This window comes from Lissotriton helveticus, chromosome 11 (genome assembly GCF_964261635.1).
Source record: "Lissotriton helveticus chromosome 11, aLisHel1.1, whole genome shotgun sequence".
NCBI classification, from domain to species: Eukaryota; Metazoa; Chordata; class Amphibia; order Caudata; family Salamandridae; genus Lissotriton; species Lissotriton helveticus.
The window spans coordinates 444,751,370-444,995,162 of NC_136072.1; the positions used below are offsets into that span (position 1 = coordinate 444,751,370).

Below are 243,793 nucleotides of genomic sequence, written 5' to 3' on the forward strand. Positions count from 1 at the left end.
TTGCATAGGACAGCCAAGGGCGAGGGAGGGATCCAGTCGAGCTCTATGTTGACCAGCAGGGCCCTTATGTCACTGCTAAGGTCCTGGGTACCAAGTCTCCATTTCTGGTAGACACTGGCGCAACACGTAGTGCGTTATCTAAACGACTGATTCCAAGGGCACCCTTGTCTGGCTCACTCATAACATCGACAGGTTTCGATGGAACGCCCTCCACCAACCCTTTGTCTGCCCCGATTCTCTTTGACGTAGAAAACAACACCACCGACACCACGTTCTTGCTTTCCTCCAATAGCCCTGACGCCATTATGGGACTTGACTTACTGAAACACTTCCGAGCGACGATTAGGTGTTCTCAAGATGGAGTTCGAGTGTTTCTTTACGACAACCCCGTTCTGCTTAGACATTGCCCCCCCGACACATGTTTTCCATCACCGACGTTGACGCGTCCCTGCTTGACACTCTACCTCCGTATCTGTGGGCAAAAGCGGATTCGGACGTAGGGCGTATGTTAATTGACCCAGTGCACATTACTGTCCGACCAGACGCAACACTCCCAAAACTCCCACAATATCGGATATCGCCAGAGGGCGAGAAGGCATTGGTAATGATTATCCAGTCACTGATAGACGCAGGAGTGGTAGAGGAAGTGGTTAGCAACGTTTGCAACAGCCCTATCTTGCCCATTATCAAGAAGCAGGGAGAGGGAGATGAGAAAGCATACCGTTTCATCATCGACCTCCGAGAGATCAACAAAGTGGTGGTACCCCAGTCCCTGTGGTCTCAGACATCACCACCATCCTGACCTTGATTCCATCCACTGCCACCACCTTTTCCGTCATCGACCTCAAGAACGCATTCTTCTCCATCCCCATCCACCCAGACAGCCGATATCTCTTCGGCTTTACCCTAAAATCCCGCTCATATAGGTTTTGCCGAGCCCCTCAAGGCTACACGGAGAGCCCTAGCATCTACAGCCAGGCCCTCAAAAGACAACTAGACCAAGTCCGGCTACCCGACGGGGTGGTGTTGGTACAATATGTCGATGACATCCTTTTGGCAGCCGACACCACCCCTCTAGCGGTTACCGCCACCATTCAACTCTTGCACTTCCTGGCGGAAAATGGCCACAAGGTCTCCAAGAAGAAGTTGCAATTCTGCCTACCCCAGGTCACTTACCTGGGCCACCTTCTGTCCAAAGATGGAAGGAAACTCACCCCTGATCGAATCCAAACCATTCTAGATACCCCTGTCCCTAAAACCCAGAAGCAGGTTCGCTCCCTATTAGGCCTCACCTCCTTCTGCCGACAATGGTTGCCAAACTTTAGCCTCGTTGTAAAACCACTGCTTTCTCTGCTAAACAAAGACGTCCCTTTCCCACTCCCTTGGACTCCTGAGTGTCAAACTTCCTTCACGGAACTACGAGATGCCCTTTGCTCAGCCCCTGTCCTGGGTACCCCTGATTACAGAAAGCCCTTCTCCCTTTACACTCACGAAAGGGAGGGGTGCGCTTTATCTGTCCTGACCCAGGCCATCGGCCCTAAGCAACGACCGTGCGCTTACTTCTCTGCCACTCTTGACCCTGTCGCCAGAGCCTTGCCTGCCTGCCTTCGAGCTGTAGCTGCTGCTGCAGTCTCTATCCGACAGAGTGAGGGGATTGTACTCTCGAATTCCCTCACGGTACTGGTACCCCATGCAGTCGACACCCTCCTGAACCAAACCAAGACGCAACATCTGACGAGTGCACGACTGACTGGATACGAACTAACCTTGCTTGCCCCCCATATCACCCTGAAAAGATGCACCACACTGAACCCAGCAACTCTGTTACCCTTGCCAGAGAACGATCCCAATGTGCGCCCCGTACATGACTGCGTGACTCTTACGGACGAACAGACCAGGAGTAGGGTCGATCTCAGAGACACAGCTTTCCCTGACCCCGACGGGGAGTTGTGGGTGGACGGTTCTTGCATCAAACTCTCCGATGGTACCACTTCCGCTGCCTATGCAGTCACCACGGCTCGAACTGTAGTAGAAACAGCCCGCATCACCCAGCGATCTGCCCAGGCAGCGGAACTGATTGCTTTGACACGAGCCTGCATCCTGGCAACAGGAACCACAGCGAACATTTACACTGACAGCCAGTATGCCTTCGGGGTGGTTCACCATTTTGGGCTCCTCTGGAGGGAGAGAGGATACTTGACCTCACACGGCACACCCATTTTGCACGGGGATTTAGTCTCCGCCTTAATCGAAGCTGTCCTCCTCCCCAACAGACTTGCCGTTATCAAATGCCAGGCACACAAGAAAGTGACAGACATTATTGGACAGGGAAATGCACTAGCCGACATTACCGCCCGAACGACAGCTGAAAATAGAACGACAACACATATGTATGTGACCAGGTCACAAGCAGAAAACTGGACTGACGCCAAGGACACAATTAGAGACATACAAACGACTAGCACACAACACGAATTGACTGAATGGACACGGGTGGGATTGAAAGACGATGAAGGCTGCTGGCGGACAAAAGACACGAACAAATGGCTACTACCTGATTCGTACTTGATTCCCATATTAACCATGGCACACTCCCCTGCCCACATAGGATCAGCCCCCATGATCGAAATTGTCTCCAGGGTTTGGCACAATGACAAGATCCCAGATTCCGCCAAACGCCTGGTTCAACAATGTTTAATATGCCTGCAACACAACCCCGGGAAAGGAACTGTAGTACCCCGGGGGGGATTTGGGGTCCCAAACCACCCATTTGAAGTCCTGCAGATGGACTACATCCAGCTAGACAGATGCCAAGGCCTGAAACATGTACTTGTCGTGGTGTGCGCATTTAGCAAATGGGTGGAAGCATATCCAACCCGTGACAACACCGCTATGGCCACTGCAAAGGTCCTGTTAAAGGAGTTTTTCCCCCGTTATGGCCTCTGTCGTGTTTTGTGGAGTGATAATGGCCCCCACTTTGTAGCCAACGTTATCCAGCTCATCCTAAATGGGCTGGGTATTAAACAAAAATTCCACGCAGTCTTCCACCCTCAATCTGCTGGGCTTGTCGAACGACACAATGCCGCACTCAAGCTTAAACTGGCCAAAATAGTGGCTACGACGGGCCTGAAATGGCCAGACGCCCTCCCACTGGCATTGCTATCGATGCGCTCCACCCCCACCCGACATCACTTAACCCCTTATGAAGTTGTCTTCGGTCGACCCATGAGCGTCTGGTCTGCCCCGAAACCAACTTCCATTCATGACGTTCCGGATGTCCTAATGTCTGATTATCTGTACAAATTGACTGAAACTTTGTCTGTCCTTCATCAGCAGGTGCAGCAGGCCATCCCCGATGCTTCCAGGGGTCCGGGCCACGCCATCCAGCCGGGGGACTTCGTGCTGATCCGAAATTTTCAGCGATCAAAGAGTTTGGAACCCCGGTGGACGGGCCCCTGGCAAGTGCTGATCACCACTCGGACCGCACTTCGAGTGGAGGGGAAGAAACATTGGCTGCACGCCCATCACTGCAAAAAGGTCTCTCCAACCCTGGCCACGACAGACACCGTCAACACCCAAGAAGAGCTCCTGAACCAGGACCGACCATCGTTGAACTGCTATCCTGACACAGAGACACTTGAACTTTCAAAACATCCTGACCCCACTGTGCCATCTCGAGAAGGGTACTTCCTGCGTCGAAAGGAGGGAGCTTCGGCTAAGTAGGCCACGGACTAGGTTAAAGGATCTCAGAACGGTGACCCAAACTACCAAGGGTTACCTGGAGAGAAACTAAACTAAGTCTGTGGTCCTGCCCACTACCGAGCACCTTGAAGACGAAGATGATGGAAGCGCCAGATAAGAAGATGATGGAAGCGCCAAATAAGAAGCCGACGGAGACGGCAGGAAATACCCACTACAGAAATCCGAGAACAGACAGACTCCATAGCTCAAAGACAATTGCACTCTTCATCGTAATCCTCCTCTGTTTTCTCCTCATGACTACGCTCTGGATTATGGAAGAACACGCACCTGCTCACGAAACATTCCTAACCACTGCTCAGCCTACCACCATGAAGGAACATTATCTAATTTCGCTCTCTCCTCAACTAAGAGAGAGGCGAAAGGAGTTTTGGAACAACTCTTTCGTGCAGCTACTTCACCAGCACAATCTTGCCACCAACGCCACCAACTGCTGGATCTGTGGGTTGCTACCCCATGCCACTGGACATTCAATACCATTCATCCCTTCACCCTTCTCCGTCCACGGCTCCTGCCTTGCCTGGCTGATCCTCCTGCAAGAGAGCTATACGGGAAATGCCACCTCCAGCAGAACTGCAGCACATTTTTCTCATGGGGCCGGGCGAAACAAGACAAAGACACACTTCTGCCCGCTGACCCCCAGCGACTCGATCCAAATGGACATCCCGGCCAAAGAACGAATCGAAATGCAGGTGTTCAACAATCCAACCAGACCCACCTTCTCCTATCTGCGGAAACGAACGGCTGCCACTCTGACTGTGGCCCTGACGGTCATCAACGTCACAGGCCACATGTGTGTAGAAGGACTTGGGACACAGCTGGTGGGTCGCAGCGCTTGTCGTTTTACCAGCACTCTAGATTCCACGGATCCACCTTCCTTTGTGTCATCTCCAAACATGTATTTCATCTGCGGCACGAAGGCCTACACCTGGCTCCCCAAAGGCTGGGGGGGCACTTGCTACATCTCCTTCGTCCTTCCTCCAACTTATGTGGCCCCAGCGAATCACCACAGACAAAAACGAGCCAAAGACGTTGAGCAAGCCGACTCAACAGGGGCACAGTTCCTCGATGCTATGAAAGGACTCGTCCCTCTCTGGGGCCCGATGGCAAACAGCCGTGCCATCCGACATTTGACTCAGGCAGTCGAGACAACCATGAACATCACAGCGGGCATCTTTGCCAACAACACTGCCGAGCTCCAAGCGGTCCGTTTGGTGGCTCTTCAGAACCGCCTCGTTCTAGATGTGGTTCTGGCGGACCGTGGAGGAGCATGCCGCATTATTGGGGCCAGCTGTTGTACATACATACCGGACAACTCACCCTCAGTGTACAAAGCCATCGAACATCTTCACAGACTCTCTTCGGAAGTTCACCAAGAGCAAGAAGAATGGTCGCTTGGTGGTTGGTTCTGGGACACCGTCAAAAGCTGGGGCTGGAGACTGCTCACCATTATCCTGATTCCCGTAGTTGTAATATGTGGCCTATGCTTAGGAATTCAATGTTTGCCACCTATGTGTTCTTTATGTGCGAGTTGCATTTTTCCCAAAACTGTGGACATTGGAAGCGAACATATGAGAGCATTGTATGATACCGAAGTTAGGAATTTGATGAAAATTGACATTGAGTAAGCAAGTTGGCTAGATATGTTGAAAAGGGAGGACTGTTGAAAGTTAGGCTGAAACCGTCAACATTATCGGCGCCCTCTTGCTCTCCTTAACCTTTTTTTGCGCGTAAAACAGCCGCCATTTTGGGCACCATGGCTTCCCTGTTCTCGCTGAGAGCCAGCGCGCCTCTCTCTCTCTCCTAGCTTCGCTGGCAACCCCCTGCTTGCACCTGCCTTGAGTCATAAACCCCTCTTCGGCGCTGCTCTGTCCCAGGCCCTCATCCTGTTCCCAACGCGACACCTCCCTGCCTCCCTTTCATGATCTCCGGCCCTTTTGATGCAAACCCCTTTTCCCCGTGTGCCCGTTTGTCTTCCCCGTTCCCAGGCCGACACCTAGCTCTGCCGATACCAATCCCTTGCCCCTCCCCATACAATAGAAAGCTTCCCTCCTCAAAGGACCCCCGAGATGATCAAAGCCCCCATCCCACGAGATCCGATCGAAACCCACACACTCCGTGAATCGACGGAATATCCAGCTGCGCGATGATCATCACCTGTTGTGAACGGGGCGGGGACTTCCACTGTAACCTTGCGTGGGAACGGGCTGGGAAAGGGGGGATTCTGAAGATGTCTTTCCGTACTTCAAAGTATCAACGAGAATGTGTTACATGCAATAAACAGATAAACGTGTGTATAAGAGGCCAGGCCTCAGGGATGCAGTTAGAGCACCTCAGAACGATACCTTCTGTCCGTTTTCGTTGTGTTCTCCTCCGGAGCGAATAAAAACCTTGTTTCCTGCCTTCCAGTCTCCAGCGCCTGCCTCTTCAATAGTTTAACTTCTTTGTGGGTTCAAGAGGCGACACCGCCGGGCAATAATTAAGGATCTTATATTCTGGTTGGTAGTGCCCCCCAGTTAGTTTCCACAACGCGTGCCTTGCACCTGCTGTAGGGGGCAGCTGATTTTTTGGCTGCTTGGCGGTGGCGGGTGGCTGCGGTACCACGGCTCCGTACCGCTGGAGGCCTGCGCTGACTAGCTGACCCAGGGAGCACGGAGGAGGATGCAGCTGTCCCTGTAGATGCTGTGGTGGTCTGCGACTGCGTTTCTTCCTCCTCCTGGGCCACCAGCCGCCGATATTCGGCGACAGTCACCTCCAGTTTCCTTTGCCGGGCCCGTCTAGCCAGCTCCTTCCGTGACAGTTTGGAAGGAGCATCTACATGAAGAAAGAAAAACATAGTCTGTAACCAATGCTCTTTAAGATTAACACAAAATAATTCAGCAGAAAGTTGTGTCACAGTAGAACTAGCAACTTGCAAGCACAGTACATAACATTTGTGGCCTGTATCTATCTAACCTCACACTTCTTCAGCCTTGCTCTAACATTAGTGGGAGTTTCAGGAATCAATTCTATGAGCACTATGGACTCACTACATTAGAGTCGACTACGACAGTACACCAGTCTTATTCTTCTTCTTCTCTCTTGTTTAGCGAAATTGGTACATAAACTTCTGGAAGCCGGCATAATGCCAGCGCAGTCAACTTGCACCCGAGAAAAACAGACGCACGCCATGATGAAACAGGCTTGCGTTACTGTACCAGTCCAGTACATGCAGGTGGTGAAGCTCTTACTTTTCTATTACGGGTGGCACTGAGAATACTCTGTTACAAGGGCTACTGCTTAATTAATTTAACTTTTACCCTACAGTGCCAATGACTACTAGAAAAGGAAAATGAAGAAGATAAATAATATGATTATCTATCCCTTCACAGGATATGTATTTGATTACATATGGGATGACTTTAGGTGATTTCTTTTTTATTGAGTGAACACTGATAGGCCACACATGAATGACAGAGTTGTACTAAAATTATTAACAGAGGTAGTGAGTGGCCCCCGTAATCGCCGGATATATGCTGTGCTAGCAATACAAAGTACTGCTACTATTCATGGTAGTATTCGGAAAAATGACAACTTCTTTTTCTTGCCTTTCCTACACTGGAGCGGACATGCGGTTGCGGTGTTACATGCTCTTCAAAGTAACACTTAGTTCATCCAGTGACCGTCTACTCTCTCTACATACACATATGCTATCTATGAGCCAGATAGTACCATGATCCAGGCATCCATCCATTCAAAGTAAATGTCAATCATTCTTCTTAATGTCTCAAGTGGACAAACCTTACTTTTTCTCACGGGAAAACAACATTTTCATTTTATTTTGGAAACCGCAAGCCATGCATCCGTGTTTGACTTGCATTTGAATTACAACCAAAGGATATATTGCTCACACATACAGTTTCTGTTTCACCCACCCAGGCAGTCCTCTTTCCTTTCTCCTTCCACCCATCCTTGCTTCAGCCTTCAACCGGCCATGCATCATATTCCCAGCCACCTCGGGCAGCATTAAAAAACACGTATCATTCTTTGCCAGTCATCATTACTTTTAACTTGCTCGTCCTTCCACACTTACTTACACCCTTCTTTCCCTTTTCGTTCATCCCATCCATTAAGTTCATCTCTGATCTGACTTGGATTCTCCAAGAAACATTTCACAGCTGAGTTGAAGTCAATTTAGAGGAGGCAACTGCCTGGTTAATAAAAACTTAGTTGTAAATTTGTAAGTCTTCTTAACAGTATAGTATACTTGTCCTGTACAACATATACACCTGTGCAGAGAGCACACTCTGCAGTCTGCTATCTCAATAATAAAGGAATATAATAGCTTACCACTGCCCGCCACTACCATGGCATCCCCCACAGCAGCTTCCGCTGGCTGTTGCACCGCCTCCGCCCCAGGAGTGTCCACCTCCGCGCTGGCCCCGGCACCGGTGGATGGTTGTGCCGATGTTCCGTCTAGAAAATACATTTCAGATTCTTAGATGCCATGTACACCACTCCCTAGTATTTTGTCTAGGAATGAAAAAATGTCACTACGACTACACAAACAAATGTAATAATTTGTGACTGTCTAGTCAACTCAAAACTAAAAATTGCACTTTTATTCAGGGAAGGGTGTTGCTTGTCTTGCTACAGTTTTTGGCACAACTGATGAATGCTTGCTTTTTAACATGAACCGTTTTTCTCATAACAGACAGAAGCTACCCTTCTAAGAACAAGAGCAACATCAGATCATCATCACTAGGACGGAGCCAGCAACGATTCAGCACCACAGAGAAGATTTGAAGTTCCAACCAGGTGAGGGCTCGCCCACAATTAATGTGTGAAATCACTAAGCACTTTTCCATTTTCAATCCACCGTTTATGTTGTATGATGAACTTGATTTTAATAAATGTTTTTACTTTTAATAAAGCTTTAAAACTTACACAGACTCTGTGGTTTTTATAGTCATGAGTGAGTGAGCGAAAGGGTTTGCAATTTGCAAGCATGAGTCCGTGTCTCTGACAGTTTTGGACTTTGACTCCGTAGTCTTATGTCCTGGGTTGGATAATCATCATTGGGGATCAATCATCAATGATTTAGGGAGCTAAATGACTCTGTCACACTAGCTAGTCAGTAAGGAGATGGGGGGGGGTTCAAATTCTGTTATGACTGAGGTATGTGGAAAGTCTAACTGCGTCTATTATAATTGATAAACAATGCACTATTTAGTGTCCATATTTCTGTTTGTGCAGAATTGTCCCTGCAACAATAGTAGTATGGATAGTCCTCCTATCCAATCAAAAAGTAAACTAGTATCTTATTCTTTCTTGGTGGTCATTGAAGGTTTCTTGTTGGGAATTGTCAAGGCATAAACATTTAGAAGACTTCATAAGACATTATGGACAACCCAGAGGACTGCACTCAGTGCATAGAGCTATTGATGAATAGAATGGGAGTTTCGTTTAACACCTTTTGCCAACTGTGCAAGCTTAGTTAGCTACACAGACCGACTAATAATAATAATCTAGTAGTACCACAGGGAGTCATAGTAGAGGCAGGATAAGAATTTAGAAACAGTCTACAAGGCGATGTAGGAAAAATCGAATGAGGAACGTTAGTAAAAAATAGGAACTCTAAAAGATAGGGAAGTATAATTATTAATATTAACATGAAAACTTACTGGGGCCAGCAGAGGAGTCCTCGCCTGACCGATCCTGGCCTTCCTGGTCCTCAGCCGCCGGCGCCGCTACCTCCTCCTCCTCTGTCCTCTTGCCCCTGAGGGGGGGCTGATGTACAACATGAAAGAAAGACCCAAACATGGATGATTGTTGTCAACCAAATCAAACATTTCAAAAGAACAATAACAAATTATTTCGGGGAAATAGCAAATAGACAACAATTGCAATACATTTATTGAGCTATCTGGTGTGGTCTACTAGGATATTAGTATTGCTGGATTCGCGGTCCGTCGACTTGTAAAGTTATGTAACTCACTAAACCAACTACAAAAAGGTTCGACTAGGACTGGCAGGAAGCACTCTGCAGCACGCGAAGTGACAGACAAAGTCCATTGTGATTGCAGACCAGTGAGAACACTAAAGTAAGTTTCCTACTACATAACCAGTCATTAAAATACTCAAACTATCAATCCACCACCACTCTTATTAGTGGCAGGTGTACAAAGGAAGGACTGGACTTGAGTCTCTAGGGGCAGATTTACAAGTCCCTTGCGGCTCTTTTGGTCTGTCGTTGCGTGACTTTTGTGACGCAGCGGCAGCGCAAAAGAGGTGCCATGGTGCCGGGTATATTAACAACGTGACGCATCTGGGAGATGCATCACGTTGTAAAGCCCTGCGCCATCAGGGGGCGTTCCGGCGCAAGGGAGGGCGTTCCTGCACAGGAACGCATCCTAAAAGTGGCTGAGTGAAATCTACAAGATTTCACTCAGTCACTTTTAGGCCAATGCTGCTTCACTCGAAACCCTGCAGCTGCTTGAAGCAGATGTACGGCTTGATGCAGCATTGGGGAGATAGGGCACCCAAGAGCATTGCTGGAGCTGCGTCATGGTTGCGACGCAACTCCAGCAATGCGCTGACTTTAGGGCACAGATGCGTGACGCTTCTGTGTCGTTTTTGCCCCATGGTACGCCGCATTATAAATGCGGCGCACCGTGGATGGTGGAGGCGTGGTGCACAATTACTGGCGCATCCCTGCTAATTTGCAGGGATGCGCCAGTAATTGTGAATCTGCCCCTTGGTGTCTAGCATTACGCAGTTCTGTAAAGTACACTCATACATAATTACTCAGGCCAATGAAATCAACACAAAAAATCGAAAACAGTAGCACCGCCACTGAGCAGGAGAGCAGTGCACCTGAAATGCAAAAACAGAACATTTTGAAACATAATTTACCTACTATGTAATCGGCAGCATTATTGCTCTTTGGAAAGAAAAGAATTTGCAATATAACACATAGGGCAGGAGAAAACAGAGTAGTGATTAAATAGCTACTACTACTCACCAAGCCCGGGGATCTCGACGCCTAGCCAGTCAAGCAGGTCGCGTTCACGGTCCAGGAGGTCAGACCACCGGTGCGTGGCCTAGTTGTAGGTGCGCCGGACCCGAGAGTGTAGATACATGGCCCGGCACACCTTCTCCCACCGCTTCTGACGCTCCCGGAGCCCGTACCCGCCAGCGATCCTGCCGCCTGCCGCGATGGTCTTGGGGAGGCGGCGCTGGACATAAGAAACCAGTGCGGCCACCTCCTCCGCGCTAAAGATCTCCCGGACTGTGACGTTCTCCCCCCGCAATCGCCCGCATGGGAGCCAGGTACGGGGTGCGGGACCCTTCCCCTTCCCCTTCTCCTTCCCGGCTCCCTTTGCCATGGTCCTGTACAGCAGGAAGAAAAAAAAAGGAAAGAATAGGGAAAAAGTAAAGTCAAATTTAAAAAAAAAAAAAAAGTAGCTTTAAAAGTAACGAAAAGTTGAAAAAAACACAAAGTATAGATCTACAAAAAAAGAGGGATAGATATAGAGTACAAAAGTTCAAAAAAAAGTCCAAAGAAACAAAGGATTGAACAGATGAAAGGAGGATTAGAAAGCATGCACAGAACCGTAGCAATGAATGAAAAACAAGATGGCCCCGCCCATTGAGGACCGCGTGGGTAAGTTCGCGCGATATTTCCTGTGCGAGCACGCGAAAACGCCCGCGAATACGTAATCGCGCGCCGCATACGACGCAAGCACGCAACTAGCGGCTGGAAACGGAAACACGTCACGCAAACAAGATGGCCGCGCCCATACATGACCGCATGGGCAACCTCGGGGTCGGTGTGTTGCAAGCGGTCCGCGAATAAGCAAAAAAACACGTGAAAACGCAAAAAAAGGACATCTGCAAATTCGCACGAATTTGCGGATTGCAAGTTCGATTTCGCACGAAGTCGCGCCCCGCGAATCTCGCGAAATGGCAGAAAAACAAATTTTCGAAAACTGAAAGCACTTAGCAGGTGCAAAAGTTCAAGCTAATTTGTAACCATTCCCTGTAGTGCTTCCTAAGGGCCCCTCCAGAGTTCAGTTGCCTACTTGCAACTATTCTCTGACCCTGCTCTGACCCTCAAAGCAGGTTCAGAGAATAGTTACAAGTATGGCACAATGCTCCTGTAAAAAAAAATAAACTGCAACAGGAAGCACTTACGGCTAAGGAAGCAGGTGCCAGACTTGAAGCTCAAATTCAGTGACACATTAACCAGCCCCAAATTAATTCATCTCAGTTGGACAGGTGTGCTTTCCCTCCATAATCTACAGTGGTAAAACAGAGGGTGCTGTGATGAACCAGAGGGTGGCAGTGCTGAACCAGAGGGTGGCAGTGATGAACCAGAGGGTGGCAGGGATGAACCAGAGGGTGACAGGGATGAACCAGAGGGTGGCACTGGTGAACCAGAGGGTGCTGTGATGAACCAGAGGGTGGCAGGGATGAACCAGAGGGTGGCACTGGTGAACCAGAGGGTGCTGTGATGAACCAGAGGGTGGCAGTGAAGAACCAGAGGGTGGCACTGGTGAACCAGAGGGTGCTGTGATGAACCAGAGGGTGGCAGTAATGAACCGGAAGGTGGCAGTGATGATCCAGAGGGGGGCAGTGTCGAACCAGAGGGTGGCAATCTTGAACCAGAGGGTGGCAGTGATCAACCAGAGGGTGGCAGTGATGAACCAGAGGGTGGCACTGGTGAACCAGAGGGTGCTGTGATGAACCGGAGGGTGGCAGTGGTGAACCAGAGGGTGGCAGTGGTGAACCAGAGGGTGGCATTGATGAACCAGAGGGTGGCAGTGGTGAACCAGAGGGTGCTGTGATGAACCAGAGGGTGGCAGTGATGAACCAGAGGGGTACAGTGATGATCCAGAGGGCGGCACTGGTGAACCAGAGGGTGCTGTGATGAACCGGAGAGTGGCAGTGCTGAACCAGAGGGTGGCAGTGATGAACCAGAGGGTGGCAGGGATGAACCAGAGGGTGGCACTGGTGAACCAGAGGGTGCTGTGTTGAACCAGAGGGTGGCAGTGAAGAACCAGAGGGTGGCACTGGTGAACCAGAGGGTGCTGTGATGAACCAGAGGGTGGAAGTAATGAACTGGAAGGTGGCAGTGATGATCCAGAGGGGGGCAGTGGTGAACCAGAGGGTGGCAGTCTTGAACCAGAGGGTGGCAGTGATCAACCAGAGGGTGGCAGTGATGAACCAGAGGGTGGCACAGGTGAACCAGAGGGTGCTGTGATGAACCATAGGGTGGCAGTGGTGAACCAGAGGGTGGCAGTGGTGAACCAGAGGGTGGCAGTGATGAACCAGAGGGTGGCAGTGGTGAACCAGAGGGTGCTGTGATGAACCAGAGGGTGGCAGTGATGAACCAGAGGGGGACAGTGATGATCCAGAGGGCGGCACTGGTGAACCAGAGGGTGCTGTGATGAACCAGAGGGCGGCAGTGATGAACCAGAGGGGGACAGTGATGATCCAGAGGGGGGCAGTGGCAAACCAGAGGGTGGCAGTGATGAACCAGAGGGTGACAGTGGTGAGTGCTGAACCAGAGGGTGGCAACAGGGGTGAACCAGAGGGTGCTGTGATGAACCAGAGGGTGGCAGTGGTGAACCAGACGGTGGAAGTGATTAACCAGAGGGTGGCAGTGAAGAACCAGAGGGTGGTACTGGTGAACCAGAGGGTGCTGTGATGAACCAGAGGGTGGCAGTAATGAACCGGAGGGGGGCAGTGGCGAATCAGAGGGTGGCAGTCTTGAACCAGAGGGTGGCAGTGATGAACCAGAGGGTGGCACTGGTGAACCAGAGGGTGCTGTGATGAACCAGAGGCTGGCAGTGGTGAACCAGAGGGTGGCAGTGGTGAGTGCTGAACCAGAGGGTGGCAGCAGGGGTGAACCAGAGGGTGCTGTGATGAACCAGAGGGTGGCAGTGGTGAGTGCTGAACCTGAGGGTGGCAGGGGTGAACCAGAGGGTGGCAGTGGTGAACCAGAGGGTTCTGTGATGAACCAGAGGGTGGCAGTGGTGAACCAGAGGGTGGCAGTGGTGAACCAGAGGGTGGCAGTGATGAACCAGAGGGTGGCAGTGGTGAGTGCTGAACCAGAGGGTGGCAGCAGGGGTGAACCAGAGGGCGCTGTGATGAACCAGAGGGTGGCAGTTGTGAGTGCTGAACCAGAGGATAGCAGCAGGGGTGAACCAGAGGGCTCTGTGATGAACCAGAGGGTGGCAGTGGTGAGTGCTGAACCAGAGGGTGACAGCAGGGGTGAACCAGAGGGCGCTGTGATGAACCAGAGGGTGGCAGTGGTGAGTGCTGAACCTGAGGGTGGCAGGGGTGAACCAGAGGGTGGCAGTAATGAACCAGAGGGTGGCAGTGATGAACCAGAGTGTGCTTTGCCCATACACGACCGCATGGGTAACTTCACCATGCAAGCGGCTCGCGAACACGCAAAAAGCCCCACGAACACTCAAAAAACCCCGCGAACACGCAAAAAACCCAAAAATTCGCAATTTCGCACAAATTCGCGAATTATGCGGATCGCGAATTCGCATTCGCACGATTTCACGGACCGCGATTTCGCAGATTTTGCCCAAGTTGCCAAGTGACATTAGATGTTAATTCTGGGACCATATCGTCTTTAAGGAAGGGGCAGTTGACTGTTGCCCAAAATAATGCATAGTTAGAGGTTTCTGCAGCCTGTGCCAGCTTTTCCCATGCCTCTTGCTGTAGCTCAATCTTCCTCCGTTTAACCGCTGCCTTGTACTCGTGTCTAAGTTGGGTTACCGCGTTCTTGTCTCTCGGCCTGGCTGCCAAGGCCTGCTTTAACTCCGCTAGCGACGCGGTACAAAGGTGATCGGTAAACATCCTTTACAACAAAACTTTTTCCACGCAGTACCTTTACAACGCAGGAATTACAACGCAAGTCGTTACAACGACTTGCGCTGGAGGGCGCTGTAGGATAGGGAATAGTTTAATTTACTATCCAAAACCTTCCCTACTATCCAGGGGGACTGGAGTTGGAATAGTAAATTAAACTATTCACTATCCCGCGCCCCTCAACGCAAGTCGTTGTAACGACTTGCGTTGTAAAACCTGCATTGTAAAGGCATGCGTGGAAAAAGCATGCGTTGTAACGGCATACATCTGGGTGATCAAACCACCCTTTGTTAAAAACTGATTTTCCCGTGACAGTTTTAGTAAACTTGCTATCAATAATATTGTTAATTGTTATAAAATCCCTTACAATATCAGCGGCATCATGATCACTCTCAAGGATAGCGGTGATTTCTCCAAGACAGCCTTTGACACTAGATTTTAGTGCCACATCAGCTTTTTCACCCTTCCATCTTATTCTTACACCATTGGGTCTGTGGGGTTCAATATTCACAACAGAACATACAGTTGGTAGAGACCTATCTTTCCAAATGGTAATTTCAATGGTGATACAATTATGGTCACATAGCATGTTATCAACAACCTTGGGAGCCTTACACCGTGAGATAATGTTAGATGACACACAAATATGATCAATCACTGTGTTAGCATTCCTTCCCGTAAATGTGGGAATTGTATCACCTCGTTCATCCTTGGCATAGTCCAGGATTTCCAAGTTATGTGAAGCCAGTATTTTATTCAAAGACTCCCCATAATGATTACACGGAAAGTGCAGGTCATCTTCATCAAGATGATTTTTGACCCCGCATATCCCCAGCGTTGAAAAAGTGCAAATGGGAATGTTAAAATCCCCTACCCAAATAAAATCAAAAACAGCATTTACCCCTGAAATTAAATCGTCTAAATCGGCCTCCAAGTCGATCACCAACTGGTGCCTCGTGCTATCGAAAACATTATTATAAAAATGTATTAAAAGAATATTACGTCCCTGATTCTGGTGTAGCCACAAGATCTGAGAATGGGCCCCAACCGTCGAATATCTTTTCACAGTAATAGGGAGGTTTACAGAGACCAGTATCAAAAGCCCTCCCTTTGCTCTACCGGATAGCGATGCCAACGCTGCTAGGTTAAATGAAACGTGGCCTGTATAGCTAACCCTTTCTTTACACCAGGTTTCCTGGAAACAGATAATGTCATGTGAATTGATAAACTCTGTCCAACCCAGGGTGTCTCCTTTGGCAGCTAGGCCTGCGATATTCCAGCTAGCAATCGAACAAGGCGGGTACTGATTAACTTTATTGGATATAGTAGTCATTTAACCAAATACAGTCCGCCTTGATTCCTCCCCCTCAGTTCTATGGGTGACAGCAGGCCCGACCTCATCCTCCTCATCATGGCTACAATCTCCTAAGATGTCGCCAATGTTATCATCATTATTACTATTTCCAGATACAGACTCAGTCAGCGGCTTTCCCGAATCCTCTTTCTCCCCCCCAACCCTCACAGGAATAGCCTCCTCTCCCATGTGAAGGTGATCCTGTTCGAGTCAATCGTTTAAATCTAGGCTGCTCAGGGGTTGAAACCGATTAAATGTTGCAACCCCATAGTGATTCGGTGTGTCAGTGGTATTACCTCTGTCCCTTTTAGGTTCACCATTTGGCTGATGCATTAGGTGGCTATAGAAGTAGCCCAGAGGCCGAAGTGTTATTCCCTGGTCTTTGTAGGGTAATGATGAAGCTCTTATCAGGGATGTAGTGGCGAAATGTGGGTTTTTAAAATGTATGATGACACAATCCCCGCTAGTGTTTTTACATGTTCTACCTATCCAGTTAACTCTTCTGGTGGTTAGAATCTGCTCGGAAAGTGCCACCGGGAACCCACACTCCCGGTTTAGCCATGAGATGGTTTTGTTTTTAAGTGATTCATGGGACTCTAACTGACTTAACGGCACGTTTTCATTTACAGGGGGGACGTTGGTTAAGACTGCCACATACGGCGCACAGTCAGGTGGTAAGTTAATAACCCTACTGCGCTGGACATTATGGCGTTCTACTTCCCCCCTTGTTTCAGGAACAGCCTTATTTATTCCTACATAGGTAGTTTGTCTAGGTGGTTCAGAACTCTGTTTTTGGGGTCTTCCATCATTACTTTTGGCAGTATGTTTAGTCATTTCGCATGATACTGTTTTACCACCCTGATTGTCCAGTTTGTCCAAACAGATTATTGACAATTTCTTATGTGCAGCGGTCTCCCCCCCTAATCGTTTGACCTCGCTACAAAGGTTATCCAGTATATCTGATAGAGGTTTAATGGATCCTTCTAGTTTAGCGACAAACAGGTTCACTAGACTCTCGAGCTGTGCATCATGTAATGTTACTAAGCTAGTGTTGCCTAGATGTTCATCTGTTCCTGGTACAATCCCAGTAGACTCCTTTACACCCTTACCGTGATTAGTTGTGCCCCGTTTACACTGTGCTTTCTTATTGCCCCTTCTGGTTCTGGGTGCGGGCGAACCTAGGGTTGACGTATTAGGTGAAATGGTTGGTACAATTGGCGGGTCCACTATACTAGTATCCGGGGACATATTTGAACCTGCATTTTCCCTATTTTCATCAACAACTGCTAACTGCGTTAAGGTTAATACAGATGGGCTATTAAGATCAAGCGAAAGTCGCCGTTCTGTTCTAGTAATTTGCTCATTGATGGCACTCACAGCTCTAACAAGGTAGTTATCGATTGTAGAGTTGACAAGTTCTACTGGGGTTTTACTTCCCTTACGCCGTACCATTTAAATACGGCAGTTAAAAATATCACCGGGGTACAATTAAAATAAGCTTTAGAAATTACTATACACGATAATCAGTTACATTTATTTAAATGATAATATGGTGCCACAAATTACTGATAGCTTCTGGCCTACACAGAGTTCAGATGGAGATTACCCCCAGGGCACTAGAATAGTTTGTTTTCTTTGCCGCTTAGTCCAGGTATAGATTCCACCAGCAGATAAATATTATAACCAAGGGGGTCGGCCCAGCCCAGCCTCGGACAGACTTGGACGGGCTCAGACGGGCCCGCCCTTGGCCCGGGCTTTGCCTGGCGCCCGCCCGCGCGCGTCCCACATTGCGTAAGCCCTGGCCGTTAATATGCTGACGGTGGGAGGAGGCTAACGAGCCTCAGGTACTCCCTTCAGGCGTTCCCAGGGGCTGATGGGACTCATAGTCCTACTGTCCCGCTCAAGTGTCAGGGGGGGCGCGGGATGAGGTAGCGTCCTCCTGCGCTTCAAGCCCCCGGCAGAATTCTCCACACAATGTCAGCAGGGCGGCCCCCACAGGTATTTCCAGCAGCAGAGGTCACGCTTCAGCCCCCACAGCGCAGCGGCACCCCAATACTCATTTTCCCCTTAATTTTATCTCTCTGTTTCTTTGCCCCCTTAGCTCTGCTGAATGCAATATCATTTTGTACATTTTGTTTTTCGCACTATGATTAGTTTATCTCATTATGTACACCTTCCATGTAAAGCGCTCTGATAGACTTGGGTCCAGCAGCGCTATACAAAACCTTTGAAATAAATACATAAATAAATAAGGTGAGTATGAAGACTGTTACTGGTTCTATCCCATTAAATGTGGGAGTAAAATTAAAGTTGTTCCAAGATCATTGGCGACAATTAACAAAAGACGTTTGGGTTTTAGACACTGTAAAGGGTTATCAAATAGAGTTTTCAACAAAACCTTACCAAATAAGAGAACCATATTGGTTTTCAGCAAAGATTTAGAAAGTATTGCAATGTAGGAGATAAAGGGGATGGTTATTTCATCCACCTGTACTGTAGCGCCTAATTAAACAGCCCTGCAGTTGCAAGTGGCAAATTGCCTGTGGGCAAGGTGGTAAGGGGCCGGTAAAAAATGAGAAATCTGCTGTCACTGCGGGCAACTACCAGCATCAAGAGTTGGTGTTTTCCCCCGTAGTAAAATGTCTGCAAATCATTTGGGAAAAGGAAGAAGAAATGATGAAAAGAGTCCGCAATAGTTCCAAAACTAAATTTGTACTTACAGAAGAAGGGAAAGGTTTGTTCATGAGATGAAAAGAGCAGGTTCACATGTCTCAGATTGCAATTTGGAGTGAATGTGTACAAAGATTAAAAGATATGGGTGACCAAATATGTTTAGGAAGGGATCCTGTTATTACAGGAGTTTCTTATGTGAGTGGGAAAAATGCTTATTTTCAACTTTCGACGGACTAGATTGGCAGAATGTGCTAATTAGCTGCTACAGTTCACCTGCTGAGTACAAGCTGGTCCTCCAATATATCACGATTGTTGCAGATAACTTTAAGTTTGAAGGACAATTGAACAAGCTTCATTGTGTAGCATCCTGAGAAACTAATGAACCTAGATTATATCTGTGCCCTTAGATCTGATTGGTGTTAAGGTCAACAAGGGGACCCCAAGCGAGTCAGCATAGGACCTCGGGGAGCATACTATTTCAAAACAACAGTGGTCCCATGCATAAAGAGATGTTTTTAAGGCAATAAATATAGACACAATCGATTCTATATTCAAAATGACATGTCCAGCCGGACAGAGGTCTCAATCTTAACTTAATGAAACAATGCACGGAAAAGGATTCCTTCAACAGATCACCGTAGTGGGGCACAAGCCTGTACCCAGACACATACAGATCAATACAGTGAGGAAAACAAAAGACAAAACAGGGCTTTTAAGGCAAAAGCTACAGTTTTCTGTAGTTTTACAAATGCACAGAAATTTCAAGCGGGCACCTTCACATATATATATAGCATATAATTCACGTTTTGCATAAGGTGCACAAAAGGTCGGCGGCGTTTCGGTCCCACTACTTAATCATGGAGACCATCATCAGGACATTTAGTTTAATGCCTATTAGTTGAAAGCCTCTATTGCCGAGGGGGGGAGAGAGAGCCCAGGTATGCTCGGAATCAGAGCAATGGCGGCGGGGGGAAAAGAGGGGGGTGGGCCTGATGAGGCGGTCTTGTTGGGGTGGAGGTTGAGCTGCCCAGAATCGGGAGCTAATCAACCCGCGTCGACTCGAGGGTCAGAGCGCGGTATGGAGGAAGTGCCGGTTGAGCCGGCTGGATCGGCTTCTAACCCGCATTGCAAGGAAGCCGATCGAGCCGATCGAGCCGACTGAACCGGCACTTCCTCCATACCGCGCTCTGACCCTCGAGTCGACGCGGGTTGATTAGCTCCCGATTCTGGGCAACTCTACCTCCACCCCAACAAGACCGCCTCATCAGGCCCCCCCCCCCTCTTTTCCCCCCGCCGCCATTGCTCTGATTCCGAGCATACCGGGGCTCTCTCTCCCCCCCACTATGGTGATCTGTTGAAGGAATCCTTTTCCGTGAATTGTTTCATTTAGTAAAGATTGAGACCTCTGTCCGGCTGGACATGTCATTTTGAATATAGAATCGATTGTGTCTATATTTATTGCCTTAAAAACATCTCTTTATGCATGGGACCACTGTTGTTTTGAAATAAACCTAAATCTGATTGGAGCATTTAATGGGAGTCATGTGTAGGTATAGCAAATCGTAGAATTTTGTGACTTAAGACAGTGCAGAACAGAACATTTCAGAACATGATTTTGTCCTTTTCAAGACAGCTTTGAGCTGTGATACTCAAAGTACAGCCCGGGGGCGCCTGCGGCCCTCCTGAGGTTCCCATGCGGCCTCGGGGTTAACAGCAGCACTGGGCTGCTGTTTACTTCAGTGAGTACTAACATTCAGCAAGATGTTAAATAAAAAATGGGGAAGCTTGTATTTACAAGCTAACTGAAATTAAGTAAATTATTCTAATTAAGTACCCCGCAACATTTAACCACCCACAAAGCCCCTCTCTCATCCTGCTACCATCAATGTGGCCCTCGGCTCACTACAGACCACACTTTGTGGTCCCTTGGAAAACGTTTGAGAGTATCTGTGGCTTAGAGCAAAGTAGGTTGCTCTCTTTATGGTAAGTAAACTGATGTACTTCATGTTTTCCTTTGAAATAACTTTATACTAATTCATCAATTTGTTTATATGGCTTTGGTTAGTTTTCAACTTCATATTTACTAAATGCATTCATATACTGACTGATACTAATTTGATGATTTTGAATGTGTAAATATGTCAGTGTTAACCTTTAATAAGTCTTTATGATTTGAAAACGTAACTGTATGGATTTGATGACTAGCCTCAGTCGTGGATTTTGAATCTTCCGATAAAGCTTTATTGGCCCCGAATTAGTACGAATAAAAGCGCTAACAGGCAGCACCATGTGACTGGACGGGTAAGTATACACCGAGTTCTTATTCATCCCCTTGTAAGTGAAAAACAGTGCTTTTAAATTGGCCAGCGCCAAGCCTTATTCTGCAGCTAACAGGAACCTTAATAGTGAATTCCTGCACTTTTATATTTCTATGCAAGCACTGACACAAAGCATCGATAGCATCCCTAGCATCCCAGCATAGACCCCCCCCCCCCACTCCGCAGGCAAGGACCACTGAGGTGAAAAACATAGTTACTGAGATCTAAAAAAAAATGATTTATTGAACGGCATTTGGATGGTTCCAAAATAACAACCTAAAGGCATATTAAAGTGTTACTACATATGGGATTTCCTTAAAAAGCGGTTCGCTGCAACTGCACGTATAATGAAAACGCCATTCCTCCTCCAAGGTTTGGTGGTATTAAGTAAAGTACAATACAAGAGGCGAGGTTCGTTATTTGGCGTAACTGGTATTTTGTTGGCGTTTAAAAATACCATGATTATTGTAGATGGTTTAAAATGTATTTTCCAAAATAGCAGCCCAAGTAAATCTCTAACATTTTTCCAAAGACTTATTGTAAGTTTCTATAAATTCGCAGTGCTGGAAACCGGTTCGACGAGATGTAAGCTGTAGAAGAAATAATTATTATTATAGCTGTAGAAGAAATAATTATTATTATTCAGAAATCTGTTAATTGGGAGGGCCCTGCTATTTTAGAGATTAGGGTCAATTTGTAGTCCAACTACAGCATCGAAGAAGCAGCATCAGTTTAGCTGGCCCCTCTATTATACACACTACGGTAACCATTTCCTGCCCGCACCAAGCGAAACCCGAGCTTCTGCCAGTGTCAGCTGATGCTGCGCCTCCGTGATCAGACAGCAACATGGCAGCGGAGATCCACTCCAGGCCGCTGAGCAGCAGACCGGTCCTCCTCAACAAGATCGAAGGCCACCTGGATGCCGTCACCGTGGCTCTCCTCATCCCCAAAGAGGACGGGGTCATCACGGCGAGCGAGGACAGGTACGTCACGTCAGGATCCAGCCATGGCCCTGCTGGAGATCTTAAAGGGGTGGTGGTCAGGCAGGCTAGATAGACAACCACTTGTTATTATTCGGGTAAGAGCCGCTGCACACACGAAATTGTTTGACCTTTTGGTTTTAAGGCAGTTTGTTTGTGATTGTAAATTTTTCATTAGAGGTTATTTTAGAATGAAACGCCTTAGTGTGTTTGTAGTATGGGGTTGAAGTAATGCACTCTGTTGTTTACAACACAGGTGCACTTCGGTCGTGGGTTAGACCACATGCACCTCCGTTTCTGAATGATTTTATAGTCGTAAGATGCGTTGATTTATTATACGGCGAATGTAATCGCACAGTAATGCCCAAATTCAGTGAGAATATTTGAAGGAACACATGCACACTTCACACTTTCACTGATAACGAGACTGTGCCAACTTTGTTTAAAATGTTATTTTTTCGATATTTTTGTGGCTGGCTTCAGGGTTTAACTATGAACAGTACCGAACTTTTTCAATTTCTTTGTGCCAGATTACATATTTTATTATCAAAAACTATGTATTAATTGGAAATTTAAGTGCAATTGTGTCTGTCCATTGCAGGGAGATTTTGATCAGCTTTAGACATAATTTCTATCCTGCTACATGTGATCTGGGTGTAAACTTAAAAACATAGATAGATTTCTAGCTGATTATGGGCAGCCCGTGAAACCCACTTTCACTTCCTCTTTGCACTGCTTTTAGGTCGTCACACATTTGTTCTGTGGCCTGCATTGAAAGGGGGTGCTCTATTGCAGTCCTTTTTGGGCGGTTTTATGTTCCTCAAATGTAAACAAAAAAGTAAAAGACTGTGGGGCATATTACCAACAAGTCGCGATAAATATCGCTAAATAGGCTTAGCGACGACTTTTTTATCGCTGAATATGTTAGCGGAGAAAACATGCTATTAGCAACGTTTTTCTCCATTGTGCTAAAATATCCAGCGATAGCGGCGAAATGCGTGAATATCGCTGAGAATACAGCGATATTCACGCATTAGCGACAAAATACTTTTAGCCATGTTATCCACATCTCATTGGATAACATGGCTAAGAACTGGTCTGAGCAGGCGTTAGTATTTGGCGATAGCGGGAATATTTCCATCGCTACGCCTGCCTTGCTAATAGGCGATAGCGACGTTGGCGACTGCTTTCAGTCGCTAACAGGTTGGGTACGCCCACTTTGCATGTCATTAGCGATAAATATCGCTGACATGCAAAGTGGGCCCCAAACCGCTCGATATCGCCTAAAAGCTGTCGCTGACATCAGTTAGCGACAGCTTGCTAATAGAGCGATAGAATTATCGCCGCTTAGCGGCCGAAACCGGCCGCTAAACCGGCAAAAACGGCCGATAAACCGGCGATAATTGCCTATCGCCACCCTTGTTAATATGCCTTGTGTTGTGCTTGAAATGTAACTTCCGGCGTTTGCTCATTGGAGGTATTTTTATTTGGCTAACGACATATAGTTCTCCCTTAAAGTCTCCCATAGTCTTTCTCTTAGTTGAATGTGCTTAATTTTAGACTTTTTCCAATGTAGTTTGCTGCTCTGAATTCCGTTATGCAATAAAAATCATAGGACCAAAATTGTAGGAGTGGATATTTTTCAGCTGCTAAACTTTTGGAATGTCTTCCAAAATCCATGCCAGTGAAGACTGTGATATCAGCTGTGTTACTAGGTTTATGTATTTAATTTGTAAGTCATTGGAACCATACTATTTCTTTGATTGTAAATCATAACTACTACACCCAGATTGCACTGATTTGAAAACAAAAAGCCTGGGACAGGTAACAAGTTGTTTCACCAACCTAACGGAGCTGCTTCACCCCCCACCCCACACTAGTGCCTTGAGTGAGTTGTGTGCTCTACAAAACCCGGATTGATTGATTAAACAACATACAGTCATCTTTTAACCTTTCTTCCGGGGTTTGCAACATTGGTCCAAGAAGGTTGTATCCAGTGGTCGAAGTTGGATCTGAGGGGCACGGCGTGCCCTTACTTTTTAAATTTTAGGAGAACAGTTCCCTTACTTGTCAAAAGTTAGCTGTCCTGGGACAGTTCATTCCAGGAGCTGAAAAGCTTCAGCTAAAGTGCCATTCAGGTAGCTTCGTGAGCTGTGAAATCGAGAGAGGGGAAGGCAAAAAAAATCTGCAAATGTAAAGGGCGCCTGGAAGCCGGTTTTGGCTTTAACTGACGGAATCCCTTGAAACTTCCCGGTGATACACATTTATTCATTTTGAGCGGTACTGTAAGGGAGCTTCCTGCTAAGATGTAAAGTGTGTTTTCTTAAAAGACAGTAACCGTAGATTCCGACATACGACGGACAGGAGTAAGGTAAGTAAATAAATAAATAAAACAATGTACCTTGCGTGTGCTGCGTCACCAACTCGGCGCTGCAGCAGGCGCAAGGTAAATTGTTTTATTTATTTAATTACTTGCCTTACTCCTGTCTGTCATATGTCAGACTCTACTACCCCCCACCCTGCCCGTCACCCGCCCCGCCCCACTGCCCCGCAGCACTCCCTCGGCGAGCCGCTTCTGTCCTTAGATAATACATCTGAATGGAAATAAGATAAGTCAGTGACAACACTGAGCGTTTGGAACGTTTCCTGCTTTCTCTGACCCTCTTTTCAGACCCTGCCAGACATGGGCAAGGAGAATTGGTATTCCAGCAGGCAATCCAACAGGAGTAGTAGGAGAATAGCCAAATGCATTTGACCACATGGCACAAATTTCCAACTTGTCCTAATGTTGTCATCTTTCAATTTTGGCGTCCTAGACTGCAAATCTGGCAGTGAGAACCTAAACCAATATGAATATCTGAATGAAAGAAATACAGGTTACGTCTGTAACCCTGAGCTACAATGGAAATTAACAATACGATATTATAATACCAGGTGAGATAGCTATATCTCCTCTTTATGGTGTAAAACTTCGTCATCTTCCGGAAGTCATTCCTTAAAAATCTCCAATGGTTGATCGCTCTCATTCCTAACGCATCCCACCATGATGTGATTCAGCATCCCAGTCAGGCTTCCTGGGGACGCTGTTATTGGTGTTAGGCCTGAACTGAATTATAGAATCGCTACTCGTGGAAGGGCTTTCCTAGATTCTGCTATATTCTGCATGAAAGGGCCCTCTTATTTCAAGTCCAAACGTGGGGATTTAAGTCGGTTCATCTATAGAACAGGTGCTACACTGATGCATGAATGTGGATGGGCCAGCACACAATAGTTGACTACACTGGGTCATCCAGTTCACATCTCCACCATAAGCTGAGTGTTAGACGTGGCATCTTTTGGCCTGTTTCCCCAGTCTTTTTGCTTGCTGACCTCCTTTATTTGTTTCTGTTTTTGCTGGTTTAGTGTTTCTGCACACTTTCTCACTGCTGTTCTGTTAAAGTGCAAGTGCTTCTGTTGTAAATTGTGTTATGGATTGGTGTTTTCATGATTGACATATTTGATTTACTAGTAAGTCCCTAGTACAGTGCACTCAGATTGACAGGACCTGAACATCAAATGCTACTAGTGGGCCTGCAGTAATTGTATGTGCCACCCACAGAAGTTGCCCTGTAAAGGTAACTCAGACCTGCCGCTGCGGAGTCTGTGCGCAGTTTATAACTGCAATGTCGACATGGGAGGTGCACCCACTTGCCAGGCCCCAATATTCTCTTTTCTTTCATATATCACCCTAAAGGTAGGCCCAAGGTACCCCTGTGGGCAAGGTGCTGTGTATTTTGAATGTAGGACATGTACTGGTGTGTGGGACATGTCCTAGTAGTGAATTACAGTGCATTTCGTTTTTCACTATGGAAAGGCTATCTGTTGCATAGGGTAGAATAGGAGTTTATTTATAACATCCTATAAATATAACTTCCCATTGGGATGGGGAAATGGAGTTTAGTATGTTAAACTCTGTTGTTTACAGCACCATGGTAGCACCGGACGGGGCTACCGACTTCAAGGAACTGTGTTTTTTAAGTAATCTTTTTAAGTATATATTTTTAAGTACGCTATGTTGGATTCTTATCGTTTTGGATATATAAAAATATTGGATATTTTTCTAAACTGGTGTGGTGTTCTTTTGTAGTGTTTTCTCTGTATTACTGTTGGTTATGTACAAATGCCTTACACACTGCCTCTGAGATAAGCCTGACTGCTCGTGACAAGCTACCAAGGGGGGTGAGCAGGGGTTATTTTAGGAGTGTAACTCCCTTTTCTAAACCAGAGGTGCGGTCCCCGTGTTATTTGAAAAAAGAAGGAAGGAATATTGATGTTCTTGTGATCCTGAAATCGTAAGGGATCAGGGTACTGACTCAGGAAGACCGTAACCTTCTGCTAAACAGTTGTGAAATAAGAGTTTGCATACACAGAATGATCTGGAGCTAGATACTTGACCCTTTACCTTTGACCACTACTGGCACAATGTGTCGTTTAAAAAAAATACAGATTTTATATCGTTTATTAGGACATTGGACCAGAATTTCTCGGCCACAAGTCTTTAATAGCCTTAGAGTATACTATGGACTCTTGAGAGCTGGTTTGCTTCAGAATTAAATCTGGAAAGATTATACTATTGATAGCCGGGAGATAGCAACAATCCTGAAGAAGGTGGTTCTTACAATTTGCTACCCACCGAAACGCGTCAATGCTTTTTTATATATAGACACTAGATCACTTGGATATCTGCCAGTTAATGAAAAATTCCATGAAAAGTATTTCAACCTCGACAGATAATCGTATAGTTTCTGGTGGTTTTATACAATGATATGAACTGTTTTTGTCTATTGTTCTCTCCTGTTTTTGTGCTTTTATGTTTTGAAAATGTATTCATTTTGATGTTTTCCTGCGATGTATGTATGTATGTATATAATTGAGTATTTACAAGATATGAAAAGATTTCCCGAATGTTTTTAACATGATTATGTTTTAATTAAACTGTTTTAACTATATGAAATAAATATCCGCTATATACACTTTGAGATTTGGTACATTAATGCTCTGATGATGCGGTATGAACAAATTGTATGGTTGTAATTGTGTGGTTTTGATTGGGCCAAAAGAGGACATTTGTTTTTTGACTTTAGTGTAACTCCCTTACCCTGACTAGGAATAAGGGTCCCTACTTGGACCCTACTTGCAAACCTTTGCCAACTAGAGACCTCCATTTCTAACACTGAACCTACAATGTTCAGTTTCAGGCGAACCACCAGTGCCTTATTTGTGCTGGCAATTGTTGGTGGTAGTGAAGATACTAATTTTTGGGGAGCAGGACTTAATTTTCATCATCACACTTTGTCCCAGAGTTGTGGATTATTTCTTTATTAGCATATGACTTCTCGTTGTGAATGAGGATGGGATTTTCTCCTTGGGACTCCTCCAGCAGCATAGCAGCTTCAGTCGTAAACTGTGTAGGTCATGGCCTTTCTAAGTAAAAAGATATTCTTTCACTGTATAGATTTAACTCCCGGTGTTTAGATCCTGCTAGTACGTGACACTGGAGCAGCCCAGAGTTTGGCATTAGTTGAAACATTTCTTAAATTAGTGTCTTTAGTGTGTGCATAACCCGTCTCCCATGCTGTCACTCCCTCTACCTCTGGCGAAAATCTGGACTATTTTATTATTGTTAAGTGGCACTTTTATAGTGCACAATCGTACATTAGTCTGCCATTGCAGTGGCTTTCAATTGTGCATGGTATGGCTTTCCAAACACTTCCGTCTTCATGGTACTTTTTTTAGTATGGGGGAAACTGTCCCAAATGGCCTGACCTTCTGGGCAGGGGCGACTCCTCCGCGTAGGCGGAGGAGCGTCGCCCCATTGCCTTAAGAGCAGTGCACAGCAGTGGAAAAATTAAATGATAACAAAATGTTATCATTTTATATTCCTAATCCTAGGTGCGGGCAGGGGCGGGGCTTGCCGGAGCAGGTGCCAAAGGAGGAGTGGAGAGCACACTCAAGTGCACATGAATGTTTGCATGGCCATCTTGGGCCGGCCAAACATTAATGTGCACTTTGCATGTTCCCTACCAGACTGCTCAAAACAGCCTGGTGTTGAACATGCACAGGCTCCATGTCCCCTTCTGAGTGCTGAACCACGGCGCTCAGACCAATCACAACGCTGCAATGCAGCATTGTGATTGGCCTAAGGGAACTTAGGGGAACCATTCACAGCACTGCATTGGAGCGTTGTCATTGGCTTAGGGAGCCTGGGAGCCCAGGTGCTTTTTATGACGAGGAGAACCGGCGGAGAGGCGGCAGCTGGCGACGTGATCAGCAGATAAGTTTTCTTTATTATTTTTTTTTGTACCCACCCCCTCACATTCTCCTGCCACCGTTCCCTACCAGCCGCCACTGCTTCTGGGCCTCTTTTGTTTTAATGTCTGGCCTTTGAGACTGCTTTGCTGCTACACTAGGCTATAGGTTGTTTCCCTGAATAATTCATTCACAATATACATACAGTCTTTTGGTCTGCATGCTTCACGTATTAATCTATTCAATTGTCATGTGCATTTTGCTTCCACCCACCACAGCTTAAAGCATGTCAGCCCACTTTACCCATTGGCTCCGTTCACTGTGAGACACTGCACAAAGCCGGTGAACATTTTTAATATATACGTAAGGCGGTCGGTCACATATAGGAGGCAATATCCATTATTTTTCGTTTTCTGCTTTTTGTGGCGGCACATACTTGCAATAAAAAAAAGTAAACAAGAAACTTACCGTCTCACCAGCTTACCTGGCCAGACCTATTGGCTTTGCTAATGCTTGTTTAATGATCTGTCCCGAAGAGGAGACCTCTAAATGTTGGCAGTGATCTGAAGGAGATGACCATCAATCTAGTTATCCTCTTTCTTTGGGAGCTGCGGGAGAACAATGCCTCTGAATACCTCGTCTCCTTTCACCCACCAGCCCCTAACAGAAAGGAGCTGGGAGCAGGTTCAAGTGACATCATTGGCTGTGCAACCAGCTATCGCCAAGCTGCTTACCTTGTAACATGAAGAGATCTCGGCTCAGTGGATCCCTGGGAGAGGTTGTCAAACTATTTCTTTAAAAACTGCCCTGGGAAGTCGCTTGGGGTGGGACTTTTCATAGTACAAAAATATGAGCTTCCACCTTCAGCAAACATGAAATTAAATGGAAGCTATGTTTTTGAGGCGGTATTGACGTCATGTTTTGTACAAATTCAGCTTGTAAGAAGCCTGAAGACTGCTGACTTCATGCATACTGCCTGCATTGTATTTCCTAGATATACATGCCTTTTAGCCTCCTTTGATATTTTTTTTCTTGCAGCAGTATGATAACTCTTTAGGTGTTTCTTGCATCTCTTTGTATTTCGTTTTGTAGTTTTAACTTTGAGTGGAAAACTGAATCCCTGTTGGTTGTGAATTTCTGCTATATTTAAAGGACTACAGTAATGTAACAGACTTTGGCTTGTTTTCGCCAGGGAACTACAAATCAGGCATTCATGCGAATTTGATGTGGCTTGTGACCAGTGGTCCCATGCTTCTAAATTGGCTTTTGTTGTGCCTAGATGCATGCCCTCAGTTCGGCCAAATAGGAGTATGTTTTATATCAGGCCTGACTATGGGCAAATGGAAAAAAAATGAGCAAACTTATGCAATAGATGCTTTTTTTAAAAACCTTTTCTCTCTCTGTTTCTTTTTCCCTGCAAGCTGATGTTGTATCATGTTCATATTTTTTTACCATGCCATTCAATTAGTTAAATTAGAAGTTCATTGACTGCTCTTAGCCCTCGATTGGATTACCCGGAAGCGTTCTTGCTTTCTGGCGGCCTTCAGACAGCCACAGATATTGTTTTTTTAGTATATTATTTGTGGCCAGGTTAACTAAATTAGTTCTTGGACTGTAGAAGATTTTGAGGAGAGTGTTCTGGTAGAGGGATGTGATATCAGCTTTGAAAGTGCATCCAGTACTGCATTAGAAGGTAGTGCAGTGAAATCAGCACAGGAATAATGTGTTGCCTTCAAGTAGAACCTTTGCTAGAGGACTTATAACTCTTAGAAGCTTATCTAACCTTTTCTCCCAGAATCAATCCCTTTCCTTTGTTTCAGGGTAAGTTTATTATTCATTGAATCAAATCCCATTTAAGACTGAAGTGTAAGCATTGAAACGTCTTTTTTTAGTAGTGAAACGTATTATTACTTTGTCTTCTGTAACAAAAGAGGGGGATGAATCAAATGGAACTTCTGAATTCCAAAACGGCGTAGAAACGAGTTCCTGCAGGCTTCGTAAAAAGAACAGAATTAAGTTTTGGCATTTCCACTATCTAGTTAATAGTACATAGTGAAGCAGTATACCGTGTTCCCTAGCACCTTTACTTATTTTATTGATTGAAAACACAATGATGCTTACATCAATTGTAAGGGAATATCTTGCGCAATTCTTGAAAAAGCATGATAATTTCCAGTGCGTATCTATATTAGCTCAAAACACAGATAAAAGTTAGTAATAGTCCAGCGAACATTAATCTGAAAAAGCCCTGCACTTTAGGTCTTGCCTGCAAGGGCTAGAGCATTACCTCCCGCTTGTGAGATTCTTGTGTTCTACAATGGGCTTGGAACCATTCCATTACTTACTATTTGTTTGCAGCGTTGACGCTCATCTTTGTAGCCTTCTAATTAGGCAGCCCTTACGATTCACCACTTGCTTTGGAGCATGGACCAAGCCCAGATTAAATAAATTTAATTAGTGTCCCTCCGCTGGTCAAGCCGTACTATCAGATACTATTTCTTTGTTAAATATAGCACTATGACGCTGTCAATGCTAGCATCATAGCGTTTTTTTGTTAAGCTAACCCCCACCCTGTTCTTCTCCCCCTCCAGTCTCTGATGCTACTTGGTCTTTACACCATCTCTCCCTCCCAGCAGTAAAAAAAACCAAACTCTATGAAGCGGCCAGCACTGGCTACTTCATGACACTTATTTTTTTTTTAACTGTTCCGTTATCCAACCATTGCACCACCCAGCGACCCAGTCTTCGTTACTGAACTCCACCCTATTGCCAAAGCCAATAATAGCTCACCAACAGGCGAGACCTGTTGGCAATTTCATGCTGATATATCAAACGGTACCAAAATGTTATTATTGAATGAAATGTATTTTTGTGGCCTTTCATTTGTCGAATTCAAAAACAACAGTTGATGGACAGAATGCAGAACAATGTCATACATTCACCCCAGTACAGAGATCTGGGCCTAAATCCATCGTTTTTTTGCACTCCACACCACCCCAGTTCAGACATGACAATATGCAAATCAGCCTTGACCCTGTGCCTCATTGGAACAGTCCAGCCCGAACTGCCAAGCCATGTCTTTCCTGGACCGGAATCAAGCATCCAAGGACCGGTTTCTGGATATCAGCCGTCTTCAGCCAGGATAGCTTGACACCAGTGGTGTTGAGAACATGGGACTCACGTCTGAGCATACCCATCCCACTCGGGGTGACAAATGCAAAAACAACAGTTGATGGACAGAATGCAGAACAATGTCATACATTCACCCCAGTACAGAGATCTGGGCCTAAATCCATCGTTTTTTTGCACTTCACACCACCCCAGTTCAGACATGGCCATAAGCAAATCAACCTTGACCCTGTGCCTCATGGGAACAGTCCAGCCCGAACTGCCAAGCCATGTCTTTCCTGGACCGTAATCAAGCATCCTAGGACCGGTTTCTGGCTATCAGCAGTCTTCAGCCAGGATAGTTTGACTCCAGTGGTGTGGAGAGCATGAGACTCACGTCTGAGCATACCCATCCCACTCGGGGTGACAAATGCAAAAACAACAGTTGATGGACAGAATGCAGAACAATGTCATACATTCACCCCAGTACAGAGATCTGGGCCTAAATCCATCGTTTTTTTGCATTCCACACCACCCCAATTCAGACATGGCCATATGCAAATCAGCCTTGACCCTGTGTCTCATGGGAACAGTCCAGCCCGAACTGCCAAGCCATGTCTTCCTTGAACCGGAATCAAGCATCCTAGGGCCGGTTTCTGGCTATCAGCCGTCTTCAGCCAGGATAGCTTGACTCCAGTGGTGTGGAGAGCACGGGACTCACGTCTGAGCATACCCGTCCCACTCGGGGTGACAAATGCAAAAACAACAGTTGATGGACTGAATGCAGAATAATTATAATTATGTGACAGTCTTCCTTTATATGACTGCCAGTATGAGGTGTCAGTCGAAGTGATCTGCCAAGATTGACTGAGTTATTGTCCTCCTTTTCTAATTATAAGATGTCAGTGCTCAGGGTATGTGACTATTTGGAGCCATCAGTGTGGACTATCTTGGAAGCCTTTGATGACCAACAATTTGTTGCTGTCGTCTGTGGTCTTGGCAAGCTTATGTGGTTACAATTGAGTAGTTATTTAAGTGGACTTGTATAGTCTGTGTCTGTGCAATTCAATTGCTAGCAAGGTTCTATAGGTCTTTTCGTACAATGTATGCTTGTACCATTGAGGATGATGGACCAGGTAATGAATTAGTGCATGATATCATATGGCTACATGAATTATATCAAATAGAAACTGGAAGAACTGTCATAAGGGCTCGAGTAATTGTCCTCCATCTTGTGGTTAGAGGTAGAACGCAGTATACACATAGTTTACAAATCTTTTAATTGCGGGGGAAGGAGGCTATGGGTATTATCGCATATATCATTATTCAGGCAGTGGGTATTCAGGTGCAAAATGGCTGTAGGTAGTTTTAAGTATTATTTGGAGAGGTGTAGTTACTATTTTCGATCTGTACTATGAGGTCATTGTGAAGTTATGTTGGGTGGAGCGCCCCAGTTTTGCCTGAGTGCCAATGTCTGTCCTTTGGCCCGCTACGCATGGCCAAAGGCATAGTCTGGTTGGCTGCCTATGGCATATTGGGCAAGGGGTGGAGTGCAGTATGTCCCTCCCTCACTGCACACGGTCAAAAGCCCTGCATAGTAGGGGTTGACTGTAAATACATGGTTAAGTGCAAGTAACTTTTGCATGTGGTATGTAATTTAAAAAAAATTCACAGAAAAAAGAATTAAAGTTATGATTTTTTTTCATTATGTAATAATGTATGATTAAAATCTCAGAAATTCACTAAAGAATCCCAATAAAACGTATGTGGGTGATGTAAAAGACACTTATTTGCACCACAGTTACAGTGAGGATCATGGATAACCAGGAGTGAGAGTGAGAGAAAAATGAGAAAAGGGAATCCGTTTCTAAGTAAAAAGAGAAAGAACAGTTTTGGAAAGGCATTGGAATTGGGAAACGGTCTGCCTCTTCTATTATGGGCTAATACTTGGTATACTTATCTCAAGGGAACTGTTTGTAGTCGGTGGAGGTGGACTTGGACAGGCCGTAGGTTGGAGATCCTGTGAACAGAAAAACTGCATCATCAGCCCAGGAAAGAGGTGTTAAAAGAAAAGAGAAACCAACGTACTGTTTTTATAGGTCTTACATATGCAGCGCGCATGCGCTGCATAGGAAAGAGACCTCTTGAGATCGATTCAGCTTTACAGGCAAAAACGTGCACGCGTTGCATTGCTGTCAATGCAACGCGTGCACGTTTGGCGATTTCCTTGCGGGAGCTAGCGGCGCCATATGTTGACAATTATCGCGCTCGCTCCCGCAAGGGAAACGCTGCCTGCTCTCGGCCGTGGGGGGGGGGGGGGGCAACTGAACTCCACACACCTTTATTAGTTTAAAGGGCCCCCTTGACTTAGGGCTTGTTCCACCAGACTTCTCCTCGAAAGCGTCAGTGATGCCGCGTGTATTCCACAACGATTGCATAGAGGATCGCAGGCATTTTAAATGAGCTGTGCAGAACTGTAATCATTCCAAAGCCTCCTTCTGCAGAGACAGCTCTGGGATCTTCAGAACAGCATCTTCAGACCAGAGCTGTACAGGCCAGAGATTCCGTCCTTGAGAGCGCCACCCGCATCCTTGTGGGGGGGGGGGATATCACTCTGAAGGTCATGGCTGCAAGCTGATGGCATTGCTCTGAAACATGTAGCCTTATTTGAAAAATGGTATACGCATGTGATATTTGCCTTCTATTGTAAACCAATACATCTGACGGTCTAGCTTTGAACTAAAGCACCCCAGATACCCTTTTTTATCTGAGACACAGAATTAAGTAAATCGACGGTTCAGCAGGTTTGCCTTGCTCCACCCACCTGGCCCATATGTGGTTAGATCTTAAAATACGAACAGCCTCTACTGAGTACATATTTTGTTTTAGACTATTGCACGCGTTTGGCGCTTTCAGTAGTTTTTTGGGCAGGGGGGAAGAGATGACCATTTATAATTGTGCAGCGTCCATTAAACAGTACTGATGGCTACCGATCTGCACACATATTGATGTGCACTCCATTTTGAAGAATTGGCATGTAGTGGACTTTAACGCCACCCAGAGTTTTACCCGTTCAGCACATGCTACGGAAAATCAAGAACCTGTATAAGTGCATGATGGGTTAGTCTCCATCTGAATCATCACACGGTCTGTAATATTCAACCTATTTTCAGCGTACTTCTGCGCACTGTGCACCCAACCTCTTAGTATTAATTTCTGTCAATGGAAGTCTTGACCTTAAACGTAGAACATCAGGTGTTGTATGACTAGAATCGCAGTATGGCACTCGCTTGTGCTGTGTTGGTTTCAACGCTCCCTCATCCAGGGGATCAGAATATGTCTGCAGAGCCTTCCAAGGTGAGCGCTTGTTGCCTTGGACACGGACAACATTTTTTTTACATTGCATCAGTCAGAGATCCTATATTATCTTAATATTATGACAAACAATAGAAATATGTAATAATGTGGATTACCACTTTGCTGTGACACGGACGAGATATGATGGAATGTTCTGAACAGGCACTTCCATGCTTATTTTGAGCAATAAGAAAACACAACAATGCTTTCTACGGCGGTAACGATATGCCCCAGAATCCTCGAGCCATGTTTTGCATCAGACTCTATTACGCTGCGGGACGTGAGTAATCAGCCGGCCACAGTTGTTTGGAGACCGGCAGGCAGCATCTCAGTATAGTGTGCAGGCTGGCACATCTCCTTGATAAAGTAAGCGGGCATGGGGGAGGCACCTTATTTTGCAACTTGCTGTTAAGAGCTGGCCTCTGGCGTTGATATAGTATAAAGAAGCACCTGCCTTGGCCTTCCGATTTCGACAACAATTAAAGTGATAAATGAGATCACTAATCTCTCCAAATACATACTATCAGTATCAACTATACAAAAATGTGCCCGCCTGGGTCCTTTGATTTCGGTTCCTTAGTTTGTTCGTTGATGGGTAGATAGCAACCAGCATAGTTGTGCGCGTAAGCATTGCGCTTGACAAACTAAGCAGGCAGGGTGGAGGCTTTTAGTGTGAGTATCGCTGCCCTTGAAATGGTACAAAGAGGCACCTGCCTTGGCCTTCTGAACTTAATAATGAGCAGAGGGATAAACGAGGAGACTATTGCTCTCTATTAATATATGTAATACTATGAACATTGACTACATAAAATATACCCGCTTGGGCCTTCCTATTATCAGTTACTAGGAACAAAGTGGAAATTTGACTACATCTCATTTTTTCATTGCAAGAACCTGATACTACAGATTGAAATTGCTGATTGACCGCTCATATCATGAGGATGGGTCAGGATGCACGTGTGATTCGGTTGCAAATAAAAACAAGCATTGTCATAGCCAATAGGTCTCGCCTTTGGCTAAACACTTATAAGGTCCCAAAGGCGAGACCTATAGGCTATACTAATCCTTGTTCTTTGAATAGTGACAATAAGTGCAAAAGAACATTTTGAGTTAAATCGACAATGTGGACTTATTTTGGGGTAGTCAAGCAGGAGTGCTTTAGCCTGCGCCTCACATTGCAGTTATGGTTACAAAACCTGAAAAACACTGAAAGTCATTAGTTCTAGTAAGGACACCAGTGGCAAACATCTTTAGCCACCACAGTGGTGTCCCAGTAGCCCATGTCTCACTGTACTCCAAATATATCTACCATGGTACAGTGATATCTGTTTCTAGGCAACAGGGATGTTTCCTTTTCCGGAATCCGGTGTGTGGATTCTGAGAAGCTGAGCAAGTAGACAGTTGCCAGAGAATCAGGAACTGACCATGGGTCGTTGTATGCAGCTGAATAAACTTCCTATAGGGTACAATTCCAGCAAATAAATAATTTTGTATCAGCAGATGTGTAATTCACAATGTTAATGTTAGACTAATATATCATGCCACTCTTGGGATCAATTATGTTCTTTATGAAGTCATCTGGTACCTCAAAGGGGAGGTCATGACCACTGCCCATTTGGTAGCTGTGTTTTTAGCCTGATTAATTTTATTAGAAAGCTTTTACGTCTAACTGATCATTTTGTCATGCACTCTTAACATTTTTTTTTAATTTATAAAACACAACCTAAAGTGGCGATGCCTTTACCTCCATGTCTGGTTTGAGGGGCACTGTTGTTCAGCATATAAGTTTCATCTCAGTGAGGTATGGTTTAAAGTTACACTGCTGGCCTGGTGAATACTCCTTCAGCTGGCTTTTCAGCTTAATGCTAAAATCTTTTTAACTCTGCATTCCTTTGGTATCCATACACAATGTAGGGCACCACTTTTGGGCTCCTTGTTCTTCCACCATAACGCCATGTATGGCATATACTGGAGCTTGAGGTAAGTAGGTGAATGAGTGAAAGAGACGCAAACTGCTGCCTCATGAGTCACATGTGAAAGCCCTGTGTGGCGGGACAGTTCACTGCCACTGAGACAGGTGTATTTTAGGGTAAGGTTTCTTGCCTATAGTCCTGCAAGCTAGGAACATGTATAAGCAACATACTTGATTGGGCCTCTAAAAGGACAGCAAGGCTGGTAACCCAGTCAAAAACACATTGAACTCTATCTTCAAAAAGCTAGTCGTTATATGGAGAAGAGTCAGTCATCTTTCATGATAATGCCTCTACGTGGCTGGTACAAATAAGGCACAACTATTCTTACTGCATACCTCTGTGTCGTAGGGGAGTTTCAGTAGCACTTATCTGATTTGACTGGTTCTTCCCTAGCGCAACAGGTTTTCTGTCCAAATACATCAAGTAGGCTTTTACATATTTATACTATAGTTAGGGCTCCTGTTTTTATGGTGTTTTTTTTTTACATTTCCATCCTTATTCATTTTTATGTTTTGATAATTTTGTCTGTCTTTATCTACTTTTATTTGTTGTTCAGTCTCAAAATAACGCTGCAGTGAAGGTATTTCCACATGTATGCATCTGATAAATGTATACTAGCATTTGATTTTCAGATTTCAGCCATTGACAGCAGAATGCAATCAGCGAAAAACCATTTGTACTGTAGAACAGCTTAAATAGCTCTATCTATGCAGTTATTTATACAGCATTATGAAATATGTATTTCTTGTTTTTAAACCCCCCTGTCAATCTATACAGCTAATGACCTTTTTACTATATTTTTCTATATTTAATAAGAAATCCAGATATGAACATTGTTCAATTCCTGTCGGAATATAACTATACAAATCAGTAAAAATCGGAAAGCCTAATTATATTAAACGATGAAAGCGTACACATTTTGAATTTGAGGCACAGTTGGCTTTTGAGATTTGGTGAAAGTTCTGAGAACATGATTAGAACGGAGGCCTCGAGCTTCCAGTTTCAGTAACTTCCACTACAACTCTTCAGGGTCATTTAAGTATATGTGTTTGGGTGCGTGTGGTGTGTCTAACAATAATTCGTGTGGTGGTGATGACCGTGTGAATGTTGGTGTCCTTCGTGGCGTTTGCGTGTGTGTGATGGTTTGTTATGTGAAATGCTGTGTCTGCGAGTAAGGTATGTTGACGCTTGAGAGCTTGTGTGCGATTTGTTACCGATGGGTACGTTTGAAGGTGCGTGTTCTACATTATGATGGACGCTGCTGGCATGGAGTGGGACTCGTCTGGCCTCTGGTTGTGGCAGAGTCTTATATATAACCATTTATACAGTATACAATTTAAATGCCACGTTTTTCGTTATGTTCCTTCTACCCAATGGAAGCTTTTCGGTGAAATCTAAAGTAATGAAAGATTGAGATGAAACGTGTGTGGATAAAAAACTAGTGCTTTGCAGACCCAGAAGTACTGCTTAGATTTACACATAGTTCTCTGAGCTGTTATGCCAGTGTTGCATCTTGTGACCCTCAGTTTACACAAGTACCCACTTTAACAATCTCATTAGCCCACCGATGTTTCTCACAAAGAATACAAGTCTCTGGACACCAGTCGTAATTCAACTAAATGCCTTGGTAATGGAGCATGCACTGATTGCTGTGAACGGGCGCACGCCATCGGATTTTGCGGGTGCTTGCACCTACAACAGGGTCACTTGCCCCAGCAGAATAGACTACATCTTGGTCGACAGGAGACTGTGGAGATATGTGTCAGACATGATAGTCATTCCATCTATTTATAGTGACCATAACCCCCTATCTCTTAGCTTGCGGAATTTCATCACTGAGGGGAAGCCCCTGCCCACTAATATATCAACGCTGGCGACCAGAGAAATTGCACCTTCAAACTGCAAAAGATTCATTAAATGGCAAAAATTTGCCATTAATGAACAAAAGACCAGCGCCCTGGGGGAGATCGCAAGAGCTCAAACGGAGAAGCTCTCCTCAATTTGTATTAACGATCTAGGTCTTGCCCAGGCTGATGTGGTCTATGTGGAGACAATTGACAGGATGGCTGCTCTCTTTCTTGACTCTCGCGGGTCAAATCAATTGAAGAGTAGGAAATCTACAGCCAAGTGGTACAATCAAGAATGTAGAGGGGCCAAATCTAAATTGATAAGGGCCATCAAAACCCGTGATGCAGCCGAGGTTCGCTTAGCTCGAGCCGCGTACATGCGAACACTATTGGGGGCAAAGAGGGCTTGGGATGACTCCCATTGGGAAGAGTTGAAGCAGGCTAGCCAGTCCAAAAATGGCGAGCGGTTTTGGGCTTTAGTTAGAAGAGCAAACGATGGTGATACAGAACCATTACCCAATCATATTACGGATAGGGACTGGTTTGAACATTTCAGGAGGCTGTATGAAGGGCCAGGGGTACCCGATAGCAGCGAGCCCTCTGTATACTGTACACCACCTCTGTCCGCCACCGCGATCCCCATTGATCTCGTAGGACAAATAGAGGTTGAGTCAGCTATTAATAAAATTGTTCAAGGCAAGGCACCAGGCCAGGATGGCATCCCTGGCGATCTGTTCCGTGCCAGCCCCAAGCAGTGGGCCAAGTTCTTCTCCCTTTTAATCAACGCTCTTCTCCTTGGGTCCCCAGTCCCAAGCTCATGGAAGGGGGCTGAGGTGATCCCCATTCATAAGAAGGGGCCAAGGGGTGACCCTGCCAACTATCGTCCAATCAGCTTGATCGATGCTGGTCAGAAGGTGGTTGGCAGGGTTCTTTTGGAAAGGATCCTCTCCTGGGCGGAGGAGAATAACATCATCTCCCAATTCCAGGCAGGCTACAGGGCTTGCACAGGCACCGTCGACCAGGCATTTAGGCTGGTACTACTCCACTGGAAGACAGTATCCATTGGTAAAGGCGGCCTGTACCTGGCCTTTATTGACCTGAAGACCGCGTTCGATCTGGTCCCCCGAGAGCGCCTGTGGGCGGTTTTGCAGGAGATGGGGTTTCCATTGCCCATTCTGAACCTGTTGACCCGCATGCACTACGGAACGTATGCATGCATCCGGTGGGGCACGCAGGAGCAGAAAACGGCTAAAATCCTGGTAAACAGAGGTGTCCGCCAAGGATGCGTCCTGGCGCCGACCCTCTTTTCTCTGTTTGTAAACGGGGTTGTCTCCTTTCGATCTGACATCGACGATGATGCCCCCAGCTTGGCTGGTGTTAAAGTCCCCGCTATGCTTTTTGCTGACGACACGCTATTGGTTTCTAAAATGCCCATGGGGCTCCAAAAGCTTTTGGATTGGTTTTGTGCCTTTTGCAACTTAAGGGGCTTGGTTATTAACACCTTAAAAACAAAGCTCCTCTACTTTAACCCCAGTAGGAAAGCAAACTGTACGCTCACACTAAACGAGGAGCCACTAGAGCGTGTTAAATTGTTTGACTACTTAGGGATTAGGATATCCGATCAACTCAAATGGAACCCACATATTGAAAAAATGGCCCTAAACCATAAACGTGTCGTGGGGGTTATCGGTAGGGAGCATAGATCCTCATTATCCAGACGCATAGCTCCTGCACTGGAGATCTATTCCGCTAAAGCTATAGGCAGCGCACTGTACGGAGCGGAGCTCTGGGGCTTCAATAATGTCGATTCCCTTGTGGTGGCTGAAAATAATTTTTTTAGGGAGCTTCTTTACCTACCTAGGGGCACGCCTAACAAACCTCTCCAACATGACCTTGGCCGCAGATCTATTAAAGACCTTACAATCCTGCGTCCGCTTCTCTATTGGGCTCGTCTGTGGCGCACACCTGAGCTAGCTAGCTACGCAGACGGCCTTAGAGAAGTTATTAATATGCCGGGGTCTCATAAAATTGTCTGGCTATCAAAGGTTAAGGAGCTGTTAACAGCTATTGGTTTTAGTGCTGCATGGGAGACCGGTGCATCAGTTTCTAAACTGGAGGTCAAGCAAGCATATTGGTTGTGGGTCGATGCCCAAGATGCTAGAGCTGAAAATCTGGGTAGACTCACAGACGAGTTTCGTCTGCACAAGACAGTACACTCTGTTGAACCTTATATGGACTTTATCAGAAAACCCAAAGATAGGGCCTTATACATCCAGTTTAGACTGGGAACCCTACCGGTTCGAGAACGCAATTCTAAGTGGAAACCCCCTCACCAAACACTTGCCACTTGTCCGTTCTGTAACGCTGCACTAGAAACTATTCCACACCTTTTTTTCGTTTGCAGCGCCTATAACAAACCCCGATCGAAATGGCTAAAACCTGTTTGTCGGCAGCTCGAGACTAGGAGCCATGTCTCTGCCTTAAGAATCCTACGGACAGATCCTAACACTACATTGGCCTGTGGGGTAGCAAAATTCCTCAGCTGGGCATGGGTGATTAGACTTAAAGGCCTATGACAAATTTTCACTAGGTGATTTTTTACTTTTAAAATCTTGCTCAAAGCTGTAAATGGTTTAATGTCTTTTTATTCTCGTCTTTTAATTATTTATGAAGCGTTTTTTTAATCAAAAAATGTATTGCATTTTAATTGTTATGTGCTTTTAAGATATTTTTTATATCGAAATAAAGCTTTGATTGATTGATTGACATAATTCACTGAGCTGTTATGCCAGTGTTGCAACTTGTGACCTGCAGTTTACACAAGTACCCCTTTTAACAATCTCATTAGCCCACCGATGTTTCTCACAAAGAATACAAGTCTCTGACCCACACCTTATATGATGTGGTCTGCAGCAGGCGCATTACACAAACCAACACATCTTTACCAGCACATTTTGTGTTGTTAATTTCTTAGGCGGTAGACTTAATGCCCGTGCATCAGCAAACCATAGGCTGTCTCTATTGGTCCTGCTCCCCAATACTCCGCCTTTCACCATCACTCTGCTATTTTGCCTAATTTGTGGTTTCCTAGAGTATAAATTTTCCAGCTCTGATGTTTGGGAAGTGTGCATCCGAAAGAGCGTGCAAACTTTGGTATAGAAAAGTGTGAGGTGCTCTGAAATGTTGAGGTGCCTTTGGACACGGAAACTGCAGCACAGTTTGAAATCTATCCGAAGCATGCTGACACACAGAAGCCACACTCTGGGGAGGCAGAAGCTTCACAGTTAATGCAGCTTGGGCCTGGAATGCACATCCCCTCTCTCTGAGAAGCATGACCAATCGTTTTGCTTTCAGAAAGACATTAAAAACTTGGCGTTTTACAAACAGATCCAAAAAAAACCCCGGAAAAAAACAAAACAACGCACCCATCTCTCTATTTGGCTTGATTTCTTTTCAGAGCTTCTCCTAGCGCCAGGACACCTTTTTGGTAACAGATGCGCTTTATAAATAGCTTTAACATTAACATTAACTCTGAAACTCAGCCTTGTCGGTTTAGCAGCGGTTAATATCACCTCTGCAAAGCTTAAATGTGGTTTTAAAATAAGATTTTATCTGAAGGTCTTCTGACCGCTCCCGACGCGTGTGGGGTGGGGATAATTTGTTCTCAAAGGCTTTATATACAAAATAGATCGCAGACCAGCAGCAGGCCTTTATTTGCAGATCGGTGTTGTGTAAATCTGGGAATGGTTTCACGCAAGCTGGTTAAAAATTACTAGATGCAAGGATATGACTCGCAGTCCAAAAATAGATTTTACTTGTCTTTGTTGCAGTCATCTGATCAGCGGTGCTGACCTGTGATGTGGGCTCAGGTTCAGGGAGTGCCAACTCTGGTTTTGTGCCAGAATACCAGTAGCATGAGCTGTTGCATTGGTTCGTGGAACATACGACGGCCATTTTTCTTTACTTTCTGTAATTTTGAAATGTTGTACAGTTGGGTATTATAAATCCTAGAACTGGAGGCGAATTAAAAACATAACTTCTTATTGTCGAATTATGTAATGTGACCTAGTATGCATGTGTAAACGCACGTTCACTGAATAACAGACGTTTATTGTGATTCACCTTGGTTGCATTTATTTTATTGACCCTTGAACAGTGCTTTAAATGGAAAAAAATAAGTGCAGGTACTCGCCAAATTGAGTTGTGGACTAGAGAGTGGGGCTAAGGGTCGGAGCTATGGGCAGCACAAAGGGGTCCAGCCAAAGGCACCATTAAAGCATTCATGCACGCCAACGGAGCATTCAGTACATGTATTTTAGAAACGCTTACATTCGTTGTTGCCCTCATTACGAAACCTTGATCCCACTTGCTATGCTACAGCATCCATATCGCCACCTTCCTTCTCAGTCTGGTTGCAAACAAGTGCTGCTGTACTCCGCTATACCAGCAGGAAGCCTTTTCTTCGATTTCCCGAGAGTCACAAGATCTGCCTGTTACCGGGCCCTGCTCTCACACCTACAGTGCTATGGACTACACATAGCTTGAGGGGCATCACAGTGTGTCGGGCCCCTCCCAAACTACCTGCCAACTCTGAATGAATGCCTAAGGGCCGCGGCTCAATTAGCACATTGAATGGAGAGATTAGCAGTGCTTCAGGAAAACGGACCCACTCGTTGTCAGCTGTGTTGCGATTTTTTGTAAATGCCAATCTCACTGAGCTTGGCTTACATCCCCATGAGTACCGGTACTCTCTTTGGACAAAGAGAAGTTCCTGTACTCGAGCGCCTACAATTTAGAAGTGCCGTACTCCGTACCGGTGAATACCGGCCCATTTAAAGCACTACCCTTGAATGATGAAAATTAAGTGGACGAGTCAGGATTTGAATCGGTGACCATGAGGTAATTCCCGGAGTAGATGCAGTAGTCCATCGCGAGACCAAACCCGGCACGATTGTGTTCGATTGGGTGTTGTGGTCTGTGACGACAGCTGTAAATTGAGGGTCTTCCAAGCTGTCTGTAGCTTGGATCTGTTAATTTCTTGTGTTCTGGCTGCCCCTAATTCTTTGCATGATTCTCTAATATTTGAAATAGGCGGGCTTTTCTCTAGAGTCCTGAAAGGCGAACATTTTGATCGCTGCTTTGCAAACTGGCATCCGTAATACCCCGCAGATGGTGGCAGTTTGCCATCGGTTTACGCGCATGTGTTGAACCACGTGCTGCTTGCACTAGTGGTGTCACAAGCCAAGTATGGAGATAAACCACTTTGCGCTCAAGGCCTCACCAGCAGACAACAACCTGGGTAACGTGATGATACATTAAGTCCATTGGTTTACGCGAAAACATAAGACACCGGCCATGTTTGAGTAGGCCGAATCATTTTATTTTGACACAAATTCAATGTGCTGGTTTCTTTGCTCCCGGGAATGTTGTATTTGTTGCTTGTATGTCGTTTGCACTCCTAGGAAGGCTAAGGCGCTTGGCTGCTGCCAGGAGCCTCGATCAGATATCGCCTGGTTTGGCCTTTGGTACCCCTTGCACTGCCCTTGTTGCCTTTGGCCTCAGGGGTCATAAAGACTGTAGCAAGATTATATCATACTCAGGGCTCATAAAGCTGTGTTTCCTATTTGGGTTTCGCCTAGACTCTGCAAGACTTTGGTTTACATACAGTGAGCCTACAGCCCGCCCATAGTTTACAATTTGTTAGCTTCAGCGTCGCTCTCATTTCTATTGCTCATGTTTAATGCGGGCGTCATGTCCTCCTCGTGTGTTTGCCCCCCTTAAGCATGGACCAAGTACTTGTGCTCCTGGTGCAAAGTAGAGTGCAGTGGCATAGAGTGGTGCAGAGTAGACTGGCATACAGTGCAGTAGCATAAAATGCAGTGGCGTAGTGTGGTGCAAAGTAGAGTATAGTAGCGTAGTGTGCAGTGGTATAGAGCAGAGCGGTGCATAGTAGAGTGGTATAAAGTGCAGTGGCATAGAGCGATGCATAGTAGAGTGGCATAGAGTAGAGTGGCTTAGAAAGCAGTGGCATAGAGAATAGTAGTGCAGGTTTGAGCATACAGTGCAGTGGAGCAGAATAGAGTGGCGCAGAGTAGAGTGGCCTAGAGTGGAGTAGAGTGGTGCAGAGTAGAGTGCAGTGATGCAGACTAGAGTTGTGCATAGTAGAGTAAAGTGGAAGGGTGCAGTGGCGTAGAGTACAGCGTAGGGGGCAGGAGGGAAAAGCAGCAACATAGAAAGGGGCAGATGGGGGGGCCTAACCTTCCCTTTGCTTGCATGTAAGGCACCCCTCAAGTAGACCCAAGGTACCCTCATGGGCAGGGTGTACAAGTTCATCAACCCAACATGCTAAGTGTGCATGCTTGCAGCTCCTTTTTATGCGGTTGCTACACGTCACTTGTCCCAAGTAGGCCCAAGGTACCCCCATGGGCAAGGTGTACAAGTTCATCAACACAACATGCCAAGTGTGCATGCTTGCAGCTCATTTTGATGCTGGTGCTACACCACACTTGTCCCAAGTACCCCATTCACACGCCAACACTGTTCCTCTTGCACCACAGGTGGAGTGTATGGTTACCTACAAGAAGTAGTTCCTAGGGTATGCACGGTGCTCCTTAGAAGCTACACATACTCCTGTGGTGGCCATCTATCTTGAAATGGGGTCATCATGTCTCATGAAAGCTGAGAGATTTCGTTTACCCTACACTTAGCTGTGCATGGCCTACACCCAAACAGCAAGCATGTATTCTGATTTACGTGTGCTGTGCTTTGCACTCACACTGCCCTCTACACACACATATAAATTAGCTCATGCACTCTGTCCTATATGTGCCCGAAGGCACTCTTGCGATTCTGTTTGTGGATTGGAAAAAAAACCTGAAACTGCATGGCTAGGATGCAGTGAGACATTTTGTTTCTCCCGCTGCTGTCCAGATAGCTAAGAGCTGCAGGAATATCCGATCATGGAAGTGGTAAAATGTAGTGGGATTTGCACTACAGTTCTTCACTGTTTTGAATTTATACATTAGCACATCCCCTTAATTTCGTAGAGTATATGAACGGTCTCTGGATTAACATTTTGGAAACCCCTTCCATCAGAGACTATGGGTATACACTTGCTTCATCAAGATTATGTAGCTAAATTCCTTCCTTACATATGCGTGCAGTGCATTCATGAGCCTAGTTCTTGACATAGTGTTGGCACATTTGGCACCCTGGTGCCCAATTCTGCTGCTCTCCTTGTGCTAAAATAATGATTACATTCTTTATATATCACCCGCATCATTTGCACAATTGTGCCCATCCCTGGCGTATTTCATACAATTGAATTGCTTAATAGTGGCACTTTTTGCCATTTCATAGCATTATCACTACTTCTGTCTCAGAAAAATTAGTGATTCCTGCTCCATCAGACTGTGCACTCGTTCCGCCATTCATCCACTCATCTATCAATTCATACATACATCCTTGCAATGCCTCCTGCATCCAACCATTGACTCTTTCACACATACATGCACAAACTTCACAAACCCACTTTCATGTATAAATATCCAGACCTATTGGCTTAATCAGAGTTTATTTTGATTATAATTATTGTTTTGTATCTTTCAAGTATCCTGTTGGAGCATAGATCTCTACAAATAATGTAGTAGAGGAAGTGTTTTTTTACCCTAAACTTGTGCTCTTGAATTTACCCTAAACATTCTCTGGGTGCACGTTTTTTCCCTTAAATCCAGTTTGCATGTACTGGATCAAACATTTTGAGTGCACTGTTGTTGAGTAAGTTTTAGTATCTGTCAAAACATTGCATGGAGCACACCTTGGTACAGAGGAAATGGAGGGCACTTTGGATTACTACCATGTATGTCCATTTGTAATACTACTGGCATTGATGGTTTTCATTTCCTTCATCAATGTAAATAGTGGCTGAATGTGAAAATGTTTATTTCTATGCTTCAATCTTGAGATTTTCGTAGTGCACCTACCCATATGTATGATGTACCTACAATCTTATGAACATACATTCGAGTACTCTTAAATGTGCTTTACATTTTTTTTTACATAACGGTAAATCAGTACTGATTACAGTACTGCATTACATGCTTCTTTGAAAGAGCTCTGGAATGATTGCAGCTGTTTGTGTCATGTGGCTGTCTGATGTTTGAGGCTGTGTGCTTCTGCTTTACAGTGCTACTCTCTGGCATTAAGTAGCTTCATGCAGCTCCTCAGGGAGTTGCACAAAGGTTACCTCATTTCAAAGATGTCTGATTTCCTTCCTCTTTTACAGAGACTCACTTTTGCGAGCAGATATAGAAAGTATGTAGTACTGCTAGGAGTTCCCTGGTGTGTTTGGTTGAGTGTAGATGTCTTGGGCCTAGATGTAGGTAAATGTGATTTACCGATTCATAAATACCGAATTTTACCGATTCGGTATTTATGAATCGGTAAATCATATGTAGGTAGAAATTCGGTAAAAAATACCGAATCGGTATGATTCGGTATTTTTACCGATTCGGTAATTACCGAATCGGTATTTGCCATTGATTCCTATGGGCCTTGAAGCCCATAGGAATCAATGGCAAATACCGATTCGGTAATTACCGAATCGGTAAAAATACCGAATTGTCAAGGGGGACAGGGTGTCACTTTGACACCATGTTGCACCCCTGTTTCTGGCTTGTGTGCCATGTGACACACAGACATGCCCTTAGGGCATGTCTGTGTGCCACATGGCACAAGTGTACATGCACAGATGTGCAAGTACACTGTAATTCGTTATTTACCATGTAATTGTATTCCATGGTAAATACCGAATCGGTAATGGCCAGTGGCACTGTTTTCAGTGCCACCTACATATTGATTTACCGATTCTGTAAATTTACAGAATCGGTATTTTACCGAATCGGTAAATATACCGATTCTGTAAATTTTAAGGCCCCTATATCTCCATTTGTAAATATCGGTCGGTAACGGCCGAAATCGGCCGTTACCGACCGGTATTTGCCGACCTACATCTGACCCTAAGTTCTTTGAGGTTTCTTTCTAATATTCGTGATTTTGGATCATAAACATATGAGCTAAAAGAGCCTGATCCAAAACCCTTTTTCCAACGATAATTGTAATTTCTGCAATATGTAGCAGCAGTATATTTACGTCTGGATCCCGATTCACAGAATCATGATCTGCAGGTCTGAGTTGTGTTTTAGAAACGCTGTTAAATTGACATTCTTATTGGATACAGAACTTTGTAAATACACTGCTGTAAGAGGCAGAATCCAGAAACACTTTGCAAAAGCACATGAATACAAAAGCGTTGAGGTACCTGACAACCTCCTTAGTATGATCTTTACCTCATGCTTCAGGCCTCTTCCACAGTTGTGTTTCTCAAACTCACTCTTTGCCTTCACCCTGCGGTGTCTTCTTGCTGAATGATCTCAGAACACTTTTAATTACACAGTGCTGGTCATGAGGCCATATTGCAAGATGGTTTTACTTCACAGGAGCAACTCCGGCCTCAAAAATCAGTTTGTAAGTACTCCGAGTGAACCATGGGGATTCCACTTAAACAAATTGCCTATTTGAGCCCTCTGCTCTTCAACTTGCATGTACAACCTTTGGCGGCAATTGCCAAGAGCAGAGGACTGACTGTGGTCTTCTACACTGACGACACTCAGCTGGTGGTAGCCCTCTTGAGCAACTCTAAGCATGACGCCTCTAAGTTTCAAGGTGATCTTGCGGCAGTTGCCAGGTGGATGACAGCTAACTGCCTCCAGCTGAACACCAGCAAGTAGGAGGTGTTGCTGGTGGGTAGGGACCATGGGTAATGGAATGAGCATTGGTGGACCAAGAATTTAGGCACCCCCCTTCTCCTAAAAAGGTTGAAAAGAACTTGGGGGTTTGGATAGACACCTCTCTCAGTTTTCAGACCCAAATGAAGAAGGTGGCGGGCACCTGTTTTGGTTTGTTGCACAGGCTTAAACCCATTTTGAGTTTCTTTGACGCCCCGACTAGACAGACCATCATTCAGACATTGATTAAATCTAGGCTTGATTACGTAAACTCTCTGTATCTGGGGGCTAACAAGGTAGAAGCACACAGGCTACAGAGCGAACAGAACGCTGCAGGAAACGCTCTCTGTATAGACCTTAAAATCTTGAAGCTTGCCTCCCCTAACATTCTGACTGATCCGCTCTCCTTCTATGTCCCCTCCCGTCAGCCAACATTTGCTGGTGGTCCCTCGGGTTAGGAGGAACTCATTGCCCCTCCATATTCGAGGCCTCCATATTCGAGGCCTCCATATTCGAGGCCTTAGCAACTTTCTCGAATTCAGGAAAGCTATTAAAACTTTTCTCTTTCCCACTGTTTAGGTTGCTTTGGTTCCTCTCTGCGTTGTGATTGCCTATTTGTTGTTAGCGCCGGGACGTCTCTTGGCTGGGGCAGCTGTCGCGCTCTACAAATCTTTTAAATAGAAATAAATAGAAATTTGCACCAAAATCATCTTTAGCTGATCCCTCACCAAAGATATCTGGTTTGTCTAAACCCATAGGCCTGGGTGGTGCTGTAGTCGGTTTTGCAAAAGAGTCAAGGGAATTACTCACCTCATTTTGAGGACTGGACTGTTAAAGAAATAGACACCAGTTGCACAACCAGGGCTTTTTTTACGGTAACAGTGCTAACTGCCTCTCGAACGGGGCTATTCATTGGCTGTTCACTATTCACTTGTGTAAAGATATTCAAAGTGTAGGTTAACATTTGTCCACCCCCAGAAACAGGAAGTGGAGCCAAATGTATGATTGTAAGTTAAAGCAGTAAATCCAGCACCACACATGGCCAACAACTGATACTTCAACACACTCCCACAGAGAATAATGAAGGCTTAGATTAAAAAAAAAAAGTTCAGGAAATAAAGTTTAAGTAAATTAACCATGCTAAAACTAGGAATACTCATTATTACCCTACCGCAATTACTCTAAGCCCTCCACACGTACCACCCACTCCCGCGGATTGTGTTCACTGGACTGGAGGGCGATATTCGGTCCCTACTATGGCAAGGAGGTCACCCCAAAATAGCATTAAAAACACTACAGCACAACCCTTACAACGGTGGTATTGCACTGCCGGATATAGAGGCTTATTATTGCTCTGCACACCTAATTCCCATAAATGAATGGCTACACCGGGCAAGAGATCACCCTACCTACATGCTGGAAAGGGAATTAATGACGCCTCACACACATCTACATTACCTCTGTGGTGGCAAGAGAACCTCCAATTATTGCCAGCGACACTGGTTACCATGGAAGCATGGGCTAGAGCAACAAGAGTAATGAGGTGGACACACAGGATCACAAAGGCTACACAACACTGGGACGGTGGGTAGTTTAAGGAACTACATATGTTAAAGAGATTTGAAGCCTGGGTTCTCTTGGGCATTTCTACGATAGGCGACATCCTGGAGAGGGCCAAACTCAAAACCTGGCCCACAATCAGTCAGGAATATGGGCTACATAAATCCCAATGTATTAAATATGCACAGCTGCACCTTGCATTGCATACAGAAGGTATACTGTGCACGGAATTACCTGAATATGCACCACTGGAGGGGAGACTGCTAAAGGAGGAGCTCCTAGGAAGAGCGGTTTCTGTCACATATAAAACTATAAACAATAATATGCCAGATAACTTGGGTAGATTGCGGGAGCGATGGGATCGGGACATAGGAACCCTGGAGGATTTTGAGTGGGTGGTGGCCCTAATGCACCCCAGGGAGGTAGCCATCAAAGTCAGTTTGCTCTTTGTCCAATGTAAAATTCTGCATAGAATATACTATCCTAGGGAGAAATTACACAAGATGGGTAGTTCCGAGACACCATGCTGTCTTAAGTGCAGGGATGTTAAGGGTGACTCTACCACACCATATTGGCTTGCCCTACCATACAAGCCTACTGGGAAGCTTACCATTGAGGAACTGGGGAGGATGTTAGAGGTATCGCTATCGGTCAGCCCTAGTTTTGTCCTACTGGGGATCCCGCGTGAGGTTGAAATTAATAGGTCTCAACTACTATTTACCTCATTAAGAAAGGTAGTGGACAAGAGCGACGTTGCCAGACGGTGGGGGGCAAAGAAAGGAGAGTCCCACGACACAGGAATGGAACAGGGGATGGATCGCCACAAGGCTGCCGAATGTACTACATACATGAGCAAGGGCTGTCCCAAAATCTCTATATATAAAAACGAATGTATGTCTGTCTGTCTGTCTGTTTGTCCTTTATGCATTACTACACCATTCATCCGATCGCCATGAAACTTTGGGAAATTGTTGAGTACACTCCCACGAAGGTTTCTGGCATAATTTTTTTTTAAATATCGGCCCCCCAGGGCCTTCATAATCTTTCGAATACTGATGTACGCACCAGGCGGAAAAGCAACAAATGGTGCATCCACAAGCACTCGAATAAATAAATAGAATTTAAACACCATTCATCCGATCGCCATGAAACTTTGGGAAGTTGTTGAGTACACTCCCGCGAAGGTTTCTGGCATAATTGTTTTTAAAATATCGGCCCCCCAGGGCCCTCATAATCTTTCGAATACTGATGTACGCCCCAGACGGAAAAACAAAAAATCGTGTATCCACAAGCACTCGAATAAATAAATAGAATTAAAACTACACTTTGAAATGTTTTCCATATTAAAATGAATACGTTTCAATTAAAATGACACAATGTAAATTGAATGTTATCATAACGAGTTTCCTTGAATTTCCTTTCTTCGGAGATCGCAGCAACGTGCGACGGGTAAGCTAGTATTCTATAAAATATGGAGTCCATCGAGGCGTTAATATTGGCTGGAACTCCGGGACAGCACACATGAATCCGCGCCATCGCCAGCTGATGATTCTGACACTGCTGCACCTTCAATCATCTGAAATGGACTTTGTTGCCTTTGCTTTTGGCCTGGGATATAGAAACCGGTCCCATGAAAAGTTACCAATATTTATTGATTCCACCAAGATATTCTGGTGTTGATGAGAAGCTGTCCTCAACGACTGTATTTTACGCGACTGAAGTTCTTGTTTTGATAACATATGTTTTTGTTATTTACCTTACACCAATAAAAATAAAAGGATTTATAATAAAAAAAACTAGTAATACCCACAATGTAAACAATTGTGCAGTTACTATTGACATTCAGGGCAGGGTGATGTATGGCACATAATTGACAGACATTGCCGGAAAATATGTAACAAGTTTTTCTTGCTTTTATGCCCGTTTCTCTGCTGTGACAGGTGACACGTGAGTGCGTGACAAACAAAACAATCTTCCATCTTGTGTGTTGGGAACGTGTTACTGCGTTTGCAGATTACACTAATTAGTGAATGAATAGTTTTAGTTGTACTTTTGAAAACCGATGTTCGCAGAGAGCTGGTTTAAAAAATATTGATTGGAAGTCGTTGTAGTTTACTCCTGACATAGTTGTCACTTTATAGGGATTTTAGAAAATATACCTTTGTTGTATGTCAAGGTAAATACCCACACAAATATGAATATCAATAACTATATCAAAAAGATTCGCACAAAATGTAACATTGGTTGGCACAGTCTGAGGAATTTCCAGGAGGGACACTTAATCACTGAAACAGTGTTTGTGAATTGGCCCACTGGGTTCATTACAGAAAAGAAGAAGGATATGTTTATTTTAGGTACACCTGGTTAGAACAGATCCTGAGAGTAGTTCAAGGTGCTAGTGGGTATACTGAATGGCTTGACAAATTTATATATCTTTTTTAAAGAGTTTTATATCGCGCCAATTAGACCCGAAGGTATTTGAGCGCTTTACACGAGCACCAGTTGCGTTACACAAGGACACATTAATTTTTGTTAGGCACAGGGAGATTAAGTGATTTGCCCAGATTCACAGGATGTTGCGAGTCCTTTCAGAGACTCGAACCCGGTCCCCCAGATTTGAGGTCGACCGCCCTAGGCGTTGGGCCACATCCTCTCCCTATATGCTCCTAATATGGGCGGTGTCCTTTTTCTTCACAATTTGCGACCACTGCTTTCAATATATGATTCTATTCCTCCTCTAGGCTGGTGATTTTGACTGTGTTGGGTATGGGACGCTGGACACCATCTGAATCGAATACACATCCAAAGCATTTTTAATAAACTCAGGAGGGCAATGTGTGACCTCGGCATGCTGTTTGATGAGTATAGCATGCTGCTGCTAGGGAAAACTCCTTTTTCAGCTCTTTCTTCAGGGTGGACTATTTTTTGAGTACATGTACGACATTTCAGAGGAGAAACTCGATATCCTAGTAGGTTGCTCTTGGAAAGTTCTTTGCTGCTATTTGAGTAAATTAGTGGTAGACTGTGAACTAGAATATCCACGTGGAACTAGTACCCTCGTACTCAGTTACAAGGGTGAGTCTGGCCTTATTCGGGAGAAAAGCTGCTATAGTATTTTATAATAAATTAAGGAACAGGTTCCAGAAAAGGGGTGGAGTGGGCAGCGATGGAGGTAGTCATCAGAGGATATGAGTTAGCAAAACCACAAGGTGAGAGCAGATTCATAGCACACATGGAGAGAGAACAGGTTGCAGCAAGGCAATGGAGTGAAGGTTGAGTTCAAATGTAATGGAAGTGTTGATGAAGTGGATTTTAACATGCAGTACGCTGTATAACATTTATCCCTTTTTCGAGGAGTGTGTACCTTCTTTGTGAGAAGAGATCGTGTGGGATAGGGAAGCTCATCAGGGTTTGTAATCTGATGGCTGTATTGGACCATGCCATTTGGTGATTCCAATTCTGTGGTGGTGTAACACTGGTCCAATGTTCTGCCAAAGTGCTATTGGAATAAAATATGCCTGTCTTGTAACAGGATGGAGTCATAGATAAGAATAAAGTAGATAAACATTGTTGTGTTAAAACTGTAGTCTCAGCAGTGCTTTGCAGTAAAATATAGTGTATAGCAACTAACCTTTCTCTTCTCTTTCTCGCAGGACAGTTAGAATATGGCTGAAAAGAGACAGTGGTCAGTATTGGCCAAGTATCTACCACACAATGGCATGTAAGTTCTTAACATTGTGTTGAACAAGTATTGTTATGTTTCTAATTTCAGTATAAATTGAGATTTTGTAACAAACAAATAAGAATGAAGCAATACTATTGTAGTTAACTGCACAACTCAATACACGAAGGTGGATGGCGGGTACGGTGCAGATTTGGAAACTTTCACGAATGCGATGGTAAGAACTCCTGTTCGTATCCTGAAGTAGAGTGGCAGGCTATTGTCTGATTATCAAGTGCCTCAAAGAAAGTAATCATAGTTTAATCAGTCATCACAATGGGTGAGCAGTTATGCTACAAAACGATAATGAGAAGTAAGTTACGTCATGTACAGTATTTAAACATGCAGATGGGTTAAAGGAAAATGTGTATTTGGTTGGAGTCCCAAAATACATTCTTCTGGTTCCCCGTTTGTTGGTCGCATTGTCTTGTAATACCATGCTACCATTGTGTCCTACTAACCTTGCTTGCAAGGGGAGAAGGATGAACAACTGGTTGTCTTCATTTTTAGATTGCAGAGCTTAATTGAGTTGTTTTGAAGGATATGTTTCAATATCTGTTTTCTCTAGGTATGCAGCAATGGAAACCTACAATAGTTGGTGAAATGTAGGTATCCATGGGTCCGCGTTATCTAGACCGAGGGAGTGTCATGGACCAAACAGCACAGACAGTTGTTTCAATTCAGGCTTACATAATTATTCAGAATTGGATTACTTTCAACGTATATTCTAGGTATACATCCTTCTCCAATGCTAGCCAAAGTGATTCTTTTTCTTTCTTTGTTGTTTTCTATGAGGCCACTGTAATTTGTTTTATTTTCATTGTTTCAAGTTTTGCATATTGTCCCAATGCATTTCGGGAAACCCTTTTTCTGGGGACACAATTCACACAATACTCATCACATAGAAACAAAATATCACGAGTATGTACAGATAACATGTGAAAACTAACATTCAAGATGGCCTGGTGGAGTGGGCAGGTATCTGCCTGCACAAAGATACTGGCAAATGTTCAAGGAACTCAAAAAGTATGCCTTGAAGTTTGACTGAGACAAAGTCAAACGTTGAGCAGCGTGATTCTTCCTTCCCGCCTATCTCACCCTCCCAAAACAACATGCCTATTCTTTTGACAGTGGGATTTCCAAAAATAATCTGTGATTTTGATTTAGGGAGGGCCATTGGCCATTAATCTTGATCCAAACATGATCGGATTTGAAGGCTTATTTATAAGCTATGGATGGTGAAAGCACTGTCTCCTAATACTTGTCATAAGACACAATATCAATGATTTTATGTTTTTGGTTTTTATTGAGTTCTTTCAAAAGTTATGAACTGTCTTGTAGGCTGGTAGAAAGTGATCCTAGTGTTTTTAATTTTTTTTTCTTCTGAGCCATTTGTTTTGGTCTTTAAGTTGGCCCAGTTGACATTTTGGAGCACATAAATGTTCATGGTTTGGCTATTGCTCAATAAGTGAGAAAGATTGAAGTGCACTTTTGATTTTATTGGTCATTCTTCGCTGCCACAAACCTTTCTGCCTTGAAAATACAGGAAGAGGAAATAAGGCTATGTTGCAAGTTTAGTGGCAAATTACATTTTGTGGCAGAATGGTCGTTCTGTGTTAACCAATCTAGTATATCTCACCTCAAACAAAAGTGAACCATTTCCTAAGTCCATGATAGTAATATTTGTTTATAGGCAACATAGGCTCTCCTTATTCACAGCACTTTTTATTTAAAGATGTTTAAGGGCCAAGCAGCTGGAAATCACCCACAGAGCTCAAAGTTTAAGATCTAGTTTAACAGGCTATATAGCCTATAAAACATTACCATTGCACTCAATTTAAAACAAATCTTGGGGGTAACAATACATCAATAAAAAAAACACAGATTTTGGTGTATTTGAAGGGATATACCTTCTGTACCTAAACATAAAGTACGAGCTACAGCTGTTTCCGGTTGTATGACGATTCATCGGCCGCAACGTCCTCGCGGGCGTTCGCATCGCGGCCAATACATCGTAAATTCAATTACACCGGCGATTTTGGCATCGCACGTCGTTGCGACGCAAATGCGGCCACAGCCTAGGATCGCGTGTCACATCGCCGACATTACATCGCGCGACATGACAACGCGATGTTTCACACAGCAATGGGTTGCTGGGGGCTGGGGGTTAAATACTGTGTATATTGTGTTGAATTATTATTTTGTGATGTTTCATGAAAGAAATACCAATTATGGATGAATGCAGTTTAATTTGAAAAATGAGTGTTATCCTCGCTCTTACTTTGATACTGGTCATCTGTGCATAAGTTACACCTCGAATAACGTTTGACACGACCCATGCAGACAGACACGAACTGTCTGAATCGGAAAGACGTGTCAGTACTTAGCTTTCATGTTTGACGTCTGGTGCAAGAGCGGACGACACCCGGAGCTTTAAAGCCCCATGCCCAGCGACAGATGGAGATCACAGTTAGGAGTTCAGCACACTGCTGTTTTCCACCGTTTCGCTCCAAGAAGCAACTTCACTCCATTGCCTCTTTGTCAGTCCTTTGTTTACTAATTGAAAAGTGCGTGCCATATGCGTGTGTTCTCGCAAACAGCACAGCTCTAGGTGCCTGTTTTTGTGAGTTCGCACAATCTCAAGGGTATCCATTTATCTCTGAATTCGTCACTGAGCTGCAGACAGCACAGCTCGGAAGCAGTAAGAGGTAACACTACTCACAGTTTTCAAATTGTGTGGAGGTGTTTTGCTCTGGGATCTCAATAATAAAAATAAATAAATGTGCAACATCACTCATAAACTGTGTATACACAGATACTTGCATCAATAACCCATAATAAAATTATACATTTAGCAAGTGATCCCCAGAATCCTTTCAAGGAAGTGCATATTTCAGAGAGGTGCATGCATTTGTCTCATTTCCTCAAATTCGGGTGAAGTTTATTGTAACAGTGGTGGCTGGCGCGGCCAGAGCGGCAGTCCTGTGTCGGCCGTGGCGGCCGGCTCAGCTGAGCTGCCTGCGGCTACCAAGGTGCGCTGCAGACCCTGCTGTACCGGGGGGCGGCTGCACAGGGGGCCGCGGCGGGTGGCCATGCTTAAGTGAGGACTGTGGCTGTGCACAGCATGCGCGCCGCACGCCTGCCTGCACACTCACCCGCCGCTTAACTTCCTGCTTCCTCCGGACGTGACGGCCCATCCCAGGCAGGCCGGCACATCCGGATTTATCATCCTGGCGCCCTGTTGCGCCAATGGCCTGCCCGTTGATTGACAGCCCTCAGGCTGTATCGACTGCGGGCAGGCCGGGCGCCGGCCGGCCCCTGCAGACAGACTGACTGTATCTGCATATTAAGTAGTTTCCAGGGCAACGCCGGGAAAACGGGAGTCGACGTCGGACTCTGCACTAGCAGCAGAGATACATTGTAGCGCGGGGGCGCCGCTCAGAGAGCTCAGCTCAGTCAGAGCTGCTGCAGTGAGTCTGTGGTTAAGGCGGCACACATTAGTCGGCAATAAGCTGCGCAGGCAGCATAACTGGCGCGCCGCTGGCACAGCTGGCAAAATGCGTGACAAATGCATTCAGTGCGGTGATGCCGATCACCGCACTGATATGCGTGAGTGTCACACCAGTTGCGTGACACTTGACAGGACTGAAGTCCCAGATGGGCCCCTAATGTTTTACCTGGGAGGCCGCCATGTTCCCTTTCAGAGGCCCTGCAGAATCATTGATGTCGCTGTAGCTTTCTGACATGACACAAACTACTTAAAGCACATTTGTTTCCTTAATCATGCCCAGGCCCGTTCTGTTTCTTTCTGCTGGTAGCATTTGGCTATACCAACAGGAAGTCCGTGCTAAGTAAAATACTTCCAATATGCAAAATCCCAGTGGCTTAAAACATGTTAAACTGTGCATGTTCAATAATCGTATTCTTATGTTGCTAATCATACAATGTTTACAAAGAGTATCACGGGAAGCTTTTCAAAATACATGTACCTATTGTGGAACATATATAAAATAACTATTTTAAAAGGGTGCATGGTGAGAAGCAAGATATGTGGGCACTTAAAAGGGATTTGGAATATCTCGAATATCGAAACGAGAATGCGATTGTTCAACATACGTCCAGTAGGTTCGATTCATACAAGATTTTCTAGACAACTACTGACTGGTGTACAGCCTTTATCCCATGGTCTTTACTCCACAGGACTTTATGACACATGCATTTATCACGCAGGTTAGTACCATGCAGGCAGTTGGTACGTCACCATGCGGTACTTCACGAAGCATGTTTTTAATGGCATAATTATTATGCCTCTTACAAAAAAAAGGGATTTAAGAGTTCTGGCAGGGATAAGGTTTGTAGGGGCTTTAAAGGGATGGTGTCAGGCGCTGCAGAGTCAATGACACTATCCACACATCCACCCATCCATGCATCCATTCATCCACCCATCCATTCACTCATCCGCCATCCATTCATCCACCCACCCATGCATCCACCCATACAGCCATCCATCCACCATTAATATTGCCATTTTGCCATTACCAGGTATGTTCTTTGAAGAAGCTATCCATTCATCCATCCGCCATCCATTCATCCACCCATCCATTCATCCCCCCACCCAGCCATGCATCCATCCACCATACGGTGCCATCATCCATCCATCCATTCATCCCCCCACCCACCCACACCATCATCCATCCATCCATTCATCCCCCCCACCCAGCCATGCATCCATCCACCATACGGCACGCCATCATCCATCCATGTCAATCATCCATTCATTCATCCATCCATTCATCCCCCCCACCCAGTCATGCATCCATCCACCTTACAGCACGCCATCATCCATCCATGCCATCATCCATCCATTCATCCATGGCATCTTAAGAGCACCTGGCACCTCTTTCTTAATTGTTTTTAGTTATAAAGGCCATGAGAATGACACCTGTTTTTTTGTGCATCCATGTTTTTTCAAGTAGTGACATTTTCCGTGACCTCCGTGCTTTTTTTACTCCGGAACATGGTGTTTATTTGAATAACTTTTGTGCATCCGTGTCCCTGCAAGTAGTGACATTTTCCGTGACCTCTGTGTTATTTTTACTTTTACATCGCAGGATCGTTTTAATGGCATGCGATGTTAATGTCATTGCGCCCTGCTCGCTCCATCCATCCATCCATCCATCCATCCATCTGGCGTAATTTTTTTTGGTGTAAGCTTGCAGTATGCCATCCATCCACCCACCCACCCATCCATCCATCCAGCCATCCATCCATCCATCCATCCAGCCATGCATCCATCCACCCATCCATCCATCCATCCACCCACCCATCTGGCATAATTTTTTTGGTGTATGCTTGCAGTATGCCATCCATCCACCCATCCCCCAGCACCCACCCATCCATCCATCTGTGGTAAATAAATAAATAATACCCTATTTTTGACTAGACTTATAGCATAACAGATAGCTCAATAAATAAGAGTCAAGATTCGAGGTAGTAGGAGTTTCTGCAGGTTTATTACAGCATAAGGACAGGACCAGGACAACCTGCATAGGAACAGAATGACAGGGCCCAGCAGGACAACTGGGGCCCAACAGGGGAAAAGAGGCCCAGCAGCTGCTGGGGCTAGGTCTGGGATGAGCGCGCTAACATTCAATAACAAAACACAGGCATATATACATAGCGCGAACACATAGCATTACATTGCAGTAGGCGTAGCAGTGGGTGGAGCAGAAGGCGTAACGCGTAGCAGTCGCGAAAGATAACAGTAAAAATGGGTGTAACTGGGAGTATACATAGACATGTGGTGCAAACGTAACAGAATATGTCATGAATGGGCGGAAACATAGGAGGGGGCTACCTAAGGAGCCGGGACCTCTAACCTAATGGTGCGCGAAAACTGGCAATGACGTGTTACTAGGAGAAGCTGGGGGCTACGAACTCTGTGCTAGGAGCAGAGACTAGAGTCTGGAGGGTCGGAGCGACATGTACCTAAACCCTATCTGGTATCTGATGTTTAGGGAACATGTTGATATAAACTAGAAGTCATGAGGGGAGAAGCTAACTTGATTCTAAGACTGGACCATGCATTATTCTACATGTAGTGCGTGGTGAAAAATACTAAATGACCATTAAATACAGTATTTCTCTAACATGGAGACGAGAAGGCTAGACAATGACGGGAACTATTGATGCAGTTCAGTAGCTTAGGAATGCAGAAGGAGGACTGAACTGATAGCTGGAACTATAACATACTTTTGGCAGACTCAGAGGCAGAGCCAAGCTGCACCGGGCACTGCGAGGCAGGAAGTAAGTGAAGGGTCGAGGATACAGGTGGGGGCTGTATCGCTCCTCAGCGAGGCTTTCAGGAGACAGAAGCTGAATCTGATGTCCGGGCCCTGTGGAGGCCTGGAAACGGGGACTTTATAATGGAATAACGTGCACACTGAGAAACGTGGCAACATTACTTTACATAGGAACATATTCGTAGTATTCACGAGGACTGGAAAATGACATACTAAAGGTGGACACAACTGGAATTGCGTCTTTAATCGGACATGGGGAATAACATATGCATATTGGTCATGCACACATAACATATGATGGATGAGGCATAGGGACACAGAACATGGCAAAATTTACTTTTCCACATTCCCTCCTTGTCACTACGTTTCCATCAGGAAACATCAATTTTCATGATACCATCTATCATTTCATACAGTACCATTTGCTCGTCTCGAATTGTCTTGGAACGGGATTTAGAACGGGGCTTGGGACTAGGAATACAAGAGGTAGCACACATGCTGCAAATCGCAGGGCCACATTGTATACAGAGGCAGCAGCTAAATATGATCGCTACTGCAATACCTAGAAAGGACAGGACTTTCCATCCCCATGCGGAAATTATATTCCAGAACCAACCTGACCATGTCCAGGTGCCTGGATCTTGGTGTAACAGATGGGCAATTTTATGGAGTCTGGTTATAGCTGAATAAACAGACGGCGCGTTATTTGGAATGAAAATGCAGCAACTAGATCCGATGACTCTACAGGCCCCGCCCCTATCGGCCAGTATGACGTCAAGGACGAGACGATTTTGCAAAACGACAAATCTCATAGCAGATTGTTCTTCGGTTAGGTTACCTAGAGCAGAGGCAGTCTCATTTACTACAGCTTCAAGGGTTCTTGTTAACCTACGGATCAGTTTACTATTCTGGACAGGTCCTACAAAGAAGAAGAAACCTTTATTGAAATCTGTATACTGTTCTAGAGTAGTTTCAGTATAATCGACAATTGGGGACTCCCTTCTATGTCTAATGTGTACTAGATGTGTGTTTCTGTGATAATCAGATGGGGCTAGAAAAACAGGTGGCAGCAGGAAGGCAATGTAACAGGTTCCCTCCCAATTGAGGGGCAGACGGACATATGCAGTTTGACCACAAATAAAATACGAATGACGTGAAGCTTTGAAAATAGATTTCCCACTGTCACTATACTTGATAACAGTAGTACATTCACTATGACCTATGTGTACAGAACCATAACTACGGACACATAATTCGCCTTTGACTGGTAGTACTGAAATAGCAGGTAAGTCTGGAGTAGTATCAGACTGAACATTCAGGACCATGAAATTCGACGAATAATTACCTAAATTATATACTTCGTTTTCTAGATCTAAACCTGTTCTGTGGGGGAAACCTTGCTTGTCTGGAAAACATGTACTGTTAAGAAAAGACATATCTGTTGAGGATGACGTTAACGTGGACCATGCTCCACATGAACCATTGTGTGAGAATGGATAAGGAAAGAGTGGCAGAACTCCCTTTGATGTCTGGAAAGGGGGGAGTCGACCACACACCCAACAATTAGTGGCATTGCTGGTCTGGTGTGAATAATGTAACATACGGATAAATGTGTTGTTGCGCATAGCGAGGCGGTAAGAATATTCGTGAGGAGGCAGATCACTAAACGTGTGCTCTACTGTAGCATTAGCAGACATATTTACATGAGGAACTGGAAAACACAGGAAAAGTGCGTAACTAGTGCAGGAAATCATTATGCTGAGAAATAATATGAAACTCAGAAAAACGATACATTGAAGTGAACTTCGACTGACTCTCTCACTATGGGGGTCTGTTTTATACATGTCAGAAACAATCTAACCGTTTCACCTAGGGGAGGACTTATACAATCAAACTGACTGACTTATTTTACTAGACCTGAGCTTTAACTTATACTCCTGTTGCGGAGTTTTCTCTAACAAGGGAGGGGTTGTAATAATGTCTTGTGCGGGACAGTCCTTTAAAACAATGTTCTGGCAATCTTTCGAATCCTGGAAATCCTTGGAAATGTTTTTAGAGGCTGGTTTCAATCCATTGAAAAGTTTTACATGAGAAAGGTGGACCCACCCCTTCCTGCCTTCCAACTTGACGGCAGTTCGGGTGGTCAAGAGGACCTGGCGTGGCTCCTTCCAACGTGGTTCCAGCGGACTTGATCTGTCAAAATTTCTGATCATCACCAAGGAGCCTGGAACGATCTCGTGCGGTGCCACCTCGGTATTGTCTGGAAATGCGGCGGCAACCTGTGAACGACATGAGTTGAGGGCAGACATCAAGGAAGCTAGGTAATCTGTCAGCATATTACATGAAACATCGGTAATACTTCGGGGTCTAGGAGTACCCCACATGTTAGGGGGGCGGCCGAATACGACCTCATACGGGGACAGACCTGATCTGGAATGTGCGACCATGCGCATATAAAATAAAGCGACTGGCAGAGCTATTAACCAGTCCACACCTTTGTCCTTACAGACTTTTGCAATGCGGATTTTCAGAGTCTGATTATGTCTCTCTACGAGACCGGCTGCTTCAGGATGGCGTACACAATGGAACTTCCACTGGTACCCTAACAAAAGGGAAACGTGCTTCATTAACTCTGAGGAGAATGGCTGACCGTTATCAGAATATACGACTCTAGGGAGTCCGTATCTAGGGAAAAATTCACGAACCAACTGCTTGGCAGTGGTCGCGGCTGTGTAATCTGGGACTGGATATGCTTCTGTCCACCTGGACAAAGCGCATACTACTACAAGGACATACTTGAAACCTCGACATCGCTCCATTTGAATATAATCCATCTGGAGGACCTCAAAAGGGTGGTCAGGGGGCTGGAAACCACCTTGTTCCACCGGGACACTTTTACCTGGATTAAACTGACAACATATCATACAGGTACGGACTTTCTGCTTGGCTGCAGCTCGTAAATGCTTGTTGAACCAAATGTTCTGGATACTATCTAACATAGCTTTTTCTCCTAAATGTGCTGGACTATGTGCGGTATTGATAATGACTTGAACCATAGAATCAGGGAGAAACCATGTGGCTCTACCCTTCGTTAACCATCCTTGATCTGTCTGGACCCCTCCTTGTTCAGACCATTTCTTGATTTCATCGGGAGTAGCATGTAACTGGATATCTATGACATCTTGTGTAGGGTCCTTAACTGTCATGCATGTAATCGGATCTGAAGTATGTGTCATGTTAACTGGAATGTCTGGAATCTGTGCTGTAAGCTTGGCTGTGCGGTCTGCTAGATCATTACCTTGGGAAATAATGTCGGTGACTTTCGTATGTGCTTTGCATTTCATGATAGCAATAGATGTCGGTAAATGTATGGCATCTAACAGGGCTTGAATAAGGAGACCATGCTGAATCTTGGTTCCATGAGAAGTCATGAAACCTCTCTCCTGCCAGAGTACTCCGAAGTCGTGTACAACTCCGAATGCGTAACGTGAATCTGTGTAAACATTAACCTTCAGGTTCTTGGCATGTATACAGGCTTGTGTCAGAGCGACTAGCTCTGCTGCTTGAGCGGACAAGGTATCAATACGGTGTGTTTCAATAACTTCAGTGTCAGTAGTCACTGCATACGCGGCGACTAGTTCTCCTGTACTAGTTCTCATACATGAACCATCCACATAAAGTGTCAGGTCAGGATCTGGTAACGGAATGTCTGTCAGGTCTTGTCTTGGCTTTGTCGTAATGTTAACTACTTCCACACAATCATGTGGGTCTGGATTTGAATTAACTGATGGTAACAGTGTAGCAGGATTCAGAACGTTGCAGCGTCTAATTTCTATGTGTGGCTGGAACAGTGTTAATTCATAACCTGTTAAACGTGCAATTGTCAAGTGCTGAGTTTGTGTTCGGTTTAAAAGAACTTCTACTGAATGTGGGACTTGTACTGTCAGGGAATGTCCTAAAACTATAGAATCACTTTGTCTGATAGCTAGAGCTGTGGCTGCAACTGACTTGAGGCACGCAGGCAACGCCTGGGCGACTGGATCTAGTGTGCTCGAAAAATAAGCACAGGGCTTGTATTGTCCTGCTTGATCTTGTGTGAGAACAGATAATGCTGTACCTTCCCGTTCAGTAACGAAAAGTGTAAAAGGCTTACTGTAGTTCGGTGTAGCTAGAACTGGAGCTTGACATAGGGCTTTCTTTAACTCGTTGAAACTAAGTGTATGTTCAGATGTCCAAGGGAGGACAGTCGATACGGCTGCCTCCTGTGTCGTTAACTGTATCAGTGGCTTGGCTAGAAATGCATACTGGGGAATCCATTGTCTACAATAAGAAGTAAGGCCGATAAAAGCACGTACCTCCTTCTGGGTTCTGGGCTGGGGAAGACTCGCTATTAACTGGATACGGTCTGGTGTCAACTGCCTACCCCTCTTGGACAGCAAGTGTCCTAAGTATACCACTTGCTGGACACAGAATTGAAGCTTCGAAGGTGACACCTTGTGCCCCATCTCGGCGAGAAAATACAGAACTGTAAGGGATGCTCGTTCGCAGTCACGTTCAGAACGGGCAGTGATCAGTAGATCATCGACATACTGGAGCAGGGCAGTGTCAGTTGGCATGTGAATGTTGTCTAGCTGTCTCTTGAGTGCTTGACTGTAAATACTAGGACTTTCTGTGAAACCTTGAGGAGCGCGTGTGAACATATAGCTCCTTCCATTTAAACAGAATCCGAAAAGAAACTGGCTGTCTGGATGAATTGGAACACTAAAAAATGCATTCTTGAGATCTATGACAGTGAAAAACATGGCTTCGGAATCAATGGCTGTTAACAGGGAAGAGATGTCTGGAACAACTGGGTACTGAGGAATAATACATTTGTTAAGCTCTCGTAAATCAATCACTAATCGATATACTGGGGGTGCATTTGGATCAGTACGTTTCATGACTGGAATGATCGGAGAATTACATACATTGGAGTCAGTTTCTACAACTACTCCTTGAGCCATGAGCTCGTCAATAATTTTGGATAAGGCTGCTACAGCCTCGGGTGGCAATCTGTACTGTCTGATTCGGGGTAACACTACACCTGGCTTGAGAGTCACACGATGGGGTGTGATTTGCATATAACCTACATCAGTTGGACCTTGCGCCCATAAATGCTGTGGAACATTAGACAATCTCGAATCAAAATCTCGTAATACATAGTGACCCTTAAAGTCACGTAGGAACAGACGTATTCCCTCTGGGGAACAGCAAATAACTGCACCTAACTCTTTCAGTGTCTTAATGCCTAACAGATTTTCTGGACATGACTTAGTAAGTAACAGATCAGTAGTACGGGACAATGGACCTACTTCTAGAGTGACTGGCTGTGATATCTCGTTAACTATTGGTTTTCCTGAAAATCCAAGGGAAACATTTCTTGAGCCTGAGAGCGGAGCCCCTGGAACTTCGGCATGACTAATTGTGGTCCTACTTGCCCCTGTATCGATCAAAAACTTTCTGTCTTTCCCTAATACTTGACTGTGAACATAGGGACCTTCTTGATCTACAGGTATCTCGATGAGAGGCAAGCCTACCTCCCTCTCTAGGCTGTTTCATGAATATGACTGGTACTCTGGATACTCGGACTGTGCATACTGATACATCTGCGATGTAACGTGCTGTGTTGCAGCGATAGGCTGCGGTGCGGGAACTGTCTGTTGTGCATTCTGTGACTGAGGAATCTGTGAAACTTGTTCTTGTCTAGGCGGACGTGGTCTTTCTTTAGTCTTACCAGTAGCTATGTTGTGTTTCAGAACTGCACACTCGTTTATAAAATGACCTGGCTGTTTACAATAATTGCAGTTCCCTCTAACGGGAGCTGCAGGATGACTGGCTTGATTGGCTTGATTTGGACCCCTCTTCTGACTGTCTTGAGGAACAGATTGTGCAACTAGCACTTTCATTTTCGTGTCTTTCATACGTTTTCTCTCGTGTTCTTGCTCTTCTCTGATTCTATTCTGGTGGTACTGGAGCATCTGGAGCATCTGGGACGGAGTATTTGCTTGCCAGGTGCTTTCGACTTTTAAAACTCGGTTTTTAATTTGTGGACTTGAATTCTCGACTAATTTGGTGACGAAAAGATGAGGGTATGACTCACTACTTGTCTTGAGACCACTATTAATACTAAAACATTTTTCAAACCTAGAATAAAAATCACTAATATCTTCATCTTGTTTCTGTTTACAGGCTGAGATTGCATCCCAGTCTTCTTTTCTCGTTGTCAATAATCTGGGTAAAACTTGAATCAGTAATTCTGGTAATTCTTTACATTTATCTCCAAGACCGGTACCTGGTACTCGTGCCTTGTCTTCAGCTTCTAGAGCTGCCCAATCTATCTTTTTCTCTCCCACCTCCCATTCTTTTTCCTTTAACTTTTCATACACCCCTGCGGGTAACAGGACTTTTAACATTTTAATGATATCTGGGTAAGTGTATTCTCCCATACGGAGCATGTCTTTTAATTCTCTATGGAACCCTGCTGGATCTTTGTCATGACAGGGAATTAATTTCTTCATTTCAAGAAGTTCCATCTTTGATATTGGAGTGTATACAAACACTCGTTGCATTACGCCACCCGCCCCTTGGACTGGGTGGACTTCTCGTAACGGATTCTGTCTGTCTATGTAAAACGATTTACTTTCTGGGGGTGAGACATGAACAAAATGCGGGTTCAGAAACGTTCTATATTTGTGGCGCTGTTCTAGAATGACACTAATTAAATCAGTACCTAGACCTCTCCATCTATACTGGAGTAACTCGTTCAGGATATCGTGTAACGGACCTGGATCAGAATGTTGACCCTCATACAGAGTGATGAGGTGCTGGATCATATACATTCCCACCAGTCGTTGCTCGGCTGGGGGCAGTTTTAGAAACATTTGTGCCACTATTTCGTCTGGAAAAGTGGTAGAATCAGTAATCCATCGGACTGCTGATCGGGCTAGTTCTTGTTCATGCATAGTACTTAATTCACTGTAACCGATTCGTGATTTCAGAATGTGATCGGTAGCTTGAAATACTTGTTCTAGAGAACCTAGTTCTGGTGCTAGATGAAAAATAGACTTGGGTTCTAGACGTAAATGGCGATCTGGAAATCTGGATTTTCCTACATACGCTATTCTGGCGGGATTCTCGTTCTCTTCCTCTTCAGGATCAGAGATACTTTCTTTCTCGCTTACTTGTGCTGCTTTACGCTGTTCGTGTAACCTTATTATTTCTTTACGAATTTTCTTGTACATACTCTCCATGGCACTGACGGTCTTGTGCTTACCCTCGGCTATATTATCACTCCACCTTGTCAGGATTCTCATTTCGGCGGGATCTTTAGACGGGTAATCTTGTTCTCTTATTAGGCAATTGATCAAGAACTTTAATATCATGAGCTGAATCTCGGCTTTCCTTTGAGACATAATCTCGCCAATACTTTCTGGATCATCCCCTGTACGGATGAAACGATATATTCTGTCTAGATCTTCTTTCATATTTGGCAAGGTGACTAGATACTCGGTCACTCTCCTTACACGTAAGGAATATAAAACCATAGTATATTCGCCTGGAACTGGATCATAGACACATTCGTTAAGGGCTTGCCTGATTTCTGTAACAGACTTATTACTTTTAGGAGTACGCTGTGATGCTTGAGCATGTAATTCGAGTGCCGATAAACGCTTGTGTGGCGGCGGGGTTTGAGGAGTAGCTCCTCCTGCGGCCCCTAAACTGGAGTCGTCTACTGAGGCTCTACGTCCTGGCAGAGTGGGAAATGGAACTGTAGGCTGGACCGGGGGTACCGTAACAGGTACTCCGGTGTCTGGAGGAGCGGGAAGTGCCTGATTTACAGGGACTAGCGGAGCGCGAACAGGATTTGCATATTCTGGGACTGTGTCGTCCAGATAGGACGAAATAAAAATATCAGCTGCGGTCGGTTTGTGACGTAGCTTGGTCGGAATTAATGGTGGCGGGAAATTACTGGGTGCCTCTGGGGTCGCTTTTGGCAAACCTTCGGCAAGGAGAGGATACATACCCTTAATAAGGGCATGCCTCTGTCTGTCTGACTGTTCGGCTTTGACTTGTTCACCTATCTCGATTAATTCTCTTTCTTGGGCTCGTTCCTGGGATTCTCTACTTAACTCTGATTTTCTGACTTCCTTTTCCGTTCTTCTATGAGCTTCCTTACGCCATAACTCGATGGCATCTTTCTGTGACTGTCTGGCTTTCTTTTTCCATAATGCTTCTTCTACTCGCATGATACATTCGGCATCCCATGTACCCGATACGGGCCATCTATACTTTTCTTCTAACTGTTTGGTGTACTCTACCCATAAATCTAGATACATTATGGCGCTTATGCCATGTTTCTGATACATAAAGTGACCTGGACTGTCCCTAGGCGGGACAGGAACCGCTTCTTCTAACAGACCCTTTCTAGTTTTTATCTGACGTAACTTGGAAAAGAGCGGCATGACTGAACTGTAATCTGGACACAATACAATACACAATAAAAACACGAAATCACATCGCACTCATACCACAACAGTAAATTACATGAAGAACATTATAAATAACAGTTCGAACAGAATATTACCTGGAATACTGAGAACAGAAATAGAACAGATTTTTCTCGAGAACGGAACAGACTAGAATTACTGGATGCACTGCTGTAACAGTACGGAACATACCGGTCCCATAAAGGGACGCATCAAGACCCGTATCCACCTAGGTGAACACTTCGTTTGTGAGTCTGGGCACCACCAACCCACGGACCAGGAGTCAATTTAAATTGGTCCTGTCTAGATACTACCCCAGCAATGGTACTCACCGGGCAGCACGGAACGGAAGGCCTCGGACTGGACTGGACGACGGACGACGAACTTCGGACTTCGGACTTCAGTTACAGGTGGGCCTCCGGATACCTCGGACCTTGGACTCTCGGCTTGGGCTCTGGTCGGGACTCGCCGCGTTCCTCCACTGTCTCGTTCGGATGCTGGACCGCCTCCTCCGTCTCCTCCGTGGGCCTGAGGGATACTTGAGCAGAAATATCTGCCACTGCGCAGAAGAGTTCCGTCACGACTGCAGAGGGTCAGGGGGTCGGCGTGGCTTCACCGACGCGTGGGGAAAGGGCAAGTCCCTATTCGGGCGCCATTATGTGGTAAATAAATAAATAATACCCTATTTTTGACTAGACTTATAGCATAACAGATAGCTCAATAAATAAGAGTCAAGATTCGAGGTAGTAGGAGTTTCTGCAGGTTTATTACAGCATAAGGACAGGACCAGGACAACCTGCATAGGAACAGAATGACAGGGCCCAGCAGGACAACTGGGGCCCAACAGGGGAAAAGAGGCCCAGCAGCTGCTGGGGCTAGGTCTGGGATGAGCGCGCTAACATTCAATAACAAAACACAGGCATATATACATAGCGCGAACACATAGCATTACATTGCAGTAGGCGTAGCAGTGGGTGGAGCAGAAGGCGTAACGCGTAGCAGTCGCGAAAGATAACAGTAAAAATGGGTGTAACTGGGAGTATACATAGACATGTGGTGCAAACGTAACAGAATATGTCATGAATGGGCGGAAACATAGGAGGGGGCTACCTAAGGAGCCGGGACCTCTAACCTAATGGTGCGCGAAAACTGGCAATGACGTGTTACTAGGAGAAGCTGGGGGCTACGAACTCTGTGCTAGGAGCAGAGACTAGAGTCTGGAGGGTCGGAGCGACATGTACCTAAACCCTATCTGGTATCTGATGTTTAGGGAACATGTTGATATAAACTAGAAGTCATGAGGGGAGAAGCTAACTTGATTCTAAGACTGGACCATGCATTATTCTACATGTAGTGCGTGGTGAAAAATACTAAATGACCATTAAATACAGTATTTCTCTAACATGGAGACGAGAAGGCTAGACAATGACGGGAACTATTGATGCAGTTCAGTAGCTTAGGAATGCAGAAGGAGGACTGAACTGATAGCTGGAACTATAACATACTTTTGGCAGACTCAGAGGCAGAGCCAAGCTGCACCGGGCACTGCGAGGCAGGAAGTAAGTGAAGGGTCGAGGATACAGGTGGGGGCTGTATCGCTCCTCAGCGAGGCTTTCAGGAGACAGAAGCTGAATCTGATGTCCGGGCCCTGTGGAGGCCTGGAAACGGGGACTTTATAATGGAATAACGTGCACACTGAGAAACGTGGCAACATTACTTTACATAGGAACATATTCGTAGTATTCACGAGGACTGGAAAATGACATACTAAAGGTGGACACAACTGGAATTGCGTCTTTAATCGGACATGGGGAATAACATATGCATATTGGTCATGCACACATAACATATGATGGATGAGGCGTAGGGACACAGAACATGGCAAAATTTACTTTTCCACACATCCATCCACCCATCCATCCATCCACCCATCCCACCCACCCATCCACCCACCCACCCATCCATCCATCCATCCATCCAGCCATCCATCCATCCATCCATCCAGCCATCCATCCAGCCATGCATCCATCCATCCATCCATCCATCCACCCATCCCCCAGCACCCACCCACCCACCCACCCATCCATCCATCCAGCCATGCATCCATCCACCCATCCATCCATCCACCCATCTGGCGTAATTCTTTTTACCCACCCACCCATCCATCCAGCCAGCCACCCACCCACCCACCCATCCATCCAGCCATGCATCCATCCACCCATCCACCCATCCATCCATCCATCCATCCATCCATCCATCCATCCATCCACCCATCAGATGTTTATTAAATATGGTGTATTATTTGGACGTTAGTATATTGACCCAATCCGCCGCTCTAAAGAATGACCTTAAATGTGCGTGCTAAATACACTTTCCATCAAAGGTTTTTAAAAAAAGAAGTATATTATCTTGGTATGAGTGTATGATAGCCGACATTACTTAAATATGAATTTATATGCTAAAAACACATTCTTCGTATGCGGGCGCAAACCGTGTCTGGCAGCACCAAAGTCTGTCTATGTTTCCGTTAGCCCACCTGTTGTTGCAGTGTCATTGTGCGCATATTGCAAATACTTAAATAAACATTACTAAAATATTACGTAAATAAGCATTAAAGAAACATTCTTTATATGTTCTTCATATGCGCTGCTTCCCGTTTTAATGTGAACCAAATTCGATGTCATCGTTAAAGAAACATTCTTCATATGCGCTTCATATGCGCTGCTGTCAGCACCAAAGTCTGTCTGTTGTTGCAGTGTCCTGTTGCAGTGTCATAACTAAAATAAAATACGTAAATAAACATTACAAAAATCATTGCCGGCGCGAACCGTGTCTGTCAGCAGCAAAGTCTATCTATGTTTCCGTTAGTCCACCTGTTGTTGCAGTGTCATTGTGCGCATATTGCAAATACCTAAATAAAGATTACTAAAATAGTACGTAAATAAACATTAAATAAACATTGTTCATATGCGCTGCTTCCCGTTTTAATGAATATTACGTAAATAAACATTAAATAAACATTCTTCATATGCTGCCACCAAAGTCTGTCTATGTTTCCGTTAGTCCACCTGTTGTTGCTTAAATAAACATTACTAACATCATTTGAACCAAATTCGACGCTGACTTAAAGAAACATTCTTCATATGCGCTTCATATGCGCTGCTTCCCGTTTTAATGTGCTTCCCATTTGAACCAAATTCGATGTCATCGTTAACGATGTATTAGCTAATGCGATGTACTTGCATGCGCCCTGATGGCATGCGACGTGATGACGGGCACGATGTAATGGCCACGTTGCAAAGTCAGCGCGATGCGATGTATCCGATGTAAGGGGTGCTTCCCGCTGTTTCCTGCCTTTTGTATTTTAAAAAAAGGTCCATTGTGCCTTCCCAAGTCAGGTCTGGTCAGAAATCTTTGTGGCCAGCAATAGCCATAAAAGCATTAATTACATTACGATTATTTAACAGACAAAACCTAACACAAACGTATTCAGGTTGATAAAATTAAAATACAACTTTGGATATATTGGCGCGATTGGAAGTACCATAGGGCTGTTTCATAAAAACACAGCATTTATCCATTTTAGGCATAAAATTACAATGGAAATAAGTCATATAATTAAAACAGTCTCCATAATTAGTAACAATAATACAAACATAAATGGCTTGAGGATTTAAAAAACTCTAAACATAACGTGGAAATAAAAATGCAATTGAAAAGCTGGTTTAACAAAGTTGTTTGTTTAAAAACTGGGTGCAATCTAAAAATCATCTAGGGGGAGGTCATTAGGATGGAGGGCAGACCACCACTGACAGGCCGTCAGCGACGGTCCGCCCTACATCCTGGGCATCGGTCCAACCACCAGATTACAATACCGGCTGTTGAAGTGCAGAGTTCGGGGTTTGGACCAGCACCTCTGACAGGATCCAAGAACTCCTCCGGGCGGCAGTTGAGGTGGTGCCTTCGCAGGCACCGCTGTGGGGATTAGGATGTTCCTTTCCGACTGCCTTTTCATGGTGGTCCCACCGCCATGAAAATGCAGACGGAAAGGGACTTTGGTGGCCCCAAGCAGGCACCCTGGGGGCACATGCAGTGCCCCCCACACATCCATGCACCGTGTGCCAGGCACCACATGCTGCCTGGCACATGGTGCATGGATATGCATAGAGTGCTTTTTTCTGCTGTGGCTTGTGCTGCACTCCTTTTACTGGGCTGCAGCACAAGCCGCAGGAGAAAAAGGCACTTTACGACCACCTGCACGGAGGTCTTATCTTAATAGGGCAGGTGGGACCATCGACTCATTGGGGGATGGTTACCTGCCCGGATACCATGAAGGTCGGCGGTGTGACCGACCTCCATCGTAATGAGGGCCCATACAGCAAAACACATTTTTACAGAAGCTATTTGCTGTAGTACCAATAGCACCTGCCTAGCCCTTGCTATCTTCAAATCATGCAGTATAAGCAGAAGATATTGTTTCCTAGGCGAAATATAGAATTTGCAAATAATTGTAAAGTACAAGGTGCTGTGGGTGGTACTTTCAGCACACGGACATACAGGCAAATTCTCAAACCAGGTGCCACATTTGGGAAGCGCAACCAGAAAGTGCACAGTATTTAATCTGAAGCGCAGTGGATTAGATCTATACTGTGGGTTATTAATCCTCAAGAGATAAGGTGCTTGTCCGCTCTCCAACTCTAAGTCAGCATGATGCTACACTAGCAGTTTGCTTGCTCCCTGACTTAATCTATGATCTTCAAGTCAGGAAGCAAGTAAACTTCACTGCTTCTTTGCTTGTAAATGCAGCTTTTTCTGTGTTACAAAAAAGTTCTAGCAGCTCTAAAAACTGGAAAGTGTTTTTGATATACATTAACCAGGAGATACAGAAAACCCTATCCATATGTAAACAATCTATTTTTAATCGGTTTGGTGAGACTCCTGTCAGGCTTTTGCCACTCAGAAACCCACAGCAAAAGAGGGTGTAATTTTGTATAATCCTCAATGTAGGATAAGCCTTACTTACTATGACAGATAAAAGTTGGGCACCCCTGGGGGACCCCCAACTAGCCTCTTAGAAATTAGTTTCCAGCTATCTGCAGTTCATTTTCTGCTTCAAAGCCCCACAGACCAGCTCCATACAAAGCAATAGACATGCACTTGCTCTTGTATAAAATGAGCAATTCATTAATAGATTAAGGACCCAGTTTCTGTGTAAACCTAAAAATGGCCCATGTGGATCTGATAAATTGTTGAGCTCCAAGCGAGTGATGAATTAAAGGAAATGCCTAAATATGGGACGGTCTTAATCCGGCCCACTGTAAGCTCCTCTATTACATGGACATGTTTCTTTGAGCCACAAATCATGGTGAAGGACTTAGTTAGATCTGTATTAAGATCAGTGTTCTTCATAAACGAGGTAAATCGATTAAGAAGACCCTGCAGACCATTTGCAGTTCTGACCAACAGAACAGCATTGTCCGCATAAACTAAAACAGACAGTGGATGCCACTAACGGTACGTCCTTCCCATAGTTTTCTATGTGGGCTGCCAGCCCATTGATATACATTTTAAATAAGAAAGGGGCCAAAATACAACCTTGACAGACCCCTCGATCTGATTTATTCAGCTCTGTGCATTTCTCATTCAGACCAAAGCGTGCTGACGCATCTCAATGCCAATCCATCAAAAAGCATAACAATGGCACCTCCACCCTCATCTCAGCCACAATCAGCTAAAGTTTTGAGTGATTGACTATGTCAGAAGTGCAAGTCAGATCCATAAACAGCAAATGCATGGCAGTACCCTTAGTTTAAGTATATTTTGCAGTAATAAGCTACAGATTAAGCAATTGTTCAACTGTGTCCAAGTCATATTGAAAACCAATCTGTATATCTGATGAAATAGACTTTTGTTCGGCCCATGTTTCCAGTCTTGCCAAAAGAGCTTTCCCTAGGACCTTCATTGTGGAGTCTAGGAAGGACATTGGCTAGTAACAACAAGGAGCAGTCCTATCACACTTTTTAAAGATTGGCACAATCATGGCCTTCAACCATCTTGCTGGCAGAGGATGGTGAGAAGAGGCCCTAAAAACGTTAGCTAGGATTGGGCCCCTTAAATCCGTATTATTTTTAAACATATCCATAGGGATTCCATCTGGGCCTGGGGCTTTGCCACTTGAACTATCCTTAATTCCTGCAACTATCTCATCAGTCTCGAATAGAGGACACAGTGGCTCTCTGCCCAGTACGCCAGGCTCGCTTTCCAACTCCAGACCCTTGTTATTAGACTGGGTAGATGAATACAGCTAATTAAAATAGTCAAACCAACTTACAGATGTAATCAAGTTTTCTACCTTTGACGTGTTTTGCTCATTAAAAAAGATGAGTTGATAATTCCCCAGAAAGTGCTCATGTCCCTTAATTTTTCAGCTGCTATAAGGACTTCCCAGGCATTATTTCTAATGATACTGTTTCTTCGCCGAAGCACTGTTTTGTAATCCCTCCTGCTTTCCCTGACCTCCTCAGGAATTCTTGGTTTCCTTTTCAAAGCAATCATTAATTTCCTGTGTGCCATAGAGCAAGATTTCTCAAACCATCTATGTGGCTTAACAACACTTGGCTTGATCGTCACAATAATCAGGCTTTTTAAAGACTCACAACAACCAGAATAAGACTTGATGATTTTGGAGGATTCTGCCCTATGATCAAGAGCTATTTCACAGGCTGTCATGTTCATATTTAGCAATCCTTGCAATAATCGGTTGGGGTCTAAGTTATTCCATTTTGTCACGACAACTTTATTTTCTTTTAAGGTCCGAGCACCTTGATTTGTCACAACTAAAGGAGAGTGTGAATTCAGATTAATTTTGATGGACAACCGGTTATGGTCACTGAATCAGCTGGGTAAAATATTAAGATTTGATTTGCATGAGGAAATTACATCAGAGATTAATATAAAATTAATGGTGCTACATGTTCCTCCACCCGTATATAAGTGTAATAAATTATTCCCTTAGGGCAAATTACAGAGGCAAATACAAGGTTATACTTCATCAGTACATAGTTGAGAGCCTTACCAAAGCGATGGTGAGCAAAATGCTTAAGGCCCATTTCATGTGTTTGTGTCAACCCGCAGACATCTGCTGGCAGTAGAGTACACACTAGGCAATTAAAATCTCCCACTCCTTTACTATGACTCAGACTCTTGCTATTCACAAAAATGTGGCAAATTCATCCTCTAATTTACTAATTATAACTGGATTACTTTTCGGATCGGAGTTGTTATAGTACCAATTAATTAATTAAATGTTTTTTTAAATCTGGGAGTTAAATACTCAATAACTGATAATAAGACGTAGGGCCAATACGTCTTGTCTTAGTAATAGTGCTGGCAACGGATAATAAACGTGAAAGGCCCCCCTTGGCTCTCCATAATGTGACCGGTCAGCTGAACTGCAAAATGACCGAAAACCATCAACAAAAAAAGGATCAACTGCCCAAGTTTCCTGACGGCAGACAATATCCGCATGAGAAATTAAATGGAACCAGTACATTTTAAATACCTGCAATATTCAAGGATACTTGGTGAATGCTGTTGCCATTAGAGATCTTTGGGTGCTTTAAACTACTCTCAAATTTAGATGTTTAGTCTGTCATTTCTACACTAGGAGTAAAGTGCTTTTGTCCCGGCCACCTACCACCAAGAACATGACAGCCTATCAGCATCAGGGAGTCAGTCAATCTTTTCCAAAGTTTCAAGTGGGGAGAAACTTGTGTCCATATGAAACATAGGTTGTGAGTGTCACCTAATACCAACCCCCGCAGTTATACGGTCTTCAGGTCTGCAGAAAATACCTAATGGTAGTGCCCAGATGCTGCCTATTTGACAAAGTGCTTCTTTCAAAATTTGTAGGATATTTCTAATAATGCCACGGTTCTTAAAATTACTACCACATAGTCCCCGTGCAGTTTTTAGGTCTCCGTTCCACCTATGCTACTCTCCTGACCCTAATTACTTCATTAACTGAATCAAAAGTTGTCCCCAAGAGCCTCCTCATCCATTGTACAACTTTGTTCTTTAAATCTCCTCATTCTTCTCTCTGTGATTGTCGTAGAGGTGGCACGTTCATTAAGATAATACCATAAGGAGTGGAGACTAGGTGTAATTGCAGACAATCCCATAGTCACATGTCAAAGGAGGATTTTGACAAAGTTTTGGCGACAGAATTAGCACCAATGGCTTGCCTTTCAAGACAGGACTTGGGGGTAGCTTTCGCAACAACCCTTTCTACTTGATTCAGCCCTTCACCTGTCGCACTAATGATCTCTGTGGCCAAGGTGTTAGAGAGTTATTTCTGAACCATGGTTACTGTAGATAGGTGACTGAGAGGCTGAGCAACACCAATCAGTAGGGCCCCAGATATCTCCGCCTGGTTTCGAAAATTATTAGACAGCAATGGCTCCACCTTGGTTATCTAGCACCATACTTTTCATTTTCTGTTCTAACTTAGATAGTCCCTTATCTAGGTGTTCATATAAAGCCTGTTGCAGTGTATTCAAATAAGTCAACCGCCATTTTAGGAGTGAGAGGCAAATGTTTTTTTGCTGATTTATTTTTATTTTATATGTATTGCATAGGGGGATGAGATAACATCTGGGACATTGATAAAAGAGTTAAGTATGCACAGATTAAGAGCTGTATAGTTAGTTGTGTCAGTAGCAACAGATGCACCCTTCTTGCCAGGCAGCAACTCAGCCAGATTAGCAGGAAGCACATTGTCAACATCCCTATAAGGAAAGCCCGATTGACACTGTGCCTCCAATCTCCCTTCAACTAAACTAATCTCTGAAATGATGCCCCCCATCGCGCTGGTGAGATAGTGCTGGAGGCTACTGTTTTACCATCTACTCTCTCCTGCCCACAGAGTTAGACGTTTTCCTCTTGCTCATTTTGAGAATAGCACCTAAACAAAGAATTAACAAAAGCATACGATAAATGCAGAGTACAAAATACCAAGCAAATACAAGCAAGAGGTGTGTCCCAGCTCAGTCAAATCAAATAAACGTTATTTTGCCTAAAATGCCATAAAAGTGAATAGTAAAATAAAAATAAATCCGGAAATCACAATAAAATGTAATCTAATCTTAAGATCAACAAAGTAGTTTAAAACTCTTAAAAGACCACGCAAATCGTTAAAAAACTGCCAGCTCTTAGCAATTTGTACTATACCAGACAGAATACCTAAATATCTAAAAATAGTCAAGATGAATACTGCCTCCTAATACTCAATGCATTTCTAATAAACTCAATAACCATAGTACATTTTTCAGTAGAGTCCAACTGGTGCAAGTATTGGAAACCCTACCTGTGTGACAAAAATTCATAGGGCATAAAATTGGAAAAAGAAAGTGAATAAGAGGTAGATTCAAACAATGAACAAAAATATGTTATGTGAATAGTAGACTGAACAGAACAATTGTCAGAAGGACAAGGGGGAAAGTTGTCAGTCCGTGTGCCTTGTTGCAGAACTGCAAAGAAGAAATCTAGTGTGGTAAAATCAAAATTGACTGTTTTCTACAAACAATAAAAAGACTCTAGCTTGAATGCAGGATCTAGTAAAAAATATCTCTAGTGAAGACATCCTTGGAGCGTCGGTTGTAGGAGAGCCCTGAGCTTTCGTAGCTGAGACTATCAGGTCCGGACTAATATATATTTCAGGGAGGTCCAAGGATAAGCATGTATTCTTGATATAGCATAGCCAGGGAATTTCATTTCCTTTTCCAGTGCCATACTATCTAAAATAATGCTTTCCGTGAGACCAAGGTCACCCAATTGTCATGTCTTCACACATAGCAAAAAAGGGGCAAGTCCAAGAAGATCTTCAAAATAGGGCAAACCAACCTCTGAGTGGCAAAAAAAAGGTGGCTGTGCCTGCGGGAACTGACAGTAATCTGTTGAGGAAGCTATTTTGTTTTTTCTATTGATTATCAATACTACAATTCCCCCACACTCCTGCTCCATAGGACACCACAAAAATACATTTTAATTTAAACAGCATCATTTCCTTGATGGGTTTGAGCCCCAGAGTACAGGCAAAAAGAACAATCCCTTTAATAGCTCTAGAAAACAGTAGGCCGCTCTGTCAGAAGAGGTGCCCGCTTAAGTTTAGAATCGTAGGGTATCCCTACGTAGTTAACATTTTCAACCTTTTGGACTAGCGATCCTTTGATATAAAAAATTCTTGATTTTGTCATTTTGGGCCCACAGGTTAAAATAAAAAACTTGGGCTCATAAACTTCAAATCAAGGGCACTCATTTCTATGAATCCATCCAGCAATTATTGGAGACGATTAACAGTCCTAGCTAAGAATACCACGTCATCAGCATAGAGAAGCGTTGGGATATAATGGTTCCCCACCCGCGGTATGTCTATCTTCTCCTTCAGAAGACAACCCTCAAGGCCATTTCTATAAATTTAAAACAGAAAAAGGGCTAAAATACAGCCTTGACGTACACCCTTTTGACATTTTATATATGGTCACCCAGGGCATGCTGGAATCCCCTACCTGATCCAGGAATGACAGTCCTCCATACAACCAAAAACCTGACTACAAATTTCACTGATGGACTCCTGCAAATGCTCCATGCTACTTCATTTGACCCTACGTCTGTTGGTGGTAATTCTTAGTCTCCTGTCAAATGGTTCCCCTTGATTGTCCAATTGGGCATCTGTAATTGCCATCAATTTAAGGACTGGAGGAGAGATACTAATAGTACATCCTGGGGCCGCATGCGGCCTTACTGATCTTCAATAGCGGCCCTCTGGTGAACAGCAGCACTGGGCTGCTGTTCACTTGATAGTAATGATAAAGAAAAAAAAGGTGTCCCAGATAGCTTATCTTTAGGAGCACCTTTAATTTTAAAGACATTTTGCACTAAACCTGTAAAAACATGATACAGTTTTTTTAAGTATGCAGAGTTGATTTTATTAATATGCATGAGCGTTTTACCTTAGTAGATCAGATTGTATCACTGCATTGAGAGGCTTTTATTAGCAGTGATAGTTTTTAAACATGATCTTGGAAACATTCATGCCGACCCCATTCTGAAAACTATGCCGTTAGTGAACCAAGAGGCAAGTCACTTGTCAGTTGCACCATTTGTGTAGCCTTGGTTGTTCTATAATTGGAACAACATTACAGTTTATTAAATAAAATACAAGAGAAGGTTTTTTACAGCACACATCCTGAACTCGTATATTTTAAGGGGCTCTCATATTTTGTTTTAATATGTTTAGTGACATTTTCAAAGTAATAACAACAAATTAAGGCAGCAGTCCAGATATACAAAGCAAAAAGATACGTAGCTTACTCCCATACATATTGTTCAGCAGTTGAAGGACCTTCCCCACACAATGCAAATATACAATGTCAGATAAACAAGACATGTAGCAACCAATACCCTAGGCACCGAAAAGTTTTCGTTTGGAAAGTGTAACAGACCCTATGCTCATCCCCCTGCCGCACTGGTGTACATACTGGTAAGAGGGACAACGGTCCAGGCCATGATATGTGTAGGAATATATTATATCTAATCGTCAGAGTGCTCATCACCAGTCGGAGGCGTCAATCTTGGGGCGGTGTCTGCACAGTCCGGCGATGTGCGCATGGGTCCCCGGGCCATAAATAGGGACCAACATTTTTTGGGCCTGTTGCGTGGGGCAGTAGTTCGCTGTAGGTTTCTGTTTGGGTGCAACAGAACAACATTTCTGTAGTCCACTGTGATAGTGTAGTTATTGGGCCGCGCTTCCAGCAGAGGGCAATACATCTCTTGGCTAAGAGAAAAGCCATGTCCACCAGACGCCTGTGCTCCACAGTTTGGAATAGCCTAGTATAGCCAGCAGCGGGTCTGAAGTTAACGCTAGATCAGTGATGCGGTTAACCTCAGCGTAGACCTTACCACAGAAGGCAGAAATCCCCGGGCAGTCCCCTTGCCACGTGGAGAAAGTCAGCAACCAGTGACCCACATCTCTCACATTGGGGGTTCTCTCGAAGACCGTATCGATGTAAGCGTTCTGGCGTATAGTACACCCTATTCAAAAATTTGAAGTGGACCAATCTGTGTTGTCCATTGAGTGATATGCGTTTAATATTCGAGCAACAGTACAGCCATTTGTCCTCCGGCAATTCTACCCATAGGTCCCGTTGCCACTCCAGCCGTGGTTTGAAATATTCGCTGTCTCTCGCAGAGAGGGCTATGCGGTACAGTTGTGACACCAATTTAGCAGGTGACTTAGCTTTAATAATAGCAGTCAGTGCCGTGACATCCGGGGGTTCAGCCATATCCTCTCCCAGCAGGTCCCGAAGTGCGGGTCTCACCCCGGGAAACTGGAACTGCGATAACATTGAATACGTCTCCTCAGCCCCAATGACATCCCCCCAGGAGCGAGCAGCACCATTGGCCAAGAGATCCCCCTTTATGTTTAGTTTCAAAGTTCTCAGCGCTACAGTGACCCCTCTGTCCCTGCATGGCGTAAGCCAGTAGCACCAATCGAGAGGAGCCAGTGGGACATAGAGTAAGTTACCGGCCTGCGCTTCCAGCATGTGATGCCATGCGTGTGTGACCGAATTTAGAGAATCCAATATGCCAGTGCGTTTATCCAGAGGCAAAAATAGTAGGGCCGGTAAGGGCCTGGGGTCAGCAACAATAGTTTCGATCCGTATATGCGGAATGTCAGAGGGCCCGTGTATCCAGTGGTATGCGTGGGAGCATTGTGCTGCCCTATAGGATTGATCAAAATCAGGGGCGCCCAGGCCTCCCATCATGTACGGCACCGTCCGTATCTTCCAGGCCTCCAGAGGCTGTTTACCCGCCCATGGCATAGCTGAACCATCAACGAGTGCAAGCGTTGAAAAAAAGATTTTGACAGAACCATGGGAATGTTTGTAAAGAGGAAAAGGAAACAGGGCAGCACAATAATTTTCATGAGGGACACCCTCCCCATCAGTGACAACGGGAGGCCAATTCATCTATCAATATCATCCTCCAGTTTGGAGATGGCAACTCCATAATTTTCCCTCGGGACCACCTCTGAATTCATATGCAGTCGTATGCCTAGGTAACGCACCGCGTCGGTGGTCCATTGGAGAGGATATTCCGGGTCCACACGCACTGTGGCTGGAGTGAGGGGAAACATGGTGGACTTACTCCAGTTAACCTTAATACCTGAAAGGGAGCTAAACAGGACCATCTCGCGCAGGACCGGGGGGAGGTTGGTCTCGGTCTCCCTGACATAAAGGAGGGCGTCATCCGCATACATAGATACAATTAATCGGTAGTTCGGAAAACCTATGCCCCTCTGCCCGTGGTATTCCCTCAAGGCACAAGCCAGTGGCTCCGCTGTCAGGGCATAAAGTATGGGGGATAAAGGGCACCCTTGTCTCGTGCCCCTACAAATGGGTATGGGGTCAGTGATCAGAGATCCTATCCAGATACGGGCCGTGGGGCCGGAATATAATGTCGCGAGTAGTTGAAGAAACATCCCCCCGACTCCCATTCGGCTAAGGACCTGTTGGATGAAAGGCCATTCTACAGAGTCGAAGGCCTTTTCCATGTCCAGGAAGACCGCTATAGCGGGAACCTCCGGGCGGGTATGTTGAATGGCGGTAAACACCGTCCGCAGGTTATAGGTTAAATTCCGACTAGGCACAAAGCCAGCTTGTTCCGGGACAACCAATGAGGTGACCAATGGGCTGAGACGGTTGGCAAGCAATTTTGCGAAGATTTTCGCATCGACATTCATGAGAGAAAGGCCGATATGAGGCGCATTCTTCCGGTGGTTTCCCTGGCTTAAGTATAGCTACCAAAATCGCCTCACGCATATTTGGGGGCATCACTCCAGAGGTACACAAGTCCTCAAACAACATGAGTAGGTGCGGGATCAGAAGGTCTTGAAATGCCTTATAAAAGGATACAGTGAGGCCATCACTACCTGACGCACTCCCGGCTTTCATCGAAGTAAGGGCCCAAATTATTTCCTCACGTTCTGTTGGGCGCATCAGAAATTCCTAGTGCAGGTTAGACAGCCACAGCAATTCAATGTGGATCAAATAATCAAGAATGCGTTCCTCCAGGGCGGGCCCTCTAGAGGCATAAAGTGTTGTATAGTATTCCCGGAACTTGTCCGCAACTTGGGCTTCAGTGAGCGGTGGGTCCTCCGGCAGTAATCTCATATCCGGTATAGCAGTTCTATCTCTGCGGTGTTTAATGATCTGCGCTTGAACCGAGCCCAGGCGCTCTCCCTCGCCATAGGACCTGCCAGTTGCATACTTCCTGAGATGTTTTATTTCCGCATCAGCTTCTTCGTGATATTCACGGAGCGTCTGCGTGAGTTCGCAAGTAAGGTCTTCGTTCTGGTCAGTCACACGTAGGGTCTCCAGTTCCTTCAATTTACGTTCCAGGGTCGCCAGTCTGCCTCGGATCGACTTAAGAACGCCCTCGGGTTTAGAGATAGTGATCCCCCTAATATATGCCTTAAAGGCTTCCCAAACGGTTTGGAACGAGTCCACCGACCCCACGTTGGTTTAAAAAAACGTCTCAATAGCCACAGTTAATTCCTCTTTAAAAGCGGCATCAAGCAAAGAGCAGGGCGGGAAGCGCCACATAAATGGAGGAATCCGCTTCTTGGGGGAGGAAAGTGTCAGTTGTAGCGGTGAGTGATCAGAGTAAGTGCGGGGTAAAATCGTGCAAGCGCGGACCTGTTGAAGTAGGTGTCGGGAGGCCAACCAATAGTCTATTCTCCTGTGGATATAGTGTGGTGCAGAGTAGTGCGTGTAACCTGCCTTATGTGGATACCTATGTCGCCATACATCACAGAGTCCAGCTGCAACATCGAAGTCTCCACCACTCTGGCTGAGGCAGAAGGGCGTCTGTCCGGGCCATCCGATCTGTCTCTATCAGGGTGTCTAGTAAAATTGAAATCGCCTCCCCACAGCATATGGTTCTGAGGGTGTGACTGAACCCTTGCCGTTAAGTTTGTGTAGCAATCTGGATGATCATAGTTGGGGCCATAAACGTTCAATATGGAGAGTTATAGTCCCTTCCCACAACATTTGGAGAAAACAAATCTTCCCTCCCTATCCGTCTCAAGGGGCGTCAGTGTTATGGATGTCTTTGGATTCACTCACGTCAGTACCCCCCTAGCATGTGAGGTAAAGCCTGCAGAGTGGATATTACCCAGTAAACCTTTAGAGCGCAAGATAGGGCTGTCCGGTTAGTCTCCTGGAGGAGGGCAATGTCTACGTTATGTCTGTAAAGGTAGTGTAAGATTTTCCGGGCTTTTCGGTGGTCATTAAGACCGCGCACGTTCCATGTCAGAAGGACCAGAGAATCAAGGGTGCCTTCAGGTGTGGTCACCGGTGTGTCAGTCGTAGGGAAATGTGGTTAGAGAGCGACAGAGTGTAAATATCAGGACCGTGCCGTGCCTAAACTGTGCCACATAACTAAAGATAACCAAGGGTACATCTACAAACATTCCCAGCAGGTGTCCCCCTCTTGCTCGTGTAAGAAACGATACGTACAGTATGCATATGCAGTTAATAACCATAGTAAAAATGAAGGACCACTAGTCATACCCACCCCAGTCCCACCCACACCTGCCCAATCCCCAACTTGGCTGTGGTACTCTCTACAAAGAGGAACACCCCCTCCCCCACAACCCTTTCCCCAACAACAAAACACATCCCACTTTTGTTATTCACGCTGGAGTGGATGTAGCTTGTAAAGACAAAAGCTTTTGTGGCTTGTAATGGTCTTGCTCCACACTTCACTTGCTTGGAATATTGTCAGCTGCACAGGAGTGCAGTAATACGCCCCAGCCGGGTCATCCGCAGCACCCTGACGCAAGATTTCTGAATATACAGCCCCCCCTGCACCCACATAACAGTACTTAAGGAATAAGTCCGGGTCTGGGCGCCACCATTTATGAGGCCAATCTCCCTCCCCCTCCATCCCGTCAGTTCAATGATACGTTACTAAGCAAGGAACCAAAAAGGGGGTGACAGACCCCAAATACACAATCGGACAGATCACAGTAACGAGGTTCAGGTAGGTCACCCCCGGACTCCCAACAGAGACTATATATACTCAGCCGTTAGAGTTCTCGTATCCTGTTCAATCCTGTTCGTCCAGTGTGCCTCCCGCCGCCTCGTCTAAGAGTTCCCTCCCCGGGGAGGGCCGCCGCTCTTTCATCTAGTCTTTCAGTGCCTTTTGTAGCGGCTGTTTCTCACGGGCAAGCCTGAGGGCAGTTACCCGGTCCCTGTAGTTTAGCAATTTTGCTATTATCGGCCGGGGGGTGTGGGGGTTGGGGGGGGTGCGCCTGGCTTCGGCCTTGGGCCCAGAGCAATGAGCCCTTTCCACGACAAACATTTCTGAGAAGGCGGTGTCACCCAGCAGTGTTTTCAAAAACTTCTCGATAAAGAGCTCCATATTGCCCGTGGGAGTAGATTCCGGCAGGCCGGTGATGCGGAGATTACAGCGCCTAGAGCGGGCTTCCAGGTCCTCCGTCTTATCCTGTAGGATCTGGAGCACCCTTCCCAACTGTTTGTGCTCGGTATCTAGGACTGTTTGGGCCTCCTCAGCCTCTGTCAGCCTGCGCTCCGACATATCGAGTCGTTCCGAATGCTTATCCAGTCTCTCGGCCATGCGATCCATTCTGTAAGTGAGCACATCCATCTTAGTACCCAAGGAGTTGATTCCGCCCTGTAGGTTCTTCTCGATGGCCAGTAATAGTCCTCGAATATCCTGGCGTTGATCCTCCCCAGCATGTTCTTGGACACCGGCACCCTCCTCAGTGGTGGGCTCACCAGTCTAGGGCCGCTTCGGGTCAAACGACAGTTTCATTTGTGTTCTTTCCACTTGCCCCATTTAGTTACCGCCTGCAGGCCGCCTCCAGACGTGTGTCAGCTCAGTCTATGGGGCAGTAGCAGGGTAAGAGGCCACAATGCGGTCACAACAGTCACAGGTTAGAACGTTGTGCCAATCAATCCCGGCTAGTAGTGGCTTTCACCGCCACGTGTTAGAGCCTTCTCACCACTCTCCACTTTCAGCGTTGTTAAAATGGCGGTCCCACGTCATCCCCTCGCCGCGTGTTACATGCTGCAGGCCTTCAGTCCTCTCCCTTTCCTCTGTGGGCGCACAGCCTCTCGCCTCACAGGTCCCGCAGGCCAATCGTACAGGGGGGGCATCGATTGGGGCGCGCACCCCACAGGAAAATCAATGCACCCTCGGACAATCACATAGGGGACACCGAACCCAGTGGTGCCAGTCTTGCCCTTTCTGGACAGTCCCCCCTAGTGATCGGCACAGCACACAGCTCCCCGCGCGATGGCGGAGGGGGTCCAGGGACTCACTTCAGGCGGGGGTGGGGAGCCCCACGGTCAGGAGTGTCGTCACAGCTCAAGGAGCTCACGGCCAGCTATGTCTGCCAGGCAGCCGCCCCACCTGATATGCAGTAGCTTTCAATGCCCCTCGGGTCGCCTCACTTCCTTCACCAAGGCGCACTCGGCAATACTGCCTCCAATTCAGGTCCCACGACCTTGTGATCCAGCACCTCTCAACCAAGTTCGCCAAACCCACAGTCCAGCACACTGTGGCTCCCAATCGTGGTCCACCCGGCCCAGTCACCACCAGTCTCCAGGGGCAGAGGGAGGACGCCCGTACAGATAAAGCGGGAGCGCCGAGCAGCACCGGCCCGGACCCGCCGCAGTTCAAATCATGCAGGAGGGGCCTCAGTGCAGAGCGGACTCCCCCGCCGTCGAGTCACTCCCGCAGCGGGTCCGCCAAGTTCCGCCGTAGGCCTCCCGCTAGTCTGGGGAAGCCCACTCGGGCTAGTCGACCTTCAGGCGGCTCTCCGTGTAGCTCTGCAAGGGCTCCCCCGTGGCAATCCGGGATAATCGCCCCCCCCATTCCCCCCCTGCCGCCAACCGATCGTGCGGCCGAAGCAGTTAAAACAAACCGCTCCGAAGGGGAGGGGGCCAGGCACCTTCTCCGCGGCCGCCCTCGCGTGAATCCCCGCAGCCCTCCAACATAGTCTCCTCGGCCGAGGAGAGGGAAGGGAGTCCCTGAATTGCAGAAGTCCTCACGCTGCGGCCGCTCCGGGACCAACAGTCGTCCAGTACGGCAGCCAGAGAGCAGGTAGGAGGCTCGCTTTTTCTGCGGCCGGTACAGCCGTGCCCTAGGAGCCCCACAGCCACCTCAGTGTGGTGTGTAGGAATCGCAGCTGCAGGATAAATGTTGGATATTTGTGTGAAGTGTTGGAGCTCTCTGCTCAAGCGGCCATCTTGGTCGCAAGCTAGCTCCGCCCCATGAGTATCTTTTTACCTCTCACTTTTTACATTAGAAGTTAATGGTTTGTGTTTAAATTTTGGTGCATGAAAGTAGAGTGTTGGTGGCAGACAGAAGGCAAGTGAAGGCTCGGTTTGTTGCCCACACCATGGATCTGCTTCACGCCCCCCCCTACATCCACCGGCCTTCACTCTGACTCTTGCATTGCTGGCATTGATGCGGTCCGTGGACATGCCACAGACCGTACTTTGCGACCCCCGGGGAAATGTTTGTGAGTGCCCATGGACTAGTGCATTGTAGTTGCTGTCTTGGATGGGAATTATTATCATATCAACCAAGCGCGGCCCACAAAGTAATGTCTCTCAAAATAGAAACATTCAGACTGGTATAGTTAGTGTGGTTGAATGTATGTGGCCAGCCTTATGGGAACTGGTTCTACCATTGCAGGTATGCAATCCCTGGTTCAGGGTGAGTGTGTTATTCTGCACTGCAATAGCTGTCCATGTCTTAATAGGAGGGAGCACTAGTTCTGGAATGTTAAATGCAGTGTCCTGAGATACCCAAGAGAACTTGGGTATCTGCGCTCAAAGGATCAAATTGACAGTTAAAGTCCCCTCCAAACATTTTCCTTGCATGTGGTGGTAAGATAGACAGGTGTGCATTTAGTTGATCTAATACAATGGATTCCTTTTTGTGCCCAGTAGATATACATTACAGGTTACGCCCTGGGGGACAGATATACTAACTAATAGTAGATCAGGGGAATCCACCACAACCTCCTTTGGCACACCCATAAGAGTGGATCTCACCCAAGTTGTTAGTCCTCCTGATTCCCCACCCTTTTCAGCTGGTACAGCTTCCTTAGAGAAGTTTACAAAACCTGAGCGGTGAAGAGGTTGCAAAGACCAAGTCTCTTGAAAGTGAGCAAGATTATGTTTGCATGCAATTTTCCCACAGGAGCTGGACTTCACAGCGTTGGCTCTAGAGGGTGGCCACTAACTTCCATCAAAGGGTCAATCTACACCTGCTAGCTAATCAAACCGATTATACGTTGAAATGGAGTAGATATCATCTAGCCTGGTCTGATTGGAAAAAATGGGGGCTAGTAAAGGTAGAGTGCACTGCTTCTCTGGGTGCTGCTGAATGGGAGAGTTCTTGCAGATGGTGGGTGGTAAAAAAAAAGAAAAAACACCTACAGGTAGGGGCTCAATATGTGTCCCTATTATGGGATTACTTGCATGACTGAATAACACCCGTTCGGCCTGCGCTGGTAATCTAAAGTTAATAATGACGCAGTTTCCACCACGATCGATCCTCCCAGGCCCAATCCAGGACTCTCTTCTAGTGAATAGTATATTATTAACCTGAGATAGGGGAAAAACTCTACACTGCACAAGCCCGCCTATAGTCTTGTTATAGAGCTCCTTGAATGATTCGCCCTGCCCTCAGCCGTGGAATTTTAGTTATAACTGCTACACGTGGGCAGGATGCGGGGAGAAATGTACCACTTGTAAGCTGCAGTTCAACATTGGCCAATTCAAACCAGGTTTACCAGATGAACCCTCAGTGCTATGCCTCTCCTTACTACAGGCAGCCCTCTCTGGGGCTGGGGTGAGTTGGTTGACTCGGGGCCTGCTCCAGCCACCTCTGTTTGTGCCACGGTGGGTCACTAGATATCTAATCGTCGCCAGATGGAGACCATTGGGCACACATAATGGGGCACTCCTTGTTTATAGCTCACTGCACTATTCTACAATCCTTTAGGACAAGGCAATTATCTATCTCAGGCAAATCCTGCGTCTGATTGGTCAAGGTCAGAGCTTTTTTCATGGCTATCAAGCGGGCGCACAATGGGGAAAGTTGTTCCAGTAGTAAATGTTTGATTTTACACAAGCAGGTCCTCCATAAATTCCTCAACCCATATGGGTTTGGACGTGGGATCCACACCACCGGTCCTTGTGGTTATTATGCTGGATATCTGTTTACTGGTGTGCAGAATACTAGATTGAGTGTAGCTGGTTGCCTCTAGACTTGAATGGCATGTGAGCTGCCTAGGTCTCGTAGCACTTCCTGGGGATTTAAGAGTCGTATTTGTGATTCACCTTGAAACATATGTGAAATCATTATCGAACATTCCCATGAAAGGGCTGAGCACAGTAGGATGTAGACTTTAGCATAAAATGGGGAGATGTAGGTAGCTCTAGGCCAAGCTCTTCGACAGTTCTAGATTGCAAAGACAATCGCCGTTCGGTAAGCTTGATTTCTGTACTGATTACCCCCATGGCCCTTTTCAGCATCTTGTCAATAGCTGTAGTTTTTGGCGATGGCAGATGAGTAGTGAGGGTATTAGTACCTTTCCGCTTACCCATCTTGGCTTAAGGGGGTTCAACTAACACAACTGGAGCCCAAGAACTATTTTAAAACAATTAAAACCAATATGCGTAGGAATCCTATAAATCTGTGTAAAAGGAAAAGAAAAGGAAAATTAAAAACGTAAAATAGGGTCCTAGACCATTTCGCCTGCACTCAATTAATGGCGCATATTAATCTCACTAAGTTCCAAGTGAAGGAAGGTAGAAAAACAAAGTGCATCCAGTCTTTTTCAGGGGTTATCAAAGTGAGCAGGAAACCCGTAGTTGCACACCCCACCTGGCTCTCTTTTAAGTATTTGTGAGCTAGAAAACAGAGTCAGCATCGAGGCCGGAATCAAAATAAAAAGTGGGATAGCGACCAAGACTGATGAGCAGGTGAGCAGGACCCCAGTAGGCTACCTCCAGGAGCCCCCGAGCACACTGGGACATGCAGTCCCTTCAGTCTCTGTTGTTAACCAACCCCTTGGTAGCTAAGCCAATGCCAGTCACAGTCAGGCTCTGACGGACATAGATGAGCTCGCTCTTGGCCCAGTCTTTGCCCGGACACACACCCAGGCCTGTCCTGCACCAAGAGAAACCCCTAATCAATTTTTGCAGCCTGCTGGGGCTTGCCCTGCTTCCAAAGTGCTGGTGCAGTATTGACTATATAGTCCTTAGTCCTGGCCCCTAGCATCTTAGGGTAGCCTCCCGAGCCACAGGGAGCTCAAATCAATGTATGTGGTATAGACAAAGCTTACCCGCCTCTAATGTGATGCAGTGTAGACTATTAGGTCCCTAGTCTGGTACCCTGAGTTCTTAAAATAGCGTATGTAGTAATATGCAATTGGCATACCAAAAATAGAAACGCCTCTCAGGGATCAGGGCTGACAGGTTATGGTCAGGAGCCAGCTGAGACTTTACAAAGGCAATGGCAGCTGCAAATGATCAAGGCCCTTTCATCCAGGGTTAATATCCATTCTGAACCTCATTATGAACCAGACTCCTGTGACTGAAGGGGGTGTGCAAGACTGCAGGCTGATGCAGACCACTTCTCAGCTGATAGAGCAAGCCAGCATATCTGAAGTAGGCTATTGTTGCAAGAAGCTTGAGACTAAGGAGGAGACTGGTACCTATTCTTATTTTTTTTCACATAGTTATAGTTTGAGTCAGACTGATCCTGGCCAGGGGTAGCAGGTTATTAAGAAGAGTTTCATTGTTCGGGTCTCTGTGCAGGGAACGAGGCAGCAAGAAGTTTGTACCACACACGACGGCATGGGTGCACTGAATGGTGCCTGGTTGAAGACGGAGTTTGTCATGACAGACTGGAATGGATGATTGCTGTGTGGATAATGGAGATAGATGCCTGGCTGTGTGAGGGACAGGATGTGTTAAATAAGAACCTGATATGAGTCAAGTGGGAGTGATAAATTGAGTAAATTAACCTGCATCGTCAGTGGACTGAATGATTATATTAAAAGAATGAGAGCGGGCTCCTACTTTAAGAGAGAGGGGGTCCAAATTGCATGTCTTAAGGAAAACCACTCAATCAAGCAGTAAAGCAACAAACCTCCAAGAGCGGGAGAGGTCTCTTCACCTTTATGATAATACTTCCCACTCTAGAGGGATGGCAATCAGTCTGGTTTCCAGGACTCCTTTCATGGTACATTAGCACTGACCCTGAGGGCTGTTCACAATATTAGTCAGTGTTTTGAATGCTCCGAATATAGACAATGTGTCCTTTTTCTTCACATTCTGCAAACAATGTTCTAAATATATGGGTATGCTCTTGCTCTGAGCAGGGGATTTTTGCTATGTTGTTGTTGGGATGGTAGACATGAACCAAACTGGTCAGACACACAAACATTTAGGAGGGTTAGGTATGACCTTGGGATGCTATTTCTAATGGAAATTGCACCTCTGAACTTTGCAACAAGGGTGACTATAGTCTGGCGTAGGAGAAAAACTGATTAAAAACTTTACAGTAATTTAGGGAACAGTTTCAGCAAGGCGATGGGGTGGGCAGTGATGAAGTTAGTCATCAGAGGCTACGAGTGGACTAACACAACCAGCATGCACAAGGCATGGGTAAACGACATCACAAGGTGGGAACATATCAGCACATACATAGGGAAAAGTTCATTGAAAATTGAATTATTGAGCGAGAAGTGGAGGCATGTATCCTTGATGGAGACTTTAGTGAAATTCCAGAGCTGGTCGCACATGTAGTTAAGGCAGGAAAATGGTTTGCCTAGCTTCTAAAAAACACACTTAGCGCCTTTTAAAGATGATCAGGATCATATGGGTTACAGACAGGAGAGACTAAATTATGTTGAACTAAAGTACCTACAAATATTGTGTGCACAGCCCCCCCCTCTCTCTCTCTCTTTCTCTCTATCTTTCTCTCTTTCTCTTTCTCTTTCTCTCTCTCTCTCTCTCTCTCTCTCTCTTTCTCTCTCTCTTATAATTCTAATATAAACTGACCTCAGTAATGCAGTTTTTCTCGAAGTAACTATACAGCAGATGGGGTGAGGGAGGTCCTCTGGGATTATATGAATTCACAGTAATAATATTAAATACAGGATGTCTCCAGAGGGAGATTGAGTCCAGCAGAGCTTCACTCTGCATTCAGTTGTGCATTGGTGGGTCGGCCCCTCTAGGTACTGCTAGACGTTTAATCAACTGGTGTATTCCCTCGGTCGATGAAGGAAGCACTTATCATAATGGGTCAGATGCCTAATAAGCACACCCAAGATTACAAGACATGTAGATCATTAACCATGCTGAATAGAGAAAGCAGAGAAGGGTTTGGCGGAAAAACTGGTGACTGAGATATTGTGCATAGTATACAGGGAAGAGTATGTCTTTATGTCACGTAAGAAAACTGCTGTAACTTGAGACATTTGGCACATGATATCAAGAAAATATTGGATTGTGACAGTGAACTTCAGTGCCTCTTTAGCTACAAAAAAGGCATTTGAGGCAGGTTCCTGGTTGTATTTCTTTCAAGTATTGAAGCGAATGAACTTTGACTGAACTTCCCCGGGTGGATTAAGCTTTTGAACACGATCCCATGGTGAGCGCAAAGTCTAGTGACACAGTTTCAAAGAAATGGGCACTGGAAATGGCATCCATCAATACTTACCACTGTGTCACTCCTTTTCACCATGGTAGCTGAGTCATTGCAGTGCCAGCTGCCAGCATTCTGTGGGGAAGGGGTATAGGCAGTATTGACACTACTGAGCAACCGTCCTCAGTATATGCGGTCTATATATTGGTGCACCAGAGAGACCCAGCAGTGCATGAGTTTATGAAACCTATAGATTGTTTTGTTTGCATATTGAGCCAAAGGATAAACCAGGATAAATCTGTTGTGTTCCCTTCCCTTGGGCTTACGCCATCCAGCACTGAATCCCAGCGTACCTGACATGCGACGCACATGGGCAACTGACACCTTTATTGAGGCATACAAGTAGTTCACCCTGCAAAACAGTAGTACACGCACAATGTGGACAATCTTGCCATCAGAAAATAACTGTTCTAGTTTACACTGCCCCTCGTGGTTTCATGGCGAGTTGTAGTGGCTAAATTGATTGTCTTGCTCTGCTACCTTCATTTGTTTCAATGCTGCATCAACCTCTATTTTATGTCTGTGTTTAAGGACTTAGATACTATATTGAACACTTAGACATTACTCTGTAATAGGTGTAAGGTCAAGCTGGACTTGCTTAAACTAATAGTTAAAGATTGAGACATGAAAGTGCTGAATATGGAGGGCTACTATTTCGTGGCACAACTACAGTTTGTCATGGGTTGGTTCACAGAGTAGTAGAATACAACTGAGAACTCTTTGTATATGCTAGACTGTCTCCTAACTTGCTGACGCACATTTAATCCCGGACAGTGGGCTCGGCAGCCACCCCAAATGTAGATCAATTGGTTATGATGTAAGGGAAGCAAGTGGCTTTGATGAATATGGTTAGAGTACATTATGCTCTGTGGCAATGCTATGGCAACTCCCAATGTTTGATGAAAGCAAGGGTTATGGACATGTCATGCTGGTATATGAAAGATATGCAACTGTGGGCGACGGCGACCATCTTAACAGGGATATATTGGAGGGTCGAAACAATTTTTGCAGGAGAGCAGACCTCTGAAGACCGCATGAAACTCCTGGCCCTCATTCCCTCTGATGCTACCAGTATATAACATGCCATCTGCTGTGCTAGGCTTTCCTGCCTAAAGTCGGAGAATGCTGTTGCTATTACAGGTTACCAAAAACTATCAGTATTCAAGAGAAATTTATATTGTTACCAAATGCAAGCGGTAGCTACCAGAGCAGCTGATGTTGTCACAGAAGTAATAGGACGCTGCCAGATGTCACAGTGGCCACCAGATGCTGGGTGCATCATGTATCTTCGATGGCTGACGTAGATGCCCTTAAGTCGTCCGGGATGGACCCCATCTGAGATGGGTGGCACTGGATTTTGGAGATGCAGACTTAGCTTCTTGGATTGTCAACCTTATGCCCAGAGATGTCTAACAGAAGCCACTGGTGGCCATAATATGGCTTGTTTGGAAAGTGCATGTAGGGTAGCCTCCTAATACCTTTCATTGCCAGGGGATACCATGAATGCTTGAACAAAACTGTAGATGACAACTATATGAAAGGGTAACCACCTTATGCCAGGCATTCCTACTTTGCGCCAGTGGTGCTTTTATGTTGAGAATACCCATCATTATACCTCTGTTGCTCAGAACATGCTTGTTCTGGGATGGCTACTGTTATGCAATTGATGCTCCCAGTTATGCCAGGTTTGTCATTATTATTGTTGGGATGTCCAGCATTGTGCATGAGATGGCCACAGTTATGCCAGATAATGTCAGATTTGGCCACCTTTCTCTCTGGGATGGTCACAGTTGCGCCAAGAAGTGCAATATATAGCAGGAAGCTGAAGGGTTGCCTGCACACTCATATTCTCTGAGCCACATATGTAACACTTCCTCACACTTTCAGTACATTCCCCAAGCTCCTTTCCTCCCATACCTTGCTGGCTGTTGTATCTGCTTCTTTTAGCTGGAACTTGCTTGCCTGCTTCTCTATTTCCAAAGGAATGAGTTGCGATGCTGGACAGTTGTCAATACCTAGTTGCTGAGCCTGCATACTAAGCACTGGTTCTGGGTGTAGTCTCAAAGCGTCCACGCAGGGAGGGTTCAGGGCCTGCAGTGAGTCTAGCGGTGATATGGGCTATGGAAAGAGCATAGGTAAAGTAGGAAGCAGAGAAAGGTGCCACCATCTCAGTCAAGTCCTCTATATTCTTACTTCCTACAGTCATGAATGGATAAAGTCTGACAGAAGCAGAAAATCCAATAGAAGGTGGAACACCAGCATCATAATCTCAGTGTCTCCTTTCATGTGATGGTTTCTCCTGTCTGTCAGGCTTAAGCCCTCCAATAGGGTGAGAAGATGGTAAACAGGAGAGCTGTGGCAAAGGAGCTGGAATGGTGCTCCTTTCTTTTAGGTTGTGTATTAACAAATGGTTTGTCAGATTTAATTTTCCACATATACTTACGTTTATGGTAGTCCAAGAACAAATGATCTTTCCATCTGCCCAATAAGGTCAGTAATGTGTGTATGTACACATACACAACCAAAACAACTTTGGTTTCATATGAAAGTTTATTGTTTCAAAGATAGTTCATTTCACCATAGAAACAATTTGACATGAGAAAGGTGCTCCGTGCGCAGTGTGTAAAAGTGCTTGTGCTATAAGGCGTATTTTGAAATACAAATAAGAAGTTTGACAATTTTGTGTTGTATAGCTCTCCAGGCTGTTATTAAATACTTGAAGCTGGTCACAAACACATTTGTTTAATACCAGCCCGTGTATATGATACAGGCAGCGTTGTTCGTTGACGTTTTGAGCCCAAAGGAATCGGTGTAAGCATTTCATCAAACCGGAATCTTCCTCAGGACGGTGAGTAAAGGCACCCTATGATTGGGGAACAGGAATTCAAATTACTTATATGTGTACCAATAGTTATTGTATGAGATAAAAAGGTAAGATGAACATTCACCTAATTTCATTGGTGAAACTGTTAATGGGTCCCAAGGGATGACCTTAACTCTGTCAATCTAATGTATAAAAATAAAATATTGTATTCCTACTGAATGAATAAGTATACAGGGGAAAGAACTTGCCAAATCACATCTTTATGGGATACTCCGAAAAAACTGCTCCAATGGGAAGCCTTTCAAGCGGAATAATACTGAGATGCATCATTCCTTTTAGGTTTACGACAGCAATGCACAATGCTTCTTGTTTTTTCATGTCATGGTCCACAATCGGTGCACAAAGTTGGAGTCTATATTTTTCGATTGTAATGGAATGGTCTCATGATCTTATTGTGTAAGGGTTATGTTACAAACCAAATAAAAATGTATCGGACTGGAAGCATTTTAATGCAAGTCTCTTGTTTGTACGCTTCTTTCCGCAGCACCATGTTCTGCAATGACCTACCATCATGAGAGTAGACGATTATTTGTGGGCCAGGATAATGGTGCGGTAATGGTGAGTGGCTTTACATTTCCAGGAGAAGCGCTATTTTGTTGAAGTTTAGATTTGTGTGACGTGATCCACTGAACATAATGAATGTCCTTGATCACTAAAAATGGATGTAAGATTACCACGAGCCTGGGAAATACCAAGCAAACCAGATAACAGTCTTTAAAAATAACGTATAAAAACCTATGTTTTTCTCAAACCCTAGTCCATGGCAAATTGTCCATCATTATCCCAACCACAGTACAAGTAGTGTTCATAGACTGTTTACTTTAGAAGATGGGAGGCATGATTCAAATACCATCTTGAGCATTGTTGTTATGACACACCTCCTTGCACATATACAACTCTATCAAGAAGCGCTGGCAGTAGAGGTGGAGATTCCTCCCAGAAACACAATGGCCAGCACAGAATTATTCTGCTTAGCTAGGACTGTTTGGTATGCCCTTGCACGTCTGAAGTTGATGTCATATATAGAATTGCTGATGGCTGTGATGGCCAAGAAAAATTCAGGTTGAAGTAAACATACGCAGGTTACACAATCTGTTTAAATCATATAGCCTCGTTTAATGAATACCGTTTTTTAATGGTGACTTTTATGTCAAATCTAATCTGTACCTTTAGTTATTAACACTTTAGTGACATTTACCACGTCAATAGTGGCAAAACTCTTGACAGTCCATGTCACGGCATGAACTTTTTTCAGTTTCTCCACATATTTGGAAATGCCTAAAGAGGAGCTAGAGTCGTAGTTTTGCAGACAATATGTTCAATCAAAATGTGGCGAATATCTACTGTGCCACATTGTAAGGACCATAGGCTATAATGCACTTGTAAAACAGTGGACAGGTCATACATTTTGTACAAGAGTAGCTTGTCCGCAAAACTCTAAATAAGGCCCTTAATCTTTTTGTACATGATATCTCTTAGTCAGCATATTTTTATATTTTATAAACGTGTTTTCTTGTGGAGGGTTAAAAAAGTGATGCGCCCTGCCTATCAGAAATTTCAGCCTTTAATCAGGGATTGATGAACTCTGATCCCGGCTTGGTCAACTATCAATGATTGCTATTGATTTTAAAAAGATATGAATCTGTCTTTTTGCCAACCCTAGCAATTCCCACATTTGGTACAAGAAATAGCAGAACATGGTGATTGTGGATTGCACTGAAAAAATGCATGGGTGATGATTTGTCCCCTTGAGTGTTCATTGGTTCTCATTACAGCCAGGCATTTTCTGACACCGCTCATCTCAAAGCCATTTAATGGAATGCCTGTTCTTTAACATCTCTCAGGACAACGTATGTTTGGATATAGCAAACTACAAGCAAACTACAATAGCGCCAATCACTTTGCTGGTAAGCACAAATCATTTGAAGTATGGAAACTTATATTTAATTAAAGTGTCCAGTGGAATGAATTAATGCGCGCAACAAAGCAAAAGCAAGTATCAGAACACCCTCGTAAGAATGGAAGACTCAAAAATACTTGCAAAACATTATTATTACATTTTTCAAAATTTTTCAGACAACATCAGTATACATATGGTTGGGCTGTCCAAATAAAACACAGTCAAATAGTGGCATGTGTTACAAAGTGACATAAGTGCTCAGTGCTGGTGACAAAGTGCATATATACAAGTGTGGGACTATATACAAAAATATATAATAGTCAGAACAATGATTGAGGAAATCTCTCTGGTCAAGGCTAAATTGCTCAACAATGAGACCCAGAGATATTTTGAACCTGAACCAAGGTTAAGCGTTGACGCTTCGACCCTGACACCGCATAAATGATATGTCGCGGCGGGTCTTCATCAGGACGTTTGACAGCCTAGAATAGATGAGACATAGTGTAAGGGGGTGTTCCTAAATGGGCCAACATGGGAGGTGGACTTTTGATGACCATTACTCACCCCAGATGCAAGGAGGCGTCCCGTGCTGTATGGGGGCAGCCGGATGAATCTAAGAAGATTATTGGTAATTAGTTACCAGGTTCTTCTGTAGAATAATTAAATTAAAATGGAAAAGTGCTCTACTCCGGAGAATCGGGACTTACCTGCAGAAGTCAGGAAAGACGTGAAGAAATACAACCTCAAAAATGAGTGCGGAGTGATCGTATTCCATCCAAGGGAACCATATGAATCAATGTCAATACCCTATAAAAAGGCCAATTTATAGTGTTCTAGTGTGCTAGAGTCAGTTATATACTTGCTAATGCACACTGGCCACATCGGTAATCAAGTCTTACCTATGGCTTGAAAAAGGGTCTGGGACAATTCCAGTTTGAAACAGCCCAAAGTAATTGGACAATATTTGTATATTTCCTGGACCTTTGCCTCAATCAATAGGTTTTGTTGAATCATGCATAGAATGCATACTTTAAATATTGATCCTATTGTGACCCAATGGAGATCTCTCGGTGCTGGTTTCACATTTTCTTATTTCCTGAGGTTGAGACATAGCGTGGCAGCCTGAATCTGTGTTCTTTGAAACCTGTCCAAGAGTTGTTTGGGCAGAATGCTGTACATAAAGTTGCAGTGGTCAACCTGCCATTCCCATTACTGAGGTTAGTTTCACTCTGTGCACAATTTGAAGGAGGGGGGCCTCCTCAACATGGACAGCTAGCGGTTTGAACCATTAACTACTGCATTTGAGGCAAGGGGGAGGCTCGTGTCAATGAATATTTACTTCCTGAAAAGTGGTTGCCAGTGCTGCAAGAGAATAGGCCATTCAAATGGGGCAGGCTCTGCGAGAGGAGCCTCCATCTAAAAGGATTTCTATTTTAGGCAGAGGAAGATTGATGTCCTCCCTTTCACATATCCTGTAGGTATTTGGGAACCTTTGGATTGAATATTTCTAATATTATACCTACTGTTACTACAACTAGGGCTACAACATATAGCAAACTTGATAGGATTACCATGCAGGTTAGGAGAACGGACAAAATACTCTTCAAAAGTGCTTTTCTAAAAGCTGAAGATTTTAAATCCTTCACAGTTGGATGGGTAAACCAACCCAGATAGTAGAATTATCCCCCTGACATGTGTAAATTAAACCAGGGAGAGCTTATACCAGTCAGTAGGTGTCTAACAAAGGGACATATATAAGAAATGTTTGACATACCGTTTGCTTGAAACAGGCTTGTTTTTTGTCAAATATGTCCACATTTACCATTGGTTCTTTCAGGATTGCCAAGATTGTCAAATTCATGCTGTACCACTTGTTATATAACCTCTTTACTTTTCTTAAGGAGCCAAAATGCCCAGTAGGGTCATACGATTATGGTACATGTTATTTAGAATTGTCTCAGGATCTATGATGTTGTGTTTATAAGGCACAGAAACTTTGAAATGCGCAAATTCCTCACTGTGTATGTTATTTGAGTGTATGATAAGAGTAATCCTTCGTTGAGGGTAATGTTGAAGGTAATGTTGAAGGTCATTTAGCGAGTAGGTTGTGACCAAACCGTACATGCGGCTGTCTAGAGCTATTGGTGGTTTCGATGTTCTGTAACAATTTTATATCACAGATGTGCTTAGCTATATGAGTATTGAATTTTGATTTAGCAGAATACATGTTATTCTTCCTGTTCAATCTAATTTCTCTACACCTTCTCTGGTTTGCCTCCCTGGCACAATAACACTAATATTTCAGTTAGAATTCTGACCATCCAGCAAGGTGCAAAGCAATTGCTTTAAAAAAATGTAAGCTTTTAATAAAAAATATTTCTCTACTGTAGGAGGTTTTTTCAGACCGAGCATCTGCAATACCGTTAACCATCAATCTGCCATATGAATCATTTGGGAAAGGTGCCCTCTTGTACATACCTTCTAATGTACCTTATGAGAAATATCCTAATTTTGCAATATTTGCTTATTAGACACGGGGATGGGAAAATATCCAAGATAAAAGAAGCGCACAAGAACACTGAAAAAAGTCTGGAATACTAGATAAAATACAATATTGAACATCAATATTTGGTATTGTATTGTTCCAGTCAACACGTTCATATTTCAAAAAAATCTGGCTATTTCTCTTAAGTAGGCGCCACTGAAACATATTAATTAAACATGAAGCATTCAATGGTCTTGTTTCTGTAAGGTGTTTGCCATAAAGAAGATTCTTACTCTGCAAAAAAGTCTTGGTGCTTCTTTTTGATGGTAATAGTAATTTTTCAGTTTTCTGTTTTCTTTTCTTAGGAGTTTCATGTCTCAGAAGATTTTAATAAAATGAACTTTGTGAAGACATATCCAGGTAATGTAACATACATTTGTGCTTAAGTTGCCTTTTGTTGTGTAAATTGGTGTAGTGGTTTTCTACGTACATCAAGTCTTATAGCCACGGATTAATTCCCAGCATGTAACAGTGTGTCTTAAGGGTGACGCAATTTGAACCTTTTACATACACATAGATTAGTCTGGAGCCAGTATTTTGCAGGTACTCCTGTGTTCTCATCCTACACAGTAATACAAGATTAATGTCCAGTCCAAGCCAGGTTACCATTTTTAATGGCAGAGTGAAAATTATGGAAGGCCCTTTCACGTCTATACCACTTACCTGTGTACTCCAGTTTTGAATTTCTTAAGATCATTTTTGTTTTGTTATCCTCACTCTTTGAGGCATACTAGTGCTTCTACCAGTACCAATAAAATGCTTTGTCAGTTAGTATCTTGTTTGTCTGCATAGTCCTCTCTCTCTTGTAAGTCGTAACATTTTGAAGCTGACCATCACTAGTTGTGCTGTGATAATAGCAAAACAGACCACATACTTGCTACTGACTGACACGGCGGACCGGTAAATGCAAGGAACACAGACACAGCGACTGGAAATACATCTACTTTTTATATTTGCGAAACCAAGCACATCAATTCCAGATAGAGTCTGACGTGAAGATTGAAGATACAACTTGACAAAACCATAAGACTGAGTTTGCGTGAAGAGACAAATCTTTTTTTTATTTTAATGTATTTACTGGCATTTTCTTAATTGCATTACAGAAACGATACTCATTTTGGAGCACATCAGCTCCTTCAGTGTTACGTCAATATCATATTACTTTAGCAATGGTAAACGGGCAAATAGCAGTTCCCTGTTCCTAGAGGTCACTGTGAGCCCCTTCCCCACCCATCACCCCACCCTGGGAGATCATTGTGAGTCAGTGAGTGTGAGTCCTTAGTGTACGAGCCATGGCTTCCATATTTTCCAGAACTTTTTGGGTTCAGCCCCGGGCTTTATAAGTCATTTTCTCCCCTAATATACACATATCCATTCTCTTTCTCCATTCGGCCAGTGATGGACTCGGTACAGCCCCCCATGCCTTAGCCAGGTCGTGCTTTGCCCCCACTAATCCTAGCTGAAGTAGTGTTTACTTTGTTCTGGGGAGGTCACTCTCCGTGGCCATTCCCAACTGAACAAACAGGGGACTCAGAGTAATCGTCTTCTCCAAGATAGCTCCCAACTCTTCCAGCAGGGTAGCCCAGTACCTTTGAATCTGTGAACACTCCCAAACCGTGTGGAAGAATGTACCCTCTGTCGGGTTACATCGCAGACAGTTGGGCGCTTCCGCCATCCCTATGCAGTGCAGTCAAGCCCTTTTGTAATAGGCTCTATGTAGGTATTTGAATTGAATCAATCTAAGTCGTGACTTGATGGCCACATCCCGGGGATGCAGCAGCGCCATTTCCCAATCCAGGTCCTCTATCATTCCCTAAACTCCCATTTCGCCCTCAACTTCTACAAGGAATCTGGCTTATTATTGATTATGGTTCTATATGTCCAGGAGACTGCCTTTTCCCCGATCTCACCCATCAGGAGTCGTCCCTCTAAAGGTGCGTATTCAGGGATGTCGCTGGTGTCTATGTGTTATGCCCGCCACGCAGGCGTCAGCTGTAAGTCCTAATAGCGTTGGGTCTGATTCATGTCATACTCAGTCTGGCGATGCGAGAAGGTTACCCACTACTTATGATGTATAATGTCCTTAAATTGTGAGATGCCCTGCAAATCCCATTTCCGGAAACCTCGCAGTTTCGCAATTTTTTAAGCCGATTTCCCACCCAAAGCGGGGTTTCCCTGGTCACCCAGCAGTCCCATTTCATCTGCCTTTCTGCCTTTTTCCATGTCGCTATAATGATCTGTGTAGCTGTTAGGAGCGGTGCAGAGCCCCTCCCCCCATAAATGTAGTGCGTGAATGAGCGCCTGGCAAATTGTGTGCGTTCAAGTGCGTATGTGGGGTGGTCCCTCTCCACATGTTCCCATTTTTTCACAACAGTTAGATGAGTCGCCCAGTAGTATGCTCGAAGGTCAGGTAGAGAAATGCCGCCATTATATTGGTTGCGTTGCAATGTCGCCATCGCTATCCTCGGCGGTCTCCCGTCCAAAAGAAACATCCACAGTGTGTCATCAATTTTAGTGTACACCTCATCTGGTATCAGCTGATAAGTGTTTTGCAGAACGTACAGGAATTTCAGGAGCACTATCATTTTGCAAAGCGCTGCCCTGCCTTGCAACGTCAACGGCAAGGCCTTCCAAGAGACCGCAATCTTGGCCTGAGGAAGTCAGCTGTGACATCAAAAAGCTTGAGACGAAACACGTGTTGGCAAAAGGTCTTTTCTCATCAGAATCAAGGAATAAAAAGACTTTTGAAACCACAACCTCAATTTAATTCTGTATGCCTGGAGAATAATAACAACGAATTGTGCTGTGGATGCTTATGTCCTTAAGCACACATGTATATTTTAGGCTGGTTTTGGGATTTCTTCTCTAGTTAGGTTCCTTAAACTCCATGTGCAACAACAGTAAAGCATCTCAGCTCCTCGACTTAACCCACAATACACCACACCTTTGTAACTAGGTCAGTAAACACCTTTTTTACATGCCCTGTTCCACTAGGTGCTGCCTCCTTTAGAATTATCTGTTTTTTTGCTTTCACCTGTAGTTGGCAGCTGCTGAAAGGAGTTGAAAACCCCTACTAAAAGTCTGGGCCAAAGTAAGAAATGAATGGGGAACTAGACACTTATTGTCCCCTCATTTCATATTGTTCCTAATTTTTTAGTGGACCCTCAGAATCAAACTCCTAATGGACTGTGTTTTCCCTCATTTGGATGTACTGGTACCCCTTGTATCGGTAACTCAAGGGGTGGGAAAATTATGGTTCATTTCCTATACCACCCAATGAGCGCTATTGGGTGAAAATAATGGCAACTTGAGACCAACTAACTTGCTAGTGTTCCACCACATTACTCATTGTACGTCATTTGGGATTTAGGTTTGACACCTCACTATACCTGTATTCTGGATCTGTCAGAATAACTTGTGGTAGTAAAGATGACCATTAGGCATTGTGGTAGTAATACTAATGAACTCACAAATAAGTATTTGTGTAACACATCAGCTACTCTAAATACACTGGACTTGAAACTGCTTTCACAGATACCCTTTTTGTAAATTTCTCATGACACCGTTTGGTCTTACTGATCTTATGTAGCTTCAAAAGTGAATGCACATTTCTTTAGTGGTGAAAGGTCGCAAAGAAGGCACTCTGAAATTTCAGTTTTCTTGGGAAATTCTAGAGGTAGCTTGGGAATTCAATCTTTCCAGTGGGGATCAAATAAAGTTGGTGGGTAGATAGGTTAACCATGGACCTGGGGGCAGGCTGCCATCAATATACATGTTTTATGATAAAAAGAAGAACTCCTTGGTTAACTGTGAACTAAGGATTCAAAATTGGAAGTAAATCTCTCTATCTTAATTCCAAGAGATGCTGGATGAGTCTGTTCCACGAATTGTCTGGAGGCTGACCAACGGCCATGGCTGTTGCCTGCTTTGTGTTTCATGTTTTTATTCGTGCAAATACTTTCTTGGTAACTAGAATAAATGTAACTCTTCCACAAGGCAGTATGAATTCTAGCCTCGACAGACTCCTCTTAATCAGAGCTTTAAAAACCTGGGGTGTGCGGCATCACAAAACTGTGGCTCTGAGCCAGGTTGGATAAAACTCTTTTGGGTGCACATTTTTGAATATATTTGGCTGTTTTTGCCTTTCTTGATTTATGTTGTCCATTAGCTGGAATACCACCCTAGTTGTAGGTGTCTTATGGTCACAGTCCCATAACTGCAAGTGCTGAAATGCTATAGCACCCAGTTTCAATGTCACAGGGATATTGGCAATGTTTTCCTTTGGTTTCTGGCTTTCCTTATTTATAATGAGGACACTGGCATGGTAGCCACATAGTTACCTCTAATAACATATTTGGGAGTAATTAACATCATGGATTTCCTTGAGGTCTCGACTTACAGTGCGATTAGTGGTAACTAAAACCACCATATTTTCACAGTATTATTATTTGATATCACCGCTCCATGTAATGTGCTGGTTGCAGTGCATACTTATAGAGGTAATCTCAGAATTGCATTGTACCAACATTACATCGATGTCTTACAAAATAGGGCCTTTGTTATTTTGGCCTCCAACAAAATTGTGTACACCTTTGGTGGTGGAACAAACTTGTTAAATATTGTACTGAAAGGTCTATTGTTCCTCTTTCTGCTTCCGTTTCTCAAGTTTTTATTTTTATTTTGACCCTTGCCCAGCAGGACTCTGTACTGGACACTCTCAAAGTGTTACTTTCTTCCCTGTCTGCCTTCCTGAGGCTGCCAGACCAACCCTCATTATTTAAATCTTCCATTGTAAATAGATTCCTCAAAGGCCTTGTGCATATGTTTCCACCTTCCCCTTTCATTATACCTAATTGGGAGCTTAATTTAGTTCTCACCTCTCTAATGTACACTCCATTCGAACCTCTGCACAAATTCCCCTTTGGCTGCTTACTATCAAAACCCCCTTCTTAGTGGTAATCACATCTGCCAGGAGAGTGACTGAATTGCAGGCTCTGTCATCCAAGCCTCCTTACCTGACCAACTTCCCTAATAAGTTGATGCTTTGACTAGGGCCTCATTTTTACTGAAAGTGGTAACACCATTCCATGTGGAGCAATCTCTCACCTTACCCACTTCCTACGCTCCTCCACACCCCTCTAACGAAAAGGAGCGACTCCACAGTCTGGACCCAAAAAGAGCATTGCTATTATACCGTGACTGCACTAAAGAGTTCCGGGTGGACGACCAACTCTTCGTGGGGTACGTTAGAACAAAGAAAGGTCGCGCGGTACAGAGGACCTCGTGATCTGTTGTCCTCTGCATCAAAATTTCCTACGTTCTTGCCAAAAAGCAGCTTCCTGAAGGCTTAAGGGCTCATTTCACCACAGCTAAGGCTGCTAATATGGCGTTGCAACATAGAGTTCCAGTCCTCGATATTTGTCAGGCAGCAATGTTGGCATCCCTGCACACATTTACCAAATACTACTGCCTGGACAGTCAAGTCTGCAGGGACAGGCTTTTTGTCTGCTTTTGTACTGCAGGACTTCCTAGTGTAAACTTGTACTTGTCCGCAGTCCCTCCTCAGGGGTTGGTAATGCTTGGGTATCTATTCAAAGGTTAGGAATCAGATGGACAAGTTACTTACCTTTGATAACACCTTATCTGGCAGAGACATGATCTAGATGCAGATTCCTTACTTATACTCTCTGTACTGCAAACGGGTTTCTAGGGTAAAGACTGATCCCTTTCAGGTCCCTAGTTGTTCAAAACACACCAATGCAAGTGCACTTTCAGGCTTCACGCTTCTGGCATGGAAAGTCAAGAAAAGTAACTAACGTCAGCGCGACAAGGTGGTCCCTATATGGTTGACGCCGATATCACAACGGTGTGTAAATGCCAACGACGTCACACAGAGCCGACTGATGCCACCTACCGACGCGCATGGATATTGCTCAACGAAAAATCTTCCGGATCCAGTCTGGCGCCTAGGGCATTCAAAGGTAAGGAATCTGTAGGCTAAATCATGTCTCTACCAGATAAGGTGTTACGGAAGGTAAGTAACTTGTCCGTTAGGAGGATAGGTACAGTTGACCTGTATTCAGATTGGAGGAACTTTCATTAAAACAGCCAAAGGTGCTTCCATATGCTCTAATTGAGTCAGTTAGCCGATTGCACAGAATTGAAAGCTACAGAGGGATGGAGATTGAAAATTTCAGAAGGAGCTCTGCAGAATTTGAGAAGTCCAAATTCCCCCCACATATTTAAAAGATACAAAAAAATCAGATGATGCAGACTCTTGGGAATCCCTTTTTGAATAGAATTTCGATGTCCACAGATAATCTCTCAAGTCGCAATCATGCCCGTAGCCCCAAACGTTTCATAACACATCCATAATCTTCATCTCTTTGCAATTGCTGGTCCTCCAACTGTCTCAGTTGTCATGTGTTGTCAGTAGTACTCCAGGAAACTGTGATAGTCTCAGGAGTACTTGTGGGATTATTTGGCAAAATACATTTTCACACAGGAAGCCCTTCCCTGCCACACCCAGGAGTTTCCCCTCTGACACTTTGCAAGGTGGAGATAGGTTGAGAAAACATAGTGGAATCCCATAGACGCACAAGCTTTACAGGGTATCCCTTCCAAGGTACACCCACTCTCCACCCACAGGAGAAGACATACTCCACAAAACATCACAACACATTGGGTAATATTACAAGTGCATTATAGGGAGGGCTATCAAACAACAACAATTAATTAAACCGAATCTAAAGAGTTAAAAATCGTAATGAGATGTGACAAAAATGTAAGTGCATTGCTCAATGTTTTATACTGTACAGAAGATATCTTTTCACTTTGAGTTCATGGGAAATATAATTGGTGAAAGTGCAAACCAGTGGTCTGGTTGCAATCTAGTTTGCAGATCAGCCAAAGCACTGAAATCTTCCTACTGAATATTTTCATTGAAATTTTTCACCTCCATGAGGATGGAAATTCTTCCTGTTGACCACTGCCACGTCCTGAGAAATGTAAGGGACAGAATGAGAAATGGAAGGTCTGTGTTTAAAAGGTTTAAGTCCCATCTAATAAACATGTCAAAATGATAAAGTCTATGTCAATTACTACATATTTAATGTTCCCTGCAGATTCCTTACTTTTTAACCTGCATGATGAGCCACAGGGTGGTATATTGATAAAGTATAGATTCTCCTTTCACCAGTATGCCAACAACACCTACTTCTATCAAAGTTCAACTGCATGGCCAAACCTCAAGACCTCAACAACCTCAACCCCCCCTCCCCGCCAAAGGCAAACTCTTGGCCCCAGGCCATTTAGAGGCAGGGGAACTGCAGTGTTTCTGATGGCAGAGTTTCAGCTTGCTTTTCCTTTTTAAACTTTGATATGTGCCAGTCTGCCATAAGGCCCTCAAGTCACAGTAATGATCACCCTGCCCTATTTGGAGCAGAGCAAAGGTCACTAGATTTACCTGACCAGGATCACCATGCGAGATGTGTGTGCTCAGGTATGTAAGTTGCATAGTGACCTGTAGGCACTGAGAGAGAACTTCCATCGATTAAGGCCATGGGTATTTATTGTTTAAAATCAACAAAAAGAAGTGGCCAGAAATGCCATATTTCAAGATAAACTACTTCTGAGTCTAAAGCATTATTTCCCTAAACTAAACCTTAAGTTGTGGCGTTGAAGGGTCTACTCAAAACCCGCCTGACATCTCCGAAAGGAATTATGCACTGAGCTAGGCATATCACATGCAACACAAAAAGGTCTGAGTGTTGCACTCTTGTCCTCGCTTCCCCTGGATGACTGCAGTTGGAACTCTGTCATGCTTACAAAACTGTCTGAATCCCCCACAAATATATCCATTTAAACATACATCTCTAAATAATCATCTCATAAACTCACAGATCTCTTGCATGAGTCCTAAGAAGTCTTCTTGCACTGTTGAAGATTGATGCTCCAAGTTCCAGAAAGTCATTCACATTGAAATGCTGATACTTGTGTAAAATTTAAAATGTTGAACTTTCTCCCAATAAACATCAAAAAGCCGGTTTCTCTCACTCTATACAAGAAAGCCCTCAAACAGCACTTCCCAAGCAATCTTGTTCATCGATGAAGAGAATCATCGCCCAGTCCCTGGATAACCTTCCTTTTAATAAAAAAAATATTCATTTTGTTGATTTTAAACAATAAGCATGTTAAAACATAAGAAACACCTTGTGCATATTCCACCAATGTATCCACATCACAACAAGATTGTAGCAAGTACCTTAAAGATAAATGTTATAAGCTATTCTATTTAGAAATTGTTCACCCGTCGAAATGTAATTTACCATATTGATGTCTGAAACACAAATTATTAATTTGCATTGTAAGGAATCAAATCTTGTCTCTATATGTCATCCAGTTTCCCATGCTCTGCTAAGTTCGAGGGGGAGCTTAGAGGCTTATGTACATTCTCCTACAGTGTACAACATATGCCCATTCTTGCCTTCCATCCTGCTTTTGATGGAGGGGTGATTGCCTCTATCCCTGAGGAATATCATGCTTTCTAATCACCAAACCCAAGCTTATCAAGGTCTTTTCAGCATGAGTGTAGCCCTCGCTGTCCTCTAAGTTTAACTGGGTCATTTTCGAGGTAAGATCGAGCGGCCTACCCAACATAGCTCCCAAAGTGTCATGAATGTTATTCCAAAGTGGTCTGAGTGCCCTACCGCTCCATTTAGTGTAGAAGAACCCACCCCCTGCCGTGTTTTATCTAAGACAATCAAGACTGCCACTTCTATTAACTTTCCACCGTCTGTGTGGAATCCTGTATGTATGATGAAGGTATTTAAAGTAGATCAGTCTGAACCTTGTTGAGATCGGCACCTCCTGGGAGGCCATTAGTGCTACAGCCAACAGTCCATTTGAAATCTGCAGGGGCATCTAAATTAGCTTCCCATTTGGTTTTTTTTTATATAGAGAAAGTAATTTGGCGTGTTAATAACCAGTGTTTTATGCACTTTACTTTATTTGGTTCAATACAACCCCATTAAAGTGCATTACAATAGAAAATAAAACAGCATTTACTATATATGGCATAACATGTGATATGTACAAATAGCTATCAACATAAACACATTCATCATTAATCAATAAATAGATATTTTGCTCCTAGGCAACATTTAAGATATGATGCGAAAAGATAAAATGACTTATGCAAAGGTTACCCATTTACGACTCATGAATTAATCAGAGAGCGGACCACAGTGATGAGTGCCATATATATGTCTAGTTCACAAAAACCTCAAAAGGGTCCACCAAGTTTACTAACTATAAATGCAACTCGTTCACAGTAGAACATTAGATGAATTCTCGGTGTTCTATACATTTTTGCCAAGGCCTGAGGATATTAATCAACACTTGTACCAGTTGAGATCTGGGCCTTTATTCTCTAGAATACCTGCCAAGAACAAATTGTGCTGTCCTTCACAAGAGGCCAGCAATAAATGTAGTCTAGATATTTGAGCTCATGTTATATTCCAAAACCTCTGCATTACCAGTGCCTTCCTGGTAATAGTATCAGTTAAAAGTTTATTCCTTTCGCTTTCGCAGTGGTCCAACTGCAAGCAAAAAGCAACTAATGGTGAAAAGCATAAGTATAGATGTGTCACTTTTCAATAATCGTAGAGCAGGCGAATATTGTGTAAAGCTGAAGTTAAGACACAGTGGGTGTATTCATTTCCTTCGACGCCTCACATACGCGTGGCAAAAGAACAGAATGTTTCCCACATTGTCTATAGTAGATGCGGAGCACAAAGTGCAATTACAGTCATCACCTTTTTTCCATTTGGATGTGAAGGATCTCATTTCTAAAGTATCAATGCAAAATATTATATAGTCTGTCTTAGTTAGTGGTGGCTGCATAATATCCAAAAACCTTTCAAATGAGGGTGTAGATTCGATATTCAAAAATTATGCAACCTCCCATTACTAGGTCATCTACGCAAATTAGATGTCACATATTTCCAATAAATGGGCTTCAGTATCTGCTTAGATGTTATTAGGAAAGATAAATCTGTACAAAAGGGTTTATACACCATAAATGCTAAAACACAATTTTACGTGCCGAAGCCATGGAAATGTGGCTGTATTTTCTAGCATCATCAACTCCTTCAGTCCCTCCCTATATGGTGATAACTCCTCAACTGTCCAAATCCTGACCCAGTAGAGTAGAGGTCTTAGTGTTTCTACATGATTTATCCTTTTCAAACCCATGTCAAAGAACAAAGGGGTAAGGGGTGTGCTTTTTGGAAGGTGTAATAGTGATCTTACAAAAAAGTTCTCTCCCAGTGTCAGTGGGTTTACATTAACTATTCCCCAGATATCAGCACCATATAAGCCTGAGCTTTGGCCTTGTAGACTTCTAATCATCAACAAGCCACAAGGGCTGTCCAACAACCCTGAACCAGGGACAATTGATTATAACACCCAACAGGAGGTTCAGGTGAAGAAGTCAGATAAACAACCAAACTTCAAGCATATAAACAAAATTGCAAAGTAAGAGAGTTAAAGAAAGAAAAAGAAGAAGAATCCTATAAATACACAAGAACAAATTCCAAAAAGCAGTTATAATTTATTATGCATCTATTTTAAAAAAAAGTTCAAGAAGGAACAATAACGCTCAAGAAAAGAGTGTTGGCAAAACAAAAACAGACAATTGACATGCCAAACAAGTGGCTCACACACAAACATTACATGTGAAAAAGAACAACGAAGACAAAATGATGTGTCCTTCACAAATTATGGCCACAGAGACGCTCTCTGTGGCCATAATTTGTAATCTGTAATCTATTGAAGCAGAACCTTTGTATTAAGTGGCTGGAGTTTTAGATGATATGTGTTATCTCACATCCTCTGATGGTCAACTGTACGAAGAGGTTAGAAAGAGATGTATGCTCCTGTTTGGCGACAGAACAGTATTTTGTTGTGTTTCAGTCAATTGCAGCTTGATTGCATATATTACTTCATTAGTTAGTAGTGCAAATCTCTTCAGAGCGGTGTGATTTGTTAGTGCTGGATAATGCTCCATGCAGGCTTGAGGTATTATACTTGTGTTCAGCGTATTTCCACTATGCGTTACTATAATGGTGCACATATTTATGATTTACTTTTGATTGCTGAGACTGTATTTCTTGATTAAGCATAGCACAATGATGACAACACAAGACATGTTTCATCTGAAAATAGTATCACCCACCATCCCAGAAAAAAATAAACATGCATATATGATCTGTCAAACACACTTAATTTTTTGTTTATATCTATTTTTGTTGGTTATACTTTTGCATTTCACAGTTTTACAAATGCAGCCAGAGTAGAATACAACACCACAAAGTTAGATATGTTGCTGCTTGCTGGGCATGCTCGCTAGGCATGCCCCCAACTTACATGTAGTCACATACCTTTACCCCGCAGTCTGCACATCTTTAATACACTGAACTGCATCAGTGTTGAGTTGCACATAGGGGGTGGTGCATTGAAGATTGATTGGTGGAAAGAGTCATTAATTGACAAGAGAGGAGCAGCCTTTTGTGGGTAGATTGCCAATGGCAGTCCATTTGTAGTGGCGGTACCTTGTCGTTCCTGGTTAACCTATATGTATTCGGAGGCAAGAGAGAAAGGTAGTGGGGCAAATCTTAAGCTGCTGGAATAACTTAACCCAACTATGACAGCACCGGCCCATCTAGTCTGTGAATGAAGAGGTATCATGCACAGTAAAAGCCCCGGAGATCGTTGGTCTTGTGGAGTACATAAGGTCCACACTTAGCCGTGGATGTAATCCAGCACACTTGAGATACAATAGAGGTGAGGCTTCTACTGGACCTCCCCACCTCTATTGCCTGACCTACATCTCCCTAAGGACCGACACCATTGGGGACCCTCCCTGGAGTCATTCAGTATAGTGTCCCAGTGAGCTGCAATGGGGGTTTTTCAGAGGCAGAGAGTTTCTGCTCTGTGCACAGTGATACTTTCAGCCTTGGCCCACAGCAGTAGTGACCATCTCCAGGCTAGCGGAGGAGGACGGTCAGGAGACTTCCACCTCCTCATGATTAAACTTTTAGCCACCAGCAACTTTTAAGTTCCCAAAACATGAAGTCATCCTCTGTCGCTTATTCCTAGGAAATATATGTAAGATGTATTCCTCCCAGGTGTGTGTCAAGGTCAGTAAAAGAGGACAGGGTGGCTGTGACTGACTGCCAGTACAAAGCGAGGGACGGGCAGGACCACATCATATGTCGTAGGTCTGCATCTGAAGTGTGGCACCGAGGGCAGGCTGCATCAGTGCTGCATCAGTGCTGTGGAAGTAATGATTCATCTTATCCAGGTGAGATGTTGTAGTGCTTCGCCATCCCAAATTATAGAAAATACCGCCCTCCTACATGGGGACACAAACACGGCAAAGCAATTAAAACACCACCAGGAAAGGGATTTCACATTTATAAAATGAGACACATCAAATACTGTTCTCAGAATAAGGCATGTGTTTTTATTTGTGCAACACTCTCTAACAAAAAGGCTTTCCCAGATGTCAAATGAACAACATTCAAATGTGTATGTGTATATATATATATATATATCCCACAGCTTCCAAACACCATCCAACTGCACTCGTGAGCGGGTGCACACGCAAGGGGGGTGTGCCCGTAATTATATATATATATATATATGTATAGATATGTGCAAGCAATAATATCACACTTATAAGTAAGCAAATGCAACTGTTAAATGCATGGAATAAAAAATAAAATACATGAAATAAAATACAAGCAGATAATATGGAATGAAATACAAGCAGATAATAATATGGACATCTACTCCAAGAAATCAGAAAGATATATACATTAAATAGAACAGATGATTACAACCACTGAAGACTTGAATGTGCACACAGACACACTCACACATCACAATGATGATTACAGCCACTGGAGACTTGAATGTGCACTGAGACACACTCACACATCACTATGTTAATAATCAAAAATAAAACATCACCGCCTGCAAAAACTGCATATTGGTGCACTCCAGACTGGGGGATTCACGGCCAGAGTCAAAAGACTTAGCAAACCGGGAACTGCTACACTGTAGACACGTCCGTCATTTAGGTCAAACAAATCCCAGTTTTATAATCTGAAAGCACTGAAAGTTTTCGAGAGGCCCTCCTCTGCGCCAAGGAAACTTACTGGAGTTGGCCACTCAATGCAAGCATTCCAAAGGCAAAAGAGTTCTCACGTTCCTTCTGCGCTCTCACATGTTACAGTCCCTTATCTAAACAAAGCTTACGAAAGTCTCCAACAGTACAGAAAACTATCTCCAAAAACACAATTGAACGTGAATAGCCTAAATAACTTGAGTATTCTAGTGCCCTGCCTCTGTGCGCGAAAGCTCAAGCTAGACTGAGTCCGAATTCAAGATGGCATGAGGGCATGTCAAAGCCAAAAGTAAGAACTTCATAATACTTCCTAATGTACAACAAAATGCACATTTGTGCACCACTGCTGATAACACTGTACTCCGAAACCAATAAGTACATTCCACACCTCTCTCTCTCTCATGCTTTGAAATGCACATCCCACAGGTTCTGTTCCTGGGAAGGCTGTTCTACTCTGAGAAATCTTCAAGGAAAAAGGCACATGCAGGAAAAATGATGTTGTTCATTAAAGCTAGGATAAAGCAAAACACTAAAAGTCAATTAAAATAATGGTAGTCAAAGGTCATCTCTTGGTCTCAATACATGGGAGTGCCTCTGGCACTACAGATGTAATATTGAAATAGGCAAAAATGGGCATTCCAAGGAATTTTATTAGGACTTTCCAATATTGCGGCCCTTTCTTTTTCTGCGCAGGGGCAGGCCAGGTCCACTTCCCAGTGCTGGCTCAGGAGGGAGAGCGACACTGCAGCATGATGACGTAGCAAAGCAGTGAACCATCTGGTGAGATGTCCACCTGTTCCCATTACATGTAGGTATTGGACAGTGAAGTGGGTCTGACACTCGCCTGACATGTCTCCCATTGGTTCCCCAAAGCTGTAATTAAGGAGGTGTACAATAGAATTCGACCTGGGTGTAAGCCGTCCTCCTCTACCAGTGCATCGTAAAATAGCAGGACACCGTCACAATAAATGTCGCCCAGAGTTTGGGGGCCAGCCTTCCACCACGTGAACAGCCAGTGGATGTGGTAACAGTTGGACCACGGGGATGCCTAATATGGGCAGCGCCGCGCATATGAGTCGTCGTTTGTGTGAGATGCAAGCTTCTGCAGAACGGAGCGGTGAGCAACTCCAAGCAGCAGGGAGTCCGATAGCCTATCCCGAGTGCAAGTGTGAAATAGTCGTAGCAGAGCTTGGAGTGGCCAAGGGGGTGATTTTGTGGCTGTGTCCCGCCATCCATCTGGCCACCCACTTAAGCTAGGAAGCGAGATGATAGTGTTCATATTTGGAACAGTTAGACCTCCCTGATCCGTGGGCAAATATAGCTTAGAGATCACCACTCGACAATGGGAACCATTCCAAAGGAATTCCCTCATGATGCGTTCGAAAGCGCGAAAGAAGAAGGGCGTGACATAATAAGGCAGGATAGTGAAATAGTACAGGCGTCTCGGCAGGACCACCATTTTCCTTAGCGCTATCTGACCCATGACCAATAGGGGGAGCGTGCGCCTGAAAACCATTTGGAAACTAATAGCCGTCACCGCTTTTGTAAGGTTGCCATCAAGCAGGTCATCTGGTTGATGATATATCCTAATGGACCCCTTTGATGAATTGCGACCGCCCTTACTTGGACCTTGGTTCTTGCTGATCTCCTGTGTGCTTCGGCTGTGAGGAACACCCTCGTGACTCGTGAAGCTGCTGGATGCTGGGAGCTCCTTGGTGAGGAGTGCAGGGGCAGGTGATAGTGTCGGCGGGGCTGCGAGCTTAAAGGCAGGGACTCCAGTGTCCAGGAGTCCCTGCGCGCCCAATCAGTCACACCTGGGCTGCTCTCCCCGCTGGTCACGCCCCCCCGCCAACGGAGTAAAAGCGGACCCTGCCTACGGCCCACCGGGACCCCTTTGGTGAATTGCGACCGCCCTTACTTGGACCTTGGTTCTTGCTGATCTCCTGTGTGCTTCGGCTGTGAGGAACACCCAAGCGCCTCGCCGGACCCGCTTCGCGGGTCCCGCAGCGCTTCTTGACTCGTAAAGCTGCTGGATGCTGGGAGCTCCTTGGTGAGGAGTGCAGGGGCAGGTGATAGTGTCGGCGGGGCTGCGAGCTTAAAGGCAGGGACTCCAGTGTCCAGGAGTCCCTGCGCGCCCAATCAGTCACACCTGGGCTGCTCTCCCCGCTGGCCACGCCCCCCGCCAACGGAGTAAAAGCGGACCCTGCCTACGGCCCACCGGGACCCCTTTGGTGAATTGCGACCGCCCTTACTTGGACCGTGGTTCTTGTTGATCTCCTGTGTGCTTCGGCTGTGAGGAACACCCAAGCGCCTCGCCGGACCCGCTTCGCGGGTCCCTCAGCGCTTCTTGACTCGTGAAGCTGCTGGATGCTGGGAGCTCCTTGGTGAGGAGTGCAGGGGCAGGTGATAGTGTCGGCGGGGCTGCGAGCTTAAAGGCAGGGACTCCAGTGTCCAGGAGTCCCTGCGCGCCCAATCAGTCACACCTGGGCTGCTCTCCCCGCTGGCCACGCCCCCCCGCCAACGGAGTAAAAGCGGACCCTGCCTACGGCCCACCGGGACCCCTTTGGTGAATTGCGACCGCCATTACTTGGACCTTGGTTCTTGCTGATCTCCTGTGTGCTTCGGCTGTGAGGAACACCCAAGCGCCTCGCCGGACCCGCTTCGCGGGTCCCGCAGCGCTTCTTGACTCGTGAAGCTGCTGGATGCTGGGAGCTCCTTGGTGAGGAGTGCAGGGGCAGGTGATAGTGTCGGCGGGGCTGCGAGCTTAAAGGCAGGGACTCCAGTGTCCAGGAGTCCCTGCGCGCCCAATCAGTCACACCTGGGCTGCTCTCCCCGCTGGCCACGCCCCCCCGCCAACGGAGTAAAAGCGGACCCTGCCTACGGCCCACCGGGACCCCTTTGGTGAATTGCGACCGCCCTTACTTGGACCTTGGTTCTTGCTGATCTCCTGTGTGCTTCGGCTGTGAGGAACACCCAAGCGCCTCGCCGGACCCGCTTCGCGGGTCCCGCAGCGCTTCTTGACTCGTGAAGCTGCTGGATGCTGGGAGCTCCTTGTTGAGGAGTGCAGGGGCAGGTGATAGTGTCGGCGGGGCTGCGAGCTTAAAGGCAGGGACTCCAGTGTCCAGGAGTCCCTGCGCGCCCAATCAGTCACACCTGGGCTGCTCTCCCCGCTGGCCACGCCCACCCACCTATCAGCCTATGAGACTGCTGCATCTCTTGTTTAAAGGTGAATCGTGCTACCGCTTCGCGGGAGCGCGCCAGGAGAAGCCCGGGACAAGGGCGGGACCGTCTGTGGCCGTCCGGGGCCGACGGAGGCTGGGCTGGGCCACCCCCTTTGCCACTTGGTCTCGGATATAGTGGTATTGTAATTGTGACTACAGATTGTCCATTTATCCCACTTACTAAGATTGGTATCTTATACTTTGGGCCCCCAGTACATTATTCTAAGGATACTTGCATGTATATGTAATATATTTATATTGTTCCATAATAGAGGCGACGCGGAGGCCAGACGCACCTATCGGTTGGCGGTTAAAGCGTACCATCATAACATTCTGTGCGCAAAAAAAGAGTATTTCGCCAGGAGGATCGAGGCGGCCGCCAACTCCTGCAAGGAGATTTTTACCGTGGTTAGGGAGTTCACAGCCCCCAGGTCGAATCTTCGGCAAGCTGTTCCATCTGAGACCTGGGTCAGTGACCTGGCTAGGTTTTTCACTGATAAAATCAGAATGATCCAGGCCTCCTTTTCTGTGGAGTCTGCGGATGGGGTTGGCGGCATCGGGGGGGGGGACGTATTCCATCGGCTACGCCAGATGTATTTCTGGCGGAGTTTCCGTCGGTCTCCCCAGATGCTTCCCTTGCACTGTTGGCCACGCTCAAGTCTGGGTCGCCACTCGATCCCTGCCCGGCCAAATTTTTGACCAGGATGGCGCCGCAGTTCAACCCCCTGGTAATCCTCTCCTGAATTCATCTTTGAGAGAGGGGCGGCTCCCTCTGTCCTGGAAAAGGGCGATGGTGATCCCCCTCCTCAAAAAGCCGGGATTGGATCCCGGGGTTCTGGCCAATTATCGGCCAATCTCTCTTCTGCCGGCTCTTGCGAAGCTCACGGAGAAGCACGTGCATGGCGTGCTCTCGGGTTTCCTCGAGTCCAATGATCTCCTGCATCCCTCGCAATCCGGCTTTCGGCCTAATCTGAGTACAGAGACGGCACTCCTCGAGGTGTCAGAGGTCATCCGCGAGACTCTGGATGCAGGGGGGGAGGCTGTGCTTGTCATGTTGGACTTGTCGGCGGCCTTCGACACCGTCCCCCACGAGGCTTTACTCTCCAGACTCTATGACATCAGTCTGAGGGGGACGGTGTTCCAATGGTTCACCTCATTTTTGGAGGACCGTCGACAAACGGTCTGGGCTACTTCGAGCTCCGCTGAGATGCTGCCACTGGGAGTCGGGGTCCCACAGGGCTCTGTGTTGAGCCCGACCCTTTTTAACATCTTTATGACCCCTCTGGCGGAACTCGTGGAGGCCTCGGGGGCCCAGATCGTGTCCTATGCGGACGACACGCAGCTTCTCTTCACCTGCAGGAAAGATCAATCATTCGACGGGGAGAGCATTCAGGGTTGTCTGAAGAGGGTCTTTGGCTGGTTTCAGCAGAATGGTCTTAAGGCCAACTCTAGTAAATCAGAGGTTCTGCTTTTTGGGTGCGCGTCGGAACCGGAATGGCGTGACTGGTGGCCGGCTGACATGTGCCCCCCCGCCCAGCCGTCTGTGGCTGCCAAAAATCTTGGTGTCAAGGTCGATAATGACCTCCCGTTCAGATCGCACATTCTTGGTCTGACGGGCACCTGCTTTGGCATCCTTAAGATGCTCCGGAAGTTCCTACCCCTGCTCACAGAGGAGCATACGAAGATCATTGTCCAAGCTCTTATAGGATCTAGACTGGACTACGCTAATGCTCTCTATTTTGGGCTTCCGGAGTATCTGATCCAAAGGCTGCAGGTGGCGCAGAACTCTGCGGCTCGCGCCATCTACGGCCTTCCTAGGCGGGCAAGAACATCGGGGGTGCTACAGTCACTTCACTGGCTCCCTATCCGAAAGCGGATAATGTTCAAAACGCTGACGTTGGTGCATAAGGCACTTTCTGGCTCCGGTGCTAAGTATCTGCAGCGCAGACTGGCCTTCTACCGTCCGGCCCGCTCCTTGCGGTCGGAATCTTTGTTCCTTGCCGTGGTGCCCCGTGTGAGGAAGGCTCGCATCGGGGGTCGTTCTTTCAGCTTTAAGGCCCCCCAGTTGTGGAACTCTTTGCCCCTTGCTCTACGCAGCATTCCGAGCCTGCTCCTGTTCAGGAAAAACCTGAAGACCTGGCTTTTTAATCTTTAGGCTATTTTTCTTTTCACCTCACTTTTTTTATTTTTTTTTGTCTGTTCTCTGTTATGTTTTTTTAACTGCTGAGCCGCCCTCTGAAAGCGCCGGGACACTCTTGTTGAGTAGCCGTGCGCTATATAAATAAAATCATAACATAACATAACATAACATAGAGATGTCTTCGTCAAAAATGCCACCAATTTCGAACTCCTTACCCAATTCTGTAGGGATATCCATTCTCGGTCCATTAGACAAATACTTTGCCAGAGCTAAAACTGAGGTGGACCGAGAGATTACGCTGGCAGAAAGGCGCGCTGAACGTAGACTCTCTATTGAACTACTCAAAAAACGACCACTCCTAATACCACAGAATGCTGACACATGCACAATACTAGACCCAGCCATCTGCAAAGAATCAGATGCCGATTTATTTAGCACGGATAATATACCCCTAATTTTTCAAGACACCCATATAGTATTAGATGACACTTTAGCTCCCTTTGACTCCAACACCTTGGAGACTACCCAAACATCGAACTCTTTGGTTGATCTAAGTACTCCCATGCCTAGAGAAGCGGCACCCCTTCACAATATAAATGTACCCTCCCCTGTGTTTACTCCTTTAGTATTAGATGCCTATTCGACCACCGTATCTGATAAAAAGCACAAAAAACCAACATCCACAGGGATTAGAAGTGTCAATCGTTCCCCACCAAGAAAACGGAGAAGAAAGGGAGGGGCAAGAAAGGGGGATAGATTTCCTCCCTTTATTACTAGCAATATATATCCCCCACACAAGAGAACTACAGATGTAGAGAAGGTTGATTTAGCGGACCACAATAATGCTCACTTGTCATCTGCCCCTAATTATGAAGGCCTGTTGGAGGGCATTGAAAGCCTCCTAAAATCATTAATACTTCCCTTCATTGAAAGGGTCAAAAGGTTGGGGGAGGCTATAGATCAGATTAGGACGGAAAAAGATTCAACACATCAACAGCCACTCAAAAACCCAAATTAACCACAGATTGTAGACAAACGCCAACCAACTAATCATCCTGGGCTACAGCTTGATACCACCCCAAAAAATAACACCTTAGCAGCTAACACACAGAACGATCGTGTGGCAAGTAATACTGTTAGAACTTTTGAGAATATAACTAAGGAAAAATCACACCCAGGAGAATCTGAATCCAAAAAAGATCAAAAAACAAATATTCCTCCACCTAAGGCTGTTAAAACAACTAGATCTAAATTTAGCAACGTGGCCGATTTACCCCCTGAGTCAGCAAATTACGTCATCATACTAACAGGTGTCCCGACTCTGCCTGGAGGAATTACTGAATATAACTCTAGCCTTAAAAACAAGGTTATCCACTGGCTGAGCAAAAACAGACCACTCCCACCGCATCTCAACGGAGACATTGTTTCTGTGAGATGTTGTAATTGGGTGGGTATTCGACCTAAACAGATAGAAGGGGATGTGATCATAGTCAATTTTAAAGATCACAGATTGGTAACACATATTAGCGATTGGTTCCCCGGGAGATGTGAGGGAGGCATATCCACGCGGAATCTGAGCTACTTTTATCCGGAAGCCATGATGACTCATTTTAACAAACCACCAACAAGGCCTGCGCGACATCCTCTATTAAAGTACAGATCTGATGCTTCATACACACCCGATACAATTCGGAACCAGGCCACCCCTAGTTACCATAGTGCCTATGAAATGCCCTCCCATTTACATATGCCCACCAATTATCCATCGCTGATGTGTAGACATGTACCAATTCCCAGACAAAACTCTGTTCCAAGTCATGTTGTTCATAGCTATGACACCAAGTTCGCCAACTCTCTATCCCAAAATACGGGTGCCAATTCACAACAACATATGGCTTCAAATAAGTACCTCCACAACAATAATCCGAGGGAATACTGGGATATACCACTTGCAAATTTCTTTTACCCCTTGTCTAGCTTGGACGAAAACGAATGACTTTATGTCATCCATTCTAAAACAGAGGCATGTAACTCTGATTTAGGGAAGGTAAACATCGAAAATCCAAGTAGCAATTTGACAAGGGATAACTCCGTGGAAGGGAGGTGTGACGATAATGGGGGCGACCCTTGCAATGTTATTAAGGATAATTTATTGGAGGACATTATTAGGTCCCCTAAGTGTCAGGAAGCCCCTATAGGCAACAAACTGAGTAAAATGTCATCGACTGAGTTAACACCTTTTGCAATACAAACTGTGTTTCCCGTTAGTCGTGGGGAAAAAACAAGGGTGCTTCCTGAGACGTCCCTTGTTTTTGGGAAGCCTGTAAAACTAGTCTGCTGGAACATAGCTGGAATCACAAAAAACCTAAGGGACCCAGAGTGGGCGAGTTTTATTGAATCCTTTGATTTCTGTATGTTGCAGGAAACCTGGGCAATTGATACACCTCATAGAGTGGGATACAAGACCTATGGAATTGGTGCGATTCCATCTAGAAGTGGAAGGCCGTCTGGGGGACTTTTGACTTGGGTGAAAGCAAACCTAAGGGTACACATCGAGGTGGTAGACACAAATTCCTTAGACATACTAGCACTAAGAATTACGACGTGCAAAGAGAAAAAATTATTTTTAATAAATATCTATAATAGGCCGTTACCCTCATCAAGTGAATCACTAACGCTATCTAAATTAGACTGCTTCCTAAGCGGACTGGATTCCAGGGAGGATCTGATCATTTTGGCTGGCGATTTAAACTGTAATTTCGAGCCAGTCTTGGGCCTTAGTGATATCTTTGTTGAGGAAGACCTGGCGAACAAAATCCCTATTTTGGAGAACGTAAAATCGGTAAAATGCTCTACTTTGGTTCTCCAATTGACTAAACTATGCACAGAGTACTGTCTTAGGGCATGCAATGGACGGTTATCATCCGACTGTTTGAAGAAACCATCTTTTAGTAGAAACAATTGCAAAAGTAACCTAGACTTTGTGATTGCCTCTATACCTATGTGGTCGCATCTTCTGGACCTCGATGTAATGGAGAGGCTAGAAAGTGACCACTCTCCTTTAAATCTCGCACTAGATGCTTCACTGTTTAATGACATAGTTCATTCCTCCCTAGTAGAGGAAAGCAGTGGCGATAATATCGAGATCCACATTAGTAATAATAGGCGATCACTCAAATGGCCTTTTATATTGGACCACAGTGACATTCTTAGGGAAATTTATATACTTTTTGCTGGGACCTTTGAACCTTATTTAGGTCTAACATCTGATGAGGATATCAAAACCCCGTTTTTGTTAAAACATCAAAAATTCTTCACTGACCTAAAACTTTTAGTTACAAAAATGCCCAAAAAGAACCAGCAAAAGACACAGAATCTGTCCCATAGTAAGCCCTGGTATGATAGATTCTGTAGAGAGTCCAAAAGGGAACTTATATTGGCGATTAAGTCTAAGTCCCCCTTAGACATCCAAAAAGCAAGGAATAATTACAAGTCCGTCCAAAGGGCTTCAAAAATAGCATGGGAGGAAGATAAATGGGCTGATTTGCTGCTGGCCGCCAAATCGCGCGATAATGTAGCCTTTTGGAGGTTAGTAGCAAATGGGAATCACGTGGGTAGAGTGACCAAGGATGTCTTCTTGGATGAGCAAACTTGGATTGAGCACTTTACTAACCTGTATAAAAAATATGATGATCCCAACATGGAGATAAATGCCCCAAACTATGAAACATCTACAGATTATCTAGGCTTCACACTAGGGGAAACTGAGTTGGCAATAAGCCAAATAAAATCTGGCAAAGCTCCAGGTCTTGACAAGATTCCGGGGGATCTCTACAAGCACGACCTAAAAGTATGGGCACCGTATATTAACTACTTGTGCAACAAGCTATCTTGCACCTTAGAATTCCCAGAAAGTTGGAAGGGAGCCGAAATAATTTTAATTTTTAAAAAAGGAGATAGGATGGATCCTTGTAACTACCGGCCAATCAGTTTAATAGATATCCTCCAAAAAATTTACTCACAACACATTTTATTACGTGTGAGTGATTGGTTGGAGGATAATTCAATTCTAACCAAATATCAAGCTGGGTTTAGAACAAAAGTTAGTACAATAGATCAGATTTTTAGATTCTGCTGCCTATACTGGAAATATGTAAAGATTAAAAAGGGTCACTTATATGTTGCCTTCGTGGATCTAAGGGCAGCATTCGATTTAGTGCCTCGCAATCTTTTATGGAAAACCCTGAGTGCAGCAGGCCTGCCTAATAATCTAGTAGTTCAGATCAAAGAGTTACATGAAGGGAATTTTGCAAGAATCCGATGGGGCCCAAACGGTGAACTAACCCAAAAAATCCCCATCGAACGTGGTGTTCGTCAGGGCTGTGTTCTGGCCCCTACGCTTTTTTCCCTTTTTGTGAACGACATCCCCACATATCTAGAGGGATGCAATAATGATTCCCCAAAACTGAACGGTGAAAGGGTAACATCCTTATTATTTGCTGATGACACTATCTTGATTTCCCAAACTAAAAAAGGTCTCCAGGTACTATTGAATACCTTCAGCGAATATTGTAGTAAAAAGGGGCTGGAGATTAATGGGAAAAAGACCAAATGTATGGCCCTGAATCCGACTAAACCAGATAAAGGCTGTCTAACTTTGAAAGGAGCAAAACTGGAATCGGTGCCCCATTTTTCATATTTAGGGGTGACATTAGATTCCAACTTTACTTGGAGAGCTCAAATGGAAAAATGTAAATTGACTTTTGCCCAGAATGTAAAACCAATTCTCAGGGAACAAAGCCTCAGTACCAGCAAAGCTGTGGCACCAGCGATTGATCTCTTTAAATTTAAAGTCCAACCATCAGTGTTATATGGTGCAGAAATTTGGGGTCCTGGGTCCAAAGATATTTTTAATGTCCTGGACAATAACTTCTTGCGAAGTTTGGTAAGGGTTCCGAGAGGCACTCCATTAGTGCCATTGCAACTCGACCTAAACTTTAAGAGAACCGACCATCAAGTCTTGATTCGACCACTAATGCTATGGGTTAGACTATGGCAGGTTCCCGAACTTCAAGACTATAGAGACGGGCTAATAGAAATCATGGCCCTTGATAGTCTAAAAGCCATCCCATGGTTTAGGCATGTCAAAACTTGGCTCAACAATATAGGTCTGAAACATTTTTGGGAGAACCCTGAGCAACTTCCACCTAACCCGAAGTTAATCTTAAAAAGGGCTTTTTGGATCTTTATTGTAAATCGAACCATAAATGCTACAAATGGAGGGTCCCTAGTATCAAACTTCTTAAGTTTTAAGGACCTGCCTCTCTTTGAGACTTTTATGGACGAAATAGAGCCCCCACTTGCCAAAACACTGTTTTTAAAATTTAGATATGGAAATCTTTTAATAAAGACAACCTTGGCACGTTGGGCTAGAAATTCAGACGCACCATCTCCAGCAACTGATGAAACTTGCTCTATGTGCGATCAAAACAAGATAGAAAATGAGCAACACATCCTCTTCTTTTGTCCTGCATATGCACAGGCCAGAAAAAGATGGATCAAACCAATATGCCTATTGCTAGGCTTAAGGTCATGTACACAGGCCTTGAGAATCTTGACAACTAACTCAATGCAACCAATAACATTTAGTGTTAGCAGATTTTTACACTCTACTTTCTTTCTAAGGAAAAAAATGGGGCATCAACTGTAACTGAGCTTACTCCAGGAAATAGAACTGATTTATTAGCGAGGGGTCCATCCTAGGATTTTAAGATTGTTTGATTGGGCTCCGATTGTCTTCCAATATGAAATGTACTGTTTTAGCCAATGATTTTAATATTTCAAGTGGAATGTTTTTCTTTCTTTTTATTATCTGTAATGAATGTATTGTTCTTTTATGGAATTAGTGCCGAAATAAAGAAATTTTGAATTTGAATTGATATATCCTAATCCCAAAATACTGGAATGAATTAGGTTGCTATACTATCGGGACGCCGCTGAGTGTCAAGGCACGGTCAGGACATGTTGGTGCCAACTGTCAAACACACTTTTAGATTGTTTTGATTACTTGCCTGTTGTTTACAGCAGTATTTATATGAATTGCGCGGCGCATCTTTATTTTATACTTTGTGCAGCCCATGGTATTTTAGTGATTATTCTTTGAATGTTGGTCCTACTGGTCATTGAGATGTCTTTTGACTGGATTTAATTCAGACATCACTTTTAATTTGTGAATGTAACTCATTAAAATGTGTGTCTTATGGGAAAAAATATTTTATACTTAAGCTGGTTGTTGGTGAAAAACCTTGTGAATGTAATTTGCCTCTTGTAATTGTGCAGCTCATCAGAATCGTGTGACGGCAGCCATTTTCGCCTTGACAACAGAATGGATTATCAGCACGGGGCATGATAAGTGCATTAGCTGGATGTGTACCATAAGCGGGACCATGCTGGGCCGATACTACTTCAACTCTTGGGCTTCCTGCTTACAGTATCCTTTTTGCATGTTGGCAGATTTGAAGAGGGCACAAAACTATCAAGGCATATCACCAAGTCCACTATTTACTGCCCTCCCTCAAACCAGCTCATTACCCTCATCTTGTTGTGCCACACCTTTGTAAAAGCATCGGATTGGGATTCTGTCAATGCAGATGAATGCACCTGCATACTGTAATTCAAGGCGTCGCCCCCTCATTGAGGCCTACATTGCAAGATGGTGCCATTTCACTCAAGTTTGGATGGATGAATGAATGTTGACATGTTTCAAGCTATAACTGTGTGTGGGTGCCGTGTGTAGTGAAGAGTATTGACCATGGAAGCCAGCAAGAGATCTACAGGAGGCTCTTGTTCCACATGAGACACTCTTCACTCCTTCATGCTGTTGAGGCAGATGTGAGGAACTGACTCCCCGGTCTAGATGGACCTTGGAGGTAATGATTTTGCTGCTGCCCTGACCATGACATGTCCTACATCAGCATTTTCTTTCACAGTGTGGAAAAAATCTTAACAGCCTTTGGCTCACATACAGTTTGCTGTCAGTGCAATCTTGGGAAACAAAACCATTCTGAGTAGACTATTCCAGCACGAGGGCAGGTGCTGGCTTTGCTTCATTGGCTTGTTTCTCTGGCTGGAGTTGTATTTATTAGATGGAGGAAGGCTTTGGGTCTCTAGATGCATGGACCGAGGATTATGATCAGACTGTTCACCCTTTCTGTACATCAGAGCTGTTACTCCAATATGGGAGGATGTGGTTCTGTTAATGCTTCCTTTCAAGGTCTTATTAGGCCTAGTATACAAGTAGCTGTAGCTGTTGTCAAAGAATTCATGTTAATAGGAGCAGCATAAAATATTACATGGGCTCCCTGTTAGAAAAATAATCTCTTTTAAAGCTGTTTGTATTGTTCATCGTGCTGTGCATGGTCATGGATCTTACTACGGAAATTTAGATTTTTAAAAAGTACCATCTGGCCAGACAGCTATACTCTAAGAGTAAACAGCTTCTCCTACCCAAATCTCGCAAAGCTAGATGAGAAGGAAGGTATTTTGTCCTTTTGACTGCTCAACTCTGGAACTCTTTTCCTCACCATATCTCGGAACTGGGTGACCATTTATTATTTAGAAAGAGCCTTTAAACCTGGCTCTCTTCTTACTAAGAGTGGCCTCGGGAGCCTTTTACACAGCTTTGCTCTCTGCTCCCTGAAAGATCTGTGTCAGATTCTCAGTGCCTTGACGCCTTAGAGTACTTGTGCCCTTTATAAATTTCATGTATTTCATTTCACCAGTACAATATTTCATACATACAATATCGAGTTCAAAGAGAGTAGGCTTCTGGTCAGCCCCAAAAGCCGTTGTCTGCAGGCATTTTTTAAGACTTGTCATTAGTTTTGGGCTGTCATTAAAGCATTCTGTTGTAACGGAGAATGTCCAGATAGCCATAAGGTAGATTGTAGGATAAGGCTTATTAAGACTTAGTTACAGGATTGTTAAGATGTTAAGTAAGTAGCAATTAGCCCCACCAGGAGCAGCCTCCTTGCTGCTCGGCCCACAAACTCCAACTGACACACTCTCACCCACACCAGGCACTCCAGCATTCCACTACATCACATTCATACTGGCTGAGCAGCTGTGAACAGGTAACTAAGGTAAAGGATGCACAGCAACAATTCAAGTCTCAACACAATCGCATTTTGTGGATGGTTACATGGTTTTGCCATTATTTTTTCCATTGGCTTTTGTGACAGTGCAGAGCTTTAAGTGGCCCATGTGTAGAAATGACTTATTCTGTGTTACTTTGATAATTTTGCTCCAACTTTGCTCAAGCAGAATATGGCCGAAATGCAACCCACCACCTCCCATCTCTATGTCTGCTTGTGAATTTGCCAGTGATTGTTTAAATTGTGTCATAAGCATCGACGAAGCCAATAACATCCTGGTACCTTGCATTGTTATATGAAATACTTTCATACACGGGCAACCTGCGTGTCACACAACGTGATGTCCATCTTGAAAGTGTTTAAAGAAACATTCCAAGATGGACTTCATATTGCATCGTTATACAAAATTATGGCCTTCTTGTGTATATAAAAAAGTAGATGATGGCCAGATGATATTATTGGGTTTTCCGGTGATTTTGACGAAATTCTACAAGTATTGGCAAAAAAAATACTTTGACTTATCGAGCATTTTAAAAACTCAGACCTGTTGGCTTTGCCAATGCTTTTTTAAACATGCCCTGACCAAGGAAAGCACATTGAATCTAGGTGATGGGGAGGGGGGCGGGGTAAGCTTTGCTCTCAAAGGATCCATGCCATGCTGGCCAGAGATGAGGAATCATGGCGCGGTTCCTCTGTAAGGAAGCATGTGCCGATGCTGCTACTCCTGCTTGATCCACTCTATTTTTGGAAGACGCGTGCAATATTGATGCCTGAAGCATGCTTGTTCCTTGGACCTTGCAGTACTGCTGCTGGGTATGCTGTCTCCATCCTTTGAAATGCTCAGTGCTCATGTTGCATTGGTCCTTTTGTGCTGCACCCTGTGCTGACCTGTGTGTGTGTTTGAGGGAAGCCTACTCTTCTGCTGCCTATGCTGTATCTGTAGGGATGAGGATACTGTTGCTTCCTATGTAGCGCCTAATCTAAAGGTTGCAGAATCTTGCTGCTTCCTGTGCTGTATGTACTATTGACGTGCCAGTTAAGTTTCCTCTGCTCTGTTCATGCTGCACTCTGTGTGTTTGTGAAGGAAGCTTGTAATCCTGCTGCTTAGGCTTCACATGTTCACTGTGGCAGAGAGAATTCTACTTTGCAGATTCTTTAGGGATTCATTGAGTTGTGTGTGTTTAAGAAAAATAAAACTTGCTCTGCTCCATGCTAAGCCTGGAGGCACTGAATCTCAGTGGTGCATACATGCCTGTGTTGTGCTGAATTTACAAACGCCATAATAATTGGTGTTTCCAAAAAAACTGAGTTTAAATGTTTGTTAAAATTAATGTTCACACAGGTCACAGAGGTAAAGATGTCTGGTCCAAAAGTAAGTTTCCTTTTAGTTTTTATGCTTTTAAAAAAAATCTTCTTACGTTTTAGAAATTGTCCTTTTTGCAGTTCTTGTGTGTATTCTGGTAGGTTCCAAGGTGATTCATGGATGCCAACAGTTTGAGGAGAGGTGGAGAGGGGCACTTTGCAACAGGCATCAAACATTGCACCTTTGCTGTGGAGCGGAGGGTCTGTGAAAAGTCGTTTTCGGTAGGGCTTCAGCCTACCGTGCATCACTAGGGTAGAGCCGGAGATGGGCGATGGTGACGACTGAAGGCTCCTGCTTCTTCACGGGTGCTGCTGGTAATGGAGACATTGCTTTTTTTAAGGAAAATAAAGGGACAGATCATGAATTTGTCCACAAAATGTGCCCAAATGAGATCATGTTGTCTTGTGTAACACTGATGGAATATGAACATGCTTGTGCCAAGAGACGATTGGCCAGCATCAAATGGACATCAAACCACAACTGAGAAACACAAGAAATAAAGTAGTTGCAAAATGGAGGCCTTCATCAACGGTAAAACCGAGACTTTCGTCTACCATTTTTGGCATTTCGTTACACAACAAAACGCATTTCCGGCCGTGCAACTGGCAGATATGAAAAACCGTGGAAATAATGAAAATCCTGCTGTTTTTCACATCGCATTTCAGGAAAATAAATAATTTTCCCTGAGCATTAGTTATTTATGTGATCTAGTGCTAATGACAAGACTCAAGATACAATAGATACACACAACTGACACCCTCCCTGATGCACCTCAGAATTCACCAATCAGAGTTAGCCAATAAAAGCAATTAAGAACAAAATGTACCAGCATGTAGCCAGTCATATTAGCCGGTCAGACCATAAGCTAATATACATGAGATTTTACACAGGAAACATATCAATATTGGGCTGCAGAGCAATCTCTTCGATTTTCAGTTTGAAACCACTGCACCTGGATAGACTAGATACCAGTGACAATACCACCTCAATAAACCAGAATATCTCAGGACTGCATTGATTATTCAGTCCATTTAGAATCTTCCCTTTTAATGATGTTTTTAAAAAACCCAACACTGTCAGTTGAAAAGTCAATGAGGAATGCATTTTTTGATAACTCTAGAAAGGCTGAAGCAGGCATGTTGAAGTGGAAATGTATGTTTTTGTTCTTCGGTGAATACTTCTATTGGAGTCATTCTTTTTGAATATTCATTTCATTGTAAGCAGCATTTTACCTGGATATTTATGTTTTTTGTGATTCATCACTTTCGTATCCAGATTTTTGCCCTGACTGAATGATTGTCTTGCTGTCCTACATCTTCTTAGTACCTTTGGCTCCCAGTCCCCCTTTGGCCAAAGAATTCAGCCTTCAGCTGTGCGCCTTTGTTTGCAGTAGGGATTGGCCACATAGCCTGACCACAAGGTATGGTTTTGAGTTCCGAGAAAACAAACAATAGTATGTGTTTGCTTTCTCATCCTTACTTTCGTTACTTCTTAAAATTACTCCGCTAACTCACAGTCTGGTAACCCAAATCACAGCCAAACTAACTCAGTTTAGTTGGCTGACCTGGCGCTTTACCAATCACGACGCGTATTCAGATTGAATCCTATATCTAGCTGTTGAGCCTCCCGCAGGAGAAGGATTCGCTGTTGTAGCACACAAATCCAGCCTTGATAAAACCTGCCTACAATGTTCTCACCTCTCAACAGTATCCATGAGTCATTTTTTAACTCCTTGGAATGATGGTGTTGGATCACACTTGCGGCTTAACAAAGCTGTTTCCAGCAGTCAGTCACCAATCTAGGATTTCTAATCTGTGTAAACTCCCAGGTGAAACTGGAAAAAACTAACTTTCTCAGCTTAGATTTGTTGGAGAAGCCAACCTCTTCCAACTCTCTCCTTCAGCTACCAAGAAAACCAACCCATGCTCAACTGGATGTATCAACAGCAAATTCAGACTGTCTCACTCGCACTCACTCCTTATTCTACTCTTGAGATTACAGCTAATCAGTTTTTCACAAGTCAGTTGTGTAAGTCTCATAACCACTTGAAATATAGATTATTCAAAAAAAGCCTAAATTCAATTTTTCCGTTAATTTTGGTGCTCTGATCAAAATTATACACTTCTTGTAAATTACGATGCTCTTAATCCTGTGATATCCTAGTTTTAAAAATATGCACTCAGCATATAAAGATAAGGTCTCACGAATTTCCATAAGGATGAATTGAACACAATTATAACAGCCCAGCCAAACTAGGGAAAGGCCTCAATGTCCCAGGGAGAAATTCTTAGGTGTATTTGATGTTGTATCTATTGTTCATACTGTAAGTGGTTAAAGAAACTCCATGGGTCGTTTAACTAAGCATTCCAGAGCAGATCATGAAGAAAGTGCCATCATATTTGGCAAAGTGTAGTGCCAAGTGACTTGAAACTACTCTGAATAGACCATTTTTGTTGTTTTGTGTAAACCATGTTAGAGGTTTTTCAGATGTTTGAGTAGTGATAAGGTGTCGAGTGACTTCAAATGGGTTATAGGTATCATGACCATTAATCATTTAATCCTCCATGGATTCGAACCAGCATAGTTTCTGTGGAGAATTAATTGAAAAAAAGAAATCTGTTTGGATGAGAGCCACATTTTACATTTGGTCCTGAGCTTTGTCTGTGGTTCCTGGGACCAATCTGCAGATTGGTGCAATATGTTTGGCTGGCTGAAATGAATATATTTGTTACTGCCCTTTTGCAATGCAAGCGATTTACAAATTCTCGCAAATCTCCATGTCCCAAAAATGAATGAGGGACCTTAGAGGACAGGGTAGGCTGGTCCCTGAGGGACAGATAATTCATGCAAAAATTAAATATGCTGTTTTTTGCAACTCGTCGAAGGCTTCCATTAGAAATTGACATTTCTCAAAAAACGTTATTTTGCTCTTTTTGGTGCCCACAGCTCGGAGGTAGTACAGACAAACAGCCAATACATGGTGCTGTTTTGGATTTGCAAATCTAAATATGGATCCACAGACATGGGGTTGGGTGCAGGACCTAACTAAACTCACTACTGTGCAGTGGCCTGTGATCACACGGCAGAAGGCCCTGTCCCCAACTAGGACTGTACAGTAGTCTTTGTATTTAACCCCTTGCATGCTGATGACGAGCTCAGCTCGTCATCAGCGTTACCTGCCCTGTGCTGATGACGAGCTGAGCTCGTCATGAATTGCGGTAATTTAAAAAATGCCGCATACAGCGGAAAAAGCGGCCGCACGCATGCGGTTAAATCTGGGCTCAGGAATTAGCTAAAGGCTAGGTACTACAACAAAACACTCTCATAGGATATAAACACAGATTACTGGCTCGTTTAGCCAGCCGCGCTGCTCACAGCCAAAAGCTGTGCTCAGTGGGTGTTCCGCGCATGGGCCATGGTTAAAGGCCCCCAAGTGAGCATAGAGGTTCTGGGGACAGGACCTTGTTAGAGATCATGTCTGATGGACAAATTCCACTCTGCATGACTAAAGGGCAGTACTAAGCAAGGTCGCCTAAAAGAAAAATAGAGTCCATCCAAGGACATAGGATATTGTTATGCAATAAATGCTACACTACATTGAAGGGTGAAGGTATTTCCAGCAACTGATGGAGTGACTATTCTGATGTGCATTTGTATGCATCTGGTAAGGGGCATGAAATTCACTTAACCTTTCATGGCTTTGTACCAATGTATTTGAAAAAACACTAAGGGCCTGAATATGAGTTGCTCATAATATTCTGGCCCATGTGTTAACCCCTGTTTACGCATGGGTCGAAATTACGAGTTTGGAGGTATTTAACGGATCCCATATTTATTGGATGGGCTAAATAACTCAACCTTCGTTAAGTTTTGGCATGTCAAGCCTGCCGATATTTAATAGAGAAAACATACGGTATTTACCTTATCAATGCTATTTTGGTATGTTAAACATAAAACTTCACATGTTATTCCCCATAAATTTGTAATAGTTATTTATTGCACATGATAAATAATGTACCCCGTGGTGTCACTCTTGATAAGGGGTGATAATTAACGCCTTAACTGGTAATCCGGTCCAAAGGAGATGTTGCCTATTTATTGTTAATAATTAAAATGAAATGTTACCAGACATGTTGGAAGTGTAAGACTGTTATTTCCAGAGATGTTGAAGAGCAAATTTAGTGATATAGTCACTGAGGCAAATATTGTGTTGGGCATCTCATGAAGGGGGCTTGGGGTTTGGAGCACCTAAAGGGTGTGATCGCTATTCCAGTTTTACAGTTCTGTGTAGCTATGTATAGTATAATGGTGGAAATGGTTGTGTTAGGGCACACCAAGGGGTGAAGAACATGCATTGCCAGCAGCATCCCTTAGCAAAAGATCAAGAGGTCAGCCTGGTAGATAAGTATTACCTTATTTTAAGTGCCCGAGTTACAAACATTCTTCCCTGTGCTGTGTTACCCTGCTGTTAATGTTCCTCCTGCTGATGCTAGATGGCAAATATATAGTGCCAACTTTTACCCTCTCAACCTCAGTCAGCAGTAAGACAGTAAATAGCTCCTTGCCATCATAATAGATCAGCCCCTAGCCCAAGGTTGTCAAGGAAGGTATTGCACTCGTTTTTGAGCAACTGCACAGCACAGCAAGACAACGACATGATTGTTAGCACTGGTGAGCACTTCTTCAGGCATTACTGTGACAGAAATGACCCTCACCCTTGTTATGGTGCCTTGCCTCTGGCTCAGAAGCACCGACTGAATTAGCTGTTTATCCTATAACAGTGCATGTAGTAGTGTATCAGTATAATAATGGTTATGGTAGACGTTCACTTCTGGCACTACTTAGTAAAGAACAGATGATGGATGGAGTGCTGAACAATGTAAACATTCACCCCCAGTCACAGATCTGGGTTTAATACATCATTTATTTTGCTCACCAGGCCATCCCAGTTAGGACCCAGCCATATGCAAATCAGTCTTGACCCTGCTCCACTTGGGAACAGTCCAGCCCGAACAGGCAGGCCAAGTCCTCCCCAGACTGGAAACAAGCATCCTGGGACAGGTTTCAGGGTATCACCCCTCATCAGCCGGGCTAGCTTGAATCCTTGTATTTAAGGCATTATTAAAGACTATGTTCCTTTTTAAATTTTGTACATTGAGTGAAAGTTTTTAAATGAAGGAGGGAAAGTATTGGGATACACAAGAGTAATTACAGCCACACCTAGAGTGAACTTGTAATATTTATTTAGAAACATGATGTAACTTTATTACATTATCATCTTGCTATGAGGTCACCACTTTGTGTTCTATTTTGCACAGATTTTAACATTATGAAATTTTATTTTACATCAGATGGTACAGGGAAAACCACACTGTTCACTAATAAATTAGCCTGTAGGCTCCTGCGAGAGCTGCAAGAACCCAAATCACAAGTGGGAGATACATGTGTTGATGGACTTCCTCTAGATTTTTAGGACTGGGTCTGATAGCTTCACATACAAGGGGAGAGAGCTCTACACTTTAACTACCTATGCAGACACAGCTCCTTCTCTCTAAATCTAAAAGTGGGAAAAGCTTTAAAGATAGTGTTTGGCAGAGTTTACGATGCCAGTCGGACAGTAAGCATAGTTTGGGTCATCAGAGTGTCCTTTTTACCAAAGTGGTTTATACTTTGCCCTATTCTGCAATAGAAGCCAATGCAGCAGTAGGTAGCTTCTCATTTGGAATCCACTGTCGATAACTGTGATTTCTGAGGTGCAGACAGTCTCTAACAAAAATGCTCAAAATCATCTTATGGGAAGAGAATGAAAGCAGGTTCAAAAGAGTCATTAAGCTTCCTTACAGTGAGGCTACCAATTGGTGTTGGCCGAAACATATCACTACCTACCTGCAGGTGCTGTTGTGTAGTTTCCACTAATCAGTAGGAACTACACATTTGTAGACGACATGAACTTGGGGATGGTGCCAGACTTGCACCCCCATAAGATATGTAGACCCTTGGACCAGCTAGCTCACAGTGCCACTGAAAGCCCCCCTAACCTACAGAGGGAGTGAACAGTTCTGGCAACTACTGAACATGACAACCTTGTTACTCAGGAACTGTGGTGACAGATCTGGAACCTTTCCCTCAGGCGCTCTTGCGCTTTCGCTCAGAGAAAACATACAAAGAATACACAGAGGGACGTTTTCAATATTTTATTGTTAATTGTTGGGCGCAATTCCTCTATTCCGAATGAAAATGACAAATAATGATTGCTAATGTAGATACTTGTTACCTGTATATATTGTCATCATTGTTCACCTTGCGCTGTTCACGCTGTTCACCCTACCCACTTGCGTCGTCACTTTTCACTTGTATATATCACTACACACCAAGTGCCTTCGGGTTGTCACAAGATTCCTTCTGTACAGTGCTGCTTTAACTGTTTGCCCTTGTGCAATTTCGTTTGTACAGTGCTGCCTTAACTGTTTGCCCTTGTGCAATTTCGTTTGATGTAACTTTGGCGATTAACAGCTTTTCAAACACCTTCATTGTTTCTTGCTTTTGTAATGTAGTTTGCATGCATGTTTAACTGTCTTTCCAAGTGATACCTGTTGGAACATTGTTTCTCTATATTCAAAGCTGTGGACACACCAGCACTTTTTACCATATAGTGTGGAACTGTCCGATACTTCATCGCTTCTGGGTGGCAGTGATTTCATGTATGTATGGGTGAGGTGTGTGGAGGCCCCCTCATTGCCTAGGCAAAGTGGTGTCTCCTGAAAATCTTGGAGGAAGTGGATCGGCTCTTCATGGAGCATATATATATCACCCTTGGGTTGGCTGTCACTAATCAGAATGTGGCTAGATTATGGGATGTGGAACAAGCACCGCGATTGGAGTATTGGAAATGGGATATGGATTGGTGTATGCTGGCCAAGAGGATAATATTTGAAGGTCGAGGATGGCCCCAAAAGTGGGCAAAGATCTGGGGCCACTGGAATAGCTATAGAGGCAACATGTGTAATGATCTCACCTCTATCAATGTATGAGAATTGGCATCTATTGTGGTTAAGTCGATATCTGCTATGGTGGGGGAGGTGGGGAATGGAAAGGGTTGATGCTTCAATTATGACAGAGTTGTTGAACTTAGCAGTTCACTGTTTGATTCTTATACTTGCTTTTATTGAAATGTCAATAAAAAAGGGTTGTTAAAAAAAGTCCCTAAGCCTCAGACTAGTTTCACTTCTTGACATTTCAATGTCAGGTCAGCATTCCTAATTACACCCTAGTTCATTACCAAACTTATGGAATTTGGACAAAGATGGCACAGTTTAGCCAGAAATTGTGGATCCATACTTTGTCATCATAGCTAGAATTTGGAGTCTCTATTTCCCCCAGATTAAATTTGAAAACATTTAGCCCTCCGCTTCTTGAATCAATGTCACTGAGACAGGCTGCTGTTACAGTTGCCCGTCAGGTTCAGCAATACTTGTTTGTCTTCAGCGTTAATCATCCACTGTAGCAGATCAGTTTCCAGATGTAGTAGGTATTTGTTTCACATTTCAGCAACAAGGCCACCTCCAAATGGACCCTGTAAGCAACTCTTCCGTTTTAAGACGGGGGTTCTTTTAAGTCCAAAAGGAACACACCTTGTGTAAAGTCCTGCATCCCCGTTTCCTGGATTTGAGACATTGCGGACAATGGGAGAAAGTCCCAAAACTGCTATTGGATCTGAGTGGATCCAACCCTTGTGAGTGTCATCTGCTTCCAGATGAAGCTGGTTGAATGAGGTTATTGTACCCATCATAGTACCTTTACTAAGTATAAAGCCAGAGTGGTCAGTATCCATTACAGTGTTAGTCTTTGGAAAGGACTGGAGCTGGTGAGTAATGGATCACACTAGTAACTTAACAAGGTAAAGCTGTTCTGATATTGGACACATTGCCAGGTGCATCCAGAGAAACCCAGAGCAATGAAATCAAGTTATAAACAGCTACAACCACTCCTGCAGCTCTGAGTAAAATCAAGACCAGCAAGACATCATTGCTGCTGGGCAACATCCCTGTATTCATCAGTACAGCCCTAAGGCTGCTCCAGTTTAGGAAAGAACACTATAGCACAACACCTTAACCATCCGCAAACCAGCTCCATCTCCTTGTGCTCATTGCTTTATGCTTGTCTTTGACCCTGTACCGCGCTCCTCTACCTTTTGGCTAGGTTTGCACTATGCAACTACCATATGCATACATATATGCTGACTAGGAATGTTATGCCCTTTTAGATTTACTCAAGGTACCCATAAAGGACCGAAGACAACCATTTATTGGTGTTGTGAGTATGTAAAAACCCTCGTAGTAATAGAAATCAGTGATGTTGTATCTAGGTTGTGTAAACATTAGAATGAGAAGAATGATTTATTATTTTAGGCCTTGTCTCACATGTTATTTGTTATCCTATGTAACAGTAATATAGTGCTTTATATCACGTTGTTTCTTGTCTCTAAATAAAAGGTGGTACTAATATCGAACTTAATGATTTTCTTAGTGAACCTACCACAAAGAATGGAAGGGCGAGTTGGGCTTGCTGATCACAGGTAAATGTCAGTGGCAGGCATTTAACACACTGATCAACTTTGCCTGCTTCACATTACAGTGATAACATGTTGTCTGCCTTGTAGAGCCATCAAAGGGAGGGATGACAGAGTATGTGGATCACTGTTGTTGCTCCTTGATTTGATGAACCCAGATATGATTATGATACTCAACATGCCTTCATTGGAGATTATTCTGGACAGATAACACTTCTGAAGCTGGAGCAGAACACAAGCTCAGTTATTTCAACTCTCAAAGGTCATGAAGGTAAGTGTCATGATGCTGCTGGTACTTGCACTTAAAATTATTTTATATAAGGTTAGTCGAGGAAGATAAACATTTGGTGATCAAAGCAGCCTCCGATATGTTATCATAACTACTGACTCTTTCCCACTTTAATAGTATTTGGTGACTTTAATTTGCTGGTGGACTAACAGATACTCCTCTTCTCCAGAAGGCATTGAATCCATGGCAACTAGTAGGTGGTTTCACCCGCAGCAAGGACCATATTTTTTGCCAGCTTTTTGCTCATGAAAGCGTTTTGATGGGACACTCCCATCTGCCTATGTTCTGGGCTTATCATGAAGCCATTCAATATGTTACACCTGTGCTGGAAAGTAGGAAGGACCAACCGGAACCTGGTTCCAGCAGCTATTTCTGGGCCAGATGCCCAGAGAACTATGCTGAATTTGTCTTGGCTTCATTTTCAGACGCCGGGATGGGATATAATGCAGCACCACCTGTCTGTTGCCTGCATTCTGTTGAGAGCAGCAATGTGCATGCAGTATTTTTACTTCCAACCAGGCCTAAAACAAATGCCTGATTTAAAGGGTTATCAGCCCTTCTTTTGTTCAACTGTCATCTTGGCTGGGAGCCAACTGAAGCCTAACACCTAAATGCCAAAGAAACAAAGGCACACAGCGTATCACTTCGAAAGTACTTAGGTGAAACTAAGACTCAGAGGCAGTTTTATGGCTAGGTTCAACCCCCTATGTAAGAGATGTGCAAACACTCAAATAATGCAAGATTTATCTGTGTTTCTGAGTATTACACAAATATTGATTTTAAAAGGCAACTATGTTTTTAATAATTTTATAGCACTGCTCATTCCAGTTTAGGGGTTCTGAGTGCTCCACATAAGACACAAAGACACAATAAATCATACAAGGCTGGAAATAAATGTCCACTAAATGTAACATAAGGCAATGAAGGTTATATGGTATAGGAATCGCATATCGTCAATACTTGTAGACATTATATGTTAAGAGTGAATGGTTGGGAGAAACACAAAGTTAGCGTATACAATGTAGCATAGTGATTGTGGTTGTCTGTACTAAACACACTGTATTACTCCCAAAGGAACCCTTCTATGCAATCTTAGAGGAGCCTAGGCACCTGCTCCCACTTACCTTGTACTGTTCCACCGATCAGTCTAAGGCCCTTTTGGACCCAGCCATCAGCCGGTAGGTCCTGCCTCGATGCGCTTCTCCTCTCTACCCCTCCATCTGCTCTCACTCAATCCTTCAAACTCTTTCTTTGACCTGTTCTTTCTTCTCAGCCTTTTGTGCTCTTTTGTCTTTGCCGTCTGTGGCGGTCTGATTTTTGTGCCTGTTTTTCATTTTTCTTTTTGATTTGGCTCTTGTGCTCTTTAGTGCTTTTCTGCTTTAGTGCCCATTTGTCTTTTGTGTTCCTTTCATTGCTCAGCCCAGTCTTCTCTGCCCATTTTTGTGATCTTTCCTTGCCTTTTAGTGCCTGTTTTTTTGTTGTCTAGACTCCTTACTTTTTCAGTTTTTTTATGTTTGCTCCACTTGACTCCCTTGCTTCTCTCTCACTTTGGTGACTCCCTCCACCCGTCTCCAATTCTTTACCTGCCTCCCTCCTCTCCTTACCTGTTCTTTCGTGTGCCTTCTTCCACTGCGGGTTCCTGTACCTCCCTAGCCTCCCCTATGCTACTCACTCTCCAAGGATGTACTTAATGGCGACCACTGGGCACACCGAAGGTGCACAAAAGACAGTCCTTTCTGCACCCATCCATACCTGGACCGTGCCCAGCACCACAGACAGTGGTCCATCTGTCCACCACCTGAACACTTCCTCCGACTTCAGACGCCGACACAATTACTGCCCCCGCACAGCTCGGCATGACCCTTCTTCATTTGCTTACTACCTTTTCTCTTGCAGCATCTCCCCTATGCCACCAAACTCACATACCTCACCCCACCTCGCCGGTATGCTCCTCAACACCAAATATCTCAGCAGACACACCACCAAAGTCTGGGACCTCATTGACACACAGTCCCCGGACATCCTTTTTCCCAACGAAACCTGGCTCAGTCTGTTATTCACCTCCGCCATCGCAGAAGCCATTCCTCCTGGCTACAAGATCATCCGCTGCAAAAGGTGCTACAAACCTAGAGGAGGTCTCGCAATCGTGCACCATCACCTGCACAGCCGCTACGGACTAACCAACTGTGCTCATGGAATACATGCATTTCCAGCTACATATCAGCCACTCTACGGCCATCTCTGGCACCCTTGCTCATCAATCACCAGGACCCCTCACCTCTTTCGTTAACCTCACCAACTCCCAATGCCATTAGATCCAACAACTTCCTTCTTCTCTACGACCTCAACATTCATCTGGATGTCCCAACAGACTGCAGTGCCACCAACCTCCAAGAGAGCCTCAACAACATCAGATTCACACCATTCATACAAGGCCCAGCTCACATCGCCGGACACACACTAGACCTAGTCTTCCCAGCCAGTAACAAGATTACCTTCCTTTCAGCCACCTCACCCTACTCACATGGATGGACCACTCCATCGTACACTTCTACATCAAAGTACCCCACTCCAGCAAACCCAAGCCAGCCATCAACTTCAGCTGCAACTGTGACAACATAACAGAAGCAGACTGGACCCACACCATCAGATCCATCCAGCCTATCCTTACAGGCGACCTACAAAACGACCTATCCACTTTCAACTATTGGATATCAGTCTGCACCAATACCGTGGCTCCCATGAAGAACGTCAGGCATACAAGAAGGTACGCTCAAGCATGCTGGTACACGGAAGACCTGAGAGACTCAAAACGCTATTGTAAACAACTAGATAGATAACCGAGAACCAGCCAAGACAATACCTCTTGAGACACCTACAAATCTGCACTCTGAAGATACCATGCCCAGATCAAAGAAGCCAGGAAAGCTGCCTTTGTGCTCAGGCTAGAATCCTGCTCCAACTCCAGCAAAGAACTCTTCAACATTGCCAATCCAACAACAGCATCCAATACCATCATCTATTCACAGGTACTCTGCGATGAACTTTCTGACTTTTTCCACAACAAAATACTCAAGATCTACACCAACTTTGCACCCCAAACATCTGTAGAAGAAATCATCATGCAACCCTCCACCAGGAGCACCCAACATCTAATGTTAGATTGCCTCCTTCTTCTCCAACAGGACTCACTGAGTCAGACTCTCCACTTTCACTTTTGAACACAAGAAGCGTGTCTGCTAAGTCCCCAGGGCTCCTCCCGCAGTCCAAACCCATTTACTGGGTGTATGGCACCCCTTGCCCGCATCATAAGAGCCCCATGCATCAACATTGCCTGCTACACCAATGACTCTCAACTCATCCTCTCCCTCACCGACACAAACAACAACACCAGAGCCAATTTCACCTTCTGCATGTCCAACATGACCAACTGGATGTGAGAGAACTGCCTTAAACTCAAAACGGACAAAACAGAGATCCTGATTTTTGGAAACAAGCACTCCCCTTTGGACACCTCCTGGTGGCCACCTGATTTAGGTTCCACACCTACCCCCAGAGACTACGCAAGATACCACAGCATCATCCTTGACGACAAACTCACGATGAACAAACAGGTCAACTGATGTGATTGCATCCTGCTGCCTCATCCTCCGAATGCTTTGCAAGATTTTCAAATGGCTCCCCCATGCACACAAGACGCACAGTCACCTAAGCCCTCATAACCATGGGCTCTTCTATGGCACTGTATCTCCAACCTGCTCACTGAAAGACTCCAGAGCATCCAAAGCCCTGCTGCCAGACTCATCCTACACATCTCCTGATGGCCTCCCATCATTCCCTACCTCACTGAACTACACTGGCTACCCATCCAGAAAAGTTGCAAATTCAAGCTGCTTATTCACGCCTCCAACGCCCTCCACAACCCTGGACTAGCACAACTCAATGACTGACTTCAACTCCACCAATCTTCCAGACAGCTATGCTTCACCTCTCTCTCCCTTGCACGAGTACTCCACATCCGAAGAAGTAATTCAGAAGGGTGTGCCTTCTACTTCATTGCCGCCAAGAACTGGAATGAACTTCCTCAACACATCAGGAGTGCTATTCAGTTTCTTCAAGAAACTGAAGACCTGGCTGTTCAGTTAAGAGCACCACCCAGCCTACGTTCCTGCTCCAGCGCCTGGACACCCTCATGGGTGATAAATTGCACCATACAAATCAACATAACCTAACAGATTGAGAAAGAAAACAATAAGCATCTAAACCATTGACTTCCAGGCATGCAGCTTTTTGGTGCCAGTAAATAGATCACTGTGCTATGTCAGAATGATTGCAACTTATGAACTGGAAGGAAATACATTATCTAAGTGTCGAAAGTAGTAGCCCACTAACTTATCTATATAAAATACAAACCTGTAATCTGCATGTTACACTATGTGCTATGCAGCCTGCACACTAACCGCTGTGCTACTTTGAGTCAAAACCGTGCCTGAATACAACACTGAACTCTCCAAGAGCTGCCTTAACCACTAGAGTTCTCATACCGCTATTATAATCTCCTCAAAATTGCTGGAAACCCAAAGATCTCTGCAGCAGATGTCTTAACCCTATAGAATATTTTAAAATGCCAGCCTCATTGTGACCAAATAAATTGGACTAGTTTTACTGACAAATATGTCCTTATTGTGCATTTCGTTGCAGCTTATTTTTTAAATAAGTGTATATGGTGACTGTCTGACTTTCAAGCTCTGCCCCATTGACCCCACCACCTTTCCTCTGCCTCACCTTGACCCCTAATTTATGGGTTCCTGGAGAAGTTGTTTTGTGATTCCAGCACTTTGTTACACCATGCCAATTTCCCCACTTCCACTCTTAGTAAATGAAAAGGTATGAAGATAACATGTTAGCCAATGAAGAAATGTGTGTATTGTGTTTAAAGACCCATATGGAGTAGGAATGGCCTGAGCACTGGACGGAGGGTGGGGGGACGGGAAGGGAGGGGGAATGGGGGGTTTGGGGGGAGGGGGGTCTTTAGAGGGAGTTGTTTTCCTTTTTGCAGCACTGCCTATGCCTGTTTCATATTGTTGGTCGGACTGCTTCTGGACTGCCATCAGGAGGCCATCTGCGTTGTTCGTTGGCCTCTGTCCTTTTCGAATCCATTTCTTCTGCAACATGTATGTTTTTAATTTTTGTGCTGCTTCAATAAAAATGATTTAAACCTAAAGACCCATATGAATGGCAGTAGATTTTAGTATTTTTTATCCAGGGAAACTCTCTCTCATCCTCACAAAAAGGGTACAGGCCTATTGAATTGCTGGTCCCATGCAAGTCAAAGCATATTCTAGAGGGGAAATAGCCACCCTCACTCATAATGGAGGTACACTTTGGCTGTACCTCAATTAAATTGGCAATTCTCTGATGCCAAACAGTAACATTCAATAGAGTATTTCCACTTAATGTAATTGATTGATGAGTTTTTTTTACAAAAAGATGAGAACTCACCAGAACAAAAATGTATATGACAGGAGGATAAAGCTTTTCAATGCAGACCAGAGGACTTTCATCCCAGTAGAAGGTGTGGACCAACTGCTGAACCCTGTGTTTCAGTGATTCTCATGGCCAGAACTATGCCTTAGACTGCAAAATCATCCCGGACTGTGGTCTATGTGAAAGAGTTGATGCACAGTCATTTGAGGTCTTATTCCAAAAAGAGAATGTATTTGAATACACCTCTTGCTTGCTGAAAATAGTGTTATCAGATCTGAATACTTTGAGACCTACATTGCCTCTACCTAAAACTTCAGAGTCGCAGATTTAAAATCTAGACACAGAAAGATTGCTTCAACTACAAAAATCATTGGGGTTTATATACATAAGGTTCTTAAAGTCAATGGGCAAATTATCATATGGGTCTGAAAAATTAATCCTTTCCAGCTAGATAAATAAGAAGAGGAAAAACACAGTACTACCTTTAAGAACCCATCTGTACGGGCGGATATAGTTAAATACCCTTCAATAGAGGTCATTTGTTTGGTAAACCAATCGATGAAATGCTAGAACAAATTAAGCAAACATTTTCAAAGCCAGTAGGTATCCCTTAAGTGTGCAAATTATTGCAAACTGCGTTTGTGAATGTTTGAGATTCCAAGTGTTAGCACATTAAAACCAGGTTTAGTGTATTGAAAAAAGCATTAAAAAATGCCTTCTGCAAAGAAAAACTATATGAAAAGTATTGCTTTGTTATAGAGTCAATGTATGAGACAAATAACTGAATATGACTAAAAGTCTGAGTATTGAGTGTACCTTGAATTGAATTGAGTGTACCTTTCAGATTTGAAATAACCCCTCATGAAGTGAGCTGTAATGTCCTCTGAGTAAACTCTAAGATGTGACCAACAACATCTCAATGCAATGGCTGAAGGGGCTGACCCGAACAAACTAATAATTTAAGGGGCATTAACTAAATCCCTATGTACATCGGAAGCAGCCACACAGTAGGCTTCTCCAACAAGTATCACTGTAATGGGGGGGAAAGTCTGAAAATAGTTATGCATAGCTGTGCATTGTGGGTCCATATTCTACATGGCAGAATAATGCCCAGCATGTGAACCTAAAATAATCTCAAGCTTCAAAATTATTTTTATAGGCAACTCTTTCCTTTTAATGTATGATTCTGGGGAAGCGTGAGTGTGTGTGTGTGTGTGTGCGCGCGTGTGTGTGTGTGTATGTAGACGCAATTTCATTGACATTTTCTGAATATTTTTTTTTATATTTGCCTTTCTTCCCTAACTTTTAGGTCAGACTCCTTTAGGGAGGCCACAGAGCAAATAGGGGCTACTGATCCCCTTCTGTGGATCTGGTGTTGTTTGCCTCTTATATCCCAGGTTCGATCCTACTACGGCTATGTAAACTAGCCAAGTACAATCCCTTCAGCACTTGACCCTCAGTGCTAGCAATGGCGAGTTGTTGCAGGCTTCTCAGGAGGTTAGTGTGGGATACATCAAGCTCGAACTCAGCAAACACCCAGCAATGCAATGCTATGATTGTCGAACCCAGTGCTTTTCTTCTATTTTAAAAGTAAATACTACACACTGCAATATGCAGATACATATATCCACTGGCATGGTGACACCAAACCCAGAGCTCAAGTTCTCCTTCTCCCCTGCCTTCCCTTAACTAGGTGTCAGATATGGTACAGCTGCTTTTAGGCACAGTTGCAGTACTACTCCATTTTTGTGTGTGTTGTTTTACAGTCGTACTCCAAATATATAATCCTCTCCAATGCCAGTCCTTTTTTCAGTCGGGGCCTCACAGCACTCGTCAGATACCTCCTCTGATTGAAGACCCGCCAAGTATAATGCTTCAGCCCACTTGTCTATCCATGCAATCAGCAACTGCACTAGCCACAACCCAAAGTCTACCTGGTGAGCAGGCTGGCATCACTGCAGTCTTCAGACATATACAGGCCCACTTCTGGGTGCAGGGTGAGTCTGGTTGAGTCAGAGTTCATGGTGCTGCTGAAGGCAATTCCAAGGGCAGAGGTGCAGGTTCAACATCATTCAGAGCTATGGGACAGTAGCTTGGTCCGGTCAATCCTCTGGGTGGTAGAGTTCGCCTCGGACACTCTTCGGACTTGCAGCAGCATGATCTGCTTTGGGCACTGATATTAATAATGTTAGGGGCGCAATCAGCTTGGGCACACTTCAGACCATTGCTATGATACAGGCCATTTCCAGTGGCCCAGTGGCACAGTCCATTGCCTCAGTGCTGCTTCAGAGTCACAGCGATGCAGACCGCTGCGGAAACAGTTCAGGCCAGGGCCACAGTGCAGATCTCTCTTAGGTTCAGTCACTCAGACCACCTGGGCACACTAATAATATGCAAAAGGTTTTGCCAGGGCTGGAATATGAGGTGCTCGACATGCTTGAACAGTTTCTCCAGTCCCTGACTTTTAGTTATATGGGATTCTGGCTAGTTGTCAATGTCTGGGACCCACACGTTTAATGAAAGTTGAGTGTTTCGTTTCTGATCTGGAGCCAGGGTGAAGGACAGCCGAGTCGAGTCCACTGATGTGTTGGAAATCACTTTACTCTGGGGACCACAGCAGTGTATGCATGACTCCCTATCCTATGCAACCATCTTGCCTTTTTCTATTTGGATTGTTGTGAATCTGTGGTTGCAGATGTCTTTGTGTGATCTACTTGATGATGGGCAAGATGTCATTATCCCATTCATGAGACAGTCTCTGAACTGTCTTGCTTCAACTAAAACCAGTCCTAGCCTTCTCCAATGAGGCAGATACAACATGTCAGCACTTTGTACCAGCATAGGTTATATCTGTAGTAAGCACTGTTTTTTTTAAAACACCACAAACTCCCAACCGCTTGTCAGTTAAACAGGAACACACATTAGACAGAAGAGAAGCATTTTTTTAAGTTAGGTTGAAATATGTAGAATATTGCTTTAAATATATATATTTCTTTTTGTTCTAAACCTTTTCACAGGTAGCGTTGCTTGTTTATGGTGGGATCCTGTTCAGAGACTACTTTTCTCAGGAGCATCTGACCACAGCATCATCATGTGGGACATTGGAGGGAGGAAGGGACGATCATTGCTTCTGCAAGGCCATCAGTAAGTGCACATTTTCAGTTTTCTCTCTATATGTTTCATGATTTGTGAGCCAGATCAAGTTTTTTGTTAATAGCAGACCATGTGCAATAAGTCCATGGTTCAAAGAAAAGATATTATACCTGCCTGACTGCTTGTTAAATATAAACTAAGAAGTAGGAAGTAATTAGGACAGGCAGGACCACTTGTAAGGTAAGTTTATTTAGTCAGCAGTCCCCAGCAGTGGAGCAGCATCTAATGAGCAATGACCGGTGACCAACTGCCAGGCACAAACAAACGTTCTTAACAGCATCATATTGACACTGGCTGGCTCGAGGAACACCTTGTGCCCAGCTCATGTCAATAAAGCAAAAACAGAAGTATGCACATTACTACACATCTTCCTCCTTCACACTGCTGAACAATAGCAAGGAATTACATAAGCAAAAGGCACCTTAAAAATACACAAGTAGCACATTAAGCTATATGGTATTATAAAGCATTATAAAGAAACTGGAAAAGAAGCAAGGAATCATGAGAATCAAAAGGTAAAAATAATAGAAGGCAACAAAAGATACAAGGCACCGGAAAGTGACCATCTCCTCATAATCCATTCTAATATTATAAAGAGAGAACCCAAACCTTTGAGGCAGGTAATCTCAGTAACCACAGCACCAATCACAACACCCAATACAGCGTTGGAAAGGGCAGTTGCAGCAGAAGGACATAGGCTATGCAGACGGCCACCATATACATTTAAAAGGTAAAAGAACCGCGCCAGCAAAGTGGTCCCTTGTGGGCGTGTCTGCGTTGTGCTGTGGGTGTGAGCTGGGGGCGTGACTAACGCTGGGGGCGTGTGGTACGGCCATCACATTGTGGGCTGGGGGCGTGACAAACGCTGGGGGCATGTGTCCGCCCTTCATGCCATGTGAGTCGTACATACAAGCGCCAATTACGTTGCTGCGCAGCATCAAGGGGCATGCTGGGGGCATGAGAAACGCTGGGGGCGTGTGTCCGGCTTTCATGCCATGTGAACGCAATTGCACCGCATCAAGGGGCACGCTGGGGGCGTGAGAAACACTGGGGGCGTGTGCTACATTCTGCCCTTCATGCCATGTGGGTCGTATATTAATCAGAAGATCGTCTGCTGTGGCCGTGTGCTGGGGGCTTGACAAACGTGTGCACCTGGAGGCCTGGTAAGTAACGTTACTGCAGAGTCTCCTGCGCGCTGTTACTGAACACTCTAATTCAACGAAATTACACGCGCCTGCTACCATCAACCAGGGCTCTAGCCGGGCGTAGGCGGCGGATCAGTACACTAATTACACGCGCATGATAACATCAACCAGGGCTGCAGCTGGGCCTCAAGCGGGGGAACATGCGCTTGCTAACATCAAACAGGCCTGCATCTGGGCCTCAAGCGGGGGAACACGCAAATGAGCGTATCTGCGGGGACAATTACTGCAGCCTCTCCTACTCGCTGTCACTCAACTCTCTCATTAAATGGATTTACCCGCAGCTGATAACTCTCTCATTCAACGACATTACACGCGCCTGCTAACATCAACCAGGGCTGCAGCTGGGCCTTCTCCGTCCCTATTCTAATGAAACAAAAAATGTTGTCTACCGCGAGATTTTAAAATAAATTGCCCTTGCCAAATACACACATTACACACATTCTATTTCATACCCGGACAACGTCGGGACGGGCTGCTAGTAAAACATAAAGATCTAACTTAAAACAAAATCATTGAACTTCTTAGGGTGAATAACAATCCTTTTAGGTCTCATTAACAAATCTATATACTGTTCCTGACTAGCTAATGATTCACGCACCTGTTCCTGTCTTGAAATGGAAACAGAATTACCTGGCCCTATGTACATTTCACCATGTTTATTAATGCACTGAAATTTTGAGTCAATTACCACTTCCACCATTGGACAAGAATCATCACTCACAGTAGGCGTGGAACACATTTCTAAATCACTTTACCTGGAGATGTAGCCCTAGAATCATCTCCCGACACCCTTCCTTGACCATATGACAAAATAGGTAACTCACACGATTCTTCTGCCTTGTTTCCCTGTGGATGAATATTGTTAAAATCTGGAAATCAAACAAATTGTGAACCTGAGTCCACCACTGTAGTATCATTCAACATAACGTCACACCATTAGACCAAACATGATCTTTATTTTGAACATTATTATCACAAAAGCACAATTTAGCACAAACCTTGCTAACCTGTTTAAACTCCACCATGAACCATTATTAAGCTTTGCAGAAGATTTGCCCATTCTGACATCTTTGAATACTTTTGAAAATTTAGAATTACCCTTCTTGACATGGAGGGGAAGTTTTATTTTTACACAATCACCACCAGTCTGAATACCCATGTTTCTTGAAATCCTTTTTACTTCACCACAAGTTAAAAATTGCTTTCTTTTCTTCTGCACGTTTACCGTATCAGACTCGTACAATTGAGACAGATCCAAAATAGGTAATTCTCTTTTTATGCATATAGGAACCAAAGATGTTCTAGGGGAGCGCTTCTTAAGCATGGAAAATGGAGAAAAATCAGTGGTGAGATTGGGCGATGAATGATAATCCAACGTTTCTCACAGACTAGCTTCTTGACATCAATTCTATTTGCCAGAGCAGCTTGAACAGTCTCAACCACCACCCTATTGAATCTCTCAACAAGGCCTTTCATGTTTGGAGAATGCAAAGCAGTTTTAAGATATGTAATACTCTTATCCTTTAGAAATTCAACATTTTTGAGACACAAATTATTTGCCATTATCAGAGACAATGCTGCATGGCAAACCCTTTTGGTAAAATGAAGCTTTAAGAAACTGGATGGTGTCCTCGATAGTAATATGCAATACCCACTTAAGATCTGCCCATCTAGAAAAATAATCTATGAGCACAAAAGCATAAATCTTTCTTGTTGAAAATGTTGCATAAGGGCCCAAAATATCCAAAGCAAGCCTACTCCAGAGCCTATTGGGAAACTGAAAAATGTTGAGTAGTTTTGTCAGCGGTCAAAGTTTTATCAGAATTAAAACAAGTGGCACCACTTTTAACAAAGTTGGAAATCTCTGAATCCATGTAAGGCCACCCAAAAACATCTTTAATCCTTCTCCTTGGTGTGGGTTTCACCCAAATGGCACATATGAGCCAACCTGATAAGGACGGGGCGCACACCTTTGGGAGGAATGACAGTCTTCTTTGAGAACTAAATCACTTTTCATGGAAATGGCGTCTTTAACTTTCCACACAATATGTAACGTGGGACTAAGTACGTTTTCACATGGCCAACCCCTATGAATAAAATCCTTGATTTTTAACAGTTCTTCATCCTCATGATTACCAATCACCCAAGCCTCCCTGGATAACTTGCCTCCAAATAAAATAAGAATGTCTCCGACCGTAGCCATTACACACTCCTTAGACTGTTCCATGACACACCTATTACTTACACTAGTTAACCTTAACAAAAAATTTGCAAACACATTTACCTCACCTCTTATATGATCTGCATGAAAATGGTATTCATACATTTTAGATCGTATCCTGGCATGGTGTGCAGATGCCCTTCCAGTACCATTACTGTTCAGCAAGGACAATGGTTTGTGGTCAGTTTTTAAAGTAAAAACTCCTTCTCCCTCAAGTAGGTCTGTCCCAGGGGCGGGTCGGCTATGCTCTGGTCGGGGGCTTCTACAGGCTCCCAGGGGGAGACGACAAAGAAGATACCGACTGTTTTATCAGGGATCGCAAAGATGGTTTTATTTTTATGTAACTGCGTCTTTGCCGACTCATTAGTCTTTCACGGGCAAATGCTGCAGAGTCAAATGGGGGTTTCCTCGAGGTCTCCAGGGTGCTGCTCGGGAAACGCCGGGCTGTCTTCGTCTCTCCTTGCCTCTCTCTCCGTGATATGCAACAAGAGAAAAGAGAGAACTCGTCAGACAGCCGTCTTTACCCTACTGACGGAGGGCCGGGAGTGAGGGAAACCAGTGCGGGTGATAACTCTGTACGCGCTGTGCAAGGTCGTGCTCGTGCGGGAGGGAGTGCAAGGAAGGGAGTATACTACAGTGGATCGCACACACTCAGTCCGTAGGTTGGACCCTTTGAGCCACCCAACCCGCTACACGGCCCCGTACCTGTTGTAGCCACGCCCCTCCCTTGGGTGCGTGGCGGGTCGAGTCGTGATATCGTTGGCCTCCTGGCTTCGTCTCTGGTCCGGGATTCCCGTCCTCTCGTCTTCGTCCTCCCTCTTGATCTCCGCTGGCGGTCTCCGATTTCGGTTCTCCTTCCTCCTCGGGATCGTAGTCCGTCCTCTCCTGGGCTGGGCTCCCTTTTGACCTTCCTTCCGGGTCGTTGATGGGCGGGGCGCCGTCACTCCATGATTTTCTGTTAAAGGGACCGTCTTCCTCGGTCAGGCGGGTCCAATGGGAAACCTGCTCCTCGGTCCAACCGGGGTCCAGCCGCTGTTGAGAGGTAAAAGCAGCAGGTAACAGGGGAGTATACTCCCACCAAGCACAATGTTCGTTGTCCTTACTGCATGCCCCGTCACATACCTCCCCCCTGGCATCTCCCGTTCGGGGAGAGGAGGCATTCGGGACAAGAATTCCGCGTTCCGATTCTCTTTGCCTTTGCGATGCTGGACCGTAAAGGAGTACGGTTGCAAGGAAAGGATCCACCATAACACCCTAGCGTTCTTACTGCTGTTCTGATGCATCCATTTCAAGGGGGCGTGATCAGTATGGAGGATGAATGGTTTCCCTTCCAAGTAATAACTCAATTTTTCTATGGCCCACTTTATTGCTAAGCCCTCCCTCTCAATGGTGGAATATCTACATTCCCGGGGAAACAGCTTTCTGCTAATGTATAGCACTGGGTGTTCCTGTCCGTCGGCCCCAGTTTGGGATAAAACAGCCCCGATGCCCACCCCGAGGTGTCAGTGGCGAGTGAAAAGGGTTTCTCGAAATCTGGGGACATCAATACGGGGGCCGAAGTCATACAGTTCTTTAGGTGATGAAAGGCCGAGAGGGCTTCTAGGGAGGGGTTAGTTATCTCTCGGTTCTTTTTCTCCTTTCCCAGGAGATCGGTCCTTTTCATTGGAACAGGCTTCTGCCTCATATTCGTATCTTCTCTGATTTTGTCTGCTTCAAAAAGGTACTTGGAACCTGGCTCTTTTGACCATATTTCTTATTTTCCTTTCTCCTCTGGGACTGCGCTACAGCGCCGAGATACCCCTTGCGGAGGTGATTCGCTGTGCTATATTAAGTTTCCATAACATAACTCTGCACCATACCACTCAGCACAACTACATTCTGCACCACTGCACTCTGCACCTCTGCGTTCGGCTCTGCACCACTGCACTCACTCTATGCCACTCTACACTGTGCCATTGCATTATCTGCCAGTCTTCTCTACTCTGCACCAATCTACGCCACTGCACTCTATGCCCCCTGCACTCTATGCCACTGAGCTCTACCCTGCTCCACTCTACTCTGTGCTACTAAACTCTACACCACTCTCTCCTGCACCACTGCACTCTATGCCACTCTACTCTACTCTGCATCACTCTACTTTATGCCACTGCATTCTTTGCCACTCAACTGTAATCTCGATCACTGCACTCTACGCCACTCTACTCCACGCCACTCTTCTCTGCATTACTCCACTTTACACCACTGCACCACTGTAGTCTACACCACTCTAAGCAGCTGCACATTACACCACTTTACTCTATGCCACTACACTCTACACCTCTGTACTTTGCATGCCTCCACTCTACCCTTCTGTGCTATATGGCACTGTACTATATGCTGCTCTACGCCACTGTACTTCACACCACTGTACTCCACACCACTGCACTCTACTCTATGCAGCTGCACTCTACGCCACTATAATCTGTACCACTCTACACTATGCCAGTGTAATCTACGTCGCTGCACTCCACACCCCTCCACTCTTCTCTGCTCCACTTTCCTCTACTCCACTACTCTCTAGTCCATCCTACTCTACTCTACACCACTGCACTCTATGCAACTTTACTCTATGCCACTTCTCTCTGTGCCACTCTACTGTACTCTGCACCACTCTACTCTACTCCACTGCACTGTACGCTGCTACACTGTGCAACAGTCCACGCAACTGCACTGTATGCCACTCTGCTTTGTGACACTGGACTTTACACCACTGTACTCTATGCCACTGTAGTTCACACTGCTCTATGCCACCACACTCTATGCAACTGCACTCCACTCTGCACCACTCTACACTATGCCAGTGTACTACTGCACTTTACACCTCTCTTCTTTACTCTGCGCCACTCCACTTTATGCCACAGAAGTCTGCACTACTCCAGTCTACACCACTCTACTTTATGCCATAGTACTCTATCCACTGCACTCTATTCCGTACTACTCTACTCTGCCCCACTTTACTCAATGGCACTGCACTCTACACCACTACACTGTATGCCACCACACTGTACAGTGCACCACTCTACACCACTTTATTCTATGCCTCTACACGCTATACTACTTCACTCTACACCACTGCACTCTGGTCTGCACCGCTGTAATCTACGCCACTTCACTCCATGCCAGTCCACTCTGTGCCACTCCACTCTACGCCACTTCACTCCACGCCACTTCACTCCACATAGTGGCAATCTGTCAACCCACTCCACACAATGCCACTCTACGCCATGCCACTCCACTCAGCTTCACGCCACGTATGTCATTCCCACGCCACTCCTCTCTAGTCTACCCCACTCCACGCCATTCCATTTGACTTTACTCTATGCCACTCTTCTCAGCTCTATGCCACTCTACTCTATCCCACTCCACATAATGGCACTCCACTCAACTGTACGTCACTCTGAGCCACTCTACTCTGTGCCACTCTACTCTGTGCCACTCTACTCTGTGCCACTGGACATCACTCTACGCCATGTCACTTCTCTTTACTCTACTGTACAACATGGCTAGAAAGACATTGACAAAGACAATAGCTCTCACATAGGCGAAACTGATTGTCTTTGCCATTGCTTGTTTATGAAAGCACTCAAGCTAAATAGAAGCGCAACGTTTCACTGCCAGCATTTGTGGTGGGTTAACCCCATTGCCGCGGGGCTGATTCCCCCGCGGCGCGGGGGAGGGGGGCCGCGCAAGGTACTGATGACGAGCTCGGCTCGTCATGCAGCACGGTGGCCGTGTGCTGATGACGAGCTGAGCTCGTCATGGCCACGCCCGCTCAATGGAACGTCCAGCACAGCGGGGTAATTATCCCCGCGTGGGCGTTCAGCGGAGGTCATGAGGAGCTCAGCTCGTCACCAGCACACGGCCACCGTGCTGCATGACGAGTTGAGCTCGTCATCAGCATGCAAGGAGTTAAGTAAATTGAGAGCCAATGAGATGAGCATTGAATGTATGCTGGCTTTCTATTTCTACTTTCAAAGTTGAGTTTGAGACCAAGGACACCATCTTTGTACTTAATGAGTGGACGCTAAAAAGGGTTGATGTATTTCCCTTCTGCTAAATAACCAAGGATGTTCTCCACAGTGACAAGGTGCAGGCCCTCTGCTACATACAACTAAATCGACAGCTGGTGTCCTGTTCAGTCGACGGTAGCATTGCAGTCTGGAACATGGATGTCGAAAGGGAAGAGGTAAGACAGTTATTGGTAGCGGAACTAATCTTCCATTAATGAAATTGGTTTCTGTTCAGTTGAATTCGTAATGATAATCAAATAGTATTATAAAATAGCACATTATATAAACTGGCTGTTATGAATATGCAGCTCATTTGTGCTCATTGTATCTGGATCTTAATAATGAAAGGCTAAATGGGCCTAATTGAATATGAATTGTTGACTTTCAGGTTAATCACGGATCTGCAGTAAACACATTAGCTCACTGAGTCATTTTATCATCCATCATGCAGAACTGCAGAATTAGGTAAATCTGCATTAAAAATATATTAACAATTTCTAAACATCTGGGTCATATAAGGTGATACTCCTATAGGTAACCATAAAATGTTAAAGGACTCCATGCCTCCATTGATCTCTTCACTAGCTGCTTTGAGCCAATTGAGGGATTTTTAATGGGGTATTTCAAGGTACATTTTTTGTACCTTGAAGCAATTCAACCCTATTCCAACTGTTGGAACACCTAGGCTTTAAAAAACTGTTAAACAAATGCATTTACTTCTACAGCAGTCATCCTCGGTCATATCATTGTTTAAACCACAAAGTTCAGTTTGTGTGTGACTTCTTGGAAGTTTAAGGAGAGATGTGGATCAGTTAGTCTGTTAGATTTTATTTAAGATTTAGGCCATCAGGCTTATTTCTAACCAATATGTAAGCCGTATCTTACATCTTGAATAAAAAATGATCTAGTTCATAGGCCTCATTTTCCCCAAAAGGATTGATGTTTCCTCTGGAAGAACTGGCAGAATTTATGGTCTGTCTCTAGAAGTTCCTTTTTAGGTCTAGCGCAACCAAATATTTTGCCTTTAACTTCAGGAACCGAAATATTCAGAGAGGTACTTTAGTTCAGCCCCTGCGAGACCTTGGATGCTATGGGTGAGCCCCATTTAGCAGTTGCTTTTAGAAAGTGCCATTCCCATTTATGGTCAGCCCGCAGGCGTATGAATGAAATGTTTTATGTCTGTTTAATTAAAACCTTAACAATGTAGTTCATTTAAAAGAAAATCAAAATCAGGGGTCAGGAAAAGAATGGTTAGTTGATTATAGTACCATCTAACATGAGTGAGTGTAAAATAGGACACGTAATTTAAAATCTAAAGTAGTTGACTTTAGGGCAGTAGGAACGTTTAAAATCGATTGCAAATGAACCTAAGTGCACTGTGCATTGAAATGGATAGATCTTTGTAGAACCATCTGACCTAGACAAGCATATAGTATTAGAAGATCTAGTACATAGTTTAAAATGAGCAGTCATTGAGTAGTAAGCAGTACAGCTGTGTTTGAAGTCAGTTACAGATTAGCCAAAGTTCAAGGTGCGTATTGCTAATCGGCGGTCGTCGCTGAACTTTGTCGGCTTTTTTAGGTGGTCCAGCTCCACCTTAAAGTATTTGCCTATTCTTGCCAGTTCAGAAGGGACCATGGTGCTGATAACCCAGTTTGTGGTTCGCTGCAGGTCCTTAAGCCATGGGTTAAAAAAAGTGGTTTTAGCAGTGTCCACCTAAAGTGGAGCAGCGATGGGCCGCAACAAAGTAAATCTCAGAAGGTTTCAAGTTTATAGCTGCACAGGCTCCACTTAACAGTATTGGAGAGGAACGGCCAGTTTGGGTTAAAATGTCAGCATCCTCGCAGCCAAGATTTGGGTAAGGCAGGCTTTCCCGATTGAACAATTAAGTTATGGCTGTGACTGCAGGCTAACATTGCATTTATTATCGTACGAAGTTGCCAGGAGCTTTAAGATTGGAGTGGACTTGATATTTTCCACAGATGCGATTTTTTTGAAAGTAGTTTGTTTCTTCAGTATACTTTTCACTGCCGTATTACCCAAGTGAACATCAGACCTTCTGATCTTTAGCAATAGGTTAGTCATTTTTGTATGGCACCTGGCATGCATGCAATGTTCACACATTGGTAGGGCTTAGATCAAATTACATCTTTGTTTTTCTGTTCTAGTGTTTGGTCCTGAGGAGAACCTCCAACTCATTGATGTGAGGTTTGAAACGCGTTTTCCAGTCCCTTTCTCTTTCCAAACAAGTGTTGTCATATATTCATGTCATGCTTTCTGCTTAAATTTAAGGAGAGATAATGCTGTTGATTGATTTTTTGCAGAAACATGACTTGTTTTTAAACATTTACACTGTTTGATGTTTCAATTTTTCATTCTTTGAATTAATGTCTTTTGTGTATGAACGTTTAGTCATTGTATGTGTTGTGTTGGTTGTGGTCTCAGTTCTTGTCCAAATGGTCTTTGAATGTATTTTTAATTGTTTTTGTCAAAGAAATGTTTCTTTTGCGTGTATCATTAAGAATTAGAATCACATTTAAATAAAAAAGAATGTGTTTGCTCTGATGAAAATTAAATTAAAGTTGGATTTTTGATACAGAATCAACCCGGGTGCCTTTGATTCGGTTCTGTGCACTTTTGGGCATTCATTGTTTAAAAAGAATCATCAGTATTGGCAATCTTGTGGTATTTTGCTTCTCTGGCTCAGCCTTACTGATTGGAGCACCACCCTTCCTTGTTACATATCGAGAGGGTTTGAGGCCCACCATTTGCCGAAAGCCAAGTTCCCAGGTAGTTATAAGATTTAGCTCATGTTATTTTTAAGGGGACAAGAGCCTGCAGGAGCATTTCTTCTTAATTATTCGAATCAGTTTTAGATGTATTATTCTACCCAATGGACTGATTGTACTTTAGGAGGTATATTGTTCTCAGGAGCCAGCAAGGATTGTAAGTCTATTTTCTTAAACAGGGAAGCCACCTTAGAAGGTGGTTTTCGACAAAAAAGCTGCACGTTCCCCGAGATAAAGAAATGCATACTTGAAGCATAATCTAAAAAAGTATGTTAATGCATTATAAAAAATGTCAGATCTCAGGGTTCAGAAGAAAGTAAAGCAGGCAATGGAGTCTGATTACATGTTTTATTTAGCACTCCATGGATGCACTATCACAGGATTCATGCAGAAAGGTGACAGAGGCTGTGTGTCTTCCCCTCTGCGAGCATACAGAACCCAGGCAGCACTGCAGGAGAAGCCCAGCACAACCAAAGGAGACAGTTTGGCAGGAGCTATTAACTGGATTTGGGACGCACCAACTGTGTGTGCAGTGCATTGGGTAAAGCCAAACTGAAATGAACATGATTTCAGGTTTTCCTTCTCATAGGTAGAACAGTGCAGTGTGTATTTATAGACTAAAGTTATGTGAATATGTTCATAGCCCTCAACTACTTGCTTTGTGAGGATCTAGGTCCCTTATTCTCCTGTTAATTAATGTTATTTGCACGTTTAGCACTGTGGATCATTTTTGTAGATGCTGCCCCAATCAATTATTTCTGCAATATCTTGCCCTTTGTACCTAAAAGAGGAATTTGGAATCCAGTTCTATATGCTGAAGGATACACAAGAAAACTGCTGAAATAAAGTGCTGGAAATATGACCAATTCCTTGTCCTTAGGTTTTCTGGTACATGTGTTAGAACATAGGTTATTAGAGTGGAGCCAGCAAGATAATAATTGGTTAGTGTAAAAATCCTGCAATAAGTACTAACATTTTTGGCTGGAATATATTCTATATGTAATTGTAATATTTTGGATTTTGGCCATTAGGTGTATTGTACTCAGCCATCATCTTACATCTAGTACCAAGAAGCCTTCCAGAACTTCAATGTTAAATAAGACACATTTTTATTTTATAACCACTACTTCCTTCGCAGTAAAATAAATCTTTGATCCATTCTAACGCCAAATGTGTTACTGTCATAAACCGGGAAACTTATTGTGCATTGTCTTAAGCATTATGCTTAAACACCAGTTGGCAAATATCTCCTACTCCAGAGTTTGTCAGAGTTCATTTGTGAAAAGAAAATTTTGCTACTGCATTAAAACTTGGAAACCCCACCTTTACTATAATTTCTGAAACCGCTAATTGAGGGTTTGTACCCTGTTTCTGTACACATTACTGCTTTGGTATGCTTTCTTTCGCAAACAGCAAAATTGGGAAATTTGTGTATACAACAGCATTAACTTTATAAAAAGCTAATCGCCGGTGTTGTATTTTGCTACCATCTCTCACACGGGTATCCTGAATGAAGCCTAATTGTAAACAAACTACATTCTTTTTTGTACATTCTAAAATACAACTGAACAGCCATTTCTGGCTAGGATATTTGTTGTATTTGGCATCAATGGGTATTGAGATTAGTAGTTGCTTCCTGGACCCAAAAAAGTCATTTAAAAGATGCTGTCTTGGGATAAATTCCTCTCATGCATGCTTGACTGGAACATCCTACCTACAATTTGTTTCTTATGGGCAACAGTGTGATTTTTCTTCCCAGTAGTCGTTAATGTCAAAATTACTAGGCGATACTCCATCATGGCTTTGTTGCTCTATTAGCAGAGTGGTAAACGTACAGGACAGAAGTATGGATGCACCACCAAAATTGCCCCTAACCATAGCAGAGGGTGACTACTATCAACCTATGACGCAATTGGGAGAGTGATGGCCGCTAAACATATTTCATAGATAGGGGTACAGCAATTTCACCTTGTCCCCCTTGTAAATGTGTCTTCTGACCCATTCTGTAAATTTGTGCATTCACCCATACTTGGGACCCCTACATTTTAAACAAGGATGTTGTATGACTGTGTTTACCTGCTTTCTGAGGACATATCGTATCCAGGACAAGAAGGCTTTTCCCTGCACAGCCTTATGTTATGTTATGTCATGTTATGTTAAAATTATTTATAAAGCGCACATACACCGACTGGTTTCTTGGTGCTTGGTAAAGGAAGTAACTTGCAGCTTATAAACTAACTCATATGCCTGGGAGGATAACCAAGTTTTCAAAAGTTGTCTAAATCTAGGATACAATATGATACTCTTAATATTAGATGGGAGTGAGCTCCAGAATGACTCAAGGGCCAAGATCAGAAAATCCAGCGCCTCCTTGCCTTTTCTTTTTGAAGGGAGAAATGACCAAAAGGTTGAGGTACAAGGACCTCAGATTGCGAGCAGAAGTGTACCTACAGATACGTGAAGAGATGAACTCTGGCCAGGTGCCATGCAAGGATTTAAAGATAATACATCCGATCTTAAAGGCAGAGCGCTGTTTCACTGGTAACCAAATGAGTTTGCTCATCACAGGAGAAATATGGCACCTTCTTGGCTGTTGGTAAATCACTCTGGTCGTCTGATTTTGTATCAGCTGTAGTCTCTTTATCAGGTATTCAGGGAGACCAAAATAGAGAGATTTTGCATTGTTAATATGAGATGACTAATGCGAGAACAACCTGGACAAGAACTTCAAAGGTGAAAAATCTTCCAGTTTTTCTAAACTTCCGAAGCTGGAAGAAATAGGAGGATAATACGGACCCACCCAGGGGCTTCATAAAAATATTATTATTGATAAGAACTCTTAGCCTCATCGCTGAGGTTGTGGGCTGAGGAGGCATGCCCAGTTTACCAGGCCTATAGTTGGAATTCCATGGATTTTGGGAGCTTCCAACCAGAACAAGCTGTGTCATGTCAGGGTTTAATTTCAAATGATTGTTGTTCATCCAGTTGCAGATAAACCATATATTTTTGGATATTCAGGATTGATTCTGGGGTATTATTGATTGTGAAAAGAAGTTGCATATCATCTGCATAGTTAAAGGTGCACACGTTCATTTTCCTCAAGGACTGTACCAGCGGAAAAACATACAAGTTGAAAAGATGGGGGGACAGGGACAGTCTTTAGGCGACCCAAAGCTTAAGGTCATTCCAGCTACCAGATACCTTGAAATGGCATCTTGAAAGGACTGACTGACCCTCTATCAATGTACCCATGCCAGGTTTATGTATGCAGTCTACATATAGCCAAGGGCCTTGCCACTCGGCTTTAGCATCAGACATACAAGACCTTCCTGCGTTGTGGGTAGCAGAACAATCAGATCTCGGTCTCCCTTAAACACCTCCAAAAGCTTTTCAACGAGAAGTGGTGGAAAGGACTGTTAAAACTCAGAAAATTTTTGTTTCTCAGTGCCTTATATGCAGATAGCATTCCAAAGTTTCCCTCGCCTCCTTCAATGTAATGTTCTCTTCTAAATCCTCACTTAACACCTCAGTGATCCATTGAAGCTCTATTCCTGCTAATTAGGATGATATGGTTTCAGGTGAGGCCCGATCTACACTCTGACTATATGTCTCCCAAGTGCTCCTGAAATGCCTGGTTTGTTGCGGCTTGCTTACCATCAGGATGAAGTAAAAGCAGGCCTTGGAGGTACCTCCTTTCGCCATTAGATAATCCATGGTAATAATTTGCTTGGTTTAACCTCTTCCCTGTGAAGTTGTTGACGGTAGTCTCTCAACGTTAATTTATCAACCCTGTCTACTAATTCTCTTAAGGCCCTGCAGGTGACCACTATCTCAGGCTCAAGCTTCTATTGCTTGGGTGCCCTTTTCTGCAAGTTTTACTTCTTGTACCACCAATTCTTTCTGAGGTTGTCATGTAACTGCATACACATTTCCCAGGCACACATCATTTGACACTGCTTTCAGGGCCTAGCACACATTTCCTCTGGTGAGAATAGATCCCCAACTGGCCCTCAAATAAGTGGTCAGCTGTTCATTTAGGGCATCTCGACATTCAGGGTTCAGCAACACTCCTGGAGATAATTTCCAAGAGAGGGGCCTCTCTGTTTACTCACTCCCTCAAACTCCACACGTTGTGGGGAATGATCCAGTAAGAACCGGGAAAGGTAACTTGCCCCAGGACCAATGAGAGAAAGTTGTTAGTGCCCAAAACATAGTCCAGTCTACAGAATGTTTTGTGTGTCAGTGAATGACAGGAGTATCCTTTACTCATTGAATGTAGTTCCTTCCATACATCCATGCTCCTCATAATTAGCATCACCTGTTGGAGCATAGTGGACACGTAGGGTTTTGTGTTTTCTCTCGGTGGATGTCTATCTTTCTTAAACACAGTTAAAGTCACCTGCCCAGCCCATCAGGATGTTTATACATCCTGACAGCATGCCTTGTATCTTGAGAAAAAATTGCATATCATCCGTGTTAGGGGCATACAGACTAAAGACACATATATTCCTTTCATTTAAGACACCCCTGAATCAGGACATACCTTCCTTCCAAGTCTGCTTCAGAGTATGTGAGCTATAATTGCATTCCGGGGGCAACCCACATAGATCCCTCTCTGGCATATGCTGAGTATGTGGCAGAGTATACTTGTCAAACACAAGGGGGTGATGGACGGAGCCCTGAAACGTTTCAGACACTATTAGATCAGGGTTGAATCCAACATCTTTCTTTAGCTCAGTTCTCCACCACAGTTCAGACCCAGCCATATGCAAATCAGTCTTGACCCTGTTCCACTTGTCCCCGTCCGTCAGACGAGTCTATTGCAGACAGGCCATGTGTACTCTGTGACACCTAAGATGCGACATGCTCCTATAGCGTTTCAGGTAACCCCCAACCCACGTACATTCCATGTACTCAATTTACACTTAGTAAATAAACATTTGGGAAGTACATGTGATTGTGGGTGGAGATGCCCCTGGAGCTTCCCGCCCCCCCCCCCCCCCTGGACCCGTGGTGTCTCCCCAATGGCACTATCCGGCCATCCTATCCACAAATGAGCAAACAATCAACAGTACCACTGCCCCCCCACACACTAACCTCCCACCCTGGTCAACAAAATAAGGATGTGTCTGTCTAACCACCTACAAGTACAGGTATTGAAAACTATTACCCTTAAGGAAGACCATGCAAACTACACATTTTTCACATATAATATGTGGAGGGGTTCCCACCCCTACTGAGCTCTAAACTAGAGGGTCAGGACGTTGTAGGGGAGAACCACACAGCTGCCTTATGGAGTCCCCATGATATATGCCCTTTAAATAAAACACATTGTAGCACATTTAAGATGTTCTGTCCATCCTCGCCACGGCCATGGTCAGTGTGACTTCTCACATCCAGCGGTTGCTGAACACATTAATCGTCTACTCAACTCCCCGAAAACAACCAGTTGGCAGTCCCCAGAAGTGGTGATCACAATCCCCTCCTACTACCCCTCATTATAGATACTGCCTGAGCTGTTGGTCATAGTTCACTTGAAGGGCACAGTGGGCTCCAACCCTGTGTCCTCCAACCAGTCTCAAAACTCCCCACAGTAACGTCCCTCGAGACAGAACCTCTCTCTGCTTCCTAGATGCCCTTGTCCCATATCAGCACTCTGGCTGTCCGTTGCTCCCTCTGCTCCCGTGAGTCAGATGAACGGTGAGGGTCCATCCGAAGCTCCCCACCCACATCTCCAGATGGGCAGGCATAGTTTTCTCCCCAAACAAGAGCGGAGCCCCAACTCTCATATTTCCAGCAAGAACCATACCTCCTCAGGTCACTCAAAAAAGTTAGTTTTTCCATTGGGACAGCCCATAGTTGAGCCAAGTATAGCCACATGTACAGGAGATTCATAGCTCTGAGCTTTTGTTTTACATCCAGAAAAGATTTCCTCCGGGTTTGGTCCTTTTTAATGTAGTCTGGGTACATGGCGATGTTATGATTTTCGAATTGGGCTCCACCAGCCTCCGTGGCTGACCTACGGATCGCATCTTGGTTTTATAATGAAATATCCTCGCTATGATGGCCTGAAGAGGGGCACACAGCGGTGGACTTGCGGTCATGACCCTGTGCACCCTCCCCACAGTGAACACTTTTGCCAAGTCCTGTGGTTCTAGTACTTTCAGAATCCAAGTCTCCAGGAAGTTTTCTGCGAAGGTACACTTAGCCCCTTCAGGAAACTCCAGGAATCTCAAGTTGTTGTGGCGCAAGTGCCTATAGGCATACTCCACCCTATCTTCTTGGGTCTTTCACTGCCCTTATTTTTGTCATCTGGTCCTTGAGGCTCTTGACTTCCATATGCAGCTTGCCTACTGTATGTTCAGCCTCCTTGACTTTCTCGACCACTTTGTGTAAGTCCACCCGCAGTAAGTTGGCCTTGACCGAAAAAGAGTCAGTTTTGCCCTCCAATGCAGTCCGTCAGCAGTGGATGGCCACCAGTAAGTCCACTCTGCATGGCTCCTACCTTCAGACAAGGGAGAGGGGGATGGGGGCCAATGAAGGTCCAGTATCAAGGCTCCGAAAACGCTAATACTTGAAGTATTGGAGGTACTGTTCCTGCCAGAAAATAGAGACTTAAGAAAAAGGGGAGAGCAAGGCGGACAAAGATTGGGGAATCCTAAGGATTATTTCTTGGTGCCCTCACACATCCATGAGGATGTCATGCTTCATCATCAGGCGTGCTCCTCATAGGGCCGGCATTGCAATGCCCTGTGGGCCCCGCGAAGGCTCACTTTGGTAGAGATCTTTTTTATTTCTTGCCGTCCGATGAGAAGTACCTACATGAGGGCATTTAGACATGTGGGGTGGAGTGATTGTGTGTAATGAAGTGAAGGGAGATTAAAACTGTCTAAGGGATACCAAACTGAGCTTTAATGTAATGGTTCCCTTGGCAGGATTAAAAAATATAATTAAGTTGGGGCTGCAACATGGGCTCATTGTACCTAAATAGCCTAAATCAGTGGGTGTGGTCCGGTCGACATGTTTGATGGGCACTTCATCTGTGTATATGCCCAGTTAGTTTGGGGCATCAGCTTGTTATGAGGAACAGGCTGTTCGTATGACTGCTCCATCAGTGTTGCACCACAACTATCCACACCATACTCTTGACACGACCTCAGAAAACCGATTCCACTGCACCCTCTATTCATGCATGCCCATCACTTCAGCTCATGACTTCTAAGCCAAATGCTCTACCAGGCTCAACTGTAGGGGCACAGCTCAGACAGTGGAATTTGAAGGCAGTATCAAAATACTCTTGGAGGTTAGAGAGATGTTTGGCAGTCCACATCTGGAGTTGGCATAGAAACACCCCACTGCGTTGGTGCCTGTCAGGCTTTCACCTTAATGTCTCCTTGATTGCTACCAACCCTCATATAGCAGTGCAGCCCTCTCTGCTGAGACGCGACAGTACTGCATTGTTGTGGAAGGTAAGGAACGTTTACTAGCACAGCTCTCATCGCGTTAGGGAGGAAAGTGCCTGTCCCTCAGATAGGCAAACACTATACCTTAATATAGAGCAAGGTTCTGTTTTGCATTTTACTTCAGGCTAGAGATAGAAGACATCATTTACATCTTGTTACACAGTAGGAGACATTACTCCCACATTCTTAAATTCCTTTACCGTTTTTCTTTTTTGGGGGGGGGGGGAGGGGTTAATAAAGTCATTTTGAAAACAAATATTTCCCATGTACTTAGTTCTTCGTTTGACATTAATTAGCTCGTTTTCCATTGCTTTGTGTATCAAAAGATTTTTGGGCCGGAGATTAGCAGTTCTTTCAATCCAGCATTTTATATTTCCTATTTCTGTTTGTTCTTTTTGCATTACACACCTATTTGAAGCTTCCCAAGTGTGTATTAATGAGGGATTGTGACTGTAATATAACTTTAATAATGTTTATGTAATGTGGTTTGATATTTTTACTCCTGGCAATCTTGATTTTAAATGTGCGGATTGCCCGCTTTGGATTCTGCCCAGTAATTTATTAATCTGTGCTTTAGACTGATGAACACTTACTATTTTTCCTAGGCTCCTCAGTGGTTAGAAAGTGACTCCTGTCAGAAATGCGAACAGCCTTTCTTTTGGAACATAAAGCAGATGTGGGACACAAAGACAATTGGTCTTCGACAGGTGAGGAAAGAACATTAGCTGTGCCACTTTTTTATGCGTATAGAAAGCAAATTTAAATTAATTTGTGTTAGAATCGGTTCCATTCACAGATGCTACGAACGAGAAAAATATTACCTGGCTCTACAAAGGCACCCAGGCAAAGTCGGTTTCTACCACCTATGCACACACAGCCTTTCTCATTCTTCTTATGCATGTACAAAGTTGGCTTTTGCCAACTGTATGTAAGGTTTATTGTAAACTTGATCAACTTCACAAAGTTGACATTTTTCAAGTATAGGATAAACATTCAAGCATAAATTTAGCTTAGCAAAGGAAATCTCTTACAAACCCTGTTTGCCGCAGAAATTGATTTATGTGAGGAACATTTCCTATTAGTCCTTATCTTATCATATATTTTCGGGCGTCAGGAGGTATCATAATCGGGCGCCAGGAGGTCTTTAAATCCCAGGCAAACCCCACGCAGCGCGGGACGCTGTGGCTGCTCTCTGCCTAATCTTTCCGGTTTGTTTGACCTGACAAGGTTGCTGGAGGGGGACCGCTGTTCCTTGTAGCTGAAACGGTCCCGGAGCCCATACTGCCATCCATGAGGAGCCAGGACTACACTTCCCAGAAGCCTGTGGCGCTGCCTTAGCATGTCATAATCGGGCGCTAGGAGGTCTTTAAATCCCAGGCAAACCCCACGCAGCGCGGGACGCGCGCGGGCGTAGCCCGGGACAAGGGTGGGGCCGTCTGCGGCCGTCAGAGGCCAGAGGAGGCCAGGCTGGGCCACATCCCTGTCATCCAAAACTCATTAACAGTAAGACTCCTTAAATTCGGACTGCTGCTCTTGGCTGCAAGGGACGTGTTTGTGGGTCATTACATTTCGATTGTATTATTTATTAATTTACTTTCATCTAATATGGACAAAAGTAGAGTGGGGGACAGGGTGGTGGGCACACTTGATGCCTTTCTTGTAAGAGCGGAATCAGTGCTAATTCACGAAATTGAGGCTACTGAACGTAGACTCTCCCTTGATCCCACTCTATTAAGGAGGGGATCATTACCATGTGCTCAGCAACCCATCACCCTTCTAGCCCCAGATGCATTTGCCTCTACTACTCACTCCCTGTCCAGATCACCCAGTCTGCTTCCCACTAGTCCAGAACAACCTACCCTTCAGACTCAGAGTAATGTGAGCAGCCCAGCCATGGTAAAGACAAGAGTGATGAAGGCGTTGGGTGCTACTAATAAAGAACCCCCGAATAAAAAAAGAAAGGGGCGAGGTGCTAAGACACAAAAATCTCCTACTGCTTCCATTGGTACGAATGGGGTATTTGTCTTTGGTAATACTAACAATAAAACCACAGCTATCCCCCCCACGACCATTAATAATTCTCCACCGAGTAAAGATGACATCTGTACTTTACTAAAAGAGCAATTGGTAGCCTTTCTTGAGCCTATTCTTAAAAGACTAGACTCAGTTGATATTAGATTATCAAAGATTGAAGTGGCTTTGGCACGACCGCCACAAGTGACCCCGGCTCAGCCTAGTAAGCCGGCCTTAACAGGGACTAAACCCGTTAGCGTAGGGGAAATCCACAGGGACCAGATACTGGCGGGAGAGGAGCACTTAGCAGGGAGGACCAGGAGCTCACCCCCCCCGGGCGCAAGAGCTGACAAGTTTTTGCCTGATCGAATGCCACAAGAGATAGAGTGATCCCGGAGGCAGGTAAATAATGGAAATGATGGCAGGACAGATAGGCACCCCCACCTCCACTTACCACCGGAAGCTACTCTTTACACAGTAATCTTAGCGAATGTCCCACCCCTTACCCAGGGCTCGTATGAGCACTGGTCAACCCTCAAAAATAAGGCTCTCCATCACTTAAATAAAGAGACTGGTTTAGGGGATGCCTTATATCAAGAGTTCAAAATGGTAAGACGTATTGAGTGGGTCGGACATGCCACAAAACCCATGCCAGGAGACTGTGTGGTCTTGAGCTTCAGGTCTCCAGGTCTGGTTCGTCGTATCCTCGAGATGGCTTGTCGAGATCCACTCGATAGGGCTGCCATTGGTATTCTTCCCCTTGGTTACTTTTACAAACAATTCTCTTCTTCTAGATCGAGGGATGATTGAGCCCTACAGGGCGACTGTTTAAGGCCCGACTTCTCCATCCAGCTTAACAACCGCTTTGAGGCTTTTTCCACCCTTGAAGAAATTGATTGACAGGGGGCGGACGCACAGGGGGGTTTAGTACGTGGAGGTACTGAGGAATTGGTAGGGGCTATCACGTCTCCTGACCCCCTTACTTCAGTAGTGTGTAAAGCTCCTACCCCCCTCCTAATTTCCGTGGCATTGGTGCCCGACGAACCCATATTGGCAAATGTAACAACCTCAGGGCGTTTTGTCTCCGCCCCCCAGAAGACTGGCTATATCTTCTTGGAATATAGCGGGTTTGGAGTCAAAGGCTGTATCAGCCGACTGGTCTTCTTATATTGAAGGTGTAGACATTTGGGCATTCCAAGAAACTTGGTCAATTGCTCCAGTGTTTCATGACGGTTATTTAAATTTTACTAAACCAGCTACAAGGGGCCACAGAGGGAGAGCAGTGGGGGGGGTTATCCTGTTGGGTAAGGCAAATTGAGGGGATAACCGTAGAGGAAATCCACCTTGATAGTCCTGACATTCTGGTCATTAGAATTACATCAACAAAAGGTCTAGACCTACTCTTGTTTAATGTTTATGCAAGGGGCCAACCGGGTGGTAAGTGCTCACAGGTTATTACTGCCCTAGAGACTTTTCTAGCAGAAGGAGCACATAATACAAATGTATTAATTGCAGGAGATTTTAGTACCTGCTTTGAGCCCCTGGACGAGGAAGACGGTAGGCTCAGTGACGAGGTGGATGCGCTTTGGGGTGTGCCACCGTTGGAACTCCAGCCTATTCAAAAATGGACAGAGGTAGCCCTCCAAGTTAAAGGGTTGTGCCTGGAATGGGGTCCCAGGGCGGTCAATGGAAGGACAGCGTCCGACGCCCGGGGTGCGACGACCTTTGACAATGGGCGATCTCAAAGCCGCATAGACTACATTCTAGTGAATGTGGAGATATGGTCTCTGGTTTTAGATATGGAGGTACAAAGTCGTCCCGAAAGTGACCACAACCCTTTGGTCCTCACTCTGAATGACAGGAGCTTTTGTAGTACGTTTTCTGAGGAAGCTAATATCTGCCCTATCCAAGTAATCCTGGCAAACGATTTGAGAAGGGTTCGATGGGCCAAGGTGGCCCTAGATGAAAGGAAGAGGCTAGGGATTAGGGCACTAGTCTCAGGGTCACTAAAGGATCTTATTGAATGTGGTACACAAGAGGTTCTTAATGATAAATTAGCGGGGATCCATAATGAGCTTTTACTGGGCTGAAAAACTTTTTCATTAATACCAAGCCTATAAGGAAGATCTCGAACCTTAAGCCCAACTCATGGTATAATGAATCGTGTAGGCTCCCACACAAGGCTTTGGTGGTAGCTATCAAATCTAGGAACCACTGCATTATCCAATTGTCTAGAGCATCTTATAAAGCTACCCTAAGAAAGGCAAAGAGAGACTGGGACGAGGGGCGCTGGCAGGATTTGCTGTCAGCATGTCAAGGTAGGAACATGACCCAGTTTTGGGATTTGATAAAATGGGGAAATGGGCAAAGGTCTATTACTCCAAATAATAATGTGGAACCACAGCAGTGGGTTGCCGTCTTTGAAGCACAATTTCAGAAGGGCACAGAAAGTGATGCCCATGCCCTGCACATTATTTTAGAGACCCCCTTGTTATTTAGCACCAAAGAGGTCGAGACAGTCTTGAAGATTATCCCAAGTGGTAAGGCTCCTGGGCCTGATTGTATCCCAGCAGATTTATTTAAGCAGGACCCCGACCTCTGGATACCATACATTACGAACCTAATTAACTCTATAGCAGGCGGAGCTCCAATCCCAGCATCATGGTGCAAGGCGGAAATTATTCCGATTTATAAGAAGGGCGACCGCTCCTTGCCTGCTAATTATAGGACTATAAGCCTTATCGACGCCCTGCAGAAAATCGTAGCAAGAGTTATATTGGGCAGGATCCAGTGTTGGATGCTTGAATAGGATATCCTTACCCCAATACAGGCAGGGTTCCGGGCCCACATGGGGACCCTGGATCACGTTTTTAAATTTGTTATGCTCTACTGGAAGGAGGTACTGCTGGGTAAAGGTAGGATCTTCGCTGCTTTCGTGGACCTAAAATTCACGTTTGACCTAGTTCCAAGATCTAAACTGTGGGACGTCTTGCTAGGACTGGGGATGCCCAAGGAACTGGTTTCCTTAGTGGTAAGACTTCACAGCTCTAATTATGGCCAGGTCTGCTGGGGAAAACTAGGGGTGGTCACAGAGAAATTTGCAGTGGGGAAGGGGGTCCGCCGAGGGTGCGTGCTGGCTCCCACCCTATTTTCACTATTTATAAATGGGGTGATGCAGTACTTCGACAACCTCCCTACGGACGCGCCTATGCTCGCTGGCCAAAGGGTACGCCTGCTCATGTTCGCAGATGACACCCTGATTTTATCCAAAACAAGACAGGGGCTTCAGTTGGCCCTGTCCCGCTTTGAGGAGTTCTGCTGTGATCATGAACTGGTGGTCAATGTTGAGAAGACTAAGTTTATGGTTCTCCATGGGGCTAGGCCCATAACATCACGAGTTTTCATGAGCGGAAAACTCTTGGAACAGACTAAAGTCTTCAGCTATCTGGGGGTTACCTTTGGCGACAAAATGAGCTGGTCTCCACAATTAAAGTTACTGGCGCTGAAACATTCTCAGCTAGCAGAAGCATTGATAAAGGAACATAGGCAGTCATACACCAAGCCAATAGCTCCTGTTGTTAAAATGTATTCTACTAAAATTATTTCTGCAATTTTGTACACGGCTGATATATGGGGAGCATGTAATTTATATTATCTAGCATTAGCCCAGAACAAATTTCTAAGATCAATCGTGGGCCTCCTCAAATCCACATCGCGTATCCCCTCCTGCTGGACCTTGGTTGCCACGCAATAGAGGATATTGCGCGGTACAGGATGCTGGCCTTCTGGAGAAGGCTCTGGATTACCCCAGAGCTATATTTATTTGCAAGGGGCCTGACAGAAATCAGGGGACTGGACAGCTCGAACAAAATCACATGGCTAACTAGCATTAAAACTTTGCTCATTGAAATGGGGATGAGGGATTTGTGGGATAGTCCAGAGTCTGCAGAATTTCCATCTAAAGTAATTTTTAGAACTGCTTACTGGAACCTCATTAAGATCAGGAGGTACTCTGCTTTGACTAGCTCATCCCTGTCTAGAGATTTTTGTGAGCTTAAAGACGAACCCTGTATGGAAAGCTATTGGGACCTAATAACGAAGCCCAGAGATCGCAAACCAGTTCCGAGTTGAGACACTCCCACTCAGGAAGTTCACATGTAAATGGACAACAGGTATGGGAGCTAAATGTCCGTTTTGTCCCGATCCTATCGAGGACATCGGTCATCTCCTTTACGTTTGCCCTGTTTACCAGCAACCTCGAAATATGTGGCTTAAACCCCTGTGTAGATCCTTGGGTACCAGCTCTGCACTGGTTGCCTAAAGGCTGTTGAAAACTGGCTGTAGCGACATCGCAGTTATAGGGGTCGCCAAATTTCTGAGGTGGTCCTGGGTCCTTCGGGAGAAAATCAGGGGGTCCCTATAGCTTGATATAAATATTCCAGAGTATGGCATGGTATGATATAGGAAGTCATTGATTTTTATCTTATGTTGATGTATATAATTTAAAAGTCTTGTGCGTGTGATATATTTAATCTTGTCTTAATGAATTGTTTTAAATGCAAATATATATTTATATTTTTATTACAATAGGCAAATTTATATCGACAGTTTTATTGTGTATATAGGGCTGGGCACATATGTATTGTGTATTTCATTTATTTCCTGTCTTTTAAGATGAATAATCGCAATAAAGACGTTTTAAATTAAATTGAATTGAGTTTCTTGAGGAAGGTTTTATATTTCTAGTACTGTTACTGCCATTCTCTACTTCGAATACAAATGAACTAAGTCCCTGATTTAGGGTTTAGTGGTAATGGAAAATCCTCTGATTTCTGGACGAAGTGCTAAATGATGAGAAGATCCCAACCAGTGGAGTTTCCTTTACAAATGGGGTAGTTTGGCAAATGAAATTCCACTGGTGGATTCTTGTCCGGCTTACCTCTTACCTCTACCTAAGATCCTAAAACTCGATGACTTTGGCTTTGAGTAGGGCTTGGCTTATTTAACTTGCTAGCAGAACTCAACTCTGTTCCAAAAGGCATTTGTTTCTGACACATGACTAAAGGAAGAATGTCATGATGGTGGCCCTGCTCCAGCTGATTTTTTCTTAGACTGCTGTTAACTGTGAGATTGTAGGTCACAAGGGAACCAGAGTGTCATCTGGGGCTTTGGATAAGCCTGTGCGGTAAGAACAGAGGTCCCAAGACCATAGATATCACAATAAATGTACAAACACATCAAATGATGAATTTATTTAATTGTATATTGTGGGTGTGTGGTGAGAAACATGCTTGGTGCTCTCTAACAAGTGAGACACACATGTGTGAATATGTGATCAAGAATGTGATAAAGTAAGAACAACATGGCCCGTGTATTCTTATGTGCTGTCACATTGGGTGCCCAGACAGGGTATGCTCCAAAAGATGGCTGGTTCTCCTGTGTCTATCAACCTTCTTTTGGAGCATACCCACGTTACTACATTCAGCTCACCTTTCAAGTAGTATTTTATATACAATTTAACAAATTGAAAATTTAATCTTTATGTACATTGATTGTGAGATCTGTGGTCTTGGGACCAATGTTATTTATGTGGTAGCACTGGGCTTTGCGCACTTACGACCTAGAAACCAGTAGCTTAGGCCTTCATTACAAGTAGCACAGAACGGTATTACAGTATTTTTCTCAGTGCTAATACCACTCTACAGGATTGTAAATGCTACTGAATATATTACTGGTTGGCTTTATCATACCCTGTAATACCGCACACAGTATTGTTACTTGATTTTCCAGGCACAAATTCCACCTGCTCAGAGCAGGTAGAATTTATATGCAGAAAAAGGAACAGAATGTGGGAAAAACGTGTTGCTCCACTTCAATACGGAAGCTGCATAATTGAGCGTCTAGTCTTCCGGCATATAAGGAAAGTAACCTTGGCCACTCTCCTACTCCCAAACCACAACCAGTAAAACTATGCTCATCTGCCCTCATTATTTAATGTGAAAGAGTTGGCAAATGCCAGTTTGTGGCAAGCGTTTCTAATCCGGTGTGGTTTGGGATGACCAGAGAGCAGATGCCAGTAAATCTGAAGACACTCTTAAGTGCTTTTGCCATTGGCAGCGATCTGGAGGTTATTATCTTTACAATGAAGGAATCTGGAAATCTATAGTAAGTACCTTGTTTTCCTTTCCTTGATGCAGAAGATGGTCTATGAACCGCAATTTGTGTTAAGACTCGAGATGACCTGTCATCAATTTCTTTTTCCCCACATGAAGCATCATTGCCGGAAATGCGGAAAAGCAGTGTGTGGAAAGTGCAGTACTAAGAATTCCACCTATCCTATTATGGGCTTTGAATTCCAGGTCCGGATGTGTGATGCTTGTTTCGAAACCATCAAAGATGAAGAGTGAGTATTAGTGCCTGGTTAACCATTGGTGTAAACACATTTTCTTGCCACTAACAAGAGTTGAACAAAGAATAGTTGTTGGTTATTTCTATACTGGAACTCTAGCCCTATCGATATTGAAGCCCCTGGGACTCCGTGTTAACAGGGCTTGCACCTCATACCCAGTACACTGTTTTCTGAATTGTGGAGCTAGGTGTGTTGGCGAAAGCAAAGTCTGGTTCCCAGGAGAGATGGGCAAAAGCATAATGTTATTCGGAAAGGAGGTCAAAGGCTGGGAGTAGTGTGCCAAAGACAATGATGGTTGAGTATACTTTCCAAATGGAAGCACTTCTTGGATGATTATATAATTTACAAATAGCAAATAGCCGAAGCTGAAAGAGTAATAATTCTCTGGTTAGAGCTAAAGACCACTCTTATCTGTATTTAAATAATTTAGAACAATAAGCCCTATACCCATGTGTGCTGTCAAGCTAGGCCTAATGAAAAACCAAATGTAGTTGAGGAGATGGAAAGACAGGATTCACAGACAGGTCATGGGTGGGGTGGGTTTAGATACTCTGAGTTGCATGGGTGAGGATGTTAGGCAGGTAGGCTTATGAATTCCAGTGGCGGGTAGAGACAGAATTTGCAGTAAGGAGGATCAGGCCACAGGTTGAGCGGTGTCAAGAGGAGGGATCATTAGATGATGAATCAGTGTTAAGTTTGAACAGAAGACAAAGAAATAGCAAGACATGCATTGGGCACTTGCATGGAAGTGAAGTAAGGCAAGTCTTTCCCGTAGACTGATGGTTATGGAGCAATGAGAAAAAACAGGGTAAGGTTTATTTGAACAAGTAGGTGGATTGTGTTTCTTCTGCAGCATCAGACTACCTGGAAGAGAAGCTAGCTCATGCTGAGTCCTACATGTGTTTGAGCTGGTAAAACCGCGAGAGATAAATACCATTACTTAATGGTTACAGTTTTAAACCAGACTAATTTATCTCCCACTTTTAAGTATCCGAGGTCAGAATAGGGACAGCGCGAGGGTTAATTTTCATTCATCCATAAAACCCCATGTAAATTCCTCTTAGTAGTCGTAGAAGGAATTTGCATGGAGGAAATTTGCTCACAACCGTGAAAGGGTTATTGGGCACCAAAAAGCAATTGAGTATGATTTCATTTTCACCGTTGGACTTGAAATGCACCCAAAATGGGGGGCAATTACATTTGTGGCTGTGAAATTTACATTTGCAAAGCATTTGTCATCCTTCTATGCACTGCTAAATAGGGCGATTGTAGCTTTCAACACTTCGACTTGCTGTCATGTTACTGTTCCTTTAGCAAGGGTTTTCCTGTCTTGGAAAACAAGCATGCATTCCATTTACTCCTTCTGACCATAATTTCATTAGTAATTGAAGGTGTTTTTGTTTTTACAGATCGGTGAGCATTTGTAAAATGTGCTTGGACTGTTGGGTGTTGGGGAATAAGCATGAGAAAACCAAAAAAGTGATGTGTGGAATCTTTAAATTATTCTCAGCCACTGGCAATTACTCTTGGCTGCATTACTATTCACTTCAATCAGGAACCAGCTCAGCCGAGCCCCGTGCAAGTAAGAGCAGTGGGGCCGGGTGGGGGCTATCGATGGACGATGATGGGGGTCAATTCATTATAAATTACATTTTCCCTCATCATCGTTTGTTGAAATCCACCCCCACCGCTCTTACCTGCATGGGCCGCGGTTGACCCAGCTATATGCAAATCAGCCTTGGTTCAGCTCCATTAGAAACATTCCAGCCCAAACTGCCAGGTCAGGTCACCTCTAGATGTGATTGTAAGCAAACAAGCAAGTTTCAGCCTATTTAAGCCTCGAAATTAGGGTGCAGCTTGAATCCTACGGCACAGTGAGCATGGTACACAGGTCTGGACATTCCAGTTACACTTATAAGGTCGCACTAAGGACAACAATAAAGTGATGGGTGAAGTGGTAGAATGAATTTCATCCACTGAGAATAAGCATATCTGACAAGTAACATTTGGTATACATATGAAATTTTTTGTATTCTTGGTCGTCACTATCATTAGTGCAGAAGGTGCAGTAACACCACAGCTAGTGTGTGAGGGGCCTCTTTCTCCCCAATTGTGGCTGTTTTTCATACCAATCCCAGACATGCAATCTCACACAGTACTATTGTGTGTCACATGATATGTACTCCCTTTACACAGTCACCCCGTGAGGAGCTGATATCACACAGCGGCAGGGAAAATGAGCCATAAACCACTGCAAAGCTAGTCTTTTGAGGGTTTGAACAGCCAATATCCATTAAAGGATATGAAATCACCCCAGGACATCGACATCATATTCAACATTTTTTTGTTTTTGTTCAGGAGGGGGCTTGGTAGGGGCAACGGAGCAAAAGTGCCTCATTTGTACTTTTAGGCACGAGTCCCCGCCCCTCCAAGGCGCTACTACTCCTGACACCATGACTTTTTTTAATGTATCAATTCTGTTAATTGTATCAACGAAGAGAATCAGTCTTGTACACAGCTGTTTGCCTACAACACATGCGCGGCATCATCAGTATGGTGTGATTGAAGCAAAAAAAAGTCATACAGCTGTCTACTTACAACCTTGTGGCCGACAGCAAAGGTACAGCATAAGATAACGAGCAACAAAACTAACATCCCATGTAACTTCGCCCCTAAATAAAAGTGGCTATAACCAATGGCTGTAAAGTGATGGCGCTGAGTGCAGGTCAAAGTGGGAACGTGGCTGTATCAAACATCTAGGGTGAGGGCAGGATCTCAGGTTGCTCAGATAAGGGTATCTAACGCAGCAGTTGAGGATAAGTTGAGCATCTCAGCTTGTTCAATTTGGGGGAGAGACTGGTGTTGAATGGAGCCCACAGGTTAGGGTAGGAGTCAATTTTTGGTTCAACTGCAAGAGAAAGTTTCTCCATCCCCAGAATGAGCCACAGTTTGTGGAGCCATGTGGTATAGTCTGGCCCTGTCTGTGCCCCATGCCGCCAGAATAACTTGGTGAGCGGCCCCCATGGCCAATGCAATTTGCCTCCCCTCATTGAGCATAGTGGGTACGTTAGGGAATTAGGAAGCCCAAAAATAGTGTAGGCTGGGAACCTCGGGAATGCTGTGTCAAAAGCCCTGTAAATATCATCCATTATGTGCTCTCATTATCAGACCAGTTATGGGCAGTAACAGAGAAGGTGGACCAGGGTGGCCCGTTCTCCACAGCCCCTCCATCAGATCTCCAAATGCTCTGGGTCCCATGTGTGGAGCCGGGCGGGGTGAAATCTCAGTAGTAGACAATTTTATAAGCCGTCTCTGTGCTAGCCATATTATGGGTCAAGTGGCATGCCCGGAATAAATGTCTTCCGATTCCTTGGCGGACAAGGCCCTGCGTAGGTCTGCCTCCCATCACCTATATCCCGATATCTTAGTTAGGGATGGCTTCCTGCCCAATAATGCATATATCTCAGTGATAAGTCGTCTACCTTTTTAAGGATGACCCATTTTTCAAATGGAAAAAGGGGACATTCTGCATGTGGTCTAATGGAAGGTTAGGCACTCAGTGTCTCACTCGAAGAAATTGAAGACGGTCTGCCTCCTCCACGAAATAGTTTGTCTTTAGTTGATTCCACGGTATAATTCCTTGTGTGTCAAATAGACAGCGTATTCATTTGCTACCACCCTCCTGCCTGTGCCAGAATTCCTCCCGATGCATCCCTGGACAAAGTCAGGGTTAGCCAGGATTGGCGTCATGGGGGAGGGGAAGAGGTTAGGCCGATTCTGGTTGCTACTGCGTCCCAAACCTGAAATACTGATCCAGTCACTGGAGAGTAGAGTCCCCATGCACAGTGCTTACAGGAAGTCAGGGCTCCTTCCAAATATGGGAGGCTGTCACAGCCTGGTCTATATAGCACCAGTGTTTCGCAGAGGCTGGATGGCTCCAATCAACCAGGAATCTCAGCTGAGAGGCCTTGTAATAGTGTGTGATCAAGGTGACCGCAAGCCCACCTTCATGCGTCGCGCGGTAGAGTGTCTGTGGAGGCGAATCCGTTTCCCATCCCAAATAAACTTGTTAACCCCTAGCTGCAGGGATCAGAGTGTATTCTTGGGTGGCATCAATGGAAGGGCCTGGAAGATGTAGAGGATCCGAGAAAGGACCATCATTTTGGCGGGAGCTATTCTGCCTAGCCAAGGCAGTTTGTAGATGGTGCCAGGTAGACAGGTCTGTTAGGACTTGATAGGTGAGGGCAGAGTAGTTAAGCATTATTGTCTCAGCCACAGAACAAGCCAGTTTATTATCCAGGTAAGGTATGTGCTCGCCTGCCCCGACAAAAGGAAACAATGAACAAAGATGGGCCTCCTGTGGAGGGCCAGGGACAGATTCAAAATTTGGGACTTCGGCATATTCACCTTGAATCCGGACACCTCCCCAAAGGATTCGAGTTCAGCCACCAAGGCCAGGACTGAGGTCTTTGGGTCAGTGAGGGCGACAATCACGTTGTCTGTGCACAGGCTAATAAGGTGGGGGTCACTGTCGAAAGGAATACCCATGATTACTGCGTTGGTTCGAACTTGCTGTGCAAGAGGCTCCATGTAGAGGGCAAATAGAAGGGGGGAGAAGAGGCATCCCTGTCGGGTGCCCCTCTGGATGGGGAAGGGCTGGGATAGTTTGTCACTGACCCATACTGACACCCGCCTAAATCTGTCCCCGAGACTGAACTGTGTCAAGGTCTCAAAAAGATTAGGCCAATTAACCCAATCAAGCACCTTCTACTTCTCAATGGAGAGAAGGAGGGCCTCTTTCTGGGAGCGCTGGATCTTGACCATCGAGTGAAGTATACATTTGGTATTGGCCCCACACTGGCGGCTAGGTATAAAACCTGCTTGATCGAGTCAGGCCTGGCATTGAGGTGTTGATGCAATGTTCCAGAATGCTGGTGAAGAGTTTGGAGTCAATATTCAAGCGCAATATAGGTCCTTAAGAACCGCCGAGGGAAGGGTCCTTGCCTGGCTTAGGAATAACTGAGATTGAGCCTTCCAGGATGTTGTCAGTTATGGACACAATTTTGTCAAACAAGTTAAATAGCCTTGTAAGCAGAGGGGCCAATTCCTGGCTGGAACTTTAAAAAACTGTGGCGAGTAGCCATAGGGGCCTGGAGATTTAATCCACTTCAAGTGTGTGATGGCTGAGATCGCCTCCTCGATCTGGATGGGCCTGTCCAGGCTCTTGGATTTGTGAGGTGGAAGAAGAGTGACCGAGGCCCTCTCAGGATATTCCGATGGATCGGCAGTGGGTGTGTATCGGTGACCTTGTAACCGAGTACTGTAAAAGGCTTGGACTGTACTTGCTATCTGAGCATTGTAGTGAGCTTTAGCACCTGCTTTGGTAAGTATCACCTTGATGGTACCTCTTTGAGTTTTGGTACGAAGGGGGTGCGCCAGCATGTGGTTGCTCCCTAACTAGAATGTTCGAGGCATTTGTGCTGTAGATACACATGCTTTGCATACGCCTGCCATCAAGTGTTGGGTCCAGATCTTTGCAAGTTGTTTTTCTTCAAAGAAGTCTTTCTCAGTCACGAGGTAAGGTGACTCCTCCTTTCAGTGATAGTGTGCACGGGCATTGACTCCATTGTTAGATTGTTTTCTTTCCACCATCTGGTTCGGACGTTGTTAGCGGTGCTCTAGTTTGAAACTGTTCTTCAGGATTGGTATTGTTTTATACACGTTCATCACCCTGTGCGTGTCGAAAAAAATCAGAAAACTCCATATCTTCAATCGAGAAGACAGCACCGACTGCTTTCGGGCCTAGCCGTGTCAGTTTACTTCCACTCCGTTACACTTCATCGAGTCTTCTGCCGATGGAATGGACTCCGTTACAGACCTGTCCTCTATGCAACACTAAATAGCCATGCACGACCTGCTTACAGTCTGCAGCTTGTGCCTCTCACCGGAGCACAAGGAAGAACATTGCGACGCTTGTCGGTCTTTCAGATCGTAAAAGACTTTGCAGGACCGTCTGGCTCGACGAAGGGACATGCAGCTGCAGAATATTGAACACACCCTGGATATCTTCAGAAAAGATACCGAGCAGGAGGAGATGGAAGCGTTGGCAGCGGAAGAGGAGCAGGCACTCTCCATCCAAGATTCAGATTCCAAGCTAGAAATCAGGCTAGAGTCTGAAGACGTTCCAGCAGGACAGGGTGCTGTAAGTAACAAAGCCCCTTTGCCCACTAAACTTGCTTCCAACGAACAAAAGTCTTCTGGGCCATCGCTCCCTTCTGGCCAAGGTCGGCACCAAGATACTGCTTCCAACGCCCTGCCCTTGGGCTCAGCACACACACAGCACATCAAGCCTTCCTGCTCGAGACGAGACAAAACACCTTTGGCACCGAAACCTTCAGATCCAAAGGATAAAAAAGACAGATCCAGTTCGACACCGAAAATTACGGCACCAAAACCACAGGATGCTCTTCAAAAGCCTCCAGAACCAATCCTAGAAACTGTGCAGGAAAAGACTGGATCCTAAGCAAAAGAAGATTTACATTTATCCAGCCACTGGACATATATTGGCAGAATCAGTAGCATCTTCCAAAAGGGAAATTCCCTCAGAGGAAATAACCTACAAAATCCCTCTAAAAAAGAAGAACATTGCTACAAAACCTTTCCCCCTATCCCTCAATACTCCCCATCATCTTCACCATTACAATGCTCAAACCCGTTCAATATTATACCACAGGGTTCTCTGCATACACAGCCTGATATAAAAGATGGGGATGACAATAGTTCCCCACCAATAGATCCATGGAATGAATACAATATTGATCCGCCTATAGATAATGATCCTGACTTATACACTGGAAAACCATCACCTCCTAAGATGGCGGCTGCTTAGTTGCAGCCGAAGCAGCAGAGCAGTGAAGCTCGTACGAACTCCCCCCAACGGAGACCTATGGCAATGGCTATCTATAGCTTTCTATAAGCTATGAGCTTATGGATTTTCAGATGCGGTACCTAAGAGAAATACAATAAATCCGGCGGAACCTTTTGGAAAACTTTTGGATGCTTTTACCGCTTACCTGTCGTGGCTCGGCGGTACGGCTGCTCCAGGTGCTGACGCGGGCGGCTCTCTCACTGTGCTCCAGTCGGAGAGCAAGAGGGCGGGGCTCGGGTGAAACTTCGCGGGTGCCGCGGAGCAGAGCAGCGTACGAGGCCAGGTCGCTGAGGTTTGCAGGACGGGACGAGGAGCTCGCTGTAAGGAGGTTCTGGGCAGGAAAGAGGCGATCCGCTATGGCTCCAAAGGTCAACACAGGAGGGAAGTCAGCCACAGAGAAAGAAAAGAAAAAAAAGGCTGGAATGGAAACTGCGCTGAGTGACACAGATGGCAAATTACAGACCCCTCCGGTAAGAAAACAGGTGGTGGGCAGAACAAGACCGGCAACAGCCACAGCCATGGCCCCAATAGCCGACATATTTGCAAGGGCTGGCAGAGAGAAGGGGGCAAAAAATCTAATACCACCACAGGAGAGGGGCGAGCCTGAAACAGGGATTGATGTTACAGACATCGTGATTGACCCAGATGTAACTGATTTAACTGATCCTCTCCCCCCAGAATACTAGAGGACTATGCTTGATGAAAGGGGATGATTTGAAGGAAGCCGAGCCAAAACTTAAGCCTGAACTTGACCCTGAGCCTGAGCATGAGCCTGATATTCCAGGCAAATGTGATAGCGAGGCCATGGGGAATGTGAAAGAGACTGACAGCAACGTCATATTGGGTGAACCAGGGGTCTCTAACATCGGGACAGCTACGAGTAACTCCCAGAGGAGCCCAGTGGTTCTGGTTGATGTCGCGAATATGGCCAAGGATCAAGAGGGTCTGAGTGATGGCACACCTATAAAGGAGAATCCTGTCGCCAGCGGGGAAGCTGAGAAGGGGAAAGAAAATGAAAAGGTTCCGAGCGAATGCTTCTTCTCAGTGTCGGAGGGGGGGAGTGGTCAGAGGATGATGAAGATGAGGATCTTGGCTCCAATGCCGTCTCAGATCCAGATGTAGAAAGTGATCTTGAGTCTGGCTTCCCCGTAACAGCAGTTAAACCACCAAAGAAGCGTGAGCTCCCTCAGAGCGAGCTTAGTTGGGACCATTCCTCAGCACTGCCCCTGCAGGGGAGCCCCGGAGGAGGTGCCACACAGATGTCGCTATTAGAGACTATCCACAGCGAGATTCTGGCTCACAGAGAGGAAGCTCGGCAGGACAGTCGAAAATCCCAAGCAGCCGTGAAGAAAATCCAGGGAGCTGTTAGGAAGCTGTCTAAGGCCTGTATCAATCTGGGTGACCGGGTAACTAATCTGGAGGATAGAGTTGTCTCCACGGAGGCGGAGGCAGCAGCCTCAGTCAATAAGGTCTAAGCCCAAAATGCACAAGTTATAGATATTCAGTGGAAACTGGAAGATATTGAAAATAGGATGAGACGGAATAACCTTCGGGTTCTTGGGGTTCCCGAAGGGGTGGAAGGTTCTGATGTCAGAGCTTACGTCATCAAAATATTTGAACAAGCATTTCCAGAGTTTTCTAACTGGACTTGGTCAGTAGAGATACAGAGAGCTCACCGCACTCCATTTAAGATCAAAAAAAAGTACTAAAGAAGGAGATAAACCTAGAGCTATCCTAATCTTTTTGGGTAATTTTGTGCTGAGGCAGGCAATTGCGGAGAAGGCAAGACCGGATGCTAAGAGGAATGTGGATGGGATCTCGTTCTTCGTTCGCCCGGATTTTTGTCATATTACAGTGGAGAGACGTTGGAGACTCAGGCAACTGATCAACCCATTTCAGCATAAGAAAATGCAGGTCTATCTAATTAATCCAGCCCAACTGAAAGTTATAAACGAGGGGAGAACTATGTACTTTACCTCTGAGATTAAAGCCAGAGAATATCTGGACTCTTATGGGAAATAGAACAGCTTTGGATGTATGGAGCGTATGTCTTTGTTTCTAGCCTTAGGGAAATTATTGGTGAAGGTTCAGGTGAATTTGTAGTCTGGGTGTCTATTTAAAAAAAAAAAAGTCTCAAGGGGGGATCAGAATGATGAGTTAAATTATAATATTAAGAGCGTCACTGCTCTCACTGTGACCATCACACGCACAGGCTAGGTCTGAGCGCCTCACTAGCTAGGGAGCAGGGGTGGAGGGAGAGGGTGGGAGGGTGGGCAAGGGGGGGGAGCAGGGTGAGTCGGGTGGTGGGGGAAAAATCTAAAAAAGAGAAATAAGGTGTATTAAGGTAAAAGTTGTTAACATTAAAATTCAGCAGGGAAGCTTAATACAAAAATATGTCATGCATTAAAATTTGTACAGTTAATGTAGGTGGTTTGAATGACGCGAGAAAACGCCAAAGAGTGGAGCATTTTTCTAAGTTTAACAATGTTGATATTTTTTCATACAGGAGACCCACCTTCCCTGGGCAAAGAGAAATCTGATGAAATTCAGGGGGCTTGAAATTTTAGCTTGTTCATCTCAAACGTCAACTATTAGAGGAGTGGCCATTTTAGCTAAACCTATGGTAGGAGGAGCAAAGCATTATAAGGCTGACAGCGCAGGGAGATGGGTGATAGTTGAACCTAATTTAGGCTGTACAATATGTGTGATAAATGGCTAAAATAAGGACGATCCTGAAATCTTTGATTTTTTGGAAGGGGAATTAGCTAATTGGCCAACACCCATAATGGTTTGTGGGGATTTAAATATTTCAGTAGACTGGAGCAAAGCAGATGATTACTCTGGGCGGAAACCCAAAGTGTTCCGAGCTCTCGACTCCCTTATGAAGTCACATGGTCTTAAAGATGTGTGGGCGGTCAGGGAACCCTTAGATCCATGCTACACTTATTTCTCCTGCCCCAATCTGAAATATACTAAATTAGATTACTTTTTGATTTCCTCCACGGAGCTGAATAAGGTGCGAATCAAAAAAACTCCCAAAATCAATATCAGACCACAATCCTCTAGTGTTGTACTATGATATGCCTAAAATAGAAAGGAAACGAACCAGCTGGTCTTTCGAGAGAAAATTACTATTAGACACCAGATTTGTTGAACATCTTAAAAAATGGGCCGTGGAGTTTTATGATACTAATAGGTATAGTGCGTCTCGGAATAGTGTGTGGGATGCCTTTAAGGCTGCTCTACGAGGAGAGACGATAAGCTGTTCCGCTAGGATTAGGAAAGACGATAAGAGGGAGATCGAGAAGTTTTTAGATATGCTAGTGGTAGCGGAAGAACAGCATATTAAGGACATAGGTCAGGGACGGGAGAGTCTAAAAAGAATAACTGTCATCAAAGCGGACCTGCAGAATGGAAAGAAACTAGTGAGTATCAGGTTTCCAAGGCAAGTCGCTATGAAACAGGAGAACAGGCGGGTAAGGCACTTGCTCTGCAGATAAGGCAAAAGAGGACTAAGAATTTAATCTCCCGTACACAGGACGAAGATAAGGAGTATACAGAGCCTAAAGACATTTTAAGAGTCTTTCAGAATTTTTATCAGAACCTGTATAATGAAGAGGGCGTCACGGGTGAACATGGATTAGATTCTGGTTATGTGGATGATGGGCCGTGTCTAGACATTCAAACTAGAGAAGATCTTGATAGAGACCTAGATATGTTAGAATTAACTAAAGCCTTACAGGAATTAGCCTCAGGTAAAGCAGCAGGACCTGATGGAATCCCCCTCGAGGTGTATAAATGTTTAGAAAAGGAGATCGCCCCAATTTTACTAGATCTATTCAATGGTATCTTGTGGTCAGGTTTAATTCCCGAGTCCTGGAAGGAAACTAACATCGTTATCTTTCACAAGAAGGGGAAACCCAAAGAATTGCCGGGGTCCTACCGACCAATATCATTAATTAATGCCGATACCAAGCTATATTCTAAGATCTGGGCTGGCAGGTTGGGGGGGATCATCGGACGTCTCGTTTCCCCGTGGCAGCATGGGTTTATACCTGGGAGAGGTACCACAGAACACACTAGAAGAGCAATTGCGCTATTTGATGCCCATGATGCCACGGGGGGAGATGGCCATGATCCTCCCCGACGCTGAGAAAGCCTTCGACCGAGTGGTTTGGGACTTTCTCTGGGGGATCTTGGTCGGTAGAGGCTTTGGTAATAACTTTCTGAGGGCAATTAAGGCTATGTACCTTGATCCTGTGGCTCGGGTTATGGTCATGGGGGAAAGGTCTGATAAAATAGTGATAAAGAAGGGGACACGCCAGGGGTGCCCTTGCTCCCCGATCCTATTCTCCCTATATATAGATCCTTTTATTAAAAAAAATGTAGGCTCTCGACAAATCAGCCCTGTAGTGTTTAATGGCTTCACTACAAAATTGCTTGCATACGCTGATGACTTGGCGATAACTACATCTGACCCACATCAAGCAATGCCAGAGTTGGTCCAACTGGCCAACGAATTTGGGCTTCACTCAGGCTATCGGCTAAGTGAGGGGAAAACGCAGATAATATGTACTAAAAATATAGTGAAGACTGATTATAGATTTGTAAATTCAGCCATATACCTTGGGGTTAGAATTAATTCAGCAGTCAAGAAGATGGTTGGAGAGAATTATCTTCCCCTTATTAATGAAATCGAAAAGGATTTGAAAAGAATTGACGTCTTACACCTATCTTTAATTGGTAGAGTAAATGTCTTAAAAATGACGATGTTCCCCAAAGTTTTATACTTGTTTAGGGCTATCCCACTGTTAGAGGAAAGTGTGTTGAGGAAAATCGAATCCACATTTGTTAAGTTTGTTTGGCAGTACGGCAAAGTTAGACGCTCAATTGATTATATGTCACTACCATGGGACAGGGGAGGTCTGGCTATGCCGAACCTCAGATTATATCATTTGGTTTGCCTCCTTACACAGATGTAATAAAGCTTTATTCGAGGTATATACTCATAAAAGCACAAACAATCATATAAAATACACATTAATTAAAAAAACATTATTTAATACATGTAAGTATTTTGAGACAGTTGTGCAGCTTTATCAATAAAAAAGTTAATTAAAATTTTAAAACAAATATCAGGTTACGTTAAGAGATATAGCCCTCCGCCTGATGGACCATGCCCACCCCAAATACTTTGCTGTTCCCAGTACAATCGGCATGTCAGTGGATGTACAAATAATTCTTAGCCCCTCGACACCACTAGATGTCCCAAGTTTTCGACAGAGTGGGGCCAACCATACTCTCCTCGGAGTAGCATAGGCCTCACACAAAAATAGAAAGTGGCCTATGCTTTCATTAGTTGCACCGCACATTGGGCAGCATGAAATATTCGAGCTCCGCCATCTACCCGTCAGGGATCTCAGGGGAAGGGAACCGGACCTTAACTGGAAAAATAACTTCCTGTCCATTGGGGCAGTAATACTGTCCCAATACTGTTCTAATACAGGACTCATTTTAATTTCCAGAACTCTACCCCCATTGTATCAAATTTTGTGCTTCTCCAGAGCCTACCATCTATGTAGTCCCAGTACAGGGACTTAATGATGTTTTTACTTGTAAATACTTCCCCGGATGGGTTATCCCAGAGTTTAGGGAGGCCAAGCTCGTCCAGAGCAATCCCTGAGGTTCTTCAACCATGGTATTTTGTGGAAGGTGTCAGCTTTAATTAAGGCTAGAAACCCGTCGGCATAATGCCGAATCTCAGTGGTGGTCCAGAGGCGTCTCCAATAAAGAATAGGCCGTAGTCGAGCTCGGTCGCTAACAGAGCTCCTCCCTAGATCGAGACCGAGCGGAATTAGTGGCGCGCTCTGTGGGAGCCCCGTAATTCCCCTTAAAAACTTATTCTCTGATGTTTGCAAGGGGAGAAGCCGCCCGAAACCCCACACTTCTGCCCCATATAGGGCTGACCCTATAGCTTTGGCGTCGTATACGACAAGAACCGGTTTTATAGGCCTAGTTTTTGATTTTGATTGCTCCACCCGTAGTGCCCCTGAGATCTGCTGGTGCCTCAAAACTGCCTTTCCTATATGGTGAGACCAACCTGGCTTACTTGATATCTCAACCCCAAGATAGGTGAAAACACTAACTACCTCAAGCTCACTGTTGTTCAGGAAAATCCTTGGGCGAGGTCTACACCTTGGGGAAAAAACCATCAGCGACGGAAGATTCCCCATTCACCCCCCACTGGACTTTGGCAAAGTTGCACTCATGCAGCCTCATGATCAAGGTGAGCAACTCGGCTGGAACCCCCGTTCTGCTCAAAACTGACCAGAGTTTGCTCCTTGGGACCAGGTCGAAGGCAGCCCGCAAGTCGACAAAGGCGACATATAGGCTGCCCTTTCCAAGCAAAACCGTCCCCCACCGCAACATGGTGAAACGGAATACTTGATCTACCGTGCTGGTCGCCCGCCGGAAACCTGCCTGATAGGGAGACAAGGCATTATTCTCCTCTACCCAGTCCATCAGTTTGTTTACCACCATCTTCCCTATCACTTTTTGGACAGTGGCAATCAAACTTATTGGCCTGTAATTGGCCGGGAGTGACCGATCACCTTTCTTATTGATGAGTATGATAATTGCTCCCTTCCATGTTTCTGGGATTGCAGCCCCCATTGCGATGGCATTTCCCAGTAGGGTCACATACCTGGCCCACCGTACTTTATCATTTTTAAATACATCGGAGGGTATCCCATCTAAACCCGGTGCCCTACCCCCTTGTAATGATCAAATTACAAGTTCCGCTTCTTTAGGGGAAAACAAACTTTCAATACAAAATACAGTTGGAATTGCTTCCACAGCCACAACTTCCTTTGACTCTGCGTACTGGGGTTTAAAGTACTCCACCCAGGCTGCCTCATCGACATTATTGTCTGGTTTATTTGGGGTTCCGCCTCTACCCCACTTCACAATTTTCCAGAAAAGCCTGGAATCCTTAGCCCCCGAGGCCTCGAGCAATTCATCCCAGTACTCTTCATCCCACTTTTTCTTAGCCAGGCGAACACTAACCTTATATTGCTTCCTGGCTGCACAGATCGCAACCCTGTCCCTAGTTCTAATTGCTCTACCCAATGCTAGTCTGGCTACCCTACACTGCTTGTTGAACCACCTAGCCGGTTTGGGTAAAACTTTCCTATTTGCCTTAAAAGGTCTCGTAAAATGAAGTTTTAAAAGGGAAAAAAACTTGTTGTGTATATCTGTAGTTAACCTGGACCCCGGGATTATAGTACTTACTGCCTCCATGGCGGCGATTGCAGAATCCACCTCTGAGCTTATATAATCCATGGACTCCGCATTCGCCAACACACTTGGCCAGTTAAGTCTACGTGTGTCGTTGGAAATAACAGGTAGTACTCCATTCCAAAGTTGCGAGCAACCTATCATTGGCGTCCACCAATTGTGGGTGACACAGAGGGGATTGTGATCGCTTTCCAATCTACCCTCGATTTCCATATCGCATACCCCCTGCCATAAATTAAGGCTACAAATGACGTAGTCTATTCTACTTTTGCTATAGCCATTGTCAAATGTACAAACACCTTCCTGGTCACCCTTAGTCCTTCCATTTGGGGCTCTCAGCCCGTATTCCAGGCACATAGCGTTCAATAGTAATATGTCCTTCGTCCACCGTTTGACTGGAGCCAAATTTAGGGTTGGAACACCCCATTGGATGTCCTCCTCTTGCCCTAGTGGATTCTCCGTGTTATCCAGCGGTTCAAATGTCCTATTTAGGTCGCCAGCCACTACCACTCTGTTTCCCAGGGACTGTGATTCAAGGAAAGTATACAAGGCCTCTAGGGTGGGTGAACTCCCAGTGTTGGTACCCCTGGCATAAATGTTGTAAATGTCTACCACACCCCACTTGTCCGATGCCATTCTTAGCAATTGGATGTCCTTGCAACCCAGGTCCAGGACTTTTACTTTAACTTGTAGACCTTGCTTAACCCAAACTGTTAAGCCTCCCATAGGTCGACCCCTAGCACCTCTACTTGCTGGGATTGAAAAGTTTAAGTAGCCCGGCAAATAAATTGGATCGCAAGCCCATGTCTCCTGGAATAGACACACTTCAAACCCCTTGATAAAATCTATCCAGTTTTGGGACAATAACCGACTACATAGCCCCGCAATATTCCACGAGAAAAACTTCCCTGGGATTGGGCCATCTCTGATTCCGACCTCAGAAACTAGCGTGGAAGATAGATTAGTTGGGCTTTCAGTATTCCCTTCTTGAACTATCCCAAAGTCCAGAGAGTTATTGTCAGTTTCCTGGGAATTAATAGTACTTACTATAAATGCTTCCTCTCGCCCCATACTATGCGTACAGGCCCCACAATTTCTCCTCGGACTCGCAATCTTCCCACCAGCGATCACTTCTTTTGGGAACACTCTTATGTCCAAACTAGGCACAGTAGAGTTCCCGCATAAGTCCCCCCTTTTTATCACACCTCCCCCGATACTCAAGGAATCACCCGATTTCGGTCAACAACCCCAACCCAAATTTTTAGTCCCATCATACTAATTATAGGTTTGACCGTTGTAGAAGTTTGGTTGTAACATGGGCACAGTGTAGGGGACGATCCCTGGCAGAGGCAAATAACTGGAACTACCCAGATCATTATTCACACCAGATTGGGCACCCATTGGTCTTGGGTAGAAAAAGGTTAGATCCACAATACCAACCCCTCCACTATTGGTGCCCCAGCCCGGCCTTGTTATCCAACCTGCCACCCTTGGATCTTGGAAATTTATTACAATACACTCCCCCCCCAGATTTTTAGGAGTACAACCTATCCAATTAATCCGTCTTACCCCGATAATCAAACCATCAACTTCCCCGGGCAATGGTCTATTAACCCTTAGCCAGTGCATGACCTTATTTTTTTAACATCTGGAAGGTTTCTCCTTGTCCTACCAATAAAGGTGGAACATTGGTAAGGACAGCCACATAGGGGTAGGAATCTGGGGTAAGGTTCATGGGGGGTATCCTGGGGGGAGGCTTCATCACAGGGAGTTTGGGTGGCTGATATCTGGAACAACAGGACGGGATATTAGAACATTTTGTAAAGCCTGGGGGTTATTCAGTGCACCGTTGCTTTTTCTGTAGCTGTTGTTACCACCAGCCACAGAACCAGGACAAGATTTCAGGGTGCTTAGTGGGTATTGGGTACTATTACTTAGAGGAATAGCATTTTTGGGACACTCTTTACTACCCTTAACCACTGTGTCAGGAAGCTTTGTTTCCCCCCCCCAATGATGCTACCTAGGGTGTTAGTCTTGCTGCTTTGTCCATTTCCTTTGGGCCCAATTACAGTGCTAACCACGGGAGGGTGCAGTTCAACCGTAGGAATACTTTCATCCTGCCCGGCAAGATGCTGGGTGTTCCTACTCTCATCCGTCCTAAAATGGGACTTAATTAATGATTTTGTGGAGAAGAAGTTATCCAGACTAGCCTGCTCAAAGTGATCTAACCGATCCACTAGTTTTTTAACTCGATCCTCTATAGGTGCCAGAAGGGACCTCAACAGTCTCTCCAACTCAGGGAACAGTAGCGGAATGGACGGTAGTGTCTCAGGCGACACTATCGCTATGGGGCTGGACTTACTGGAACAACTTCCCCCTCTCCCGTCAATGCCCCACTAGGACTACTCCCAGAAGATTCCTGCGGGCGTGTACAAGTTCCCACTTTTCTGATTTTTCTCGGGGGTTTTGGGGCATAACATTTCTTTGGAGCCGCACTCCTCTTCCTTTTAGGACAAGGTTTGGATTGTACTACATGGGTTAATACACTAGGTTGGGCCATACATGGCTGGCCAGTAGGTGATTCAATAGAGGAGCTAGAGGGGATTTCAGGCAAAATAGAAGTGTCAGATTCTAAAGACAGGACAACCAGTGGCTCTATAGTTGGAGGAAAGGGGTAGGATGTTTCTGATACAACTGGAAGTGTTGTAGAAGACAGAGGGGTAACCAGTGCCGGAAAACTTTGTGGGGTACGTTTTTCTACTGGGTTTTTCAAAAGTTCAATAGATAACCTGCGTTCCGCACGTCTTTCCGCCAGGGCGATGTCCTTGTCAATGTCTTGGGTAAATCGATTAAAATATTTATCCAAAGGACCCATGATGGCAGACCCTGCCTCATTCAAGGGAGGCACCAAAGTGGTACTACTAGAAGAAGAGGACATGGTATAGAATCTTCTACACTTTCAAAAAACAACAATACGATTTACAGAGCGCACTGTTAATAAAACGGAATACCAATGATGTGAATGTCAGTGAGGGGGCCCAGCCCGGCCTCCTTCGGCCCCTGACGGCCACAGACGGTCCCGCCCTTGTCCCGGGCTTCTCCCGGGACGCTCCCGCGCGCTCCCGCGCCGCGGGATTACCACTTGTCTTAAATACGTGGGCTATAGGAGTGGAAACTGGGCGTGGCTAGCAGGGAGAGCGGCCAGGTGACTGGAGGCGTGGGTTGCCGGGGCTTCTGGAACACGAAGTCCCGTCCCAGAACGCTCGCAGCCCTGCAGCGCACAGCCCGCCCACAAGGACAGTCCAAAGTTCCCCAAAGGCAGGAAAAGCGCAGCGGGACCCGCGGAGCGGGTACCGCAAGTTGTAGTGCTGAAAACAGCTAGGTGAACCCACAGCAACAGCCAGCAAGGTCCGTAGAATGTCCCACTGTACTCGGCGGTCAGGAAGCTTTTCAGGTAAAAAGCTGGGCGTGGCTAGCAGGGAGAGCGGCCAGGTGACTGGAGGCGCGGGTTGCCGGGGCTTCTGGAACACGAAGTCCGGTCCCAGAACGCTCGCAGCCCTGCAGCGCACAGCCCGCCCACAAGGACAGTCCAAAGTTCCCCAAAGGCAGGAAAAGCGCAGCGGGACCCGCGGAGCGGGTACCGCAAGTTGTAGTGCTGAAAACAGCTAGGTGAACCCACAGCAACAGCCAGCAAGGTCCGTAGAATGTCCCACTGTACTCGGCGGTCAGGAAGCTTTTCAGGTAAAAAGCAGGGCGTGGCTAGCAGGGAGAGCGGCCAGGTGACTGGAGGCGCGGGTTGCCGGGGCTTCTGGAACACGAAGTCCGGTCCCAGAACGCTCGCAGCCCTGCAGCGCACAGCCCGCCCACAAGGACAGTCCAAAGTTCCCCACAGGCAGGAAAAGCGCAGCGGGACCCGCGGAGCGGGTACCGCAAGTTGTAGTACTGAAAACAGCTAGGTGAACCCACAGCAACAGCCAGCAAGGTCCGTAGAATGTCCCACTGTACTCGGCGGTCAGGAAGCTTTTCAGCATACTAATTCAACCGGACCTTCTACCATCTGAAGATCAAACTGAGAGTCAGGCCCCTCCCTCTATTTTCGAGCTGTTATTGGGGAGGAAGGCCTATGGATTATTGCACTGCGAGTTAGATCGAAGATATTATAGGAAGGCAAGGTATAAGATCATTGAAGGGGTCTGGGGAACTTGGAAAGCTATCAGCAAAATCATGAAGATCCCCAAAAAAACCACCAATGTAAATCTTTGGAAATCTAACCTATTTCCACATCTGGGCCAAAGTGTGTATTGTACTGTATGGAGAGAGCATGGGATAAGATCTCTGGGTGATATCATGAAAGGTGGTGCTGTCTTTAGCTTTGACGAGCTACAGAAGAAGTATGGGATCCCCGGTACCCACTGGATTTTATATGAACAAATTGCTCAAACACTATTAGCACACAGACCAAAGATTTTGATACCCCCAGATAGTCAACTGGTTGAGTACCTAAAAAAAGGGGGAATGAAGATAGGTACTGCCTACAATTTTGCGTTGCCCGCGCTCACAGATGATCTGGAGAAAACAGAGGCCACATGGGCACAAAAATTGGGGGATCCGGATGTCGATATAGACCTAGCCCTAATATTAAGTAAGAAAGTTTTTCGTGCAGCAAACTTTAGGTCTCAACATTATAAGACGTTGTTTAACTTATACTATACTCCTGCGAAATGTATGGGTGGGGACTTAGAGAAGATGATAAATGCCCCAAATGCAATTCAGGCCCGGCAGACCTATTGCATATGTTTTATGACTGCCCCAATCTGGTCTTAATACGCAGTGAAATAACTTTATTTTTGGAGGGGTTGCTAGGTATTAATATCAACCTATCCCCTACCCTGGTTATTACAGGGATAGACAATAAACATAATGTTGAGAGAGATATCCAACCGTTATTGTTCATTGCAGTAGCGGTATTACGAATTCTTATCTCGGCTGGGTGGAAGGACACCGTTGCTCCTACATTTCAAATGTGGCTATCCAGATTGTTAGGTATGCATAATTTAGAAGCATGTCTATATGAATTTAAGGGGAGGACAGCTCGAGAATTTGGTAGAAATATTTGGGAGCCCCTGAAGAAATGGAGGAACTAACAAAAGACAAGTTTTTGATTACATTATTTATGAGTGTTTTAAGCTGATCAATGTATTTATAATAGTAATATGAATCCCCCATGAGTTATGAATGTACATATTTATACTATTTTTGTACTATGCTGACTAACTTTTTGCACATTTGGAATTTTATATATGTATAATTTTTGAACTGAATGTGTATTGGATTTTAATGGAATTACACCTTATTTATCAATTAAAAAAAAATAAAAAATAAAAAAAGGAAAACCATCACCTCCTGATGGCAACACATCATACCAGGAGTTAATTTCTAGGGCAACTTCATACCATGGAGTTACATTACACAAGGGATCATTAGAGGAGGACTTTTTATTTGAAACATTGGGAAATACACAACTCAATCTTTACCCATGTTAAAATCCATGAGGCGCCATGCTGATGACATTTTTAAGGAACCTGTACGGGCACTTGTATTAACACCCAGGGTTAACAAAAAATATAAAGCTCCGCCATCTTGCCCAATTTTTATTAGGGGGCAGCCTCCTTTAGATTTCTTAGATGTATCCAATGCTCGGAAAATAGCAAACTCACAGACTTCAGCAGATGCACCACCTCCAGACAAGGAGTCTAAATTAATAGATGCATCATGGAAAAGAGTGGATGCACAATCTGCCAACCATTGGCATATAGCCAACACACAAGGCCTATTAGCTAGGTATGATAGGGCCCACTGGGCCGAAATGGAGAAATTACTCCAATACCTCCCAGAATAACATAAGAAAAAAGCAAAAGAATTAGTGCAAGAGGGAAAATGTATCTCGAATTCATCTATTAGATGTGCATCTTCTGGCAGAATACCTTCCAGGTATGCACAACCAATTTGCCGACCTCATCAGGATGCGGCAACAAGTACATGAATGGGAACTTCATCCCCTGGTTCTCCTTCCATGCTTCCAAAATGGGGGTTTCCACAGTTAGACCTCTTTGCCACAGCAGACAAATCAAAATGCCCAAACTTCATCTTCATCTCCTGATTCTCACACCATCTATCCAAAGGCAATGCCCAATGGATCAACTGGTCACGGATATTTGCTTACACTTTTCTGCCACTCCTTCTCCTTCCATTTCTGGTTCGGAAACTCAGGCAGACATCACTCACATTGATTCTAGAGCCTCCCACATGAGCTTGTCAACCATGGTTCACCACACTACTAGAATTGTCAGTGGTTCCACACCAAAAGCTGTATCTCACTTCCAACCTTCACACACAGAACTGTGGAGAAATCAGACATCCAAACCCCAAGGAGCTCAACCTAGTGATCTCGCTCCTGAAGTCATAGAGTTCAGATACCTAAACCTTCCACCAGATTGTATGACAGTTCTTAAAGAAGCAAGAAAACCTACCACTAGAGCATGTTATGCAGCACAGTGGAAAAGGTTTGTGATATATTGTAATAATACCAAAATTGATCCGCTAGATGCATCTAAACAAAATATTATTTGTTATCTTTTGCATCTACAGCAAGTTGGCTTAGCCTACACATCCATTCCACTACACCTTGCGGCAGTAGATTCAAATCTTCAAAGCAGACAACATTTATCCTTATTCAAAGTTCCAGGAATTAAAGCTTTTATGGAAGGCCTTAAAAGAATAATACCACCTCCCAGGGTACCACCTGCACCTGTCTGGAACCTTAACATTGTTTTCACAAAGCTTATGGGTCCACCTTTGAGCCACTACACAATTGTTCTTTACAATTTCTTTCATGGAATGTTGACTTTGTAATTGCTATCACTTCATTAAGACGTATTCATGAGCTACAGGCAGTAGCCTTAGAAGTACCTTTCTTTCAACTTCATAAAGACAGAGTGGTTCTTCGTACGAGCCCAAAATTCCTTCCAAAAGTAGTTGATGCTTTTCATATTAACCAATCAGTTGAGTTACCTGTGTTCTTCCCTCAACATGATTCAGTAGCAGAAAGGGCCCTACACACAGTTGATGTCAAAAGAGCATTATTATACTATATTGTTAGAACGAAAGATTTTCGCAAAACAAAGCAACTTTTTGTTGCATTTGCTCCACCTCATAATGAAAATTCTATCTCTAAATCCAGTATTTCTAGATGGATTGCTAAATGTCTTCAAACTTGCTGTTAAAGCTAAAATAACTTTATACCTCCTAGAGCACATTTCACTCTCAAGATAGGAGCATCTATGGCCTTTTTAGGCTACATTCCTATAGCTGACATATGTAAGGCAGCTACATGGTCTACACCACTCACATTTTCCAAACATTATTGTGTGGATGTATTAGCTCGTCAAAAGCTAATGTATGACAAGCAGTGCTAAAAACACTTTTTCAAACGACTGCAGCACCCACTGGTTAGCCACTGCTTTGGGAGAATACTGCTATACAATCCATGCAAAGCATGTGTATCTACAGCACACATGCCTCGAACCGATTATGTTACTTACCCTGTAAGCATCTGTTCTTGGCATGTAGAGCTGTATATTCACATGCACCCTCCCTCCTCCCCGGACACTGTGGTTGTTGCAGTTCTTAATATTCACTTTTCATATGCAGGGACATCTCTGTACTAAACTTACTTACTCCATTCTCACCCTCTTGCGGGAAAACAATCTAACAATGGAGTCGATGCCCATGCACACTGTAAGAGAAAGGAGAAATCACCTTTGTGACTGAACAAAACTTCTTCGAAGAAAAATAACTTGCAAAAATCCGGACCCCACAATAGATGGCAGGAGTATGAAAGGCATGTGAATGTACAGCTCTACATGACAAGAACAGATGCTTACAGGGTAAGTAACATAATCCTTATGTTTTAGCCATGCATTTGCATATTCCGCCCGTTCAAAGTCCAATTCTTTGAGGAGAAGGCGTGCCTTGTCTTAACTCCCTCCATATTCACAGATCCCCAGTACCTTTATGTATGGCCTCCATTCTAGCACCTTCTGCTCCAAACTTGTTCTTTTTGCTTTCCGGCAGCAATTTGTCTGCTGCCACAATAGCTATTATTTCCCCTCTGACACAAGCTCTAAGGTCTCCTACAGCGAGGCCAGGGACATCTCCCCATTTTCATTGTTGCAGAGGAAGTCATCAATTGGTTTGCACTGGGCATCGACTTTGGCCGCAGACTTCCGGAGTATATCCCGGAGCCTTCAGCGGGAGGGTCAGCTTTGGTGTTGGTCAGCCCACAGTGTTGAGTAGAGGGGGTCATGATCTGATAGGAACATGGGGTCAATGTGGGCCTCTTGTACGAAGACTTGCATCCCAGGGGATGCCAGGAAATGGTCAATATGATCATAGGTTTTTTGAGCTGCTGAGTAGTATGTGTATTCCTGTGTGATTGCAGGGAGAAGTTGCCAGACATCTTGGAACCCACAGTCGTCCAGCCAACAAAGGATCTGCATTGAGAAGGCACCAGATTTACCATAGCGTTGGCTGGAGCGGTTCAGGCCATTGTTTATAACCAGATTCAGATCACCTCCCACCAGCATGGCCGTGCCTGGGGATTGTAGCACTGATGATAGAGCTCCTATGAAAAAGAATTCTTGGTGCTTTTTGGGTGCATATATGTAGGCAAGAGTAAAGTGTAGAGTACCGAGTTGGACTTGGTATGCAATAAGGCATCCCTTTATTTCTGCCACTCTGGACAGGACCTCACCCCTAAAACTCCTGGAGAGCAAGATCACCACCCACCCTTTCTTCGCTGAACCTGAGGACCAGTATTGACAGGAAAACCAACAGGATTTCATTCTGTGTTCATCTTTGAGAAAGGAGGTGGGTCTCCTGGAGGAGACATATGTCTATGCGAGAGCGCTCCAAGAGGGACAAGGTAGTGGCTTGCTTTGTCGGGTTGTTGAGACCTCATACATTGAAGCTCAGTATTTTAATTTTTCAGAAATGTGGGGAAAAGTAAGTGTCTGGAATCTGCCCCATGTCCCTCCAACTTCAAGAGGAGAGTAAGGCTGAACGTAGGCAGCCTTTTCCCTGTGCCTGCTTAAAGGTGCCATTAGGTTGAATAACGTGAAGGAGTAAGAACAAATAAGAACAGTTCCCCAGCAACAATGTGATCCGAACTGTAACAATAACATGTCCATTAATTATGGTAAATCGTGAGGTGGGTATGAGCCAGGTGGACAGGCCGAGTCTGCTCTTCAATAGAGAACGTTATTCAAAGGGCACTCTGCCGCCACAGGTTGTAGCAATGAGAGCCTTCCCTGGTATGAATCAGTTGGTGTAGGCACAGCAAGCCATGACAGTCCGTAGTCATACAGTGGGCTTGTCAATACTGGAGGCTAGGCTGCCCAGCACTGCCTGTCGTTCTTCTGCACATTCCTTAAGGCCAGCTCTTCAGCGTTTCCTCCACCTGCTACTTTTGTGCCATTGCAGTGGTCGCTTGAGTGAGCCCCTGGGAGAGCCAGACAACTATAGCTGAGGTGATTCAGCAAGGAAGTTGATTATATGACGGGCTTCCTTAAGTGCCTTGGGTTCGTAGCGTTGAGGTGAAAGAAGAGTTGAAAGGGGTACCCCCATCCATGGGACACCTCTTTAGAACAACGGAACTCGGTGATCGGCTTCAGTTCTCTGCCTCTTTGGAGAGTGAGTAGTGAGATATCTTGGAAGAGACAGATGTGGTGTCCTTGAAAGTGGACTGGTTGCTGGACTCTGGCTTTCTGCAGGATGTCTTCTTTGATTTGAAAGCCATGGACACGAGCCAGGATGTCCATAGGTCTCCTTTGAGGACCACCTATGCGATTAACCCGATGCTCTCCGTCTACTCATACATCCGAGTCTTCCTCCCAAACTGGAATCGAGCAGAACAGGGCCTGTGTGTATCCTCAGGTGTTGGAGCCCTCAGAGCCCTCAGGTTTTCCTCTGAAGCAGATATTATTACGTTGGGATCTGTTCTCAAGGTTTTCCACTTGGGCCCGGAGTTCGTCTTGTTGTTCATGAAGGTGAATGATCTCTTGTCAGAGCATCTCTACCTCTTCACCTCTGGCTTGTTCGCTGTCCTTTCGGGAGGAGACCCGATCACCCATCGAAGACAGGTCCTGCCTCACGTCCACAATTCTTGAGAAAGGTATCTTTTGAGGTCTTTTATGTTGGCTTTAAGAGAGTCAAATAGGGAGTCTAGGAAGGGCCCAGACACCGGGGATTAGTCACAGTCAGGAGTCTCCTCTGTGTCCGGTTGTGGTGGTCGCTGCTGAGTCGAGTCGAATTTTTGGAGGCAACTGATATAGAGCGGGTCAGCCTATCCTGCACAGACTGATCAAGTCTATTCTTAGTGGCAGCCATTTCCTGGAGAGCCAGATGGCCGTCAGTGGGCCCTCAAAGACTTGTTATGGCGACCAATGAGATAGTTTTCAGAGGGACTCCGTTAGCACCTTGGTGAGTTCTAGGATCCCAAAGGAAGGGGGCCAGAGCAGACAGATGGGACCTCGGGGAAGCGAGGCACCAGTGTGGGGTCAAGGAGCCGAGCCCCAAAGCCAAAGAGGACTCAGCCAGGCTGTCCTCCCGACCTTTGTGAGGCCCTGATTCAAGACCTCTCCCCAGGTCCCCTACCACTGTGATCACTGCGTTGTGTGATACTTCCAGTCATTGGGGGAGAAGCGGGTTCAGCCAACCTCTGCTGCAGAGAGGATTCCCTGTAGGCAGAGTTGGGAGAGCCACCTCGAATATGGTCACAAATCTTCCCAGACACTCCAGAGTGCCTCCAGCTCGCCAGTCTCCAAGTTTCAGGCCTGGTCCCCCGTGAACGCGACCGGTCAAATGGCCAGCGAATGTGCAGGGATGCCTGAGCCCACACTCAGCTCCTCAAGGGCCAGGGGGTCTCCCCCAGCTCACAGGCGGTAGCAGCTGGGGCTCACCATCTCTGCAGTGCGTTGATTCACCGCGCCGGTCTAGGGGTGGGGGGCGGGTACACCAATGCGCTGCTCTGTAGGGGATGATCCTCGGGTGCCGGCGCGGTGGAAAGCCGACGTGCAGCGCCGACGGCCACTCCAGGACTCACGGTGTTGCCATCTTGCGAGGCTGTCGGTCAGCTGTCCCGGCAGTCAGTATCTGGAAATTAGGTCCTGTGGGCCCAAACAGCACTCTCGCAGGGTCTACATGGTTTGCGTGTCTCAGAGGACAGACTTTCCGATCACTATCTGCACAGGAACGTTATAGCGACGTCCGTGTTTGGCCTGAGCAGCAGAGGAGCAGAGAACACGTCTTACTCCACTGCCATCTTGACCACGCCCCCCAAGACTTTTTCTTTAGTAGGCAGGTCTGCAAACCAGCGGTAGGGAGATATTTCCTTGCTTACTTTAAAGCCTCTGCCCTATTGCTAAACCTCTGTTTTCCCATACTGGTAGTAACAGCTAAACTACGCTGACAAGAGCCTATCCACAAGTGCGAATATGGGTTATTACATTTTAAGTATCACTATATCCAAAGATAAAATGAAATTTAAGTACTGCCAATTAGAAGATGTAGTGTAATGGCCAAAGATGCCAGCTTTGGAACTAGGGAAATAGGTTTGAGTCTCTGCGTCAACATCCTGTGATTCTGGGCAAATTGCTCAATTCCCCGTGCCTATGGCTTCACAGCTCTTAAAGATTGGGGAATGATGGCTTTTAAAGGGGCCCTAAGTATCCTTTTTAGTCTATGCCTACTATGAGATCAAGTTTATAATGTGTTAGGGAAAATATAACCAAGGTTATATATTTTATTAAAATGTTAATGTTGCTTCCGTGGCCTCTTGTATTCTGCCTTGGGAGTTCTTTCACCAGCAGTGCCATCAGCAGGACCCCCCAGCCTTACAAACCCTCCTGCCTTGATTCTAAGTGTAAACCATCAGACAGAAGTTGCAGTTTTCCCATGTGAAATGCAGGTTGCTGCCCATGGGGATGACTAACTCGGGTAAACTGTGATAGGTACAGTGGGACTTTCTAAATAGAGTGAAGTTTCCACCACTCTGCTTATCCTAAAACACCCACTGCTTTTCAGTGTCTACAATGTTCCCTTCTCTCTGGCCATCCCCTACAGTAGTAACAAACAGCAGTTGTTATTCGGTCACATTTATTTTCACTGCCATGGCATAAATAAACATGGCCCAATAATATTATTTAGTGCTACTGCACTAATAAATGCACACTTACATGTTTATTACCACAGTGAAAAGGTCAGGTTTGTTACCACAGTAAAACAAAAATGGCATGAGAAAAATACTGTTTACTTCCTCACAGATTGCTTGTAACAGTTACTTAATAAAGCAAGATTTCTCTAAGCAATCACAAGGTCTCTACAGTGTGATTTTATCATACTGCACATATTGAATCACTTGCATCGGGTTTTGGTTAAATCGTTTTTGAAAATAGTATCATGACATAAACCATATGTTTGTGGCATGTGTAGCTGGAGATACACATGCTCTGCATACTCCTGCCATCTAGTGTTGACCTTGGACTGGTGGCGCTTTTTTTTCTTCAAAGAAGTTTTTCGAGTCACAATGTATAGTGACTCCTCCTCTGATTGGTAGTGTGCATGGGCATCTGCTCCATTGTTACATTGTTTTCTTCTGCCGTCAGGTGTGGACATGCATCGCTAAAGCTCCAAATCGATGCCGCGTGGTGTTCTTTTTCGAGGCCTTTCGGTTCTTTCACTTCCGTTGACTAAAGACGAACATTCTTTTTTACCAATTGGTTCGCCTCCATCGTGGTTCTGTTGGTTCTGCATTCAGGAGCTTGCTGATGCCTCGTTCAGAGCCTCACCCCTCTCCGGACTTTCTCATCAGTCTTTGTCCTCGAGAATGCGCAGACCGTGATGGAAAGGACTCCCTTAGAGTACTGTCCACAGTATCACTCGAAGTACCTGCAGACAGATAATGTCCAGGTCTGCAAACTCTGCTTGTTGCCAGAGCATGATGAGACGTCCTGCCTTGCTTGCTCTGCTATCCAGTCCAAAAAATACTTTAGGTACCGGCACACTCGTTGACTTGCTGGATGTACCATAGCACAGCATCAATGATGAAGACACCCCAGACATCTTCAGCGAGGACGTGGAAGGAGAAGCAGGGGCCGACCCTTCCGCTGACCAGCCTCAATCCTTCAGCACGGAGCTGAGATCACCCTCTGGCTCTGAGACCAAAGATCAGCAGCTTCAGCCAGTAGAAAGTCCGAAAACATCGACCATGAGTATGGTTGAACAATCTTGTTAGCATCCACCATGCCCCATAGACAGCCCTTGAGCCCACAACCCAGCCAGCAGCTTTCTTGTCCACCACTGCCTCCCAGCTATGGCCAGCACTGACATAAGGCTTTGAAACCTCCCTGACTCCCCTCCCGTCGCCGAAACAGCTGCCCAAGACCCAGCCTTCCTCGACACCAAATATTTCCTCAACGCCGGTACAGAAGGGGTTTTCGAAGCTAAAACAACTCCGTGTCCTTTGAAACCGAAATCTACTTCGGTATCTAGCTGACCATCGACAGCTCCATTTTTAGTAGACTCTGAGGAAGATGACCATCCTATTCTGCAGCTCCTCCAAGAAGAGTTGGACACTTGGCAGAAAGGACTCTTTATCCACCTGCAAAAAGCTAGGATTTCTGCTACGCCACCAACAAAGGTGCAGGAGATTCTTCCTCACAAATGCAAGCTTACTTTTGAGGACCAGCTAGCTCTGGGGCCCTCACCTCCTCCAAAACATCAAGATAGGGGGCACTAGTCATCTACTGCACTCTGTGCCTCCTCATCCTCCCTCTCTACCACCTCCACCATCATCTTTTTCTCAGCCTCCACCACCACCACCACCACCACCACATAGGCACCTCCGCCACCTTTGCCAGAGGGTTCCTCACATTCGTCCTATGGGGAGGATAGTCTTTTACATAATGTAGATCCTTAGGATACTACATATGACCCTAAGCCCCAGAACGATCCCTAGGACAATTATACCATCCCAACCAGGTGACAATGACTCAGATTTGTACCCAGCAGCATCATCCCCTCTGGATGTTGCCACCTCTTACCATGAGGTTACTCACAAGGTAGAGCGCCACACAATCCCAGAGGATGAGGATGAACTCCTTATTGAAACTCTTTCTAACACCTAGCGTTCCATTCAATATCTCCCCATGTTCTCGCCCCATGTTCAAGGCCATGTTAATAGCGCTCAAGACACGTTTAAGCACTCTGTGAAAGCCAGAGTGGCTACTCCAAGGGTAGATAAAAAGTTCAAGCCCTCCCACTCAGACCCACCTTACATAAGGGCTCCACCCCACAAGACTTGTTGGTTGTGCATATTACACATAAGTGAGCTAATACCCAAGGTACTGGAGATGCACTGCTCCAGATAATGAAAGCTATAAAAATCGATGTGGCATGTAAAAGGGTGGTCACTCAATCTGCCACCCACTGGCGCATCACCAACTCTGTCGGCTTACGCGTTAGATATGATAGGACTCTGTGGGATGAAATGTGGAACTGATCCAACATCTTCGGGGTCAGTATAGACAGCGAGCACAGTCGCAGAAGGCCAAACTATCTCTAATATTACCATCATATGTGCTCTGGACACAGCTGACACCACCGCCAGAGTTATCAACTCCAAAATCCTTATTCGCCGTCATGCCTGACTCCTTGTCTCTGGCTTTAAGCCAGAAGTTTAGCAGCATCTGATCAACCTGCCCTTTGATGGGGAACTCTGATTTGAAGCATAGGTTGATCAGGTGCTAAAGAAAATCAAGAAAGATATGACAATGGGGGCTCTCATTCCATTACTTAATCGGTCCTCTCGCAGGACCCAGTATCGTGGTAGCGGCATAGCCCCAGGCCAGAGGGTTCTGCCTCCTGTTAGAGTCAGCACCAACATCATTAAGCCTCCCAAGGTTACTCCAGAGGTACCTATAGAGGAATAACTCTAAAGGCAATGGCAGTGGTGGTGCAGCAAAGGAGCTGCTCCTGCCAAACAGTGGCTCTCTCTCCCTTCCCCTCGGACCACGCAACACCTGTATGAGCAGCGTCATGATTGCTGTGAGCAGCCTGTTGGCTGCTCAGGCAGTGCCTGGGAGCCTGAGCATGTTCTCCGCTGGGCTCTGCAACACAGCCAGGTGGAGAACATGCTACGGGCACATGACTGTTTGGCCAGTCCAAGAGGGCTGGCCAAACAGTCATACGCATGTAGGGAGTGCAAACCACTCCTCACTCTGGCAAGCTCAGCCCCGCCCCAACGTGACCTGACTCTGAGTCCTGCAAGGAAAAATAAAATGATAACATCTTATTATATTTTTATTTTTTACACTACTCAAAGAGCAGTGAGGCAACATTCCTCTACCTTAGCTGAGGATCCTCCACAGCTTTTTTATTCCCAAGTAAGATGGGTCCCTCAGGCACATCCTCGACCTCAGGCCCCTCAACATGTAAAGCCCGTCGGAGCACTTCCACATGGTGATGCTCCAGGATGTAATTCCCTACTATAGCAAGGCAACTTCATGACTACCCTCAAACACCTATTTTCACATTCCAATCCACCCTGCTCACCGTTGATACCTTAGGTTTGTGGTAAGTGGATGCCACTTCCAGTACAAAGTTCTACCCTTCAGGGTAAGTACCTCACCTAGATTCTTTGCAAAATGCCTTGCAGTGGTAGCCAGTCATCTCTGAAGGAGCAGCGTCCGCGTCTTCCTGTACCTTGATGACTGGCCTATACAGAGTGCAAGCAGGCAGCAGTGCTTGGCCCACACCCAAATCACCTTGGATCTTTTACACTTTCTAGATTTCACTATTAATGTGGTCAAGTACCACCACTATCCTCTGCAGATACTGCTCTTCCAAGGGTCTGCTCTCTATTCAGTCACTGGGAAAGCTTATCCCAGTGTTGGCCGGATTCAAACCTTCTAGAGTCTGCTGCCTCTTTTTCACCCAAATCACCGCCAAGTGGTCAGAACAATGATGCACCTTCTCGGCATGATGGCTTTCTTCACTGCCATAGTTTTCCGCGCTTACTTACATATGCGTGCCTTGAGGCACAATGGTCACAAGCGGAGGGCCTCTGGGGAAGGTCAAGTATTGATACAGGCTAGTACCAATCTTTGCAGTGGTGCAACAGCAACAAGCTGTTGAAGGGCAGGCCCTTTCTAGATCCAATTCCCCAAGTGACCATTCCCACAGACACCTCCCTCACAGACTGGGGAGCGCATCTGCAGGATAGGACTGGTCAGGGCATGTGGATACCCCTTCGACAGGGCTTCCTCATCAAATACCTAGAGTTATTAGCTGTACACTTAGCTCTCAAGGCTTTCTTCTGCCAGGTGCATCACAAGGTAGTCCTGGTCAGAACAGACAACATGACTGCCATGTACTACCTACGAAAACAAGGAGGCAAGCACTTTTCCCAACTCTCTATGTTAACGCAGAGTTCACCACAGAGTACATCTGTTGGCAAAACACCTTCTCAGAGTGGACCATAAAACTGCAGATCTGCTCAGCAGGATACAGTAACAATTTCACAACTGGGAACTCCACCCACAAGTCCTACACCCATACTTCCAGCATTGGGGGTTTACTTATGTAGATCTGTTCGCAAAAACGCCAATTGCCCAAGCTTCGCCTCCAGATTTTAACACCCGCAGTCCATGGGCAACGCATTATGGATGAACTGGTCAGGGATTTCCACTTCTTCTATTATTTTATTATGTAGTTCAAAGGTAACCATAAGCATCCCTCACACTAATCCTCAGCCAATGAGACAATAAAGCTCCCAGTGTTTGGCCCCCACCCAAACTCAGTAGCTGAGGGAGCCCTTCATATACTAGAAGTTAAAAGGGCCTCTTGTACTATATCGACAGGACAAAATAATCTTGTAAGGTGCAACAACTATTTGGTGGTTACCCACGTGCATTCAAACCAGCTGTGCCAAGACCAAAAGACATCTCCATGTTACACCAAGGCTGCGTTCTACTCACAAGAAGGCAGTCTCCCCGGCCTTTTTAGGTATTATCCCAATAGATGATATATTTAAGGCAGCTACCTGCCCCCCCCCCCCACACAAGTTCATCAAACACAACTGTGTGGATGTGCGAGCACACCAACAAGCTTGAGTTGGCCAGGTTGTAATAGGTGAATTTTTTCAGTTGTTTGCAACATCCTCTAGCTAACCACTGCATAGGGGAGAACTCCTTTACAGTCTATACAGAGCATATGTATCTACAGCTCCACATGCCACAAACAGAAAATGTTACTTACCCTGTAAGCATCTGTTTGTGGCATGTAGTGCTTTATTTATTTATTTATTTTTATTTTTTATTTTTCAACAAACTTTATTGTCGCAAAATTAGTGTAACACAGCTTCAGGCCTACAACCCGGAGGCCGGCCGCGTCCGTAGTCGGGGCAAAACATTAGATGACAAGCAAATAAAACACAGCCAAATAACCGACAACCCGGGGGTCCGGTGGCGTTGTAGCTTTCACATATGAACCGAGTCTCAACAGCTCTGGTCAGCTGGCAACAGTTCCAACTAATATAAAGAAGAGATCCCTCTCTCCCGGAGTCCCACCCCGTCGTTGACATAAGCAATAATCACGATGAGCAGTGTTCTAGAATAAAAAGTAAACCTCAATTCACAAAAATTACGCAAACAAGGAACTACCCCCCACCCCTCCCATCCCCCACCCCGCCATACCTATCCTGACCAATCCTGTAAGTCATGTAGTCTTCACCTGCCCTCGCCGTCTCCGCCTCTACAATCACACATCTGGTCCGCCCATGCGTGCCCACAGTCTCCTAGCGCATCCTCAAAAAAAGGGGAGAAACAGAGAGCAACCTGCCCGCACCAGGAGCCTCAGCTGCAGTCTCAGTTCCTGGAGATGTGCCTAGCCTACACCCTGTCTTGATGCAAGCCCGGAAGCTGCCAGTGTGTCATCACCCGCCTCTCCCCGCTCTCCCGCTGCACTCATTGTGTTCCTGTGCGTTTTATATAGCCCCCAGAAGTTCTCTGGGTGAGAAGTAGGAGGAAGTAACTCGCTATAGTGTTCCGTTTGTGTACAGCAATAAATCATATCATGTGCCCATCTCTTAGCGGACGGAGGGGGCCCTCTCTTCCAGCTGGTCGCTACCACTCGTCTGGCCATCAACATACCCATGTCTGCCAGTCTCCGCAGTGCCACCGGTAGTGGCTTTGAGTACCCCAGTAGGGCCAGCGCAGGGTCCGGGGTAATTTCCCGCTCCAGAATTTCACTCATCTCCTTAAATATATCGCCCCAATATTTCTGAATAGCCGGGCACAGCCACGCCAGATGCAGAAAATCCGCAACCAGAGCATGGCACCTTTCGCACTCCGCAGTCTGTCTTAGGCCATACCTGTGCAGCCGTTCCGGGGTGTAATATACTCTCTGCAGAAACTTAAAATGGATAAGCCTGTGTCTTCCGTTCAGCGAGATCTTTTTAGTGTTTCCACAGCAATACCGCCACATGGGACTTTGAAGGTCACGCTGCCACTCAATCCTGGCTTTCATTAAGTCCTGTTACCTATACATAATTGCCTTTCTGTACAGTATAGTAATCAGTTTCCGGGGCTCCGCGACCTTTATAGTATGTGTAAGCTCCGGAACTTCCGGCGGTTCCTCAAGGTCAGGGCCCAGGAGACCCAGCAGGGATCCCCGCACTCTGTGGAAGTTGAAACGCGTCAGCAAGGAGGCAGCGTCTTTACCTGCAGATATCTGCTCCCATGTCTTCGCCCGGCCCTCCTGGAACAGGTCGCCTAACTTAGCTACGCCCAGCGAGCGCAGTGCCCTTGTCACTCCTTTGTCCTGTAATGGAGGGAGCCATAGCCCCCACTCCGGCAGCATATCCGGAGAATAAAGAATTACACAGTTCTGGGCTCAAGTTAGGGAGTGCCATGCATGGTTCGTGGCAGCTATGGAGTCTAGGACACCCGTCCTGCGATCGACCGGAAGGCATACTGTGGCTGGGAGAGGGAGGGGATCTGCGAACAGTCGTTCCAGCCGGACATGTGGGATAGAGGCCTCACCGTGTATCCAAGTGTGGAGGTGCGAGGCTTGTGCCACCTTGTAGTATAACTCCAGGTCCGGCGCATTCAATCCGCCCATCTCGTATGGGAGCGTCAAAGTACTCCATTTCACTCGTGGCTGCTTACCCCCCACGCCAGTTTGACCATGAGCTGCGTGAGTGCCTTAAAGAAATGTCTGGATAGGACCACCGGGAGGGCGCTGAAGAGAAATAAAAACCTCGGCAGTACCACCATTTTCATTATGGCGATGCGGCCCATGAGGGAGAGCGGTAGTTCACACCACCTTGCCACATCATCCTCCAGCCTATCGTAAGCCACACCGTAGTTTTCACGGATGAGGATCTCCGGGTCCGTGTGCAGCTGGACCCCCAAATAGCAGACAGAGTCCTGTGACCACTGCAGTAGATATTCCGCCTCAAAGCGTCTGGTAGCTGGGGTTAAGGGAAAAGCCACCGATTTCGACCAGTTGATCTTTAGGCCCGCGAGGTCGCCGAACCACACCACCTCCCGAAAGTTATTCTCCAGGTCTCGGACATAGAGCAGGGTATCATCCGCATATGTAGAAACTATTATCTTATGGGCCGGAAAACTCACACCCTCGTGCCAATGGTATTCGTGTAGTGCACAGGCCAATGGCTCCGCCACCAGCGCATAGAGCAGCGGCGATAGAGGGCAGCCCTGTCTTGTCCCTCTGCCAATGGGAAAAGGGTCCGTCACCAGGTCTCCTACTCGCAGTCTCGCCGGCGGTTATTGGTACAAGGCGCCGATCATTTGGAGAAAGGGCTCGCCCAACCCCATGCGCCACAGGACTCTAGTCATGAAGGGCAACTCAACCGAATCGAAAGCCTTCTCCATGTCTAGGAATACAGCTATGGCTTTCGCATCCTGTTTCACATGTTGGATCACTCCAAGAACCGTCCTAACATTATACGTGAGGTTCCTACTGGGGATGAATCCCGCCTGCTCGGGGGCAACTAGCTCGGGCGCTAGGAGTGTGAGACGCGTAGCTAACACCTTGGCATATAATTTGACATCTACGTTCATGGGCAAAAGCGGTCTATACGAGCCGCATTCGTCGTGGGGCTTATTAGGCTTAAGTATAGTGACCAGCAGGGCCTCCCTCATCGATGGTGGCATACTACCCTCCATGCAGATATCGTCGAACAGAGCCGAAAGGTGCGGGATCAGTTTGTCTTGGAACGCTTTATAAAAGCACACTGTGAGTCCGTCCGAGCCCGGAGCGCTACCCGAGCGCATGCTTGCCAAGGCCTCCACTATCTCATCCTTGCCAATGGGCAGCATGAGAAATTCCAGCTGCTCATTTGAGAGCATAGGCAATGCAATGTAGTCCAAGTAGTCCGCGATGTCATCATCCACGTGCCCACCTTTTGCCGAATAAAGGTCCGAGTAAAAGTCTCTAAACCGGTCAGCTATCTCAGCGGCCCCGGTGACCAATTCACCCTCAGCTGTCCTCAATTCAGTAATCTGTGTCCTCTCTTTAGTGCCTTTTAGAAGTCTGGCTAGCAGGGAACTAGGTCTCTCCCCCTCTCCATATGTCCTGGCCGTAACGTATTTCCCCATGAGCTGCACATCCCTGTCCGCCTCCTCATGATATTCGGTAAGCAAACTCTTAATTTCCTCTAGGACCACAGTGGTTGGGCAGACTCGCTGCCTTCGCTCGAGGGCGGACAGATGCCTCTCCAGAAGCGTCAGTCGACCTCTGATGGATTTGAGGACACTGGAATGTTTGGACATAGCCATGCCCCTAATATATACTTTAAACGTCTCCCGTAGTGTTTGGTAGCTATCCACCGAGCCCGCGTTGGTGTAAAAAAAGACGTCTATGTCATCCGCAAGTTCCCCTCTGAACCTGTCGTCTAGTAGTGTCTAGGTGGGAAACGCCGCGTGAACGGCAGTATATTTCGGGTGGGCGAGTGCAGCTCCATGAGTACTGGTGAGTGGTCCGAGAGGGTGCGCGGCAGCACTATGCAAGACTTGACTCTCCTTATTAGTACCGGAGTCGCCATAAAGTAATCAATTCTAGTGTGTATATTATGAAATGCAGAGTAGTGTGTGTACCCTCCCTTCTCAGTGTGTCTGTAGCGCCATGCATCCTCAAGATCCAGTATAATGAGCTCCCTACTCAGCGCCTGTGCCGCTGCAGATGGCCTACGCGGGGGCCTGCAGATCTATCCAGCGCGGGGTCAAGTACTAAGTTGAAGTCCCCCCCCCCCCCCCCCCCCCAGAGCATGCCCGAAGAAGCATGAGAGCGAGCAGCAGATGCCAAGGTTCTATAGAAATCCGGGGAGTCAAAGTTAGGACCATACACATTGACCACCACAAAATCGCTCCCTCCTGCGCTACACCTAGAGATGACATATCTCCCCTGCGATTCGGCCATTAAGAGGGTCTGAGTCAGCCTGGCTCTCGGGTTAACCCATGTCAAAACCCCTCTAGAGTGCATAGTAAATCCAGCCGCGGTATAATTACCAGCTAAGCCCCTCGAGAGGAACATTCTGCTATCCGTCGGCAAGTGCGTCTCCTGTAGGAGAGCCAGATCTATTCTGTGTCGCTGCAGGTAACTCAATACTCTCCTAAGTTTACGATGGTCGTTGAGGCCTCTAATGTTCCACGTGAGGACTCGTATCAGGGCTGCCGAGTCATGGCTGCCCGATATGGCATCAGCGAACATCCCAATAGTGGGAACAGCGTGTTCGAGGCAAGTCAAGGCGTACTTCAGGCAATGGCAGTATGCTTAGTCGACTTCTAGATACCCTCCCCCCCCCCCCGGCCCAAACTCAACAACACTTCTGGACAAAATCCTTCCCCCCTCCCACTACAGACCACCCCCAACCTGGCCTGGCCGACCCCCATCCCGCCCCCCACCCCCTCTTCCCCCAGTCTCAATCGTGAATTGAACAACACTGTGGTGCGTTGGGCGCTGTGGCCAAGGTCGCCAAACAGCCTCAGTCTGATATCCGTGCACTGTCCATTTCTAGGCCCACGTCCCAGCTACCGCCGCGCCGTGTAGATCAGCACCAAGTGAGCGTAAAAGTAACACAATTAACTATACCCTGTGTGCCAATCCCCCCCCAACCCAGCGCCCATAATGCAGTGCAACAGCGTTCACAGCATAGTAACGAAGTTCGGGAGTCCTCAAATGTCTCACAGAACACCTCGAGGTCCACCCCCCCCCCGCCCCCCCCCCCCAGCGCAAAATCAGACATCAAATTCAACACCATCGTGCAATGCAGTGCTTCGCAAACATGTCCTACCACCAACACTGAAGGCCAGCTACTCCTGCTCATCCAGCTGACTGCTGGCTTCTCCCTCCTCGGTCGAGCGGTCTACGTTGTTAGGCCTTTCCTTGGCCCAACTCTTCATTGCTCGTTGAAGCGCAGCTGTGTCCGTGAATATGTGTGAATGGCCTTGGCGATTAACCCTGAGTTTCGCCGGGTACAGCATCGCGTAGTCCAAACCCAGGTCTTTCAGCTGTTTCTTGTATGGGATAAAGGGCTTGCATGCCTCCTGCACCCTGGCTGTAAAGTCCGGGTATAGGGAGATGGACGACCCCTCATACTGGAGCGAGGGTTTGGATCTGGCCAGCCGTAGAGCAGTGTCTCTGTCGCGGTAATTAAGCAGCTTCGCTATGATAGGTCGGGGGGAGCCCCCGGTCGCGGTTTTGGTCCCAAAGAGCGGTGCGCCCTTTCCACCACAAACATCGCAGAGAAAGTGCCCTCACCCAGAAGTGTCACCAGGAACTTCTCCACAAACGCCTCCATGGGACCCGTGGAAGTGGACTCCGGAAGGCCCGTGATCCTGAGGTTACAGCGCCGGGAGCGGGCCTCCAAATCCTCAACCTTATCCTGAAGAATTTGCATGAGCTTATCAAGTTTTTTGTGACCCGTATCCAGTTCCATTTGGGCCTCCTCAACTTCTGTGATCCTGCTCTCCGACATGTCCATTCGTTCCGCATGCTTATCAAGGCGTTCCGCCATACGATCCATCCTATACGTCAGGGCGTCGATCTGTAATCCCTTCTCCATGGACAGCAAGAGAGATTTTATGTCCGAACCAGCCGGAGACTCCTCCTCCGGTGGGGCAGACACTTGGTCCGCTACCGCGGCTCCCTGGTGCTGCGACCGCCGCTGCGAGAACGGGAGCTTGCTCTGGGTTCTGTCCCCTTTGACCATTGTATCAGAGCTCATCAGCAGTTGGGCACGTGTAGGGGCGATTAATCGCGTTCGCCAGCCGACTAGTAGTATGCTGCAGGGGGCTCAAATTAGCCCAGGCCACACGCCGCCCAGCAAAGAGAGCGGCCCCAGCACTGAATCCCAGCCTATCGCGGTATGGCACCCTCACCGTGCCAGGGTGGACCTCCACAGCGTCGGCTTAAGGCTCCCAGCTCAGGGCAGGCCAGCTCGTGCTCCGTTATATCCTCCCCAACACCGTCTCCGCTCAGTCCTTGTAGTGTGAGGGGGGAGGGGCACCACCCACGAGACACAGCCCGGCGCAAGGTGCTCATATGTATCGCCACGTCGGGAGGGCAGTAAAAGGCACACTCATCAGGTCTGATCACCCCCGGACCACAGCCAGGCAGGGGCTGCCCTATACCCGAGCCTCCGTGCAGCAAGTGTTGCCGGGTAGTCCCCCTCCAAATGGCGGCCCGGTGCGCTGCAAAGACCTCCTCACCCTATGCCCCCTCTCAAAGTTGCTCTCACTGTAATGCCAGGAGTGCCCTTCCGCCGCGGAGCAAGCCCACGAGGGGATCACCGATGTTGTCCCCCAGCCACAAGTCCCGAATTTAGGTCAGCAGCAATAGCAGGGGACGTCCAGACAAGTGCCGAGTGAGGACTGCCGCCTCCAGAAGGACTCCACCAAGTTCGTATAGAGGGGCCGTGGGACACCACAACCAGTCAACTGGGTCAGGGCTCACCTCCTCCGGTCTCCAATGCGGTGCCCGCACGCGTCCTCCATCGGCCCCCGACTCGGCAACTCTGCAGGAAAAATCGCTGTGGTCAGCCTCCGCCGGGGCCGGGTCACCCTGGTGAGACCTGCCGTACGTCGCACTACGTCGCTCGGGGAGCAAGACCACTGCGGGTCGGGGATACAGGGCCCACTCCTCGCCACGCCTCCCAGCTCCCGGATCTCCGGCGCCAGGTCCGCGCCGCGATCGGAAACACCACCGCAGACTCCCCGATGGTAAGCGGGCTCCGGGGAAGGGGCGCAGTAGGCAAACAGCCCACTCAGGTGCAGGATAGTGTAGGATAAGAAAATCAGCGCGGCAGAGCAGCGGGATCAATCGGCCATCTAGGATTCCGGCAAGCTCCACCCCCTGGCATGTAGTGCTTTATATCTACATGCGCTTACCTTCCTCCCCCGCAGCCTTCAGTTGTTGCAGATACTTTACTTTTCTTTCTACATTTACTTAGCATGACCATCTTCTTTCACTTCTGTGTTCTATCTCTTACCTTACCCACCGCATGGGAAAATAATCTAACATTGGAACCAATGCCCATGCACATTACAAGCCATAGGAGGAGTCCTATGCCCTGTGACTCGAAAGACTTCTTCACAGAAAAACAAGTTGTACACATCTGAGCCCAGCGCTGGATGGCAGGAGTATGTAGAGCATGTGAATCTATCACACTACATGCCACGAAAAGATGCTTACAGGGTAAGTCAAAATTTCTATGCTGATGAATTTTTTAAAGAGCAGGAGAATCATGACTCAACTGGGGCTTCAACTTTAGCTAAAACACAATGTTGTCACAAGTGTTTATTTATGAGTCAGACACACTTTCCATGGAGTCTTTTTATGATTTGGCATCACTTTTGACCCTTTGGACGAATTCGCGCAAACCTTGGCAAATCAACAGGTCAATCAGCTAAGACACAACATTCAACTTTACATGCAGATCCATGGAGTGCAAAAAAGTTAAAGGAGGAGAGGTTTTTAGTGTAGTGATTTTCCATGTTAACTCCCATAGGAAAATTTGGTCACTCCTACAACCTGAACCACTAAATGGATTTACACCAAACTGATGTCTGCCCAATATGCCCAATCCCTTGTAATCACCAATCAGAGGGGGTTGAGTCCATGTTCAGGCTCCAAGCCTGCAATGGGCAATGTTCAATGTAGGTTGGGCATGCTGCCTAGACTGCTGCCTGCCCCAGCGCCTTAATTTCTCCCTTCCCATCAAAGCCAGACACTCATTTTAATGTTAAGAATTGCTTATTATTTTTGTTGTTTTCAGTGCTTTAAACTAATGACTCAGCCGTGCACAGCGGGGTTAGTTTGCAGTCAGGCCCTGATCGCAACCTCCAGTCGCCACACAACTCCCAACGCCCATACGTTTTGGCTGTGCGCTGTGGTTTTGGCCTCAGTGCCTGGCTAATGGCAGGCTCCTTCACGCAACTCACTGTAGCCCACAATCCCACAACCCTTCTTACGTGCATGGCCTGTGGCTGTACACAGAGGAGTTGAGCACCGGACTGGGCTGTGGTTGTGCACAGAGGGAGTTGGACTTAGGGCCTGACCTGTGGCTAGGCAGGACACCCTACTTCCAGTGGGCTAGGCACAGGGCCTGGCCTTGGCTTTGCTTATAGTTTTTATCCCTTTTTTTACAGTGTCTAAAACTCATGACTCCGAAGCAACCTCATGTTTAAAGCACAAAATGGCAGTCAAATCCAAAACCTGAAATGGGTGCTCTCAGACTTGAAAGCCCGCTCCAACTCATGCAACACATAAGCACTCTTTTCAAAACAAAAGGCATAGACAAATAAAAAAAATAAAAAATCAATAGAAACACTGTCTCAAACATAACTGAAAAGTGGCTATCACAAGAGTGTAAAATGTATTAATAGATAGATATTGAAATATGATTAATATTAGATGGGTCCCAGTGAAATATGGAAAATAATTTGTAGTTCTCTGGGAATTAAGTGTCATCATCATCCTAATAACAGAATGACAGCCCCAAACCACAATGCATCGTTCTACTATTGTTTACTGTTTAATAAAGACAACATGCCCATTATTAACTGCAGTAAGCAGACAGCAGCTTAAGCAATTTCTCCTACAGACAGAAATGGGATGTTAACAAATCAAAGAGTGTTCCTTTCTAAATATGTGCATTCTTGACTGTATAATTAAGTATTTTTAGTATCCTTTTTGACAGGCATTCAAACAGTGTAGCCCAGTATTGCACTTACTGTTCTAAATAATACTTTTCTGGTTTAAATAAAACATCCTTTTAAAGTTAACTACTATGAAATAAACATGTAATAATAAAGGAAATACATAAGGGATAACATTTGTAATATGGCCATTCGTGATCTACACTATGGACTTTAGCAATTTCATGCTTAACTCCCCAATCTTTGCTCACCTCATTCAAGCCCCAGTTAGACTTAACAGGCAGACTCTTATCATTAACTATAAAGTTGAAATCACTTCATTCATTCGGAGAATATGTTGGCTGTCCATTGAAGAAAAAGTTAAATTTAGATTGAGCAGTCTAGTGTCCAAAACCATGTGTGCCCATCTTCTTACCATCTTGGAGGAATGAGGAAGCTCAGAAGTGGGGGTTCAGAACTGCCCAAGTTCAATGCCGTCTTTCTCAAAAACCGCAAATACTACCTGGAACTCTTTTCCTTTTGATTGAAGTACCAAACATTAATTCATGTCCTTCATGAGGTTTTTAAAACCCCATCTATTCAGTTATATCTGAAATAAGAATGCCTTTTGATTTTCCAACCTAATCATTTTACCATTCAAATCTGAGCTACCTGTAATTGGTAATTTATTGTATGCTTTGCTCCAATTGTATGTATGAATCAAAATATGCAGATGTTTTATCTAACATAAACTATCCTAATACTTTTGCTTGTGGGAGCTCTGTATAAAACTGTGAAAAACATCAATAAAAAAAGAAGTATAACATAAGTATCCCATAATAACAGTTTCACCACTACTTACAGGCAAATCAAAGCACCAGAAAGAATCATACTTGCACAATCCTTCTACAAACACGACCTAACTGTTTCAATTGAAAAGTGTTTTATTCTCAAGATGAAAATGTGAAAATATTAGCTCTTCTACCGAGTTTTTTCCTCTCCAAGGTCCCTCTATTCTGAGGTCTTTACATCTCTCTGACATTTTTTGTCTGGTCTCCCTTTGAGCTATAGCATGTAGGGATTTGAACACTCATATGATAGTTCCTTGCTACTAGATGGCATTTTTTCAAGGAGATTCAGTTATGTAAATCATGTATATACACTTTTAAAATAAGTTCGCTTTTAATACTGTTTATGTTCTAATAGTAACATTCTTTTCCCCACTTTGCTAATATCACCTTGCATAAGTTTTTCTCCATTCTTAGTGCAGTCATATTACTTGGGAGTTTGTGAGCAAGAAAGCTGGCCAATACAACTCATACTTCCCTTCTGTGTTACTACCCAGCTCATTCTTAACTAGTATGAAATTGTTGTTAGTTTTTTTGGTTCATATGTACAGTTCATGTACCTAACCAAATAGTCAACTTTATCCTTCTGTTTCTTTAATTGCTGTCACCAGAAGTCCTCAAAATCTGAATTCAACTAATAGGATCACATGTTTGTCCCCCTTATTGTATCCATAGTCATGAACTTTTTGGATCTCATGTCAGCCAGCTTTGCTAAACGGGTTTTTTATTTTTTGATCCAGTTTGTAAACCTATTCCTTTTAACTGTTACTATTAAGTAAAATAACGAGTTTGGGAAACTGTGTTGGTCACCAAGCAAAATCAATGTAGAACTAGTCTCATTCTGCTCCTGTAATGTGTGGTAACAACCTTACCTACACAACCTCAAACGTTTGTAATCCTTGGGTCACATGACCAACATGCACATTATGTGTCTGGACTTCTTGGCAGTGCAACAGCTTTAACTATGTAAGTAGAAACCATCTTGATACTTGATATAATCCTGTAACATCCAGCAATGATGGCAGACGCTTCGCCCACATTTCCCAAGGTCCGTCTCAACTATCCCTTCTCAATTTTCCACAACAGCTCTAGACATTTTATTCTTCATAGAGCCCATCAAATACAGCTAACCTTCCAGATTTCATTAAAACCTATTCAGATATTTGAGGTAACATTTTGTATCTGCTATAGATCTCAATCTATTTGTTGAATTTTTAGTTTTACACCTCTAAGCACATCACCTAAAAAAGGTACTCCGCACCCCAGCTACAGGTTACACACATGTTTCTGGAGCAGATGCATTTATCCACTGCTGTATTTTTCCAGAGAATCAAATGATTAGCATTACGACTCACCTTGCAGAATCTAGATTTGCGGCAAACGATAGCAAGTTAAGTGATTGAAAAATGAACGAAGAACTGCAGACCGCAAAAAGAATTTCAGGCATTAGGGACAAAACCAAGGGAAGGCTTGAATAGCTGGGTGGAATGGAAAGCCTTAGACTGGTCTACTGAATTCGACAACACAAAGTTATATTTCGTGCTAATGGTAATATTTACTTGATGTATAGTATTGCACAACTGCATGTTCATTCAGTGCTTAATTAAAACTTAAAAAATAAATGCAGAGACCAAATGTTTTACTTAAGAGCCCACCACCTGTGTTGCTGAGGGCCAGGAATCCCAAACACAAGGGCTGCCTAATTTTGATTCCACCTCCTGCCCCTTTTGTGCACTACCTGACATTCCTTGTCACTTTATCTCATTTTTGCTAGTTCTTTTAAATGCCTACTTTCTCCCTTTTCTTATCGTTTTCTTTCTTCCTTTGCTGCATTTCTTGATCTAGCTCTGGGTCATAATGCAAAAATTAAAAATATGTTCCGCCCCCAAGAAATCAGTGGGCAGCCAGCCACCAGCATAAAATAAGAACTGTGCAATTTCCATTACCAATTTAACCAACTTTTTATTATCCTCTGGACTTGAGTGTAGTGTGTGGACATTTATAAAATCAAAAAGTTTTTTTTATAAGATATAAGTCAAAACTTAAGGGGTAACATAGTTCTGTATTCCAGTATTGTCTTCCCCTTTAAAACCATAATAATTCCTGTGCCCAATGTTCACAAAAGGCTATTAGTCCACTGCTTCAGCTCTGGAGTGTCACTGCATTACAATGAAAGTTGAGCAAATAAAAGATTGTTAAGGACACAGCAACACTTGTAGACAACTTATAGCTCTAAAGAGGTGTTTTCACAAGTTTTATTACTGCATTAATCCCAAATGCTGCTTTGAAATCAGTCTGCAGATAGTCACCAGGACCTGAAGTTTAGCTGTAATGCAAACACAACATCAATTAAGAAAAAGGGGCTATGGATTTCTTCCATTGCACTGAGTGGGCTGTTAAAATGTGCGTTAGAGCTGCAAATGTGTTGTAGAATTAATTATTGGAAAAAAATAATTTTATTAGAGTTTTTGTCTTTCACTCGTTTTCCCAACAGCCGGACTGCTTTGGCCACTTTCCATGAAGGAAAGCACAACATCTCCCACATGAACATGGATACAACAAGAGGGATTATGGTGACCTGTGGTAGTGATCGTCTTGTCAAGGTAAATAATAATATTATTATTATTAATATTGGTATTAATAATATTAGATACATACTTGCTTCTTAGTGCCTGTAAACAAGTTCTTCACATAGTTGTGTACAGGCCTAGGGGGTCATCATTCTGATGGCGGTGGGACTACATCCAATGGCTCATCAGAACTGGTCCGACCGCCATCTGCTGCTGCGGTCCGACCAACGCATTACTTTGCGTGCGGGCAGAAGCAGCAGGAAGAGGGAGAGTCCGAAGCTTGAGGGTCGGTAATCTCTACAATAGAGGCAGTTCCTTCTCAAACACTGCCGCAGGGATTACAATGTCCCTTTCCATCAGCCCTTTCATGGCAGTTCACCCACCATGAAAAGGCGGCCAGAAAGTAACTTTGGGGGCTCTAGTGGGTCCCCCTTCACCCCTGCCCCTCCGCTATTGGGCCGCATGGTGCCTGCCACACAGTGCAGGGATATTTTTAAAGTCTATATTTTCTATTGCTGCTTGTGCTGCAGCCCACAGCACAAGTCACAAAATAAAATATACACTTTTCGAACGCCATGAAGGCGGTTACATTGTAATAAGGGCAAGCGGACCGCTGACTCCTTGTCGGGCGGTCCATCTTCTGCTACTTTGTCGGTCATTAGAGTCCTACTGGCATCGCAATGATGCCCTTAAAGTGAAACCACACACAGATAACTGAATATTTGTGGGTAGTATTGGAATAAGGAAGCTGTGTCTGACATTAAGGTCTAACATCTCGCAGCCAGGAGTATCAGCTGGTTAGTCAGCTGATACTCCTGGCTGGCCTTTATGTAACCCTGGTGATGCTTTGATTTAATTTGTCTCAGTGCTCAAAAAGGCCTTGGCAGGAGGCGGGAATAGAGTCTAAACAAGGTTTAAAGCGCCATGTTTTCTTTCTTCTCCGTTTGCTTTTCCTTAACCAGTCAGCAGTAAATAGGGAAATGTTTTGAGGTTAAGGAAGGGATCTGGGTTCAAACTTGTAATGTTTCAAGTGGTATGTGGTGCCACTTCCTCTGCTCATGGAATTCGATAAATCACTGTTCATGCTTATTCTGCTGGTAGTATTGTACTACTACTATAGCATTTGTGGCTTTGTGCCTCACCTTTTCCAGTGCAACCTCATCAATTTGTCCTTTGGGCATCTATCTTTTCAGAACACCATCTATCATTTGGTTTCCACACTGCTTTAAATTGAACAGATTCCTTACTAAAGTGTTTGACAATTATGCTAACAACTTCACACTCAATGACATGTTCAATCTTTGCACACTTCTGATGTGCACAGCATATTTATTGCCTAGTTTGATAAAGATGTCGCAGGAATACAAGGTAACTGAGACAAAGATGCTCAGGTGGTGAATACCCTTCCATTAATGTGTGGGCCTATTTGTGAACGTGTTGAAAGGGTGCCAGGCTTAAGACAAGGAACTTTGGATGTTGGGCTGGAATCGGCCAACTCTGTGGCCAGATTATAGAGTACTTCTGTTATCATTCATCAGCATGCCTAGATGTGTACCACTGCATTTTCTGTCAGGCCTTACATACCTGTTGAGTCTGAACAAATGTCTTGTATGTGGTTGCGGCTCATTTCCATTCTCCACAGTTTGGAATACCCACTTTCCCTTAACTTGATGACTGTGTGTTGAAGGTTGGCTTGCCTGTGCTAGTTTTGGATCACCCCAAGAGCACAATTAGTAGGAGATTTTGGACATGATCCCTCCGGGGGCATTACACTTTGCACAAAACATTCAGCACTTTCAGGATGTGACAATGATATTTCTGATTCTCTTAAGTTTTGATGCGGTTGGGTCTCTTGGCCCCCGCATTGTGTTAATTCCACACACACAGTGGCATATGCGACTACTCCGTTGATGACTTCTTTCCAAGTAGATTCTAAATTCCCCAGAAGGATCTCATGACCTATTGTGGTTGCTAGTGTAGGACTGTCTAACCTGTGGGTAACACTTTTGTCCTCCACCAGCAGTTGCCACTGTCGTGATGGATGTTTCCTCCATTGGTGGAGGAAGACAACTAGGCTCCATGCAAATTCAGGATCTCTTGTCACTCGTGTACCTGAGGTGCCACATCAGTGTGCTCAAGCTGCAGGGGGTTTTGTTGGCCAGCATGGCATTACTGCCTTCAGTCCACAGTCGTTCGGGTTCAGATTCCCAGCAACAATGTGATTGAAATGTGATATTCATAAAAAATATGGTGGCTTGCATTCCTTGTGCCTTTAATTACTGAAGTTGTGGCACTGGGGTCACAGGGCATTATATCTCACTATCCGTGAGTCATCTGGGAAGCTCGCTCAGTGTGCTTGTTGATGATATGACCAGGTGCCATGTAGCAGCTCATGAGTTGCGGCTCCATCTAGCACAGCTCATTCAGTTTTCACCCTATATGCATGTTTAAATGTGCTCCTCTTTGCCACTTATGAGAACTAAGCATGGGCGGATTTTGCAAATTGGCAATCCGCGAAATTGGGTATTTACGGATTCGCAATCCGCAAAATCCGCAAACTCTCGCGAATTTTGCGGATTCCTTTTTTTTTTGTGTTCGCAAGTGTTTCTGCCATTTCGCAAGGGTTTTTTACCAGTTCGCAAACGCGAACTTACTTGTCGGGTAGCAACGGTCGCGACCATGTTGTTTCTACATCTGGTTCATCACAGCACCCTCTGTTTCACCACTGCCACCCTCTGTTTCACCACTGCCACCCTCTGGCTCACCCATGCCACCCTCTAGTTCATCACTGTAGATTATGGGGGGGAAGCACACCTGCCCTGCCTCAACTGACATGAATGAATTAGGGGCTGATTAATGTGTCACTGAATTTGAACTTCCAGGCTGGCACCTGCTTCCTTATCTGTAATTGCTTTCTGTTGCAGCGTAATTTTTTTAACTGGACCTTTGTTGTATACTTGTAGCTATTCTCTGAGCCTGCTGTGAGGGTCAGTGCAGGGTCAAAGAATAGTTGCAAGTAGGCAACTGAACTCTGAAGGGGCCCCTCAGGAAGCACTACAGGGAATGGTTACTAATGATAAGATTGAACTTTTGCACCAGCTGAGTGCTTTCAGTTTTGCAAAAATCCAAATATCCAGCAGCATCCACAAAAAGTAATCCTTCCAGGTCAAGATCCAAATCAAAGTGACCAGCACATGAAGAAAGCACTGGGAGGAGCCTGCTGGACAGGAACAGGAAGTTGGAGACTGTGGGGCACTTCCTTCCTCCCACCCCCCCCCCCCCCCACAAATGGACTACTTGCAAAAAAAAAGTGCAGGCAAATGTCAACCTGAGGAGTTATTCTGATAAAAATCATAATTTTCAAGGTTTATGCTGCCTGCTGGTGGATTTCTTGTGCGAAATTGCAAATTTTGCAATCTCGCAATTGCGAGATTTCGCTGCCCGCCGCATCTACGTGTTCGCAAGTGTTTACTCCCGCGATGTGTGATCACGGGCCTTTATGATGTACTCACGTTGCCATACTCTCGCTGTGCAAGGTGGCAAGCCGCGATGACGTCGACAAACTCCCGCGGGATCCCGCAGCAAGATCCAAAATGGCGCAGCACACGCAAACATGGAGAAAAACAACTCTGCAAACGCTGAATGACGGTAAGTGAACGCTGCGCGCCGCAAAATTGTATAGTATTCTAGTTGGCAAGTGCGACCAAGCAAAAAATCCGCTTCGCGCGGATTTGCGAATTTTCGGCAAAATCGCGAGAGATCGCAGATTGCGAATTTGCCCAAAATCCACAAAATCCGCGAGTGGAACGGATTTTACACCCATGCTTAATGAGAACACAGAGTGCCCTCTGTTTTGTGCCATGCAGTCTCTGCAAGGAACCCAGGGAATGTTCTCACATGAAATACATTCATTCTTTCTTACACATTTCCCTTGAGTCCCCTCTTTCCATGTATTCTGAGGAAGTTGTGCGCATATGATATTGATTTCACTAGATTGGGCAAGTAAGGTTTGGTATTTGGCACTCCTCCAATTGTATTTGCCCTCCTTTATATTGTTGGCTCAGGGAGGACCTCCTTTCACTGTTGGGCGTCAAGGTACTCCACCCAAACCTTAGCTTACAACTTTGTGCTTGAAGATTTTGAGTGGAGCAATTTACCTGACTTCGATCTGCCCTTTGTAGTTGTGGACATCATCAACGCCACACACCTTCCCTTCATAAAATCAATTTATTCCGCTAGTGGTCATGCTTTAAGATGTGGTGTGGCGAGGAAAATAATGATCTGCCCAAGTAAATGTTTTTTGGATGTGCTGCAGATTGCACTTTCTTTAGCCTGGCAAGGCCTTGGTCTGGGCACTGTCAGCCTTGTCAGTTTTCCTTTGTTTGACTGATCAATATATCTGTTTAGAGGCAGTTTCTGAAGGGTCACCCTGATGTTCTCCTCCCTTCTCAGTTGATCATACCTCAGTGGGACTTTTTTTAAAGCTTTATTTTTTAGTTTTAAGCATACATGAACAAGGTATACAGTACATTGCGGTTATATAGTATCGGCAGCAACAGAAAATATATGCAGTATGACATTTAGTATATGTTAAATTCACTGGTGCAGGTGATCATTGGAATGTGGGCGGAAATCGAAGACACACAATAAGGTGTTCAACAGAGTAATTTGCAGTACATGGAAATCTTCGTTACTCTGAGCCCCTACTCAGCACAGATAGAACTACAGTGTAGGTGGCAGATAAGAAAGACTTTTCAACCTCATAAATATTTGTCCCAGACAATGCTTCTAGCCGACCCCCTCAGGAACGATACCACTAGCTGTCTGTGATTCATGCTCGGCTTGTTTCTTGGCAATGTAAGTCTTGTATGGACCCCATATGTCCACTGGTCGCGAAGAGCTAGAGACCCACGTAGAGTATTCCTCGCAATTGATATTGCAAAACGCTAAGCTGCGAAGCCTTGACTGCAGTGAAGGGGCCCTTTTGCTACCCCATAGTAGAGCAATCTCCTGATTAGCTAACAGGAAACCTAACGCTGCCAGTTTCCTGACCTTCCTGGGGAAATTAACCACGTATACCAACAGTGCGATCTCAGGAGTAGGTAGCAGCTGCATGGAGAGTATGTCCCCTAACGTGGTGTGTACCAGAGTCCAGTATTGGTGTATTTTAGGACATGTCCAGGAGAGGTGGGCAAATGCGGCAAATGGAGCCAAGCATTTCTGGCAATGGTGGGGTCTGGTACGGTCTATCCTATGGGATCGTGCAGGCGTGTGGTACATTCTGCGGAGTAACTTAAAATGAAGCAACTTATGCCTGCTATTCAATGAGACCTCTTTAGTTGCCCTGCAGAATTGTACCCACTGGTCGCCTGTAATAGGCCTGCCCAAATCCACCTCCCAAGCCATGCGTACTTTAACATCAGAGAATGGTCTGTACGTCCCACATTGCTTGTATAGTTTTGAAATCAAGTGTGCGCCTGTAGGGCTTTTGATAAGCAGGGTCAGTGATGGGGCCGACTCAGGGGCCGATGGAAAGGAAGGGAACGTGGCCCGAAGCATGGAATACATGCCCTTACCAACCCTAACCAAGCCGCTATCAACCTCACACAATGGCTAACCCAAACCGCCGACAAACTAGCACCACTGAAAAAACATCAAATCAAGCAAGGAAGCAAGAACGCCCACTGGTTTAACGATGACCTTAAGAAATCCAAGAAGCTCTGTTGCTCCCTTGAGAAAACCTGGAAAAAAGACCCAAACAATACCACCCTAGCCGCCTTCAAAAACGCCACCCGCAAACACCACCAACTAATCCGGACAGCCAAGAAATCAGCACTCAAAGACCGACTAGACAACAACGCTCGCAACAGCAAGGAACTTTTCAACATCATCAAAGAATTCACCAACCCTACCGCCAGCTCCAACGACATCACCCCCTCTCAAGTCCTCTGCGACTCCCTCGCCTCATTCTTCCATGACAAAATCGCCGACATTCATAACAGCTTTAACAACCAACCCGTAAACCAGTCCACCCCTCGCACCTCCGAACCTGTGCCTCTTCCGAATAACCTTTTTGACGGGAACCCAATCACCACAGAAGACACCATTCACCTGATGAACTCCATCCATTCTGGATCCCCTACAGACCCATGCCCCCATCACATCTTCAACAAAGCAAACTCCGTTATCGCACCCCATCTCCGAGACGTCATCAATTGCTCCCTCAACTCTGCCACATTCCCAGAAAGCTGGAAGCACGCCGAACTCAGCGCCCTTCTGAAGAAACCCACAGCTAACCCCAGCAAACTCAAAAACTACCGCCCCATCTCGCTCCTCCCATTCCCTGCCAAAGTTATTGAGAAAGCCATCAACAACCAACTCGCCGCCTTCCTCGAAACCAACAAATCACTCGACTCCTCACAGTCTGGCTTCAGAGCCAAACACAGCACGAGACCGCCCTCATCGCAGCAACAGACGACATCCGAACTCTACTGGACAACGGAGACACAGTCGCCCTCATCCTCCTTGACCTCTCTGCAGCCTTCGACACAGTCTGCCATAGCACCCTATACAACGCCTCAGAAACATCGGAATTCAAGGAAAAGCTTTGGACTGGATCATCTCGTTCCTCGCTGGAAGAACTCAGAGAGTCCGCCTCCCCCCCTTTTAAGTCAGAGGCCTCCGAAGTCATCTGCGGCGTCCCGCAAGGATCATCACTTAGCCCCACCCTCTTCAACGTTTACATGAGCCCCCTCGCAACCATCGCACGTCAACACAACCTCAACATCATCTCCTACGCTGATGACACTCAGCTGATCCTCTCACTCACCAAAGACCCAAACACCGCCAAAACCAACCTACATGAAGGGATGAAAGAAGTAGCCGAATGGATGAAGCACAGCCGTCTGAAACTGAACTCGGACAAAACGGAAGTCCTCATCTTAGGTGCATCCCCTTCCGCCTGGGACGACTCTTGGTGGCCAACGGCCCTAGGAAAAGCCCCCATACCGACTGACCACGCACGAAACCCGGGCATCATCCTGGACTCCTCACTCTCGATGACCAGACAAGTCAATGCCGTCTCATCATCTTGCTTCAACATCCTACGCATGCTCAAAAAAACATTTCGCTGGATCCCCACCGAAACAAGAAAAACGGTCACCCACGCACTGATTACTAGCCGTCTAGACTACGGAAACACCCTATACGCCGGTACCACCGCAAAACTGCAGAAAAAACTCCAACGCATCCAAAATGCTTCAGCCAGACTCATACTAGACATCCCTCGCAAAGACCACATCTCCGGTCACCTGAAAGACCTGCACTGGCTCCCCGTCAACAAAAGGATAACGTTCCGTCTCCTCACCCACGCACACAAAGCCCTCTACGAACTTGGACCAGATTGCCTCAACACGCGCCTTTCCTTTTACACCCCCACCCGCCAGCTGCGGTCGTCCAACCAAGCCCTCGCCGCCGTCCCGCGCATCCACAAAGCCACCATGGGGGGAAGATCCTTCTCCTTCTTAGCGGCCAAAACCTGGAATTCCCTTCCCATCCACCTCCGCCTCACTCAAAACCACCTAGCCTTCAGAAAACAGCTTAAAAGTAAACCTCCCCCCCTTCCTCAAGCGCCTTGAGACCCTCTGGGTATGTAGTGCGCTATATAAATTTTGACTTGACTTGACTTGACTTGGCCCTTCAGAACAAAGTTGCCCATAAAGGAGCGTTCACTGAATCGAGCTTCCTCTGACACTGAGAAGACATGATCATCAGGAAACATGTCGCCTATCATGTCAATGTGGAATTTCTCAAGTGTGCGTTGAATCAAGACCTCCCCATCATGGGAATCAATGAAGGGTTTGGCAGGGGTAACTCCGGAGAATACAATTGAGCAAGGCCCAACAGTCTACGCAGCCTGTCCCATGCCCAGCAGGTGGTGGAGACCGTTTGTATGTCACGGGGGTCCATGGGGAAGCCCGTGGGTAGGATAGCAGGAAGTTTTCGTGGGAGTACTAGGTCAGCCTCTGGTTTCAAATATGGGACACGTGCGTCCGGGTGGTACCAGGCATATGCATAACAACATTGTGCTGTCAGGTAGTACAAATACATGTCTGGAACCCCAAAGCCCCCTCTCTCATACAGCAGGGTCAAGGTCTGCCAGTTCACACGAGGTGTCTTGTCCCCCCAAACGAGACGTAAGAGTGTACGTAGTTGAAGAAAAAAGGTCTGGGTGAGAGGATTGGGAATATTGTTAAAAAGGTATAAAAACCGAGGGAGGACCACCATTTTAATTATAGCCACTCTCCCGGCCAGTGAAGAAGGCAACCGCAGCCATTTCCCAATCTGCTATTCCAGGGAGCTAATAGCCCTACCATAATTTAGTCTGATCATAGTAGCGGTGTCTAGATGGATATAAACTCCGAGATACTTGACAGCATCTTGGCACTATTCAAGCGGGAATTCGCAGTCCCAGGAAGACGTGCTAGCAGTCAACGGGAAAATAACCGATTTGTGCCAATTGACGCTGAAACCTGAAAAACCTACTGAATCGAATAATTTCCAGAATAAGGGGTTTGAGGTTAAGATGGGGCAGTCTAACATACAGAATGGTATCATCCGCACAGAGAGAAACCAGAAGAGGCCCAGTGCGAAATTGCAGGCCGCGATGTAGATGTTTTTCTAGAAAGTGTCGAACTAGTGGGTCCATTGCCAGTATAAAAAGTAATGGGGACAAGGGGCATCCCTGCCTCGTGCCATGAGATAGAGTAAAAGGACCGGAAAGAGTGCCATTCAGGCGTAGTCTAGCTGTTGGTGCAATATAAAGGAGAGCAACCGTAGAGACAAAACATTCGGGCATACCCATACGACGCATGACGGACAGGAAAAAGGGCCGTTCAAGGGAGTCGAATGCCTTCTCGGCGTCAAGGAGTACGGCGGCGGCAGGCGTGACGGGATCAATCCTGTGGAGCACCGTGAACAGAGTCTGCAAATCAAGTGACGTAGATCTATGAGGCACGAAGCCCGATTGGGCCGGAGAAATGATGAATTCCATTAATAAAGATAACCGTGTTGCGATTACCTTTACCAATATTTTATAATCAAGATTCAGTAGGGACAACGGTCTATAGGAGCCACAGAGTTTGGGGTCTTTGCCCGGTTTAGGAATAAGAATAATGACGGCTTCCCTGAACGTTGGAGAAAGAATACCCACTTCTAGCGCCTCAGCATACACTTCCACTAATCTTGGGACCAAAATATCTTTATACGCTGTATAAAAATTAGCCGAGAAGCCGTCGAGGCCAGGACAGAAGAGCCCCACAATGCCTCGATCGCCTCCAAAATGCTTTCCTGAGATATGGAAACGGACAAAAAGTCCTGCATATACCGCTCTAAATAGACCATTGCAATTTCGGCCAGATATTCCCCCTGGTCCCGCAGGTCTCCTGTGACTCTGGAGGTGTATAATGTTTTGTAATACAAAAGGAACGTGTCGCATATGTGTGGGGTAGAGTGCAATAGAGTGTTGTTTTGTCCTATGAGTTCCGTGATGTAAGCTTAATCCCGCGGAGGGCGTGTGCTAGGATCCTTCCGGATCTTTCGCCCTCTCCATATCGCCTAGCGACATGCTGTTTATTAAGGAACAATAACTCTCGTTCCGCTGCTTCTCTAAATTCAAGCAGCAAAGCTAAGCGCCGGGTTTCCCCGGTCCCAGATACCATTACCATTAAATCTCGGTCCAGCGCAGCGATATTTGCCTCAATGCAGATAGTATCAAACAGGATATAGATGCACTCATGATATAAACACAGCAGTACACAACAAATCAATGCAATGACAATTCACCCAGTCCCGGGATTAGAGAAGAGTTCCACACTGGCTTCCGACACACTTTGTGGCGGGGAAGTGGAACGCGGGGTGGCCCCAGAGTGCTTTTTCTTGTACACTTGACAGAACTCCTGTGCCTCCGCCGGTGTCTCAAATATGCGGAATCTGCTGTTCACATCTACTTTTAACCTCGCCAGGTAGGGCATGCTGTACTTAAGACCCAGATTTTTCAGGGTGGCCTTGACTCCATGAAATTTGCGCCGCGCCTCCTGAACCATGATGGTGAAGTCGGGGAAAAGGGACAACTGACTTCCCTGCCACTGGATTTCCCCACGGTCATGAGCTGAGCGGAGGGCCCCATCTCTGTCCCTAAAGTTCATGAGTCTAGCAATGATGGGTCAAGGAGGAAGGCCCGGTCGAGGGCGAGGGCCCAGCGACCTATGAGCGCGTTTCACTACAAATCCCTGCGTGAAGGTTTCTCTCCCAAACAACTCGGTCAGTAGTTGCTCCACAAAGGTGTCCATGCGCCCGGTGACGGCAGTTTCCGGCACTTCAATAATGCGGATGTTATTTCGGCGACTGCGAGCCTCCAAATCTTCGTTCTTAATTGCCACATCCTTTAGGATCTTCTCCACCCTTTCCAGCCGCTTCTGTGAGGACGATGCTCTGTCTTCGATGTTTGAGACCCTCGCCTCCACCACATCCAACCTCCGGTCATGCGCCTGAACCTTTGCACCCATGTCAGCCAATTTCTTGTCCAGGGCATCAAATCTGCCATCTAGCGCCCTGAACCCCGCTCTCATTTCTTTTAGCATAGCTGCAGTAAGGGAGGCAGAGCCATCCGTGTCGTCTAAGCCCAGAGCCCCATCTGCCATGTCGGGAGGGTTGTCCGAGGTGGGGCAGGGGGCCTTATCAAATTGCAGCATGCGTTGTTTAGGGTCCTTCCTCCCCATACTTCAGGTAGGGCAAGCGGACCCCTCGTTGCCGTAGGAGCCAAGCAAATGTCGCAAAACAAGAGGGCCAGAGGTGTGCGGGCCGTTGCGTGGGAGCACCCCAGCAAAAGAGCCACTCAATGTAACCTCCAAGTGGCGGCCGGTGTAGTAGAGCACCTGCGGCAGTACTGGCCAAATGATGGGACACCGCAGAACCCCAAGAAGGCAGGAACGTAGAAGCGCAGGCCAAGCCACCCACCCGGATAAGAGTGCAGAGGAGAGCTTGGGCTGTTAAGTCAATGAGGTAAGAACAACCTGGCCAATGCGGAGTGTGCCAGGAATTGGCAGCAAGCTGCGGTGACAGTGCATGCTTGGTAGGCCTCGATGAGGCAGTAGCAGTGTCCAAATGCCCTGGTGACATAAATCCCCAATGTTCGCCAACATGCAGGGGAGAGCCCAACACAAAGAAGCAGATGGCGCCCCGCAGCGACGCACATCCGGGAGGGAATCTCGGCGCTACATGTTTGATCGCGCACTTCTCCCTCAAGCCTGATTGCGCTCTTCCTCCAAAATCGAGTGTCCATGAGGGGGGGGCGGCTCACCCGATGGGGCCCAGGGCCAACGCGGCTCCCAACCGAGACAACAGGGCCTCCTCGCTAGCCTGCCTCACCCCCGCCAGAACCAGCACACCGAGCCCCGGCGCGGTAACGCCCACAAGGCCTACGGAGCCCCGCGAACGCTCTGCACACAGCGGGGCCCAGCCAGCAGCTACAGCGGGGGGACGGGGGGAGGGAAGCCTGCCAGACGGAGCGGTGGGGAGCCTAAATCAGCGCCGGGCACCCACCAGGGCCACTCTCACCGCCATCTTTGGTGTCCGCTCCTCAGCCGGGGAAGGCCACAGGGTCGTGCCCGTCCTCCGCGCAGGTCCACCGCATGCCAGCCCCGCCTCTCGTAATGAGCCGGTCCGGGCATCGAATTGCTCCGCTCGTTCTCCCGGAACAAATGGAGGGTGTCTGCCAGTGTGGGATCGCTCCTACATCGGGAAAAGCGGATTTTGTGTAGCACTGCCGGCGGAGCTTCAGGCAAAGGCGGCCAGCTTGGTCGCCTCCGTGGCCACGCCCCCACTTCAGTGGGACCTTAATCTGATTCTAAGCTTTATTGGTTTTACCATTTGAGCCCATGCACAGCAGCTCTCCCCATTTCAGGGCCCTTTAATCCATTACCCTGCAAATGTTCTTCCATCCTCTGCATCCTTTTAAAAAGAAAGGCAGACTGTATAGCATGGACATTCTTCAGTCTCTTAACTTGTATATTTACACAACACTTGACCATCATGTCGGCAGTCAGTTTTGTTCATTGGCTTCGCTGTCACCTAGAATGGCACAGTAATCCAAAAGAGAGCAATTTCTCACTGGATTGTCCTGTGCATTATGTTTTGTTATGCCCTTGATAAAGTGTAATCCTCTGTGGGCACCGGGCATTTTCCAATAGGGAGAAAGCTGCTTCTTTACTGTTCACTCCACCACTTTACCAGGTGCTACTTACTGCCTTGACTTCAAAACCGCACGGATGGGATTTTGCCAGGTTTTTGCTTCTGCAAGACTGCATGTGTTCCTATACTCAAACCTTGAAAGCACTGCTTGGGCATTGCTTCACAAGGTGAGGAATCGGTGGGCAAAAGTGAGCAGGTCGTTTGCGACCCCATTGGAAATCGCAAACAGTGTCTGAGACACTGTGGTACGTTCCATTTTGTGAGTAGCTAATTGCAAGCCACAAAACAAAGCAATTTGCGACTCGCAAAATGGAAGGGTCGTACATGTGGCCCCAAGTTAGTTGTCTTGTTTTAGACAGCCATCACTTGATTCTCCTTGTTAATGTTGTTTTTACCTCTTAGGGTGTGAAAAAAAGATGGGGACTGATGTCAGCATGCAAGTTGTCCTCTTATATGGCTCATTGATATTACATCCGGAGGGCTGTAGCTTTAGCTGGAGCCATGCATCACTTGTCAAAGCTGGGGAGCTATTGCAAGAATTTCCAGATCCATTCTAGTGTCATGGATAATTAACAATGTTTTGATTGCAAAATCAACACATCATTCACTACGGTGGATGACATTACTTCAAAATATTGATAATAATAACTCGAGGGCATTTTGGGAATTCATTAACAACTTAACATATGGGTAGCACATAGCCAATAATGCCAACATAGATGAGGTAACCTGGATCAGACACATCACAGCTGCTTATGGAATCCTCCAACAATTTCAGAAATTGCATCCAAAAAATACACCATCTCCACCGAACACTTGAGAAGAAAAATTACAAAAATAATATGGAAAGTAAAAATGTATGGTGCCCTTGGTCCCAACGGCCTGCGCAATAACTGTTCAAATTTGAACCTAATATCTGGTCTAAAATATTTACTACACTGTTCAGCCAAGTTTTAACAACAGGCCAAATTCCCGACTCATGGAGACACAGTATTCTGCAATCAATATATATGAATGGCAGCCATGGTGACCCAACAAGTTTTAGACTTATAGCCCTACGTAATATAGAGGCAGCCTTTTTCACAAGCAGGCTATTTGAGGACCTAGATGCTTAGGTTGAAAGACCTAACCTTACACCACTCATTCAGACTAGCTTCAAGCAGGGCACTAGCACTCTGCCAAATCTCCTAGCTCTTACAATAATTGCTGAAAGAAGTACAAGGCAAAAGAAATTGTTCATCTGTTTCATTGACTTAAAATCAGCATTTGACCAGGTATCAATGCAGCAGCTATGGCTAAAACTGACCCGATGGGGAATCCCAGAAATTCATTTGCTCCTAATCAAATCATTATATTCAACATGTGTGTGAATGTTAAGTTGGACACAGTAATAAAGAACAAAATACCAACAAAAACAGCCTTAAACTGGGCTGTATATTGGCGCCCAGACTATTATGTCTTTACATGGTGGACTTAAACAGTGTCTTAAATATGAAAGTCTCTCCCTTTCCCAGATTAGCATCCAATGTGTTGCAAGGAAGGGATGTTCATTACATTTTGTAGAAAAGTATATGGCGCACCAATCGGCACATTAGATAGGTAGTGTTTGGTGGAGAAACAAAAAACGAATCCTGCCAATTAGTGGGGAAGTTACTTAAAATAGCCCTGTTATCTTTGCAACTTAGGGAAAGCTTGGCGTTCAACATGCCCATCGTCATAGTTAAAAAAAAAAAAGAGTGAGCAAATCTTTCAAATTACTTTTAATTTAAGGCCTGGTTTAGATTTTGGCAGACAGGTTACTCCATCACAACAGTAATAGACATCCTAGCTGCCACAATATAAATCCCATTGTGTATAATGGGATTTATATTTCGGCGGACGTGATATCGGTTACCGTTGTAACGGAGTAACCCGTTTGCCAAAATCTAAATTAGGCCCAAAGACTTGCTTGCAAAAAAGGGTCATGCCTGATCATTGATTGGGTGGTACAATAACTTAACCCCACAAACATATGTGAGCACAAATGACTCCTTAAATTTGAAGCTGGTCTTGGTAACACACAGGCTTCTTCTCTAGAAAGGATTTACACCAACGTGGAAAAATACATGGCCCTCCTCCAACTACCAACATTGCGACTACAAGACTGAGATGATTTCGCACATGCTCTGTACCCCTCCCCTTTTGAATGATATATGAAGAAAGTTGTACGGCCTGCCTTTTTTGATTCAAAAGTAAGAACTTATCACCAAGCGCGGATTTAGGCTTGAATGGTAAAAATGCACAATTTAACTGTGCATTTTTCAAATGCATGGTCCAGGCAACCTCATGCTTACCAAAACATAGCACTGTATGATTATTATGATAAACCAAAGATGGCATATTTTGTTTTCTGAATCATGATGTTTTATTCTCAATTGAATTAATCATTAAACTGTTTCTTTTAATCATAGTTTTGTATTTGTGTATGGGAGACCAACAAAATAGCACTTGATCCAAGAATCGTAATGCATTAGTTTAATATACTGTGGGAATTGTGTAATGGTTTTAACTAACTATGCAATAAAGCATACCCTCACTATCCTAACAAAAACAAACAAAAAACAAGGTGTGGAAGAGTATCCACCAGACTGACTGTTACTGAAGGTAAGTATTTTTTCGCATACCGTTTCCTTCGATCTTTTGACCATGCTGTTGAATGTAAAATGCGACTGCTCAGTTGCCATTAAGTATGAGCAAAAGCTTGCACATTTCAACTCATTGTATTTCTCCTCACTGGCTGCTTCTTCATATGTGCTGCATTTCCAGCCCACATGCTTATGTGGCTTTCTCTTTTTATGGATCTCCATTGATCTATATTCAGGGATTCACTAAATCTTGGTCATTAGGGTTCTGCTTCTGCTGGTTTTCGGATCATTCCTAGAATTCAGCACACCAATCTTAGTTGTACCCTATCTGTTCACTTCACCAAAACCTTGAATGTCATGCCTGTCATTCTTTGTTGTTTGGTGATATTAATTAATGGATGTAGACATTTTACAACCTACTTTTCGCTTTCTTAGCCCACTAACACTCTGTTGACAGTCTGTTTAGCCGCACTTGGCAGAATTGACTTTAAGCTCAGAGTGAATCACACACTTCCTCCTGATGCCAGATTTGAAAGTCTTATCTTTTGATGTTAGCCAGAAAAGGCAACAAGTCAAAACAAAGGAATCATAGAGTATTGTTAAGTGGCTTAAGTATAACAAAGTCCTAGTAGAAGAAATCAGATCGGCCAAGAAAGATCATAAGAAACTCTAACAATGATGGTCATTGTTGACGTTTCTTGGAAGCAGCTGGGAAGAACATGTGTGGTAACCCTTAGAATCAAACCTGCTACAATAAAAGTAGAATTTTGGAAGATGACAAGAAGCACGTTCCCATTTTTTTAGTCGACTGATTGTGGAGCTTTGAGAAAGGGTCTTTCTAATGGTTATTGCAGCTGCCATCATAGCAGGCATGAATAATGTGGTTGCAGTGAAGTAAAGATATAAAGCCCAAGTCCATTCCAAGGGGGCCGCCACTCTGGTTTTAAACAGGCCTCGGCTCGATTTTCTGTAATTTTGCAAAATTAACAACATGTCTGCAGATGTTGCCTTCCCCTATGTTTCCAGGAACCGTGAAAGTGTCAAGTCATTAACAAATATAGATATAAACAAAAAACCTGATGTGACATCAGTCTGGAACAAGTGCCTTGTTATCTCAATACCAATGTCCAGCAAAGAACAAGAACCAAAACAGTGTAGTCTAAATTGTTGTATTTTCACCTTACACGTAAAACGGAATGCGTCCTACACTCACATCTTGATGCTTACTGGTTATATCAAATATTCCAGAGGTGACATTGAAAATTTCATCTCAGATAAACTACAGTATATAAGGGCTGCCACTGTATATAAGTATACAGTATATAAGGACCACCTGTCAGGAGAGGTCCTTTTCCCAGGTTATCATGAGCAAGATACTGACAGACTCTAAGGAGATGTTGCCCCTATATCGCATTTTCTACTGAAAGCTGATATCTTGTCTGAGCCCGGGTGGAGTCAGTGCTGATGCTGAACGCAGGTTTGTCCTTCACAGGAAAGATGGACTCCTTCTTTCCTTCTAATTACAGTGTTTTGCTGTAAATAATGTATGATGTGCCCTCATCCACCCTAAGAAAATGTAGCTGCAAGTTATTCTACTTTCTGTGCTCTCCTAGTGTTGTGCATAGAAGTAGGTTTTAGGGCGTTAAGTTTTCAGGGGACATTTAAACCATGATAAAAAAAATATTGTTATTCTTGTTGTTTGCAATGTGCATCTGTGCTGTTTTTATCGTACTCTGTGTGGTTATTTTAAATGGGTTAAGCTACAGGGTGAACTTGTTGATACAAATATGCTTTTTAGTTAACGTGTCTTTTGCTTAGCATCTAATGTGTGTATGATTGAGAATAACGAAAAAGGTCTGTTTCCGATAGTCACTGTCCCTGAGACTGTTAGTAACCAAAAAGCATTGACCCCACTTGAATATGTATTGGATAGAGACTGGTGGGGCTCCAAAAACCTGTTTCACAGTCAGTATTGGTGCATTGAGCAAAGTTCACTTGTATCTCCCATTGGTGGAAACTCATATCTTGTTGAGCTGAGACAGGGACTCAGTTTACACAACAGCAGATGACTCTGGCAACTTCCGTCATATTCCGAAAAGATAGTACCTGATACCTGCAGTGTCCTGTTAAATGCATAAGTATCTGGGTTCGTCACATAATATTTGGACAGGCTTCGAAGCCACTTAAGGACACTTTTTATTATCTGCTATCTAAGACCGTTCTTGTCACCCTTATGTTCAAGCATACATTGAATCCGAATTTTAGCCCATCAAGATGATTCCACTGATTCACACAATCTTTTTTCTTCTACTTGACCCTCATATTAGTGTATCTGTATTTTCACGCGATGGGTTTGTCTAAATATGGCAGTATTATAAACTTGTCATGTATACTACTTTGCAAAATAATTGATTCAAAATATATAATCTTGTACCCATTACCTACATTATTATGGAGTAGATACATTTTTAGGGATGTAATATGAGTTCAGTGTTCTTGTCAAAATTGTAATGGTTTTAAATAACCGCAAATAATAAAGCATTAAATATATATATATATATATATATATATATATATATATATATATATGTGTGTGGGTGTATGCGCATTATTCACATATGGAACAGTAGATGAAAACTGCCAGGCACATTTAGCTAGCCTATAACCCTGATTAGTGACTAGCTCTGTATCTGCAGCTTCTCACCAGTACTGTCCCATTAACGTCTGATTTCTTTCACTAAAATCACTTCTGTCATCACATCTTCCAAAAGGCCTTTCATTGCATTACCACTATTTCTTAGGAACTTTCATGTGTTACTCTTAAGCCTCCTAACAAAACGTCTAATTATTAAAGACCCTGCTGTAGAACCTATGTTCCATCCAAAGTGATCCTCATAATGGGTGTGTCACAAACTTTTCTATAAATTGCTGGGAAGAACCTAACTCCTTGCTGATTAGTTTCCATGTTAGCGCCAGTATTTTTTGTTGCGTTTCCATTTGCAGGTCTAGTTGCATAATAGTCAGGTCACTATGATTTCATTTTGTTGAAATCCATTTATACTAACACAGATTTCTTACAATTCTCAAATGGATATCTGGTTCTTGTGACAGTGTTTAAATTCCACCCGCTTATTTTGATTTTTTAAATGACATTTTTTAACAAGATTCATTTATTAATAGTACAAAATAGGTAAATACATAGTAAATCACATTAAATTTGAAAAATGCAATCATAACAAAGTCCATGAAGTTCTCATCAATATTGTTTTACAATAATAAAACACAAACATATCCTTAATATGGAATATCAAACTTGATCCAGATTTCGTTGTCATGTTTAGTGCATAATAAGTTATTTATTTTCCAATGTTCTCCTGCTGTACCACCACCTAATACTGTTTTCTCTCTTTTGCTTTTAGATATGGGATATGACGCCAGTTGTTGGTTTCAGCGTTGCCACTGGATTCTCCCAGCGCTGAGGATTATCTTAATTTGTTAATGCACCTTATGTACAGCAACATGCACTGCAAAAATGAAATTCCTTCCCCTGAGCAACCCTTGAAAACGGCTGCTTACCCTCCCCTTTCCTCTCAGGATGGATACCTAACTTTTTTTTAAGTAACTTTATTCTTAAAGACACTTTAGGCACAGCCTAAGAACGCAAATACAGGTTGACCACTTGTTAAACTAACTGAAGCAATGGGGCTGCTGCCATTATTGACACCTTGACAAGATGGAGCACCTGTGTCTTAGTCCACCTCTAAGGTGAACAGCAGTCTACTTTCATTGGTGAAGTGTAATCTCGATATGCAATTAAAGGACAATGAAGTAACTGAAGCCGAATGAAGTAATGGTAGTGAAACAACGTTGACTATACTGTGTAATCGCCAATTTCTTACTTTCAGTTTCCTGTGTTGTTCATAGTAATTTTGTAGCTTGACTGATCTAAATGTACAGGTTAGCTTTTGTAATACAAAGGATATAAGAAAGGTCTGGTAATTTGTATAGACATCTAATCGTGTATAAATAAATAAAAACATTTAAAAACACTACCCATAAGTCCTGCTACTTCGCATTCACTTCTTAGTACCCTATGCTCAGTGGAAAGGGCCAACAACTCTGTAAGCAGCTTTATATTTTAAGTCCTAGAGGACATAATCAGTCACTATTGGACCAAATAGCCCTTTCTCTTCTGGCCTAGACCATCTTTGTTTTCATTACATAATTTTTAGCAGACTGAAGAAGTACGTTAATTTTGATTACTGTATCTTCCAATAGGCCTTTTTTATGTACATTTTTCAGCTAAAAAAGAATTGATTTCAGTATTTTGTCCTTGCTTTGTCACCCAGGCTTTAAAGAGCATTCCCTTTTTAACACTATTCCAGCTATTCATACTTTCTTGACCTTCCTCCATTTTTATTTTATTTTTGGTAGGAAATAGTCTTTCAGTCAGTCATATAGCTTTATTTGGCGAAAGCATAAAAGCACACACAAGCAATTTGATTTCACAAATTAATAATAAAGGAATACACAAATTTGAAAAAAATGGCATAACATATTCTGCATTTTACATGTTAAGAAGGCGTTCACTACCAGTTGCCATTCATACCACCAATTCTAAAAGAGCGATCCAACACGCCCAGATGCATGTTATCAGTTTGATCATTTTGAACCTGTTGCATAAAAGTAACCATTTTAAAAGCAGTTAAAATATATCTAAATGATATACTTTTTCTGATTGCTATAGCCCCACAGATATACTCACTTACTGCATTGCAAATGATTTGAGACTCTAGAATGACACCTAATGTTTTCAACATGTGAAATCGGTCACAGGAAACGTATGCTTGGAGTTCTATATAAAGTGCAAAAAAGCATGAAGTGCATCGTGGTCTGTGGGGACACATTGTCACAAGGGCAGTTTATTTTAAAAAGGATCATCAGCTTCCTGATTGGGGGAGAGCTACAAGAAAAGTGCACTGTGCATAAATAAAGGTGTGTCAGATCAGATTTATGTTGCTAGTTCCATATCCAGAGCATGTATTGGCCTGATTACCATGTTGGGCGAACGTGGTCTCGGGAACGACTGACCTCTAATTGGTGGTCTAGACACCGCCAATACAATGCGACCGCACATAGTATGGTTGCCTATTCCTATTTCTCTATGGAACCTTGTACTGTGGACATATACAGGCCCTAGCACAAGCTCCCATGGAGAAATGGGAGCATCTGCTAATCTCTGCGCGGCGGTGCAGGGATTATCAGGGGGCACCATAGGTACCCTCTCTGCCCCCAACCGGAGGCTGTGGAGGAATGGGGCCCTGCTAGGGGCCCCCAAAGTCGCTTTTCAACAGGCTTTCCATGGCAAAAAGCCCAACATAGGAAGCCTGTCGGAAACCGACATCATAATCCTGATGGCGGAAACGCCATCCTCACGGATTACGTTGGGGCCTCTGGCTGGCGACTGGCTCCTTGAGACCATTGGAATCCAGCCGGAATGACCAGCTGTTTTCAATTCTGAGCACCTACATTGTTATTAGGCAGTCGAAATTGAAACCGGAGATGTCGGACAGAAAGTCTCTGACCGGCCTGCGGTTGGAGACTCTCCGAAAGACCTCAAAATTGGCCCCTAAATGTTTGCACTACCTGTTCTTTGCGCCTATGATTAAAAAACTAGTTTCTAATGCAATCCTTAGAATTTACATCTATGCGATCAGTAGTGTTAAAAAATGTGGAGACCCCTAGTTCCATGAAAACTTGTTCCACATATAAATACCCAGGGAATCTTGACCATATTATCCTACGCAATGCAATCCTTCAATATAAGTCGTAAGAATTCTGCCTCTGGGTTACCAAAATTTAAGCATTAGGAGGAGATGAGCAATTCTAATGCTCTCTTCAATGTAGGCTATCCCTAGTTCAGAGTGCTAAATATAACTTGAAATGCTTTTGGAGACAGAGTAGTCTACATAAAAACCCATTAAAAAATTACAGGATTCACATAACCCCATGTCCCCGCCCCGTAAATCCTCACAGATAAACATTTACTTTTGTATAGCTGTATCATCTCTCTGATGGGTTTATGACCTAACTTGGATGCAAACTTAAACATTGTCTCCACTACACTTAGACACTTAGGAGGGTCTGAGACCTTTGGTTCAGTAAGTGGTCCCATTTAAAATCTAGGTCAAAAATAATTCCTCAATAGTTAAAACTTTTGTGACTTGAGTCCTCTATCTAGTGGTGTTTAGTTCTTGTATTCTTTAGGGCACTGATCATAATAAAAGACTTCGAAAAATTAACTTTCAGATTAAGACTACATAAAATGTTCTATTAAAATTTGAAGTCCATTAGCAGTTTTTAAGGAAGAGGGTGTATCCCCATTTATGGTATGTCCTTGCCTCTGCTCACAGGTTAACTATCCAGGCCGTTAATATTTAATATAAAATATAAATATAAATGGTGCAAGAATGCAAACCTGTCGTATACCACAGCTAGACCCTTATATAGTGTAACATTTGCCAAAAGGACCAACGCATATTTTAGCTACTGTCCCCAAGTGCCATCGCCTAAGCACATCCACAAGTGCAGATTCAACTCCCATATTTTCCAACATGTACCATCATTTTCCTCGATTAGCCATGTCAGAAGTAGGCTTGGGCGGTAAATTCCGTCCCGCTCGCGGAATTTGGGTAATTTCACGTTCCACGGAGAACGCAAAATTGCCCAAAATTCTGCGTTCCGCGGCGTCGCGAAATTTTTTGCTTGTTCGCGTTCACAAAATTATTTTTCGTGGGATATTTCCCCCCGAGCACACAAATAGCGATTGTGAACAGTTAAAAAGCATTGCGAACAAGCAATTCCGCGCATTCGCTGAATTTCTGTGTGTTCGCAGAGATTTTTTACCGTTTTGCGGAGGTTTGCGTAAAGCGATTACGCAAATTCCGCCCAACCCTAGTCAGAAGCACAGGAGAGGTCAATAAAAGACATATGTAATGAACCTCCCCTGGCGTTGACATATTTCCCTATTAAAGATGATAGTTTTAGGAACTGTTCGACCGTCCATATTCCTGGGTGAAAGCCATATTAGACTGCTGTAAACTAATTGTTTTGTTCTGCCTGTTCCTCTAGTCTTGAAAAGAGAACCCTACCCAAAATGTTGAATATACAGTCCAAAAGAAAATTGGATGGTAACAACTTTGTTGATTTTGGTCTCCTGTTTTTTAAAAGTTTGATATTATTATAGCCTCGCCTGGGCGGGTCCCCCTTAATTTTGTCCTTCGGATGGTTTATGATAAATGGGTCCGAAAAGGCAGTATTCTGTCTAATAATGTAAATTGGGAAACTCTCTGGCCATGGGCTTTTGTCATTTATAACTTCGGCAATCTCTATTAACCTACATCATTTCAGAGCTCCTTCCAGGTTAAAGCTAATGCAATCCATTTTGTCAGAAGCAGACCGGTTACACTCTCTGGGTCAAAAACCTTTTTAAAATGGATTACCCATTACCCATGAAACTTTCAACCTTAGGCATAGTATGCGTGCTTAAAAAGAACGATTGGCAACTTCCCAATACCCCCTACTGTACCTGACATTGCTAGCTGCTTCTAGATCTTCTCAGGCCACCATTCATATTTACTTTACTCCAACACTGTCTTATAGGTTTCTCTAGCTTGTCTAATGGCATCTGTGTGTCTGGGTGAAGTTTCAGAACAGATTTAAAATGCCTACTAGTAGCTGAGCAGGCCCAGTTAAACCATCTGTATAGCAGGGGGGCGTTCAACATTTTAATTGATTAAAGCATCAGAGAGAGAGATTTGCAAACCGCCTCTAAACTACTCAGAACTGTCCCTGATTTAGCATCGGCAAATAGACATGTCATGACATGTTCTTTATTTTCTGTTACGAGTTCTTTTAAAAAGAAATTCTGGACCAATTACTTTTTTTCATTTAATTCACAGGCCCTTGTTTTTGGAGTAACTCACGTCAGTTTTCTCCTCCATTACATCCTTACCTTTCAAAACGTGTTTGAAGGTAATTGTTAAGTGGTTGAGGTTGCTCATGGGGTTGGCAGAATCTTTGAATCCAAGTAATAGGGGTAAGATCAGAAAACAGTAATATAAAATCAATAATAATACCAACACCACTCCAAGTGAATGTTGGGGGATGTGCATGTCCTTCCTGGAGAGAGTCAGAGGGAAATATTTTATTGTACTTAACTATAAGCTGATTTACGGCTTCCCCATAAGGGGTCTGTTTAAAATGTTTGACGTCTTCTTCCTTTTCCATCCAAGACACCACAAACTGCATGCCCACTGTAACAACATTGATTAATATTTAAATCTCCTGTCCCTACTATGTCAGTGTGACGTTTACTTCTGGCAAGATAATTCTTTATAAAAGCTTCTAAACCATGTATAACCTGAGTTGATTTCTAATCAAAAACATGATAAAAATTATTAAGCTACATATCAAATGAACCTTAAAAGGATAAACCTAATATTTGGGCCTAAGCTGTATTGTTCAACACTTCAACATTGAGGTTTGCGGTCTTAAGTGAAGCGAGAACCGCTGGACCTTTTTTTGGCCTGCTTGACTGGAAAGGAATGGCAGGATTATAAAAAGGTTCAAAAACAATATATGCAAAAATTCTCTGTTATCCAGGTCTATATGCAGCAGATCACCTTGTAATCCTTTATCAGCGCAACTGAGTCTTCACATGACTGTTTAGGCGGATACCAGCTACATTCCAAGAGAGGATATGGAAACAGCCCTCACTCTCTTGTCCCTACTTGCTGGAATCTGGGGAAGGACACATCTTTACCCATAATCCGACAATTTTGGGAGGTGTTTAAAGAACCAGTAGGGCGATTATTGGCATTGATTTTGTCTTGAGTGCATAGTTATTTAGTGTTGAACTTTTTACTTAGAGTGGTGAAGTGGTTCTGGAGCCCAATATTATAGAATGGTTGTTTCCCTTTAATCTTGCTAAAACTAGCTAGCGAATCGGAGCCCTTTCTGTAGGTTTGATGCATTAGCCTATAGAAGTAGCGTAATGGGTGAGCCCAAACCTTTCTCAGTAGGCTCACCAGTTAGCTTAAACTCTGTAACTGTGTTTTGACCAGCCACAGTCTCTTAAAATTAATGATTACATATCGTCCCTTGTGTGTTTTTGAGTGTGGTCCACCTACTCCCCTCTACATGCGGCAATAATTTTGTCAGCTAAGTCATTAGGCCATCCAGTGTTTTTCTGCACCCATGGGCTACCCTGTATTTCAGGTCCAACATCTGTTCTTGTTCATTCTTTTCTTCTGATGTAACCTCCTCCAGGACATTGACATATGAAGTACATTCAAGTAGTAATTGCCAATGAATGCCTCCTCTAAAAGAGGTTACTTGCCGCCTTGTGATTGAATTGCCTTGGGATCCCATACTTTGCGTCTCAGATTTGCTCTTTGCTACGGGAACAATGTTGAGCTCATCCAGCATAAGTGGTCTGGCATCTCTAACCTCCAACAAATTACTGACGGCTGGAATAGGGCTTTGACATTTTAGCCCAGTCTGCATCTCAGCTTGCTTGCTTTGAGCCCTGGTTACCGCAGAAACTTTGTCATCCAGTATTTTGAGCAGGTTCCCAACCTCTTTCCGAAGATTCTTCCTCATACCCTCTAAGTTGCAGATAAAGGACTTACAATACTCAACTAACATAGTTTGTGAACCAATCAGAATTTGAAAATCAGCTCTCTTTATTCTGCTCGCAGTCAGTGAATGTTTCTCCAGAATTCGAGCATGCTGCTGTCCTAGCTTGCTGCTTTGCCTTAGAAATGCTGGCTTTTTGACTCTTGCCATCTTCTCTCTTCCTTTTCGGCGGTGGCATTTTTATTGTACTAAGTTGGCCTTCAGGAGCCTCGGTGACGACATCCACAGAAGAATCTTTAATAACACAAGGGTGGTATGCCTCAGCTGTCATGCCAATATCCGAGCTTTGAGGGGCTTTGATCAAACAGTCAGTATAAGTTCCCGAATCTCTTACCCTGGAGTTTACCATCACAGTAGCGGTTATAACTTCTGGCATATTAACAGGATCACTTTTCAGCCTTTGAACTGCATCAATTATTTCTTCCACAATCCCTATTTCAGTATTTGTGGCCCCGTAGCTGAAGGGAGGTAGTTTGTGATTGTTGAGGTGAAGAAACCTATTTTTCCCTTCCGCCTTTCGGCGGCCACGCTTTCCTTTCACATATTTTAGAAGCAGTGGAGGTAGGGAAAATCAGCAGCCAGCCTACCTCAATCCAATATGTTATCACAGGTTCCCCGGAGATGAATCCAAGAGAGGGGAGCTAGCCCAGCCTCGTTCGGCCGCGGACTGCAGTGGTGTTTTTATGCACCCACCCGGCGCTTGCAGGTAAAGTCCCCTCCTTCCTTTGCATGAAGGATATTTGAGGACAGAGTCCTTGCCCTCCATAGCCACAAGAAGAGTTCCCTTCATTAGTCATATATCCACACCATGCAGGGTTTGCTGAAAACCAGTGTGATGTCACCTACTAGAGATGGCTAAAAGTAGGTCCAGTGGCCGAAAAGGAAGTTTGCCAAGTACAATTACTGCATGGTATTAGGCACTGAATTATTTTATATAAAACGAACAAGGCCCGCGGCCATCGGAACTCTTGACACAAGATCAACAAACAGTATACATAGAAAGCACTTTACCAAGCAAGAAAGGTGGAGTTAAATAAAATAGATGCCTCAATCAAATCAATTTTGGAGAAGATTACGTGTTAAGTTGTAAATGTAACAAATTACATCACTGTTTACAAGGCTGAAGGCGGGAAACGGCCATAACCCCTACAATTTAGCTAACAGATACAGTTAGGTGAGCACGATTGTATATGCAGAAGAGTAAAGGTACACCATTTTTGCAACAGTGCCCCCTGTTACATAGTGCAGGGAGCAGAGACTCTAGAAGGCGGGTCAGGTAAAGTATCGCTCCATAACAAAAGGTTTTTAGTTCTCTTCTGAAAGAGAGGAAATGGTGCAGATATTAAGTGAAAGTGAATTATAAACCCACAGCCCGAGCAGGACTGAATTATGTTAAGCTTTATTTTATTTAAGAGTGCTGTTTCAAAGAGAAGAGTTTCTGAACTTCGATGTACATACGAAATCCCAGAAATCTTCAGTTCACAGGCAAAGTAATACATTTCATCCAAATGTAGGCGATAGCAGACGAGGCAGGCCAGCTTCTAGCAGGCGCTGACATCTATAGGGAGCCATGTTAAGGTGCATGTCAGTCATGATACTATGATTGAATGTCTCAAAAGATGGGAAAAGATGAAGAATTGGCAAAGACGAGTCACCATTGTCCAGAATACTTAGTGCATCATCAATAACCTGGAGGATGATGGTGTCTGTGTTGTATCCAGTTCTGAAACCTGACTAAATGTTGTCAAGGAGGTCGTTGTTATTGCAAACTGTTTTAATGATAATACACACAGTTCACAGTAACTTAGCAAAAAAGGGTGCTCTAGAGAATAGTGGACCTTATTCAGGTCAGTTGAGTGTGCATTAGTCTTTTTTTAAAAGGCGAGGCACATGTCCTATTTTAGGAATTCTTGAAAGAGTCCTTGCTTAAGAGAGAGAGGTTAATGCCGCCTGACCATTGAAGAACAATAATGCCACTCCTTTCAAGGACAACAAATGGGAGGAAAGGAGATCATCAGATTTCCACCTGTGAAGATTGTAACAACTAACAAAAATATGGTTCAAGTATGGTGAAAGGTGATAACTTCCAAGCAATGTTCCATAAATAAGTTGTTCTCACCTGGTCGATTATAGATGATGTGTATTCTGGTGGGTTGATTGGTGATAGTTTTTAAATTAACATGGGGATTTGAAAAGCGGAAAACAATCAGAGGACACAGTTTGATAGGGAATGGAATTTCTATATGGCATGGCTACTCTGCCCCCCAATTTTATGTTCGCTTTCAAGACATAGAATTGGGTAACCTGGAGGGATAAATAATTCCATCACTGTGTGGGTTGCTCCGTAAATACAGGTTTCCATCAGAATCATGGTCTCAAGTTCCAGGTCAGTGGTCGGTCTGGTATTTTCGATACACTGCTTGAGCTTTGATCTACATTGCAGAATGGAATGTGAGGTTTTGTACACTGTAGAATTTGAGAGTGCAAAAACTAACGGTTCATCAGACGCTAAATTCACTACATGGAACATACGGATTCCATTACAGATAAAGAGGTACCTTACTGAAGTTTAGATAATAGACTTTTTTCCCAGCGACTTCCCGATGGCTCGTTCTCTAGCATCTGCGCAGGTACCTAATCCTTGTAACAAGTATTGTCGAAGTCCCTGAAAGTTACAAAACCAGTTACTACTGTGAGGTCGCTCAAATGCAAGAACCTGCTTTTCAGGTTTTGACCTTCAAGAGAGAGGAGTTGAAAAGTTGAGGATTACTGCAGGAGGGTGGTAGGGGGTGCTAGAGCAGCTAGTTCAGCCAGCACAAGTTTCACTCAATAAATGGATTGTTCAACTTGTTATTCTTTTATGAAAAGGAATGAGAATTGCATTATATTAAATAAACTTGCACAGTAACTTTAAGAAGTTATAGAGAACCAAATTACTTGGAAAATGTGCAGGAAATATCACGGGGACAAGCATGAAATTAGTCATGGGCACAGTTATGCATATTTTTTCTAGGATTAGCCAAGTGTGACACCCAATTTCAAATGTTGCCTGGGAATGCATGTGTATCTTACTATTCCTAGTTTCCTGTGAAATTTCAGGAGCCTTTGAGGGTTTCTGGGCCTCTGTAGTTTCTTGTCATGACAGGTGGGTATAGCAGGGTGTCCAAGACACATCTTTCAGAGATGAAAGGAAGACTGAGGCGTAGTCAAGTCAGCCTGTAGCCATATGCATTCATGTTGAACTTGTGGTCGACATTCCAAGAGTGCTTGCTGTCAGCACAGATTCGAATCCGGTTGCATAGGATCTGTGGGTGTGAGGGGCCAACGCATGGGGTGACACTCAAAGGGTCATACTTGGCCTTAAGCCTGCTGGGAAAGGCAGAAGCTCATAATAGGTGCATTCCACTTCAACAGGTGCCTTTCAAGGGATGACATGGCACTCATGTGCCTACTGTATGTCGAGTTCACAGCTGTAAAGGAACACCTTTAAGGGTGCCTCTCCCCTGGTGACATGTTGTCCTTTGTTGATGGGTGTAGTGGCTCACAGTGGTGATATGCCAGCGCCTGGGGTCCCTCTCACAGGGTTACAAGCTAACCTTTGGGAGTTGAGTACTGCAACGAGTAGGCTGCTTTTGTGCTCACTCTGGGTACTGCTTGGTGATCAAACATCAGCGACAGTTGGGCTTAGCAGAGCTATGTACCTGGTTGCAGCAGGGGCACACAGGGCCTGAAACTCTTGAGGTGCAGAGCAGACTAGGATGCTCACCTCTTCTACAGCACAGCTGATCATCAGAGATCATCTCCTTGTTCTCAGTAGTTTAGTCATAACCACTTCAAAGATGACCGCATTGGATTCTGCCTGTGGTCTGGTCCTTCCTTTACATGGTTGTGGAGATTGGCTTATTTTTATTCAGTCTTATGGACAGTTGGTCTGTAGAAATGTCCACTCAAATTAGGTTTGCTCCAAACTTTTGGGGCTAAGCATTTCTTGCACAGTGTATTCTCTGTCAAGTAGCGGC

At 44.9% G+C, this 243,793-nt stretch overlaps 1 protein-coding gene across 1 annotated transcript; it reads left to right on the forward strand.

The window, feature by feature from the left end:
* Nucleotides 1–21,741: 21,741 nt before the first annotated feature.
* WDFY1 (WD repeat and FYVE domain containing 1) lies at nucleotides 21,742–234,127 on the forward strand. The gene is made up of 12 exons (XM_078665963.1): nucleotides 21,742–21,956; nucleotides 53,525–53,592; nucleotides 95,608–95,681; nucleotides 99,874–99,928; nucleotides 124,461–124,611; nucleotides 136,365–136,477; nucleotides 145,000–145,126; nucleotides 152,681–152,786; nucleotides 163,468–163,569; nucleotides 171,148–171,278; nucleotides 215,127–215,235; nucleotides 233,495–234,127. Exons 1-12 carry the CDS (start codon nucleotides 21,820–21,822, stop codon nucleotides 233,552–233,554), a joined length of 1,233 nt encoding a protein of 410 aa, XP_078522089.1. The 5' UTR covers nucleotides 21,742–21,819; the 3' UTR covers nucleotides 233,555–234,127.
* The last annotated feature ends 9,666 nt before the right edge of the window (nucleotides 234,128–243,793 follow it).

Coding starts and splice junctions, on each gene's coding strand:
- WDFY1 (XM_078665963.1), top strand. CDS start 21,820: ATGGCAGCGGAGATCCACTCCAGGCCGCTGAGCAGCAGACCGGTCCTC. Junction 21,957..53,524: donor ATCACGGCGAGCGAGGACAG/GTACGTCACGTC, acceptor TCTTTCTCGCAG/GACAGTTAGAATATGGCTGA. Junction 152,787..163,467: donor TGGATGTCGAAAGGGAAGAG/GTAAGACAGTTA, acceptor TATTTTTCCTAG/GCTCCTCAGTGGTTAGAAAG.